The sequence below is a fragment of the Dermochelys coriacea genome, chromosome 8, assembly GCF_009764565.3.
Source record: "Dermochelys coriacea isolate rDerCor1 chromosome 8, rDerCor1.pri.v4, whole genome shotgun sequence".
Classification (NCBI taxonomy): Eukaryota; Metazoa; Chordata; order Testudines; family Dermochelyidae; genus Dermochelys; species Dermochelys coriacea.
The window spans coordinates 7,340,124-7,595,583 of NC_050075.1; the positions used below are offsets into that span (position 1 = coordinate 7,340,124).

Sequence of the window (255,460 nt, forward strand, 5' to 3'; positions counted from 1 at the left end):
CTGTTCATGTGCATAAAGTTACTCCTGGGAGTATGTGTTTGCAGAATCAAGGGCCTTAGTTTGGACCAGGGAGGTCTCAAACTCCCAGCCCGTGGTCCATCTGTGGCCTGAGAACCTCCCCACTGCGGCCCACGGAGGAGAGACGCAGACAGACACGCAGCCGGCCACATCCACTGTAGGTGCCGCCCCCTGTAGCTCCCATTGGCTGCGGGAGAGAGACAGAGATATCATCATTAGTTGCCAGGCAGAGTCAGCCATGGAGGCAGCATCACTTTTTTCCACAATGAATAATAAACAAGTCAAAATCCCGAACACAACTCTCTGATGCCCACCTCACTGCAATCCTGAAGGTTTCAACGGCTCAGTCACAGGAGCCAAACACCAACAAACTGACCGAACTGAAGCGTTGCCAGGTGTCTGGCAAATGCTAAAAACTCTCGGGCAGGCGAAGAATTGTATAAAGGTGTATGACAGTGTTATTATTTCTGAGAAATTCAAAATAAAAATTACAATATAAAAGTTTTATTTTCTGAACACCATCTGCAGTGACATTACAGGCCCGCTGGGAGGATTTGAGGACTGGCCCTGGCCCTAAGGCAAATTGCGTTTGAGACCCCTGGTTTGGACAGTCCATTAGCCAGGTGGCTCCCTAAATCTGCTGTGTGTCTCCCCCTGCTGATACCAACAATAATTGGCACTTTTTCTTGCTTTGTCATTTTCAAAACTTTATTTGCACTTCTCAAACTTATACCATCAGATGGGAGGAGACAAACACGAATTCTCCCTAGTCATTCAAAATGCCAAATTCTGCATAAGAGATTTGATTCATTACTTATTAACTAAGTATAAAAAATTATCCAGTGAAGGTATGTGTACATATACATATCTACACACATTCAGGCAGAGAGTTCATTAATGAGCAGAAGAAGAGAAAGAAAAAACAGATAAAATAAGGATGAGTGATACAAGAGATTATGGTAGAGGCAGAACTATCATGTGAAAAGATCCTCATGTACAAGAAAATTGGTCCCATTCATTGTTTCCACACAGTAGAGTTCCATGAGTGCTGTAGGAAGCTTCTGCTTCCATTCCCTAAGAGAAGGAACTCAAATTTTCCCAGCGGCTAAAGAAAATCTGTTTTTCAAGGGCTGTTTCTGTTAATCTGGTTTTCTGAGACAGTGAGGGATGGACAAGCCCACATACAGGAGGCATAATTTAACTGAGCATGAAATGAGCCAGAGCAAGAGGAGAGTGCATAGAATTGCAGGTGTCCAGCATTGCTGCATTATTTCATCTAATGGATACTGAGAGTCTTGCTGTCAAAAGGCCAGATTTACCCCCTTGGGTTCTGCCAGCACAAGCCAGCAGAATCTGGCCTGTGGGTACCCACAGCAGGAAGTCCAGGGACACAGCGCCACAAACCAAAAGATGCCCTGGTAGATTCCCTGACCAGCTCTGAAAGCTGCTTCCCCATAACAGGTCCCTGCTCTGCCACAGAGGTGAATGCTCTCTCTGGAGTCAGTGGAGCTGAACCCACTTATGCCAGTGGTGAATTTGGCCCATGACATTTAGATCATATTTTATTTGTCCCCATTTATAACTCTCAAGCTGTGGGGAGGGTGTACTTTATTGTGAGACCAGCCTCTGGGTAGCCCCCATGGAGAGAAGGCTGCACATGTAGATGACCAGTGCACTGTTTTAGCTGAGCTGCAGAACAGACCCACCCCTCTACCTCTAGACACTGGAGGCTCAAACCTGCCTGTAACCATGCAGGTACATAAATGGGGAAGTGAAGTAGAGACCACAGAGTCAGCACATGAGCTGGGGCGTGCCCTGGGGCAGACACATGCTCACAGGGGAATTCAGAGCTTTAAGGAGGCTAGACTCAGGCCCTTCTGCTCCAAAGGCCCAGGTCCGTACCATTTGAGCTAAAGGAAAATCCCATTTCCTAGCTGCAAGGCTTAGTTCTGACAACACTTGAGCAGATCTGATAACCCAGCCGGGAGATACACAGCAATATACTCTGTGTGCATTGTCCTCCCTTGGCACATGGAGCAGAAATATATGGGAAATGCAACATGGTACATTCCCTGAAACACCGGGGTATGGTCTTAAGGAAAAGGGAGGTGGGTCACCCCAAATTCAGCAAGCGCATATGCTGCCATCCACAGCCAGCGCAAGATGGCATCTTTGTTCCTCTGGAAGCAGTGGTAACAACTGCCTGCAGCACATGGAGCCAGGCCTGTGAAAGAAGGAGTTGTATGGCATTGCATGTACCCAATAGCATATCAGTCTACTGGCACCCTGCTGCCCGCATTGCACAAGTTTTGGGGATGCATTGTTAGAATCTGCACCAAAGTATCTATAGCCAGATTTTCAACTGCTGCAACCTGGCATAACTCAGTTAACATCAGTGGAGCTATACTGATTTGCACTAGCAGAGGATCTGGCACCTACTGCTTAATGTACTCATCTGTGCATTGAGTGAATTCCACCATCTCTTTACAGGGCCACCTCCCTGTGTCCGAGAGCATGACAGAAGCAAGAATCTGCCTTTTCTATCTTTTCTCTCACCACATGGCAGGCCTGCAGTTACCCATAGAAAAGGACATGGTTGGGTACAGGCTGGGCAGAGTCACTCTGCCCTGGAAAATCATTCATTGTTATTTATTATTTTGCATAGTTGTTCTGGTGTGCTTGGTACCTTGCAGACTGTTAAATAGACAGGTTTCCTGCCCCAAAAGCTTCTAGTCCATTAATGGCATCAGGCATCAGACAAAGAAGGCAGGAGGAGAGCAATAAAACAACATGCAGCAGAGGGGTAAAGCTAAGCACACATCTTGCAACACCACAGTATTTGTGCTTGTTTGTTTGAAGTTAACCCCAATGGGGCACAGCGGGGATTATCAGGGCAAGGCCTGAGTGGTAATGACAGCATTATAAAAAGATTGCTTTCAGATCTGTTTTACAGACATATCTGGAAGGAACTCACAGAAGACAGCTCTGTGACCCAACACGGCCCTCACACAGGGCTAGTTAGTGCTGCTCTCCAGACCCACTGCTATTCTCAGTCAAATCTGGGCTCTGCGTCGTACTTTTCTCTGAACCTATCACTGCCCTCAGTCAAGTCTGGATGGTACCCCTGGGTTCTCTGAGGACACGGTGTGGAATTTCCATGCATCTTAAACCCATGCATGGGCCTGATAAATAACAGCTCCATGATAGCACAGAGCCAGAGCTATCACTCCATTAACTCCCTTCTTCAGATTCCCCATTCTGCTGGATCAGGAGTCTATAACTTGGAGGAAAACAAGGAAGGCAGAACAGCCACACTATGTGGTTAAAAGGAAAAACAGACTGTGCATCATCAGGGGAAACGTAGTCTTTACATGGCAGCATACAGCCACTTTCTTCTTCTGGTCTCTGCAGATTGCTGCTGGCTCACACAGTGGAGAGTAAAAATTGTAGCAGATACACCTTGGGAAACTGCCCCTGTCCAACAGACATAGGTGCCTCCCTTTTCTACATCCACAGCAGCTGATAATGTCCGAGATTGACATTGTTACACTGCCACCTGATGGAGGACTTTGATATCATACATCAGGGATCGGCAACCTTTGGCACGCGGCCTGTCAGGGAAAGCCGCTGATGGGCCGAGATGGTTTGTTTATCTGCAGCATCTGCAGGTTCGGCCGATTGCAGCTCCCACTGCTGCAGTTCGCCGCTCTAGGCCAATGGGGGCTGCAAGATGTGGCACAGGCCAAGGGATGTGCTGGCCGCCGCTTCCCGCAGCCCCCATTGGCCTACAGCGGCAAACCGCGGCCAGTGGGAGCTGCAATCAGCTGAACCTGAAGACGCTGCTGGTAAAGAAACCGTCCCAGCCCGCCAGCTGCTTTCCCTGATGGGCCATGTGCCAAAGGTTGCCAATCCCTGTCATACATCTAGCCTCCAGTTACTGTAGTAGCCCAACTGGCCCAAAAGCAAGAAGTGAATGTACCTGATGACGTGTTCCTGGGCACTGTATTGATTCATTGGACTAACTACATGCAGCAAAGCTGCATTTACAGACATCATACATACACTCTCCTGCAGTTCTATGGCTCCCTCCACATGAGGATCTCAAAGCACTTGTGCAAATATGAATGATCACAACACCCTTGTCATGTAGGTAAATACCATCACCCTTTGTTAAGGATGGGAGAACTGAGATGCAGACAGGTGAAGTGACTGCGCCAAGGTTATATGATGGGTGAGTGACAAAGCCAGGTATAGAACTCAGATTTCCTACCTCCCGCTCTAACGTTTTAACTACCCACCCAGGCTTCTTCAAGCTTCTTCAAGCAGGGAAGCCCATGAATGCCTTCTAGGGTTAAGCAATGGTTCCTGGCACAGCTGTGTTGCTGCTGGGGTCACTAGTTTGTGATGCAACAAATAAAGATTTGTTCCATGCCTGCCTTATGCTGGGGCATGACCCACTGGCAATAGAAGGAATGAGAAGGATCCAGACACTCATAAGAATAAAGTTTACACAGATCTGGCAAAGGAATACACCCTGCTGTTTGACTCTAAATAAAGCAGCACCTATTGTATCTCCCCCTCCGCAGAGGTGGTCTCCGTCCTCCCCTCGTCTGATTGCTCAGCACTGTGCTGCGATGGGGTTTGCAGTCATTGATGCTGCACAGCATGGAGTCCAGCAGCCTCAGCTTGGTGTGGGGTGAGGCTCCGCATCTTTCCACAGCACCATCATGAAAACAAAGTACCCAGGAGATGGCATGAAACATCAGCCTCTGCAGTAGCAGAGATTCTTTGGGCAAGCTGATGGTATCTAGTTCTACCCAGATACCCGGAGAGCATGGGGTGAGACCCCCCCAGGATTGGGGTGGGGGACAGCGAAGCTCCACTCAGTCTTTTCCTCCACATTCAGAGGCCAAATCATCCCTCCCCACAACCCACAAAGAGTTGCTCTTATCCGGACACCATCCTGCCCCCTTTCTACTCCCACTTGTGTTCTGGCTAATCTAGTACACAGCAATAGAGCTCTCCTCTCTGTTGTGGGATGGCACTTTATTTCCTGTCCAGGGGCTGGAAATGCTTTTGAACTGAAACAGTTAAGGGCCAGATTTCCAGCCATCTTCATTGTCTGCACCAAGAATATTTAGGGGAACATCCCTCTCCATCTGTGCATGCAGGATCCTGCTTTGCATGTAAAGAATCCTGCATTTGTGCACACAAATGCTGGGGGTTTTACACACAAACAATTGTAGCCACAAGTACTGCAGCTGCAGTTCAAGGTTGTCAGGGCAAAATTTGGATCCTAAAACTTAAGAAAAAGACATGTCTGGTGTGAATAGGAATTAGGGTTTGATTCTGTTTCCTGTTTACAACACCGATGATATAAAGTTGGTAAGAAAATATCATGGATTTGATTTTTAGAAATTATTTTTAAATTGTATGTGATAAACTGGATTTTTTCTTTAATAGGTGGGAGGACACCAAAACAGAAAAGGATAGTCAGTGCCACCAGTGCTGAATAGCTATGTCATAATAACTCTCCCCCTGCTGCCACAGAGCGGAGACAATTACAGTAATCATGTGGCCTTGTCCCCTTTCCTTTCAACTTCCTGATGTATTATTGTATCTCACTGCTTTACCGCAGGCAAGAACGGCAAAGATAAAGGCTGTTGCTGAAATAAAATTTTCTAATTTAATGTTCAGTAGAAAGGGCAGAAAAAAACTCAATACTGTTTTGGCCACAGCTTCACATCTCCCTCTTCCTCCTGATGTTGGAGAATGCAAAATGATCATATTAATAGGGCTGTACATCCTGATTTGACAGCATGTACTTATTTGTAAGAGTGACATTATCCCACAGCATCACTGAGCATATGCAGGTTTTGACTGAAGCACAAATCTCATAGGGTCTGATTCTGCCGTCCATACTTATGTTCGGTAGTTCCCTACTCTGCAGGTGAAGTGCCACACTGCAAAATTGGGTCCAGTGGGAACTTATATTCCACACACTTACATTTAGTATTGTTTAATTGTGATTATTAGCAACACTTTTATAAAATAAGGAGGGCACAGCACGTAGCCTCAATGGAAGACCAAGTTTATGTGGAGCTGCTCTCCAGTATAGCACTTGACTATAGTGTGGGACAAGTAGAGCTGAGCAAATCATTTGCAACAAGTAATTTCTGAAAGGGATTTTAACCTTTTCCGTTTGTGAGTGTCTGTGAGCAGATGGCGTATGCCATGATGCCTACAAAAACTCGACAATGTTTAGGCTGCTAATGTGCAGAGACCACTGCCTGTCATGCTGACAAATATTGTCTCATTGTTTACTTGTACTCCCCTGTCTGTCCCTATATCTGTTGTCTCTGGACATATAAAGATTATAAACCCCTTGTGGCAGGAACCAGCTTTTTGTTGTTTCTACAGTTCCTCGCACAATGGGGTCCTGGTCTATGGTTAGTGTCCTGAGGCACCGGGGGAATGCAAATAATAACTCCTCTGATAAAATCATTATCCTAAATGTATTCATTTAAAATAGTTCAGAATTTTTTACTCTATGGCTGGGTCATGAATATTTAAATGATGTGGTGTCTTTCTGAAAGTCCCAGGTCCTGATGTCAGGTGATTACATGAAAATGTCAATTTTTTTTTTCTTTTCTTCTTTTTTTAACCAAAGTTTCTAGCCCTTGTGGTTGTGGAGCAAACTTGAAAAGATGACTCTTAAAGGGTTAAAAACCAGAAAGCAAATAAAACTAACCCAGCATGTTTTGTTTTTCTCTCATGACTTTGCAGGTTCTGGGGCTCATTGGTTTTGCGTGCTTGGCGCCAGCGATACTATAGCGCGGAGTGATTCGGGGGGGCTGGGAGGGTGGAGAGTGAACTGAAAAGGACATCTCTTGCCCAGGGAGCATATTTCAAGCGGAAGGGCCATTTTCTCCCCTGATTTACACCGCCCTCTGATCCAGGCGTCGTAGGCCTTGTGAAACCAGTTAACCGTTCCTCCAGGAACCTGGCAAAGAGTCCCGTGGCACCTTATAGACTAGCAGACGTATTGGAGCAGGAGCTTTCGCGGGCGAACGCCCACTTGGCCGGGTTTCAGAGTAGCAGCCGTGTGGGTCCGTAGCCCCAGAAAGAAAAGGAGGACTTGCGGCACCTTAGAGCCTAACAGATGTATTTGAGCCTAAGCTTTCGTGAGCTACGGCTGGCAGGCAGGCAGGCAGGGCTTTGGGACAGAGACCCTAAACCAGGGCAAGTCTTTGCAGAACAAAGTCCGCCGGCCCTGGAAGGTGCTTCTCAGGAATCTTTAATTCCTGGAGACTTCAGGCCAATGGGGGGGGGGTTGGCAGCCATGAGCTGGACAGGAACTGAAACTAGCTCCCCTGAGGTGTGAGGCTGGGGGGGGAGGTGCGGTGCCCCGGGGGGGGGTCTTGCCCAGGGAGGGGAGTCGAGGGGGGGGCTACAGGGGGCGGATCCTGGCCGTGCGGGATTCACATTGGGCTGCGGGACACCACGCACACCCCCTCCCCCCCCGGCGGCGCAGCCTGCTGGCCAATAGGCGACGGCGTGGCCTGCACAGCTCTGCTCCGATTGGTGTAGGCCGGTGTCGCTCACCCGGGAGGGCGGGTCGCTGAGCGTGGGCAGCGGCCCTCGGCCGTGCTTTGTTGGTGGCCTTTGGCGGACGGGAGCGGCGGGGAGGCGCCGCCTGAGCCCCGAGCAGTAAGGGGGGGCCGGGGCCGGGGCCGGAGTGAAGGGGGGCTGGCGGTGGCGGGGGGGAGTGAAGGGGGCGGGGGCGGTTCGGGGGGATGGCGGTGGGGTGGGGGGAGTGAAGGGGGCGGGGGCCGGCGGTGGGGTGGGGGGGGAGTGAAGGGGTCGGGGGCGGTTCGGTTGGATGGCGGTGGGGTGGGGGGAGTGAAGGGGGGATGGCGGTGGGGGGGGGAGTGAAGGGGTCGGGGCGGTTCGGTTGGATGGCGGTGGGGTGGGGGGAGTGAAGGGGGCGGGGCGGGGGCCGGCTCTGGGGTGGGGGGAGTGAAGGGGGCGGGGGCGGTTCGGTTGGATGGCGGTGGGGTGGGGGGAGTGAAGGGGGCGGGGCGGGGCGGGGGCCGGCTCTGGGGTGGGGGGAGTGAAGGGGGCGGGGGGCCGGGTGGGGAGAATTAAGAGTTTGGGGGGGCCAGCTGGGGCAGGGTAGGGGTGTGCAAGACTATGCACGGTGGTGGAGGGTATGGCAGGAGCCGCTGTGCAAAGTGGGGGAGGTGGATATTTTCCATCACTGTAGTTTCTGTAGAAACCTGCCCAGCTTTCACGGTGATGGCGAGCACTCTCCTTTCCCCTAGCTGGAGATAAGGAGTGCACCCTACAACAGCTAGAAGAAGGCCTCCCTGGACTCAGGGTTGCATCTCCTACGCACAGCTTGTGTTGGGGCCGCAGGGTTAATTACCCAAAGAAGCCTTGGAGAATTGTTGCTGAAGTTAAGGGAAGTTACGGACTCGGCCCAGTTTAAAGGAAATGACCCCTTGCCTGGACTTCGCTGCACTGCAGTAAACTTAAACATGTCTCTTTAGAAACCCGTAGAGAGGGCAGTGCACAGAGAGTTTGCAGGTCACGGGGCCCATTCATGGTTTCTGGGCACTCCTGCTGTAGCACTGAGTTCTGGCAATAAACCCTCTAACCAACTGGCTTGCTGATGTGTGGCCAAAGTAGAGTGGAAAGTGTGTCAGGGTAGGTGTTGGAGAGGGTCAGATGTCCAGAGTATGTGGGTGGGGGAAAAGGGGGGCTGGATGTTTGTCACTCTGACCCCTGTGTGAGATCCAGGAGTGTGCCGTGTGTATGCACAGGAATGGCTGGCCGGAGTCAGGAGCAGAGTCTGAGGGAAGAGCTGACCTGTGCCATCTGCTGTGAGCTCTTCAGTGACCCTGTCATGCTAGATTGCATGCACCATTTCTGCAGGGCATGCATCCAAGGCTACTGGGGCAGGTGCCCCCGTGTGGCTTCCTGTCCCCAGTGCCGAAGGGAGTTCTCCAGCCGCACCTTTCGCCCCCACTATCTAGTGTCGGGGGTGGTGGAGAAGGTGCGGAAGTGCAGCTCAGAGGACCACAAGAGAAAAATGCAGGTGAGTGGCTGTTGGCATGCCTATTTAGAAGGCATCAGTCATGCCTCAGAACAGCATAGAGCCGATATCTGACGTGTCTCTTACCCACCCACTTCTCTGAGACTGGTTCATTCAGCCATGAAACCACATATGCAGCCTTCACCTGGGCAGAGCATGATGAAGACTCTCTCTGCTTCTCTTACTGACTGGTTCCCTATTCCTCTCTCTAGCGCCTGGCGAGTTGCAGTCTGTAGTTTAGCTTTTGTGCTGTTGCGTCTCTTGCATTGCTCACTTGTTGCTGCCTTGTGACTTTGATCACACTTTGTTATTGTTTGTAACATGTAGGGACCCCGATCCAGGATTAGGGATCCATTATGCTAGGTGCTGTACAAACAAGTGATAAGAGACTCCTTGCCCCAGAGAGTTCAAAACAAACAAATGTTAAACCCCATGCAAACTTATATCTCCAGCTCTTATGTATCCTGAATCTGGAGTTTCCCCAACCCATTGGATTCACATGTGTGTAAAAAAAATCAATTTAGCCCGTGAATATACACCTGAGGTTGGTTGGTTGATTGTTCTTGCCTTATGTGGAGTCTTTGATTTAAACAGCTGCTACTTGCCCTTCTAAAGTCAGTGCCATACATGTAGGCTGCTCCACTATAAATCCATGGTATGCCCACATCTTGAATACTGCATGCAAATGTGGTCTCCCCATCTCAAAAAAGATGTATTGGAACTGGAAAAGGTTCAGAAAAGGGCAATAAAAATGATTAGGGGTATGGAATGGTGTCCATATCAGGAGAGATTAATAAGACTGGGACTTTTCAGCTTGAAAAAGAGACCAGTAAGGGGGGGAGATGATAGAAGGCTATAAAATCATGACTGGTGTAGAGAAAGTAAATAAGGAAGTGTTATTTACTCCTCCTCATAACACAAGACCTAGGGGTCAATGAATGAAATTAATAGGCAGCAGGTTTAAAACCAAAGGAAGTATTTTTTCACTTAATGCACAGTCAACCTGTGGAACTCCTTGCCAGAGGATGTTGTGAAGGCCAAGACTATAACGGGGTTCAAAAAAGATCTGGATAAGTTCATGGAGGATAGGTCCATCAATGGCTATTAGCCAGGGTGGGCAGGGATGATGTCCCTAGCCTCTGTTTGCCAAAAGCTGGGAATGGGCGACGGGATGGATCACTTGACGATTACCTGTTGTGCTCATTCCCTCTGAGGCACCTGACATTGGCCACTGTTGGAAGACCGGATACTGGGCTAGATGGACCTTTGGTCTGACTCAGTCTGGCCATTCTTATGTTGTTATGTAAAACAGCCGAGTAGTGAAATGGTCTCCTTTTATTTTTCCTTCTTAGAAACATCTTGAAAATGCGCTGCGAGCTCACCAGCGAGAGATGGAGAACTTTGTGAGAATGAAGCACATAGCGGAGGAGGATATTTGTAGTCTGACGGTAATGCCAGTTCTCCCAGCTACGCTTGTGTAGGCTCCATGGCAATTCCTTTCACTTGGATAAGGGAAGACTGAGAGGTTACTGGTATAGGCGCTGCACACCCAAGAGCCTCCTGTAATAATGTACTGGCCCTATGCTTCACACTGCTGCTGCTACGAGCTTGCCAGCAGGGTGAGTAAGGATCAGGCAGGATATTATCAGAGCTCTTCTACCTGGAGAAAAGAATAAAAATGGAATATTATCAAAAGCTGAGTTATTTGGGGCCTTGAACAACCTGACCAATAAGCAGGCTCACAGCAGATACCTGCTGTCACTGTCTTCTTATGCCTAGTATCGTTGTTAGACTATGGGCAAAAGATTAAAACCAGCAAAGTAAAAATACTGCAGAGACAGCAAAAAACAGCTCCCCAGTCAAGGTAACACTTGATCTGCTGAGATGCCTTTGCAGAAGGGAAGATGAATAACTGTAATTGAAGCGCGTAAAGAGATAGCTGTAGGGTAATTACAGATGAGTGTACAAAGCCCGCTAAAGGCTCCTGAACCTTAGTAAAATACATCAGAGCTTTTCCTCACCAGTGCTACATTTTGAGCCTAAGGATCTGTCAGATTTCCCTAAGCCATGTAATAGTTTAATTTGGGGGCATACCTTTATAATTGCGTATCAATAGCTCATTAGGTAACAATCAAGATTGCGGATTTATTTTTATATATATATACACACACACACATCCCCACACAAATCATAATGGAGTGAGAGGCAAAGTTCTGCTGTAAATAGAAACTGGCTAAGTCAGACACAAAGGAGAGGGAACAAATGATCAATTTGTGCCATGGTGAAAGATTAGCAGTGCGGGTGCCCGAAGGGTCCAGGCTAGGACCAGTGCTGTTTCATAGGTTAGCTGTTTGGAAAAGGGGGTGAGCAGTGAGGTAGCAAAGCCTGTGGTTTACATAAAATTATGTAAATCAGAGGAGATGAAAGAGCTTCAAAAGAACGTAGACAACCTATGTGAGCAAGCCACATGATGGCAGATGATATTCCGTGTTGACCAATGCAAGGTAGCCATAATTGCACAATAAAAGCAATAATTTGAATTCTGAAGTAGTTGTAATCACTCAGGAAAAAGCTGCAAGGCTCATTATGGACCTGTCAGTGAAAGCCGTCATTCAGTCTGCTGCAGCAGACAAACCAAATAATGGGGGCGAGAATAATACTGACTATTGTGATGCAGTTATAAATCGACAGTGTGTTCTCATGTGGAATACTTCCTTCAGTTCTGGTCACCTCATCTGAAAACAGATATAGCAGAACTAGAGGGGCAGGGGAGTTCAGAGACCAGCAAGGAAAACAGGGGCCAGGAGAGACTGAAAACGTAGAGTTGTTCAAATGAGCTGAGGGATAGCGAGAGATACATACCAAATGCTATAGAGAAGGTAAATTGAGTGCATCCATTTACCCCTTCTCATAAGACAAGAACAGGTGCATGTTCGGTGAAGCTCAAAGGTAGTATGTTTAAAATTGACAAAAGGCAATAATGTCTTACCTGATACATAATTAACCTGTAGAATTAATTGCTCAGAGATGGCGCACACATCTCTGTCTGAGTTACCGTTTCAAATGCAGAAGCCCAGAGCCCCACTGCAGCTCAGGACCTCAGACTAGGGATAAAATTTTCAAAGGTTCCAAAGTGACTTATGAGACCAACTCACATTTTCCAAGTTTAATTTTGAGACTTAGGCCCTCTTGAAAATGTTAACCTAGGTCTAGAATTTACAACCTGTAAGTTGATTAATAGGCAGCATGTTTAAAACAAACAAAAGGATGTTTTTTTCACACAATGCACAGTCAACCTGTGGAACTCCTTGCCAGAGGATGTTGTGAAGGCTAAGACTATAACAGGGTTCAAAAAAGATCTGGATAAGTTCAAGGAGGATAGGTCCATCAATGGCTATTAGCCAGGATGAGCAGGTATGGTGTCCCTATCCTCTGTTTGCCAAAACCTGGGAATGGGTGATGTGATGGATCTCTTGATGATTACCTGTTCTCTTCATTCTCTCTGGGGCACCTGGCATTGGCCACTGTTGGAAGACAGGATATTGGGCTAGATGGACCTTTGGTCTGACCCAGTATGGCTGGTCTTATGTTCTTATTACTCCCAGATTGTTGTCAAAGCAATTCAGACAAGGTAATTGAGTTCAAAGAGGTAATTTGAAAAGCTTAGTTCAGTGACTTTACTTCTGAGAACCTTAGTGGCATCCACGTGGTCCCAAAGCAGGGTTCCAGTGGTGCCTCTAGCAGGGAGGGCTGGGGGAAGGTTTCCCTTCTATCCACTCTCTGGCTATATTACATTGATTTCTCTAATTAAATACTCCTGCAAAAGCAGCTGGGTTGTGCCCCTCCCCCTGCCACCCACAGCTCGTTTTGAGTCTTAATCCAAAGAGCCACTCAGTGTAGAATAAGGCCTGCTCTGCACCTAAAATGTAGGTCGACCTAGCAATATTGCTCTGGGCTGTGAAAAATTTTGCACCCTGTGCAGCCTACTTAGGTCAACATAACTCCTACTGTAGAAGCATCTAGGTCAGTGGAATAATTTTTCTGTTGACCTAGCTACCGCTTCTCAAAGGGTGCATTATCTGATCAACGGAAAATAACTTTCCATCAAATGTCTACGCTACAATGATGTAGCTGCAACTATGCCACTGTTACACTTGCAGTGTAGGCATAGTCTAAATGTCGGCCTGCAGCAAAGCTGAGCGTGCTGCAAGCTAAAGTCAGCTGGTACAGAAAACAAATGCTTATTGGTGGTGCTTTAACAGTGTACTAAATTCCTTTGGAGAAAATCTCCTTGTGAAAAGTTCTGTAAAGGCAGGGCAGGGGCGGCACTCAGAATACCACTTACCATTTAGGCTTCAGGCCTGCTCTGCCTGGACACATTCACTTTAATGCACCTTATCCTTCAGGGCCCCGTGTGCTGATTTCACAGGAGAGTCTTCAGTTTTGGTTGAGCTCTTCTGCATCCCAAAATGTAAAAATAACCATCTCTGGTGGTATGAGCAAGTCACTGGCTGGGCGTTGTGGATTAGACCTCTGCCATGGAGCTCGCAAAACGCTCAGCAATGGGCTGGTGTGCCATGACCACAGCTTATCGCACTGGCCATAATTGTCTCATTGTTACCTAGTGCCTGTTTGTATCCACCTGCTATATTTCATCATATGCTTGCATAGTAAGTGTGATGGGTTGCCCCCCACTTTAAGGTGTCACCTGATGTACTGGGATACCACTGACCTCGCCTGTTCCGCCAGCCTGGGCCCCTTTATCCTGTCTTACTCAGTCAGGCTCTTAACCCTCCTCTAGCTCTTATGCAGGCAGGGCTACACCCAGCTGCAGAAAGACACAGACACTGAGATCAGCTCTGGAAAGACTCAGCTTAAGGGACTTGTCCCAGAACTCAGGTGCCCACCTCCCTTGGAGTGCATACCTAAGATGTATTGTCTTTCGCTGTGTAGAAAGATCTGCACAGCGCAAGTTCATAAAAATTCACCCTCTCCCTCAGTGTGAAGAGAGAGATGAACAGCTTCTTGCCCCCATCCCTCAAATTATGAATTTCACAAACTGGGTTATGTTATAAACAAGAAATAAGTTTAACTTCAAAAGACAGATTTTAAGTAATTTAAGGGATAGCAAACAGAACCAAACAGATTACTGAACAAATAAAACAAAACATGCATACTAAGCTTAAGATCTTAGAGACTGGTTTCAAGAAGTAATTTCTCACCCTAAATGTTGTTTTAGGTAAGTTGCAGAGTTTCTGTAGCTTAGAGTTCCAGTTATTTCTTCTTACAGACTGGACCCCTGTCTCAGTCTGGACTCACTCCTGCCTTTCCCTTCAGGTTAGTTCCTTTGTCCCTCCAGGTACTTTCAGCAGTCTTTCTTCTTGGGTAGGCAATGGAGGAGAGTCTAGATTAACCCCCTCCCCAGCCTTAAAAAGGATTTATCTAAGGTTGGAAACCTTTTTTTGATCCCCATCCCCCCCACAGAGGAAAAGTACCAGCAGTGTCCAAGGTGGTATTTTGTATCAGGTGACAGGACCACCTGACCTGGTAGTGTCACAGCTGCCTCTCAGGAAGGAGAGAGATTAGTATCTTCACAGTCTTACTGTTTCTTCCTAATGGCCCATCAAGGCTGTGATGGCCAGTTGTCTGGTGGGTGTCTCCCAAATATGCACCTAATTGTAATTGTTACATAGTCAATATTCCTAACTTTAGATACAGAAATGATCCATGCATACAGATTGGATAATCACATTCAGTAAATCTTAACCTTTCCAGTGATACCTTACAAGGCCCATCTTGCATAAAATATATCTTGGGCCATATTAATATAACCATATTCCTATGAAGAATATGGGATATAACATCACAGTAAGTACTTTAGGGCAGGGACTGTGTTTGCTACTTTGTGATGGCGGTATACAGTTCTGTGACCGGGGCACCTCTAGGTATTAACATTATTAATACAGAGATGTAAATAAAATAGCTTGGTACAGACTAACTGAAACAGGATTTATCTCTCATCATTGTAGTTTTAGTCTTGTTATTGGAAATGACTAAAAGTAGCAGTTGCTGGACCAAACAATCCATCTGAAAAGCAGGTGCATCCTTGATCCACCCTGTCTAAGCAGGTGAAATTAGCTCCTTTGCTAATGCCTTTGGATGCTGTTGCACTTTCACTGATCATCAAAGCCCACCCCCAAATTGCCCAGAAGTGTATAATGGCCACAAAAAGAACTTGGACTCATGCGACCATATCAATCAGTAGCTGGTGTGTTACTGTTACCATAGAACCATGTTCCAAACATTGTATGTGTAGGTAGCAAGTCTTAGCTGTGTGAGCAGAAGCTGTATGTCAGTGGGATCACATCCATATGATGCTCAGAAGTGGTTTTAATTAAATCCAAAGTGGCAGACTTAGAGGAAAAAAATAATTCAAAAAGGAATTGACATTAGCCTTCCAGACTATTCACTGTGTGTGTGCATTATATATATATACTAGGTGTGTATCTGCTTAAAAGTACCCCAGTCATTGATCCCCTGTGGATCTAAAGCCCTTCATTTTTATTTTTATCTCCCTTCCTCTGCCCCATAGTTTTGGAGATTTCTGAAACCCTATAGGAAATGGACCTGCAACCCTTTTCACTGTGTCTTTTATGGCATTTACCTCTGCTCAGAAAGCCTCTGGGGAGCTGAACTCTAAGATTCGAGCAGAATTTGAGCGACTTCATCAAATCCTGGAGGAAAAGGAGAGAGTTGTGTTAATGGAGCTGGCCAAAGAGGAGGAGCAGTTACTGTTGAGGCTGCGTGGGGACATCATGCAGCTGGAGGAGGGGATCTCAGAGCTGGGAAAGAACATTGAGCACATACAGGAAATCCTGAACAAGACGGGAGACTCATTACTGCTGGAGGTGAGATTGCTCAGCCAGCTCTTAACGCACTGAGGCTTGGGAAGGAGAGCAAAGGATGTTAGTAGGATGCTGATACATGGTGGGGACAGCTCAAAATCTGATCGGGAAGTTGGAGAGCAGCAGAAGAAACTATATTGTGCCGTAGGACTGCCCGGGACTCTAGGCTTACACATCTGAAAGGGAAGCAGCAAGTCAGGGCAAGATCTACAGTCCAAAATTGAGATCCACAGATTCTGGGTGGTCTAGAGCAGTGCTGCTCAAGGTGGTGGTCTGCGGACCGGCGCCATCAGCTGTCAGTCTGTGCTCACGTTGTGAGGGAGAAAATTGCCGGTCCCCCACATCAGAGAGCTTGAGAAACACTGGCCTAGAGCTTCTGCTGTGGTCCCTACAAAGCTGTCTGGTCAAGAGGTGACCTCCTCCCTCTCTTTCCATCTGCTAAATGACATCATAGAAACATTAAAATACATTTGAATTCTTCCAAATTACTTTTCCGTGTAAGAAGTTGCAGAGGTTGCCACAAGGATGTTTTGTGAATGAGAGGGGAGGAGGTGGTTCATGAGACAAGTTTTCTACTAAGATGTGGTCTGTACTGGGGAGACATGTAGGGACCCTAGGCCTAGGCGAAAGGAGCAGCGCTGAGCAGCATTGCTGAGCTGGATCTGCCGAGGCTCATGTTCTAAGAAATCATCGTCCGTCATTGTTCTTGGCAACTGTGAATAGCTGGCAGCCAAGGTGAGTGAGTGAGCAAGCCGCTGCTGGGAAAGTGTGCTTCAGTGGCACTCCCTTCCCTAGCACTGATGGGCTGCAGAGAAAGCATTAACGGGGCCATAAAAACAAAGCTGGAGCACCCAGGCAACTCGCTCCTCTCTGATTGTGGAGTCAAAACACACTTAAATTCCCTGTCTCCATGGGCAGCCATGCCCCCCACCCCTCCCCATTGCATCCGATGAAGTGAGCTGTAGCTCACGAAAGCTTATGCTCAAATGAATTTGTTCGTCTCTAAGGTGCCACAAGTACTCCTTTTCTTTTTGCGAATACAGACTAACACGGCTGCTACTCTGAAACCTGAAACCTCTCTGGAGACTGGCTCTTTATTAGACACACAGCTGCAATTTTGTGTCTCACTCCCACTCTTCTGGATCTAATTCTCAGTCCCTTGGACTGAGGCATCTTAGATGTGTTCAGAGTCGTCCTCCTCATCCCCTAGCCCTCTAAAACAACCTTAGTTTATATACACAATGTCCATCCCCTCTTGGGGTCCAGTTGGACTGATATGTTTATCTTCTCTGTGTTTGAATGTGGTGGCAGGAAAAAGGGTAGTTAATTTGTTTGTGCAGCTGTATGAATTAAGGACGGTGATTGTTAATTTTCTCTGCCTTTCATTGCAGGTGGAGAGTGTGGCTATCAGGTACGTGTCTGGAATTAAACAGGCTGTTTCCCTTTTCATGAGGCTTTTATCTTCCCTCCTTGGCTGGGGACAGTGGGAAGAGTTGTTATCTTTTTAGTTTTTAAAGCATGGCTAATTGTCTAGCAGACTATTGGCATGGAGCCAGCCCGGGGAGAAGAATCCATCCCCCAACGAGCATCAGATGCTCTCATGTAGAAGTGCTGGGCTCCTGGGTCTAGGTTCAATGGAAGCGTGGGCTATAGTGGAAGTGGGAAAATGAAGTCGCAGGTACCAATTTGGCTGCTTACAATGAGCATGAATTACACATCAGGGAAAAGTGGAGAACTGTTGCATCAAATAACAGGGTGTACAAGCTAAACCGGAGGGCCATGTGTGATGAATATGGAAATGTTGGTAATATTTGTATTTTTATGCACACCCCTGTTGTCTCTGTGTTTTATGCTGCTATATACTGACTGCAAAGGAAAGGGATGAGGTGTTGGACTCCGATAGCCATTTGGCTGGAGACCAGAGTCATTAACAAACTGAATAGAGTCTACACGTGTCAGTGGAGAATCCGGAACAGACAATGGAAACTCTAGTGGCCGAGATATTCACACCCAGTGACCAAAGGCCAAGAGGAAAGACGATTCCCTCCCACTTTCTGCAAAGAAGCAGAGCAAAGGCCCCCAAGCTGGAGAACAAGGGGAAAGGTGTCAGGTGGCTGTGTGAAAAGCTGAGCTACCGGAAACACAGTGGCTCTCACCCGAGACAGAGACCAAGGGGCAGAGACAGAGAGCACATGGCTTATGGGAGCCCTGGCACTGGCCAGTCTGAATACTGGCTTAACCTTTGCTTCCCTGTGGTGATCCAAGTACTTTCAGATTCTGGAGGTCAGGAGACTAATAAATTGTTACCTTGTTTTGAAAAGGCGGCCAGGTGTCACCGTAAATACCCCTTCAGGGCGCAATGCTCTTAGTGAGTAAAGGACAGGCCTCCCACAGGAGTCTGGCTTGACGGAACTTGCTGCAGGAAGCCATAGAGAGGGATCGCTGGCACCTGAAGACCTAGTGTCAGAGTCATGGAGGCCACTGGGCTGCCCCTGTGGCACCCTAAAGGGATCACTCCCAAGGGACTTGGGTACAGGCTGGGACATAGATGACCCTGTAAATCCATGACATCCTGTTTAGTTGCTTTTACTGTTCTCTCTGCCCCCTTGGGACCAGCCTTTCAGTGCTTGGCATAGATCAGAGAAGAGGGGGCAGGAGCAAAATTGAACTTGAGCCACCTTGGCTGCTCTCAGATCCTGGGGGTCTCTAGGCTCACCTCCAAGGCACAACTGAGAGCAACCTTAGGGTAGGCCTGAAATTATGCCAGCTGCCACTGGCCCCAAAGAGGCATTTGTGCCCCTTTTCCCCACTCCCTGCACTGTGAATTAGGGGGAGGGGAAGGAGCTGCTGCAGCAGGAGCCTGCTTTGGCAGTGCAAAGCAGCCAGAATTGGCCTGAGTGGGGCTGAGAACGTGGTCAGTGGTGTGTAAGTCGTGCTCATTTTGCATACTTGCTGAATGGTGAACCAGTGCATGTTGCTCTGCTTTACCAGCCACGACACCATGCCCATCTCTGCTGAATTTGGCCCAAGGTTTCTGGGGGGCTTGCACCTTCCTTCTCCAGGGCATTTCAGCCAGTAGGGGAGCAGGGAGACAGAACAGCAGACTGTCTCAGCTCGGAGGTTACTCTGTATCTACTAATCGCTCTGCCCTCAGAGTGACTTCCTGTTTGATCTCCTTGGCAGGATGTAACCACCCCCTGGACCTTTTGGTGTATACCCTGCCCCGCTAAGTCCACTGGCTCTGGTCCCTGGCCTCCCACAAAGGCCTCGTTCCTAAAACACCCCCAGTCTAAGTCCTCTTTTACTAATGGCTTTATAAAAACAGCTGGCTCCTTGTCTAGACCGTGCCTTACTCCTGCCCCTTCTTGCTTGCCCAGGCCCCCAGTGCATGTGGAGGCACCGCCTGCCCTGGACATAGAGCACCACAGAGAGCGGTACAGTGGCCCCCTGCAATACATCTTCTGGAGACAAATGCTGCAGTCAATCCACCCTGGTGAGTGTGACGCAGTGCAGGGTCCTCAGGTGTGGAAATGTCCGGGTAGGGAGGTGGGCAGAGGAGGAGCGCCTAGGGAAGGGAAGTCACCTGGACTGAAAAACATTGAGCAAAGCCCTGACAAATTCTAACTCTGTTATAGCTCCCGCCCCGCTGACATTTGACCCCGAATCAGCCCACCCTAACCTCATCTTCTCCAAAGACCTGACTGCAGTGACGGAGAGCGACAGGCGGCAACCTGTCTGCACCAGCCCCAAGCGTTTCCAGCAGTGTGTTAACGTGCTGGGCTCCGAGACCTTTGACAGCGGGAGCCACTACTGGGAGGTCTGGGTGGGCAGCAAGACCAAGTGGGACCTGGGAGTGGCAGCAGAGTCCGTGGACCGGGCAGCCAAGGTCAAGCTGTGCCCTGAGAGTGGCTACTGGGCACTTCGTCTGAGGAACGGGACGGAGTATTGGGCCACTGCCACCCCATGGGTGCGCCTTGCCCCGAGGAGCTGTCTCCAGAAGGTGGGGGTCCTTCTGGACTGCAAAGAGGGGAAGGTGGCGTTCTACGACGCCCAAGACATGACCCACCTCTTCACCTTCCACCAGGCTGCCGCACGCAGGTTCTGCCCCTTCTTCAGCACTTGCTTCAGCGACGGCAAGCTGAACGTGGAGCCCATGAGAATCTGCCACCTGACTCTGTAATGGTGATGCAGGGGATTAGGGGGGCAGGCAGTCTCCCAGGAAGCCATGCAGATGCCAGATAGACAACATGTGGCCCTGGGAGCTGGTGGTGTTTTCTGGTTTGGCTGTAGTTGCTGCTGCTTGGACTCTCTCTGGAATAGAAATCGCCTTCCAGAACAGCTCAATTGGCTCCGCCCTGCCCTAGTGCCTGGTCATTTACTGTTGGACTGAATGTAGCAAAGGTGTGTGGACTTTGGTCAGCCTAACCTGTAAATCCCAAGGCTCTAGGGCAGAGTCAGGGAGAGTCTCCATTTGTGGCTTACGTTGTAGGGAGAGAGGAAGTGACTGAATCTTCGTTCCCAGTATTTTGTCTTTTGTTCCCTGCCTTGGCACGGGGGTGAGGGCGTCCTGGACTCTCAGCTCAGCTTAAGGCACAGTGTGTTGTGCGCTGAGGTTTCCCCAGCCTTCCTCACACCAAAAAGATGGTGCATCTCACTGCTGTGCAGCAGCCAGTGACACTGATAAATAGACAGCCTCTTCTCTGCAGTCGCTTTGGTAGAGACTGTGAGAAGATTCAAAGGAAACTAGGCAACCTACGTGAAAATCAGGAATTGCACAATGGAAGCGATGATTTGGATTCTGTATTGGTGTAATCACTCAGGAAAAGGCCAGGAGGCTCATTAGGGACTACTCAAACAGCTGTCTTCAAAGGGCTCCTGCCTTTCTGGGACTGGAACAATCAGGTAGAAGTCTGGTGGTAAGTTCTAGGGAGCTCCTGGTCGGTGGGGAGGCGCCTGTTGCATGGTGGGGATTGCATCTTCGTGACACAATGGACAGTGCTGGCTGTGAGTGGAACAAGCATGGGGGCAGGGGATGGATCTTCAATGACTTACTGAGATTTTGCTGCTCTTACTCTATGAATTTGATCTGTGAAGTGGACACTGCTTATCCTAGTGGCCAGCTTGTTGGGAGCCCTGAGGAGCCAATGGAGAGGAAGGACAGCTGTAGCCTTACTGACCTTCTCTGCTTCCCCCCTACTTTCTCTGCACAAATGGTGTGGCCTTTAACAGCCATGCACTTCTGTCACAGGAGACAAAGTGGGGGGCTCAGTCCTCCCCTTTTCTGCCTGTGAGCAGAGGACTGTGTTGCCCAGTGTGTGACGGAGCGTGACAGGGCAGAGTCTCAGGGACTCTCTAGAGAGCAGGGTAGAGAGTCTGGAACCTTCTGAATGCGAAACTGTTGGGAGGAAGAGGGCAATTCAGGGGCCAAGGGGTGTCTGCTATTATTGCACATCGAACTTTTCTTCCCATGTCGTCCGACTGGGCGGCTTGTGTTTGGCTCTCAGATTGTTTGATGCTATAGCCCTTGTCTTTCCCTGCACCCCTAGTGAAGAGAGGAGTTGAGCTGATGTGGAAGCACCTCTTGCCAATATTGCCACTCTGAGTGGTTGCCTCCCCCTCACACGCTTCCTGGCGAAAGTCAAGTCTTCTCCAAGGCTGCTCCAGAGACTATTGGGGGAGGCAGGTTTCTGATCTGTTTAGATTGTAAGCTCTTTGGAGCAGGAGCAGTCTTTTTGTTCCATGTGTACAGCACCCAGCACCCTCAGCTCTCACTGAAGTCAGTAAGAGGTGAGACCGTGGCAGCTCCCAAGAGGCACTCAGCGCCTTGCAGGATTGAGCTCTATGGCTGCTGGCGGAGAAGTTTGTTTGGGGGTTTAGGGAAATAGAGCTGCCCTACTGTTGCAGTGTAGGTGCTGCAAATCGGGTGCATTGGCAGTGATATGGGGGAAGAGGGAGAGCTAGGGCTTGAGTAGCAGGAGTACTGAAGATCAGACTTGGGATACATTGGCACAGATGGAGGAGGCACCTGAGGGCTGGAGTAGCAGGGGTGCTGGAGGTGAAGGCTGGCATGCATTGGCAGAGCTGCATGAGAACTTTCATGGTGCTGGCTTGTGCTGTGCCATGTGATCAGCTCTTCAGTGCTGTGATTTAAAATTCATGTAATCTTAAAATCTTCTGCTACACAATCCTCAGCAGGAATGTCTTCGTTCTGCAGCCAGCACTTCTGATCCCCAGCCTGTGCTCCCTCTCACATCGGCGCTTGAGCAGTTGGTAAACTGGCCTTTCATCTAGTGTTGATGCTTGAAGAATTTCTTAATCCCAGCTGTGGAATTTCCTTTGCTTGAAGTTTGTTTCCTCAAAGGATACGAGGGAGGGGTTCCTGCTCCCTGCATGGGAACAGGGTGGGCCAGCAGAGGGCACTCTCCACTAAGTGAATGTAATGAACAGCTCCATGCTGGCAGGCTGGTATAGCTGCAGGTGACTTATATACTGTACTCTTAGCTGCTGTGCTGCTATTAAAGCTTTTTAAAAAGACAGCTGCATGCTGCCTTAGTCTTCCTGTCTTGCCATCATACACTCAAGCGATACCACCTCACCTGGTTGCAGCAGACAAGGGGTGCATGTAACCCGCCCTGTCTCTTTGTAGTTCTGTCACTAGCTTGTTCCCCTGTCATATGGGCTGGATGTGGATTATGGGTGCTGGGAAAGAAGGGAGGATGGTCTTGAAGAAAAGGCTTGGAGGGGGAATCTGAGGCCCCTGTCACCAGTGTGGCCTTTGGGTTAGGGAAGAACCCATCCCAACACTCCCTACACACAACATGACAATGCAGTGAGAGGGTGCTGGGCAATGTGGTTGCGTTCTCGCTGGCTGGGACTCTTTATGCTGCCTTTATTTTAAGAAAATTCCTTCCCCACGACCTACCCTTACCCACGCCCCAGACGTGGCAATCTGAAACCCTTGCCAGCTGCTGTCACTCTTTGTAGCCTTGGTGGTCACTTTCCTCTCCTTTTGGCAAGTTGCTTGGAAACAAGATGCAACCGTGACTAGGCGCAGTCAGTGGGTGGAGGGGAGTGAGGTATTTTCCATCAGAACTATACTGGTGGAACTTAATCTAAAACCATTGGAATCTGGATTCTTCATGGCCTGCCTCCTTCCGCCCTGCTCCCTTTTAGGGTACATGTATGTTATGGCTGTGCTAACCTAGTCCCATAGTGCAAATGCAGCCTACACAGACAAAAGGGGGTTTTCCATCTGTGTAGGAACACCACCTCCCTGAAGGGCGGTAGCTGTGTTCACTGAAGCGTTCTTCCAACAACACAGCTGCATCTACGGTGAGGTTAGAGTAGCATACCAACATTAGTGTGGGGTGTGGTTTTTTCATATCTCTTTTTTGACATAACTTTGTCAACCTAACTTAAGTGTAGACCAAGCCTTAGACAATACAGCTTTACTTTGTGTCCATCTTCTGTCCCAGCTGTATCGCTAAACACACTATGGAGTTACATAATAAACAATGGTACAGGGAGAGAGACAGGATCAGCACTGGCCTTACCATAGAGTTCATCAGGCATCCTTGTCTTTCACCCCATATGCCAAGCAGCCCCTGCTTGATTGAGATCATCCTTTCTACACACTGCTCTATGGCTGCCTAGATCTTTTAGTTCCTAGTTCTATTGGCTTTAGAGTACTTGAATTTCATGCAGTTCTGGGGGGGAACCCTGGTCTTCTCCCTCTAGAGCCTAGTTTCAAATCCCATCTCCAGTCAGATATGAGAACAAACTGGGTTTGCATTTCTGCCTGTGATGGGGTGTTCACTCCCATGCTAGTCTGACAGGCCACCCCAGAGGGATAATGAGGCTTGATAAGCAGTCCTTAATTGAGGATGGAACCCAGCTGAGCAGGAGCAAGTGGGCCTGGTATGAGGCCAGAAAGATGGGACAGAAAAGGGCTGCAGTGCAGAAGCCTGTAGTCACTCTCTGAGCTTAGCAAGGCAAAGGAGGAAACCCGCAGGGACAGAAGCAGCCTGGGATCCTGGCCCTGAAGGAGGGAGCCTGATGGGGTGGAGTAGGAAAAGGCTCAGGGAAAAGGCAGCAAGGTTTGGGATAGTGCTATCTTTGACTGCTGATTTGAGAGTCCTTGAGGTGGAACCTGGAGTAGTGGGCAGGCCCAGGTTCCCCTACTGCCCACTGGGGAAGTGGTATAGCTCTGAGGTAAAGGCTGGCCAGGAACAATACATGGACAGGCAGTCTGGTGAGACTTTACCCCAGAAAGGGACACTGTACTGACCTGGCTGGAGCCCCGAGCTGCAAAGAGGGAGTACTGCAATTCCTGAAGGGAGTGTCAGCATGAATGATTGAAGGAGGCATCCAACTGGGCAGAGCTGTTCCCCAGACATAGCCTCGAGGCACCCAGTGGTGAGTAGAGACCCCTCTAACACTGCTCACCACAAAACTGAGGGGGCCAGACTGGGCCTAACACCAACCATTCCAAGCAGAGCTCTGTGGGGAAGCTTTTGCAGCATCCACCTTCTCACCAACACTGCATTTCTTAAAACGATGACTTCCCTTTAATTGGGTAAGTGAGTGAATACCATTCTGCCCTCACTATAGCACCTGTTGAGAGGCTCCTACCCACTGCTTTGTCAAGTTGTTGCAGTACCTGTACTCACTTGTACTGTACCGACTCGTGCCTCTCTTGGGAGCAGGTTTGGAGTGACGCTAACCGGAAGATGGTTTTGGCTGCTGGAGGGGGAGCTGCATATATTCTTGCTGCTGCTGCTCTTAGGTTTGGGAAACGGGCTGCAGCCCCAGCTGGCTCACTACTTCTCATCTGTCAACAGCATTTCCAAAGGAGCCAGGAAACTCTCTGATGTGAGTCTCACAGCCAAGCTGGCAGATCCAGGCCAGGCTGGCAAGAGTGAGCAGGCCTGAGGGTCAAGGAGGGAGGAGAATTGTTGATGTTGTGGAGATGGAGGGTGGATGGGATTGTCATGTTTATCTCACCATAATCCTACTCTGAGGTCAGTGCAGAGGCCAGAGCCAATATAAGATTATATAGTCCCAAGTACTGGATGAAGAGCACACATTCCTGATCCTAAGAAGGTTTCAGAGTAGCAGCCGTGTTAGTCTGTATTCGCAAAAAGAAAAGGAGTACTTGTGGCACCTTAGAGACTAACAAATTTATTTGAGCATAAGCTTTCGTGAGCTAAATGCATCCGATGAAGTGAGCTGTAGCTCACGAAAGCTTATGCTCAAATAAATTTGTTAGTCTCTAAGGTGCCACAAGTACTCCTTTTCTTGATCCTAAGAAGCTTGGCTTTCTGGCTTACTGTAAAGCCCAAATGCCCATTGGCAGCTGTTTTTCAGTGTAGTGCGCTCATGATTAAGGGCTGCGAGTAGGTGGGGCTGCCAAGGCTCGTGGGTTGTTCAGGAAGCCAGGCTGATACTGTGTGACTGCAGTGGTGTATCTAGTTCCTGGTACAAAGAGTGCCCTTCCCTTACCACCTGCCTCTTCTGTTTCTCTTATCTGTTGAAGGATGGGGAAAGGTTCTTTGCCTGTCAGGGGCCACTTCCCCCATGACACTAAATCTTGTGGATTTACCATGGGGATGGACTTCAGAAACAATGGGCCTTTCTGAGACCTGGCAGCCTGGCACTAAAGGCTCAGCAGTGGGAAGGGGCAGATGTCACATGGGGTACATGGCCCTAGTGTGACTGTTTCTTTAAGGACTGGTCAGCTAGAAGGGCAGCTCTAACATTGGCTCAGATGGATGGGACCTAGAGGCAATTACCAATTGTGCTCTAGGAATGGGCCCACAGCTGCAGGGGAGTGCATTTAATGTGCTGCTGCCTTGTTTTGCCCCTTCCAAGAATCGAGATCTCTCTTGTTAAGTACACTGCTGCGTTACAGGCTGCACTCCCTCCCCATCCATCTTCTAGGCTCTGGCTGCGTGTACTGCACTGATCCCAAGCAGCATGCTCTGCCCTCTCCCTGACAGTCCTGGAACAGAACTAGCCCCCTCATAGCCTGCTGGCCACAGATGAAATAAAAACAGAGCAGCAAAGCGTTGTTTGTTTGACATCTCCTGCTGTGGGGGATAAATCCAGTTCCTGGGGATGTTTTGTCCATGTGGACTCTGGCAGGATAGGAGGAAAGGTGAGGACAGTTTAATCATAGCTGAGACTGGCTGACCCACCCATACTGCACCGGGATTAAATACCCCCACGAATGGGGACTTCAGTCAGAAAAGTGGCATAGCTCTGTCCCTACAGTGAGGCAGCGGGAGCATCGCTCTGTCTGTTCGGTACCCAGCTGCGATAGTTTCACTGTGAACCTCTCGTCAGACCTGTTATTTGGTAACTGCAATCCAAAACTCTGCTTCTCAGAGCACCTCACAACACGCGAGGACCTAGCTCAATATTACAGTCCACGTTTTTCAGATGAGGGGTCTGACACATACAGGTTAAAGGGTGTGTACAGCCAGTCACGGGCAGAGCTAGGCACAGAGCCTCAGTGTAACTGGGTAGTGCTGGGGGAAATAAGGGTACAAAGCAAATGTTGCTGTGGCTGAGTTCATTGGGGTGTCATGGGCTGGCTGTTGCCATTAGCACAGCATGTCATGTGCTCTGTGTTCTTACTGCAGCCTTATAGCTAGCATTCCAATGACAACATGCATGACGTTGACTGCTTGAGCGCATGCCGTTGCTAGTTCTTGCTCCGCTTAAGTAACTGACTTTCTCTGTTAGAATCATCAGAATTCCCAGTGGGAGATTTCCATGTGTCCGTGTGATGCCCACCCATAATGTCACTGCTGAGATGAATGCAGCACTGGGACTCGTTCTGCGTTTGCTATCCTGGCAGCTGGCAATAACAGGCTGTTACACTGCTTAGGGGATTCTGGTGCTGTCCCAAATCATGAGAACTAGCAAAAATTGAGTCACCAGGAACATAATCCCTTAATTCTAAATGTATGTTGGTTTTAGACAGCACTTTATAGCAACTGTGCCCCCCTGCTGCTTTCCCTCTCTGAGCCTTGCTCCACTGCCCACCTGCCTCTTTAAGATGCTGTTCTTGAAATGAGGCTGCAGCATTGGGTCGTGCCTTGTCAGATTGCACTTGGGGGAGGAACCTCAGTACAGTTCCCCATTTACACATGCACCCCCTACCCTCCTGAATTAGCTGCTCTTTGTTATAACAATACTTGACAGCAGCTGCACAATGCTACAATATTGATTGTATTTTTAAAAGGGGTGGGTGTTTTTCCTTTTGGCAAGGGAAAAGCCAGGCAAAGGTTTCACACTGTCCATAAGGCAGAGGCCAGGGGAACTGGGATGACAAGAGTGGGGTCTGAAAGGTGATCACCAGCTCTGCAGAGAGAGCCTGATTGCCCAGGAAGGTCTCCCTCTTGAGTGCTAGCATGCCCTTGACCTATATCCTCTTCTGTGAGGAAGGGACCTGAAATGACAACAGCCTGCACTGGGGGTCAGGAGGGGAGGAAGCACATTGAAGACCCTGCAGGGTCGCTGTCAGGAAATGAGACATTGGCAGAGATATGACCCAAGCATTTGCAACTGTCCATGTAGCGATGTGCCTGTCCCAGGTGATGCCATAATTCAGGGGTATGGCCTCCTTTTCCAGGTGATAGTTTGATCCAGGGCATATTATCCTCCCAGCAGCCAGGCAATATGGGTGTAACAGGCAGACTCCCGCTGCAGGCAGAGCACTCTGAATTGCGAGTTTGTTGTGGTCTGCAGAGTGTGGCAGGTAAATTAAGCACATTCTTCTAAGCATGTAAAATGCTCTTCTGCATCTCACTATAGTTTCATGTGCACCATTAAAATCTGTCTGACAACAATCAGCATTGCAAACTCTAACCCCTTGCTGCAGGGCTTTATGAAAAATGCATTTTACTAATCAACTATAACAGTGCAGAATAGGGATAACACAGCCACAACAAGAACAAGCAATTGATAAGATAATGAGCAAGGAACAAAAAATGGTCCAATGCAGGTATGTTGAAGAACATCATCAAGTGGACGACGAGAGAGAATGAGAGGCGCTATGGGCAGTAAGAATATATTTACCTGCTTCTCATCAGGGATCTCATACAAGCTTCTAGTATTGCCACCCTCTGCTGAGCAGGAGCAGTTTTCCATTGGAGGAGAAACCGGCACAGAGGAGTTGGGGGATTCATTTAGCATAACTGGTTTATTTATAAATGGCATTGGGCAAACCACCTTCAGAAATCTCAACCCCAGCACCAATGCCAGGAAGCAACTCTGTGCCAAAAATATATTCTAGGTCAGGGGTGGGCAAACTACAGCGAGCCCGTGAGCTTCTGGGGAGCGGGGTCTGGGGCTTGCCCCACTCTGGTGCTCCAGCCAGGGCACAGGGTTGAGGACCATTCTATGAGGATCCCAGAAGCCATGGCGAAGTCCCGCTCTGGCTCCTACGCATTCCAATGGCCCTCTCCGGTGCTCCAATGGGAGCTGCGGGGCGGTGCCTGGGGATGGGGCAGCATGCAGAGCCGCTTGGCTGCTCTTCCATGTAGGAGCCGGAGAAGGACATGCCACTGCTTCCAGAAGCCACTTGAGGTAAGCGCCGCTCGGAGCCTGCACCCCTGCCCCTGCACACCTCAACCCCCTGCCCCATCCCTGAGCCTCTTCCCACCCTCCAAACCCCTCAATCCCAGTCTGGAGCACCCTCCTGCACCCCAAACCTCTCATCCCCAGCCCCACCCCAGAGCCCACACCCCCACCCAGACCCTGCACCCCTTCCTGTACCCCAACCCCCTGCCACAGCCCAGAGCCCCCTCCCACACCCTGAACTCATTTCTGTCTGCACCCCAACCAGAGCCCTCACCTTCTTCTGCACCCCAAACCAATTTTGTGAGAATTCATAGCCCACCATACAATTTCTATTCCCAGATGTGGCCCTTGGGCCAAAAAGTTTGCCCACCCCTGCTCTAGATAGAATTAAGATGGAGAGCAAATGCTATTGCTGCTTGCAGCAGCACCCCTGAAGAAGAAAATACATCACTAAACTAACAACAATACACTATGGCACTTTGTGGAAGACTATATGCTGCTCACTCACTAAGAAGAAGGTGTAAGGCTATACTTGGCTCCAGTATGGTGTTCTGAAACAACTGCCAGAAGACGTACAGACCACCTCTCACAATTGTGTTGCTGTAGAAGCTAGAGGCTCCAGCTCCGTTGCGCTAAACCCAGTTCAAAGACAGAGTGAGAGGCAGTCCCTGCTCCAAAGAGTTTACATTGTCTATAGACAAGGTGGACAAGAAGGGGAAGGGGAAAGGGTAAGTGGCTTGCAGAAGATCACACAGAGGAGTGTCAAAGAAGCCAGGGCCCCTGAGTCTCACTACAATACCTTAACTCTGGAAAACATGCATGCCCATCCCTCTAGCTCCACCCTCCAAAGGAGTATTACTACATTTGGGTTATATACTCAATTTCCTACCAACTACTCCAGAGGAATCTGTTCCTTAGCATCTCACTTGTATGGTGTAATGTCATCACAAGTAACAATGGCAGAGTACGGAGTCTGCTGGGGCAGCAGGCAGACCTGAGGGTAACAACTTGCTGCACCAAACCCTTGGGCATCCTTTCAGCCTCTGCAAAAAGTGCAAGAGAGAATAACTTCGTAAAAAGGGGGAAATCACCCACTGCCAGAGAGACATTCTGAAAATAAGACAAGCTTCCTATTTAGCAGTATCAGCCTAAGGCTGCAGCCAATGGGCCTTAGGTGGAAAAATTGGACCCACCCCAGATAAGGTAGTTTAAAAGATCACTGTAGGTCTGAAGGTGACAACAGCAGGTTAAAGTCCCATTGCAACCAAGGGGATGTCAGCTGAGTCCATGAAGCGGGGTTGACTCCACCCAGAGAAACACTGCAAAAAGAATAATTTGTAACACCCCATCCAGCGTTCCCAACCCCATTGCTGCAAGCCCCATTGCTAAAAAGGACAAGAGCCCTGTCCCACCCAATGGAAGGGTTTGCCACAGGGTGTCAGGCCTTTTAAGGAGAATGGGTCCGGCCCCTGCTGGGAGATGCTTCATATGCCTCTCCAGGTGGAGAAAATGAGCCATGTTGCATGACAGGCAGGTCCTGTGACTCAGTCAGGCCTCTGGGCTGTAAATAAGAGAAAGGAAGTCCCAGGAGTTGCTGGGGGTGATTCAAAGGAGCAGGTCAGCTGCGTAAGATGCTCTGCTCATAGAAGCCCCCTGTAGCTCCCAGGTAGAGGAGCCGGGGGTACAGCCTGCTGCAGGGAGCAGGAGCTCGCTAGGAAAGCTGGAGCATGGAGGATAAGTCTGCTAGAGGAAACTCTCCGCAGGCCCAGGCATAAGAACCCTGCACTAAGGGCATGAGCCAGTTTGGAAGGCTGGGTGGGAGTTCTTGTTTCCTGGTGAACTTTGTTAATAAACCCATATCCCAATGAGTGCTGCTGCTTGACTCATGATCGCAGCCTGAGGCATGAAGGCAGCAGCTAGCCCAAAGCCAGGCCAGGTTCTTGGATCAAACCAATAGGCTGCAGCTGGGGACTCTTTGTCGAGGCCTCCATTTCAAACAGGCCTCAGGCCTTTCTTTACTCTGCACATTATTTAAACCTTTATTGAAGTAGGGCCATATATGAGAGATGCTTAATCGCTGACTGTTATCTGAATGGGACGGTTTCTGTTCCACACCTGCTTAGCATTCCGAGAGACCTGCTGCTACGGAAGCCCACTGCACGAAACCCATTGCACACGACCCACATGTGACACAGAGATGTTTATGGGTTTCAGAGTAGCAGCCGTGTTAGTCTGTATTCGCAAAAAGAAAAGGAGTACTTGTGGAACCTTAGAGACTAACAAATTTATTTGAGCATAAGCTTTCGTGAGCTACAGCTCACTTCATCGGATGCATTTGGTGGAAAATACAGTGGGGAGATTTATATACACACACAGAGAACATGAAACAATGGGTTTATCATACACACTGTAAGGAGAGTGATCACTTAAGATGAGCCATCACCAGCAGCAGGGGGGGAAAGGAGGAAAACCTTTCATGGTGACAAGCAAGGTAGGCTATTTCCAGCAGTTAACAAGAACCTCTGAGGGACAGTGGGGGGTGGGGTTTATGAACCATGTCTTTCATGTCACTAAACCTCATGTGCTAATTTATATTAATGAACCCTGGAACACCCCATCTCTGAATCTGCTAGTACTGTATGATGGAAGCACCTATTTCTTCTGCGGAAAGCTCCAACAGTTCTTCAGAGACAATGCCTTGACTATCTGCAAAGCCACATCAGTTGTATTTCTTGGGAAGAAGCCTTTCTTTTTTCAAGACGGCTAACAGTGTGGCCCCCTTGCACCAGCTGAGAGGAACTGCAGCCTACAACCCATGCCATCCTAGCTGAATCAAGGCTATTGGTAAGTGCCCTGGATGGGAGTCTGTTTGCCTCAGCCTGGACCAATCCACACAAGTGGTCCATTTCCTGGACACTACAGTGCTAATAAGCGATGGTCACATAAACGCTACCTTATACCGGAAACCTACTGACTGCTATACTTACCTACATGCCTCTAGCTTCCATCCAGGACACATCACACGATCCATTGTCTACAGCCAAGTTTTAAGATACAACCGCATTTGCTCCAATCCCTCAGACAGAGACAAACACCTATAAGATCTCTATCAAGCATTCTTAAAACTATAATATCCACCTGCTGAAGTGAAAAAACAGATTGACAGAGCCAGAAGAATACCCAGAAGTCACCTACTACAGGACAGGCCCAACAAAGAAAATAACAAAATGCCACTAGCTGTCACCTTCAGCCCCCAACTAAAACCTCTCCAGCGCATCATCAAAGATCTACAACCTATCCTGAAAGACAATCCCTCACTCTCACAGATCTTGGGAGACAGACCAGTCCTCACTTACAGACAGCCCCCCAACCTGAAGCAAATACTCACCAGCAACCACACATCACACAACAAAAATACTAACCCAGGAACCTATCCCTTGCAACGAAGCCCGATGCCAACTCTATCCACATATCTATTCAAGCGACACCATCATAGGCCATCAGGGGCTCATTCACCTGTACATCTGCCAATGTGATATATGCCATTATGTTCCAGCAGTGCCCCCTGCCATGTACATTGGCCAAACTGGACAGTCTCTACGCAAAAGAATAAATGGACACAAATCTAGACATCAGGAATCATGACATTCAAAAACCAGTAGGACAACACTTCAACCTCTCTGGTCACTCAGTAACAGACTTAAAGATGGCAATTTTACAACAGAAAAACTTCAAAAACAGACGCCAACGAGAAACTGCTGAACTGGAATTAATTTGCAAACTAGATACCATTAACTTGGGCCTGAATAGAGACTTGGAGTGGCTGGGTCATTACACACATTGAATATATTTTCCCATGTTAAGTATCCTCATACCTTCTTGTCAACTGTCTGAACTGGGCCATCTTGATTATCGCTACAAAAGTTTTTTTTCTCCTGCTGATAATAGCTCATCTTAATTAATTAGTCTCTTGGAGTTGGTATGGCAACTTCCACCTTTTCATGTTCTCTGTATGTATATATCTTCTTACTATATATTCCATTCTATGCATCCGATGAAGTGAGCTGTAGCCCACAAAAGCTTATGCTCCAATAAATTTGTTAGTCTCTAAGGTGCCAAAAGTTCTCCTGCTCTTTTTGCAGATACAGACTAACACGGCTGCTACTCTGAAACCTGTTTGGGTATTGACTCTGAGTGGACCGAACCATGGGAGAGAGGAAGATGCCGCCAAGTCTCATCATTCGCTTTAGCTGAATAGAAACGTGATTACTTCATTCCACTTGTTGGGTTTTTTGGGTGTGGGAAGGGTAAGATTTTAAAATAAGATCCTTTTGTTTCCCAAGAATACAACAATAGAAAGGCCCCGTCAGTCACATAGTAACCCTGGGTTTGTGATGGAAAATTTGCCTCACTTCCCACCATTAGATGGCAGTGTGGTAAAGGCTGGGTGACAGACCCCTTTGCGGCACAGTGTGAGACATCCCCTATGTGACCAATTCCAGGCTGTTCCATAAGCTGTGTCATGCTGTTTTTATTGCTCTGGTGACAAATACACCCTTCCCCACCTGGGATTGCTGATTGAGTTCTGTGTTCGCTACCCCTCAGCCTGGCATCCTCAGGGGAACGGTGAGTAGGTAAAATAGAAGCCAAGTTTCATCATTTCCACCCCTAGCGGTCCTCTCTTATCAGTTTAACAGCCAGTCCCTCAGAAGAGCAGAGCTGTATTTCCTCCTGGACCTGTCTGTCAGAGCCATGTGATTCATCTGTCACTCTCTGAAGCTAGCTGCCTCTTTGTCACTTGGTCCATGCCCAGGTGGGTGTCTGTCTTTGCTTCTCCTGATTAAAACAGGTGATCACAGAAAATCTCCACGCTGATGTTGATTTCCATAGCCATGAGTTAAAAATGTGTTTTGCCTCTCATAGCCTTTCAAAGGGTAGGAGGCCTAAGCTCATACTGTCAAATGTTCTACGAGAATCATGCCAGACACTCAGGAAAACAATCTTCACTTCGCTAGTGAAAAGAAACACGTTCTCTCTCTGTCCCATTCCCACGTCACCAACCCCTACTGCCCCCACAGCTGGCACCCTCTTTGGCAATCTCAATACTGGGGGGCACAGACTCGCCATTCTAGATGGTCCCTCCCCATTAGGGCTGAATCATGTTGGCAGAGCAGGGAGGAGAAATGTGGACAGCTGCTGCTCACCCTGCGGCCTCGACTCCATCAATAGATATATAGACAGGCTCAGGCTCCAGAGCTTCACCAGCAATTGAGTCCCCTAAGAATGTTAAACATATGTTTACAGAAACGTTAAGAAAACATTTCTCAGTTCTCTGTCTCACCAATCCCCATTGTCCGTACAGACTGTTAGCCCTCTGGGGCTGGGACTGCCTATTTGGTTACTTATATTTAAGGCACCTACCACAGTGGGCCCAGCTCCTTCACTGGGGTTCTTCAGCCCTAGTGCAATAGAACTATACAGTGATGATCCATTTCACTGTTCCAGAAGGGACTGCTGCAGAAATTTGCAGAGTTGCTCCAAAATGGGACATGGGCTGCTGCACAATTGGGGATGTTGCTGCTCTAGATTCTGATCTAGAATTACAGATGGTATTTCTGGCCTATGGTGGTATCTAAAATTGTCCTGACAGGTAGACTGTTATTCTGTAATAACTGTTGGCTAAATTAAACTAACAGATCTTTTTCCTACTTGGAAAGTTCTTGAACTGAAGAATGGACATTGTGAACCATGAGTGGGGGGTATTGCCGTATGAGAACTTGGCAGTTTTGAGCAGGTCACGAAAGCTTTTTTATGGAAATTTCAGGTGAAAATGCGGGAGTCTTTGCCAATTCTGACCTCTAAAGAGAGTTTGAAAGATGGGTACTGAGGATACACTGTGTGTGCATGTGTAGACATTTTAGGGGGTCGAATCTCCAAATTTGTGTCTTATGGTGGGGGGGGGGCGAATCTTTTAGAATATCTGTAGCTGCTTAGATTTCCTTTGATGGCTTTGGGAAAAGGGCGTGGTGCATTTTTTCCACAGGTTTGGGGATGCAATTAAACACACAATAGAATTCCATGCCATTTTGAAACTCAGAACACATGGTTCTCATTCCAGGCCTCTTTTGTGATGTCTGCAAAGTTGTATAATTCATAAATCTCTAAGGTACAGACCTGGGACTTTTGTTGTTGTTGTTTTTTTTGGTTGGTTGTTTTTTTTACTATGGAAATATGCAATGTACGTGAGGACTTGTGTCCAGATTGCTGAGTCTTCAATGTAATTTGTAAGGGCTCTACAGTCAATGACATATACAAGTTGCTATTTTATGGCATGTCTTTATGGCTGTTTTGCTTTGATTTTTTTTTTAATTTATTTTATTTTGCAGCTTTCTTTGGGAGAGGACTCCCCCTGCCCCACAGAGGCGAGAGTGGAGCTATTTTTGTACCCTCTGTAATTTAAGAACTCCCTGGCTGTAGCTGGAGGGGAATGATGGAAGAGAGTAGTCTCAATGTATTAGATAGTTCACAGATCCAAAACTATCCATTACATGAGTGAAGGGGAAGGTCCAGTGCTGTGCATTGCAGTACTCTGCTTCAGTCATGGATACACACCGGCTGACAGACCAAATTCACTAATACACCCCACACACAAACACACACCCCCAGCATGCAGCTCTTCGGGATTTGTAAAAGGAGCTGTGGTAGGCTCCTTATCCTCTCTGCAGGTCAGCCACTAGAGGATATCTTCTCTCACTCATTCATACCCCCACAAAGCCAGTACATCGCAGGCTGTCAACACCTCTGAGACCGCAAGGAATCAGTGCTCCCTTGCCAGCTGACTGAGCATACCAGAAGGCATGCCATGGCATTTCCTGCCATCTCTAAAGGAGATGGCTGCATCCTATAACACAGCTGACTAGTGCAAAGACCTGTAGTGCACTCTACCCTGGTGGCAGTGCCATCCCTAGCACCTACACTAACCAACATGCTTGTAAATTCCCTGGGCACGCTCTGCCTGCGGCCTAGAAATTCTTTGAAGGATCAGTTCTAGGTTTCCTAATGGGGCTAGCAAAGGAAAGCAAAGGAAACAAATCAACAAACAGCTGGAGGAGGAAACAGCATTCAGTAATCAGCACTCCTGGGCCCCAGGAGTGGGCTTGTTGCAGATGGAGAGAAAGCTTCATTCAATGACTTGCACAATTGCATACACCATATAGGGCACTAAACGCATGGGTGTGTTCCTTTGGGTGGGAGGGAGGTGTAGTACGCTGGTGTACCTACATGTAGATTTGTGTCTGGATCCATCTATGTACATACATGCCTGCACGTGTACATACAGTTGTGTGTGTTCACCGTGTAAACATTGTGTGCCTCCGTGTGTTCCTGTTTGTGCATGTAGGTGGCCATGGGTATGTGTGCGTGGGCGTAGCAGGTGTGCCCACCAGGGCACGTCTGCCTCTCTGTGTGCTTGGATACACCTTGCAGCTCTCACTTGAAATGTGCTGGTGCCCCCTAGTTGCAACCCCCAGCAAATACCCCACAGCAGAGACACTAACAGGGATGACTCCCTCCCAGGCCAGCCAGTGAAGGAAGGGATACAAACATACTGAAAACAAATCAGTGGATCCCTTCTGCTCCTTCCCTCCCCTCCTCCTATGACCTCCTTTCCATTCTGCCCATCACCCCCACCCTGCCCTGTCCTAGGACCTACTCCACTCCCTCTTGCCCATCACCCCCAACCTCCCCTCCCCTCTGAAGCCCCTCCCTTCTGCCCATCACCCCCGACCTACCCTGCCTTAGGACCTGCTCCCTTCCCTTCTGCCCATAACCCCCACCCTGCCCCTCACTTCAGCCCATTGCCCCCACCCTGCCCTGCCCCTCCCCTGCCCTAGGACCCCCTCCCCACCCCTCTGGCCATCCCCCCACCCTGCCCTAGGACCCCCTCCCCTCTGCCCATCACCCCCACCCTGCCCTGCCTCTCCCCTGCCCTAGGACCCCCTCCCCTCTCATCGCCTCCACCCTGCCCTGCCCCTCCCCTGCCCTAGGACCCCGTCCCCTCCCCTCCAGCCATTGCCCCCCACCCTCCCCTTTGCCCCCCTCTCCCTTCTGCCCATCGCCCCCTGCCCTCCCCTCCCCTCTGCCCATCACCCCCACCCTGCCCTGCCTCTTCCCTGCCCTAGGACCCCTCCCCTCCCCTCTGCCCATCGCCCCCACGCTGCCCTGCCCCTCCCCTGCCCTAAGACCCCCTCCCCTCCCTTCCCCTCCCCTCCCCTCCCCTCCGGCCATCGCCCCCCGCCCTCCCCTCCCGTGCACACGCCGCCCCAGTGCTCGCAGAGCGCGGTGCAGGGGGAGTGCGCGGGGCTCGCTGGCAGGAGCAGAGGAAGGAAAAGGACGCGGGGCCCGATCCTTCCCTGCGCACCGGGCCAGCGTCTCCTGTGCGCGGCGAGCCGGCGGCTGCACAGCTCAGCGCGGGGCTCTGCGCCTGAACCCGCAGCCAGCGCGGAGCTGCCCGGGCCAGGGGAGCCTCCAGCCCCGGCCTTTTCCCGACGCCCCCCGGCACGGAGCGCTGGAAATGAAGAGAGTTTGCACTTTGTCCCTCTGGCTCTGGATCGGGATCGTCTCGGAGGCAGGTGAGGCGCCGGGGCAGCTCCGCGGCGCGAGCGGGGCCCCGCCGGGACCCGGGGGCTGCGGGGCCGGAGGTTGCCCTCGGCTCCGGGCTGGGCAGGGCAGAAGAGGGGGTGCCGGAGCCGGGACTCCCCCCCGCCCAGCGCGCCCAGGCGCGGGACCTTGTCCCTGGGGCTGCTGCCGGCTCGGGGAGCCCAGCTCCGTTCGCAAATGAGCCCTGTCCCCCGGCGTCTGCTACCCCCCATCATCCCCCCCCGGTGTCTGCTACCCCCCCGCTCCCCATCACCCTCCCCCCGGCGTCTGCTACCCCCCATCACTCCCCCGGCGTCTGCTACCCCCCCCCGCTCCCCATCACCCTCCCCCCGGCGTCTGCTACCCCCCATCACCCTCCCCCCGGCGTCTGCTACCCCCCCCCGCTCCCCATCACCCTCCCCCCGGCGTCTGCTACCCTCTCATCACTCCCCCGGCGTCTGCTACCCCCCCTGCTCCCCATCACCCCCCCGGGGGTTGCTACCCCCCCCACTCCCTCTCCGGGGTCTGCTACCCCCCCCGTTCCCCATCACCCTCCCCCCGGCGTCTGCTCCCCCCCGCTCCTTATCACCCCCCTCCCCGGTGTCCGCTACCCCCACTCTCTCCCCGGGGACTGCTACCCCCCCGGCTCCCCATCACCGCCCCCGGCATCTGCTACCCCCCCTGCTCCCCATCACCCTCCCCCGCGGCGTCTGCAACTCCCCTGCTCCTCATTACCCCCCCCCCGGCATCTGCTACCCCCCGCCGGCCACCTTTTGCTTTTAGCTGGTCCCCCTTTGATTGATAATACAAACCCAGTCAAAGACGGACTGAGTCTGTCCCTCGGCCTGCCCGCAGGGGGCGCTCCTATGTGAAGGCGCTGCACCCAGCCATGCGTCAGGGGCGTGGGGTATCTCCCCCCAGCCTGGAGCACTAGTAGCTGGAGAAACAAGCTTTCACTGGCCCCCAGGCTGATGGACTGGGTGGGACCAGCTAGGCCTTTCCCATGGCTGACCCTGGGGTCCTGCGCTGGCCCCCTCTGGTGGGATGCGGGTCTCTCACTTCACTGGTCTTTTAAAATGTTTTGCCCCATTCTACCCCCCTATGGGGAGCACTATGGGTCAGTGGCTAATCTGTACCTGTGTCCGTGACCAGCATGGGAACATGGCATGCTGTATCACGGGGGACAGCCCCTGTCCCATTTGCAAAGGAGTCTTCTGTCCACCTCGAGCTCTGGGGCTGGGGAATTGGGAGGGAGGAGCACTTTGATGGCTTATTTACTTTTCCTAACGTCATTCATTAATTAGTTAATGTCTGTCTGTGCTGCGCTCTGCAGAGGAAAAGTGCTCTGTAAGCGCATTATGAGACCCCTTCCGGTGCGGCCTCCCCAGGGGACCAGAGCTTGCCTCCCACAGACTCGGCACAAATTCGCTAGGCCCCCAGCACAGTGGGCTGTGAACCACTTTTCTCTCGCCAACAGCACTCTGGGGGGGCAACAAGGTGGTTTGGGCGGAGAGTTAGAATCATAGACTATCAGGGTTGGAAGGGACCTCAGGAGGTCATCTAGTCCAATCCCCTGCTCAAAACAGGACCGAATCCCCAACTAAATCATCCCAGCCAGGGCTTTGTCAAGCCTGACCTTAAAAACCTCAAAGGAAGGAGATTCCACCTCCTCGCTAGGTAACCCATTGCAGTGCTTCACCACCCTCCTAGTGAAAAAGTTTTTCCTAATATCCAACCTAAACCTCCCCCACTGCGGCTTGAGACCATTACTCCTCGTTCTGTCATCTGGTACAACTGAGAACAGTCTAGATCCATCCCCTTTGGAACCCCCCTTTCAGGTAGTTGAAAGCAGCTATCAAATCCCTCCTCATTCTTCTCTTCTGCAGACTAAATAATTCCAGTTCCCTCAGCCTCTCCTCATAAATCATATGCTCCAGCCTCCGGTCCCATGGCCAGAATATGAGGTCAGGTTGATACACAACCTACACAGAGACCCAGGGCTGCACAGCCCCCTCAAGAAGCAGAGCCCCTCACAGTCCCTTGGGTTGCTTTTCCCCAAGGATGCTCCTGGGCAGTGTGACTGGTCCTATGGGTGCATCTAGGAACGAAGCCCACTGAACTCACATAGCCAGAATGGAGTAGGTGCTGGAGTGATGGTGATGGGCTCGGTGGGTGCATCCAGCAGCGAAATGCTCTGGGCCAGCGTAGCCATATCAGAGCGCTGGGAGAAGCCCACTCGATTGTTGGGTGTATCTAGAAACAAAATATGCCAGGCCTCTGCTGCCAGGATGGAGTGATGCTGAGCCAGCTCTTCAGGGACTGAGCAGGTATCAGGAGGCCAAACAGAGTAGGCTCTGGGCCGGTGGTGTCAGGATGGAGTGAGCACTGGGGTAGGGCAGCTGGGATGGAGCAGGCTCTGGACTGGCACTGACACAATGGAGCAGGTGCTGGGCCAGTGCTTTTACTGCACAAATTGCAACAGCTCAAATGTGCAGTGTAACATCAGAGCGAGACCACAAGGCACATAACAGTGCAGGAAACTTCAAAGGAGAGAGGATCAATTTCTGGATCATAATTAACCTTTTTTGTAACCTCAGCTTCATGACTCCTCATTGCCGCGTTAGCACTAAGGACAGGCTTGGGGTCTGACTTGCGCTCTGAAATGAGGGGCAGGAAAGAAGTAGAGAAGGGAATGTGCCACACCAATGCAGGGAGCACCCTGCGCTGGGATGTGCTGCCAGGAAAGGTTGTACTGGACCTAATGTTGCTGGGCTAGAGCACATGGGGTTGAACACATTGGCCTGTTGCTGCTGGAATGGAGCTTTCCAGCTGCAATGTGTCAGCACACGTTTGTGGCACTGCTGGAGCTCCAGCCAAGCTCTTCTGGTGGCATTTTGTAAAGCTTCTTACAGCTGTTTCCTAAATTCTTTCCTCTTGTCCTAGTGCTGAAGGCTTTGGTAAGATGAGTGTCTGGCCCAATGAAGACTGATGTGATGTGTGGGTTTAATTAACTGTTTGTACAGCATTTTGGACCTAACTGGTGCTATATAAGGGCAAAATATTATTGCTAAGAAGCAGGGAAACCTGCATATGAAACATGGGACTCTACCAAGGAACATATGGCTTATTTTTCAGTTCTACCTATGACCAAGGATATACTGGAGTGGAGCACAACAATGTGAAGTGTCCACAAACTCCTCACCACATTAACCCCTATTAGACAAATATAATTATCTTCCTAATTGTGGGCAAGTGCAGAGGCTTATCCTCCGAGAAACTGGAGTGTACAGCTCACTTTGGATGTATGCAAGAGCTATTCTGTTCTATCCTGGTTGATATCCCACACTCACGACCAATTATCTGATTGACTGATATGATTTGGTAAATGCAGTAGGTATCTGGGGTGGGGGTATATGAGTATCAGAGTTCATGGATTAGGATTTCTAGACCCTCCTTTCTCACTGCAACATTCTCTTGGATCAGAAGCCAGGTTGGGTGTTTTAAGGTAGTAAATCCAACACTGACAGATCTAAACTGCCACAAAAGAGAGCATCAGGGTCAGTGCAGCGTATTTCCCTTTGGCAATGGATATTGCATGGCTGGAATTGCATAGGACTGTCACCCCACCGTTCTGAGTGGGTCTGGCCAGTGTAATAAGCTCCGTGGGAGTGGAATGTCTGAAAGCTTGACCATCCTATTGACTGCTGCGGGGAAGGTCTACCTGACTAGCCACTTGAGTCGTAGGAGGGGAGTACCTGGACAGGACAGTCTGGCCAGCTCATTGAATTTTAGGGATTATCTTCTTAACATTAGGATGTAAGCATCCCACCATCCCACTGATGGCCAGGATACATGTGCAGGAACAGAGTTATTCACTTTGACCAAAGTCCCTGACCCAGATTCCAAGAGCATTCAGTCATCCCTCTGTTTGCATTCAATGGCAATACATCTCCAGCCTTGGCATGAGTGTGGTGGAGAGCTGGTTGTACCACTAGCATCTTGTGCGTGTAGCAGCTACATCCAGACTTATTTATTGTTAGTAATAATACCAGCCATTTCTATAACGTCCTTCATGCAAAGATTCAAGAACGTGCAACCTAAGGTGCAATGTTTAGACATGGATTTATTAACTCTACTTTAATTAACTGTGTGGTGAGTGCCAGCAGTGTGCTCAAGATGAAGGAAGGCGTTCCAAGCATAAGGGAGGCAGGGAGGAAGGCTACAAAGGGAACACTGAGGAGACCAGGCTAGATGGAGCAGGAAAGTATGAGAGCAGTAGTAGAGGACACGGGGTAGAGCTGTGCCTTGAGCCTTGAAAATTATACAGAGATCACATCACCTCTCATGGCAGTGCACCCCCTGTGGAGGGGAAGCGGGCAGCCTTTATACAGTGCACTCCAACACTACATAGTTCATTTCAAAAGGGAAGAGCAAGTCTGATGAGCAAATAGCATTGCCTAGTTGGGATGTGACCAGAATACCAGAGCAAACACCCCCCACTCCTGCAAAAACCACCACGAGATTTTTAACGCTTGTGGACCTTGATTTGTGCATCTCCTCTGAAGGCCACACCACCTGCAGCAGGGTGCCCCCTACCAGTGTGGGACAATACGAGCTCATAGGGAAGAGCTACCTAGGGGGTTGCCAGAACTGCTTAGGTTTTTCTTAGCGGTCTCCCATCCGCGTGCTGACCAAGCTCGGCTCTGCTTAGGGCATGAGATCACAGCGTAGGAGGTTAGAATATCTCACTGTTAGCTTTACATTTTCCACTTCTGCCCTACTTGGCATGGGAAGACACCGGTGTCCCTGGTTAACAGAAGTAACAGGGGAGAAAGCTTGTGGTTTTACAGCTCCCTGCAGGAATTTCTTGCAGAAGAAAAGGGAGAATTGCCTTCCATGGGAACCACAACAAGACGTGACCTCCTCATGAAGCTGACTGTTACACTGCAGCTAAGAGTCCAGTGCAGAAGGAACTTTACAGAGAGGATGGTGCGGGCTGCGGTCGGGCATCAAGAAGGGGAAGCTTCCAAATGGGTGTTTTACGACAGTGGTTCTCAACAGGGGTCTGGGGCCCCCTGGGGGTCCGTGAGCAGGTTTCAGGGGATGCGCCAAGCAAGGCCAGCATTAGACTTGCTGGGGCCCAGGACAGAAAGACAAAGTCCCACCTCATGGGGCTGAAGCTTGGGGCCCCGAGCCCCAGGGCTGCAGCTGAAGCCCAAGGAACTTAGCTTCATGGGGCCCTGGGCAGATGTCCTGCTTGCTACCCCTTAACGCTGGTTCTGGCTTTTATATGCAGAAAAACAGTTGTGGCAGAAGTGGGCCGTGGCGTTTTTATAGCATGTTGGGGGGTCCTCAGAAAGAAAAAGGTTGAGAACCCTGGTTTTACCTGCCATCCCTCTTTCAGTTATTTAAGAGTTTGGGGTCTTTTCTATGACTGGAGACAGCACCCATTGTGGGAGACTCTACAGTCTCAGCCTCATGACAGGAACCCTACGGTATGTCCCCACTACTGGAGGAATCCTACATTAAATCCCCATGATAGGGAAACCCAATAAGAACCCATGGCTGAGGGAATCCTATGGTAACAGCCCAGTGATGAGGGGGGAACCTTACAGAGTGAGCCAGCTGATGGGGTACTCCTACAGCATGAGAAACCTGACAGTAACAACCCAACCATAAGGGAGTAGCACAGTTTGAGTTCACTTACTGGGGTGATCCTACATGGAGTATCCCCTATGATCAACAATGGGAGTCTGTGGGCAGTGAGAACCTGACAGCCTGAGCCAGTAGATGTGAGGTTGCACTTACACCTCGATGCTACTGAAGAAGAGATTTCCACACCTCATTTCATTTTGTCTCCGACTTTTTTGGGTGAGATTTTTCCAAAGCTGCCTAGGAGACCTAGCTGCCCAATGCCCAGCTCCTAGGCCTCTTTCGAAAATCTCCGCCTATGTCACCAGAGGGGTGGGAGGATCCAGTCCGAAGGCTTGTGGTGGTGGGAGCAGCACACAGGCCACGCAGAAGGTACTGACTGTAGCAGTTCCTTCAGACAAACACCCAGGGACGGTAGCATTTGTCATAGTGTTCAGCGGAAGACAACTGTACACGTGGTGTTTGCAAGCTTCACGGCACTGTCTGCTCTTTGGGACGAGAGCCTAAGTTTTCCCTGGGCTCTTATCTGGAATCATAATATCTCCTTTATGAGCAAAGAAATACAGCCGCAGCTGCACTGGCATCTAGCGACTGGTTAAATTAATCCCAAGGTTTTATTGCCTCTGGCTATCCCAGACCTTTGTTGCTTATTTCAAGTTGTTAATGTGAAGGGTTAGATTAGTCCCAGGGGTGTGTTTCCTCTGTGGTCAGAATTGTTATGATGTTTTCAGCGTAAAGTGTTGTTGCTCATTTGCAGCGTCTCATTGTTAAAGCAACATAGCAAGCCTTCCTGGAAATGGGAATTGCGAGAGATCAAGGGGGCGGGGAGGCAGGAACTCCTGAGTTCAGAGCCTGGCTCTGCCACGCATTTGCTCTGTGGCCTTGGGCAAGTCACTTAATACTCAGGGCTAAATTCAGAGGCGATGCATATGGTGATATAGAAGTAGGTGAAATCCTGGCCCTGCTGATGTCCAGGGCAAAACTCCCATTGACTTCAGTGGGCCCATGATTTAATCCAGGGAGTCAAAACTGAAGAAGTCTGCATGCTGAAGAACCTAAAGTAAATTATAGCAGCTGACTATCCTTTCATGTACACCTTCTTACTCCCAGCTTAGTCACTTTTCTTGCAGCACTCCTCTCCCCTGATCCCTGGGGGTGACTTACCCCAGCTCAGCCTCCTGTGTACATGGCCTGCTATACCTAGGCCAGTTCAGAAGCGATGTGTGAGATGGGATGCAAGTCACATATGGATAAATGGACAGGACTCGAAGGGAGCATAGAATAAATCCAAGTTGGTGTAACATACAGAAAAGGCATGGATCAGACCCGGCGCAGACACTTAAAATCACCTCTGATTCTGGCTCTCGCTCTGTTCTTCCTTCTGTGTTATGGTAACAATAATACCATTCATCTTCATTCTCATCTGCCTCTGCATTGTGAACTAATTGCCGATTTTGTGATGAAAATGTGCTGTCTGATTGGTCAAAAGCCGTAACCACCCGTGGTGATGTTCATGACACGGGCTAGACAGAAACCATGTCATAGACACATCTGAACCTCCTGGGCTTTATGCTGGAGCATTGGCAGAGCAGTAACTGCAGGGGGTGAATTTTGTCTTCCTATCGCAGCAACTCTCACGCTGGTCAGAACTCAGATCAGCTTCTGGAAAGACATAGTCTGGTCCCGGTAGCTTCAAAATGGAGTAGACTCAACTAGTATCGTGGGATTCGTGTGCAATCTTAATGCAAACAAGAAGCGGCAAAGCTGCCTCTAAAAAGCTAAAGACATGCACAGGTGTAGAAGACACCATTCTGATTTCTAGCTGCGCCAATCCGCAGCTTGTAGGTGCTGAAGGGTTAAATTTTTGCACGGTGCGACTCCAGGTCACTGAGTGAAGGCCAGCTGGTGTGCTGGAATCAAGCTGCCTTGGTTTCCAGCTCCCATGGCAGTGCTAAACCAAGTGACGTGGTGCCTTGCACACAAACACGCCATCCCTCCCGGGGTTAAGCCAAGGAACCTGACAGCAGGTTTGGGTTGCCCATTGCGCTTGGATTGGCCAGTGTGGCTAACCTCCCAAGGGTTAAGTGAAGATGAGCAGCCCTGATGCCAGGCTTGGTGTCCAGGTTCTCGCTGGTGGAGGTCAGCAGTGGTTCATGGGAAAGGAAAAATTGGCAGCTGGGCCGGATGTCCTGCATTTCCCCTCTTCCTGCAGCCGCCTGAGCGATGTTCCTTATTTAGCTTTCCTGACGGACAGGAGGGATCTGATGGCGGAAACTGTCACTGCCTGATAACAGCCCAGGGACCCCTTTATGGTGGGCAGCCTGCAGGGAACAGGCAGCTTTCATTCTATCCAGGGCAACGTGGGCTGCCTCCTTGCTCCATTTTTCATTGGCTATTTTATAAACGCCGCCTCTGGGTATGACGGGGGGGAGGACATTTTCAGCCCCTCCCTTTGCACTCGTGCTTGTTTGTGCCTAAACCACACCAGATTCTATTTACAAGGCAATCAAGGGCGAGAAGTGATGACGTCTTTCTGTGGAGCACTGCTGCAGGCATCCAAGCTGGCTGATGGATATGAGACTGCACAGGCGGGCGGGCGGGAGATCCTGGAGTAAAGCCTCCTGGCTGGGATCCAGGGTTGGGCAGACCTTTCCAATTACTAATGGTGATGATGTGACAGCAAGGCCAGTGATAACAATGGTGTGGCATGGTAACTCGGGGCGTGTCAGCTGGGTGGAGTGAGAGGGGTGGAAGGGCAGGTCTGTGCACCAGGGAGCTATGAAACATCACACACACCTGCATGTGTACTATCTATGCTTCCCTCGTGCGGTGCACATATGAGCCCCCCACACCTAGACACAGATGTGCCTTATATACACAAAGATCAGTCAAGCAGAGAACCATATCAAGGGGAACATCCACCATGTGCCTCATCTCTTCTCCATCCTCTCCTGGTGAAAGATGCATCTCACTGGCTCAGAAACTAGCGAAATATTCGTATTATATCCCTCTACAATGTATGTGTTCATGCAAATCATCCCATAAACATCAAAGTGCCTCAAAGTAGGGTGAAAACATTGTACTCATTGCTTTTTATCCTGCATTTGGGGATACCATTAAGATCCTCTGGTACCAACGAGATATTTATCCTTTTTTCATCGTAATTGATGTATTACAAAGAGAAACAATGGGAAGAGGGGTTTTTTTGACGGGCAAACACCAAGCAAGATAAATGGCCTAATAACATTGACAGGATTAATGCTCTCAGTTCCACTACATTTAAGTCAGTGGAAGACTCTGGATTCACATTGGTATAACTGCAGTCAGAATCTGGACCAGCAGGTGATGCAACAGGAAGCTGTGAAGTTATTTTCCTACTGGTTTTGGATGTTCTCCTCAGCCACTGATTGCCCAGGAGCCTTCCCATAGTCCCCGTGGCTTTACCTTCTTGTAGGTTGGTCACACACATTTGTGGAGCTGGGCAAGGCTTGGGCACAGCCACTTCACTGGGTGGCCTGTTCTGCATTGCACAGTGGGATGGCACGACAATTTCCCCAGAGTGGTGTAATTTAGACAACTTTGATTTCATATGCTGTGCAGTGGAGTTTGAAGCCAAGGGACCAGCATCCTAAGTGCAATAGTTGCAAACAATATATTCTGTGTGAGCTGGGCAAATATTACAAGGAGACGAGGTGGGTGAGGGAATATCTTTTATTGGAGCAACTTCTGTATGTGAGAGAGACAAGCTTTAGAGCTACACGGAGCTCTTCCTCCAGTCTGGGAATGGTTCTAGGGGTGTCACAGCTAAATACAAGAGCAAACAGATAGATAGTTTAGCATAAGTAATGCTAAGATCGAATGATCTGTTCAATCTTATATTTAGCTGTGACACTCTCTCAGTACCTTTCCCAGACCTGAGGAAGAGCTCTGTGTGACTCGAAAGCTTGTCTCTCTCACCAACAGAAGTTGATCCAATAGAAGATATTACCTCACCCACCTCGTCTCTTGAATATCCTGGGATTGACACTGCTACAACAGTGCATAAATCTATCTAGGGCAGACTTCCGCTTATGCTTAACTTCATGCACATTGGCTTCAGTGGGGTTACTCCCATGTTATGTCTACACTACAATCAGGAGGTGCGACTGCAGTATGTGTAGACATACCTGAGCTAACTTTGATCTAGCTTTGATGCTGTAGTCACACCTCCCAGTTGCAGTGTAGAAATATCACCAGTGCATCTAGTTAAGCATGTACAAAAGTCTCTGAAGGATCAGGGCCTAGGCTACCACCATACTGCACTCAATGCCATGACCTTGGATTACCTAACCATTTTCTGTGCACATTTTCTTGGATTTTTAAATGAATTCACTTCAGCTAGGTTCAGATGCTTTTTGTATTTACTTTCCATGAACATTTGTGCATTCAGGTGTCACTGACGCGCAGGTTCATGTAAAGTGAATTTCAAAGTCACGTGCATACTCATCCAATGGGAACTAGAAACAATACCATGTGACTTCCCTTGCCAATTCCACCTAAACATATCTGAAATGTCGGTGCTCGAGAATCGAATACTCACGGAGAACTGTGATCATTCCTTAGAACAATGTTTTGAAACCATCAGATACATTCAAATAATAACACCCAGGAAACCACACATTTTGCAAATATTCGGAGAGCAGACAAATAAGCACAAAGCATTGAGTAAATTTCTGGTTTAAAATTATTCACGCACTGCTTATACTGTCACCTCCTCTAGAGAGGCTGGCCTCTGCTGCTCATTATAACTATGCATAGTTGTGTTTCCACCGGGATGGTTTAATTCCTACCTATATACATTTACACACCTCATGTGAACAATCCACATGACCCAACCTTCCACATTCCAGCAGGGTAGTAGTGCCCATCTGGTGTGTTGCTGTTACACTGGTCCACGCCCTTTTCCTTGCTGATGGTCAAAAGCTTGTCTCACTTCCACTATGGCAGCTAGCAGCTGCAGGAAGGGTTGGGCATCTCATCCAGCAGATGGTACAACGACAGAGAGCAACATAACCAAAATAACTGATGGCCCAGGTCTCCAGAGACATGGACAGAAGAGAATAGGGCTTAACAGTGTCATGCAGAGTGAGCACTACATGAAGGAAGGAGGTCTTTATTATTTGACCAAATCCTGAAGTCCTTCATCTTTACTCAGTCTACACCTTTAATGATTTCAGTGAGAGTGTTGCCTAAGTAAAGCTGGAGTAAGGACTTCAGGACTTACCCTTTGTTATTAGAATTATTTATTGAGAGCATAAAGCAACCGCAAGCATATGATGTCTTTCACAAGAAGCTCATGTCCTATGTTAGCCAGAGAATGCAGTTCAGATACGTACACCAGATGCTAGGCCTCCAAACAATGTCACTATCACTTTTTTTTAAAGGTATATGTGTTTATTTCACGGGTGGATTAACACTGATAATAGTGATATAATCAATCAATGACTTCGCTACTGGATGTCCTTCTGGAAAGCTCTTCTCCTGTGGACCCTGCAGGGCCTATGAGAGATGCACGGAGTCATGCTGTGAATCAGATGGCTTGTGAGAGGCATATCAAGAGATTCATAAGTCCTAAAAGGCCCCTGAAGGTCTGTAAAGTGTTCATTGGCCATAGAAAGTTTGTACAAGGCACATAGGCTCTACATGGGATAAATGAGGTCTGTCAAAGGCCTTATAGCCCCCAGACAGCCTGTAGAAGGTATGTAGCTGTAGCTTGGGCACCAGAGTCTGTAAAAGGTTCCCAGCATATGAAATGTACATGGACACAATATGATCACCCAATGTAGAAGGCGTGCATACTACACTTTGAAGCCCCCAAAAGGAGGGTGTTCTTCTAGTGTAAGTAAGGGATTGGAAGTCGGGACTCCTGGGTTCTGTTCCTGGCTCTACTACTAAGTCTGTGACCTTTGTTACTTAGTCTTTCTGTGACTTGGTTTCCCCATCTGTAACATATTGACTTCAGGATGTATTGACCTGAAAAGTAAATATTGATCAAAGTGAAGCTTAAGTTGATAGTTTCCTTGAAGGACAATAAATCTTGATATTCACTAAAACAAGAAGTCAATATATGAATTGTAATTGACATTCATTGTTGTTCAAAACAGTTAGTCTGTAATTCCACGTAACTGAATAAACTGACAATTAGGGTTTTTTCCCCATTTAAAAATAAGATTATATAGGGGAAAGGAAGTCAGAAGCACAGAAAAATCTATTATTCACTTACTGGAAGGTGAGTTATATTCAACAGAGTCAATCAGGGTGCATCGTTTACATATGTGATCTGATTGGTCAACATTCCTTCACACCTTAGTATTCATTTCTCAGATTTTCCACTGTATGCATCCGATGAAGTGAGCTGTAGCTCACAAAAGCTTATGCTTAGATAAATTTGTTAGTCTCTAAGGTGCCACAAGTCGTCCTTTTCATTTCTCAGGAGGTAAATAACAGAAATTTAACGATTCACCTTGAGAAAGTTCTCAGCCAATCATGAGGCAGGATGTTTCTCTTATGTGTACAGTAATACCTACCTACCAGGAGTGCTAGGAGCTGCAGCTCATTAGTGTTTGTGAAAAGCTCCGAGATCCTTGGATGGAACATGGTTATAGAAATGCAGTGGCATCAGATTCATATAAAAGATGTATGGGAAGAAGAGGCCCTGCCTACCCACAAACTTGCCCCAGCAAAAGTGGATGTGTGGATAGATGTCTGATTTAGTTGTCAGTTAAGTACCATGCACATACATGTTGCTGTATAATTAATAAGGAACCCAGAAAGTAGGCATGTAGAAGTCTCTTGTGGCCTTGGGAGTCGGTCAGAGGTCTCTTGGTGTGTAGAACACACGGGAAGGACCATGGGCATTATTCTAAACAGGCTGTAGAAGTTGATTTTTGTATCTGCTTTTGTTAGAGCCAGTTTTCCGGCAGGAGTGAAAGCTGAAGAGAATGAGCAGGTTCAGTTGCGGAGTTCAGAGCCTAAGATTTCTTTGCACAGGTAGCTCCTTGACTGTGCTGGGGAGGGGGCATGTGACCCATTTCGTTCATGGAAAATGATCAGTCCGTTACCAGTTCAGAAAACAGTCTGTCGAGCCAGTCCTTCGTTTACACACGAGCGCACACCCATACAGCCTGAATAGGGATTTTATCACCCAGTCCTATGGACTGACAGGATCCACTCCAGGATCCACTGACCTCACAATTAGTCATGTTGGTCCCTCCATATTCAAGCACAAGCAAGAGCAGGTTTGAACAAAGCAGGAACAGTTCCTCATAGTATCATCCAAATCTCCATTGAGGGAAAGACAACTCTGTTAACTCCATTCTCCCCTCCTCCCCCCAAAACATTTTAGAATTAGGCCCATTGTGAGACTTGGCTTTCAGTGAACATTGCAAAGTGATACTGACTTGCAAATGGCTTGCTCCTGGCTTTGCACTTCAATGGCACCAGGTCTGTGCTCACAGAATTGGGCCTTTTACAATATTCACAGCCCCTCCCCACCCCCAGCAGCTTAAACAAATAAAGTATAATGCTGATGGAAGGCATTTAATCCTCAGCTCTCCGGCCTCTGTAGCAATAACAAGAGCTGGGTGGCATTTCAAAGAATTTATCAGTGGGAGAGGACTGGGAAAGGGGGAGCATCAGAAACTATTTTTTATATGCGGGGGAAAGTACAAGCCTGCCTGAAGTGTAGATAAGAGCCACTGGCTGGGCCCGAGCTGCTGCTTCGTGATTATTGCTGGGAATGGAAGGCAGAAGATTCCAGGCAGCCCTCACCTCTCAGTCACCCTCCCCAAAAGAAAACACTTTTTGACACAATAGTAGATAAAACACAATAATAAACATGGCCCTGTGTGAACTCTCAAGACCGGCGCAAGTGTAAAAAGATACGTCTGCAATCAGACCTACCAGATGGGAGCTGGAGCAGGCAATGTTCTTCTAGAACCAAGTCATTGAAAAGGGAGAGTCACAGTTCCTGCTTTCAGCCTCTCAATACCTCATTAGGGAAATCACTCACCTGGCCACCGCTCACCATACCAACTTGCTTGTCCTCCCTTCAGAGTCCAAGCCACTTCTTCACTCGTGCCAGTACTGGGTCCCTGATGCTTACTGAGCCTTTCCATTGTATTGCAACCAAGGCTTTGCCAAGATCCTAGTGAAGGAGGGTTGCAGCATCTCCTGTTCTCAACCACCATCCTGATACCTTGAAAAAAATATTTTGAGGTGACTCTAGTGGAGGTGAGAGGTGATGGGTTGACAGCCCTGGGGTCAGAAATCCTCTTTTTATGCACAGACGAGGTACAGCACAGACTCCAATAGCACAAGCTTACTCCAGCCCTAAAATGCATCTCAATCGTGACCTGTAGGGAAGATCTCTATCATCTCCCCTACAGAGGGTCCTTCTCTGTCCACATGCATTCAGCCCTTGCCCCAGCTGCTGAGACCGCAAGGATGCTCTTTGGGATGGCGATGAGATAGATGCAAATTAAGACAGACAAATAAAACAGAGCTCAATGTTGCATTCTAATACAAGGTCATTATAGGCAATCATGCCTCTCTGTGACCCCAAAAGAAAAGGAATACTTGTGGCACCTTAGAGACTAGCAAATTTATTTAAGCTGTAGCTCACGAAAGCTTATGCTCAAATAAATTTGTTAGTCTCTAAGGTGCCACAAGTACTCCTTTTTTTTTTTGTGGATACAGACTAACACGGCTGCTACTCTGAAATCTGTGACCCCAGACAACCTTCGCTCTGCTCTGATGGCTACCCACATCCCCCCAGACTCTGCACTCTCTTCTCTCCCCTATATTTAAGAATTCCTTCTGAACTGGTTCCCTTTGTTCTGCACCCCCTTCCACATCTTTCATGCTTGTGATGCTTTGAGATGCACTCTGTGGTAGATAGATCCACCAGGTGTGAAATTTGCCACTCGCAATGCCCCACAGAAAGGCAGCTGGACTATCTGCAAACTGACCTTCTAACGCTGAGTGGGTGGAGCAGGGAATTCTGCAGGAGAGGAAGGGCTTGCAAGCATACGGGGTGCACAAAAGCAGGTGGAGAATTGTTTGTCCAAATCGGGTACTCTGCTGAAAAATGTAAGACATCCAGAAATTCTATTTGGATTTGGAGTCTAGGGGTGAAATCCTGGCCCCCTTGACATCAGAGGTTTTGCCATTAACTTCAGTGGGGCCAGGATTTCACCTTAGATTTTTTTCTCCACTCTCAGTTGTCAAGGCAATTTGCATCTGTTCTTAGAGGAATAGTTTGTGATGTGGATATTTGTCCACTAGGAACTGGTTGAATTGCAACCAGACTTGTGATTTCAGTGAGGCCACCACTCAGCCATCAGATGGTAATGACTTTCGGATTAGAAACAGGGAGATAGAGGTGTAACGAGCCGTACCCCTTTATCTCTCTGCTGAGCCAGGAGGTCCCCCAGCCTTAATCACTTCTTTGCAAAAGAAAGCTCTTAGATTTATGGGGCATAATCTTCCCTGTGGGCATCCATGGTGCTGACTCGGCACTCCTCTGCACCAGCGGGGTCCTGCATGTGCACCCACAGCGGCCTTGCTCTTAACAAATACGTTTTATAACAATCCGCATTGGCCAGGGCTGCTGGAGCCCGGCCTCGGGCCTGCAGCCCACCTGCGTGCACAGGCCAGTAACCGGATAGCCCTGCAGACGATCCTCCCACCTGCCCCAGGCTGCTGTGGCTCTTGATGAGCAGGCATGAGGCAGGTGGTTCCTCTGCCTCGTCTCTCGCTGCTCCCCGACCAGGGCTGATGGGGGGAGGGGGGTGGGCAGGGAGAAAGCACTGCCCCCTGCTGGGACTTCCTAGCCAGCACCACGCCTGTGCCCTCCACTCACTGCCCCCAGTACTCCCCACCAGCACCCCAATACTCCCCACTCACTGCCCTCAGTGCCCCCTACCCAAGTGCCCCCCATCTCCCTTATCCACTGCCCAGACACCCCCTCACCCACCTGCTTCTCAGGTACCCATCCACTGCCCTAGCACGCAGCCAGCTGCCCCAGGAACCCACCCACCACTCCAGCCTCCCCTCCAGCTGCACTAGCACCTAGCCAGTGGCTCCAGACACTCACTCACCCACTGCCGCAGCAGCTATCCCAGCCCCCCCTCTACCAACCCACCACCCCAGTCTCTCCGTTCATGCCCCCCATTGCCCCAGACACCAGCCCTCCATCCACCCACTGTCCTAGCACCAATCAGGCATCTCCAGACACCCCACCACCCACTCATCTAATTGCCCCAGCCACCCCTCCATCCATCCTACAGCCCCAGCACTCACCCCAGGAACCCATTCACCTCCTCACCCAGCTGCCTCAGGGACCCACCTTACTGCCCTTAGCACCCACCCCAGGAACCTCTTTACCTACTCACCCACGAATTCTAGACAACCCTCTACTCAACCAGCTGCCTCAGACACCCCACTTGCAAGTGCCATCCTCCCACCCAACTGCCCCGGCACCATTTTATCCATCTGGCTGTCCTAGCACCAACCCCAGGCATCCTGCCAACCACCCACCCAGCTTCCCTAAGCACCCTCTACTTGGAGATTGGGGTCCTGGTTGTGCGTATGGCGGGCTGTTCCCTCCACTTCCCGCTCCCACCTGTTCCCAGTGTTCGGCAGGGATTCGTGCCTTCTCTGCTCAGGGAGGGAAAGGGGAAATGAGTGAAATGTCACATATGGAGTGGCACAAAGCTTGGCAGTTCCGATTGGCTGTTTTAGACTTTTGATGATTCAGGGAAGTTTAATAGTGTTTCTGGGAAATCGTTTTGAGCAGGCAGTGTGTGCAGTTGTATACTTGTGTCTATTTATTGATTTGTCCTCAAAGACTGTGACATGGGTAAACCGAGCTTTGTCATATCCCCATGTATTTTTGCCTAGACGGTTATACTGCAATTATCCAAGGTTACATAGGTAACCAGCTTATTCTTATTGTGGTTTCCAAAGCATCTTAGCATGCTGTTTCTTTGGGCAATCTCTCAGCTATTAATTATGTTCCTTAAATGGAAGTCATTAGCATATGTAAACACTTCCTTTCTGTTGTTTGGTTGTGTGCTTCCTAGATCAAATTCCTTTGTAAGGGAACTAACCTTAAATATGAAAACAGCAATCAGCCAGTGTGAATAAATAAAGTAATTTGGATATTTACAACATTCTGCAAACCTTTTGTAAGCTATTTAAAAAACATATTTTCAGCTTGTTTGCTTTCAAATAGCTCCTCAGTATGATGATGCAGTTCACTGTATAACTAACTCTTATCTTTTGAAAGGAATTAAATGAGTTTAATATCTGCATTAAATTTATTGTTTGGATGTCAACAGAGATACCTGTACAGCTGTTAAACAGTAAACTCCTCCTTACATATAGCAGTGCTACTGCCCCACTATCATTCAATCTATCGCTCTCAGAGCTGATAATAATATAATGGCTTAATAAAATCATGCATGGCTGGCTATCACAGCTGTATACCAAGAGGAAAAGAAATCGTGTGATTCTGCAACCTTCACTAGTCTCCTTGAAGTCAAGGGGTCTACTCACAGGAGTAAATTAAATGCTGCCAGTTTGGTCCCAAATATGGCTAATTGTCCTTACAACACAGGCCTGGCCTTACCATGAGGCAAACTGAGGCAGCCGCTTCAGGTGCCGGACTGTGGGGGGGCGCCACTAAGACCCAGAGTTTCAAAGTTTTGGCCCAGGCGTGGGGGTGTCATTTGAGCTCCCTGCCTCAGGTGCCAAAATGTTGTGGGCCAGCCCCGTTACAACAGCATCTGTGTATTAAAGGTTCTTATTAATAGGGAATAGAAAAGATAATTTACATCATTACAAGTAAACCAGGGCTCTTTTCCTTACCTTATGTGGTATTTACTCATTTAAAACTTGTTCCTCTTTGAGATCCAGAAGGGGCTATAGTCAATTGGATCTGCATTAGCACATTAGACCAGTGGTCCAGATTTGATCAATGCCGGATGCTTTGGAAGATGGCAAGAAGCCACTTGTGTGATGTTTTCCATGGGGGTTGGAATTCCTTTTTGATTCCTATAGTACTGCATATCAGATTGGATAAATCCTTGGAGGATAGATCAATCAATGGCTATTAGTTAAGAGGGCTAATCTTCTGGCTGCCAGATGCCGGGACTGGACAACAGGAGATGGGTCATTCGATAATTGCTCTGTTCTGTTCATTCCCCCTGAACTATCTGGAATTGGCCACCATTGGAAGACAGGATTGTGGGTTAGATGGACCATTGGTCTTCCCCAGTGTGGCCATTCTTATGTTTCATACTCCTGGGATCTATCACTTGGTCCTTCTAATGGTACTTCTAATTCAAACACAGGAGTCTCCATAGCTCAAGTGAGTGATTAAAGGCATTCCTGCTGCTGCTTCCACTTGTACATGAACCCTAGCCTTTTGTCCCCAAGGTTTTCATTCACCTGATGCCACCCACAGCATTGATTGCTTTTTGCAGATTACGCTTGTGTGACTAATATTCCTGGCTCTGCTCACTCCGCACTCACTTTTGAGTGGACAGAACAAGTCGTGCAGGGGGGTGTGGGTGTGTATTCAGCACCTTGCCTAAGAATGTCTATGAATGTCTGATTTGACATGCATCTGCATTCAATTCTCTATAGTTTTATTTGCATAGATTCTATCTCGTGTTTTGAAAAACCTGCCCTTGGGATACAAGTAAGTTAAAGACTCCTATAGCTGTCAGCTTGTTCTTTGGAAAACTCTCCTTGCTATCGTCACCACCTCTCATAGCTCCTTCACATCAGGTGGTCTCTGTAATAAACCCCTTTACTCTGCCCTATCTTACCTTTCTTTGTGAGCTGCAAGGATTCTTTCTTCCTCGTTTGATTCCCCCCCCAGTCTCCTATCTCATCTGCTTTCAAACTGTCCTCTCCAACGAAAGTTCTCCCATTCTATCTAATCTACTTATATGACCACCGTTGCCAACGTATCTGAGCGTCTCACAATCTTTTAGTGTATTTATCCTCCCACATCCTGTGAAGCAGGACGTTGCTGTTATCCCCTTGGGCATACTGTGGCATAGAGACTAAATGACTTGTCCAGGGTTATCCAGACACTGCAGGGAATTGAACCAGGGTTTTCCCAGTCCAAGGCTATCACCCTAATTGGTGGACCATCCTCCCCCCTGTTATCCCAGGCTTTCTGATCCCTTCTAAATGCTCCAGCACCCATCCCAGGTACCCATCACTTCTGTGCCACTGCTGCAGGATATCCTTGGCTGCTTTCACCCCAGTGAAATCACTGAGAGTTGTATCTCTGTAGCTAAGGGCAGAATTTGGCCCAGCCTGACCTCCTCGATTGACCCCTCAGTCCTGAAATATCCTATTCCTACCAGGCTGGATTAAGTCTGGTTTTCTCTATAAATAGAATGCTAGTGAAAGGCATGTCTGGCCAGTCTTCTGCTTAGTCACAGAATAGAGTCCCCATGGGTGAGGACCATGCAGGCTTCCCCCAAGCCACCCCACCAGCATGCACACAGCTCACAGAACCATTTGCCTTCAGCCTTGACCGGGAGGGATCACCACTACAACTAGAGCAGAATTCAACCTTCCTGGCCCATTCAAATCTTGGTCTCTCTTGAGAAGGTCAAGAAGTGCCAAGTGTGATGATATCTTTTTGTGACACAGACACTTGTCTGCTAGGAGCTGGACTTAGACTAATTCACGTAGGCCATCAGTCAGCTATCTGATCTATTGCTCATGCCCAATATAGGCTGGATCACTATGGCTAGTGAGCTGCAAGCAAAATGTGCTATTTTCCATTACCAATCCACTGAGCCATCTGGGCCCCATGCTTTGTATAATTAATCAGAACTTACTGATGTGTAAAATGGTATGATTGCCAGGCTGTGTGAGAGAGAAATGACAAGGGACAGGGAGGAAAACTGATGGGCCCTAAGATGCGGACAGGTAATATTTAGTTGATTTGCAAGGGTCTAACCATGCGACCAACGGAAGCTGCATCCGTGAGGCTGGCAGAGTACATTAATTGGGAGAAAACCTCTGCTCCGTGCTACTAAGAAGTCCTTGAGCCTGACTCTGATTTTGATGGCTACAGCACAGCTCTGGAAGTGACTGCAGACACCTTGAAGCCTGTCAGGTTTTGAAGAGCTCCTTTCTCGTCCTTGAAGAATGAATCTGGTGATCAAAGCAGGTCCAACTTGACTGGTGTCTGAAGGTGCTTGTTCTTCCTCCCCACCCCACCCCCGCCTCCCTCGTCTCCCCAGCCTGCGTCCCACTGAAAACCCGAGCTTTGCTCAGTCCTGGGCATTTTAGTTTCTATGAGGAAATAAAACACACAAATGGCTGGAGCATCTTCTAGCTCAAAGACAAGGGAAAGATTCACCCGCTAGGAATGGGCAGCCAACAATCCCAAAGCAATTCAGAGAATCAAGGACCTAACAAAGAGGCTCAGGCCAGCCCCTTGCCAATAAGAGAAGGGTGGGCCAACAGCTATTGGCTGACTGGCCTGAAGGGAAACACTCTCTCAGATGTGCAGAGAGCATCCCTCCCCAACCAAGAGTGGCAAACATCTAGCTCCCCTGGGGGCTGGAGAGGCTGCTGACAGCACAGATCTGAGAGGAGGTCTGCAGGGTGGCCCCGGCTGACCCACTGCTCCAGGCCGGACATGTGGCTACCTGACAGAGACTAACTTTGGCTCAGGACATCTCCTCTCTGGGAGGTTGGAACAGAGAGTGAGTGGGGAAAGGGAGGGGGGGTTGAGGGAGGGGAGAGGAAAAGCTGGGGGAGACAGAAATGCAAACATGGCCTGACAGCCATAGCGTAGGGGTGGGGGAGGAAAAAGCAGGGTAGACCTGGCAGGAGAGTGCAGGAAATCAGGCTGGAGCAAGCCAGGGGGATGATGAGATAGAGCTTCCTGCAGAGAGAGAGGGAGAGAGACAGACAGATAAACACTCAGACAGTCAGTGACCAGAGGAACTGATGCTGTTCCCTAAGCAATGTAAGGATGCTGGAAGTCCTGGAGTTGACTGCAGTTTGGCAGCTTACCATGTAGGGCTCCCCTCCCTGCTCCCTGTCTCCTCTCTCCCGGAAACAAATCCAGGGCATCAAGGCCCTGCAGACATGGCAAGCCTGTGAAGGCAAGTTCAAACTCTAAAATATCTGGCAGCTTGCCAAGGGCACTATATGATCACGGGCAAGGTCCTATAGGCCCTAATGCCTGGTGGTTTCCTGACACACACATACCCTCAGATAGACAGGACTCTTTAATAGGGCTGGTGCTAATAATGCAATCTTATCCCCTAGCAGTTTCTTTCTGGGGACCCAGAAGCACCTACCCAACCCCCCTCCGTGAGATAGGTAAATACCATTCCCGTTCTCATGTGAGGCACAGAGAGGCCTAAGGTCTCAGAGCAAGTCGACAGGTCTTGCTGCATCCCTTCCTCCAAAGAGTTGAGTCACAACATAGTGTTATAGCTGGTCAGGAAACCAGATCCATTTACATTCCTTCTCAAAAGCCCCAAAGATCTCAACCTTGCCCCTCAACACAGCCCAGATCACATACTCAGGATGCCCCTTCAGGCACCTCTCTTGCATTTTGTGCCTTCCCAAGGAGTTCTGGACATCCCCAGCCAACCTACTGGGAGCCTCTTCGGTTGGGTTCAGTTGCTGGTTCTGCCACAACCCGACTTCCTATGCAACCCGCGACAATTCTCTAAGGGCCACGTTTTTAAAAGGGGCCACTCTCTCGAGTGCCTCTGGTTTTGAGGTCTTAAGATGGGTGGCCAAAAGCGGAGGCACCCAAAATGAGTGGAAAGTTTTAGTATGACTCTCTCTGCGCGTCATTTCACAACCTGTGCAATGGGGCTGGTAAAACTTCCCTACCACACTACGGGGTTGCAAGAATTGATTCATTAATATTTGTGAGGAGCTCAGATAATACATTGATGGGCTCTCTACCTACGTAGGAAGGCAAAGCAGCCTTTTGGACTGTGTTCTCTGTAATGGATTGCCTGCTCCCCCCCATAGGCCTATGCGTGGCCCCTCCATGCTATACCTCTCCCTGCATGGTTCCAGGAGCTCTTCTGTTGCAGCACTAGTGCCAGATATTTAAAGGTATTCAGGCACCTAACTACCATTGAAAGCAATGGGATTATGCACTTAAATACCTTTTAAAATCTGAGCCAAGGAGTTTAGGAGGCCAGGTTCTTTTAGGCCACTCTTTTCCTCCAGCTGGTCTGGGATTGTTTCCTGTCTCTTATTTCAAAGGACAAGCCCCAATTTTAACAGGAGCTTTTTGCAAGGTTAAAATGGCCCCAAAAGATCTTCTGGGCAGAGTGCTGCTCCTGCCTCCATGAATCCATATGGCCTGGTCTTGCTGGTCCATTCCTTTTGCTCCCACTGGCCTGCACTCAGGCAGATGCTCTGCTGCTGGATGCTTGCAGCCCCATCATGATTCCCTCCATGCTCCTCTCTCTTCTCAGGGTCTTCTTCTGGCATAAACCAGCTTCCCCATTGGCACTGTTGCATTAATTACAATACCCAGCTCTTACATTGCACTTTTCATCAGCAGATCTCAAAGCACTTTACAAAGAAGGTCAGTATCATTATCCCCATTTTGCTACAGGGAAACTGAGGCACAGAGAGCTGACATGACATGCCCCAGTCACCTCGCATCCCAGCTGCCAATAGAGTCTCGGCCTCCTGAGTCCTAGTTGAGTACTCTATCCATTAGACCGCACATCTTTCTCCACAACTTCTGACCGCCCATTATCAGGGTAGGTCCCTTCCTGCATGATGGATTTCAAGGACAGCCCGTCAGAGAAGTCAAGAACCATCCCTCCATCTCCTCAATCCCCGCATTGGTCTCTCTACTGGTGCAGAGATGACTTATAGCCTCTCTGCCATTGTTTCCTAGTCAGTAGAGATAACACCTACCTCACACAGACATTCTGCAGTTTAATTAATTCACTAATGTGTATATATGCAGTGATTTGAGATTCCTGGATGAAAGGTGTGATAAAGCAGCTATATATAGTATTGTAAGCATCATTTATTATAAGCAAGCCCCAGGGGTGACGATAGGAGGATGCTGACCAATGAGCTAAATGAACTCTGGGTAGGACAGGGCATGTCACCCTGTAATTAACGCCACATGTAGTGTGACAGAGAGAGAACATTAAGTAACTCCTAATTTATTGAGGAATGGGATGATGATTAATTCTCTCATGGGGATAACTGTGTGTGGGACAAAGACACTGTCCCCATATAATGAAGGCATTGGTGGTCATGGTCAAGACACCTACAGCTGCGATTAGCCCTGCATCTGGTCGCGAGAAAGCACTAGCTGAGCCCCTGTAACTAACTCTTTGTGGGACAGGAACAAGATGCTGAGTGAAGAGCTGCAATTAATGTCCTATGGAGCAAACACAGGACACGGACTGACTCACTGCAGTAGAACCTCAGAGTTACGGACACCTCGGATGGAGATTGTCCTTAACTCGGAAATGTTCGTAATTCTGAGCAAAGCACAATTCAGGCTCCAGATCCACCAGCTGACAATCCAGGCTAGGTTTCAGCAGCAGCTGAGCACCCTACTCAACGCCTGCATGAGTTTGCAGGTGGCGGGGGGGGGCAGCCCAGAAGTGCCTTTAAGATGCAATACAGGCATCGTACAGTATTTGCTGCTTTTTTTGTTTGTTTGTTTGTTTTTTGTCTCTGCTGTTGCCTGATTGGTTACTTCCAGTTTCACATGGCGTCTGGTTGACCAGTCAGTCTGTAACACTGGTGTTCAGATCTTTGAGGTTCAACTGTAACTTCTTGTGGAACAGGAGAAAGCAAATTGGAATCCACGCTAATTAGCCCCTTAAGAGAAGCACAGGAAAGAGACCCAGTTCCTTGTGCCATGTGTGAACATGCTACTTTTGCGCATTTCCTGCTTTCTCTTTCTTTTTTATTATTTGTAAGGTAGCAGTGTCCTAGCCCCTCTCCTGCCTGCAGGGACCCTTTAAAAAGAAAGAGGATCAGAGCTATTCAAATCCAGCTGTGAGCCATGACTCACCTTATCATGGCTCTTGTGCCTAATCTGGCACAGGCTGGTGGTAAGAGACTGTTCCATTCTCCCAGAGTAAATTCCACCCAACCCATTGGGATTGCTCATCCCAGCTGACAGGCTGGAGAGAAATCACCTGGGGCCTCTTTGTGGTGGTTTATCTCAGCTGTGGCTACAGTGTGCGAGAGCAGATTTATTCATTTTTCAGCCTTCTGTGATATCTCACTCCTCCGCAAACAAGCCTTCCTCTTTCCTTCCTCATCCTCTTTCCTGATGTGAGTGACCATGAGGAGGAGTAGGTGACAGCTGTGCACTCAAATTCCCCTTGTAGACCTGCCAGCTCCCAGGTTCGTTATGTGACAACCACACTTTGTTTTTCATGTGTGACTCTATAAAATTATCCTGGAGAAGAGAGGAAGAGTCATTCTTTTCTGGAAACTCCAGTCCCAGTAGGTGGGAAATGGGGCCAGTTTTGCCTGTGTCACATGTACTTCCTATGCGTATGCAAGGTGGATAAAGACACCGGGGCCAGATTCCCTGTTCTTGTGAAATTGTTGATACCAGTGCAAAGTGGGTCTAAAATGTTACACATTCAGAATGGTAATGATTTGCACCTGCTTTGCACTGGTGTAAATTACTGCACAAGTTGCAGGGCAATGGGGAATCAGGCTTCAGAAATATAGAGTTAAGTGGATTTAATGCTGGGGAAAGATGCTAATTCTGACAGCCCAGACTGGGAAAGTCTTCTGTCTCCACACCCTGTCCAGTCCTTGGCCTCTCTGCTGATTACATGGAGGGTGTCAGTTGTGTTAGTGCTCATTTTGATAGTGATTCTTGTGCCTGGTCTCCTAGGAACTACTTTAATAGAACTTGACCACCAACCCATTTCGTAAGAGCTGCCAAATAACCATCAAACCGTGCATAGAGTTTCCTCCCATCTGGACTAAATAAGCTTTCATGATCCCAGCCATCTTGTCTCTGCTACATATGTCTCATGTGGCTTGGGTAGGTAGCAAGTGCCCCTCACCAGGTTCTCTCTGCCATGAAAAACAAAGCTGAGAAATGGAGGAGGGTTCCTTCCTAGTATTTGCTTTGGACAGAGCTCCTTCTACAGCTAGGGTCCTTGCTGTCTGGAGAGTCAGTTTCGCTTTTCAAGGTGTCAGGAGTATTTGGAACAAGAAGATAAATTTCTAAGGTGCAAACACAAAAGGCAGTTCTGTCATTTTTCCCAACTCCAGGGAACCCAGGAAGGGGATGGAGCAAAGGGTCTTCCCCCTGGGGCTTGCAAACAGATAAAAAAGCTAAGATATCTCACAGCTGTAGATATTATTCTTATAAAAATGATGTGGGAAAGGAGCAGGAATTACAACTCCCCAGCAAGAGGCATGGGAGCCTGGTAGGGCTCAATAGACTCTGCTCATCAACGCAAAGGGAGATTAAGAAGGGAGTAGTCTGGAGAACTTCAGGGAGAGCAGACTACCTCTGAAATGCAACAGCTCCCACCAGCCAGGAGTTCAGGCTCACAAATTCATGACACAAATGTCAAAGGAAACTGAAGACACTTTAAAGGAGACCCCATGTCGTGCTGTCCTGGTGGCTCTGTGGTACCCCTGAAGAGAGCTGATCTGGATTCCCAGCTCCAGTCTCTGATTGCAGGAGGCTAGGTTCATCGTAGATGTCATATGTTCAGCCCCTGAGGCAGGGAGTGCTTCACTTTGTTCTGCACCTCGGATCAGCTTTGGAATGGTCTTGGTGGATTCTGAAGAGTATGTCACCCGGTCCAACTCTCCTTGGCTGCAGAAGGCTCTCCAGGATGTAGCACTAAGGCCACAGTCTGATCCCAGGTACACCAACATCTACAGTCAAGTTTCTCCCAATTTACACACTGTAACTGAGAGTGGAGTTAACCCTTAGAGTGCTTGAAATCTTCAAAGCTCTTTACAAACATTGAGTAGTGACTCTTCTCAGCACCCACAAAGCAGGTCTGTGTTGGCATTTACAGATAGAGAAGCCAAGGTGATGAGGAGTTGAATGACACCTACTTGATGACTTCGGGTCAGAGCTAGGCTTAGAAACTAAGGGATCCTCCTGACACATGGTGCCCTGTTCAGCCCACTAAGCTGCGCCATCTTATATAAGACCACATAGGAGAGGACTATAAATGTTGGGGCAGGAGCCCTGAACCATGTTGTGGGAACTGGTTACTAGATGTTTGTCTGGGTGGAGATGCCCTTCATAAACATAATGGTCCAAAGTCTGAGGCCTTTCCTTGGTGGTTACGAACTCCCATTGATGGGCAGTTTTGCCTGAATAAGATGAGTTTGTCGGGATTTGTCCCTTTGCTGGATGGGGGAGAAGAATGCACGTATGTTTCTTTTTAGCTTTGCCTTTGATGTGGAAAAGTCTGTGTGACAATTAAGTGTGTTCCATGCCCGTGGCAAGGCTGGTGATGAGCCTCAGGTTCAGAGCTCTATCAGGGAAATGAAGAACCACGCTGTTCAATGTGCCCCCAGCCTTGGGCAGGTGGGGGGAAGGGGAAGGGAAGTGGAAATCTTTGGCCTTGTCTTGACATTTCTGGTGCTGACATCCCCCATCAGCAGTAACCTCTGCTGTTGTTGACACAAGGAACTCACCCAAAAGGCCGTCTAGACATTCATTTGGCTGCCAGCTTCTCTGCTAATATCTGGAAATGCTCAGAGCTCAACTTGAAGGCAAACAAGGCAGAGAGGGGGGCTTTGGGAGGGAAATGCCAATTCCCTTGTTATAACAAAATAGATTGATTTCATTCCCCTTGTTCAACTTGGTTCCTTGCTCCTCTCCCCAGCGAGGAGCCACTCAGATTTGAAACACACTTTCTCATTCAGCTTTTCCTGGTAATCTTTACAAGTGCCACCCTGTGTTGTCCCCATCGTCCCCCTGCGACGGCCCTGTCTAAGCAGGGAGACAAGAAGGGCCAATTAGCCCAATGTGGCACCCCAGTATAGCATAGCTGCGACCACAGTGACAAGAGCCAAGTGAGTTTCAATTCGGGGGCGGTTTAGAACATGGGCAGTGTGGAGGTGTGCAATGAAACAGGAAGATGGTCAAGGAAGGGAGAGAGGAAATGGGGGACAAGAGAGGGAAGAGGAGCCTGAGGGGAAGACAATATGGGGGCCCAGATGGGGAGGGGGAGGGCCAGAGAGAAGGGAAGAGAAGATGTGGGAACAGAAGAGAGAAGGGAGAGGAGGAGGGGAGAGAGTCTGTGGCACTGGGATGGGGGTGGGAATAGGGAGCAGAGGGCCTAGGGTTAATGAACCCTTTGCTAAATGCTTGCGGCTCCAACTCTGGAAATACTTACTGGGGCCACTGGCGATAAAACAAACAGCCTTTTAAAAGTCCATTTATTAAGCGGCTTTGCGGAGCGAGGGGATATCTCCGTTCTGGGGCCCGCTTGGGGCTGTACGATACTTAGGGGTGACTGCAGCCGGTGTGTTTCAGTCCAGCATTGGAAAGTCAGTGAGAGGGACAGAGTGTGAACTAAATCCCTCTCCAGAGAGGAACTGTGTTAATCAACAGGTCGGACTCCTCCGAGAGGGAGGGAAAGGGAAATGGAGAAGTGCTGAAGTGGTTTGAGAGGGCTCAGAGAGGATCCTAGCAGGGCTTCCTACTGGTCTGAACAAGATGGGAGCTCACAGGCACTTACTTTTCTGAATGGCACTGACCGCAGCACGCTCACCTCTGCACCACGAACAGCTCCACTTTCCCCCGCCCAGGCAAAGGCTCTGTTACTCCGTGGCTGGGCATGGCTGCACAGCACTTCAGGCCAGCCCGCAAGTCCTAGCTGATGGTCCAGTGGCAATAGGAAAGGGCAGAGAATGAATTCACACACATTGGGCCCAACTGTCCTTTCTCATACGCTGGTGTAAATCAGGAGTAACTCCACTGAAGTCAGCCTGCCTGGTGTAAAACCATTTAAGGGAGAAGGAAATCAGGCTCCCTGGCTGTATTGTCTCAATGTGCTTCCAGCACTCTCCTTGTCTTTGTTTTAATCTAATGCCATGGAATTATTACCTGGCCGGACAAAAGATTGAACGTTGGAGAAGTGCAGCAAGAGTTGGTTGGAGTCTCTAGCATACACCATTGGTTGGCAACTGTTTTAGGGAGTTTAGCCTTCCTTCCCTGGCAGTCCAACAGCCAGACAAGCTCGAAAGCGCCTCTCTCTCTCTTTCACCAATAGAAGTCGGCCCAATAAAAGATATCACCTCACCCACCTTGTGAGTCCAACAGTGAGACAGAAGGGTCAGGTTGCAGAGAGGGTGGGTGACAGGGAGGGCCAGCCATTCCATGTCAGAGACTAGCCCTTATTCCGAGAGAGCTCCACATTGGTATAGTGATTTCAGAGAGCAGAATAGCGGGGTTTCAAGGAGATTAAGGAATCATAGACAATAAATCCAGTAAGGATAAGGTTGTTGGTCTGCAGCCTGCCCCTTTAAGAGCCGGGTGCTGAAAGATCAAGGATAGGAAAACCGATGGGAAACACACTTTTCCCAAAATAGACAAGGTGTGAGTGGCTGTGGAATCCTGCTTCCTCTCTCTATGTCCCATCAATCCAGCACTGTTTATTTTAATGTCCTGCTGCCAACTCACTTGGAAACCATCTTGAAAAAACAAAGATGGCTGGGGCTGCTGCATGCCTTTTTAATTACATTAATTCCTTCTCCACCTAAGTGTGTGTGTGATTTTAGATATCACCCCCTTCAATGCACACAGACGCACAAAAATTGCACGTCACTGTACATGTAAGAGTTGGGTTCCCTTGGGCTCCCCCTGTAAGATGAAGTGGCTGAGTGATAACTTGTAGACTCTCCTGGGGAAGAGGGAGCATTGTATTCGCATGAGGCATCTCCCTCACACTCTGGGATTTGCCAGAGACATGAACCATCTGTATGTCAGTCAGCTGACGTTTAATAGCAAAACCCAGTGCCAAGATCAACTGTCAAGAGAGTCAGGTTGTGTTGTGTGAGCACTGGGGAGAATTCCAGCACAGGGTGCATTACCTCAGGAAACTCCACCACATCCGTGCAGGCAAGGGATCCATGCTGAATGTGTCAGGGGGGATTTGGTGAAGGAGCAGGATGGGGCCGGGGGTCGGAGTTGGGATGAGTTCTGATTCAAACTGTAGAGTGTCAGATGCCTGTGTTGAAGTCTTGGAGGTCAGTACCCCCATCAGAGACCACTTGGGTGACCAGATGTCCTGATTTTATAGGGAGAGTTCTGATTTTTGGGGGCTTTTTCTTATATAGGCACCTCTGACTCCCCGCCACCGTCCCAATTTTTCACACTTGCTATCTGGTCACCCTAGAGACCACCAGTGACATGTATCCTCCTGCCTATGAATCTGCCTAGTTACCCAGGCTACTTATTTAACTCCAGCCCCCAGGATTCCCAGTTGCTGACTCTCAGCTTGGGGCCTAAGGGTCACAGGTGCTTTTCTAGTTCAATACAAGAAGCTGCATCTAGAGGGATCAGGGAGCCTGGGAAACTCCCACTTGCTGTAACGAAAGGATGGGATCCATGGCGAAGCTAAAGGGGGCTGAGCGAGGTGGGATGGATTGGTGGGAGGGCCGGCTCCATGCTGGCTGGTCAGTCACACCGCTGTCCCCTGCTCAGGGCGATGAGCTCAGGCCATGGCGCATTCTGATGGAGCATTTGTTCCTTTTCCTGTTGTACTTGTGGACAGCCATGGACAGGATGCATCTGCAGGAATCCCAGAGTCCAAACCTGCACAGCTTGTACTTTTTCTTTCTTCCCCAGCCTTCCCTCCGCCCCCCGGTGCTGTTTTCTAACAGGTTATAAAGTTGCACATAAAGGGATTGAGGGTTTTGTTTTTGTGGCTGTGGGTGCTCCATTGGGTTTTCACCTCAGTCTACCTTGGAGGAGATGCTCTGCCCTGAGCCTTCTGCAGGTACCCAGGCTGACTGCACCTTCCTGCTAGGGAAACAACCCAGAGCACCAATCTCAATCAGCTAACATTTCCAAGGGAGGCAGCATAGGCAAGGGACTTGGAGTCAGGAGCCCTTGGGTCTATTCCTGGCTCTGCCACTCACCTGCTGTGTGTCCTTGGGCAAGTCACTTCACCTCTGTGCCTCTGATGTTCCCTCTCACCCTTTGTCTGTCTTGTCTATTTAGTCTGTGAGCAGTTTGGGGCAGGGGCTTTCTCTCACTACATTTATGTACAGCACCTACTGTGACAGTGCCCCTATCGCAGTTTGAGCCTCTAGGCACTACTGTACTATACATCATACTAACACATATAGCTGTAAATACAAGGGGTGAAGCAGGGTCAAAGTCTTAGCAACTCACAGCTGATTGTTAATGGCAGTGAGCTGCACAGCTCCCACTGACTCCAGCTGGGGCTTAGGTGCTCAGTGCCTCTGAAAACCAGGCCCTTGCAGAGACAGAACTATATAGCAGCTGAAGCATCCCTCAACATTTCCCCAGTAAAATCAGGGAGCTGGGACCTGCAAATCAATTTCCTAATCTTTCCCAGCGAATTAATTATTTAGATTATTTAATTTGCTGTCAGTTAAACTCACCAGATCAGGGAACTGATTTATTTTCAGGCCACTGCTGACATCTGGAGCTTCCAGCTGGTGAAGTGGATTAATGCACTCACCTTTCTGCTCTGAAGAACTGGGTTCATACATTGCCCCAGTCACAAACAAAACTGGTGGAACCAGTCAAAAATGCCTTTTATATTTTGCAGGGAATTTTTTTTTTAAATATTTTTTTTCAAACTTGTTTGTTTTGTTCTGTTTTGTTTTTTTCAATGAAAAATTGTAACCAAAGCCCAAAGCATTTTTAGTTTTTGAAAACCATTTTCAGTAACAATTTTCAGTTTTGAAAACCTACAATTGAATATTTTTTTAGCAAAGCTCTGACCATTTCAGTTGCTGGGGTCTAGTTTTTCATCCAAAAAACAGGAGGGTGGGGACGAAATGCCCCAAACAAAAAATTTCTATGCACATTTCTGTTGACACAAACACTCCAGCCAGATGTTGAAATGAGTTTGGTGATCTCAGCCTAGATTTTAGTGGAGCTCTGTTATGGGGAGGCCTGGACCAGCAAGGAGTCCATGCAGGCCTGAGGAGCATTGCATAGCTGTGTGTGGACCCAGAACTGGACTAACAAAGGGATTGTAAGTCTGGATTGAGCTGCATTCTCAGAGCTGTGCTGGGACCAAAGGGAGGAGTATCGGAAGGGGCTAAAGGTCTGGACTGAATCGCATTGGTAGAGTGTGGGGGGGGTGGATGTTCAGGCAAATTGAGCCCAAGGTACATTGATAGAGGTGCTTAGGAGAAGCTTAGGCTCTGACTATGCAGATACTTACCCATGTTCTTACCTTCAAGCCTGTGAATAGTGCCATCAGGCATGCATATGCTGCATCTGGGAGCAACCCTCCCAGCCTGAGGTCCACAGACCTGTACCAGCGGGGTTCATGCTAGCACTCTGAAAATAACTGTGTAGACTCTGCGGCTCAGGCCGGAGCTTGGCCTGGGGGTGGGGTGGGCTTGAGAGCATCAAAAGTAATATCTACACAGCTATTTGTACAGCTAGCATGAGCCCGCTGACACTGCTCGCTCCCAGATGCAGCTAGACATGCCCATTGACTCCAGTGGGACACCTCCTGGGAGCGCATTGTCTGTAGGATCAGATCCTCGCATGGTACTTACCTGCGCCATACCTGGCTACTAGAGCTGCTAGCCCCCTGCATTCACTCTGAAAGGGCGGGAAAATTCCCCCCAACAGACAAAAAGGGAAAGCTTCTTGGAGGGTAAATAATAGCACCCCGTGTCTAACTGGTGCTGTTAGGGCTCCCATGTTTTATTTCAGGGGTGGGCCACAATGTAATGGCGCTTGCAGAGCTTGGTTTGTTTTCTCCATTCATGTGCTGGGACCCATTCACGGGGCAGGTACTGCAGGACAGTGAAAAGTCTCTGCCAGACAGACTCGGTGCTCGCTGGCCATGTGGAGAACAGTGTCTGCACAGGAATAGACATGTCCAGCAGTAATAGGAAAGACAGATTTGTATTCAGACCAGGCTTGTAGCAGAAGAGCTGGATTTTTTTTTTAATAAATGTTGTTATATTTTTCAGTGATTTTATCAAAAATGCTTTCATTTATTTTCACAACCATGGGGCACATTTTTTGTATGTTGTCCAAAGTCTCCTTCTATCTTCTTCTTCTTCTTTTCTTTCTTTTTTTTTTTTTAACAATGAGTTGTTTAAGTGATGGCCTCGGGTGGATGGGACACTTAACCCCTTCTGTCTATGCCTCTCTCTCCTTGTCTTCCACACTCACTCACTCTTTTCCTTTCTCAGTCTCCCCCTCACTCCCACACTGCCATCCTCTTTCACCCACATGTTGCCTTATCCTCTTTCACTCACTCAAGCTCACCCTGTGCCAGGGTTTCAGAATGCATAGGCAAGCCCCCCAAGTTGGCACACTTCAATCGGGTTGCCTTGGCAAGGTCAGAGACCTGTTTGAAAAGATGCTCGCCGTGTCTGTCTGTCTGTCTGTCCCGCTCGTGTGCACAGTTCTCTCAGGGCCTTCTTCTCATCATGTCTATCTCTGGCAGGCCCTCCAATCCCTACCACTGTCTCTTCAAATCCTTTATATCTTGTTCCCCTCCCAGGTATTTTTTTATAATTAATTATTTGCTGGGAGCTGACAATGTGCTCAGCATGACTCAAGGAACAAAAAGCAGGCAGTGCCTTCCTCAAAGAGCTTTCAGTCCAAACAAGGCAGACTTAGGGCAGGCCAGACCCACTGAGAAGCCTCGAGGAGTGGCTGACTAGGATCTGCTTATTTCGTTGTAAGTGATGAATGTTGTTGACTCATTGCTTACAGGTTTGTGGAAGAAGTGAGTCTCTTGGAAGGATCTGAATGAGCGGGGAGGGGGCAGTGTGGACAGGGATGGATGTGTGTGTGTGCTTGTGCTCAAAGGGCCGTGTGGACAAAGGCATGGATTCCTTTAACTCAGCGAGGAGATCACCTGATTCTGTGCTATGAACAAGTACAGTCATCTCATCACAGAGCCAACCCAGGAAAATCTGACCCCATCCCAGTCATTACGTATCACAGGAAAAGAGTGATTGGGAGAACAGTCCATCAGTCAGAGCTAGAGCTGGGCGATTGCTAGCACGAGCCCTGTTTCCATAGACACAGCCAGTCACGTGACCACCGTCAGAATGACTTCTAGGCGGGAAGGAAGTGGAAAACAATTAAAAACCCAGGCTGTCTGCACAGAGCTCCGTTACTGGAGGCCCATTCACACAAGGTGGATGTTACTCTGCACGTCTCACAGCTGACTGCGGGAGCCTGTCCCAACCTCCATATAGCTGCTTCTCATGTGCTTTTCCAGATTGTAGCTCAGTCCCAGAGGGAACCAGTAGTTTCACCAGACGCTTTCTTTCTTTAGCCTTTTCCATTATCCCCAGTCACATTGCTATCTAACATAAAACCAAACTCACCAGCCCAGGAGCAAAACCTAGCTGCCCTCCCTCAGCCAGGATGTTAACACGATTGCCAACCTCAGGAGTTCAAAGCTCAGTCTCATGACTTTTGAGGCCTGACTTTGGTTTAAAAAGCAGGAGGCTTTTAATAATACATTTTTAGTTCTTTTTCTTTGCCTCCTTCGCCTTTAGCATGCACCTGGGTCGCATTTTAAATTTTCTTTTGAAATCTTGAGAGCTAGAAACTTTTTTTATTTTTTAATGAAAGCCATGGGGCTTTCCTAATCACATCGCTTCAGAAGCTGGGGCTTTAAGATAAGCATCAAATATCACAAGGCTCACGATAAAATCAGGAGAGTTGGCCACACTGTGTTAATGAAAATCAATGGTTATTTACCTTCCAGTAACTGTGGTTCTTCAAGATGCTTTCTCAGTGTGGATCCCTCTTATGATGGACATGTGTATCAGATGTGTGGCTTGTGCCCTGGAAAAGGGATCCACACAAGACTTGAAGAAGAAATTAATTATATTGTGTTCACCTAGCCAAACAATGACTCTCTCTGCATAAGGGTGCGTAATTTGTCTCATGGAATTCTACTCCACCAGCCATGGAAATGGTTCTGTCTGAATCCCAAAAGGATAACATCCTCTCAGACAGTCTCAGTCATATCCGAGAGAGTCCATAGTTAGAAAAACATTCAGTGTAAGTGTGAAAAGATTCTGTTGCCTTTTGAGAGCCTTGTGTTGAAAGGTTTTCCCCATGTCATCAGTATATCTGCAAGAGTTCTGCGTTTTTAAATTTGAGGTCTGTAAGCAGATGGGATTCGCACCCAACTTCAGACAAAACTACCCAGACTCTGGTTTATTACTAAAAGGGATAATTCCAAAACAATACTTCATGGAATCTCAGCCTCAACCAGCTCTTGAGGATAGGCTGTTCCTAGATTTCCTTCAACCCAGCCATAATCCTCTCTCCAGGTCTCATCTGCTCCTGTGTTTCCTTCCCTCAGGACCTGTACCAGACCCTTTGCTGGAGAACTGCTCCCTTATGGTTAGAGTCTAATGAACCTCACTTGCCCCAGTGGGTCAGCAGTAAATTAACTGGGGGCAACAGAATCCCACTGCTCTGTTACAGAGTCTTTCCCTCAGCGGGCCTGGTCACCCTCCTGCATTTACTTAGACTGGCTTCAGAGACCAAACCAAACTAACACACAGTGGAGTGACCAGATTTATCACATTTCCGCATTGCTCCTTCTCTTCTTTCTCTCCCCAGATCTGGTGAGAGGCTATTCTATGACCCCACCCACTCTCAGCATCACCGAGGAGGAACACACCATAAACTCCAAGGATACACTGACTATTACCTGCAGGTAAGAGACAAATAAAAATGTTTTTGGGTAGCTTACCTGGGCCAGCTCTTAAGTGCTCAAAGAAAAGTCCAACAGGAGGTCATCAGTGGAGTCCCTAGCTTCAGGACAGCTGGAAATGGGCAGTTTAATATGGCTTGTTAGAAGTCTCTGCAGATATTCCTGGTTGACGAAGAATCCCCTGAGATGGTGGTAACCTCCATTGCATGTAGGACCAGCTGGAAGCAGCTAGTAGAAGAATGGGGAGCTGTTTGCATGATCTCATAGGTTCCATTGTTGGCTCTAGAATAAGGTGTTTTCCTTACCATCCTCCTCTTCCTTTTCTGTGTGATAGCCTCTTTGGCACTACTCTCCCTGCAGTTCCAGCTAGTTCTGGCTTCTCTCTGGAGCAAAGGATGCCAGTCATTTGGTGTTTTTATGCTGTGGAGAAATAGAGACTGTGGGGAGAAAGCCACTCTCATCGATGACTGCCCAGAGTCCCTTCTTGTTTTCCAGCAAGCAGGGGGCTAATGCCTTGCTTAGTCCTCAAACAGATGGGCAAGGCAAGGCAGTTGTGGGTGGAAGGCCACCGTCAAGCTCCCAGGGAGGGATGGGTAACTCTACAGGAAGAGCTTGGCAATCAGAAGGAGACGATGCCTTTGAGAAGACAGAGCTCAACATTGCCTGGACTGGTTTGCCCCACGCTGGGATGTTTCTCCGTTTACGCTGTACACACTGCCCTGCAGCCCTTAAGGAAAAATAAATCTGTGGGGAGAAAGACTTTGCTGGCTCAAACTGGGTTTGGCTGCTGAACCAATAGTTTTACCCCAACAACTTAAAGTGATGGATTCCAGATTTGAGAGCATGTCTCCAGTGTAGCATGCAGCCCGCTGTGCCACTGAACGCCCTCAGTAATAAGGATTACAGTGGCGCGTCCACTCCAAATCTCTCCGCAAGTACGTTACGTTTGTCCACTCGTCTTGACATAAGATTATCTAGCCTTTTCTTGAACACCCCTAATAACTGTGCACCACTGTTACCTTGCAAGTCATTTGTTATCCTGGTTCTGGGGAGCAAGCAGAAGGCTAGAAAATATAGATGAAGTCAGTGGGGTCCTCCTGGGTGCAGGGATCTGCCTGCCTAGTTTTCTTTACAGTGGTGGTGCCACACTCTCCCATGGCTTCATTTGGACCTTGGTAGGTAAAGGAGAGAGACAGTGTAATTGGTCTCTGTTTAGGGGACCTGTCTTCACATCATAAAACCTACTGTACCTCAGTGGAACCCTTCTGAGCAGGGAGGCCCAGGAGCGGATGGGCATGCCAGTGGATGGAGCACTTCCATGCTCCCAGTGCCCACGCTGTGCCTTTTCTCTGAATACATCCTGCTTCGTGCCTTCGCGATGGCATGTCCGCACCCTAGGAAAGCTGCTGCAGCATAGGCGGTGGTGCCTTCCCAGCTGCAGATCTGGCTTGAGAAGGCTTCCTGCCACGGTTGAGCAGGAAGGGTCCAGGCTGGCATCTGACATATTGCAGGGTGAGTGTTGCTCCACCTCTGAGCGGGTGCAGCGTGCATGCCTGACCTGCTGTGAGTCAGTGCTGGCTGCTGATGGCAAGGCTTCCTTCTGCTGTCCTATACGCTCTGGAGGGAAGCTGGCTGCCAGCTCAGATTTCACCCATCTTGGCTTTTGCATGCGACTGTGGAAGCCACACCCTTTTGCCCCCATTTGCAGCAACACACGCAAGGGCAGAGCTGAACCCCACACGTAAGCATATGTAGTTCTCCATTACCTCTGTGATGTGCACGGCACAAGACACGGAGCAACACACTCCCTGCGATGGGCTAGTCGCCAGCCCCTGACCCGTCCTGCTTAGCCATGGAAGGAAACCTTCTCAAGCCAGATGTACAGCTGGGAAGAGCAGGTATCCTTACAGCAAAGCAGGGCAAGGGAAGTGATGGATAAATGCATATATAGAGTCCTGTGTTGCTGGTTGATCTAAGGCAAAGACGTTGTATTCCGGCTAGAAATGGGTGGGTAAATAAAAAATACCCCCTGCCAGTCAGTGCCCCTGGCTGTCCTGTATGCATATACTTGCCTGTTTAATGTGCTGTGTGAAGCCCTTCTCTTTAATTCCACCCCTCCAGCACAGGAAATAGCAGTTATGCTAACATTGTATCTGTAGTTATACCCTTATTATGTATCTATTTACATGAAAGGAAACCATGGGGAGCAGAAAAGAGTCTGATTTCCAGTCTGGACTCTATGCAGAAAGGCCTCCTTTGCCAAAGCAAAATGACCCAGGCTCTTAGTTAGCATCTGAGAAACAGAAGAAACTACCCAAATAGCTTACAGCTTCCCCCGTTCCCTGCTGCTGACTTCAGCTCATCTTTCATGCTCACTAGGAAGACATCCAAACTGCGGGCCAGGATGGAAATGGTAGAGGCAAAAAAGGAGCAACTCTGTCCTGAGCTCCCAGATGTTCAGGAGACGACATGGCCAGCCAAAGATTGTGGGTCGGGGGTGTCAGTGAACAGCACTAAGGGAGATGGATCCCTGCACTTTCCACAGGATCATGAAAACTCTGCCCACTTGACATCCTGCTTTCCCTCAGAGTAGGGCGTGCTCCCTACATTACCCTGGTACCCAGAGAATGATCACTTTACAGGGACGCTCCACAGACGCTGCTGGAGTTTCCTCTCTGCACCTTCGGCGTAGTTCAGATGCTCCCCCTCCTCCCATGGAGCTCTAGGGCTGGTGTTTCTATCACATCTCGAGGGGATGACTCTGCTGAGAAGGCAGTTACCCTATCATCCTCACCCCAAACTGCTCCGTCATTGGAATGAAAAGCAAATCTGTAATGGTTCATACGTTGTTAATTATGCCCAGCTGTGTCTCCAAGTCTCCCCTGGACCACGGACCACCCTGAAAAGACATGGCTTACATTAATGGGAGCTGAAGGGTTATGACAGCAAAAATATGCAGCATCCAGACCACAGAGGTGCGGGGGAAGAGAAGAGAAGAGAAAAGGGGGAGGGTGCCGGGGTGGGCAGGGGGAGATTGTTGAACTAAAATGATGTCCTTTCAGATTAGTATCCAGTGACCCTCCTGCTGGGAGTCAAAGTGGAGCTGGCTTTTGTTTGTCCATGTTGTAACTCCTAGAAACTGTCCTTTTTAGCTGCTTCCCATCCCTGTAGTACAAGGCTTTTAAGCAGTGTTTAGGCAGAGAACTGCACTCAAGCTGGCTTTTCTTTCCTTGCACAGACAGTGCCGGGCCCCATATAAAAAAAACCTCTTTTGCTTCTGGAAAGGTGCATCAGCTCTGGGCCCTTGGGTTGCCCATCAGCAGTCCAAGCATGTGATGGAGTAGGGACAAAGGGGTGGGGTCCACACATACAGCACATCTTTTATGAGCGCAAGTCCCAAGAATGACAAAAACAATATTGGGATGAATCTCAGTGTTCATGGCCTGGCAGCACCTGCCAGAGGGGAAGCAGAGAGACGGTGCCTTTCCATTTCCTGAATACTGGAGCAGAGGACATGGGAGCTGATTGCACAGCAGCAGAAATATTGAGAGGAAAGAAATTCAAAAAGAGATTGGTATCACACCTCTCACTACCTGCCCTTTACATCCTCCTGCAGGTTTTAGTCACTCAGGTGTGCTGGGTCGGTGTAAGTGGCTTTGAAATTCAAGCCTGGTCTAGGCTAGAAAGTTTTAGTGCCTTAACTGTACTGGGGATGCCAGTTATCACTAAAACTGCCATGGGGAAGCATCAGCTGAGAATCATAGAATACCAGGATTGGAAGGGACCTCAGGAGGTCATCTAGTCCAACCCCCTGCTCAAAGCAGGACCAATCCCCAATTTTTTCCCCATCCCAAATGGCCCCCTCAAGGATTGAACTCACAACCCTGGGGTTTAGTAGGCCAACGCTCAAACCACTGAGCTATCCCTCCCCCCTCTCTGTACAACTGTACAACCCTCTCCTGGGAATGCCGTTATAACTATATAAATGTACTTTATGCTGGTATAGCTGTTCATGTACAGGAAAAGGGATAGCTATACTAGTATAACTCCCCATTAGACCCGGGCAACTGCATCCACACCAGGGCTATCATTGGTATGACTCTTTTGGTGAACATAAAATCACATCCCTAACTGCCATTGTTATATCAGTAAAACTTCTAAGTGTAGAGCAAGCCTCAGAAAGGGGAGTGGAGGATTGTCAACTGCACAATGGTTTAATAGAGCTGTTTAATGGATGTTTGTGGCTACATAAATATTGCTCTGGGAGAAAGAAAGTTTGATCCTGGACCCCCCCTGGTGCACGATGACAAATACGTGAGCACCGTTGCTGTGCTGGAAGCATGGAAGGAGAAACCTGTGCCCTGCATGGAAGCTTTCATGGTAGCATTTGGAAGAAGCAGAACTGCACCCATTTTGATTCACTGCTCAGTATGGGAGACCCAAAAAGTTGGGTGATCCCCTATCTGAAGTTGGGTGATCTCTCTTCAACAGATTAGATCACAAAGCCTCTGCAGTTTTTGCAATGTATCCATCAGTCTGTGTTTGGGAGATACAGAGAGGGCTGGGCTGGTAAGAAGAGTGCTGTCAGTTCCTCTCCATCTCCCTTGAAGAGCATCCTTTCAGAAAGTATTTTGGTTAATGAAAAAAACAGCTGTTGAGAAGTCTGTACTGCCTCTGTTGTTAGCTGGCACCGGCACTGCCTGTCTCCTAATTCTCAGCAAAGCAGAATGTTGTCAAGGACCTGACAGATGGGCCAATGCTGGATCAGTGTAACGAAGACTGTTTTGAAGCAAAACTGCAAAGATGAAGTATAGCTGAGGGGGAGATGCCCAGAAACCATTACTTGGACCTCTTCCAAACACAGCAGGCCAGGTTCAGAGGTGAATCTAAGTGAGTCTAAGCTGGTGTAACTTCCATCTCTTTCTAGCCCACTTAACACACAAATTACAGTCACTTAGACTCACTCCCACTTACCGACATGTAACTCACACCCCCATACACATCACCACAGAATTTGGATCAGAAATGTTTGAAGCAAGAGTGCTTCAATTAAGAACAACCCATGGGCCTGTCAACAAGTCTGTTTGTATTGGCCCATCTCAGATATGTGTTTATATAAATATCCATCATTCAGCTGCTGCTAGCCCTGATGGTTAATAAAACAATGGATTGGACAATATATGAAAACCCCAGTTGGTAAACAAACAGAAAGCAGAAACTCTGGAGACTTGTAGAATTATTAAGCTTCACATGCAGTCCCAAGAATTTCTGAACAAATGCAAGAGGTTTTGAGGCTCCACAATACTGTCTGCCTTAAAATCTTGAGATCTAGTTAATAAGCACTGCCATCCAGCTAAAGAGTCTGATCTCCCAGGCTTTTGAAAAGTAAGTTAAGTGCAGAGGGATTAGGTGGACTCAGTGGGGAATGACATGTATGACTCTGGATAGGAGGTGAGGAGGGTTTATCATTTGTTTCTGGTTTCGATGTCTGATTGATTGATTGATTTCATGTATATGCATTGGATGGAAACAATTTAAAAATCCAAATATATTTTTAAAATATAAATAAGAGCCTATGGAAAAGAGTCAATTTAATCGAGTGTCTCCCCAACTCTGGCTTGTTCTGTCCTAGTGAAACTAGATTCACGCTACATCAGAGACTTAAAGTGCAACTGTGCTCAGGTGCCATTGTAAAAATAGCCCCTTCTTGCTCAACGGACCTATCCTTCTGTGTATTGTCAGGTCTGCTCATTTTAGCAATAAAGATATGTTTAGAGGACATTTTTATTCCCATTAGCTCTGTGAGACTGAGTGAATTGTGGTTTCAATTCCATTTCCGGAATCAACAGAATTAAGTAAACAAAAATGTTCCAGTCAGTTACACCGATGTGAGCCCACTGAAGACAAGGGGGTGGCACAGGTGCCATAGAGGGCAAATTTTGAAGAAAATGGGGATGCCCAGATATGACTGAGGGCTCAATGTAGCCTGAAGCTCCTGTTCTTGATGAGTAGGAAAGGACCCAGCTCGGCTCTCCGAGTCCAGGCTGAGTTTGCAGGACAGGCAGCTAGAACATACATTGTTCTACTTGTATGCTGAGCGCATTCATGAGGCACAATGAACATGAAACTCCACAATGCATCTCTGAGCCACCTTTCACAGCAGAGCCACCTTTTAACAGAGCACAGGACTCTGTGACAAGCCTACAAAGCCCTTTTCAAAAGCCATGGATGTTAAGAGCAAAGAGCCTTGGAATTCTCCAGTCTGCGCCTTCAGTTAGAGAGATGGGGCTAAATGCATCATGTAAATTACACCTCCCACCACTTCCTGATCCCTTTGAACCCCAGGAGGGGATTCCCAGAGGAGGGCAGCTATAAGTACTGATCAGGGTTTCACAGTATATCCATCAAGACAGGGTGCTCAGTGGCTGTGTTAAATCAGCTCCCTTGGCCACTCTCTCTTCCCAGCACCACCCACTTTGGAAGCTGCACTGTCCCCATGTGGGCATCCCTGGGGCCACAGGCCACAACAGCCTCCCTTCCTCATGCATTTCCTTCTGCTTGGACCTTTCCCCTGCATCTGCACGGGTATAATTTGGCTTAGACTCCAGCTGAGTCTGGACCAAAAAGTACAAAGAGTCTTTGTAACTAATTAAGCATCTAATTATGGATCCTGATTGGTGGAGAAGGCAACCAGCTCCTTGGTCCTTTGGTGAGCATGCCACAATGCCATGAAACACCTAGGAACACAGGAACCCCAGACTGGACCAGAACCAAGGTCCATCTTACCCAGTATCCTGTCTCTGACAGCAGCCAAGGACTTCAGAGGGAGGTGTAAGAACCTCAAAGTAGCCAAGTGTAGGGTAATCTACCCCCATATTAGGTCTCATCCTGGTCTCTAATTGTTAGAGATTGGCTTACACCTTGAAGCATGAGGTTTAACATCCCTTCCAAAAGAGTTGTTAGCATGAACTATTATAATGTGTCTGTACAATTCCTTGAGATTTCTCTTGCTCCGTATATTGTCAGGGACGGGGACCGCTGTGGACGTAGGAAAGGTGTCTTGCATCACTCAACAGGGACCTATGTGGCTAATTAGAGGAACTATAAATTCCTTCCAATCTTCCTCTGCCAAACAAGGTCTCTGCAGCACAGAGCTTTCAGGAAGGGAAATCCTCTGCTAAAGACAAATACAAAGAGGAAGGCATGGCATCTCCAGTGCCATGGAACAGGAATCCTATCGTGGGCTAGTCTCAGCTGATATCGAATTGTGCCCTCTGAGGGCTCTTTATCTATTTTCTTTTCTTATCTTTATCTAATTTCCTCCTCCTAGTTCCTTGCTTAAAGAATCCAGCTATTGGTGGTAATCACTCTCTCTCTCTGAGGCAGGGTCTGATTTCGCAGAATGAAACCTTCAGTGTAGAATACACGATAGTGTTATTTTTAACGAGAGAGTGCTGTTGTGTTGAGCTGTGTGGGTGGGTTGGGCGGGTGGGTTTTTGCACACAGATGAGTGTCTGTGTATATCCCAGGCTCCATAAATCCTAGATCGTGTATAAATGCACATTTGTATTTCATGCCTGGAGTTTTCTTCATGTTCCCTGGCACTTTTTCCTTGAAGGATAGAGAGCAAACTCTGGTGTTCTCCTTGGGTTTGATGAACATTTGCAGTCAGAGCTCTCCACAACAGCAGAAACGTGAACCAGCCTAGAGCCAGCCTGTAAGGAGCTCGCTGGGCAGCCCCATATAGAAAAGGTTAGAGGAACTAGCATTGCAGGACTGCTTGAATAAAAACACATGGTGAGAGCCTCTGCCAGGGTGATTGGCTGCAGGGAGTCCCAGCTGATAAGAAAGGGAGGGAAATAGACCCAACGGCTGGATTTAAGGAAGTTCAGCTTGAGTTTGTAGCTTTCCCTTTGTTTTCTCTTCTCTTTTTTGATCTCTTTTGCTCTCTCCTCATTTTCTTTTCTCCTTTTTCTTTCCAATACACCCTATTCCTCTTTCATTTCTCCTCTCCACTCCATTTATCACATCAGAGCCTGAGTCAGCTGCTGCCCCACATAGGGTAAGGACAAAATATGTCATGTCTAAGGGCTTGTCTATACTACCCGCTGCATCAGCGGGCAGTGATCGATCCAACGGGGGTCAATAGATGCAATAAATCGACCGCTGAGCACTCTCCCATCGATTCCAGAACTCCACCAAAACGAGAAGCACAAGCAGGGTCGATGGGAGAGCGTCAGCTGTCGACTTACCACAGTGAACATACTGCGGTAAGTAGATCTAAGTACATCGACTTCAGCTACGCTATTCACGTAGCTGTAGTTGCATATCTTAGATCAACCCCGTGCGATAGTGTAGACAAGCCCTTAAATGTTGTCTATATCAGTGAAAACTCTTCTTAGTAAAGGGGAAGTAAGTACTGAAGAAGTGGATCCTTTCTCTCTAGATCCTGGGCTAATCCTCACCCTGGAATCAGTATTAGTGAGATAAAGTCATGGGAACTAGGGACTGGTAGACTCCCTATTGAAAGTGAACTGATATTTGACAGCATGAAATTCCCCTTGGAGGTGACCCTATGGTAATGGGATATATCCATCTTCCTGTGTGTCACTGGCTGGGCTAATGGACCTATATGCTTTCACCATCACACTACACCCCTTCCTCCCCATGAGGAATGAGATGGTTCCTCCAGGCACCAGCCTGACAGTGGCGTTCATGGCCTGCACTTCCAGGCATGTGCAGACATGGGCTGGGCACACCTTATTTGGCTCTCCTGAGGGAGAACAGGGACAGCTGACTGGTGTCTGGGGCCCCCTTTTCCCAATCAGCACAGGAGAAGTCAGAAAAAAAAGAAGCCCCAGCAGTGAGGGCAGTAGCCACGCTCCTATGCGAATGAAGGGTAGGCTTAGTAAGGATGAATAGCCCCCCAGGTTCTGCCACTCCTGGTCACTGGCTAACCTTCCCCTTTGTTTCTGTAAAGAGGGCAGCACCCCCTGGAGTGGTCGTGGCCTGGTGGCCTGGTGGACCCTGACCAGGGCGAAAAGGAGAACGAGACAGTGGTATTGGTAAACCTCAGTGGCGGCCGGACCATCAGGGAGGAGGACTGCGAGGGCACTGACACAAAGCCCTACTGCAAGGTCTTGGTGCTCACCGGGACCCAGGCTAATGACACAGGCTACTACCGGTGCTACTACAAGTACATCAGCGCCAAAATCGAGGGCACCACAGCGATCAGCATCTACGTGTTTGTAAGAGGTAAGAAACCAGTGACTGTGCAACTTCACCTGCCGTAACACAGACCAGAACTGGGTGAGCTAATGGGCTGGCCCACATGCGAGCCTTAAAACCCTTTATGGAAAATAGCTATCGCAGCAGGTGGGGAGGACTAGCCCAAGGAGAAGTGGCAGAGTGGTTAGATTCTGTGTGTGTGGGAAAGGGCCACCTGCCTTCTAAAAGGAGACTGATAAGCGCAGGTTTAGAACTGGACAACATGGGGATCTGTATAAACTCCCCAGTTCTACCACTTCATTTCAGTCCTGACCTGAAGCATCCTTGCTAGTCCTCTACCTCCTCTTGCACAGCTCAGCCCGTGCACCTCATTTCTGTTCTGCAGAACTCCCTGTTAGGTCAGTCCCAAGCATCTCTTCGGCGTAGGCTGGCAGCACCCTACGCTGGCACACCACTGGCACATTAAGGGTACAGCTGCGCAGCCAATGCAGGTGCGACTGTAACACTCCTAGGCATACCCACCCTAGTTTTAACTTAGCTAGCACAGGTAACACTAGTAGTGTAGCCGTGGCACCATAGACTTCAGCATGAGCCAACTGCCCCAGTACATACACAGTGGCCCTTGCCACTGTGTCTTCACTCTTAGTGTTACCCATGCTAATTAGATTAAAGCGAGCACTGGTATGCCTGTCCACACTGCATTTGTGGTGTAGACGTGATTAAGATGACATAGCTCTGTGAATAATACAGGGATGTGCCAGCATCACTCTATGTGAGAACGGTCTGCAGTGTTAGAGTTTGCCTGGCTACAGGAATATCTACAAGCAGAGAGGTGGAATACGTACAAGCTGGGGCGAGTGAGGTGGGTGATAAGAAATTACTCTCCGTATGAAAGATCACCGTTGGCTGATGGCATCCCTGGTCATCTGGGTGAAGAGGAGCAATTGTGTTTGCCTACTTGCATCAGGACTTTCAAACCCTGGATGTGATTAATGTAGGGCTGTCAAGCAATTAAAAAAATGAATCACGATTAATTGCGCGATTAAAAAAATTAATTGTGAGATTAATTGTGCTGTTAAACAATAGAATACCATTTATTTAAATATTTTTGGATGTTTTCTACATTTTCAAATATATTGATTTCAGTTACAACACAGAATACGGAGTGAACAGTGCTCACTGTTAACAATAGAATACCATTTATTTAAATATTTTTGGATGTTTTCTACATTTTCGAATATATTGATTTCAGTTACAACACAGAATACGGAGTGAACAGTGCTCGCTGTTAACAATAGAATACCATTTATTTAAATATTTTTGGATGTTTTCTACATTTTCGAATATATTGATTTCAGTTACAACACAGAATACGGAGTGAACAGTGCTCGCTTTATATTTATTTTTTATTACAAATATTTGCACTGTAAAAAACAAAAGAAATAGTCTTTTTCAATTCACCTAATACAAGTACTGTAGTGCAATCTCTTTATCGTGAAAGTTGAACTTACAAATGTAGAATTATGCACAAAAAAATAAACAAGGTAAACCTTTAGAGCCTGCAACTCCACTCAGTCCTACTTCAGCCAATCTCTCAGACAAACAAGTTTGGTAACAATTTGCAGGAGATGCTGCTGCCTGCTTCTTGCTTACAATGTCACCTGAAAGTGAGAACAGGCGTTTGCATGGTGCTGTTGTAACCAGCATCGCAAGATATTTAAGTGCTAGATGTGCTAAAAATTCATATGTCCTGACCCTTCATGCTTCAATCACCATTCCAGAGGACATACGTCCATGCTGATGATGGGTTCTGCGTGATAACAATCCAAAGCAGTGCGGACTGACGCATGTTCATTTTCATCATCTGAGTCAGATGCCACCAGCAGAAGGTTGCTTTTTCTTTTTTGGTGATTCGGGTTCTATAGTTTCCACATCAGAGTGATGCTCTTTTAAGACTTCTGAAAGCATGCTCCGCACCTTGTCCCTCTCAGATTTTGGATGACACTTCAGATTCTTAAACTTTGGGTCAAGTGCTGTAGCTATTTTTAGAAATCTCACATTGGTACCTTCTTTGCGTTTTGTCAAATCTGCGGTTAAAATGTTCTTAAAACAACAAGTGCTAGGTCATCATCTGAGACTGCTATAACATGAAATATATGGCAGAATGCAGGTAAAACAGAGCAGGAAACATACAATTCTCCCTCAAGGAATTCAGTCACAAATTTAATTAACGCATTTTTTTTAACGAGCATCTTCAGCATGGAAGCATGTCCTCTGGCATTGTGGCTGAAGCATGAAGGGGTATATGAATGTTTAGCATATCTGACATGTACATACCTTGCAACATCACAAAAGTGCCATGCTAATGCCTGTTCTTAATTTCAGGTGACATTGTAAATAAGAAGCAGCAGCAGTATCTCCTGTAAATGTAAACAAACTTGTTTCGCTTGGCCATTAGCTGAACAAGAGGTAGGACTGAGTGGACTTGTAGGCTCTAAAATTTTATATTGTTTTGTTTTTGAGTGCAGTTATGTCACACACAAAAAACTATATTTGTAAGTTATACTTTCACGATAAAGAGATTGCACTACAGTACTTGTATGAGGTGAATTGAAAAATACTATTTCTTTTATCATTTTTACAGTGATAATATTTGTAATTAAAAATAATATAAAGTGAGCACTGTACACTTTGTATTCTATGTTGTAATAGAAATCAATACATTTGAAAATGTAGAAAAACATCTGAAAATAACAAATTTCAGTTGGCATTCTGTTGTTTAACAGTATGATTAATCACAGATAATTTTTTTAATCACAATTAATTTTTTGGAGTTAATCACATGAGTTAATTGTGATTAATCGACAGCCCTGGATTAATCACAAGACACGGACAGTAGTGAGGGCAGCGGTTCTGTCAGTCTGACTGAGTGGGGGATAAAGACAGAAATTCAAGGAAAGCTTGGTAACAATGACAGAAATATGAAAAAAGTCCAACCCTGCTTTCAGGCAACAACATGTCTTCCAGCAGCAGCTGGACAGAACTGAGCTCACACCTCCTCTCTTGAAAGGTTCCTCCATAAACATGCTCATCCTCTTGTCTGCAAAAGGCTGTTGGAATCCAGAGGGCTTGGGAAGTGGGGCGGAGGGCCATCTCCCCATGCTGAGAGCAAACCAATATCCGTCCACTCCTGGGGGATTGCTGAAGCTCTGATCCGTCCAGGATTCAATTACATTGGTGCCTGGGGTGATTGTTCCAGTCGGACTGGAATGCAGGAATTTTCAGCTCTGCCGTGCCCTAGACGCAGATCACTGGGCCTTGGAGAAGCTCTATCTGTAAAATAAATAAATAAATAAAACAATTAGCCTCTGGTCTACTGGGGGGCTGTCAAAGAAACAAAGCCAGACTAACTGTAATGCTCAGTATAGTGCTGGACCAACAAACTGAGGAGAGCAGAACAGAGTGCAGCCCAGATGCTGGGCAACCCAGCCGCACACTGTTCTGCCAATGTATTTCGGCCCTGATCTATAGCACCTCTTTCTAGGTCAGTCCTGATTTAGGATCCCCCAAAACTTCTGCCAGTTCTATCAGTCTTGACATGCAGCCCCCTCTTCTCTTCCAGTCTTGACCTCCTCTGAGCTGAAACAGCCTGCCAGCCCTGCAGAATTCTGGGGTGTTTTATGGAGAGTAGACTATCCTCCCGGGATGAAATCGAGACTGTCCCACTCCAACATGCGACCTAATTCAAATCTGAAGGTCTGCAGAGGCGAAAGGCTGATGCACAAACTTTCTGCACCCCGCAAAGTTCCTCCCACACTCCCCCGCTGCAAGGCTTAAAATGGATGCTATTAAGATAAAGGTCTGACTCTGTTCACTGGAAACTGTTGGCTTAGTTCAGCTGTACAGTTATTTCTGCCGCTTTTAGCCAGTGGACTTGTCATAAGACAGGAGTCATCACATGGGAGACAACATTTCAAAATGCCCAGCTCAGTGCCAAAAAATGGCACACAAAATTCTGGTTGCGTCTGGGCGCATAGTTACTGCAGTAGCAAATCAGATCAATCGATACACCTGACAGTGAGGATGGATGGTCTTGTGGTTAAGGCACTAGACGGGATTCTAGAAACTGAGGTAAAATTCCTGGCTTTGACACATGTGCCCGAAGGTGAATTGCTTGACCTTTCTGTGGCTCAGTTCCCTGTCTGTAAAACGTGCTTTTTTCCCGTGTCACCGGTGTGCCGGGAGGCTAATGCATAAATGTGGGATGGCGGCTCAGATGACAATAGCGAGGATTGTATAAGTACCTAGCAATATAGCTGGTTGGGTGTCTAGCTAACAATGTGCATAATTGATACCTGACTTACATGTGGAAAGTAAATCGTGTGCATTTCCAGGAGCCTTTTTTGCATGTGGATTTTGATATCCATTCTTAAAACTTTGGCCTATAATTTTTTAACCCAAGAGAATACTTGGAATTCAATGTGTGATCCAGGAACTTCTCCCCACTCCCTTCACCATCCCCACTGGCGAGTTGCCAATTGTAGGATTTCCAGATAAAGTTTTGCTCTTCTCCAGCTGAGTTGTGCTCTGTTCTGTAGATCCATCCCAAGAGCTAGGGAGGGCTGATTTATTTGTTGGAGATGTCCGGAGAGATGGTGATCAAACCACTCATTCATCACTCATCATCAATGTTCACATTAGAGCTCTCTGCAGAAGTGACGGGAGGATATCTATGCTGGGATAGAACAGTGGGACCCTCTATTGCTTTGATTTGACCCTCTGCACTCAGCACTAAAATTAACACTCTGCAGGTTTTCTCTCTTCCCACGTGTGTGTGTATGAATTATTATTATTATTATTATTTTATTATTACACTTTTTTAGTCAGTGCTGTAAACATACCGAGTGCCTATAACAAACAGAATAGGATGCAGCCCCTGTCTTAGAGGGCTTAGTATCTATGGCTGAAGAAGATGCTAAATGGGTCCCAGCCCACCCATTATGACAGCCTTATAGACAACACGTGATGTGGTCAGACCAGAAAATGAGACCATGAATCACAGTCTCCTTGGCAGCGATCCACCTAGTAACTGAGTTCTTTGCTGCCATCTGTGAGCTCAGAGGTGATCTCATAGTGCCTCACCTGCGATAGTTATTCTCCATCCCCTTCTCCAAAACTCTGGAAAGGGCCAGTGACAGGAATCAGGGCTGTGTTCAAGTTCACAAACAAATCAGCAGGCCTGAGCATGGAGACAGCAGACCTGTAGGGCAAAGAGCCTGTGAAAATGAACCAATAGGTTCTCGATGCAAATTGAAATTTTCAACAGAGTACCCCTAAGTCTGAGCTGCATGATCCTAAATTGGGGGCCGTGGCAACCTTCGTCTTTGACGTGGAGTTGCTATGCCACAGTGTCTGCAGCAGCTGCAGCTATTCCCTCTTTCGAAGGGGCGTGAAAGACCACGGTATATCTGATACCACTGTGTGCTGAGTGCTGGCAAAAACCCACCTTTTAATGGCAATCATTGTCACATATTATATCAGCGGCAGCCAATGGGATGAGCTTATTCTGGCTGGGCTCACTGAGACACTGGTGCAGGTCTCAGGCTCCTGGCAAGTTGCAACTGTGGGCATTTCTGTTTTAAAAAGACAGCTCTAGTGGTTGGTAATGAGGAAAAGGGGTTACAGACCTCTTAGCCCATGGCCCTACGTAAGGTGCTATGCCAAGGGAAACCTCACTTCCCTTGGAAGTTATGGTTATAGTCTGTTTAGGGACCCGGGTAAATAGAGTAATAGATTTTAAGGCCAGAAGAGACCATTGTGATAATCTATTCTGACCTCCAGCATAACACAGTTCACCCTGCAATTCATGCACCAAACCCAGGTCTTTTTGAAGATCTGCCACAACCCTAAGGAAGAAATATTCCCATAGTTCAAATGGGCAGATTGCACATGTGAAGCCAGACCAGATCAGATACAACACAGACATTTCAAAGGATATTGCCTTCACTTTGGAGTGATGCTGGCATCAGTATAGATTCTAGATATGGGATATGTAGGATCTGGTCTAGATTTAGAGTGGCCAATTAAGCGTGTGCGGCTGGTGTTTGCAGAGCACCTAATACCCAGCTGGGTAGCTGGTGCTGATATTTCAGAACAAATCCTTCCATAACAAACTCAAAACAACAATAGCCAGCAGCAGAAGAGACTTGGCAGGAATTCCCATCCCAAATGTTAGTTGTCTCCTATTCTAATCTTGCCTTAGTCCTTCATATGAACATCAGTGGCTATTCTTCACGTGCATCCTGAAGGCACTATTATATAAAGCCAAAGCCATGAAGTAACCCCTAAAACGGAATCTTTTGGCAGGAACATTTAACAACAAAGAAATCCATGGGAGAAAAACACTGCAAAGTCCCCATATTGGCAAGGGCAACAGAAAAACCCTGTGTTTCACCTGCATTGAACATGAGCAGCGGCAGTGCAAACTTCCCACCTTGCCCCTGTCAGTGAGCCTTGTAGGGGAATATCTATTAGGGATGAGAAGAGAATTTGGTCTCTAGGCCTCTTCAGTTCTTGTTAAGGCATCCTGGGATTGACCCTGGGACTTAAAAGCATGAGTCTCTATTGCCCAAACTATAAAACACGGGTTCTGCGGCACAAAAGTTGTAGCATCTGTGTATGTGTACTAGCAGCTTGAGGATGACAGCAGCCACATGGTGTTTGTGTGAGTTATATTGACTTTGTTATGAATGAGACTGCCCAAAAGAGGCCTAATTATGGTAATGGATTTTATTATGTGAACCCATGTCCATTAAAACCCACAAAAACTTATTGCACACATAGTACAGTGGTTGCCATTTAAAAGTCAACATTCGCCAACAGACACCACAAGTTAAATCTGTTATTTCCTATTCTAAATATGGGTGGAGGGGAGAGCAAATAACGCATTTTAGACACTGTTGGGAATCTCTATCTTTTTACTTAGATTGTAAACTCTTTGGGGCCAGGATCGCCTGTTTGTTCTATGTTTATACAGCACCTAGCATAATGGGGATCCTAGGTGCTACCACAATCCAAATAATAGTGGCAACCACTATATGCCACCAAATAGGCATCAGCTGCTTTCAGCTCTCTCTCACTGTGGCCCTTGGCTGGATTTGAATTGATGATTTAGAGGTGAAAGTCTCTGTAGCCCATTCCAGTCGGCTGGATCATCCAGTTATCCAGTCCCACCATTTGGAATGACATCAGAAATGCTGAGTCATGAAACAGTGTTTACAGAAAACATTATCCGTGCTACAGAAATGGACCCCCCCACAAATGTCATTGGAAGCGCCATATGCGCTAGTGATTAGATGCATCCCTGACATTTTGGACCTTCTCTCATTTGATCCAGGCAGTACGCTGAGCAGAAGAGGGAGAGCAGCCCCTCCATGGGGTACTTGTTTGTTGCATATTCCTTTGGAGGCCCTCACTAGGATCCTGTGTGGCTCTGACGGGCCTAGCTTAAGAATCTGCATTTATTAAACAGCTTCAGACATTAATTCTGTGTACTTGGTGTTTTTGCTCTTCCTGTCAATATTTGTGCTTGTGAAAGTTGAGAGGAGGTTGGGTGGAAGCCCTGGAAATCTCAGCTCATTTGTTTATCTACCGGGCGGGATCTCCACAGGATGACATCTGCATGCCATTGGGCTGCAGGTCACCTCCTCCTCGGGCCAGAAGGTCATGCTGGCTGCCTTTACTCGAGGCCTGCACATCCTGGCTAGCTGTGCCCAGTGACACAGAGCCATTTAGGTATTAGGGGAAGAGCCGGCAAGGGACTGAACTGAAGAGATGAAGAGCCTGTTTCACAAAGTCCCCTGAGGTAGAGTTGAACCGAGGGCCCAGAAAGAGACACCTGTAGAGAGCTGGGGGTTGTGTGGGGGAGGTTAACTTCCTAAATTTACAAAAATTAAAAAAAAACAAACACTCAACTGCCATGACAATTGGGTTGAGAGGGGACACCCAACATGGACAACCCTGACTGACTGGATGAAGGGTGGGGTCTCCTATAACAAAGAGGCTCATGGTGATATCAGAAGATGAATTGCAGGCCAGGTCTGAATCTCAGAGACTCCTTCGTTGCCTCTACCAAGTCACTTTTCTTTGCCTTTGATTGCTCGCTGGATGCTGAGAGGTTGTTCAGTGGCAAGTCACCCGAGTCTCAGTTACAAGGAGTCTTTTAAACTTCCCAGCCCCTGAATAGTCAGGGTGTCAGGCTCAGCAGCACTACCTCTGGCAAGCTTTTGCTGGGTTAACAAATGCCTGAAATTCACCTTTTTCTTGTTTCTCCCCCTTCTGTTCTTCTCCTGGCTCTGTTTATTCTTTCTTTTCTTCACTTCTCTCTCTCAGATTTTGAGCAACCATTTATCAACAGACCCGAAACACTCCTCATCAACAAGAAAGAGAACACCTGGGTGCCCTGCTTGGTATCCATCCCAGATCTTAACATCACCCTCTTCTTGGTAAGAGACCTGCCTGGATGTGGCTCCTGTATAGACAATATCTTCTTTATTATGCATTTTAATTGGCTGAGAAGGAGCAGAATAGATATTGAAGGAGCTGGGAAATGCTCAGGGTGGGTTTTCCATGGAACATGCAAGCCGCTGGCTTCCTCATTTTACGTGTTGGCCCAAGCTCTGCTGACCAACTGCTTTGGGCATTCCCTGCCACATGGCCTGTGGGTTTCCTGCTAGATCTGCTCCCCTTCACTGAAGTTGTAAAATCTTTGTTTTGTAGCATTTCCCAATAGCATCCATACCTGTTCATTGTTGTCTCTGCTACCTTTAGCTCCTGGGTCTTCATATACCCTTGGTGGTCAGTGTTCCCAAGGGACAGGCGCCTGAACTTGTGGGGACTGCTGATTAAAAACAACTGTATTATCAGCTTGCTTTGTGACTTTTTTACAATGCTAATACATCCTTCCAGGATGAGTGTTACTATTGTGCAAAGGCCTCCTGGGACACTTTAGGGGCCAGGGGCCTTTCCCTTGCCCGGGAAGGACCCCACATGAGGTCAGCATTCATCCCATTTGGGCTTATGTTTGGGGAATCAGCAGCAATTTCCTTAGTTATCACTATCTGTTTCCATTCCTGGAAGTTCCAGTCCCATTCTGCAGACTGTGAGCTTAACTGCATGGATACTGGGTCTTTTATGGTCACTTCCCAAGTAGCAGAGGATGCTGGGATTCCTATAGGACAAAGAATTGGAGGGAAGAAAGGGCAGGAGTCCAGTGTGGTGTGATGCTGCATTTATTCTGCCCAGCCAACAAAAATGGAATGTGTTAGCCTTGGTAGGAGGGGAGGTTGGTGAGGGAATGCTGCCACCATGTACTTCTGCAGACAGTTTTCAAAATGTTGCTTTTTGCAGCCCAGCTCCGTTATCTACCCAGACGGGAGAAGGGTTCTCTGGGACAACAAGAAGGGGATGCTGGTCCCCACCCACCTGATCAGGGACTCCTTGTTTGTTCAGTGCGAAACTATCATTGACAAGAAACTCTTCAGGTCCAATTATTTCATTGTACACGTCACAGGTGAGGCTGGAGCAGGGCAACAGGTCACTCTCTAGAATTTCAGCTCTCAGTAGAAAAAGAAAACGAGTTTTCTCCTCTCAATAACTTGGAGAAAGAAATGACGGGATGTACTGGTGAGGCTGCAAATGGGCAGACTGTGATAAGTTCTTAGCAGAGTGATGAACTTTCCGATTTGTTTTAGTGTGGATGGGTTTCAGAGTCTGTTTGGGAACATTTCATTGCTATTTAATTCTTGGTGGCCCAAAACACACCACCCAGCCTGGAATCACTGAAGCTTAGAAAAGTGAGGAATCCCTCATGCAATCTAAATGACTCCTTTTCTAATTGAGGAAGGCATCTTTTCAATGACCACTTAAGGGGCCTGATCCCAATGCCTTTATTCACGCTGAATGGCCCATTACTCTTTAAGCTGTCCCACTGGATTCAGTGGGACTAGTCATGGAGTAAGGTATTACTCAATTGAAGGGTATCAGAATCTGACCCTTAGAGATTCGGTTAGGTGCAAATAGGGCAGTTTTAATGGCGTTGCAGTTCTCAAATCCTGTGTTCAAGAGGTGAGTCTTGGCAGAATATATCTAACGTCTAATGTCTAACGTTCTTCAAAACTGATTTAACACTTACGGACTTGTATATGGACTTGTCCTACATGCAGAGCTTGTCTATGCTGCCCTGCAGTTCGGACTATGGGGCTGTGAACAGCAGTGTGCACCAAAGTACTGCACTGAAACTCCCCTGTCTGGACACTGCATTAACAAACCAAAAGGTTCCTAGTTCACATTAAAACATTAAACATGTTGATGCGCTTTGCAATTCACACCTGCGGTGGTCAGAACTGCAGGGCATTTCAAGCATAGCCTCAGTAAAGTTAATCTGAATTAACTTTCAAAGTGGTAGTTAGACCATATTAAATCCCTGTGTGGATACTCTTATTCAGAATTAATTAAATTGAATTAAGCTAAACTGAATTAAGGCCACTTTAATTCTGAATAAGTGTATCTACACAGAGGTTTAAAGCAGTTTAACTGATCTACTTTAAATTCACACCTTTAATATCAATTGGATTCATTTTCTTGAGTGGCACTGTATAGAAAATTCCTTATGCTTTTTTTTTTCCTCCCCCCATCACCCCTTCAGTCATGATGTATAGTGAAGAAGGGCCTGAAAGAGGTGTTTGGGTGAAAGGAGGTGTTCTTATTTACACTAGTGGCACTAGCTGGCACTAGCATTGCCCAGCAGTCTGTACTATATGACATTATGTTGGACTTATAGTATTCAAGCTATGCTGTATATATGCAGCATTCCATGCTGGGATATAACATGCTGTAGCATGCACTCTATGATCCCCTTACAACTGTCTGCACTGGTAACAGTCAGTGACCAGGCAGCGCTGGACACGGAGAAAGGTCATTTTGTCCTTCCTTCTGGTGTTGCTGCTTTACCCATCTCTGCCCCCTTCAGGTTCAGATGTCCACAGAATGAAGCGAAACCCAGGGGCAGGGAGGTGAAGGGATGATGGGTTTGGCTGAATTGCAAGCCTCCAGGGAGCCGATGCACATTGTACTGATAGTTCCAGATCCCAGTGTCAAAGAGTTAATGGCATTTCTTTAGCTTAGAGATGTATTTTTCTCACCTTCTTTATATCAGGGAATGAGCTGTATGACATCCAGTTATTTCCTAAGAAGGCCATGGAGCTACTAGTGGGAGAAAAGCTGGTCCTCAACTGCACAGTGTGGGCTGAGTTTAACGCTGGAGTAAACTTCCAGTGGGATTATCCTGGAAAACAGGTACATGTAACTTTCCCCTGTCCCTCAGATGCTCCCCCCACAAACCTCTTTCCTTAGGGAACAAACTGTGCTGGCTGTTTCTAAAGGATGTCTGCTCAGACATCCCTTTCTAGGCAATTCAGTTACTCTTTCTGTGCTGGGTTAAAGAAATCTGTGGCCAATATGCAGGATGTGTGGTCCCCAAGCTGAACGTTCATCCTGTTCCCATCTCAATTTGTGATCTGGGAAGGGGTTTTCCAGTCAGTAAACTCCTCCTTCACAGCAGACTGTGAGAGTTAAATACCAATTGTGCTGTGATGTCATTGGCGAGGCAGGGCATCCCATTTTGATGGTGTGACTAGTTTGCTATCCACCAACTTTCCCACTACAGCAGAAGCCGGTTAACAAAAGAGCCTTTCCTCCCTCTCTCCCACCCCAAAAAATAACAATCCCTTTCAACATGTTTATTGCGTTAGCAGTTGTCAGACCAAACGATCATCTCATTTCCATGGGTGCAAAGCCAGAGTAACATCCCTGACTTAAATGGAGTTACACCAGGTTTACAGTGCTGTAACTGAGAGCAAAATCCAGTCTCTGATCAAGCACATTTTCCCTCATGGTAGAAACTGATTCTTTTAGCGGGTGTTCTCTTTAAAGGCAACACACTGTATTCCTCTTGAGTTTTTGCTTTAACAGGCCTATTGCATTAAAGCGACTTCGCTGTTTGTCAGTTTGACATCCAGTTGATTATATACATGGAGGTTAAATATGGAAGGCAGAAGGACAGGGAATATGAGACCCACTTGTCTGTTGAGATGCTTGCCAATTTTGGCAGCCCACTGCTAGCTTGTGGTAACTTTAATTACAGAGGAGTAGGTTTTCAGGGAGAATAGCCACAGACCAGATTTCTCTCTGCAGAATGTTATTCAAGGGTGATATCATCTTTTGGGCTTCAAGACATTACTGTAGTGAGGGGGCTCTGCAGACTGATTATGCTCTGCCCCAGGCTACTGGCTCACAGATTGGAGTGAAGCCTGTGATAACAAAGGACCTGTTATAAGACTATGACGTGTATTCCTAGGCCCACAGGAATGGCTCTTTGACAGGCCTATCATGGCTCAAAGGGCTGAAGCAGTTCTTGGCGCTGCCCATCTTTTAAACAGTGACTCGGGAAGAAGTAACTGAGGAAGACTGAATGCTCCTGGCAATGAGGAGCCTCGCATGTAACCTATCCAAACTGTGTGTGTTCCCTTGACTTATCTTTTAACCCCCTTTCACCTCTTCTTGGCAGATGCACCGGGCTGTCACTGAGCTGCCCGAGAGACGCTCCCAGCAGACCCACACTGAGCTCTCCAGTATCCTGATCATCCAAAACGTGAGCCAGCAGGACCTGGGGAAATATGTGTGCATGGCCAGCAATGGGGAGCAGACATTTGAGGAGAGCACCGATGTCATTGTGCACGGTACAATAGGCTTCTGCTTTGTCAAGACACCAGGGGTGGGGCAGTGGGCAGAGAGACCAAAAACAGATAGCCAAGGAGAAGAGAATTCTAAAAATTATCAGGAGGTGTTTTGTTCACTAGCACACCCGAGAGCTATCTTTGAAGCATTGCCTGTTACGTGCGATTTACAGGTTAGAGGATCCCCGTGGTCCAGGGACCCTTGGATTCCAGTACCGGCTGAGCTACGAACTCAGCGTATGTGACCCTCCCTTCACCCCCACGCAGCAAGTCATTCAACCACTCTGTACCCATGTCATCATACTGGACAGCTGGGTGTGAAACAGCATGAGCCTCACTGCAAGGCAAACACTCATTTGAGCTGAGACGTCCTGTGGCAATAAATTACAATTTCTCATATGCGCCTGCACATCACCACCCAGTGCCCATGTGATCATGGGGGTGTACTCACCCCCATCCGAGTGCACACTGCAGAGAAGTGTACGTGCAGCCACACACGTGCACGGACAAGCATACACTTGTACAAATGCACTTGGAGGCACACAGTCACATCACTTTATTGAAGAGGCAGGGCAGGGTAGCAGCTAGAGCTTTGGCATGGAACTCAGACTACCTGGGTTCTATTCCTGGCTTTCTATTAGCCTGCTGGGTGCCTTGGGCAGTTCACTTCACCTCTCTGTCACTGTTTGTTTCCCCCTCTGTAAAATGAGGATAATGACACTAACCTTCTTTGTAATGTGCTTTGAGATCTGCTGATGAAAAGTGTGAAAGAAGAGCTGGGTACAGTATTGTGAATGTCTCAAAAAGTGCAACCCCCTTCTTGTGTTGCTGGGCAAGTGACATCTCTGTCACTGTGACAGCACAGCAGCTTGACAGGTCTCTTTCTGCTCCCCCCCAACACACTTTTTGTCTTGACACCTGTCTGCGTGGCCCTGCTTTTACAGAGAAGCCCTTCATCAACGTGGAGTGGAAGAAGGGCCCAGTGATAGAAGCCACAGCAGGAGACGAAGTCGTGAAACTGCCAGTGAAGGTTGTCGCCTATCCCCCGCCAGAGTTCCAGTGGTAACCCACCTTTCTTAGCCTGTGTTCCCCAGCCTTCATGCCCATCATTCACAGAGGAGGGATTAAGGAAGGGCTGGGAGGAGGGTTGGGTTTAACAAGGGTCTTGCAGAAATTCCTTGCAGGAGGGGAAATGTCTCTATGCCACTTTGCAGCAGAAGGAGCTGGCTAATACGGCTGGCCTGAGGAGCCCAGCAATTTATATTGATGGAAAAGATCTTCCTTAGCTCTTTCCCAGGCAGCTGTCAGCCAGCCAAGGAAGAAAACCTCCCTAATTGGTCCTCACACTCAGTCTTCTGGTTTTGGCCGCATTCTGCTCTCTCATCGTTCACTTTTCTCCTCCCAGCGCACCCGCACCCAGGGCTGCCCAGCGCTCCTTGCTGCACACAACAGGGCAGAGCCCTTCTTGGGGTTGGGAATGGGGCGGTGGGAGAGGGGACAGTAGGTTAGGTCCTGGAACCTGGCACGTAGACAGCAAAGATTCTGGTCTGCAGTGAGCAGAGGGGCCGAACTGAGCTCCCTTGGGAGCTCCAGGGGTGCTGCTTCTCTCCTGACCAGCCAGCTGGGGTCGCTGCTGCAGACTGGAAGAGAAAGGCCAAGGGCCTGATTCTCCACTTGTCACCAATTACACCAGTGCCAAGTGGGTGTAATATGCTAACAACCAGAATTCTCCACTCACACTAGGAGTGGTATTTTACACCCATTCTGACCTGGAGCATTCTTACCTCTAGGAAAGCGAGCTGCCCCTAACTTGTTTTCTTCGGAAACCTGGTAAGTCCCCTCTGAAAGGGCTTCCAGCATTAGTGACCGAAGCCCTCTGAGCATATTTTGCTGCCAGATGGCTCCCAGCATTAGCGCCTGCAGGCCTCTGGCTATATTTCAGTAGGACTGTACCTCTCTGTATATGCATTTGCTCTCTATTTCCCTGCAGGTACAAGGACGGCAAGTTAATTCCCAACAAGCAATCTCCCTATTCGATGCAGATCAAAGACGTGTCAGAACAGAATTCCGGGACTTACACATTAGTTCTATGGAACAGGCTGGCTGGGCTGGAGGAGCGCATTAGCCTCCAGTTAATAGTCAATGGTAAGGAAGGATAAAGCAGAAAATGGCAGGAGGCAACTCGCCAAGAGACCTTCGTGGTGTTCTTAGACCCAGTAGGCCAAATTCATTCCTGGAGTAACTCCCCTGAAATCATTAGCCCGTTGTATTTAATTCACTGGGGGATGTCACTATTCTGTAGCAGTCAAAGTTGATACCTCTCTTCTTTCCCCATTCCACCAATTGTAGCAAGATAATTACACGTGGCCTTTTCAACATGATCTAGTGGACAGAGCACTGGAGGGGAACTCAGGAGACCTGGGGTTTATTTCCATCTCTGCCGCTGCTGGGGGACCTTGGGAAAGTCATTTCCCCTCTCTGTGACTCAGTTCCTCCATCTCTAAAATACTGATCTCCTTTCTAAAGTGCTTTGAGATCTCCTGACGAAAAGTGCTAGATAAGAGCTAGATATTAGTATCATCAGAGATTTCTCTGTCACTGAACATGGACAAATATAGAAAATGAAGGCGACCTCTTTTCCATGAGCAATCCTCCTTGTCTTCATGCACTTCTAAATTCTGATGCTGATGTGCTGGACTTTGCAGCTGTCTCCCTGATCTGGTTTAGAAAAGCTCCTGTAGGAAGAGCTGATGGAGGACGGTGAGTGACAATGATTCCGACTAGGACTTTGTATCAGGGCAGAATAGAAACATGATACCTGGGGTTTATATCTATGTTCCCCGAGGTACTTGTTACAGATTCACCCCGATGCAATTCCATGGACCTCAGTGGAGTTACAACAGGGATGAATTTGATCCCTCGTGCATCCCTGCAATGTGGAAATAACGCGGCAGAGCATGGAATTCTGGGATGTGAGGGGAGGGGATGGTCTAACCCTAATTAAAGTAGTTTTGGCATCCACTGTAACTGCAACTTACGAGGCTCTGGCAGGAATGGACTGGTGTGCAGGACTGCTAGGAGCTGCTTTGATACATGCAGCAATCGGACAGTCACATCAGTGAAGTCTTGTAGAGGAAGAATTTGCTTTAAATATTGCTAAGTATAACTTACCCCTGCTTGCACAGCACCTCTACATTGGGCCCAAGAGCTCCACGGATTAAAGAGTGTTGCTTTAATTCATCGCACCACCTAGAGCCTCCCAGCAGGTCACTGCCTCTAGACCCAGTTGCCCTGAAACCCAGGGCGTTCTGGTGACCTGTCTTTTCATAACCCCGAACAGGAAAGATGTTCTGTCTGGCGTGGCGACTCAGCAAAAGGGACTGCAGTGCTGATGCCAGATTACAAATATTGTCATTCTGCTGATTTCAGTTCCTCCGCACATCCATGAGAAGGAAGCCTCTTCCCCGAGCATCTATTCCCGTAGGAGCCACCAGGCCCTCACCTGCACAGTTTATGGCATCCCAGCACCAGAAGTGATCCAGTGGCAGTGGAGGCCATGGAGGCCTTGCCGGATGTTCTCACGACGTAGCCTGTAAGTGCTCTTCCTCACCATCTCGGCCCTGGCTTCCTAGTACCAGGTGCCAAGATCCCAGTCATATCACTCAGGAGAAGGCCTTGGGCATATTCAGAAAACACGGAGCCGGTAGCCACTCAAAATTAAGCTATGCCACTTGGCTGTGGATGAGAGTGGTGTGGGGCGCGTGTTGGGTGTGATTCGTTGGTTGGGGGAAGGCAGTGTTGTCTGTCAGTTAACATAGGGAGTCAGGGTTCTATTCGCAACTAAGTCATTCAGTGATTTTGGTTACATCACTTCACCTCCCTGTGGCTCAGTTTCACCATCTGCTGGGCACAAAACTCCAGTCCAGGATTTGCCTGTGACACACTGAGGTGAAAACTGCAGTAACGGATGGATCTGGAGCTGCCTCAGCCTGTTCATTCATGTGGGATATGGAGGAAGAGATGCTGAGCCCACCTGAAACAGACTTTTGGAGCATTCCTGATGTGTCATATGTCTAACCCCTGACAGCCTCTAACACAGAGTCTGGGCAACTTTCTCCTGGCTCCTCATCCCCCAACTTCCAATGCCTCCAGTGAGGTCATGGACCTGTCAGCACTCCAAGACATTTGCCATAATAAGACCTAACACTTTACAAATCTTAACTGATCCTCACATTACCCCTGTCAGGCAGGTGAGTATTATTATCCCCATTTTACAGATGGGGAAACTGAGTCAGAGAGTCCAAATGACTCACTCAAGGCCACACCATAAGCCCATGGCAGAGCCAATGTCTGGTGAAATCCACTAGACCATGCTGCTTTTGCAGTCGGCCAGTGAAATACAAAGTACTCAGAAATCAAAGGGCTTTCTCTTGCCTCATTCCTACTCTGGGGGGCAAACACCAACCCAGCATCTTACAGGTGATGAGCATCAGTGACCAATGACTTATGCAGAATCTAGAATCAGATCTGGCTTCCTGCATGTCTCCTATTAGAAAGGTGAAGGTCAGAAGTCTGTGGTGTTTGTTTGGTATCCAAGTGGTTAACCTCTGGACTGCTAAAAGAAACATCCTAAAGAGGAGTCAGAAAGCAGCTGTCTCTGCGAGGACTAGGAAGGGCAGCCCAAAATGTCCCTGGGTCTTTACTGTAGAGCTCTGGGTACTGGAAGGGATGGAAGGAGAGGGCTCTGACTGAGGAAACACCTGTTGCTTAGGTGACCCGTGTCCTATCCGCACCTAGTGAGCCTGATGCTGCATTGCTGGATGCTTTCATCTCATGTTGCTAGGAGGAGCAGGAGAATTTCATTATTCTTCTTGGCTTGCTGGTCCCAATGCCTCTTCCATTGCGAGGTACACACGCACCCCATGTGCCTGAGACAGGAAGATTTCTGTTAGTCTCCGCCTGCACTCTTCCTCTCCTTGTGCTCTGAACCGCCTCTCCAGTTCCTTTCTCCTGCTGCATGGTCTGAGACATAACCCTCCCGTGTTCAGGGCGCTAACCCATCAAATCTGTAAATATTGTAAAATATAAATGTTGTTAGTTAGGTTTTCATTTTAGGGTTAGTTTAGTTAGTTAGAATTCAGGATCATCTCCCCCGCCCCCCCCCCCCATGCGGTACAGGACACAAATTATGCCTGGGATTCCAGACTCCAAGAACTGTATGTCCTACCCGCAGTCCTGCCCGGTCAGCGACAACCAATGTCAGAGGTGCCTATGCTGCCTCAGAGAAGCTAAGTGCCGTATCTGCCGCTCCTTTCCCAGCCAAACCCGGCAAGTGCCGGAGTTCAGATTTAGGAAACATCTCATGGAGTGTGCTAGGAGACGCCAGTCTGAGCCAGGCCAAGCAGAGCCACCTGTACAGCGGGCAGCCGCGTTGAGAAGCACTCCACCTGGCACTACCACTTCTGAGAGAGAGGTGAGCAAAGACAGAGCCAAAGGCTCCTCTTCTCAGGCTAACCACCAGGACAAGGAGCCCTCTCAAAAGCCTAAAGAGAAATCTCCCACCTCTGTATTGCCAATGCCTTCTAAGTTGGATGATTCTTCACGACTGGCTCCAGGAGGCTCGGGGGCCATAGGAGTCATGATATGAAGAATAAGAGTTCCCTCCACACCACCTTCATTGACAGGAGTGGGACCACTGGTGCCAAGCAAGGAGAGACATGAGCCAAGGCCAGGACAATCACCAGTACCTGCCAAGGTCAAACACTAAGAACCTGTCATGCTGTGTGGAGTGGCTCACGAGTATGTGTGCCAGCCTCAGGGCAAACTGTCAAAAAGTAGGGCAGAAATCTCCAAGTAGTTGTGTGTTCTATCATTAGGTTTCACCAACCCAGTATCTAGTGTGAACTCCTAAAGCACTGTGACAGTCTTACCCGGGAGTCACAGCCAGTCCCTTTGGCCATTCCAGGCTATTTTGCCATCCAGGCAAGCTGGACTATGTGGCCAGGGCCAGTTTGTTTACCTGCCATGTCCGCAGGTTCGGCCGATCACGGCTCCCAGTGGCCGCAGTTCGCTGCTCCAGGCCAATGGGAGCTGCTGGAAGCGGTGGCCAGTACGTCCCTTGGCCCGTACCACTTCCAGCAGCTCCCATTGGCCTGGAGCAGTGAACCGCAGCCACTGGGAGCCGCGATCGGCCAAACCTGCGGACGCAGCAGATAAACAAACCAGCCCGGCCCACCAGGGGCTTTTCCTGCACAAGCGGCAGAACAAATTTGGGAATCACTGCCTTAATTAATGCTTCTTTTTCTTGTTTGGTGAGTTACACAATTACAGAGGATTACAATGTAAACCTGCAGTATAACTTTTCCAAGGGATATAGAGATTATAAGCAGTATCATTCCTTAAAGTCTAAACACATTCTTATTAGGCTAATATCCATTTTAACTATAATAACCCACAGATAAACCAGACTGGTTTCCAGCTGTGCATTTATCAGTGTTCACTGAGGCCCTGGGCCTTGGCGTAACCTGTCATCTGGTCTGCCAGCGTCACAAACCCCATGCACCGTCGGTATGGACACGCTCAGATAAGGAAATGCTGGCTTCCAAGGGCTGTTCTATGCCAGCTCTAAAGATGCACAGAGAGAAGACTCTTCACACCCCAATGACTGGTGATAGGTACACTACTTCACATGATATCATAACCCTTCCAGATCCAGAATCTTCCCTCCTATCAGACCCAGTCCTTACAAGAGAGATTCTGACACCATCTCTCCACGAACTCTACAAGACAGGTCAATCCCCGATTCCTTCTAACAGTCGAGGTATTTCCATATCAATGGTACCTATAGCACCACCATTGGAGAAGCCCGCATTTTCCTCTTCGGGGGACTCTGACATGGGGGAAGGACTGACATCACCTCCAGTGAGAGAAGTGAGCCCAGATAAAGGATCCAGAATCTTCTGGGCCTTGCCATGATCTTGTAAGATGGGGTGTCCCCACACCCTGACCATGACACCCTATGCCTTGGGGACCTCCTCAACCTATGTTGGATTCCTCTCACTGGCAGTGCTGGGGACCATGAGACTCATAATTACAATATTCTGAAGAAATCAAACCATCCCTCCCCCTCCAGAGATCAACCAGAGCTCCCTCGGGAGCCCATGGAGAGGAGGAGGAAGAGCTGGATCCAGCAGTACTGCTGGGCCCAATAGGAGTATCATCATCATCTCCTGATGAGGCAGTTGCCATGGCCTCATTGTGTCTACCAGATGACCACAGTATCAAGATCTGTTGAGGAGAGTTATGGATTCTCTCCTGAGTCCTCTGGAGGAAATCCAGAGGTTACCTCACAGGCTGCAGATAAATTTACGGACCGTGGGACCTCACAAAGTAGTGCTCCTTGTTAATAAAGCCACCCTAGAGTCTGCCAAAGTCGTGTGGCATATTCCAGCAGCAATATGTGCACCTCCTCCTAAGAGGGCAGACAAGAAGTACAGCCAAGGGAGCAGAGTTTTAGTTCACTCATCCTGCCTCAAACTCTTTTGGTAGTTCAAGCTGTCACTGAAAAGAGTAGGAAACAGCATCCCTCAGGGAAAGAGGCCAGACGTTTGGACTGCCTCAGAGGGAAGGAGTTTGCATCCACCATCCTGCAGTTCCAAACCAGGCCTAGTTGTCACAGGACAGTATGACTTTTCTAACACTTCAAAGATTTCTGAATTCAAAGACAAGCTTCCTCAGGAGAATAGGGCACAATTTCAGGCCCTTATTGAGGAGGGTAAATTGGTGGCTAGAACATCTCAGCAGGCTGCTATTGACTCAGCTGACACAGCCTCAAGGTCAATGGTGACTGCTATCATTATGTGTCACAAATCCTGACTGCTCTCCTCAGGTTTCCCCAGGGAAGTTCAAACCACAGTGGAGGATTCACCCTGTTATGGGTATAACTTATTTACCGGAAAGACTAATGAGTCTTGAAAGACTCAAGGGCAACCCTTTTTTCCCCAGTTATATACATAGGTCAGCACTGAAAAGCAAGTATGATGGACAGCCTTACAAGCCTAAATCACTGCCACAAGCCTTCTATCACCAACGCGGATATGAACCACCACAGAAGCAGCGAAGGATGCAGAGAACCAAACACAATGTTCCTCCTTCCAACCACAACCTCCCACTAAGGGATACTTTTGATGAGACCTTTAAGAGCTGCGAACCAACTCATCTCCTACCGACCCAGACATCCAATTTGGTGGCCACCTAGTCCAATTTTCCCAGACTTGATGAATGAGAGAAGACAAATGGTTCTTTACATCATCCATTTTGGCTACACCATTGAGTCCCCTGCCCTCCCCCCCAAAAAAAAACCTTCTCATCTCTTTTCAGGGACTGTGACAAGGTGTATAGACCCCATAATGATGAGGAAGGCACCAGAGAGGCCCTGTGTGTTGGGCTCACTCCTCCTCTCTGGCCATGTCAATCATTTTTAGTAGGGAGGAGGCTTTTAAAAAGGAGGACACTGCAGTCAGCTGTGGGGTGGAGAGATCATCCTGAGCAGGAAACAGCTGGACTGATTCCTGAAGCCCCATGGAGACCCCCCCCAATCCAGGAGATCTCCACCCCAACCCTAGCAGAGAGTGAAGCGAACTCCCGGGTTAGGCCTGCAGGAGCTAGCTCAATTCAGCAGCCCAGCCAAAAGGGCTCCTCAAAAACCGCTACACAGATGGCCCCAAAATAAGAAGGTACTGTTGTTGGCCTTTCCTCCTTTGTGTTGGCTCTGGGAAGCAGTTATTCTTGGGTGCGCTGGGACATTTAACTTTTGTTTTGATCTCCTAGCAGAAGGGACTTAAGAAAGCCTGCAAAGGGAAGGTTTCCCCTTGCAAGAAATAAGAAACTGGGGCCTGTGTATAAGCCACGCAGTGGAAATAACTGGGTGTGGCCAGACTCTCCCACGACCTGAGAGAAAAACTGAATGGAATTCTTTTTCAGGGACCACTCCCACAAGATACTTATTCAGGACATAGACTCCCTACTCCAGAAGGGAGCCATAGAGCCACTACCATCTCAACATCAGAAGAAAGGATTTTATTCCAACTGTTTCCTCATCGCCAAGAAAAAGGGAGGATGAAGACTCATCTTCGACGTCCGGCAAGTCAGCGTCTTTATCCGCAGATTGAAATTTCCCACTCCGGAAGAGGTTGATTGCAGACGCTGCTCTCCTGGGGTGGGACATCCATCTGGACAAATGCAACAAAAGGAACATGGACTGCTCGAGAGGCCAAGTTGAAAGGAAGCCTCCTGGAATTGAGAGCTGGCCGGGAGGCCTGCAAACAATTCTTACCACTCATACAATCCCAACATCTTCAGGTGATGCTAGACAACATGACAACAGTGTTCTGCATCAACAAGCAAAGGGAAGTGAGATCTTCCCCTCTGTAGATAGAGGCGGTCAACCTGTGGAAGTAGTGTATTCATCACCAGATCACTCTATTAGTAGTACACCTCCTGGGAATACACAATACATTAGCAGACAGCCTCAGCAGCCACATCTCAATTGACCATGAATGGGAGCTATACAAATTAGTGGTAAAGACTATATTCAGATGGGGCTTCCCATCTTGGGACCTGTTTGCATCATGAGATAACATGAAATGCAAGATGTATTGCTCCAAGTCAGGACTCCAAAGCAGATGCCCTTCTAATCTCATGGGAAGGCCTCATCGGGAACACCTTTCCATCCATTCTTCTCAGCCTTGAGTCTTCAGAAAGAGTCAGCAGGATAGAGCAGTGATCACTGATCACTCCCAGATGGCCCAGAAAGTTTTAGTTCCCCCAAACTTCTCCAGCTGTCATCCATCCACCCATCAGTATGCAGTCTTTTCCAGACCTCTTGATGCAGGACAAGCATGAGATCAGACATCCCAATCCAGAGTCCCTCCTCCTCATGGCTTGGATGGGTGTTGAATCTAGAGCAGACATGTTCTGTAGTAGTTCAAGTACATCCTTAAGTATAGTAGGAAGGAATCCACCAGAAAATGCGATTTAGCTGAGTGGAAGAGATTTTTCTATTTGGGTTCAACAGCACCAGATGTATCCAGAAGAACCAGACATTCCCACTGTTCTAGACTATCTGCTCAAACTGAAGATCTCAGGTCTGTCCATTAGCTTCCTTCAAGAGTGCTTGGCAGCAGCTAGCACTGCCATTCCCCAGTTGACACCCACTCAATTTTCACCCATCCGGTAACTGAACATTTTCTAAAGGGTTTAGTTAGAACCTTCCCTCTAGTAACTAAACCTGCTCCCACATGGGATTTTAACTTGGTCCTCTCGGTGTTAACTAAAACACCATTTGAACCATGGTCGCTAATGATCAATGGACGTCTTTCTAGTGGCTGTCTCTTTGGCTAGAAGGGTTGGAGAATTAGGAGCCTTATGGCTGATCCACCTTACACAATTATCTATAAGGCTAAGGTTTTGTTGAGACTACACGCAAAATTAACCCCCAAAGTAATCTCAGACTTTCACCTAAACCAGACAATATACCCACCTGTCTTTTCTTCTGAAGCCACACATTGCTAATGAGGAGCGCAGACTCCATTCCCTGGATGTGCACTGGGTGGTGGCATTTTACTCACAAAGAACAAAGTCAGGAAAGTTTAGGATGTTGAATAGCCTGATCGTTTCATTAGCAGAATGAATGAAGAGACAAGTAATCTCTTCTCAGACATTGTCCAAGTGGATGTAGGGTTGCCAACTTTTTGATTGCAGAAAACCGAATACCCTTGCACTGCCCCTTCCAGAAGCCATGCCCCCTTCTCCAAGGCCCCGCCCCCTTCTCACTCCATCCCCCTTCCCTCCGTCGTTCACTCTCCTTCACACTCGCTTATTTTCACCAGGCTGGGCAGGGGGTTGGGGTGCAGGAGGGGGTGAGGGCTCTGGCTGGGGGTGTGGGCTCTGGGATGGAGCCAAAAATGAGGAGTTTGGAGTGTGGGAGGGGGCTCCAGGCTGCGGCAGGGGGATAGCGTGTGGGAGGGAGAACCAGCTCTGGGCTGGGGGTGCGGGCTCCTGGGTGGGGCTGGGGATGCAGTTGGGCTCTGGGAGGGAGTTTGGGTTTGGGAGGGGCTCAGAGCTGGGGCAGAGGGTTGGAGTGCAGGTGGAGGTTCAGGGTGTGGGTTCTGTATGGCACTTACCTCCGGCTCCTAGGAGGAGGCGCGGCCAGGCAGCTCTGCATGCTGCCCCGTCTGCAGGCGCCGCCCCCGCAGCTCCCGTTGGCTGCGGTTCCCCACCAATGTGAGCTAAGGAGCCAGCGCTCAGGGCAGGTGCAGCATGCGGAGCTCCTGTGGCTGCGCCTCTGCCTAGGAACTGGAGGGAAATGCCAGCAGCTTCCAGGAGTTGCATGGAGCCAGGGTAGGCAGGGAGCCTGCCTTAGCCCTGCTGCACCACTGATTGGACTCTTAATAGCCTGGTCAGCTGTGCTGACTGGAGCTCCAGGGTGTTCCAGTCAAAACCAGGCATTCCAGTCAAACCAGATGTCTGGAAACCCTACTTTCAAACTGTATCCTGCTCTATCAGTCAGCTGATACCCCTCCCCCACAAGGTATGAGGGCCCACTCTAGCAGAGCCAAGGCAGCTCCTGTAGCCTTGCTTCATGAACATGCCACTTGTTGACATCTGACAAGCGGCAACATGGAGCTCTAGCCAAAGCTTCACAAGACATTAGGCCCCAGCGCGAGTCTCCGTAGCTGATGCACCCTTTGGATCAATGGTTCTTCAGTCATCCATGCTGCGTAGGCCCTTGTGCCCTCCTCCTCAGTAAGTACTGATTGTTAGTCACCCACAGTGCAGTATACATAGGGCCCGGGGCTCGAAGAAGAAAGAGAGGTTACTGACCTTGTATAGTAGTTACAATTCTTCTAGAAGTGTGGTACTCTTCTGTATTCTGCTACTTGCCCTCCTTCCCCTCTGCTTCGGATCCTTTAGTCATGATTTGCAGTAGAGAAAGAACTGGAGAGTCGGTTGGTCCACACTGCCCCATACATCCTCTGTCCGAAGCACAGGCAGATGAAAAGCACAGACACGGACCAAGGGACACTGCCAGCCAAAATCTTTCAATCTCCGCTGTACAGTGCATACTTACCCCACGGTAGAATACAGATAGAGACCACGCATCTCAAAGAACTTCAGTTCCTGTACAAGGTGGTAAGTGATCTCTCTTTACATGAAGGAAGTTTGCTGCTGAAGTGCTGATACCAGGACGACCTCAATCTCCTCCAGCTGTTAAGCGCAGTGACGATGCAGGCAAGATCCACCTTATGGCTGATCCACCTTACACAATTATCTATAAGGTTAAGGTTTCATTGAGACTACACACAAAATTCACCCTCAAAGTAATCTCGGCCTTTTACCTAAACCAGACAATATACCCACCTGTCTTTTTTCGGAAGCCACACGCTGCTAATGAGCAGCGCTGACTCCATTCCCTGGATGTGCACTGGGTGGAGGCATTTTACTGACAAAGGACTACTGATTTCTGGAGAGAATGCCAAAACTCTGTGGCTTTCCAGTGTTTCAGTGCAGGGAGTTTTCTCAGCTGGCACAGGAAGAGATGTCTCTGAGGTTCTGTCTCCCTTCTCCACCTGCCAGCTCTCCCCAGCAGAGCTCACCACTGCCTGGAAAGCTGGGAAGAGAAGGCCACAGAAAGCTGGTTAGAAAACTGTACTGAACTGAACAGATCAGCTGTGGCTGTTGGATGTGAATGGCCTGCACCTGGATGGCATTTTGTAGCACAGAGTCATACAGCACAGTGGGTCACTAAATGTGGGAAATGTGCTCCTCCAGAAGCAGCCTGCCATGTATGGACTGCAACCAGAGTGGTGGGAGCTGGGAACCCTGCAGAAGACGCGTGCTCAGGCTGCATGGTGTAAGAGTGCCTCCACTGCGGCATTGACCCACTGGCCCAAGTAGGAGCCATGTGAGACTCTGAAGAGAATCTCAGCCTTGCTTGGCTGAAGGAAGGTCTCAAGAACACAGGACTGCCAGTGGGATGGGTTGTAAAGGTCAAGAATCAGTGAGCGGGTCTGTCTACAGTAGATTTTCTTCTGCAAAGTTTCCCAGTAGAGCTCACACTGTGGCAGGTGTCCTAGTGAGAGCAGCGGTGGGTACACTAGTGAAGACAGGGCCCAGGTATGTTTACCCCGGTGGTATCTAACCCTGCTCAGAGCAGATGACATGGTTAAGCAGCCAGGGGCCCCAGCTGCCTTTCTGACCTCAGTGCGCCTGCTGTTGCTTCCACCAGTGGAACTGCTCTAGGAGATGCATCTAGCGAGACACACGGAGAAAGAAGCCAACAGAGAGCAGAACATGAGCGAGGTGGAGTCACTGAGCATGGAGGAAATGGGGCGCCGACAGAGACACCTAGGCCACAAAGGTTCTGCTGTAACTGTGTATTTCCAATAGCATGTGAGCACTCGGTGGCCCTGTCAGGAAGCAGAGGGGCTGATGAATTATGAGCACTGTCTCCCAAGGCCGCAATGTTTCTGCTTAGTGCAGCTCCAGAGGATGCAGGAGGCTTCTTCCTGACTTCCTGTTGTTTACACAGATTCCTGATGTTGCCCCCCGGGGAACTCACACTGCAGGGCACTCTGCCCTGTGCTACCAGCAGACGCCCCCTGTCCCTGATTCCTTGGGGCACTCACAGTGCTGAGCACTCTGCCCTGCGCTGCCAGCAGACACGCTGGGGAGCACTCACTGCAGAGCCTCGTCCCCTGCACAGACAGTGGATACTCCCTGCTCCTCATTCCCTGGCACCCCAGACTCCCACTGATCATTCAGTGCAGAGCCCTCTCCTGCATGCAGTGAGCAGACATCCCTGTGCCTTACCCCATGGATGGGCCTGGATCCTCCATCCCCTCTCCCCTTGGCTCCGAATACACCCTCCACTCCACTTCCTGACCCACCAGGGCATCCCCCCCTCACCGCATGCCCTAGTGCACATGCATTTCTGAAACACACACAGCTAGTTAGGCCTGGCTGCAATTTGTATTCAGGTTCCCTGCAAGGACTGGGTTCTGCACTCCTGGAGATCAAAGACTGAACTCTCCCTTCCCTTCCCTGTACCCCTGGCATCAGTGGTAATAACCTGGGAGGCTCTGGTGCCAAGGTGAATCTCTCAGTCCTGTTTCTTTTAGCTGCCTACAGCAACTGTGTTTGAGACATTTCCCCTGGGTTAACCAAGGTGCACTCCTTGCAGGGCTGGAACATCTGCTAACATTATCCAAGCCATGTGATGACGTTTACACCCTCGGTGCTGTGAATCAGGCTCAGAAGAAACACTATGGATCGAGGCCTCGCTACAGAGCAAACCAAACCGGAACAGAGCCAGAAACTGAGCATGGCACAGATGACTGGCCTTCGTTCCCACCGTTGCAGGGTTGGCTGCCACCCGAGCATCCCTTGTGGCTAGAGGTCGCTCTGTAGCACTCTGACCTTCGTGGGGTCCCTTAATCAAACTCAAGAAATTAAAACATATCTTGGGGTCCCACTTAGTCACTTTCAATATACATTGTCCCTCCATGCCCCAACCCCAGTTCAGTGTCTCTCTTCCTTTGTTGGGGGTCCCCAGCCCTCTTTCCCAGAGCCAGGCACAGTTCAAAATCTCTGCAAGACCCAGTCTTGTTCCTTGCTGCTGCTTCTAGTTCTCAGCTGTTACATGTTCTCATGTACATGGCCTCTCCTTCCTGAGCATCCCCGCCCTTACTGCACCCACCTGCTGCTTTTTGTAGGGAATTTGCTGACTCAAGTGAGACTCCTCCTGTAATCAGGGCTGGCTGAGACCCAAGTGCCCCAGCTCAAGAGCAAGCCACCTTGTTACACCCGCTCATCCATCATTGGGGGGAAGGATGATTTTGTGGTGAAGGCAGTGGCCTGGGAGCCAGGAGCCTAAGAGTCACATCCTCTTGCTCTCTGCCTCAGTTTCTCCATCTAAGGAGGAACCATCCACTTACCTAGCTCATGGAAGTGTTGTGGGCCTCCAGGTGCAAAGCGCCATGGACGTGTGAAGTGTTGCTGCAGGGAGAGCTTTCCTCATCCCGGGAAATCCTGTTGGTTCCGACAGAAGGAGCATGCCAGTTCTCGGTCCCCACCCTGCAGAGAGGAGTGCCACCGTTTGGCCTCATTCTCAGTGAGCACCCTTTCTCCCCATCCCCTCTTCTCTCGCATGGCTGCCGGGTGAGCAGTAGCAAGCATCGGGCGGCAAGGCGCCATCAGCGGGACCGGATGCCCGAGTGCAAGGACTGGAAGGACGTGTCCCAGCAGGATGCCGTGAACCCCATCGAGAGCATTGACACCTGGACAGAGTCAGTAGAAGGAAGAAATAAGGTGAGGTTGTTTCTCTGTATTCCCACAGCCCGGGCTCGTCATGTGGAATCTCTCAGGCACAATTAGCCACACACCTTATTAGCATGGGCGCTCTCTAATGGCATCAGGTTATCTAGTGATTACAGAATAATGAGAAGCCGTGCCCATGTGTCTGTCAAGAACTAAGCTGTGAGATAAAAGTACCAGTCCTGCCAATGACCAGGAGAGAAGGAGCTGAGAGACAGAGGTGCAGGCAATATTGTCAAATGGCTGGGGTAGTTCCTGCTGCCTGGCATGCAGTTCCAGCTTGTCTCTGCCAAACCAAGCTGGAGAGAGAATGGTTTCCCCTGTCTTCAATCCTACCTTGGACTGAGCCCCAGAGACAGGCCCCTCTCCCACCTCATTCTGTGCCTTGAACTCCCCTCCCTTCAATCCCACACACGGACATTGCTTCTTAGAAGCAGAATGCCGATATAAAAGCAGGCACAAATCAGTTAATTTGGGGGGAATCAGCCAAATACTGCTGACCAGTCACCAAGCCCCCCCAGAAAGCGGGAATGGGGACCAGGGATTGATTGGGAAGCTTCTAAACATCCCAGGAAAATGCTTGCCTTCAGTGGTTCATTTCACTTGCTTGTGTGGGCTGCGGGAAGAGCCAGTGAACAAAGGTAGTGTACAAATCCTGGCCTGAGTCCATTGCCGCTTTGTGAATGAAAATGTGTTTGTCAGGAGGCGCCCCTGGGAGTCCAAGAAATTCCATTGGCTCTCGCAGTGCATTTCCTCTCTGGAAGGGACATCTCTCCCTCTTTCTGATGTGTGGCCCTATAAAAGCATGGCCAGCATTCAATAGCCGTTTCTTTCCATCCCCCTGGTAGCCATAAGTGTCAGTGATCTGTGCACTCCTTCATGACTAACTTCCTGTTCAAGGCTAGAGTGCTCGACACCAAACACACACAGAGGGATGCAGGCTCAAGAACAAACAAATGGCTCCCAGCTTCCTAAAGTCACTTCCTGTTTTCATACACACCTCCAAAGTCACTTCCTGTTCCAAGGCCCCAGCCAGGAATCCGTTACTGTGACTGAAAGGGCGGTGGATGAGAAGATGCGGCCTATGTATCTGCTCAGAGCATTCTGAGTCGAGGTTAGCGGTTGAGTGTCCACACCAGGAGCAGGAGCGTGAACTCGGGACAAATAGGTGTATCGGGAGATGGTCATGGAACCTGGAACCTCTTAGTACAGTTTTCATCTTTTCTTATGCCACCTAGATCTGTTGTTCCTCTGCTCTTCCCCTCCTCCTCCTTTCCTCCTTTTTTCCCCTCTATCTCTTGCATTCTTCATCTCTGTCCTCCCCACTCCCCAGCTAGTTAGATGTAACTTTAAATGTAAATATTCCAAAGTTCTAAGTCAGACAGTGAAGCCCCATGGGAGTTACCAAAGCTCTGGGAAGAGAATTCTGCTGCTTGTGGGAGGAAGTGGTGTCCCCAAAGGTGTCTCCTACAATTCATTCTAAAGGCCCCTAAGAGAGAGGTGTTGTGAGGGACCCACCTCCCTTCTGAACCTCCTAATTCTGACTGCTGAATTCACTCTTCATTCTTCACAAAGGACTCTCCAATCCAGGGTGGTCCACAGGTCTCAATTTGAGAACCTCCAGTCAGATTTTAGTTATCAGGTCATAGGTGATGTAAAAATTGGCTAAAAAGGCCAATGCATGCAATGGTGGGTTCAGCATAGAATAATCCAGTCTATACAGAAAGACGTATGTGAAATGCAAAAATCCCTTCATTAATGCAAAATTATGGCTGCAGAACAAAAAACACAAGATGTCAGAAAATGCAACACATAAGGTTCCAATAATGTTAACGCAGCCATGTTGCAGACATAGTATTTTCTATGCCTGTTTATTCTGGTTAATTACCTAGCTTAGTATATTATTATTTATATCACAAAATGAATATTATAAAATGTACAGAATGCATAATGTGGGCAAATTATTTTTGTTGTCAGAACTTTAATTTTTGCATTTTCATCCTCATTTTAGACATTGATTCGTAGTTTTTTGCATTAATTATCTTGTTGTCTTCAAATAAAGAATGGGGTGAAGGAAATTGCCCAGGTTTCATACTGCAATGTCTTTTGAATGGAAAGCACTTCATAACATACAGCTTTGAAGTTCACACCTGAGTGAGGTGAATAGGGTGGAGGAAAAGTGAATTCCAACCCTTTATGTTGCTTGCTATTGTCTTTCTGGAGACATTTCCCTGCCGTTACAGGGGCCTCGGCCATTAGTGCAGCTCTCTCCCTCCTATTCTCTGCCTGTGGCACATAATAGTCTAATCTCCTGTGGGATGTAATATTTTGATCTAATTTCAGTTGCCGGTTTAGTGTGTAGGTGCTGGGGAGTGTTGGTGACCTGTGATGTAGAGGAGGTCAGCCAGATGATCTGGTGGTCCCTCTTCTGGTCTTAAACTCAATAACTCTAAGTTTGAACTAACAGAACAGCAGCATATTTGCTTACTTTGCATTGGCTGTACCTTGGCAATGGGGAAAGGGAGAAGAATTTTAAATGAAAAGCTTGGAATGCAGAAAAAATTACAACAGGCTCTAAAATGGTGAGATGCGCAATGTTTTCATACCCCTGATTTTCTCTTGATGCTAACGAACCCTCTTCAGGAAAACACTTTAAGCATATTCTCAAGTCGCATTATCTTCAGCGGGACTTTAAGCACATGCTTTCCTGTATAGGGATGCATTCCTGAATGAGGGCCAAAGTAGAGTTCTGCTCTGAGATGCAGCCATAAAATGATACCGAGGCGCGTCATGTTCACATGTGCTCAATTTACAAATAAAAAGATTTTTTTCTTCCCAACTGCAAATCCTGCAAACTAAACCTGGAATCTGGGAATCAAGCAGAGCTCTTTCCTTCTCACTCTTCGTCCCCCGGAATAAAGGTTCAGCAGGCCCTATTGGGCGCTCAGGCATACCTGCTTGTCCCATTGTCTCCATAGCCCTCCATGGGCTTGCTCCCTGTATGACTGATTGGAGTTTAGTGTCTGATGCACAAGAGAATCCTGCTCACTCTCCGTTAGCCACGGAGGCTCTGCAGTGCTAACAGGAGTAGAAAGCAGCAAAAAGGTACTGCTGTAACAAGCGTCAACAGCAGTACGCTGCATAGGAAGGGGCACAATCGCTGTTCAGAATAGAACAGCACTTTAAGGGTTTTGGGGGGGAAGGAGGGAGGATTTGCTGTTTGTGTTTTGCTGCCTGTCCCATTGTCGGCCTGAGAGCAGTGAAGATCCTGTCTCTCCCCTCACCATCATTCATTCTGACATTCACTTCCTTTATCAGACGGTCAGCAAACTGGTGATCCAGGAAGCCAATGTTTCCGTCATGTACAAGTGTGTTGCCTCCAACAAAGTGGGTAGAGATGAACGGCTGATCTACTTCTATGTGACCAGTGAGTACCACCAGATGCCAGGGAGGTCTGCCTGTCAATCTTGGGTCCCTCCAATAGGCAGGTCCCAAAGCCTTAGGGCGTTATAGGTCAAAACCTCAAACTCCACCTGGAAACCCAGTGCAGAACCCAGCGAACCGGTGCTGTGTGCACACAATCAGAAATTCATCTCAGCAAGCCAGTTGCATTCTGCACTAGCTTCAGCTTCCACATTAATTGGAGATATAACCCCTCATAAAGAATCCTGGAGAAGGCTGGCAAAGGCACAGATCCTGGTAGCAAACTTAGCATTTAAAGTAAAATGTCATTATCTTTTAGCAAAAAGAAAAGGAGGACTTGTGGCACCTTAGAGACTAACAAATTTATTTGAGCATATGCTTTCATGAGCTACAGCTCACTTCATCGAATGCTTATGCTCAGATAAATTTGTTAGTCTCTAAGGTGCCACAAGTACTCCTTTTCTTTTTGCGAATACAGACTAACACGGCTGCTACTCTGAAACCTGTCATTATCTTTTGGGCAGTCATAGATGGGGAGAAACCAGCTTGGTCACTGCTGCAGGTTGTTGCTTTTTTTAATTCAATACTGAAAAACAGTGCCCATGTCAGCATCTTCTTGGACTCTGCACATTACTCACTGATTGTGAATCCTCTCTCCTTACACTTTCCTGTCTGCCTTGGAGTGGAGAGTTCACAACCTTATTCTGTAATAATCGTAAAAGTCAGAGCCTGCAACTCTCAGGTGTATCTGATGCAACAGCACCCTCTAGTGCTCTCTAGGGTAACTTCACTCTTCCCAGTTTGTGTTTGGGTCCTGAGACACTTGGCAGGAGCCATGGGGAATTCTGAGGCTGCGGGGGAGATATTAATTTGATCTAGTTGAGTTTTTAAAAGCTAGAGACTGACAGTACTGGCTAAAGCCAGGGATCGCACAGTGAAATGCTGCGTAAACTTCCTTTACACAATTCTGACCTGCAATACCTCCTGCTGTTACAGGCCCATATCCCTGCTATGTAGAAATTGGGAGTTGGACAGGATTTCATGGGGATTTTGTGCCTGAGGGCTGTGTGCCTGAGGGCTGTGCTGTTTGGGGGTGGAGCCTGCCTGCAAAAAGCCCAGCACACAGTTGGTTTCTATCCGAATAATTAATAACAACACTGCGTGCGCGCACTGCCACTATTTGTGTGTGCAGATATACATTTGCTTAGGCAAATTGGGTAATTGCATCCCAAGTAATCTTCTGGGTGTGCACTTGCCTAGCTTGTATGCACAAATGCCTGTTTGGATGTGCAAGTGGTGGGCTACAAACACATTTTTGCAGAAGCAGGAAGCGGTTTAGAACCCTGTGTTTTAATATCGGACCAGGGAAATAACCACTGAAAGTTAAATTCAGACCCTGCAACCTTATTTCATTTATGACCCAATCTTAATTTGAGCCTAGGCCTTCAGTGCACCACCTGTGACTCCTCTTTGCTTTAGCAATTTCTAAGCAGCATCATGCAGGTTATCACTGTGCTTTGGGGAGGTTTTTTTTATCCATGTCTATATACAAGATGGACTCAGAGTGCTAAGCACAGGGCGACAATTCCACCCAGTAAGGCAGTGATGCACCATGAAGCCTTAAAATCTCGGTCACACATCCGTTTCCTTCCCTTGCCTTCTTGGCAGCCATTCCGGATGGATTTGAGATTGAATCCCAGCCTTCAGAGGAGCCCATAGAGGGACAGGACCTGAGGTTGAGCTGCAATGCTGATAACTACACCTATGAGAACCTGCAGTGGTACCGTCTGAACCTCTCGAAGCTGCACCACGAGGAAGGCAATCCACTAGTCCTGGACTGCAAGAATGTCCACCACTATGCGACCAAGATGCAAGGGGAGCTGCACTTCGAACCCGACTCCAATGACGCTGCCCTGCTGCTCACCATCCCAAACATCTCCCTGGGGGAGGAGGGAGACTATGTGTGTGAGGTGCAGAACCGAAAGACCAGAGAGAAACACTGCCACAAAAAATACATCTCTGTACAGGGTGAGGAGCATGGGAGCAGGCAGAGTGACTCTGTGATGGTGGGCGTCATGTAGGGCAAGGAGCACACAAGGAAGCACCGGGATGGGGTGAACAGGGCCTGAGCAGCAAGGGGTGCTGGGTATGAGAGAGTTCTCAGCACTGCCTGTTTCAGCTTCACCCAGAAGGGGCTAGATACTCAAAATGTACAGTTTATTAGGACCCCTTAGAATTCTTCCCCCTGTATGGGCTGAGATGGTCTTCAAAGCAAACAATCTCCTGCTTGTCTTTAATCTGCTCTTTGTCTGGATGCTGCTGCTCCTTTAGCCCTCGAGGTCCCCAGACTGAAGCAGAACCTGACAGACATATGGGTGAACGTCAGCGACTCAATAGAGATGCGTTGTAAGGTGGATGGCGCTCACATTCCTGACATCAGCTGGTATAAAGACGAGAAACTGGTGGAAGAGGTTTCAGGTACGGTTGGTTCAAGAGGGTGGAGTTGAGATCAGGGAATCTTCTTCCAAAGGACAGTCAGGCAAACTAGATTTGAATCATGGCCCTGCCATGCCCTGATTTAAATCCTGCTACTAGATCGTTGGGCTGGAATATCTTTTTAACCAGGTTCTGCCACAATTTGACTGTGTCCTCATTGGCCAGCCAGACCACATTAGGACCTGGCGCAGGTGCAACTGCATTTATGCCATGCTTACACACAGCTGGTCAGAGACCTGTGCAGACAGGAGTTGCTGGACTATTACAGGGTGTAGCAAAGTTAGACTCTGTCCATACTCCATCTGAAATGGCAGGCTGCGTTGGTTACTAAATACTAGGGCAGTTAAATACTGTTGCTGCTAAGCGCCTCTGGCTTATTTTCCCTGAACAGCCTGGAGTTTTGGTCTGAGAGTACGGTTTGGTCAGGTAATGAAGCCATGTTGCAGGTTACAGAGAGGGCTAGTCTGTGGCATGGTTTAGCTGCACGGCTCTATGTCCAAAAAAAAATAATCCTCATTCATACCACTCCAGGGAAACGTGCAGGAGCCCTGCTAGCAACAGTAACATTTGCCGGCATGTGTTCGGAAGGGCTGAAGGGAGAGGGCACGCTACAAATGGGATCGCTTCATAGGCAGTGCTGTGCACATGTGAGGGCTCTATGAAACTGGAGCCAGGAATGAGAGCGTTCCCCACTTTCCCTGCAAGGGTTCCTTGTGCTCTGAGTCCTGCATGTTCCCGTGGCTGCTAAGAGCCACTTCCTTAGACAGGCCCTGAGGGGCTTTTTATAACCTAGTTGGAGGCCATGTCTGGATGAGGAAAAGAGGCCATGTTCTGTGACGTGTTAGATAACATATTTTAACTAATGGTCTGTTAGACCAGATCCTGCACCTACTGGAAAGTGGGCAAGCCATGCTTAAAACCTTGTTAGCTGGTTATGGGCATGTGCAGTGGGGAGCCTAGGCTAATCGCCCTGACTGTTAAAAGGCTGCATTGTATTTCAAGTCTGAATTTGTCTGGCATGAGAATCCCCTCCCTCTGGAGACTGCACCAGCTCACACTGATACCATTAGCCTCTGTACCTTTCAGGGATTGACCTAGCGGATTCGAACCAGAGGCTGAGCATCCAGAGGGTGAGAGAAGAGGATGCTGGGCTCTACCTGTGCAGTGTCTGCAACGCCAAGGGCTGCGTCAACTCCTCAGCCAGCGTCTCTGTGGAAGGTACCGCCAGCATCCTGAGCCCAGGGAACAATCCCCTCAGACTCTGGGAGTGTGGACAAAGCAGGAGGAGCAAGGCCCCTCACTGCTTCTGTGTGCTCTGAGACAGCCGACACAGAGATGAGAGTGAAGGCCTCACCATCTTGCTGGAGTGAAGGTGCCAGGAGGATGAGTCCAAGGGCAGCTCTAGGCCAAGCTTGGATACCCTCAGGGCAGCGCAGCCCTCCTTCCAGAGAGGGAGCAGGGCTCTCACAACAGTGTCTGTTACTCTCCTGTGCTCAGCCCCGTGCGAGAGGGAAGGCATAGATGCAGCTTCTCCAACACCTGCCTCACAGTACACTCTGGGGTGCATGATGAGGATGGGGCCGGTTGGAACAGGCAGTGGAGAATGAGCATCTCTTTGACTTGGCAATTTCCCTTCCCGTTCTGCAGGCTCCGACGACCGGACCAACGTGGAGATCGTGATCCTCATTGGGACCGGGGTCATCGCTGTCTTCTTCTGGATCCTCCTCATCCTCATCTTCTGCAACATCAAAAGGGTACGTTGCCTGCTTTTGCCCCTGCAGTGTGGAGCCAGGGAGGGAGGGTAGGAGAGCAGAGGGGAGATGGAGATATGAGTTCACAAGGCTCTTGCTTCTCCGGGTGGGAGGTGTAGCTGCAAAGGTGATCCTCAAAGCCACTGCAGCGTGTCCCTAGTCCTAGCATTGCCGGCAGCATGTCCCTAGTCCTAGCATTGCCGACTGGATGGTGCTCTAGACTGGCTCCCTTCCAAGCACAGGGCTCACAGCAGCCACAAGGAAGGAGGCAAAATTGTGTTTGGCTTTGGAGAAGAGGACCCAGAACAAAGGGGGTGAGGGAAAACGGGGGGAGCCCCCAAGTCCCCCTTCAGAATGATTAAACCTACTCTGTGGTGCCAGAAAACAAGGGAGTCAGGTCACAGCACAAGGTGGTAGGACAGAACTGGAATCGTGTAAGCGTCTCCCCACTGGAACTGGTGCTGAACTGCCCAGTCACACCCCCTCTTTGCTGATTCCTGCAGCCCGCCCACGCTGACATCAAAACTGGCTACCTGTCCATCATCATGGACCCCGGAGAGGTTCCCCTGGAGGAGCAGTGCGAATACCTGCCCTATGACTCCAGCAAGTGGGAATTCCCACGGGAGCGACTCCGGCTAGGTGAGAGCTCTTTGCTGGCCATAGGACAGACAGGGCCCTGCTATGCACTCACCACCAGGCAGCTGCGAGCCTCTTGGCTGCATCTGATGGTTGGGCTCCAGCTTTCTCGCTCTCTCTCCTTCTGTGTGTCCGCTAGTTCCTTGGCTTCAGGACCACCGCTTTTACCTTCAAATGTTTCCTGGCTCAGCTATGCTTGGCAGATTTCTTTATCTCTCCTCGGCCACCATCCTGGGACCTACTGTGGATTTCTGGATTGTATTCCCTTGCTCTCTGTGGCCCCTGTATTCCTGGGTCTCAGGACCCTTTTGTCATGGCCAGGTCCCCAAATCCAGGCCCCTATAGAACCGTGCTCTCTCTCTCTCTGTGAACAATGTGTGCTGTCCTCTCTCTGAAAGCTCTTGTAGCTCTCCCTGTGAGACCCTGCTCCCGTCCACACTGGGTGATGAGTGAGGAGGAGTTTGGACAACTTGTACGAAATCGTTCCCCAGCGGTGGCTCTGGTAACACTTTGGAAGGCCACCACCAATGCTTCTGAGTCTCCCAGTGCTCCGTCTTTTAGCTAGGGTCAGAAGTTGGTCCAATAAAAGATACTACCTCACCCACCTTGTCCCTCTAGTATCCTGGGACCCACGTGGCTACAACACCACTTCATAGGGTCAGGTATGTCATTTTGCCATTACGGTCAGGACGCCTGGGTTCTAACCCCACTCTGTGACCCTTGTCTAGTCACTTGGGGCCGGATTTGCAACCCCAACTCACACTGCGGATTATCTTACTGGACTACTAGCCCCATTGATTTCAGTGTGGCTACTTGTGGAGTAAGGTGCAATTGTGAAGGAGCACGGATACGAGAACCTGGCCCCTAATCTCTTTGTTTCTCCTTCTGTGAAATAGGTATAATAATACTAATGTACCAGGCAGGGATATGATTAAGGGCTGATTAGTATTTGGGACCCAGGGAGGGAGTTTACTATTGCAGAGCTGTGTTACTATTCGTGTCCTGTCTGATGTGGTGGTTGCTTTATGAAAGAGCTCCTGGTCTGGAATTGATCACACTCCTTCACTCCATTCATCACCTCGATCCAGGGAAAGCGCAGAGCTCATAACTCTGCCACCCCATCGCTCGGGTCCATCTCCCACTCAGGAGTACCCCTCTGTTGGACATAGCTTGCAACTCAGAAGGGCCAACAGAAGAGCAACAAATGTACTTGAACCCTGGGGCTTCTGGCTTGTCCAGGGCATGCATCTCCTTTCAGCTCTCCTGAGGGAACATGCAGCTGCATGGGCAGAGTGTGCCAGCCTGAGGGCACATCAGAGCTCCAGTCTAAAACCCAGCGCTAGGAATGACTCCACCACCCTGAGAGAGAGAGAGAGAGAGACACACACACACACACACACACACACACATACACACAACACTGCTCTACTCCACTCCACTTCTTATGTAGCCTACAAAGGGTTACACAGAGTGCTGTGTATGAGAATGCCAAGGACTGGAATAATGACATCAGCCCTGGCCATTCTGCTCCAAGGTGTCCCGCACACCTTTCCCACGCATTCCGCTCCAGGGCAACAAATGGCACCTCACCTCCGTGAGCTGTTTCCTTCCTCTGCTTTGTCAATGCTGGGTCTGTCTCAGTTCCCTCCCCTTTGTCCTTTCTCTCATTATAACCATCTGAACAGGCAGCCACCTGGGAAGGGTGCACACTGTACTTCTTCCTCTTCCTTTGTCACTCCTTTATTCTTTCTCGCCATTTCCTGTTTTATTTTTGTCCCATTCCCCAGGATCTGAACCAGTCCTCCATGACACTCCCTTTTACCCCATGTTTCCCTCCTTGGCAGGTAAAGTCCTGGGCCATGGTGCTTTCGGGAAGGTGGTGGAAGCCTCTGCCTTTGGGATTAATAAGAGTAACAGCTGTGAAACTGTGGCAGTTAAAATGCTGAAAGGTACGAAGATGGGGAGGCATGATGAATGGCTTTTGTGGACAGCAGGGGATTAGTCATCTGCCTGGGAACGTCCATCTGGTTAATATCTGTCTTTCACAGAAACATCTCGAGTGATTTAAACTAATCCCTTGTCATCGCTAGAGCGCATACCTGCGCTCATGCCGTTAAAAAGTCCAAGAGCCTGATCCAGTCCTTGGTGAGGTGAATGGGGGTTGGATCATGCCCTAAAGGAACAACCTTCCTTTTTAATGTTTAGCTCCATGGCCTTTGACCCTGTTGACCTCTGATAAGTGATGTCCTGTACCCATGCAGGTCCAGTGGAAGAAGCATGGCAGAGCAGACAGGGGAAGGAAAGACAAAGGGCCAGGTTTTCAAAGGTATTTAGGTACCTAACAGAATTTTCAAAAGTGCCCTGCTCTGGTTTTGCCACAGATTGGAGTTAGGCACCTGACGTGCTTAAATACGTTTGAAAATCCCTCCAGGCACCCATCTGCATCTTTAGGCACCTGCGTACTTTTGAAAACCTGACCTTAATTGTGTAGAACTGTTTAAGGTCTCAAATTGGTAACATAGTCTCTAGATCACTGCACGTCAGACACAAAGTACAATAACATTGGGAATCAAAATATTTAAAAATAATTTCTTTCATATAGCTGCCAAAACTTGAGTTCAGGGTTCTGCTGGAGTTAACGCCAATATTAGACACCTAAGAGGCTGGGCATAGAGCAGGAAAACACTCCTTTCCTGCTTTATTTCAAGAGCTTGGGTGATATCAGTGACTCTTAAAGGAGAGATACAGAATCCTGAACCCCACTCTCGGCTTGTCAGTGAAGGAGGAGCTGCTTTTCAAATTGTTTGCTTTCAAATGTGATTGTAATTCATGTTTAAGCGCCTCATTCAGATCAGAGGTAAGTAGGTCTCAACTCTGTTGAAGTCAGGAGCGTTGAATCTGCCTTAGGGCCAGTTTCAGAGCTGGAGTAAGATTGCATTCTACAGATTTGAGATCTTAAACTTCTGTGGCCACGTTTTCAAGCAGGCCCCTAAAATGGCACCCTCCTATTCCGCATGTTGCCCATTTAGATAAAAAAAAAATCACTTTGTTTGCACATATTGGTTACCAGGCATATATTCAACTACCTAACATGTAAGCAAAAGGGGCAAGCACATAGAGAGGAAAATTTGCATGTGGAAACCAAGTAACTAGGGCTGTCAAGCAATTAAAAAATTAATCGCAATTAATCACGTGATTAATCACGCTGTTAAACAATAATAGAATACCATTTATTTAAATATTTTTGGATGTTTTCTACATTTTTTCGAATATATTGATTTCAGTTACAACACAGAATACAAAGTGTACACTGCTCACTTTATATTTATTTTTTATTACAAATATTAGTTCTGTAAAAAACAAAAGAAATAGTATTGTTCAATTCACCTAATACAAGTACTGTAGTGCAATCTCTTTGTCATGAGAGTTGAACTTACAAATGTAGAATTATGTACAAAAAAAACTGTATTCAAAAATAAAACAGTATAAAGCTTTAGAGCCTACAACTCCACGCAGTCCTACTTCAGCCAATCGCTCAGACAAACAAGTTTGGTTACAATTTGCAGGAGATGCTTCTTCCCGCTTCTTGTTTACAATGTCACCTGAAAGAGAGAACAGGCATTCACATGGCACTGTTGTAGCCAGCGTCGCAAAATATTTACATGCCAAATGCCCTAAAGATTCATATGTCCCTTCATGCTTCAACCACCATTCCAGACGCACCATCAGTGCGTCCATGCTGATGACGGGTTCTGCTCGATAACAATCCAAAGCAGAGCAGACTGATGCATGTTCATTTTCATCATCTGAGTCAGATGACACCAGCAGAAGGTTGATTTTCTTTTTTGGTGGTTCGGGTTCTGTAGTTTCCGCATCAGAGTGTTGCTCTTTGAAGACTTCTGAAAGCGTGCTCCACACCTCATCCCTCTCAGATTTTGGACGGCACTTCAGATTCTTAAACTTTGGGTCAAGTGCTGTAGCTATTTTTAGAAATCTCACATTGGTACTTTGCATTTTGTCAAATCTGCTTTGAATGTATTCTTAAAATGAACATGTGCTGGGTCATCATCCGAGACTGCTGTAACAGGAAATATATGGCAGAATGGAGGTAAAATAGAGCTGGAGACATACAATTCTCCCCCAAGGAGTTCAGTCACAAATTTAATTAACACATTATTTTTTTAATGAGTATCTTCAGCATGGAAGCATGTTCTCTGGAATGGTGGCCAAAGCATGAAGGGGCATATGAATGTTTAGCATATCTGGCACGTAAATACCTTGCCACACCAGCTACAAAAGTGCCATGTGAATGCCTTTTGTTAATTTCAGGTGACATTGTAAATAAGAAACAGGCAGCAGTATCTCCCATAAAGGTAAACAAACTTGTTTGTCTTAGCAATTGGCTGAATAAGAAATAGGACTAAGTGGACTTGTAGGCCAGAGGTGGGCAAACTACAGCCCATGGGCCACATCCAGCCCGCAGGACCATCCTGCCCAGCCCTTCAGCTCCTGACCCGGGAGACTGTCCCCTTCCCCTGCAGCCAGCTGCCACGCGGAGCAATGCTCTGGGCGGCGGGTCTGCAGACCCTGCCCTGACCCGGTACTCTGTGCTGCGCGGCGCAGCGTGGCTACCCTGTCCTAGTGCAGCCGTGCTGCCAGCCACCGGTGTTCCAGGAGGTATGTTAAGAGGACAGGGAGTGGGGGCAGGGTTGGATAGAGGGCAGGGGAGTTTGGGGGGTGATCAGGGGCGTGGATAGGGGTCAGGGTGGTCAGGGGGCGGGGAACAGGGGTTGAATGGGGGCAGAGATCCCTGGGGGGCAGTCAGGAAGGAGAAGGGGGATTGAATGGAGTGGTGGGGGGCAGTTAGGAGTGGGATGTCCGGGGGCGGTCAGGGGACTGAGAGCGGGGGTGGGGTGAATGGGGCAGGAGTCCCCGTGGGGCAGTCAGGGAATAGCGGGGGTTGGATGGGGCAGGAGTCCCGGGGGGGCCGTCGGGGGGCAAGAAGCGAGGTGGTCAGATGGGGGCAGGGCCATGCCTGCCTATTTGGGGAGGCTCAGCCTCCCCTAACTGGCCCTCCATACAATTTCAGAAACCCGATGCAGCCCTCAGGCCAAAAAGTTTGCCCGCCCCTGTTGTAGGCTCTAAAGTTTTAAATTGTTTTGTTTTTGAGTGCAGTTATGTAACCAAAAAAAAATCTATATTTGTAAGTTTCACAATAACAAGATCACACTACAATACTTGTATGAGATGAATTGAACAATACTATATCTTTTGTTTATCATTTTTCTAGTGCAAATATTTGTAATAAAAATAATCATATAAAGTGAGCATGGTGCACTTTGTATTCTGTGTTGTAATAGAAATCAATATATTTGAAAATGTAGAAAAACATCCAAAACTATTTAATACATTTCAATTGGTATCCTATTTAACAGTGCAATTAATCGTGATGAATTTTTTTAACCATGATTAATTTCTTGAGTTAATCACATGAGTTAACTGCGATTAATCGACAGCCCTATAAGTAACTATTCATCTCGGTGCCCATTTGTGCATATGGATGCACATGTAAAATCTGTGGGAGCAATTTCAGAAACCTGTTTGAAAATGTGTCTGTTTGTGACTACATTTTTCCAGAAGTTTTGCAGATCCCCTTTAGGTGCTGTTGTTTTCTGACTTTGAGGCCTGGCAGATTTTGTTTAAGAAGGAGCTCCTTCCACACGAGTTAGGAAAATCTCCACAGTGAAGCAGCCAAAAATTGCAAATCCCAGAGCTGGTGAGATTAGGAGGGAGGAATGTAGCAGAGAAAATGCTCATGATAAAGGAGGATACAAATTGTGAGTTAAATTGAGTCATGGAGAAATAACAAAGTATCTTGCTGCCTAAATTACTACCAAGACACAATGCCTGATGCTGCTCGTGTTCTCTGGGGAAAATGCCATGTAGAATGAGCTGTTCAAAGAGTACCTTTGGGTGTTTAGAATAGTAAATGGACTAGAAAATGAAATCCTGGGTTGAAATCAAGCTGGGGACTCTGAACCTGTATGTTCCTATCTTATCAGGTTTCAGAGTAGCAGCCGTGTTAGTCTGTATTCGCAAAAAGAAAAGGAGTACTTGTGGCACCTTAGAGACTAACAAATTTATTTGAGCATAAGCTTTCGTGAGCTACAGCTCACTTCATCGGATGCATCCGATGAAGTGAGCTGTAGCTCACGAAAGCTTATGCTCAAATAAATTTGTTAGTCTCTAAGGTGCCACAAGTACTCCTTTTTCTTTTTGTTTTAATTCAGTTATGGATCATGCTGCCATGGTTTGGAGGCTACTGGGGATAAAGCCTCAGTAAAAAGAAGGGAGGAAGAAGGGGCTGTAATTAAGAGGGAACCATAATTCAGTTTATTTGTTTCCAGAGGGAGCTACTGCAAGTGAGCACAAGGCGCTGATGTCGGAGCTGAAGATCCTCATTCACATTGGAAATCACCTCAATGTCGTTAACCTGCTGGGTGCCTGCACCAAGCCCAATGGTAAATATCCAAGACCACCAAGGCAGCTGGCCGTGAAGTGAAAAGCTCTTTCACCTCTATGCTGGGCATCATTCCCTCTGCCTCACTCTGCCATTTCCTCTGTTGTGTGTGCGACTGTGTAGGTGTGTGTTAGCGTAAGGATGCAACTGTTTCTATTTGTGTGTGTGTGTGTATGTACTGAGTGCAATGGGATTGCATGTTGTGTAAATCAAGAGAGATTTTAGCCCCATGTTCTTAACTCCACCCCAGGAATTCCTTTGTTTCTTCTCTTCCAGGCCCACTCATGGTTATTGTTGAGTTCTGTAAATATGGAAACCTCTCCAACTACCTGCGGACCAAACGGGAAGGATTCAGTCCTTACACGGTATGTAGCCTCCTTCATCTTGTGGCATCTCTATGGGCCCTTCCCATGATTAGTGAAGGAAGAAGAATATGTCTGGCTTGGAATGAGCTTAACCCTGACAATAAGATACAAAGACATCATGTGTCAGTTCAACGTAACAGTGTGTTTGATGTGTGAATGCAGAGAGTAAATTTCTTTCTGACCAATGGGAGATTGGTGATTCAAGGCCAGGATTGGGCTCTGTTGGTGGACCAGCATTGGGAAGCCTAGGATACAATGAATGTGTCAACTGAATTACTGCTGCAGTGGTTAGACGATGTGTCCCATGATTACTTTTTGGGCCTGGCCTGCTTCCCAGGAGAAATCACCCAGACTGCGCATCCAGGTCCGGTCCTTAGTAGAAGCAGTGAGAGCAGACAGAAGGAGTCGCTCTGGTACCAGCAACAGTGCAATCTTCAACAGGCTTCTGATGAACAAGAGCCAGACTGCACAGCCTATACAGGAAGGTAATGAGCCCCAGTCTTCACCAGCAGCTCCTCACTTCATCCCATTAAACTAGTGTCAAACTTAATTAACATTGAATAATTAGGGCATCTGACAATGTACAGCAGGGAACTCTGATTCACCAGGACAAATAGGCTATTCATCTTGCATTAGTTGGAATTGTGATATTACGTGATCCTATGTTACAAAAGACAGTATGATGAAGATTAATACTGTCTATGGAGAATGCTAACAGTTTTTAACAGATAATAATCCTTAGCTCTTACAAAGAGCTTTTCGTCTGGAGTCTCAAAAAGCTACACAGAGGCAGGTAAGTATCACCCCATTTTACAGATGGGGGAACCAAGACACAGACTGCTTAAATGCCTTGCCTTGGGGCACAATGCAAGTTTTTGGCAGAGGTGGGGGTAGAACCCTGGTCTCCTGAATAGACATTTTATTCAGTTTTCCAGATGGGTTGACTAAGTCACATGGAAGACTAGTGGCTTTTCTGGGGCTACCCAGTGAGTTCCTCTCCCCATGTGATGTAGGACATGCATCTTCCTCTTTATGTGAGAACAGATAAAAGGAGATCCCTGAAGGGGAGAGAGGGAGCCTTCTTCCCCTCTGATGCTGAGGCAGACTATTAATTAATCTAATCACTTCGCTGTTGCCTTGTGGTTCCCATCCATCTCTTGTCTCTTGTAATAAACTTAGACTAAATTCTCTGGGGCCAGGACCAGCTTCTCACTCTGTATGTGTGTAGTATCTAGGTAATGGGCCCTGATACCTCAGGGCCTTTAGTCTCTACCACGATATAAATAATAAATATTAATAGTGGTGAATATGGTTCATCTGGAAGCATCCTCTGCTTGCCTAGTTCTGCAATTGGCACAGACTCCATAGGTCTGGGATTTCTCTGTGACGGTCCTAATTGAAGAGCATTAGCTGCGGGAATTTTCTTCCTCAAACTTGCACAGACTCCTTGAGTGAACATTTCATCACCTGCAATGGTCACAGGGAAACTGTACGGTGGATCTGGTACTCTTAGGAAAGAGGTTCCATTAAACATCCCTGTGGTTTGCCTAGATGCTGACCTGGTCCAGCAGTTGTGGAGGTGATCTGCGGGAGGAGGGTAAATTCCACTAGCTGGGTGAGATAACAATTTTTCTTTCCTTTCTGGACAGTGGATGATTTGTGGCAAAGTCCATTGACTATGGAAGACCTAATCTGCTATAGCTTCCAGGTGGCACGTGGAATGGAGTTCCTGGCATCCAGAAAGGTGAGCTTGTCTTACTATTTTATATCTGTCTATCTATGAATGATCTTACATGGTGCCCACCATCATAGTTACTGAATGCTTCATATGTAGATGTGGGTATTATGTATACGTACACATATACTTAATCTCTGTGTCTTAGTTCTCCATCTGTAAAATGGCAATGAGGTGAGGGGGGATATCAATTTATCCACAGAACACCCCTGTGATGTAAGAAACTATTCTTAGTTCCCTTTTTTACAGGTAGGGAACTGAAACACAGAGAGATTGAGCCACTTACACTAGGTCTCAAGAAGTCTGAGGCAGAGGTGCAAATAGAACTCAGATCTCCTGAGTCCCAGTGCAGGCCCTTAGCCAACCTTCCTTTGATTTTTAACTTCAGCCTCTTTCAAAAGAAAAAAAAAGGTACCAGCTCCCATAAGGAAGCAAAATGTAACTTGTTTTATTCTGTTTCCAGCATCCAACACTCTGTGAGGCAGTTATTTTTGTGGTTGTTATTTATTCTTTGTGAGCTAATGGGATTTGACCCCAGATCTCCAGAGGTGGAAGGCAAGTGCATCTAAGTGCTGGGTTCCTACTTTCATTGCTACGAGGGAACTGAATGAGAGGCACTTCAGTTTCCCCCATTACCCCTTCTGATCCCCCACAAGTCCCACTCTTTGTGATTTTGCCATTTTTTTTCCCCTTAGTGTATCCACAGAGATCTGGCAGCTCGGAACATCTTGCTGTCAGAGAACAATGTGGTGAAGATCTGTGACTTTGGACTGGCCCGAGACATCTACAAGGATCCTGACTACGTCAGGAAGGGCAGTGTGAGTATAGAATCTCAGCTAACTCACATCTGGATTAGAACTGGGACTGGAAGTATAAAAACCATCCTGTGGCTGGTATATGCAGGGAAAGACCAGGGAAACAGGAATGAGTGAGTGATCTAATACCATCTGTGACAGGAGAACATTCAGACTGTAATCCCTCACTGGGTTCAGCCAGGAATGGCATATTTACTTATCCGAGCATATACTGCTATAATCACTAATGAGCTCTAAACAGAGCATGGCAGATCTGTGTACATCTCTCTTGCTTTCCCAGACATCAATCCTTATCCTTTCTGCCCATCAGTCCATCCTTTTTTCCTTTCTTAGCTTCTTAACTATCCTTTTTCCTCCTCTTTTTCCTGCCTGTTTATCCCTAACCCCCTTCTATATCTACCAGACCTCAATGATTCCCTACTTTTGACTGAAGAACTGCCTGACTTCACATGTGTGTCTTCATCTGTCTATAACATTGGCCAGGGAAGAGCAGTTGCAGGATATCTGGCTTTGCTTCCCTGTTGGTATCCATAGCTTTGTTCCAGGCTGTGATGGTGACTGAATTCCAACAGCTTGTTTCTGTCCCACAGGCTCGCCTTCCTCTGAAGTGGATGGCTCCAGAAAGCATCTTTGACAAAGTCTACACCACCCAGAGTGATGTCTGGTCCTTTGGAGTCCTCCTCTGGGAGATATTTTCACTAGGTAAGTGGTAGTGGTCATGATGATGATGTCACCATGCCTTTCTGTGCAGGAAGAATGTTCTCTTCTGCAGTATGTCTGAGGGAGAAGTGGGAAGAAAATGACACCTCCTCCCAATGTGGGGCAGAGGGCATTCTGGAGATCACTTCCTCCCAGTGTGAAATAAAGGTGATAGTCAGGACTAGAGGTCTGGAGACAGCCTCCTCCTAATGTGAGGGTTTCTGGCTGAGAAGGAAGATCCACTTCACTGAGTGGGAGTGAAACAGAATAGTTACTGCGTCTCAGTTTGGTTTGAGAGGAAAGGTAGAATGAGGAGAAAGTTTGGTTGTTATCCTATGGACTTCATTTTCCAACCCCCGGACCATTTTTGGATTTTTCTCCTAGGTGCCTCGCCCTACCCTGGAGTGCAGATCAATGAGGAGTTCTGTCAGAGACTGAAAGATGGTACCAGGATGAGAGCTCCAGAATACGCAACTGCAGAAATGTGAGTTGGAGATTTCAGACCTGAACCCCCGCTAAGGAAATACTATAAAAAACACAAGAAAACATTGGGGCCAAGGAGGCCAGGGGAAAGTCCCACAGGCGGGTTAGATAGCCTCTCTCTTTCAACCAGTGTGTGGTGGGCAGGCCCTGCCACTCTTTAGCCTGCTACCAAGTCTCCAGGAAGGAGCCTGAAACAAGTAAGAATAATCAAAAGAACTGGAGGGATGTTTCAGAGCTATTTAAAATAATTCAACTTTAAACTTCCTTCTGTGCAGGGTAACCAAACTGGGATGGTGCTGTAGGAGGCCAGGTGGTGACATGGGGGATCACATTCCCCTCCATCACAGGGGTGTCACAGTAATCCTTGTGTTCAATTGGGGGTTGCAGCTTGAACAAGAAGGATGAACTTGATGAACAGTGCATGTTGTTTCCTCTTGGCAGTTATCGTATAATGCTGAGCTGCTGGCATGGGGACCCCAAGGAGAGACCAACTTTCTCAGACCTGGTGGAGATCCTAGGGGACCTTCTTCAGGAAAATGTCCAGCAGGTGAGGTTCTCATGGCTAACTGTCATAATCCCGCACCAAACTGCGCTGGGCCAGTTTTCTTCAAACAGCTCGTTCTTCCTTCCTTCCTTCCCATCCTGCTGGCCAACTATGCCCACATCTGACTCCGTGTGTGTTTGTGCATGTGTGTGCAGGCAGAGGGGTATAGCAGGGGGTCAGAGCCTACGTTGGTGCAAATCAGCGTAGCACCATTGGAGATACAATATATATGTTGGCTGGTATAAATTAGTGTAAGGTTCACTTTGTAAAATGTATATTTCACGGTATCAAACATATCAATATTGTCTAGCTATAGGACAGATCCTTTTCATTATTTCTCAGTTGTCTTTTTAGTATTTTTATCCTTATCTGTAAATTATGACTTGTTCATTTTTAAACTGATTCAAACTCCTGGCAGGCTCCTGCCTCTGTCAGGCACAATTAACAAACACCAGGAATTTTTGAAACTTTCCAGATCTGAGTTTTATGGACATTTGAATGAAATAGTTATTCTTTTGCACAAACACATGCAAATAGTGCCATACAGATTTATCTTAATGCTTTACTGTTACTACACAGTAGCTTATCAGCACTTTTATCTGGTATGAGCTTGCCACTGTGGCTGTAACTTCTCCTTTGCACACTATTTTAGGTGAAGATAGCTGGATGCTTAAATATGACTAACCTCAATTATAAACAAAAATTAACCATTTTATAAATGCAGACATGTCTTGTCTGCAGCTGTGTGTCTTTGGAATGCTGACATTTTGTTGGTACATCACATAACAGGTGTGTGACATGCAACACTCTGCAGGTGCTGCTCAGTAGCTGATAAGTCGGCGAGCGGGAAGTACTGTACCCAAGGCAGCACCTGATGTAGGGTTTATTCTGTATTGTATGTACAGGACAGCCCAAAGGCAGTTAAGTGGCTAACAGAGAGCCTAGGGATGGAGGTCAGCAGAACAAGTACCATACATACCTGTTATAAACACAGAAGAGGAAACCCTAAGGAACTGTATGCATTATCAAGCTATGGAATCAGAGTTATTTTCTTTCCCTATTCCCCCCATACATACACATCAACAAACACTGTACACTTCTTTATGCACACAGGCACTTAAATCTCACTGTACTCAAAGGGCATGGAAATCTCTAAGGGGTTGTTGTGTTTCAGAAAAGCAAAAGACCTAAAACAGGAATAGAGAGACATGGTGGGTGAAGGAATCATGGGAAGGAATATTTCCATTTTATGCAGTGTAGTTGTCGCTGTGTTGGTCCCAGGATATTAGAGAAACACAGTGGGTGTGGTAATATCTTTTATTGGATGAACTTCTGTTCTTTCAAGCTTACACAGAGCTTGTCTCTCTCACCAACAGAAGTTGGTCCCATATAAGATATTACCTCATCTACCTCATCTTTCTAATATCCTGGGACCAATATGGCTACAAGAACACTGCATACAATGAAAACACTCCTTCCCATTGTTGATGGTATCTATGTACAAAGTTCTCCCCTGTTTGCAGAGTCCTCTTCTCTCTGTAAGCACATTCGCTTTCCTTCCCTTCAGGAGGGGAAGGATTACATCCCACTGAATGACTCTCAAAGCTCCGAAGATGACGGCTTCTCCCAAGTGCCTTCCTCTGCCCAGCAGAACTCTGATGAAGAGGAATTTGACATGAGGCTACGCTGCCACAGCTTAGCAGCAAGGTGAGTCCCTGCTGTCCTTTGGGAAACACTGTGAGAAGCAAAGAAAGAGCCAAACAGGGATCCAGGCTTCTAAGGATGCCCTTTGAAAGTGCTAAGATTCCAGTAGTGCTAGGCTGGGAGGTCGCATTCTAGGCAGGTCTGACTCCAACACTTAGAGATTTTGCATCTGGGTTCTGTTCATGTTCTCTTTGGTGACGGGGGAGAGACCTTGATGTCTGAGCATACGACCTGCCTCCTCCACCCACCTCTAGCTACACTAACAGGGCAGTCATGGCTATAGATTTCAGGATCCTGTGCATTAGCAAGGGAAGAGACCTGTTAGACTGTCCAGTCTCTCTCTCTTCCAATGCAGGTTGATCCCAGCTGTGCTTTATCTTGTCCCTTTCTAAATGACACAAGTGACAGGCCTGCACCTCTTTCTTTGGGAGGCTGTTCCACAATCTAATGTTGGGACATGAGGATATCTGTGTATTGGGGCTTTAATCATGTCTCTGTTCAGTGTAACTGGCTCTGTCCCTTTCACCTTGTCCCCTACAGCAATACATCAGCAGTTACTCCTGCTGCTAAGCACTGTAACCCTACCCCTGCTCAGGTGAACAGCTCCTCTGTTTGGGTGGATTGAAACCTTTTGTGGACTGGGGCTAGATTGGAAAGTCTGCCTTGCTGCCACCCTCACTAAAGTATGCTTTCTGCTGCAGGAGGGACAGGGAACACAATATTCCACTCCACGAGTGTAAGAACGGGAGGCTACCTCACAGCACCGGAGTCTTGAGGTGTATGAATCCCTCCAGCCCCCTTAAATGCCCCATTGTGGTTGTCTGCTCCCCAGATTAAACTCTATATTGAGAAGGCATCATAGGGCAAGTGACCTGTTGTGAAGCACTGATCCGCATATTGGCTTATTCGGTTTACTGTGTGCTGTATGCTTCTCTCGCCAGATATTATAACTGTGTGTCATTCCCCGGTTGTTTGACTGGAGGAAATCAGATAAGGTGTCCATCCAGAATTAAGACATTTGAAGAGTTTCCCATGACACACACAATGTATAAAACACAGGTGAGTGGAGTCTGGGTGGAGACGGGCAGGGAGGGATGAGGGGATTGTTTGTTTTCTGGCCCATTTACTGGTGATGGAGGAAGGACAGTTCTCTATCTGTCCATCCCAACACTATCTCATCCTATCCCATGCACACTCATCGATCTGTCATATAAGGATTTTCTATAGCGCCCATCACTGTACGAGCTGAGTGTTGAACAAGTAAATTAGATCTGCCAGCGACGTCCAGAGAGGATTCGGCTCTTCACCCTTCCAAGGTTTGTAAGAACAAGGCCAGTAGGTCAAGCACACTGAAATCCACGACAGGACCAGTCATATGCTAATAACCTTATGCCAGACTTTAATAATCCCTGGTCTGCATCATATAACACCTGGAAATGCTCCCCAGGCAAACTCTGCATTTGCACATGCCATTTTTAGGAGCCTACATTTGAAAAGTGGGCCCTGGTGAAACTATGGCACTTGCAGATAAAATTGTCCCACTATCCCCTCAGGGCTACTTTCTCACCCTTCCCAGCTACCTCCTGTATTTGATTTAATGAAGGATTGAGGCTGCACTTGATGAGCAAATGGATCTCTTGACAGGGATGGTACTCATAATGCATGTTGCTTCCTTGTTTCCTCCCAGGACAATCAAACGGACAGTGGGATGGTCCTGGCGTCAGAGGAATTTGAGAGGCTAGAAAACAGACACAGAAAAGAAGGTGGATTCAGGTACCTCCTTAACTTGCTCCCGTGGACCACTCTTGCTTGCTGTGGGGCAACCTGAGGCAAAATGCACTGAGATCACTGAAATATCTGCAGATGCCTATCCATAGAATCTGCTACTGGAGGCAGAATTCCTAGAGCCCTCTGCAATAAAGGGTTTGATTGGTCTTATGGCTTTTTCATGGTATGGGTGGGCTGAGTATAAACTTCTAACAAGTGGAAAATTCCTCAGCAAATCGACCTGTGAAAGCGGTTGTCAAATAAAAACAACACCTTGTCTACTACCCAAAACACATTCCATAAGGCCAAGGAGTAATGGCTCTGCTGAGATAACAAGGCACGTGAAAGTACTTGTCCACTTCTTTCTCAGGCACCTCAATGCTTTTTTTCCTACACCACCCACTGCACTTGGGAAAATCTCCCCAGCAAATTTCATAAAGCCACCACATCTGTTAAAATCCTTCCTTACATCTTTCCTCTGTCATAATGCCTACAAATCATTGCCCAGTGGCATTAGTTAGGCAGGGGGTAAGTTGAGATTTCTGCTTTTCTGCTGAACTCTGTTCATGTCGTTACCTGGTCCTCCTGCCCTCCCCCACCTGGTTTGTTCTGCCACCTGTTGCATCCTGTCTGACTCCTAGACTTGGAGCTGCTTCAGGCGGGATCTGTCTTCATTGTTACTTGTCTCTACAGTGCCTGACACAATAGGGTCCTGAAACTTGATTGGGGTTCCCAGCTGCAAGCCTAAAACAATATAATAATAATTATGCAGCTGCAAAAGGCTACTTTGCAGCAGAGCCAGTAGGGAACTGGATGCAGGAATGTGTGCAGTGGGTGTGGGTCTCCCTGTTTGGCGGTACACACTGAGGAGAAGGGGGAGGAGGAGGCAGGTCAGGGAATGGGACCTGGGGATCCTCCTCTGGACATAAGGGCCCCACAAAAACTAGTTCAGTCATTGAGTTGAAATAGCTTCCATAGAGCAGCCTCTGTGGGAAGATTCTAACACATGCACACCTGCCCAGTCTCAGGCCTGGGTCTGAGTGTGGTGCATATCAGTGTGGTGGGTGCCCCAGATGTTAGAGTGCTGGGCGTCAGAGTGCTGGCTGTTAGCTTATCGACTGTTTGTTAGCATGTCCCCCTGAATGCCTGCCTTGCCTCTGTGCTTTAGCAGCTCTTTAATGAGGTTCTTTCTGATGCTGGGAAGCCTCTCTGAGAGGTGCTGGGTTTCTCCAGTACTGCTCTGAACTGATTCGCTGCATCTCTCTTTGCTAACAGCAGTAAAGGGCCCAGTCGAAATGCAGAGTTGGCAGTGGAACAGTCAGACCTGAGAGGCAGGTGTCGACCGTTGTATCAGTCCCAGGTCGGAGGCCAGACTTTTTACAACAGTGAATATGGGGAACTGTCAGAACACTCAGAGGATGGCAGCTACACCCCACCTGGAGAGGGGGCCAGTCCCTCCGCTGTCCATGCGTCCTTCTTCTCAGAGCAGTATTAACAGGAACAGGCTGCGGAGACACCATGCCGAGACACTACCTTCCACCCTTCATGCTGCATTGCCACTGCCATACGGAGCTTCCCCTCCAACCTAGAACAAACCACAGCAGGAAATCCACACAAAACAGATGGAGAAAGGGAGCGAGAATGCCTTGGAATTACAGACTGATGACTCGGGATGCAGCTTCTGATCCACACAGGCACGAGAGAGAGCACATCACTGATTCAGATGTTCTGTTTTATTTGTACGGGTGAGACAAACTAATTCCACTGGTTAGTGTGCATCTGTGCTGAGTGCTGCAATCTCCTCTCCACATCCAGCCTCTATTCAGATAGGTTTCCACTCAATAAGCCCCATTTCAGGTCAGATATAAATAGATGTCTGAGTCAAGACTCTTCCTGATATACAGCCTTAAATTATTTCCTTTGGATTGTTTTTTCTACTCTCTTAGTCTTCATGACTTCAGCCACTGAGGAGAGGGACAGAACCAAAGGGAAGACTGACAAAGTGGTACCAGCAACAAGAGCAGGACGTTTCCAAGCGATGGATGAAAGGATCCCAGTGGATTCAGATATTCCCCGTAAACATACCAATGTGTGTGTAACTCACTAGGCACGAAAGCACTCCCGGCCCCTCAAAACCACTTCATCCAGTCCAACCAATATTCCTTTGTGAATGATCCCCAAACATTTAGCATCCCTAGCAATGGAGACCTGCCTTTATACCTAATCAGGGGGATTATTTTTGCTACCTTAAAGCAACAAGCCCTGAAAAAGTTATCAGCTAATAACTAAAGTCATCCCAGTAAGACAGAGAAATATCCACTGTTTTTGTAGACCCTGTGAAAAAGTCAAGTTTTATACACTCTATGCTGGCAGCAGGTAACTAACCATCCCTCTCCTCAGAGCCTTGCTATAGTTTGTTGCTCCAGTTAGAAAATAAAGAAAGCAAAGTCATGTTAATTTCAGCTGGATTCTAAACACAGAGGGAAAATCAGTGTTTGATGAAAGGAAAAGATCAAAGTGGTCGGATGTGACATTTTTATTTGCAATGAGCTGTAAGGGTTTTATGAACAATGGAGAATACAAAGCAAAAAGATAAGGTCCCTTTAATTGCATCGCTTTGTTTGCTGTCATCACTGCAGTGGAAGAGAGAACCACTGTGGGTCTGGTAAGTGCTATTAACTTGGATAGACTGTATTGGCTTCACATACATTTGCATCCACTTTCAGCAGCCACTCAGCCATTGCCCCAGCAGGATCTCCAAAGGGGAGACCACACCTCAGACAGACTCCTCTTCAGTATCTATCACAGCACTTTGCCAGAGTCTCCAGCATAGTGAACCTGTCTTTCATTCCAATGGGCTTTCCTAGGTGTGGGATCAAGAAATATTGGTTTCTATAAAAGCAGCGTCAGTGGCTTTTTTATGTGAAATCACATGAGCTCAGAAGCTATGGGGACTCTCTGTGCAGTTCATCTGAACACATTTCTGTTCTGTTTCCCTGCCATTCCTCACCTGCTTTTCCTCTCCCTGCCACAAAGCAGCTTCACAAAAGTGTCAGAGAAATCTTTGTGAAGAGGCTCATTTGAGCAGCTTGTGAGTTTCCTTTTAGCATCTCATCCCACACACCTTTCAGAGGCAGAAGCTCTCTATACCTTTGGCATCTCAGCACCAAAGGAATTCTGCTTGCAGGCCAGGCTTCTATGTATAGAACTAAGGGGTTTGTTTTGACTTTTTTTTTTGTATCAGATATATTTTTCCAGATTATATTTTTCCTCCATAAGAGGGTTTTGTGCATTTACAAACTGGCACCACCATTGTCTGTACCTTTCCCACATTGAGTTGTATGTTGTGGGTACACTCAATGTCTTGTCTGTTTGATTACAATTCTCTGCACAAGTGTGGGGCTGTGAGTTTACTTGATGAATGGGAATGTAGGTGGTTTTGTTTTTAAAATTACATACAGACATCTGCAAGGCACAAAATCAGTCCACCAAAATATTGCTCTTCCCTTTTGTGTCAGTGGAATTATAGTATGATGTGCATATCAGAGAGTTGGAGGAGATTCCCCAAAACTCATACCTCCCTGTGCCTGCTAATCCCACTGCACCCCGTGGGAATTCAACCCACAGTTGTCAGCTGCTAGAGTAGCTTTAAGTTGCGGTCATGACTCAAGTAAGGAACCCTACTGATGGAGGCTGCTAGGAGGGACACTGAATTAGTGCATCCTCTAGGTGCCTAGGCCACGTCTTATACTATCGCTGCAGCAGGCCCTTGGCACTGGGGAGGTTGATTTTGTGCCTACTATCACATAAACCCAGGCTGAATTTAGCCCACTCTCTTGATGCATCCTTTAGACCCAGCCTTTTTTGTCCTGACTATACTCATCACACCTGCCAGCCTACAATGTTCCACAGAAAAGACTTCACCTGGAAATACACTTCAGCTGCAAAAAAGGCCTAAAAATATTTACCAATAAAACAACAAATAAAATGCCACTGTACAAAGGGGCCAAAAGGCCTTCTCTATCCGATGGTTGAAAATGTACTAGTAAACCCCACATTTAGCAGGGTCCTAGCACAGTTTTCCAGAGCAGTGTGTCCAGGGCTTTTTGAAATGGCTTGTGATGATAACCAGGCTCTGAGCCACACTCTGTCTGTGCATCTGTATTCAGAATACAGAGTGGATAGGTATTCCATGTACATGTACACAAACATCAGTCTATGGAAAAGTTATTGCACTGAAATCTGTTGTTTAAAGGCAGCCTGGATGAGTCCATCTGCAGGTCAAGGACAAGGAGCTGGAATGACATTTTAATCTGAATGTTGCAGTCATACAATTTCAGCAGAGGTTTGCTTTGCTTCCGATACTTTGTACCCTCTTTAGGGTGGAAGGACAGGAGGGGTGGGGGAATCAAATCCTATTATATTTGCAACAACAGTAATACATGCATAACATAACATAATATGAGTAAACCTGTCTACTCTGCAGACACTCCCTCTGATGTAGTATCAATGTAACGTGTGACCATGCGCAGTTGTATAGACACTTGTATTTTCAGTCATTTAAAAGCACACTATCAAGATTAAAATGATGGTGTAAAAAGTTGACATTCTTTCCTATGTTATTGCCACCATCCATGATTATTAAAATTGACAGTTTTAAAAATCAATGTTTTAATCATTTCTGCCATTTTTTACATTCTGCAACTTAGGTTGAGCAATGAAATGAGGTCGATCTGTTTCATTTTCGGTTCTGATGCACTAGCCCCATGCTGCAATGTTTGGGCTTCCGCAATTGCAGTAGACAATTTCAATTTTTAAAACCCCTGGTTTAATTTCTGTACCTATGAAGTTTAGCAACACCCTCACTCTTTTTTTTTAACTGAACCTAATTTTTGATGCTGAGAGATTTGTTATTATGCCATAAAAAATGACCAATATCCTGCTAGTTTAATTTTTTTTTTACCACTCATTAGTTATTACAGATCATTCCTCTCTCATGAAAATAAAGTGTTTGACACAGAGCACTGGCATGGATTCTCTACTTGCTCATACATATGCACACCCCCAATCAAAACCATTGGCATATATGTGAATCAAGTAATGCTTCCTTTACATGCCAATATTTTAATCTGGTACCAGTTGTTGCCACAGCAGCATTGAATGTTTCAGCGAAGTGGCCTTTGATGCAAGTAGGATAACAGGGGTTGCGTGTGAATGGATAAGTGTGTTTGTGTGCGAGTGTAAGTAGATGTGGTGTGTGTGTGTGTGTGTGTGTGTGTGTGTGTGTGTGTGTGTCTCTCTCTCTCTCTGTGTTACACAGGAGTGTTTGTGGGTTTTTTAAAATCACTTTATTTGAGTCCTGTCTCTGACAGTTCAGTTATATATTAAACCAGTTAGAACACTGCTTTTTCCCCCCTCTCCTCCTATAGTACTTGTTAAACTTTGTCATTAAGAGTTTTGTTGTAATATCTAAATGTGAAATAAAATAAAGTCATAACTTTCACCTGCTTTCTGTCATTTCTGAAGTTACATAGCTTCGGCAACTACAAAGATGCTGGTCCTTGCTAAGTCGCATGACTGTGATCTTCGCACAAAACTCAAGGTTGAATCCAACCTTGTTTGCAATCTAACTCAGATCAATTAACATGTTTTGGTTTTATTATTTCACATTTGTGTCTCTTTGCATTTCCTCCTTTCAGGCAGGAAACAGCTGTTCTTGTGGCATTTCCAGGATGAAAGTTAGTCTTTTCTCATGAGATCCTTGGATAAAGCCGGATACACTTTGGATAAGTATGTTTATCTGAACCAGTGACCTGCAAACTAAAAGCTTCACTCAGCAAGACCCTTAAAATACTGACCAGATACCTTGGCGGGGCTTGGGAGGGCTCAAGCTTCAGTCCCCCTTCCTTGGGTCATGGAGTAATTTTTGTTGTCAGAAGGGGGTTGCAGTGCAATGAAGTTTGAGAATCGCTGAGCCAGTGGTGCCAGAAAATGGGGGGGCCTGTCCTGTCCACTTTTCACTGGGGTGGACCCCGCCCCTTCCCCTCCACCTTGCCCCTGCCAGGCCAGCTTGGAACCCAGCTGGAGAGCCCGGGCAGCTGTGAGGAGCCATGGCACAGACCCTCCACCTGCCCTGGTCGGGGGGCCTGAGCAGTCCCCGGCACATGTCCCTGCCCCTGGGGCCCTTCACCCAGGGCAGGTGGAGGGTCTGCGCTTAGTTCCCCACAGCTGCCCACCCAGCTCTTACCATAGCCAGGCTGTGGCTCTGAGGCACCTCCCCGGGCTGGAATTGGATTGGGGAGAGCCACACGGGTAGCTGTGAGGTCTGGGTCTCTCCACCTGCCTTGAGCATGGGTTCCGGGGGGGTGGGCAGGGAGCTGCTTTTGGCCCCACCACAGCCAGGAAGGGGGTGGACTCCCTGGCCCTGCTCTGGCTTATGGCTTGGCTGGGGTTGGGGCCTTGGGGGGGCACCACTTTTGGAAAGGCTCCGATGCCCTTGAGCTGAGCTAGAAGGATGTATGAATGGCCTCCTCCAAATATGGTGAAGCTCTGAGATTGGCTGGCAAAAGTCAAAGCGAGCCCCAAAGCACCCTGTCAGAAACATCCTACTGTAGGTGAGCTCTCCTGCCTCATGATCAAGAGTCTCAAGACCCCTCCAGATCCATTTTTGCTCCCTGTGAATCCCACCCACTGTCATACCCCTTTCCGCTGTGTGCTGCTACCTGTTGTCTGAGCTCCACTTAGCTGCCCTCAGAAGTAGGTGAGAATTTTTTTCTTCTCCAATACTCCCCTAGGTGGTGCTGTAGCTCTAACAGTGTCCTCTACAGGATGGGAAACCGCTCAGGGGCAGGTGAGGCACTGCAGGTTGGAAGCTAGTTTTGTGGAGGGATGCACAGGATCCACCAAATGCATCCGATGAAGTGAGCTGTAGCTCATGAAAGCTTATGCTCTTATAAATTTGTTAGTCTCTAAGGTGCCACAAGTACTCCTTTTCTTTTTTGCGAATACAGACTAACACGGCTGCTACTCTGAAACCTGTCATTACACAGGAGACAGAGAGAGAAAAGGGCGGAGGTGGAGGAAACTTTTGACAAAGAACATTTGTACCACAAAAAGTAAAGACCAGGACGAAATGTAGGCCTCTTGCACTGGGGTAGAGGAAGGATGTTATTTTACGGAAATTTTCAGTAGCTCTTTCACTGGGGAAATTTGTGCAGTTAAGAAAAAGTATGAACGTTTCCTGAAAATACATATCCTTTAATGCCAGCTGAACCCTGGCAGCCTCCTCTGTTTAACCACAATAGGGTGAACTTGCAAAATCTCTGAATCTGTGGAAAAAAACAGGCCCTCAGAGTACATCTACACTGCAAAAAAAAAATAAAAATAAAAATAAACCTGAGGCACAAATTCTGAGAGTCCAGGTCAATTGATTCTGGCTTGCACTATGGGGCTAAAAATTGCTATGTAGACATTCTACCTCAGCCTGGAGCCCAGGCTCTGAGACCCCACCCCTTTCAGCCTGAGCCAGAATGTCTACACTGCACGTTTTAGTCCCACAAACCAAGCCCCGTGAGTCTGAGTCAGCTGACCCAGACCAGCCATGGCCATGGCCATGCCACAGGTCTTTTACTGCAGCGTAGACAAACCCTCGGATGCCGGACAGCAGATAAAGATGATGTTGTGACAGCCCAGTTCAGCAAAATTCTCTGCAGCTCTTCAAGTACCTGCATCTCATGGGGAGTAAGAGGGAAAGTACACTTGTCAGTGCTGGCTCTCCAGGCACAGAAGGGGTACAATTCACAACTGCCTTGCCTCTTGGGTTTAATGCTTCGTTGCAGCTGTGCTGTCCTTGGCACAAAAACAGGGTGTAAGAGAACAAATATGGCTTTAAACTACCTTTCCCTTTTTCTCAGGTTGGCCAGGGGCCTCTCAGTCCCCTTTGTAATTAATGCTTTAAGATTGCTCTACTTTAACTTTGAATACCTAGAGCCATAAGGTCATGCCCCATTTTTCCTAACTAGGCCCTCAATGCTTGTGGCTACAGGGGGCGTGACAGAGAGGCATTATGCCAGCTGTATGCTACCTAGAGATTTGTCCTACCTAGGGAAATTCTCCAGTGGCCATGTCCTCTGGAGTGGTGTAAAAGGATTGAAACACAAGAGAAAAGGTGGTCCCTTGTGCAGTCATTTACACCTGTGCAAAGTGATCTACCGTTCTGATTTGATGGTGGTGTACAGCTACTTTGCATAGGTGCTACTGACAATATAAGATGCAAGGTGAAGGTACTCAAGAATGAGGCCCACAATATGCAGCAGACATGGAAGAGATGATGGAATGTAGCACCCACAAGTAGATTCATGAATTGGGAAGTACTAAATGGAAATAAAAGTAACACATAGAAAAGGGGCAGAGGGAAAAGGCAGAAAATTCTCAAGTGAAATTTAGAGGCAGTATAGTCTAGTGTGGTTAGAGCAGGGGACTGGGAGTTAGGACACCTGTGTTCTATTCCCAGCTCTGATACTTGCTGTGTGACCCTGGGCAGCTTATGTTCCAGTGGCTTGGTTTACCTAGCTGTAAAATAGAGAGAATTCTTATTTCATCCCCAGGAGAGTTGCGAGGAATAATTGATGTTTATGAAGTGCTTTGAGATACTTGGAAGAATGGAAGCATAGTAATAACAACTAATACTTATACCTTCAAAGTGCTGGATCAGACATTAACCAAATAATCCTCACAACATTCCCTGTGAGGTTTCTATTATTATCCCCACTTTACAGCTGAGGAAATTGAAATACAGAAGGGAAGTGGATGTCCCAGTATCACACATCAAGACCCAGGGTGAGAAATTAGCATCTCCTGAGGTTCATCACTGCACACACACCTCCAGACCAGGCTCTCTATAGAAATGCAAAAAGCTGCTATTACATGCTTTACCCCTACAATTCATCCCTGCCTTGCAGCTCCTTCCAGCTGGCAGAAAGGCACTACAGAGCAGGTGTCAGGGTCCACTTAGGAATGCCTCCAGCACAGCCAGTTCCATCAGCACCTCACTCTGTCTTCACAATAGCCCTTGGGCTAGGGGGCATTCTGGGGCAGGGATGGACTGGAGGAAGCAGACTGGGAGCAGGAGTGTGTGGCGGGGCATTCACCCGAGAAATTCTGTGCCCCTACAAAGCCGCATAGGGGCCATTGAAGCAGGGACACAAATTAGCACAGCCTGGCAAGCTGCCCTAACTTGTACTGTGGGTGACCCCAGCCCCTGCTGCCACTGAACAGGAGAGGAGGAAACTGCTTCTCCTCTGTCCTGGGGCTGGTGCCTGCCCCAGTGCCAAGATGAATCCAGCTGTTAATGAGGACTGCTCTGGGAAAAGGGGTATTTCAACAGTAAAAGTGCTAGCTCTGAGTTTGCTTTAAACACCACAGAGCTGCTGGCCCATAAAATTAAACCACCATCTGTATTCCAAGCGTGATGAGACAGGGTTCTGGAACATTACCTATGAAGGCATTATTGAAATATGAGCATTTGTCATTACTTTTGCCTTGTGGTCCCTCCCCCTTGTATACAGGATGAAAGGTTTTGTAAAATGCTTAGAGGCCATTAGTGAAATCATTGTGGTTCTTCACCCAGCATTTCCCAAGCAGGAGAGGGGAAAAAAATATGATGTGAAAGCAGAACATTCCACTGCTACTTCAAAGACATTTCTTGCATCATATTGACATTTCTACAGAGCTTTTCATAAACAGCATCTCAGAGGATTTTACAACTCCACAAGTTACATGCCTTTAGTGGGCCTTGTGGGCCAATTTGTGCTCTCAGAGGCACATATGTGATTCCCACTACCTTCGTTGGAAGTTACACAGACATTTCCAAGGACAGAATTTAACTGCCTGGTTACAGGTAAATGAAAATACAGAAAGTTCTTTCTCCTTGCTAGCTCACATGCATCTGTGACCAGGTGCATCACAACAGTTATAGAATGGAGCAGTTTAACCACAATATTTGAGGTTAATCACTACCCTTATCTTGAGGCCTTCCACAGCTGTTGGTAAAGTCATCAGGGAATGCATATTGCAAAATCACAGGTTTCAGAGTAGCAGCCGTGTTAGTCTGTATTCGCAAAAAGAAAAGGAGTACTTGTGGCACCTTAGAGACTAACAAATTTATTAGAGCATAAGCTTTCGTGAGCTACAGCTCACTTCATCGGATGCATTCCGATGAAGTGAGCTGTAGCTCACGAAAGCTTATGCTCTAATAAATTTGTTAGTCTCTAAGGTGCCACAAGTACTCCTTTTCATATTGCAAAAGAACATCAGCACAATTATTTGCTCAGGAATTCAGAAAGTATTCTCAACAAAGGCCCTGTGAAGACTGAAATACTGGATTACTAGTTTTCCTTCCCATAAATAAGTTTCAGATACTTTGCCTATATGAGGCCTGGAAGGGTTTTTTTGATGTTTTATTTTTGATTATTCCTGTGGCCATGCACAGACCCAGATCCTTGGAACTTCCATGATGTTATTTAAATGAAGAAATCTAATGTTAATATTTATTTAACTCAGTAACATCTGGGTAGTTGTAAATTTTTTCAATTTTACTACAGAAAACAAAAGCCAACTCACGCTGGAATGGACAAATGTCCCGGCCAAATTCCAAATCAGGTTGTTATACTGTAGTGAAAAACCTACTTAAATTCTCTATCTAGTTTCAATTGGCCAAACTATTTTTTTACTTTCCCACATTACCCCTCCTTCCTCCCATGCATACAACACACATTTTTCCATTTTAGACATGTGCTTTTAATCATGCTCACTGATTGGCTTGATACTCAGCAGAGCTCTGGATCTTAGAGGTAAAAAAAGCTAAAAGAATAATGGAGACACTCTAGGCACAGCGTTTGTCCTTATGTCTAAATCCCTCAATCAGAAAACTGAGTTTGTAGAGTCAAACTTCTTCACTATATTAACTGTAAAGTATCTAAAATGGCCCAGCCATTGTATTTAGGGCTCTTCATAGTCTATTGAATTCTAGTTTATGTCCTAGAAGTACTGACAGGGCTTCTGAGGAAGAATGTCAGCAGTTGTGTTTTGCAAATCCTTTTGTTAAGAAAATTGAGCCTGTCAAAGATCAGATGCTGCTTCAGATCAAAGTCTTGAAAGTCCAACCTGAGGACATTGTTATGTCCTTCTGATTTTCCTTTCAGTACATTTAAGGTAGAGGAGGCAGTCTTGGAGACAGAGGGGCAAGATCCTGCTCATACATATGACACCATGAATCCTGACTGACCCTGGTGAGTCACTGAAGTAACAGAGAGCAGACTCTGATCCTGTTGTCCAGAGACTATCCCCATGTGGTCCCAACCAGAAGAGACCTATCTCTATGAGTGAAGCACAGTTCTCTCCCCAGGCCTATTCTCTCCCAGGCCCATTGACAAACTCCCTTAGGTCTTGCTCAGCTTTGCCACCCCTGCTCCACCCCCCAAGCATCACAAGGTGCAGCTCCCAGCACTTCCCAGCTGGCAGGGAGCCACTGCAACCCCTCAAAGGAAGTAGCTAGGAGGACTCTAGTAGGAGGCTCCCCAGCTCCTCCACTCCCTGCAGTATGGGGTGCAGTAGCCTGCTGCTAGCTCCACCCCTTTTCCTGACTGGCCGGGCCGGGCCTGGCCCCGCCCTGCCCCACCTCCAGGCACCTCCCCTCAGTGTAATAGCCATCCCCTTTCTAGGTAGCCTCGCCCCCTCGGTGGGTGTGGCTCCCTGTAGAACCGCCCTCTCTCCCTGTTAACCACGCCCCCAGGTGGGTGTGACTCTCCAGAGCCCCGCCTCCCCCTCATGGCGATGGGCGGGGGCGGGGGCGGGGCGTAGCGCGCTTGCGCAGCAGTCGGCGGGGGTAGGAGTTGGACCTTGTCGGGGTCTGCGCGCCGGGCGCGGGCTTTGCCTGAGGAGCGGAGCGGGTCGGCGCCTCGTCGAGTCCCGGACCGGGGAGGGAGCTGCGGAGCCGGGCATGGAGCGGCAGCCGTCAGCGGGAGCGGCCGGGCCGGAGGGGCAGCCCCCGCGGCCCTGAGCGGATCCCCGCCGGCGGGGGAGGCTGCGGGGGAGTCTGAGGGGGGATCCTGAAGCGAGGGGGGAGGGGCGGAGAGCGCCCGAGGGAGTCCGGAGCGCGCGGGGAGGAGAGCTGCAGCCCCGGCGGGCGCCCCTCGCGCGGGCCGGTGCCCGCTCCGCGCCCAGCCCGGTGGCAGGCAGCGGGGGGGGGGGGCCGCGAGCCGCCGCCGCATCCCCCCGGCCCGGCTGCCGCCCGCTCTCCGTAGCCGCGCGGGCGCCGAGCGGGACTCTCCGCCGGGGGCTGCCTCGAGCCGCGCCGGCCCTGCGCTGACCCCCGAGGCCGGGCTGTGGCGGGATGCGCGGGAGCCGCCCGAAGCTGTGAGCCCAAGTTCGGGGGGCGGGGCCCTTCGTCGGTAGCCCACCCGCTCTGCCACTGGCCCGTAGATGGACCCGAGGGCTTCCCTGCCTCCGCCGGTGCGGTGAGCCCGCGGCCCTTGCCTGGGCGTGGGGGAAGAGCCACGCGCGCTGCGCTTGAGGAGGCGCCTTGGCCTGGGAAGACGCTTTAAATCTGCATCTGGGCTCGTTCGACTTCGGGTGAAGATGATGATCGCGCAGTGGACTTCACAGTACTGGAACCGTCTCTCTTCCTTGCCCGTCTGGGTCCTGGTTAACTGTTGTGTCTTGCTGGCTGGCGCGGATAATACCAGTCAGGCGTATTACACAGCCCTCATCAACGTGACTGTATTGAACCCCGACCGAGTCAGCCCTACATTACTAAGGATCGATCGTGGGCGCTACGGGCAGGATTCCCCCAAAGTGGAGGTCAAAGGCCTGCTTCTGGCACCGGTGCCTATCAACGGAGGTAAATATCGTTGACCACCTCTTTTCCTTTATTGTGAACGGAGAGGCTCTACCTTGAAAGTATCCTAGATCTTTTTCTGGGTTTTCGATGTGTGCTTGATTATCGAGTAAGATTATATTGGGTAGCGCACACAAAAACACAGCTGCTAACAAAATAAACGTGGCCGACGCTTTGTTGTGCTGTGGTGACAAGTAAACTATCTAATCTGGTCGCAGAGTAAATTATTCACTTGCTATCTGGTATCTTGTTGACAGAGCAGTTATCTGTGTGTAAGGCTTGCAGATTTTCATTGTTAGCTCTGGCAAAGAAGAAGAGGGAGGACTTTCCCTTCCTAGAATATTCATAATCAGTTTTTCTGAGTGTGTTAGTACTAATCAATTGTACAGGGTTCAGCAAGTGTTAAGTCATGTCGAGACTCATGCATTCTTTCTGAATTAATGGCAGTGTTAGATATTCGGTATTAGTGCATTAAACAAAGTAGTGTAGCAAAATTTCCAATGTCAAAATTGCTACAAACAAGTTTCCTCTCAGAACTTCTATGCTAGTTATTTATCAGGAGAATTTGATGTGTCTAACTGTATAAAACCACTTGATAACATAGTCAGTTGTACGCTTAAGCCTATTTCAATGTATTTGCAGTTACAGGATGGTTGACGTCAACAAGCTTACATCCTGATGTGTTTCAGACACCCACAGTATGCTTGCGTCTGATATAAGCAATACACCACATGTGTGTCTCTGTGTAATTACACCTTACCCAGATTTCATCCTTTATTAATGCGTGCGCTATTTTTGTAGCTAGTGATATTAGTATTTTAAATAAAATGTGAATGTAATAGCTTTAACTTTTTTGTTGGTTACATTCTGATAAATAAAATGTGAGATTCTTGGAGAGAATATTAACGTATTCATGTTCTTTTTTTTTTTTTTTTTTTTTTTTAATGATACTAATCTTGTCAAGGCTGGAAGGAAAGCCATTAACTAGGAATACTTTAAGCAAGTCAAAATAGTAAAATTTTTAAATGGTATCTCTTGAATTAAATCATGTATCACAGGGTGTTTGCAGGCTGCTACCTTTCTTGGGTGATGGACTTGCTTGATGGATCATATCTGGTTCCTAGCATGTTTTTTGGATGCTGAACTTCTAGAGAGAGAGGAATATAAAATAAATAATCTTTTAGTGCTTGTACTGTAAACCCAGAAATTAATATCTAGTATTTGGGGGGGACACCTAAAATACAAATTTTTTTAAAAGAATTGAAAAAATCTCTTTAATTGTCCATTATTACCCATCACAAATCCAAACATCACCATGTTATGTTTTGATGCTGAAAGCCACTTATAGGATTTGCCTTGACTAGGCTAAAATATGAGATTTTTTTTGTTTGTTTTTGTTTTTTGGGATGTGGTAACTAATATATTTTAAAAGACTAGTGTCAAGGCAGGTTGTATTTTAGCACATACTAACTGTTCTAGTTGAAGCCCTGAGCTTCACTAGAGTTTTTAGAAGTGTTACTTAGAACATGCTAGAATAACACATTCTGAAAAACACTTTTTTTTATCATAGTCAAAATAAAACCATAGATTGATTGATTGATCCTGAAGGGCACTTGGGAGGGACGGATTTGGAATTCAAATAAAGGCCCTCCAGTGGTGGCTGACCTCTCTATTCTCTCCCACTCTTCCCCCCCCTCCCTGAAAGCATCTTAATTTCATGTCAAGTTATCTTGGTGAAATGCAAGGAGATGTAAAACAATGTCTTATAGGTGGTATTGTATCTTTTTAACATGTATTGTTTTTAGTGTATGAAAGAGTCTGACATCTGGATTTCCTTTACAGCAAAGTGCTGCATCTTTTGTCAATAAAAATTGATGAAACAATCCTTAATTCTATTTTAGCAATCTTTTACATTCTTTTCTGATAGTCATCTCCAAAGAGTTAACAAAAACATTTGTCAAAGGATGATAGTATTTTCACAGGAATAACAAGAGAAGAGCTTAAATAAACCTTAGCACGTCCATGAAACAGCCTTAAAAGTATAACATGACAAATAATTTCAACTAGGTAGAGCATGGTGAATCATGAAATTGCAGACCTGAATTATTTCAGTTCTGACATGCTGTAATCATTAATGTTTGATATTTCATCAGTTGCTGAACAGGTTCAGTTCTGTCCTTCAGCTTGTCAAAAGAAGCCTATAAAGGTAGACCTAAGTGTCTTCCTTTAATCTCTTTTATGAAGTGCTTTATACTGCTCTGTTAAAACCTTGCAAATTTTACTTTTTGTGCAAGGCACATTTTCCCACATGTAAAAATAATAGTATTTAACAATTAATTTAGAGTAGAGAAGATTAAAATATTGATTTCATAAACTGTAACTAACATACCAATTTGCATGCTTATAAATAGTCTTTAGGGTTCTGTTTTATCTTGGTAGTATTGCTGTATTTGATAAGTTTAAGAGTAACAGCCGTGTTAGTCTGTACTCGCAAAAAGAAAAGGAGTACTTATTTGTTAGTCTCTAAGGTGCCACAAGTACTCCTTTTCTTTTTGATAAGTGAGCCTTAATGCCTTCCTGCTACTAGCAGTTGCCCTAATACCTTGATCATTGTCTGTTTAACTTGGTGCAAGAGTTTGTTTAGAAGGTAATAATAGCTCTTAAACCAGAATAAATAGTCCATCCTTTGCTGAACTAGGACTGTAATCTTGTCTATACATCGACTCTTTACCTGTCACTTAGGCTGGGCAGAAAAGACCTTATATTTGTGATATTATATATGCAGATTTACTGATAGTGAAGTTAGGGCTTGATAGCAGCCCACTCAATCACTGTCTTGCATGGAATTTTCATGAACCTGAGTGCTCAGCATAATGACTTTGCTTACGCATATACTGAGAGCATCCCTGTGTTGAGGACCTGAAATGCCCCTCTGTGTGTAGTCTCATTGCGTATAGAGAAGTAAATTTCTTTCACACATAGTGGCATTAGGACCAATCCTGAAGATACTTAACTGCCATAATGAGACTCCTCATGGTAGTTTTCATGACGTGGCTCTTTGTTTACTCAGTATTTTTATATGCTATTAAAACAATTTATTTAAGATGCTGTAGTCCTATGCAATTATGTGGTGGTCTTCCTAGATGTTAAAGATGTGGTTGCATCATTTTGGAATTTTTTTAAACTTGTGCATTTTCCCCTTCTTTTCTGTCCACATATGTAGCTGAAATACTTCCAGTTTATTCCTCTGTCCTGTTAGTACGCACATTAAGGCAACTTGATTTCTCTCTGCCTTGCTAAAACTTCTGTGTGAATTTGATATCTGGTTTTAAAAGCTGTATTCCACCCAAATAAAGTTTACTTGATTAGATGGTAATTCACAAAAGTGATTCTGTGAATGTAAATTGCTAGTGTAACTTGAATGGTATGGCATGTCACAGTTACCCTAAAATGGAAATACAGCATAAATATATGTATACTTTTGTAAGAATGTTAATATAAAGGCTGAATATCTCCTCTGTTCTTGTGTTGTCCACTTACATGTGTTTTGGGTCCTTTTCTCATTATCCCAAGAACTATATAATTTTTTTAATTTTAAATTACTCAAAGCCAAGTACTTAATTTTTATCATGAGAATATGTAACTTCTAAATATAGAGATGATCATAAAATAGGTACTGATGGGAAACCACAGATTACTTTGACATCAATACTGAATAATTCTGATGAAAGAATTCTTTTATAGGTCTGTTACCAGCTTCTCTAGGACTATAGGTGCGGTTGGTATTTAACATTTTAAAGATTATGCTGATACTTTAAATGAGCAAAACTGACTCCTTATTTCAATATCTGTAAGACTGACAATATAGTTTTCTAATAGATCTAATATCTGCAAAAATTTTTATAATGATCCCAGTCATCATTACTGTGTTTAGAGTGGATTCTTATTGCTTGCTCTACCTTTGAAAATTTCTCTGGAAGATGTTAGGTTTTTAAAAAAAACAAGTATTTTATAGAGTATATATTTTTTCACAGTGAAAAATCTTGGGAATTGGGAACCTGTAGTAGTCAATATTAACCCATGATTATGTGTGTGTGTACGTACAATCCAGGGATTTAAAACAAGCTTATAAAATGAACCAAGGAAATTAAACATAGGAATTTGGCTACTGTAACTTGTTTTTCCCAGCAATGTTTAGCATCAGTATGAGAAATGGTGTACTCCCATCCTGCAATTTCCTTGGCTTAATATGTGAACACCTTGAAACCTCTTGTTTTTCAGCCATCTTCTGGCAGATGGGTGAGACTTTTCTGAACGCTTTTTCCTTTGAAAAAGGAACTATTGAGCAAAGTAAGGCATGTCCTTTTCTAGGGGATGAATATGCTATTTTTGCAAATCCCAGTCAACCACATACTGTTGCATAGTACTGTTTTATTATTTTTTATTACGATACCGCCTATGGAGCCTGATTGGGCCCTGCTATACTTGGAGTGTACAAATAAAACACAATATCTGCCCCAGATTGTTCACAATCTTGAGATTTAGACAATATGTGACTGGTGACTAAACCAACAAACAAGAACAGGGAAAGCATTGTGAAGAAAGGATTGTGGCAGAGATGGGTATAGATACATATAGCCTAAATCATGTCAGACAATAGGGATTAGGAGATGTAGCTAGACTAAAACTACTGGGGATTACAGTTGAGTGGCAATTAAATTTTTCTATTGAGCCACCAAGAAAAAAATTAAGTATTACAAAAAAGTTGCATAAACTGCAGTGATTTTCCTTTCTTTCCATATGAACTAATGAGTCATTTGAAACCAGATTAATTCTCATTTCAAAGAGCTTCTAATCAGTTTAATTAAATCCAAAATACTACCTTTGTAGCTAAAATGCTTTTTTATGTAAACTGTCTGATAGTCTTTTAAAAAGCAGTGCTTGTATAAAATCTGACTCAGTCAACTGTTTTTTAAAAGCAGCAGAGTCCTGTGGCACCTTATAGACTAACACAGGACTCTGCTGCTCTTACAGATCCAGACTAACACGGCTATCCCTCTGATACTTGTTTTTTAAAACAATCACACATGACAAAACTGATACTACCTCTTTAAAACAGGAAGTGGTAAGGTGACTGCTGCTTTTCTGCCAGTAATTCTTCTAGCTTGAATTCTGTCATCTAAATTCTAATGTATAAGTCTTATTATATTTTTGCTGCACAAGCCTGCATGTTTGAATGTTACCTAATCTTCAGTTGGACAACTTTTGGAAGAGCTGCTAGGCATTGATGGCCCCGTGGCACAGTTTGTTTTGATCTTGTCCATGTTAACAAATCCATATTTCTGTAGTCCTGCAAATCCATGGGATATCTGTGGGTATCCACACCCCTGGATGCAGATGCAAATATCCGTGGACCATTTATGCATTACCAGCATGGATATGGGTACAAATTTTGTATCTGCACAGGGCTTTGATGGTAAGAGCAGGCGGACAACTGTGAGGAACCGTGACATGGATCCTCGATCTGCTTTGGGTGGAGGGCCTGATGGGCAGGGACAGGAGCCAGGAGCTGCTCGGGTTCCACACCCAGGGCAGGTGGAGGGTCCACCGTGGCTCCCCACAGTTGCCCGCCCAACTCGTATTGTAGCCAGGCTGCAGCTCTGAGCTGCCCCCATCCCCGGCCAGAACCAGGTCAGGGAGAGCCGCACTGGGAGCTGTGGGGAGCCTGGGTCCCACCATCTGCCCTGCGGGGAAGGGGGGCCAAAGGGCAGGAAGGCAGAGTTCGGGGCAGGGACACTGGGCTGGGAGCTGCTCGGGCCCCCTGCCCAGGGCAAGTGGAGGGTCCGCCGCAGCTCCCCACAGCTGCCAGCATGTCTCTCCGCGACTGGGCTCTGGAGGCAGAGGGTGCCTTAGAGTCTCAATCCAGCTCTCAGTGTAGAGCCCTGCAAATCCACGGATATCCTCATCCACAGATAATTTTTGCAGATTGAATGCGGATACACATTTGTGTATCTGCGCAGGACTCTACATATTTCTCTTCAAAGCAGATCCTTTTTCTTCTTGTCTGTTTAGTTTCCATAGCTTTCATAAAAGTTCTTACTTTCCTAGTAGCAGCCCTCAAACAGCAAAAGACCCTTATCTCTCCCTTCCTGGACAACTTGTGAATGAGGGTTCCATTTACAAACAAAGCAACAATGGATATTCAGCGTGCAACCTGGTTTCTGGAGGATTGTCGTCTTGATGGATCTAAAGGGCCAAATATTGATTGTGATTAAAAACTGAGACACCACCTACAGTATAAGGTGCTAGTGTCATAGGAGAGGCCAGGTAAATTAAGGGCACTCACATGAGAAGTCTAGAACTTCAGAGACCTCAGTCTGTCTCTCTCAAGAATGATGTCATGCATAGATATGCCAGTATGGGCCTGAGTCCACGTGATGCTTCTTCAGAGGTTCCGTCTTTTCCATACACTCTCTGCTGTCTTGTTTAGTAATGAATCTCTCTCCCCAAACTGGCTACCATTTTCATCTTCTGGTGATTTGAAGTACAGACTTACAAAAGGGTTCCTTGTACATGAGGAAGACTGAGCAGTCATAATGACCAATGCCAGTCTAGGAGAGTGGAGTACCCACTGAAAGACACAGATTAGAGACCTGATCCGAGGAAGAGAAGAGGCACAACATAAACTGTCTAGAGGTCAGGGCCATCCTGTATGGGTTCACAGCACAGATTCCTTCTGTGCATTTTCCATAGAGTCTTGTAATGACAGACCACATCTTTGCCATGGTCTGTGTAGATAAAATGGAGTATAACCATGTCTTCATCTTTCCAGAAAGACACAACTGTTGGTGTCTTGGGCAGAGCAAACCTGTTACCTGTATGCACCATACATAATAAGGGAAAGCTGAATACCACCACAGTCAGGCTTGGCACTAGGAAGAAAAACAAAGACCTACAACACCAAGGCAACCACACAGTGTCTAGCTTTTCAGGAGGAGGGTTCAGGAACATGGCCAGCAGCCGCTCCTCAAATCGTTAAGAGATTAAAGAATTGGAAGGAAAACATACTTATACCTCTTCCACCATCACTAGTTGAGGAGAACTATTCGACATGGCAAGTAGGTCTACCCATATTTCTTCTACAAGGTAACCTGCCTGTTGACACAAGGGCCAGTCTTGCACCAAGAGCTAGACAGGCTTGAACTAGCTGCCTGATGGGGAGAAGAATTGACTGTGTAAGGGAATAATCTGATACGCTCACTATGTGTTTGGTCTCCAGGAAGATATCCAATATGACCTATTTCATGATGTGGTCAAGCACTGGTTTAGGGATCTGTGACACTGTACCCCAAAGCAACACTCTGGCACCCTCATATTTACCACTGTCAATATAATTGATATATTTTTGTACAAAGTATGCCTTGTGAGGTATCATTTTAAGTCTTGATCTGTTTAATATCCTGTTGGATTGTATGTGCTGTCATTGTATGTGAAGTTATGAAGTTTGCTATGTGTGTGTTACTGAAATATGTTGTGACGTTGGAAACACCCACAACCAGCCTTTCAGGTGCAGAAATGGCGCAGCCAGACACTGATCATGGCCCATTTTAAGGGGAATCATTCACACTAGGATTAACCAGGAATTGTATACAATGGAGATTGCTTGACTCGCGTTCATAGCAAAAGATCTTTCTAGTAATCTGGAGAAATCTATAAAGGAGGGCAAGTGACATCATCATTTGGCCTTATTTTCTCTCCCCCCCCCCCCCAACTCAACACTTGGAAATACGTCTGGAGGACAAACACTGAACTGGGGAGGTGGTTCCAGGCTAGAAAGGAGAATCCCAGCCTGTGTATTAAGGAATTATACCATCAGAGTGAGACACTATTTGATTTCTATAAACAAGACAGGATTTAACTCAGTTTTACTTTTATTTCTTAGATAATCAACTTTGATCTGCATGCTTATTACTTGTAATCACTTTAAATTTATCTTTCTGTAGTTAATAAATCTATTTTATCTAAAACTGTTTTGCTTGAAGTGCTTGAGGAATCTGCTCAGGAACAAAAACTGGCGCATGTCCTCTTGACATTGAAGAAGGGACGGACTGGGTAATAAACTTACACTGGTCAGGTTTCTGACCAGGGCAGGACAGTACTAACCTGAGGTCCTAGGCTGGGGAGTGTGGGGAATTGGCTGGAGCTTCTCTATTGTTGGTTCATGAGTGGCTGGTGAAAGTATTCACATAACTCAGCTGGATGTCTCCCTGTCTGTGGATGGCTGTGTAAGGGCAGTACCTGGAGTGGTTTGCAGCTTGTCACAGCATCACAATGCGAGAGGGAGCCCAGGTTGGTGAGACAAAAGGCTCAGCGGTACCCCAGTGCCAGGTTGCGCCCTGGGGATTCCGTCATAGTATCAAGGCATTATTTCATCAGAATTAGCCAAGGCTAAGGGGATCTTGAAGATGGTGGTCATATAGTTGTCTGTTCACACCTTCTCCAGTTCTGTAACTGGGACATCAAAATGTCATCTGATCTTCCTTTTGAGAGGAGCTGTTCTGTAACTGTGTGTGCATCTACAATTATGTACACATTTTTAATATATCTGCCTTCAACTCTGGGTTCACGCTGCTAATAAGACCATTATAACCGATGTAAACCTTAGACAATGAAAAGGAATATTTCTTATCTGTACTTACTATTTGAACAAAAAGACTTTTCAAGTAAATTCAGACTGACCATTCCTTGGGTAGAGTATTTTCTGTTGTGAACTTGATCAGAACTGATCTTTAGGTTGAAGGAAGTTTTGTTTTTATTATGTTCTGCATAAGGAGACAGTAGTGCCCATAGTTACTTTTTTGAATTAAGTGTAATTTTCTTAATGAGGTAGTCAAGATCATCATTTTTTGGCTATGGAAATTGTTTATGGATAGGGATGCACCCCTTTGTGCCAGTGACTGATGATCTGGTTCTCTTCCTGCCCCCCACCCAAAATGGTAAGTAGGTGGAAGGCCCATTAATCTGTGGACCTTATTACATAAAGAAAGAATTTCAGGTAGGCACAGTTTTCCTCCCCCATTTTATAGGACTTTTATATTTTTGGGTCAAATTTGAACTTAGCGTTTCATGTATTGAAAGGGCAGAACATGCACACTTACAAGCTTTTTATAACACAATTTCTCTTGCTAGTAGTGATTGGGAATGGGGAAATAAGTCATGTGAAGTTGTGGGAGTATATAATACTATCATTGCTAAATTCAGGAAAACAAATATTCTATTCTCTTCGCTCTCCATTCCTGAATGCCACTCTTGTGCTATGTGAGCCAACATATGTATAGTTATGGATGGGTGCACCACAGGTATGTTCCATATGTTGCAAGTAATCGGGTGAAAGTAACTTAAAGGACTTACCTGTACGCCTGAGTTGGGGCGTGGCCTCAACTGGAAGAGGTGGGGCCTTTAAAGATTTAAAGGCCCTGGGGCTGCGGCTGGGAGCCCTGGGGCCTTTAAATCACCCCAGAGCTCCCAGCTGCAGAGGTGGCTGGGAGCCCTGAGGCTTGGGCAGTTTTAAAGGGCCCGGGGGTCCAGCCTCTGCAGCGGCGCTCCAGGCCCTTTAAATCGCTGCCCGAGCCTGGTTGCTGGAGCCCCGGGGTAGCAGCAGCAGGGCTCAGGCAGCGCTTTAAAGGGCTCGGGGCTCCCCACAGCGGCTGGAGCTCTGGGCCCTTTAAATCGCCAGCCTGGGGAAGCCGGTCCACAGGCTCTTGCCGGTAGATCGGACCAGCATACTTTCACCTCTGCAAGTAATGTTATCTGATGTGCTGTGATATCTTTGAAAAGGGATTACATTAGAGATACAAAAGAAACTAAGGAAAACTAGTAGGCAGACATAACAGAGCAGATAATGGAGTAGACAGGTTGTAAGAAAAACAATGACAGGTTGACTGTAGGCAAACCTTCAAGACAGCATAGTTGTGTATTCTGTTGTCCGATTTGTTAAAACAGTACTTCTTCTATATTAGACTTGTTCTTTTAATTATGCCTTAATACTATGTGTATTATGGTAGTGGCTAGAGACCCCCAACTGAGACTGGGACTCCATTGTATTGGGCATTGTCGAAACACATGAGACTGTATATGTCTGAAAGAGCTTAAAATCTAAATAGACAAGACAGAGGGTGAATAGAGCCTCAGAGGATGAAATGAGTTCCTCAGGGTCACATAGCACTTCAGTGGCAGAACCAGAGAAAAAGCTTCCTTCCAGTCCAGTGCCCTATCCACTAGACCACAGTGCTCTTCCATGAAGAACTAGTAGTCTTAACTATTGCCATAAAGTTAAAAAAAAGATTCGTGAATCTGCTTCCATACAACAGTAAGAAACCTGTTCTACATGTAAGTGATGTAACTTCTCACAAATAAACTTTAAATCTTTCCCAAGTCCCATCTGACCTTCATAAATGTGTCAACCACTTTGTAGCAGATGATGATGTCATAATTATCTGTGTATGGGTCATGAACAATGTTTTGAGGAAACTGAAGTGATGATGTGTCTGGAAAGGAAAACATTTTTACTGGAACAGTTATACTGTTGTAAAGTGTAGTTGAACTGGTCCTGATCATATAAAAGTTTGTCTCGGCCATTCATAATAACCGGACACAACTGAAGGATAAGACTTGTATGTGTCTGAAAGAAACTTCTGCTGCAGTTCCAGTCCAACTTGGAGGAGGGAGATATCTATCAAATCACATTCTTTAACTGATACAAATAACATAAGTGTGAGGTTTTTATAGATTATCTAAAATTATTTAAATCTATACAGTGTTATATAAGACTCATCACTTCAGTCAATAGACTTGCTATATGCAGATTAATTGAAACAGAAAAGGAGAGATGTTTTGTTGCTAAACATTAGATCCCACTAGTTATGAGATGAGTGTTTGCTAACTCGCCTTTGCTGTAATCTGTGAGAGAGATGTCCAAACTGCATCACCCAACAAGTTCACAGTACAGCAGCAAATATAAGGAAGGGGACATGGACCAAATACTGATTGTGCCAGTCCTAAAATGGACCTATATGCTGGTAACTGATCACTTTGAGTTAGCCCACATAATTGCACTCACATCTATAGTGAAAAGTACAAAAATAGCTTTCTGTTTGATACTTTTCTACAATAATGACATAAATGACTTCTGATTAGATCTCTTCATATGTAAGTGATTTGTATTAGCAATCATTTAAATTACTCTTAAATTGGTTTTCATTATGTCATGGAGACCATCCAGCTGATATATTCAAGTCCTAGGCTTGTGAAAAATATTGTACATTCCAAATGGAATCTGAATAACTGAGCATAGATGACGGATGATAATGGACAACTATTGACAATTAAACTTGCTGACTTAGTTCAGTTATCTGTCCCTTACAGTGCTAATTGATATGCTCAGCACTGGTGTATAGCAGATATCTTAAATTCAATAAGAAGGGGGAGTGGTTCACTGTAAGAGTTAGATCCTCTGGAGTGTATTAAAAACCATAATCAAACAAACAGCCACTAAAGTACTGACTCTCCATTAGTGTTACCTGTACACTGTGCGGTTGTCAGCAAAAACAGACTTTATGGAATTTATGCTACGTACATAGGATTCATAGATACTAAGGTCAGAAGGGACCATTCTGATCATCTAGTCCGACCTCCTGCACAACGCAGGCCACAGAATCTCACCCACCCACTCCTGCGAAAAACCTCACCTATGTCTGAGCTATTGAAGTCCTCAAATCATGGTTTAAAAACTTCAAGGAGCAGAGAATCCTCCCTCAAGTGACCCGTGCCCCATGCTACAGAGGAAGGCGAAAAACCTCCAGGGCCTCTTCCAATCTGCCCTGGAGGAAAATTCCTTCCCGACCCCAAATATGGCAATCAGCTAAACCCTGAGCATATGGGCAAGATTCACCAGCCAGATACTACAGAAAATTCTTTTCTGGGTAACTCAGATCCCATCCATCTAATATCCCATCTCAGGGGATTAGGCCTATTTACCCTGAATATTTAAAGATCAATTAATTACCAAAATCACATTATCCCATCATACCATCTCTTCCATAAACTTATTGAGTAGAATCTTAAAGCCAGATAGATCTTTTGCCCCCACTGCTTCCCTTGGAAGGCTATTCCAAAACTTCACTCCTCTGATGGTTAGAAACCTTCGTCTAATTTCAAGTCTAAACTTCCTGGTGGCCAGTTTATACCCATTTGTTCTTGTGTCCACATTGGTGCTGAGCTTAAATAATTCCTCTCTCTCTCCTGTATTTATCCCTCTGATATATTTATAGAGAGCAATCATATCTCCCCTCAACCTTCTTTTAGTTAGGCTAAACAAGCCAAGCTCCTTAAGTCTCCTTTCATAAGACAAGTATTCCATTCCTCGGATCATCCTAGTAGCCCTTCTCTGTACCTGCTCCAGCTTGAATTCATCCTTTTTAAATATGGGAGACCAGAACTGCACAAAGTATTTTAGGTGAGGTCTCACCAGTGCCTTGTATAATGGTATTAAAACTTCCTTATCCCTCTCCTGATGCATCCCAAAACCACATTAGCTTTTTTCACAGGCATATCACTTTGGCAGCTCATAGTCATCCTATGATCAACCAATACTCTAAGGTCCTTCTCCTCTTCCGTTACTTCTAATTGATGCGTCCCCAGCTTATAACTAAAATTCTTGTTATTAATCCCTAAATGCATAACCTTACACTTCTCACTATTAAATTTCACCCTATTACTATTACTCCAGTTTACAAGGTCATCCAGATCCTCCTGTATAATATCCCGATCCTTCTCTGAATTGGCAGTACCTCCCAGCTTTGTATCATCTGCAAACTTTATTAGCACACTCCCACTTTTTGTGCCAAGGTCAGTAATAAAAAGATTGGTCCCAGAACTGATCCCTGAGGAACTCCACTGGTAACCTCCCTCCAGCCTGACAGTTCGCCTTTCAGTAGGACCCGTTGTAGTCTCCTCTTTAACCAATTCCTTATCCACCTTTTGATGTTCATATTGATCCCCATCTTTTCCAATTTTAACTAATAATTCCCCATGTGACACGGTATCAAATGCCTTACTGAAATCTAGGTAAATTAGATCCACTGCATTTCCTTATCAAAAAATCTGTTACTTTCTCAAAGAAGGAAATCAGGTTGGTTTGGCACGATCTACCTTTTGTAAAACCATGTTGTATTTTGTCCCATTTACCATTGACTTCAATGTCCTTAACTAATTTCTCCTTCAAAATTTTTTCCAGGACCTTGCATACCACAGATGTCAAACTAACTGGCCTATAGTTATCCGGATCACTTTTTCTCCTTTCTTAAAAATAGGAACTATATTAGCAATTCTCCAATCATTCAGTACTACTCCTGAGTTTACAGATTCATTAAAAATTCTTGCTAATGGGCTTGCAATTTCAGGTGCCAATTCCTTTAATATTCTTGGATGAAGATTATCTGGGCCCCCCCGATTTAGTCCCATTAAGCTGTTTCAGTTTCGCTTCTACCTCAGATATGGTAATATCTACCTCCATATCCTCATTCCCATTCGTCATGCTACCATTATCCCTAAGATCCTCTTTAGCCTTATTAAAGACTGAGGCAAAGTATTCGTTTAGGTGTTGGGCCATGCGTAGATTATCTTTAACCTCCACTCCATCCTCAGTGTTTAGCGTCCCCACTTCTTTTTTCTTAGTTTTCTTCTTATTTATATGGCTATAGAACCTTTTACTATTGGTTTTAATTCCCTTTGCAAGGTCCAACTCTACTCAACTTTTAGCCTCTCACTTTATCCCTGTTATGGATGGTAAATTTAGATTTAAATTTAAATTTAGTGCCATCTCAAACAAGGATATACCTATAATTCTATTATACTCTTTTCTAAAATTTTCTAGACACTGTCATCTTATGATTAGTTTGAACACTATTCCTTAATATGTTTTGACTGTTACAGGTGTCTGTGCACCTTAGTGTAATTTTTTTTAATTTTTGCCACTTGTCATTTCTGGTTTTGGTCATTAAGTGCTTCTTACAGGATTGCTGTGCTACATTTTGTCCACCTCTTTTGTGTATTTGATATTCTTGTACCTATAGGTTTCATGACTTCAAAATTAATTTTCAGCTAGAGATTATACTTGCCTAATATTTGTAGGGTATATGTTATCCAGGGCACAAGTAGCGTTTAAACAAATCAAGATTCTGTCAGCTTGTTGCCTCTTCTGTAGTAAGGCCACCTAACTGAATCACAGTTTATTTCAAGCTTCTAGTGAGAAATGCTACAACAGCTTTTTGTTGTACTTAGTTGTCCCTCACGTGGACTGCTGCATTTATTGTGTTGTGCTTTCATATCTTAGGTTCTCAGTTCTGGGAACTTTTGTATTTTTCCCCCTGCTTCTCCAGATTCCTGTGTTGCTGAAGTTCAAAGTCTAGAATGTTGTCCCAGAAGCACTGGTTTACACAGTTGGGTTTCTGCTTCCAACATGCTTTTTCTTTCTGGAAAAAGTAAAGCTGTCTGGATTTCTTAAGGACACTGCATCAAGTCCACGTAATATTGTTTGACATTAAATAAATCAGTTCTGCCGTTAGATGAATTAAAGACATTGCTTTTGTGAATGAACACACAGCTGCCTCCCATTTCCTATTCATTGTGAAAATAGGGAAAAATCTAGAAAACTCTTTTGTTCTGTACATGAACAGCAAATTATGTAGTCTCCTTTCACTGCTAGTGATAGTAGCTAAACGTTGTTTAAAAATCTTAAGTGATACAAACATACTGAGACTCCTATATAATTTATTTTTTATGAAACTGGGATATTTCTTAACTCCACCATAATGCCAGACCTTTTATTATTCTAGTTACTTCATTTTTAGCTCTTAATTTCTATTTTATTTTACCTTAAGTGCTCAACGGTATCAGACCACTCTCTAAATTAGAGAATTACTTTGAAAAGTGAAATTTCTATGTTGTATACATGAATAATAAGGCTCAGATTTTGTCAAACATTTTTAGTAAAAATCACAAACAGGTCATGGGCAATACACAAAAATTCATGAAAGCCCATGACCTGTCTGACTTTTACTAAAAAATATCCCTGATAAATGGGGAAGGGGTAGGGTCCGGCATCCACAGTGGCTGGGAGCTCGGGGATCTCCTCACCCCCTACAGCGGCGGAGAGCTCTGGGGTCCCGCCACTGCCCATTGCAGCTGGACAGCTGCGAGGGGTCCGCCCACTGTGGCTGGGCTGTTACAGGGAACCCCGTGGCGACTCGGAGCTCCAGGGGACCCCCGCTGTCTACCACGGCTGCGCTGCTGTAGAGGGGGGGGGCTTGCCACCTGCTGTGGTTGGGCTGCTGCTGGGAGTCCCAGTGTACGTAGCTGAGTGGGAGCTCTGGGGTCCCCCTGCTGCTAGGAGCTGCTTTGGGCTTGCCAGCAGCGTCTGAGAACTGCGGGGCTCCCTGCTGACCACTCCAGCCCCAGGGCAGAAAATGTCAGATATCTCTGGATGTCATGGATTCTGTGACTTCCGTGACCTCCATGAAATAGTCGTAGTCTTACCGATTAAGCATGCTGACAAACATACCTTTACTAGATTAGTATATTTGCATTTCTAACAGTAAAAAGACTTTTTGTGGTAGTTACAATGGATGATATATTTTATGCTGCACCCATTAAAACTTTCTGCAGCTGGAAGAGGATGATCGTGGAAATGTGCACTAACCTTTTCTCTTATTTGAACATATCAATATGACTAAGTCTGTGTCCATTTCAGTTTTCATTCTGATTTGAGACCAAATATTACTGCATACTCCATGTTTCCTTTTGCTCTTTAGGAAGTTTAACAAATACAACCTTATCACTTAATGTGAGTTAGTCATTCTAATTTTTTCAATGTAGTACTTTAAAACAAAACTAAAATTTTGGGGGAATATTTTCTCTCAAACAAGTCTAGTAGTTCATCTCTTCATAAAGCTTAGTCAGAAAATTCTAGTGTGAGAGAGAGAGAGATCCTCTTGCTTTCTTTCCTTCCTTCTCTTTCCTTCCTTTCTTTCTTTCCTTTTCTTTTCTTTTCTAGTAACAGATCCTACATGAGTTACTCCTGGGGGAATTGTGCACCAAAAAGCTAAAAATTCTGCACATTTCAAAATTCTGCATATTTTAAAATACCTGTCAGCACGTATGTCTGTAACAATAAAGACAACACAGATTCAGGAAATATTTTTTGACAAATAGATTCCTTACTAGGCATATTGATACAGAACTTTGAGTGACAATTCATTTAAACCAGGGGTTCTCAACCAGACCCCCCTCCCCCGCAAACATGCTATAAAAACTCGATGGCCCACCTGTGCCACAACAACTGGTTTTCTGCATATGAAAGCCAGGGCCGGTATTAAGGTAGCAAGCAGGGCAATTACCCAGGGCCCCACATTACAGCGGGCACCGCAAAGCTAAGTTGATCAGGCTTCTGCTTCAGCCCCAGGTGGGGGGGCTCAGGGTCTGGGCTTCAGCCCCATGCACTGGGACTTCAGCTTTCAGTGAGTCTAATGCTGGTCCCGCTTGGTAGCCCCCCAAAAACCTGCTCGTAGCCCTCCAAGGGGCTCTGGACCCCTGGTTGAGAATCACTGATTTAAACTACAATACAGAAACGTATTGTTTCCTCAGAAACATTGTTTCCTTCCCTCAGAAGTAGTGCAAAGGCTTGGGGGAGTCAGGGATATAGGAGGCGCTGAGAGAGAGGGAAGTAATTGCTGGGAAGGAGCCTGGGAGTGAACCTGGAGGATTGTTGGGTTCCTTTCTGAATGTTCTGCAGTTACTGAAGAATAACAAAATACAGTGATCCCATCAAACCATTAATAAAGCGACGTACAAATCAAGTGGTTTTGTGACTTTTTTTTCTTATCCTTATCCCCATAAAAGATAAAACTAGCCCTGAAGTGGTAATTAACAATGAATAGCATCTTCTATTGCTGTAGGTACTAGTTCTATTCCATTATAAAATAGTTTAAGGTTTATAATAGTGGTGTTTTGGTTTTGTTTTTGTTTTTTTTTGTGGCTAAACTTTGAGTGATGTGTGAAGGGATAGTGATTTGAATTAATGTAAAAAATGTATGGCTACAATTTTCACACACTTTCAAAATTCTGGAATGAGGGTCTAACTACAAAACTTAATGTAGTAAGAAGACTTTTAGGCTGCCATTCTAGTTTCAGTGGCCCTGGCAGCACTGGGTGAGCTTAACATCCTAGATACTACTGTATCTAGTTACAATGGAATGTATTAAAAATGGAGCAATTGTCAAACTTTCTTACCTCATCTATTTAAATTAAATCTTCTGACGTCTTTGTTTCCTATCATAATTACTTTGTTTTGCCTCTCTCATATTGCCTGTCTTTGCTCCTACAACTACTTAGCCTTGATAGTGATTGCAATGAAAAAAGTAATCTCAGAATCTGATTAAACTATTATCCCAGGAAAAAATTTGCATGTATTTGCTTTTAAAAGAAAATGCAAACTTAATATTATTGGATATAGCTTCTGCTTTGAGCTGCAGTAGTTAAGTTAAAAATAGGAAATTAGAGATAGTAAAATATCCTGTGAGTTCTCATTGTTAAGCCAAGGAGTTTGTGTGAACTTCTCGTTTTACATTGAGCTTCATCTTTGGATGTGTGTATGCTATGCCACAGTTATTGGAATCTGATTTTGCTGATGAAATGTATGTATGCCTTTGGCCTTCTGGGAATTTGAATGTTTTATTGCTCTGCTCATGATAGTCCAGTTTTTTCCAGTTCTTAGACTACTGCTCTGAACAAGTGGGAAGTATTTATTAAATAACAAACACTTTTATCTAAATGGAGATAGTCAAGGTTGGTATGTCCAAAGCTTGACATGCATTTTTTTTTTTTTTTTTTTTTTTTTGGTCCCTTTGCAGAGTGCAGTGTAATTTGAGGGATTTTTTTAAACAAATACATGTGCTATTTTCGCTTTTGTAACTGGTTTATTGTACTTTTAAATAAAAACACATGTAATATACAAAGGTACTCTTTTATGATTATCAGTAACTTGATACAATATCAGTGCTCCTAAAATACTTTTTTGTGACTCAATGCCAGTGATTAATGGTTACCATAAACCTTAAAATAGGTGCGTTATGTGTCAATGTAATGGAAGAAAACAGCTGATTTTTAAAGCAAGAGATTCCAGTTTCAAACTTATAGATTTGAGAGTTTTGTTACAGAGTTCAGAAAAGAAATGAAACTCAGATTTAAGAATTCAGCTAAGTAGCTTTTATAGCAATTCCTGAAGTATTTTAATCTAACCTTGTAGAACCATCATGAAGATGTACATAACTTGTTTACTAATTCTTGCAATGTTGATGGAAAAAACTTAATTTCCTGTCAAATTACTTGTCCCAGGCAAGTGATCAAACAGTTTTTTGTAAAGATGTCCCTAATTCAGGTTCATCCACCCAAATGAAATTAGGATGGATGGTGATCTTTTAAATTTCAGAAGAGATCTTTTAACCATTTGAAAGCCCCATTTATCACGTTCTCCTGCTCTTGGAGAGAGTGACCTCACTGCATATTAAACAATGGGGACCTTTGTCTGGCTAGTTGAAGGTTGTGTTGCCCCTTTAATGGCAGCTTGAGAGTTACCTCCTGCGTAGAGACAGCTTCATACCAGGTCAGTGTGGGGACGCTAAGTGACCAGAAAATAAAAGGACTGTTTATGCCCTATGCAGTAAGTCTATGCAGTAAAAGCCCTCTTTTCATCTGGACCAGACTGATCAGCACTCACCTTCCCACCCATGGAAGTAGTTGAAATGCCAGGTTTCGTCATGATCAGCTGTGGGCATTATGCTAATCTCCCCTTTCTTGGGGGCCTAGGAAGGATCTTTTCCCTGACCACCAGATTGGCCAAGACAAGGTGGATTTTTTTGCCTTCAACAGCAGGTTGAGGGCTTAGTGGGGAGACAAAGAACAAAAAGGACAGGAGTTAGGCTGTGATTATGTAAACTTGGGGCAGATGTCAAATACAGATACTTCATAGGGAATGGATATGGTGATCAGATAAAATGGATTGGGAAAGGATTTAAAGGAGGTATTCTTTAAAGGAGTGGATGTGGGGGGCTTGGGGCTCTTACGACTGGCATGGCAGGGAGTCAGCCCCCCCTTCTTTACCCTCTTAACCCTCATTTGAGGGGATAATGAGGTCCCAGTAGTGAGTTGGCTGGGCCCAGGATGGGTAAGGAGGGGGGCTGTCAGAAGCCTCCTGAGTATATGTAGATGAGTATGGAATTACCTGCACTGAACAATCTTATCTGGCAGATTCTCCTAGTCATGTAGAAATAAAGTTTCAGCCTAATTAAAGCATATCCAGTGTCTGTTGTCCTTCCAGTATAGCTGGACAATGCTTACAAAGGCCTTCTGTTTGGATTCTTGTTACATGTAGTAGGCTGGATGGTGGTGTAGTAAATGTCACAAATAGACTTGTCCAGAAAATGCAGGTTGCCATGGAGAAGCACATTTTATTACTTTTTTAAAGGGCACAAAGTTATAGCATACTTGACTTAAATTTTTTTTAATAAAGTGCTATCTGAAAAGCTTTCAGAAGCCTTACCACATTTAAACAAAACTACTATTGGTTTTAATGTATTGGTAGCTAATGATATTTTTACTTTTTGGCAGTTGAAGGGTGTAACATTGACTCTTTTTTTTTAAATACTATAGATGTTACCACTTTGCTCTCTTGTAAGTTACTATTTAATAATGCTACAATTTCTTGAAGGAGGCAAGCATTAGTTTCTCTGTCTAAGCAGTAACTTTCCAGCCATGTGCAAACAGAACCATTTTCCATTAGTGTCAGATGTTGTACCACAAGTGATATATTGTACCTTGATTTTTTTGTCCCTTTTGTATTGTGGGTTGATTTCTCAATGTCCCAGGAGAAATTGTATGACGCTTTCACTGTAGGATGCGTGAGGGATACTATAGGAAGGCTCTGACAGAGATGTTGAAATTAAGAGGTATAACTGATATTTTTTTATTCTGACAGTATATCAATACTGTAGTAGAAACCTGTTAAATTGGTTAATTAGTTGCACCAAAATGTTCTTAAGATAGACCAGTAACCATTATTAGCAGTAGTCTGTACTTGACAAGAACTGGTTTAAAAGCTTGTTTTCACATCCTCCTTTGTTTAGCCATACTTCACACTGGAATGATATTTATAACTGCATTAAAAGGGAGAAAACCCTGTGTGGCTGAGAAACAGATGCTTGGTAATGCCTATGGCACATAAACCGTATTTTAATGTTGTTTTTCCCCCTGAGCAAATATTGATTCAAATATTAATTCATTGTGGAGTTAAAAATATCTTTGTGATCACTAAATTAATTTTCAAGCATATGTATTCCTAATGCTCCTAATGAGTATGAGGTTTTAAAAATATTTTTTGAAGGGGACTTTCTCTTTCGGCATGCAACTTGTTTTAGGCTTTGGTAGCCAGAGAGAAATAACTTTCAAGTATAAGACAACTGAATTCTTTGGCTAACGTTTCTTTCTGTTTTCCTTCTAACTTTTTTGTCATTTTGAACAAATCCCTGATGTATACATTCTCTTTTTTTTTTTTTTTTTTTTTAGTGGTGGATCGTCTGGGCTGTGATCCTCGAACACGATTCCATGTTCCTCCGAATACCAAGCAGTGGATTGCCTTGCTGCAACGAGGAAACTGTACATTTAGAGAGAAAATATTGCGAGCAGCTTCACATAATGCCACAGCTGTGGTCATTTACAACAATATATCCAGTGAGGAACCTGTCACTATGACTCATCAAGGTAAATAGTATGAAGTCTCTTCCCCTTTTGTCCCCTTTGCCCTCTGGATATTTTTCTGCCATGTAAACTATTTTTAAAGCACTGTTGACAGTATAGTTACTTCTTAAGTGTTTGTACCCTTTGCTCTTTGCAAATATGAGCAAGTACACAATATAGTGAACTATAATGAATACATCTGGAACTGTTTTTTGTTGTTTTTTTTTTACTCCAGAGGAATACACTTATCCACTGAGTAACTTTTTTTCTTTCCCCTTTTTGGGGTCCTAGAGCTATCGCATTTGTTTCAAATCTTAGAGCTATTGCTTATTGGAGAGGCAGAAAACAAAACACTATAACAGAGAAGAGCTGTAACTTTATACAAAATATCTGAGAATGAAGAATTTTTATAGTAATGGGATTTATAGTGGAGTTTTGAAGGCTGGGATTTTCAAACAAGCCGAAGATAGTTAAACTCCAAAATCCCAGCCTACAGGCTTCTTTTACTGACATCTTACAAGGACTTCACCATTCCTGGTGGTATAGACTAATAGGGCCACCACACCATTGCGATGCAAGACTAAACAGGACATACCTACTGTTTCAAGGAGGAGTTGTCTTTGTAAACATAATCTGGAATTCTTTCAGGATTTGATGTATTAAAGGTCTGTATCTCTGTAGACTTGCATATTTCTAGGGCAGTTCACATGTAAAATTTTGGCATTACTAGAAAATTATTTTAGGATCACTGGAGCCTTACCCTTAGATGTTTTCCCTTGCTGAAAGAATCCCTTTAGCAAATTTTACAGTGAGACGAACTTTGCAATTACCTGCATTTTCCCAAAAGAATGTCTATTCACTTGGGATGTCTTCATCCTTCAGCTTACCCCAAAAAGGCCACTTACTTTCGATAGTTGCATCTCCTTTGAAAACTTTCCCTAAAAATGGTTCCACTGTGGGTTTTTTTTAACATAATGGGGGAATGCTTGTGGAATTTGGAGTTTCCAAATGATCATTTTGTATCTCACCAACCTCGGTGTGAATAGGATTGATATTCTAGGGAACTGAATATAGGTTTTTTTGTGGGTTTTTTTTTTTAAGGCTTTCCTGAGGGAGCCATAAAGTCACCTGACCCTGTCATTTTGAAAGTGGAGTAAAACCTTATACAAAGGAAATTGCCCAACTCATGTCGTCTTTATTTTTGTTGATTATAAATGTGTTTTGCTTTGTTCCAACAAAACTTTTTATACCTCCTGTTTTCTTTTGTGAGCCATCACCACTTTTATCACTCCTCTGCTCATGCAGTTCTCCCAAAGACTTAAGCTCCAAAGGCAGAGACCAAAGTTGATGTGAGGTTTGTAACAGTTGCCAAGCCCACAGTATTTACTTCCAGATGATGAAAATGATTTCTGACTTCTAGTGGCCCTAGTTAAGTGGAATACTTGTTGTAACAAGATAGTAAGATTTCTGTTTGTTGTGACTAAAACAAGGAGGAGAGACAAGAAGATTAATATAGCCAGACTCTTAGAAGGTAGGAAGCTTTAAGATAGCTTTTTCTTGAGCTATCTTACCTCTGAATCTTGCGGTCTTTTAGACCTGTCTCTTTGTAACCAAACATGATCTCAGATCTCTTAACTCTTCCCTTGCCTACACTGTCAACAGCCATATTCCTTGCAGCATCTTTTGGGAGCGGATGGCAATATCTCTGCACTAATTGGATATTTATGCTCCATTCCTTCACTCTTCCAGCTTTCCTCTTCCTGAAGAGCCGCAGTAGTTAAATTCTTTTCATGTGTCTGACAGTTGTGTAGATTCTTAGTGAGATGACAAGAAGTTATAAGTGCTTAATCAAGTAGTTGTTCGACATATTTGGCAAAACAGATGCTACACTCCAAATGTCCAATTCCACATGTTAATATGGATCAGTGCGTCTTGTTCCTATTGCTTACCAGGTAGCAGCATATTCTGTTTTGCCAGGGAAGCACAGCAAGGAGAATAGAATCTGCCCAGGATGAAGTGCTCCTGTGGGCCATATGCATGATCTCAGCCTGGTATGGGACCCAAATGCTAACCTAGGAATGCTTGTGCCAAAAAATCCCCAGGGTTTGGATCAAAATAAAAAGCGTAGGTGTATTCATGCTGTATACCTGAGGTTTTAGGCATAGTTTATGTAGTTATGTAACTTTATTAAAATATTTCCCACAGGGGCGCTACTTAAGCTTTTGGGATGGGAAGGTAACTTCCATCCTGGCTTTGAATCACTTGGATTTTTTGAAGGATAAAATGTCTATTTTTGGAATATTTGTTTTGATTTAGTTCCTGTATTTTTAACAATACATATAGATGTATTACAACAAAATTACCAACATAGGGTAAATAGGCAACTTTTAATAGCTAAATAGCTAAGCTAAGCACCTGTTGCATGCAAAACCAGTACCAACTAAAACCTAATTTTCAAGCCTCTAAAACAAAGTTCAGAACACCCAAGAGAAATACAGTAAAATATGATTGATCCCACAATCTTGATGTATAAATCTTTTAGCCTTTACACAGGTAGCAGTGCAGTTATACAGTATGATACATTGCTATTTACTTGTAGTCTTTCTTAGCAATTTGTCCAAAAGAATAGCATAGCCATGTAGGGGCAAAATCAGAAAGAAAGACTAAGGAATAAAATGAGTTAAACTTATCAGGGAACATAAAAGGTAATAAGAGGTTCTTTAAATACATTAAGAACAAGAGAAAGACAAAGGAAAGTATAGGTGCTCTATTTAGCTGGGAATGAGAGCTAATAACTGGTGACAGGAAGAAGGCTGTGGTGGTTAATGCCTGTTTTGTTTCAGGTTCACTAGTAAGGTTGATGGTGACCAGATACTCAACATAATTAATAGTAATAACAAGGGGGAAGGAATGCAAGCCAAAACAGGGAAAGAACAGGTTTAAAGAATATTTAGATGTATGCTAGTCAGCAGGGCCTGATGAAATTCATTCTAGGGTACTTAAAGAACTAGCTGAAGCAATTTATTTTTGAGAACTCATTGAAGTTGGGTAAGGTCTCAAAGGACTGGAAAAGGGCAAACACAGTACCTATAGTTAAAAAGGGGAACAAAGAAAACCCAGGAAATAGTAGTTCGGTCAGCTTAACTTCAATACTGGGAAAGACAGTGGAACAAATTATTAAACAATCGGTTTGTAAGCACTTAGAGGACAATAGGGTTATAAGGAATACCCAATCTGGATTTGCAAAAACAAATCGTGTCAAACCAACCTAATTTTCTTTTTTGACAGGATTACTGGCCTAATGGATTTGTAGGGAAGGAACCAGTAGATGTCAGACATCAAAAGCCTTACTAAAAATCAAGATGATTCTTGGGGTACCCAGTACTGTAAGTCATGTCATTATCCCCTGCCTCCGGCATGAGGGAGTCTTGCCTATGCCTGGTTGGGTGTCAGCTTCTTAACACTACCAGCCTTTCTCAGGCACTCTCTCGGACACTCTCCTCTAGGCCAAGCCAGCCCTGTCTTCACCTTGCAGGCTAATAATAGATGCATCTCTCTCCCTAAGTCCCTTGGAAGTGTTCCACTGTGATATCCAGCCCCTTTAATTGGCAACTTACAGAAATTCCAGATCCTCTTCCCTGGGAGGAGCAGTGTGCCCCAGTTTACTAGTTTTACCTTAAACCACCACTCCTGTAAACCAGTAGTTCTCAACCAGGGGTATGCAGAGGTCTTCTAGGGGGGTACATCAACTCATTTAGATATTTGCCTAGTTTTACAACAGGCTACATAAAATGCACTGGTGAAGTCAGTACAAACTAAAATTTCATACAGGCAATGACTTGTTTATGCTGCTCTATATACTATACACTGAAATGTATGTACAATATTTATATTTCAATTGATTTATTTTATAATTATATGGTAAAAATGAGAGAGTAAGCAATTTTTCAGTAATAGTATGCTGCGACACATCTATATTTTTATGACTGATTTTGTAAGCAAGTAGTTTTTAAGTGAGGTGTAACTTGGGGGTATGCAAGACAAATCATATTCCTGAAAGTGGTATAGTGGTCTAAAAAAGTTGAGAACCACTGCTGTAAATCACACAGCACTGATGAACACTTTTAATAAAACAAAAGTAGATTTTATTTAAGAAAGACTAAAGATTTAACTAGAAATGAGAGTGGTGGTAACAAATGGTTACAATACAAAACCAAATCATAAAATGCAAAACACTGTCTACACATAATAGTTACCTTCCCTATCTAATAAAGTACATCCCTTTCCCCCACCCCAAGGTCTGGCAGTTGCAGAGCTGGCTGGCTTCATGAGAACACAGTGTTCCTCCAGGTGTCTGTCCACAGGACCTCTCACTCCTCTGTTACGCTGAAAATCATTTGGTCCTATACACTGACAGGGCGAAACCCTGTCTTGTTGTAATGGTGGGGAGAGTGGGGGGGATTTGTTTTGTTTTTGTTTTACCTTTAAGTTGTTCAGTTGTTTGCAGTTGCTTCTCATGGTTTTCTACTGAAAGTCTTAGTATTGTGCAAAACTATACAGCTGAGACTTGCATTTTGTCACGTCCCCTGGTGACTAGTTTCTTAAGTCCATAAAGCATGCTTTCAGTATAAACGGATTATTCCTTAAATATTACTCATACATGCATCTCGCAACAATTATAAAACTTGAAAAGTTACAAGCTTTCTGCAGATATTTTACGTTGCTCCTTATAGCTAAATATCCTATAAGACATGCTTGGTGTAGTGAATTTGTCAGTCTGAGGTCTGAGTTGTTTGCAAAGAAATGGGGATCCTTTGGAAGGATCCCATCTGTCATGAGGCAGTTCACTCTATCTAAATGGTGCCCCTGATTCTCCAGCTAGGCCCACAGACCTGTATCTTTCTAACTCAGAATGGCAACTCTGAGTCCCATCTGGCCTGTAGCCTCAGTTGTTACCATCTTCCTATCAACTCTTTCCAAAGAAAAGCCTTGACAAATATGTAGGTCTTATAGCATGTACTGAAAATCACCACATCCAGTCGCTGAAATAAATTCCACAGCAGCCAGGGGACCCTTTGCATTTCCCACCTCAGGTTATCTCAACTACTGTGGTATCTTGTGGGAAGTGGTAGTTTCTTGGGTACCTGGGAACCAAACCATTTGAGGCTTGAATACACAAATCTTGCACATAAAAACAGTGTCCATAAAGATTTACCTTGAATGTTTTGGGGCTCTTTGAAGGGTATCTCTCCCCTTGTGGATTTCAGCAAACAATCCTCCCTTAGGTCAGTTTCATTTGGCATGGTGAAGAATATTTCATCCAACTCATTCTTTCCATTTCCCAGCTGAATATAGATTTAAACATTTGAAATATATGGAAATATATGTATATGCACTTTCTCAATATACTTCTCCAGCAGAGTACAAAACCTTTTGGATGGCCAGATATCAATTGTCGCTCTCCAATCGATATTTTCATCATATTAAATGAAAACAATTGGCATCTTTTACAGCAAAAGCTGTTTGATTTTATGTGCTCTGGTAGTATATTAAGTCTCTGACATTCAGGTTTTAATGCTACACTGTCTCCCAGGGCCATCTAGTGAAAGAGATATTGACCTCAGTGAGCTTGTATCCACTAACAAAAAACTGCTAAGCTTAGTTACAACAGGTGTTTTTGTTGTCTCTTCTCTAGCTGTATCTCTATAGTAATATGTTTTTATATCTCCACGTATCCTGGTAAATGACCTCTCTTTTTGGTAAATGAAGGACATCTTTCCCAGAGCAGTTTATATTAGAAACGTTGGGATATTACTGGCAGGAAGGCAGCTTTATCAGTGGTTTTGCTTGCTGCTTTTATTCAAGCAGAACAAATAATGTCTAATGCACAGAGAGAATATATGGCAGGGGAAAATATTTAGTATCTGTCTCTTTATAGTCAATAATGGGAATAGGAAGGAAATGTAGGTAAAATAAAACTAGTGTTAATATTTTTAAAAATTTGCTTGTATAGTAGAGATTTAAATTTAACAGTTACTAAATCACTGATTAATTCATTCTCAAATTCAGGTAAATCTTGAAATTTTTTGTAATTTTAAATCTATGTAAAAGTGCTGTCATTTTAAATTTGAGATTAGCATGGCTTCTGTCCTTTTCTTCTACATTATCATCTTTGCCTTGTCGTTAGTTGGGGTCGTTGGCTCTTCGTCTTGACAGGAACGCTTGAAGACCAAATATTTCTTCCAAGCTGACACCGACATTCTTCGTCCTCCTTCAGCACATTGAAGCACATTTGTCTGGGTCTCTCTTGGTCTTTGTCCCGTGACTACTAGATCTTGTACTCTACCACTATCTCCCACATTTCGTTGTCTCATGGCCCAGCAATCTCAGTCGATGCTCCCTCAGCTTTTTCGTGATGAGGACTACCTGCATCATGGCTCTTACTGTTTTACATCTTAAAATAAAATTTACTTAAATGAGAGCTAAAGCACCAGAATAAAATGACTATATTCCATTTTTTACTGATTCAGTGTTGCCAATGTTACAGAAATTTTCTCCTTAAGTCTTCACGCTACATCTAGTATTAAATCTTTATATCCAGTGTAGACTTGGATTAAGCCTTAAAAGTAATCAGAACAAGTTTACTGCTTCATTGCATCCTTCGATAAATAATGCATCCCTTTTTGAGAGAGTGAATATCCATTCAATGATGTACGATTGACTCTTTTCATCCTGCTTTTAGAATTAAGACTGTAGCTTTTTAGAGGATGAATCTTGTACCCAACTCCTTCCCTCCCAAACCAGGAAAGCGCGAATTACAGATAAAGCAGATAATATATAATCAGATTATATTCTCTGATAAAAGAATAATGTTGAGGGAGGAGAATTCATGCTTGTTTTGAAATGTGATCAGAGAAGATGGGTGTGTTCTTGGTCACTGGTTCAAAGGCTTCAGGTAACTAATGGCTGTTCAGGGATCTCAGTCAAGTTCAGAGTTGGCAGGTCTCTAAAGGTCATGCTGCCACTGCAGTTGCCTTGGTAATGCTTGTTGTCAGGCACTTAGACATCAAGAAGGGGAATGGATATAGAAGCAGAACTATCCTCTCTCCAGAAAAGTGGTGGTTTCAAGTCAGGATTCAGGGATTTGGGCAGAACAATGAAGAGAAGCTTGCACCAAATCTGTTCTTGCGATCATACTATAGTTTATTATTCCAATCGGGCATCAAAATTTATTCTCAAAAGGATGTGCAAACATTGGTAGAAAGCTGCATAGGTCTTAAGCACTCAATTATATTTTCTCGTAGATCTGAAGTATCCAAAGCCAGTGGAATAATGGCAGATCCATAATAAAGAGAAGTTTGGGGGTTGCTGATGTCCATTAAACCCACTTGAGCATAAATAGTGCGTTGACTCAGACCAAAGCCTTTTCTCCTCCCCTCTGCTCTCTCCCCAGCCCCTTGTGCCCCCCCCCCCCGATCATTGAGAGCTCCACCCATTCATTTCCAAACTCAAAGAGAATTTTATTCTAGTGTGCCAGGCTTATGCAAAATCAAACAAAAACCTAGTGGTTCAGATTGTGTCATCTTAAAATTTATCTCGCATCAACTTGTTTCTCCACTTGTGTTTTACTTATTGAAGTTAGATAACATGATTTTAAGGCCATGCTGTCTGTCCGACTTTCTTTATATAATCTTGTGAGTCTTAAATGATGCAGGATGACAAGACAGAGGTGTGGCGGGCTTTTCAGGCTGCTAGCGGAATATGAGGCTTGGGATTAGGCCTTAAAATCAATAAACTGCAATGAAAAATAAACTTTCTAGTAGTATGAACACATCTTATATATAGCTTTTAACATTTTATATATTGTGATTCTGCTAATAAAAACTATATTGGTAGCAAACATCAACTGTATCTCTTGGAGGCACATAATCAAAGTTTATCACACAGTGTAGTTGGAGTTGTCTGACCAGATAATGGGTCCCAAACAGGAAGTGCAGATCTTGGAGCATAAGGAAGTCTCTACAAGTACAAGCATAAGGAAGTCTCTCATTCTAAGACAAGCGAGAAAATCTGTTCCCTAATATTAAGGAGACTGGGAGAGCAATCTGGGACACTACCAACGTGCTTTTCATGTGGTGTGTATTTTAACCAACACTGAAATACCTGTAGCCACTAGTAGAACTGGCTTGTTTTCAAAGGATGGAGAAGTTACATTCTCTTACCATTGTGAAAAGGCCCGGGAGCTTGTTAATGACCATAAGCAGTCAGGTATTGTTTCTCACCCACAGACTAAACCTCTGGCAATACAGTGCCCCAAAGTTCCTTGGGTTTGTTTATCACAGAGTTTTGTAGCAATTTCAGGTTCAGATAAGGTTGTTCTCTTGCCATTCCTATTGTAAAGTTAGCTACACTTATTTGAGAGGACTCTTAGACTGAAGTTTCTCTGTGGGGATATTTTGCCTACAAGCGAAAAATAAAAAAATAAAAAATAAATATTAAAACTATATAATATGATCTCTTCAATAGGAATCCATTATTTTCTGGCTCCAAAATCATTTGGAGAAAATTGAACCCGCTATCCAGAAATAGCAAAGATGGAGCTGTCTGTCAACATCACCTCACTGTTATGGGATAAATGAAATTAAATATTTGGTTATCAAACTAAAAACATCTTGGTAAGAATCTGTTCTCATATGGCCTGCATTAAGCTAATATTTTGACTTATCCAGATTACAGATTTCTTAAAGCAGGTTTTGGATGTAAAAATAATCATAGGCCCCAAAGCTGTAACTCTTGGACACTGTTCTATTGACAATTCTACCCTCCGAAAAAGCTTTAAAATATGAACTTTCTATGAAATAGAAAAAAATCACAAAATATTGAAGTTAGTTGTTGAGGACAGAGGCATGAGTCTAACTGATAGTGAGAGCTGCCTTATTTAGATGCCTTGTTATGTCCAAATACAAGGTTATCTTCCCTCTTGGTTCAAAACTAAATAAAAATCTTTGTACTACCCTATGTCTGAACACAAATCCAGTTTTTAGAGTTTCATGGTACATTTAAAAAGTTTGTCTACTTAATCTTGTTGTAGCACTCTTCCTGCCCTTTTGCATTTCTTTAAAGACTGGTAAACTTTTACAACACAGAAGTGGGGATTATTAAGAAACAGAATTCAAGTATTCATTGTGGTTTTATTTTTAAAATTGGTTTTTCTCCCCCATACCTTACTTTCTGTGTTCATTATATTCTACCCCGGGTAAGAAATAACCTACACTAGGTAAGAATGTAGGTTGTGATAAGCACAATACTGAAATCACTATTAGAAGACCATCCAGAAAATGCTGTTGAACTAGTAAATATGTAACACTTAGCACTTTAAACGTATAAAGCACTTTACAAATCTTATAACTAAACCTTTCATTACTCCTGTTTGGCAAGTATGCAAGTAATATCCTCCTTTAACATATGTGGTTAAATGACTTGTCCAAGGCCACACAGACTCAATGGCAGTTCTAGGACTAGATACCAGCTCTCCTGACTTGATCTTGTGCCATAAACACAAGATACTCCACTTCTTGTCTGGTGAGCACTGGATTGGCTGGAAAATTCAACTATGTAAAGCAAGGGATGTTGCTGTTAGTCACAGAAATGAAAGCTGAGCAAGAAGTAATGCTAATGTAACACAAAATGAAGAAGTGTGTGGGCTAGTGTGAGGAGACCCACTGGTTAGTCTCATAATTTTTTGAAATGAGGTTTTTATAGTTGCTACTGAACTGCAGAGAGCATATAAAGCAAATATTGAAGATGTTCCTTGCAGCAATGGTCTGTTATGGTAACTTATCTCTAGTCATGTTCTACTGTGCTAAAGTTTCAGAGTAGCAGCCGTGTTAGTCTGTATTCGCAAAAAGAAAAGGAGTACTTGCCACAAGTACTCCTTTTCTTTTTGTGCTAAAGTTAAAATTGTTTGTTTTGAAATATTTGCTAATGACCTTTCAATTGAAGTCTTCTCTTGTTACCTTGTTTCTGCATCTGTAATCTTGTGGATCCAGACTCCCATCTGTTTGCTCTAAACGCTAAACTTAAGTGACCTCATACTCTCTTGTATTAACAGACTGTCATATCTGACTGGCACAAATTCTAGGCATTCAGTGAATTATTGTGCCTTAACATTGCTGAGGTCATGGTTAAAATTGTATAAGTGTGTGTGTTTGAAGTTGGGAGCTTATTTTCAGTATCTGTAGGAGATGGAGTTGTAGCATTATAACTAGGGCTACGAGTATGTCACGGAGGTCGCAGAAGTCACGAAATCCGTGACTTCCAGAGATCTGACATTGTGGCCCTGCAGCAGCCCAGCCCCCACTGGAAGCAGGGGGCCACAGCTCCCTGACACTGCATGCAATGGGGCAGGGTGCAGGACCCTCCTCTCTCTCCATTTTGTCAGGGATGTTTTTAGTAAAAGTTAGGGACAGGTCACACTTTTGTGAATTTTTGTTCGTTGCCTGTGACCTGTCCATGACCAAATCGTAGCCTTAATTATAACTTTTCTATTAACTTGTGTGTAAAAGGAGATATGGGATGATCTCCTGAGGTCCCTTCCAACCCTGATATTCTATGATTCTATGGTTGTTCATACTTGAGTGCTTCCTAAGGTAGGGGATTCCAGCCTTGATCAATCGAGATGGCAAAATGCATAGACATATAACCAGTAATCACTAGAAGTGAGATTTGAACATAAGATCTCCTGTTTTCCAACTCATGTAATTTGCTCTAGGATACAGGCATTCTGATTAATAGCTTTCTCTCTCTCTCCCCTTCCTCCCTCCCATCATGTTGGTATATTTATAAGCAGTAACTTAACTGCAGGAACTACCCCCAAAAAAGACTTTGAAGTAATATTGCCCTAATCAGCATATACAGAAGCAAAAAATCAGGTCCCAAATGCTAAAATCAATGCCAAAAAGGTGACTTCCCTTTCAAATATTTTTAAGTAGTCATGTCTGACATTTTATTATTCTATGTGTAATTAACCCGATCTATATCATACCAAACCAACATGTGTGAATTTTAATTTTTCTTTGTCTTTCTTGCAACATTTCTTAACAATAAGTGTAAAATTCTTGTTGAATTGACTTCAATCTTAACTTTGGCATTGCTACTGTTCCCCCTTATCTAGGGAGGAGAGCTGTTTGTCCATTGAAGGTAGACTGGTGAGCTGGACTGGTTCACCTACCATACAGTTGTATGATATAAATACCTAGATAATTAGAAACATAACATTGAATGTGTTGGTCAGCTTGAATATGTTTCCATTGCAAACTCCTTGAAGGCATTATATAGAAATGTCCTGAGTGAGTACTAGTGTTTTTTCCTCAGGATCGCTGAACCCCAAAATATTTTGATTTGCTTGCCAATCAGTTAGGGGGCACCACTTTTTTTTATTTAGTTTACTTTTTTGGGTTTTAAATAGGATTAAGTAGTAAGTAGAACGGATTTTTAGCATTGATCATTTTTCCATTTTCATTTGCAGCTGACTGAAATGGATTAATTCGTAAGCTATTCTGACATCAAAATTTACATTTGCTCAGTGTTTTCTGTGTCATTAACATTTTTCGTTCCCTGATTGTTAGCTTTGTTTACTTCCCAACAGTAGAAACTACATTTTTTGGTCTTAATGCAAGTTCATTACGAATGTTTTTGCTATGAAATATCCAATAACATTTTGTGCAAACAAAGATGATAAATATAGATGCACAATGGGGGGGGGGGGTAAAAAGATCTGTCTACCATGAGGTTTTTTCCTCTGAATAAGAGCAAAGTGAGAGCTGTTGCTTCTCCCAAGGCCAACCAGCTGTTCATCATTCATTCTGGCTCATGTAGTGCCTTGTGTCATAAATATAAAGGGAAGGGTAACCACCTTTCTGTATACAGAACTATAAAATCCCTCCTGGCCAGAGGCAAAACCCTTTCACCTGTAAAGGGTTAAGAAGCTAGGATAACCTCGCTGGCACCTGACCAAAATGACCAATGAGGAGACAAGTTACTTTCAAAGCTGGAGGGGGGGATTCTGTAATAAGTTGTGCTGAATGGGATGTATATTCCTGTTTTTTTGTGTCTTTTTGTAACTTAAGGTTTTGCCTAGAGGGATTCTCTATGTTTTGAATCTGACTACTCTGTAAGGTATTTCCCTTCCTGATTTTACAGAGGTTTTTCTTTTACTTTTTCTTTAATTAAAATTCTCTTTTAAGAACCTGATTGCTTTTTCATTGTTCTTAAGATCCAAGGGTTTGGGTCTGTGTTCACCTATGCAAATTGGTGAGGATTTTTATCAAGCCTTCCCCAGGAAAAGGGGTGTAGGGCTTGTGGGGATATTTTGGGGGAAGATGTCTCCAAGTGGGCTCTTTCCCTGTTCTTTGTTTAACATGCTTGGTGGTGGCAGCATAAGGTCCAAGGACAAAAGTTAAAAGTTTGTACCTTGGGGAAGTTTTAACCTAAGCTGGTAAGAATAAGCTTAGGGGGTCTTTCATGCAGGTCCCCACATCTGTACCCTAGAGTTCAGAGTGGGGAAGGAACCTTAACAGCTTGTTTGTAAATAAACATGCAAACTAGATCTCCTGAAACATTTCTTTTAGATTTATTACCCTCTTTTCCTTTATTAATTGCTTTAGTTAAGAAATGGAAAGTGTTCCTTTAACTTATACTTTTGTCATGGTAGCTATGTTAATTCACTTGATAAAAAATGATGGTGTGCTACAATGCAAAAGTTCTTTTAATATTTTTCTTAAAAGGTGACCACTAGCTAAGCTGCAAATGCTTAGAGACAAGCTTTCAAATCAGTACATGGATATACCTCTTATTGATGAGAGCTGCATGGTTAAATGGCATTGTCCTCCTATGAAACTTATCTTTTAGTTCCTTGTCTCCCTGGATGCATTTTCTTCTGATTCACACCCGAGTTTGAGTTCCTTTTCACTCTGGAGGCAACCAGAGCTATCATTCAGACATGCTTAAAGTGTTAATAGGGATGTTAGTGGTACTGGGGGAGACAGGCATGGAAAGGGCTATCAAAGCAGCTTTAGCTGCCTTCATAAAAACGTATATTAAAACCCACTTTGGAAGATCACAGGAAGTGAGTATATCTCCAGGGCTACAAAATTCCTAGGCAAAAGAGGTTTGAGCAACAGATAGGAAAAGAAATACTTCTTCTAAGAACTCTCCTCCATCTTCCATAGAGTACCCTCAACTATCTATTTCAAACTTTTTAAAATGTGTGCTCTTCTCAGAGAGACCCCATTCACTGTGAAAGTGATCTGCCTGACTTAAACTGGTTCTCAAAAAAGGACAACCTAAAAAGGCAATGAATGCATCACTTGAAAGTCGGATATGAACAGACTATATGTTTCAGAAAAAGAGAGCAGTCACGTTAGATGCATGCTGCGGTAAAGTCCTTTCCATTCCAGCCTTGCGAGGTCACGTAGATAGAAAGAAGCATTACTTGTGGGAGGGAGAAACTGCTATGTCAAACATCTGTAGATGCATTTCAGTCTTCAGCTGCTTTATACCCGTTTCTCCAGAGTTGTTTTGCCTTGGTGAAAAGAATTAAAAGGCTGAAAAGGTTAGATAATCTTTTGGATAACATTTCCATTATGTAAAGCCCCTGAGGATACTACGATATTTTCTGTGGGAGCGTAAGCTGTCAGTGATATTTCCAGAAGGTAACAGGCTCTATGCCTAGAGGGAGGATGTACAGTACAAGCAAAACGATAGTTCAAACAGACGTGACCAATTTGAATCTAACAATAAGGCAGTAATCAAGAGAGAGGTGGAAAAAGAGAAGCTTTCCCTACCATTTTAACAAAATTCAACAAGGAGCTGTAGCTCACGAAAGTTTATGCTCAAATAAATTTTCGTCTCTAAGGTGCCACAAGTACTCCTTTTCTTTTTGCAAATACAGACTAACACAGCAACTAATCTGAAACCTCCAAAAATTTCAGGTCTGAAGAGGATTTATAACTTTTTTTTTTTGTGGTACTCATTTTATCTGAGCACAGCACACAATTAATTTATCTTCCTGATACTCCAGTGAAAGTTGTATTGAAAGCTTGAAGCTTAAAATCAGACACACAAGCTGTTCTGTTGGGAAGGGTATTCCTGTTTAAGGCTAGTAAATCTGCAGGGGATGTGAAAATGCCTTAATTTGTCACAGCCTTGTTAAACTGGCATGTAACACAATTTCTTTCGGTGATTTCCCAGTGCCACTTTTTGGAAAGCTGTATACACTTTCTGGATTTGTGTTCCTCTTAATCTCATCCCCTCCCTTCATTCAGTTCCTATTTTCTTTCTTATTTAAGAAGTGCTGACTTTTACATTAGCAGTGCAATTGTGAACTTTAAACCCCAGGATAGTGAAGTCTGTGGGCAGATTTTCATAATATTGTCCAATGTCTGTTCTTGCTCTTGTAAACTAAAATGTTTGAAGTTTCCTTTTGAATTCTAATTACACATTGTGCTTACTTTTAAGTGTCTTTTTTTGTTTTTGTAGGGCTCTAGAATTGACTATTGCAAATAGTATTAAGGAAGGGTTCTATTTGCAATAGTACAGCTGAGTCAGTGAGTCTGGTTACATCCTTGTTCTATGTATATCCATGTCCTCCTATGTAGACAAGTCAAGAATTCAAGCTTTAGCATCAGTATTGCTGATTTTTAGTTGTCAAATAGCTCTAAACTGCTATTCGAAATAGCAAATAGCTCCCCATATGTAGGTGAGAAGCTTTCATATTGGAAGTCACTGTTGTGGAAGTTCTTTACATTTCCAAAGTTTTAGCCTGGTTATGAAACATGGTCAAGATCCTGTCTATGCTAGAAACTGGAATGCTACTGTAGTTTCTTGACTGTTTGTAGCTTCAGTAGATAAGACGAAACACTAACCTTTGTGTAGTAACTTGACATACTGAATATTACATATTCGCTTATGATCTCCTGAGCCTATGAAATGCAGATGCCTGTGGTTAATTAATATTTCCTACATGTTTTGAGAACTGCACCCCAAAACACACAACTTATGGGGGAAAACGCATTAGTCTGTACACTTTTAATTGAGAATACTGAATGTGGTAGAAGCCAACAAGTTTCTTCAACCATCTTATGGAAATGTAGGGTTTTTCCTTCTCCTTCAGGATGTTTTGCATGAAGTAAAACCCTATTTAAACAAGATTTAGCAATAGAAATTTTTTTTAAATAGTATGCACTGTATATCTACTCTTAAATTGCACAAAAGGTAATCTAAATGGGTACCATCTGTCAGACCTAGACACTAGTGTCAAAGTATGTGGTGGTGGTAATCTTCTCGGGTATCTCAGCCCTTTCCTACTCCCACGACCCCAGCTGTTAACTTCACTAGAATCCTAGGTGTCCTACCTACACAAAGGTATCTGTATGGGTATCTGCTTTGAAGGGATATTGCTGCTGTTCTGGGCAAACAGTTTTAGGATCAGGTTTTTCCTGTATCCCTTTTAGAACTTAAATTTCTTCTGGAGGTGTATCCACAAAAACACAACTAACAGTTGCCTCAACCCATACTTGCATCTTCCACCCCTAGGTAGGTAGTCTGCTCTTGTGGTAAATCTCTTTAAAATGTTCTCACCTCCTTCCAAGGCTATGTCTACACTAGCCATTTCTTCAGAAAATCTTCCCACTGTTACTAACATGGCACAGATGTAAAAAATATGGTGGTTAAAATGTTGGCAGCTGTCTGGTGCCTTGTGTATACTATTACTTGAACCGTGGCTACCACCAGTGGAGCTGCAATGATGGGACCTTTTCAGAAAAAGGTTAGTGAAGCCAGGAGGACAATAAATGGTTTTGCTAAAGGTGTTGCCTTGAAAACAGTTCATCAGAATTGACTGAACAGTCTGTTGCTGTGGGATCTTGGTGTCACCAAAATGGCAGAATGAAGTGAAAGTATAGTATACTTCATGTACGCTTATAGCCACCTTTAGCCACATGAGGCAGAAGCAGCAATGTCCTCTGAAAAGATGTGAGGCACAGAAGCTTGAAGCACAAGCAGCAGTGAGGGGAGTATGGCCACAGGAACCAATCACTGCCAACAGAACCAATTCTTTTATTTGTTTCTGTCCATAGGGAGGTGAAGTGAGGTGGAGGCCACTGGGTATAAACCTAGGGGTGAGATGATGTGGTTAATGTGTTGGAGTTGCATTCACTGATGGGGAAAAAAAATCAAATTTATAGATGAAAGGTTAAAAGCAGCAGATGTGTGGATGAGGTTTGAAGAGCAAACAGCATTGAGGGTGCTAGATACCAAAAACACTTTCGGGAAGATAAAAATTTGAGGACTGGGTTGTAATGTAAAGGCAATGAGACTGAATGCAACACATTTCTTACCCTTTATTTTATCCTAGTCATTTGTCTCCTTAAATTGCAAGTTCTGGGGCAAGAAGTGACCTGTTGTGTATGTGAAGCACCTAGCATACTTCTGGGTACTTGCATTAACATTTTCTAACTTGAGTAGTTGGTAGAGGAAAAGGGTCAAACTTCCTCAAAGTAGCAGCAGTACCTGACATCTGTTCCATCAAATAAACATAAATGAAGAGCTTTTGTCTGCAGGTTCCTAAACATCTGCATTTTAATCCACTTGTCCTCTAGTCGTATTAACCATAGACCTGCATATGGTATAGTTTCATTACAATATTTGCAAAAAGAAAAGGAGTACTTGTGGCACCTTAGAGACTAACAAATTTATTTGAGCATAAGCTTTCGTGAGCTACAGCTTACTTAGCTCACAAAAGCTTATGCTCAGATAAATTTGTTAGTCTCTAAGGTGCCACAAGTACTCTTTTTCTTTTTGCGAATACAGACTAACACAGCTGCTACTCTGAAACCTGTCATTTCAATATTTGTCTTGCTTGCTGGGGAGGTGGTGTGGCCAGGGGACTTCAGAAAAGTTCCCTTTAATGCTCTATGCATGTGCAAATAAGACTTTACTTTGCATGTTTAAAGCATCTGCGATATCTCTCTAAATCTGTAATAGCCTTTCATATTACTTGAACAAATTCATTTTCTACCCCCTCGGCTCAACAGCTGTGTTTGTGCTCTGTTCTGAGTGGTATAATGCTAGTTCAGAAAGCTGTCCTTCACAATAAAGCGATTGATCCTCCCATGGACAGTGCACAGTGTTTGTCATTTATTTTCCTGTGTATTGAAATGCTTTTAGAAGTACTCACGTGACCATAGGAGTACTTGTGGCACCTTAGAGACTAACAAATTTATTAGAGCATAAGCTTTCGTGAGCTACAGCTCACTTCATCGGATGCATTTGGTGGAAAAAACAGAGGAGAGATTTATATATATACACACACACACACACACAGAGAGAACATGAAACAATGGGTTTATCATACACACTGTAAGGAGAGTGATCACTTAAGATAAGCGATGGGTTATAACCCATGCGATGGGTACCCGCATGGCCCCACAGTATGCCAACATTTTTATGGCTGACTTAGAACAACGCTTCCTCAGCTCTCGTCCCCTAATGCCCCTACTCTACTTGCGCTACATTGATGACATCTTCATCATCTGGACCCATGGAAAAGAAGCTCTTGAGGAATTCCACCATGATTTCAACAATTTCCATCCCACCATCAACCTCAGCCTGGACCAGTCCACACAAGAGATCCACTTCCTGGACACTACTGTGCTAATAAGCGATGGTCACATAAACACCACCCTATATCGGAAACCTACTGACCGCTATTCCTACCTACATGCGTCTAGCTTTCATCCAGATCATACCACTCGATCCATTGTCTACAGCCAAGCGCTACGATATAACCGCATTTGCTCCAACCCCTCAGACAGAGACAAACACCTACAAGATCTCTATTATGCATTCCTACAACTACAATACCCACCTGCTGAAGTGAAGAAACAGATTGACAGAGCCAGAAGAGTACCCAGAAGTCACCTACTACAGGACAGGCCCAACAAAGAAAACAACAGATCGCCACTAGCCATCACCTTCAGCCCCCAACTAAAACCTCTCCAACGCATCATCAAGGATCTACAACCTATCCTGAAGGACGAGCCATCGCTCTCTCAGATCTTGGGAGATAGACCAGTCCTTGCTTACAGACAGCCCCCCAATCTGAAGCAAATACTCACCAGCAACCACACACCACACAACAGAACCACTAACCCAGGAACCTATCCTTGCAACAAAGCCCGTTGCCAACTCTGTCCACATATCTATTCAGGGGACACCATCATAGGGCCTAATCACATCAGCCACACAATCAGAGGCTCGTTCACCTGCGCATCTACCAATGTGATATATGCCATCATGTGCCAGCAATGCCCCTCTGCCATGTACATTGGCCAAACTGGACAGTCTCTACGCAAAAGAATGAATGGACACAAATCAGACGTCAAGAATTATAACATTCAAAAACCAGTTGGAGAACACTTCAATCTCTCTGGTCACTCGATCACAGACCTAAGAGTGGCTATACTTCAACAAAAAAGCTTCAAAAACAGACTCCAAGGAGAGACTGCTGAATTGGAATTAATTTGCAAACTGGATACAATTAACTTAGGCTTGAATAGAGACTGGGAATGGATGAGTCATTACACAAAGTAAAACTATTTCCCCATGGTATTTCTCCCTCCCACCCCACCCCCCACTGTTCCTCTGATATTCTTGTTAACTGCTGGAATTAGCCTACCTTGCTTGTCACCATGAAAGGTTTTCCTCCTTCCCCCCCCCCCCCTGCTGCTGGTGATGGCTTATCTTAAGTGATCACTCTCCTTACAGTGTGTATGATAAACCCATTGTTTCATGTTCTCTGTGTGTGTGTATATAAATCTCTCCTCTGTTTTTTCCACCAAATGCATCCGATGAAGTGAGCTGTAGCTCACGAAAGCTTATGCTCTAATAAATTTGTTAGTCTCTAAGGCGCCACAAGTACTCCTTTTCTTTTTGCGAATACAGACTAACACGGCTGCTACTCTGAAACCTGTCACATGACCATGTAAGTGTGGAATTTTTTTGCTGTTGTAATGCAAGAATGGAGAAATCTGGCTTCTGTAAAGACTGTCTGTCTCATTCCAAAGCTCACTGTTTCCTGGTACTGAAAACTTCATTATGACAATTACATCTGCCACTGTATACGTTTTCTGCTCTGATAATTGAAATAAACTCTGCCCATCTTACAAGTGGAATAAGTAGCGGGGAGTGGGGAGGAAAGCTTTGTCAGGAGGTTTTAGGTGCAAATGCCCTGATGACACATTACCATCAGGTAGTTAGGGTGGCAAGTAATGGCCACTCTTTAAAACTCTACAATGCTTATTTTAAAGAACAAGACTAAATAGATGAATGTTCCCCTTTTTAAAATCCATTGTAACACACAAACTACTGATTCACAAAAAGAAAAGGAGTGCTTGTGGCACCTTAGACTAACTAACAAATTTATTTGAGCATAAACTTTCGTGCTCAAATAAACTTGTTAGTCTCTAAGGTGCCACAAGTACTCCCTTTCTTTTTGTGAATACAGACTAACACGGCTGCTACTCTGAAACTACTGATTGTTTTTATTAAGTTGCCACCATGGAAGGACTGTTGTTACCAAACTTAAATGGTGTCAGCCTACTCTTTTTTTTTTTTTTTTTTTTTAAATGGGTTTTGCAAGTCAGATATTCACAAGCATTTATCTGCCTCTCGCCATGTCCTCACCAGGCACCGACTTATTCAGTCAGATGCTTATGGACGCTCCAGGATGTCAGCTGAGAATTTATCAGACAGTAGACTTTTACTAGCTCTCCTTTGGTGTCAGGACTCTTTTATTGCTAGCACTAAGATAAGGACATAGAAATTGCGATACTGGATTAAATCTGACCCATGGTCTGTCTAATATAGTAGCCTGATTCCTGCAGTGGCCAATCCAATAAGTTTCAAAAGAAGATTCAGTAGCCTTAGAAGAAAGTAAAAGTAGAAAACCTGAGACTGCTGAAGGGACAGTGGAATATATGAGAGAAAATGAGGATTCTTTTTTGAAATAGCTGTCTACCTGTTTTCTTAATCTTGTTTAGATTAACTAGGAGTGAACACAGTCACTCTGTGATAATCCAGTGAATATAAAATTTTGGTAGTAGACAAAACTTAATCTCACATAATTTAATAAGGGGAAAAATGCTTGGTCTGAGTTCCACTATTTCTTCTCTATCAGTTTCTTCTTCCTTATCAGTTTCTCCTTCCTCTTCCCCCCCATTGCTTTTCAGTTCTTTCTTTTCTTTAGTTCGTTTTATCACTTTTCGGTTTGTTTCCCCTCTATCAAATAATGATAAAAAATTGTGTAATGGTATTCAGCAGAGCGTTAACCCCCATACATTTACAGCCAGGCCAGCTGACTCGTATTTAATATAGGAAAAGCTGCACGAATATGAAATACAAGAATCGTTTAAATTAAATGTTGGCATCTGTGAGTGTTGCATCCTAGATCTAGTGTCTGTCCCGAGTTCACAGCCTGTGGCTGGTTTTAGTGAAAATCCAGTTGTCTTTTTCCTGGAGAATAGCTTTGTTCTTGGCTGACTAAAATGTTGGCTCTCATTCACATTTTGGGATGTGACTTCACTGTTAATACATACATTTATTTCTATAGATACTTTCAAAATGTTATGTTCAGTATTTCAGAGGTTTTTCTTCCACTCTTTTGAAGCTGTGTAAGATGTGAAGCATTTGATAGACTTTTTCTCCCCTTCTCCATGGGTTAATCAGCTTTGTTAGTGTTAGCATACTAAAGAACTTTCCATCTTACAATTTTCACTAATTAAAACATACAGAAAATTTTCACTCATAAGTACACAACCTGTTTTCCTTTTTTCTTAGTTTTCTTTTTTGGGTTTTGTAGAGTCAGAAACATTAGTAGTGGTTTCTGTCTGTTTACCTTTGAATCATTCTAGGTGTAAATTATATTGCGGTAGTGGCAAGGAAACCCCAGTAATGGACCAGACCCCTTGTGCTAGGCATTGTACAAACACATGACCAAGACAGGCTGTCATCACTTTAGGGCAAAGACTAAGTAAAGGCTTCTGCAGTTGATTGAGAGAGAAGCGGGCTAAGCTAATGAGATCTTAGTCAGTTGTGCTTTGCCGATTTTCTCCATAAATAACTTTTGTATTGAAACACTAGTTTGGCTATTGCTAGCTGATACTCTGATGCACTAGAGTGATTTCAGGATGGCAGTATGTAACTAATTGGGACACATAGCAAGACAGGGTTCTCGGGCAGGGGTTTCCAAATTGTGGTACATGAGCTTAATGTTCCATCAACTCTCTTCACAGCAACTCTTTTTAAGAAGAGTATGAGACCTGCTGTTCTAGTGAAAACACTGAGCATAAATAAATGGTCTGCTCTTGATCATCGTGTGTCATCTATGAGCCTTATTGTTCAGGGTTTCAGAAATACTTAGTATATGCAGCACTGATGTGTTAACAGAGGATTCCTCAGCCCAGGGACAGGTGGCTCTTGTCTTGTACTAATCTCAGCTGCAGGTACGGACTAGGCCACTCCTGTACAGGGTAGGAAGCCAATTAATTCCCTGTTCATAGAATTAAGGAGTTAAGGTGCTGACTGGGAATGGAGATACTGAAATAGAGGGTTTGGGCTTTCTGCTCTTTTAATTTCTTCAATCCCTATCATCTAGTAAATATCACAGCAAATAGTTTGTACATTTTCATGTGAAACTGAAACACTCAATCTTCCCCAAGAATTGAGGGAATGCTGGTACAGCAACAATCTACAGTGGATCTTCTGTGAATCTCTGGTGCTCTACTATTCAAATTAATTTTCTATAACTTGTGTTGGTTTCTATTTGTTTAAAGCTTCAGGTGAGTTATGTCTATTTTCCTTTAAAAATACTCTGTTCCGAATGAAACACTGGATTTTGCCTATTTTACGGTTGGTTTTTTAAATGTGGTGGTTTGATTACACTCCTTCCACACTACTCATTTAAAATATTATAAACTGTTAAGCAATTAGGTCTTGTGGGGTTTTTTTTGTTTTGTTTGTTTGTTTGTTTGTTTGTTTGTTGTGGGAACCCTCTTGTTTGTTCTTGATGGGCTATGGAATTTGTTTTCAAGTAATTACCATGTACATCAATTCTCATGGTAGGGCTTTTCTTCTGAGTCTGGGGGCAGGTACCATTCTGTTAACTATGCTTATGACATTGAGAAGCTCATTAGGACAATTTCTTTGAGAGCTGTACATAGTGAGTCTAAGCATGATCCATCATTACACTTTCCTGTTCAATTACTGGTTTTCTTAATAGGGAGTTCAGGGCTTAGGAGAGTTGTTAAATGTGTTCTCTGACGGCTGCTACTCTGAAACCATTCTATAGAGAAACATTATATGTTCTCTCTTCCAGCCAGAAAGCAGGAGGTAAAAAGATTGCACTTTTTTAATCTAAAGCAAGCCCTTCTTCCTTCATACTAGTGTAAAAAAACTGTTCCCTGCTTTTCTACAGCAAGAAGAAAGGGAGACAAAAAAGATATAGATGAAGAGAAGCTGTTTGGAGAAACAGGTCTCTCCATCTGAGCCATGTATTCTCTCAATTTGTAGAGGCTCTTGACATGTAAGTGTACTTCCCTCATGCTGTCCCTCTGGGCTATCTAGCATTCCTCCCTCCCCCACCTCTTCCATCCTTTACACAGCTTTCCAGACTGTTGTTGGGGAGGCAATTTTGAGCCTACTAATTTACTTACTCTGACCCCCACCACCTCTTCTGCTTGTCTCTTTTCTTTCTACGGGAGCTCCATTTCCTGCTCTTTAGCTGTTTCCACCACATATAGGGGCTCTGTCTAATCTGAGCCAGCAGCTCTGACTGTACAGCTGATAGGCCCTTCATCTAATCCTCTGCTTTCTGCTGAATCTTGACATTTGTTCATTTCCCCCATTCTCCATCCCAACTTATTCCTTGCTTTCCATTACTCCAGAGTGACCTGGCCAGAAACTTACTTTTGCTACTTCACTATTGGAGTCCCTCTTCCATAGCTCTCTGTCCTTCTTGCCGTGGCTTACCTAGGGGTTCACCAAAGGAGTCAGACCATTTTAGGGGAACCCTGCTTCTTTCCAGAGCAGCTGCTTCTCAACTATGTGTACACTAAGGCAATGTCTATCAGGACTAATTCCTTAGCTGGCAACAGAAGCCTCATAGTACTGGATTCCCTAGACTAGTCAGAGTGATCCTAAAACTATCTCCAAAGGGGGCACAAAGAAAAGAACTTGATACCTCAAGGCAGTCAAGACCATTGAAGGGTAATTCTTTTTTCCTTAGCTTTTCCTTCAGATGGACCACACCAAGAATAATCCATCATTTCTGAAGATTCTCACCCCTCTTCTAAGGTCCCTTTTATGCAGATTACCAAACTGTTCCACACATGATGAAGTTTGAAAGGTCATGGCTGATTTCCTAGGCTTCCTACCTGATGCTGTAACATGGGAAAGAGATAAGACACATGATGAGAAAATTACTTATTGGTAATCTTGATTTGTCTTTCTCTTCTTCACTCCATGGCTTTTCCTGGTCTAGAAATATTCAGTCTGATTAAAAAGAGACAATGCTCTCTTTATGGGCGGTAGTGAATTGCCTAATTGTTTACCTCCTGCTTCCTGATTGCAGTGATTTTCACTGTAGTAACTATAGTAGCGTACTAGATCTGTTACCTCATGGGAAAGCCTTAACAGCTTCATATCTAAATTAAGTGTTTTGCCTGGAAATTTTGTTGCTCATTTGAGCTGGGAGCTTGACAACTTCAGTCACTTCATCTGATTCAATGACATTGCAGGGGGAGTTTGCCATATTCCCTGCGTTACTTAAATTTTATAGGGCTACAACTTGGTAGGTGTCCACAAAGTACATGCAATTAACTATCTGCTTCCCTCCCTCTTCAGATATTTTATAGGCCCCCAACAGATTGCTGCCACAGTTGACACTGTGGTGCCCCCTGAAGGGGAGAACTGAGAATTACTTTTTCTCCCTTAATTACTTGGCTTCCTGAGATGTAATTATTCTTTAAAACGCATGTCACTTTACATCGATGATACCTATGAAGTTCTGTAACAAAACAAAAACCCTAATAAATGCCATTTATTTCCTATAGAAGTGAAAATTTCTAGTGGGATTTCTGTGGAATAGTATTTAAATTCCAGGAGAAAAAATATCTGCTCTGGTCTCATGACTGAAGTTTGCAGGCTATCATACATGGATAAGAAATGTACCTTTTTACACTAGTTCAGTACACACTCAGTATGAAAAAACAGCACCCATGACAATCTATAAATCGGTAGCATTCAAATACCTGGTAGCACTGTGGAAACTTAACATCACAATTCAGAGATCTGTCTTCAGTACAAGCCATGAATGCTAAACAGCCACAAGGTGTTGAGGAGGGCTAGATGGATCCTTTAAGATAAGTCATCAAACATCTGTGTAATAAAACTTTGGTGTGAACAGCATGTGCCATGTTAATTTTAGATATAAAATGAGTGGATTTTTTCTTTTATCTGTCTTTTGTAGGAACTGGAGACATTGTTGCTGTCATGATTACAGAGTCCAAGGTAAAGGAGATCCTAAATTACTTGGAAAAGAACATCTCTGTCCTGATGGCAATAGCAGTTGGAGCCCGTGTTCCTCCAAAGAATTTTAGTCGTGGCTCTCTAGTCTTTGTGTCAATATCATTCATCGTTTTGATGATAATTTCATCAGCATGGTTAATATTTTACTTCATCCAGAAGATCAGGTACACAAATGCACGTGACAGGAACCAGGTAAGATGCCCCTTGCTTCTCTCTATTTTAGATGTTTTTATTTTTATATTTTGCTGAAGTTAACTATCAGATCATATACATAGTAATTATACTATGCTATTAACAATGAATTCTGTATTCCGAAAGAGAGTATATCAATGGAGGAAAATTTTATCTAGCAGATGCTTGCTATGATGAATAACAGTCATAGAAAATCTCCATACAAAAAAACAGGAAGGAATACTATTCGATACTATGTTACTCTAGTTGATTGTCATTGCACGTTCTTTATTATTGGGCCACAAACTGAAGTGTGATTGACTTTTTCAAATCATTAGTCTGAGAAAGTAAATCCTGGGTTTTTAGATATCCATCACTCTCTTAGCCTGAGAAATTTAAAGTGAACTGCTCGAGCTGTGCGTAATAGGATATAATGAATATCCTAAAGAAAGAATGCCATCTCCTTATGATTATTCTTTAGTTTCTTGAATCTGCTCATTAATGTATATGGGATTATTTAAAGTGAGAAATTCCTTCCTTTAGAACTCTAAACAAAAATGAGCCAGTGTTATAAACTGATGTGCAGTGCAATAAAATATTTTCTGCTGCTGCTTCAAGTAGTGTCTCTATGGGTGCTCTACTGTAGTTGTATCTGCGACCCGACACTGCTGATCGGAGAACTTTGGTAGCAGTGTTTGTTCAGCCTGCGCATGCGCTGTGCCCTTGTGTGCTGCCATGAGCCAAACCAGCACTGTGCAGGCAAACCCTCCTCATTTCCTTTTCAACTGCCCCAGTGAGAGACGGAGCTTTAGCTATTCGTTGGTGGATCATTAATCTCTTTAGAAGTACTAATCTTTAGCTTTTTTAAGCTTCTTTTCTTTCTTTACTCCATTTATCTTTTATTTGGCCGTTGCCCAAAACAAAAAAGACTTCCCTCTACTTCTAAGGGAGGTGAATCCAAAGAGATGTCCATGAGCCACTCACACAAGGCCTCTAAGAAAAGGACCATGAGTCCCCACAAAGACCCCTGATCGAGGCAAAGACTATCTCCAGCTTGATTGTCTGTACTGATTGCATGAAAGCTTTCTAAATCCACTACCCAGTACTGCCCCAACAGAGCGTGTGGGGTTGCCTAAGGACACAATGGGCACAGGCAAGGAACCATCAGTACTGTCAGGTGCGACATACATAGAAAATCCACCTGGTATGGACATAAACATCATACCGCCTGTGGCACGCCAAGCCTGGATGGACCATACTACCAGGATCATATGACTGACTCCTTTGGTGCAGGCATCTCAGTTCTGACAACCACCACTGGTTACCAACACCATCTGCACCACCAGTCTTCTGCTACGCGATGGACCTCTTGGTGTCTGATGTGCTGGATTCGCCTCTGGTCAATACTGGGGCCCCTCTACCAAGTTCACCCAGAGCTCCTGACTCACCAACAACCTCCTGTCATGCATTACCCTTCTCATCCACTGAGTCAGAAAGTGAGCAAGAGGACTTGGTTTCCCATTGCTCTTCTCACCTTCTGTATAGTGCCCAGTTCCACCGTGGATCACAAACATACCATCCACCTGATCCACAGCCTCCCTCGTATGGACAGCCTTGGTACCAACCACCTGGTCCCTCCCCACCCTCGCAATGGCCCTACTGTGATCCCTGACAGGCTCAAAGACAAACATGCCTCCCATAGCTCTAGTGTGGCCTATCAACAACTGAGGAGACATCCTCCTTCAGCTGCTGCATCGAGGGCATCTGAGCTCCCTGAACTGACGGGGGAGGAACAAGAGGCTGAAGCCAAGGAGGAAGTTACCCCTCAGGCTAATTTCTCATTGTCATCACCAGATGAGACAGTGACGCTCCCTCCACCATCAATGGCAGATGACTTTAAACTATTTCAGGACCTGGCCCAGGTGGCAGAGGCACTACAGATGCCACTACAGGAGGTGACAGAGTCACACCACAAACTATTGGACATTTTACATTCTTCTGCCTTGTCCAGAGTAGCACTCTTGGACCCTGCCAAAATCATATGGCAGACCCCCACATGGGTCCTGCCAACATGTATGTAGGCCAATAAAAAATATTACGTGCCAGCGAAAGACAGTTTCTCTTCTCCTACCCACCTCCCAATTCGATCATAGTGGATGTGGTTAACTCAGAAGGCCCCAGCACCATTTCACATCCAACCCTACATTTGAATCACCCTCTTGAAATAGTAATAGTCTAATAATGTGATCACAGTCAAAAAGAGAATTAAAAGTATTTGGCATGCTCTAAGTAGACCTCAGAATCATAGAAAGAAAGATAGGACTGGAAGGGACCTCAAGAGATCATTAAGTCCAGTCCCCTGCATTAAGACAGGACCAAGTATACCTAGACCATCCCAGACAGGTGTTTGTCTAACCTGTTCCTAAAAGGTCCCAATGATAGGGATTCCACAGTCTCCCTTTGCGCATGTCCACTTCACATTATAAGCCCAGGGTTAGTGGGACTGGAATCCGCTGACCTGTTAGAGAACCCAGGACTTGAGCGTCTATGCTGATTGTTAACCCCGTGTTCAGATTTTCTAACCTGGGCTCAAACCTGGGGCTCTGGCAGCCACACAGCAGCACGCAGACCTGAGTCAAACCAACCGTACCCCAGATTCCCAAGCACTCTCCCGAAATGTGGCCTCTCTAGCCCTTTGACCATGGTGCATAGTTGAAAACTTTACTGCCCACGTTGCATGTTTCAGGAAGATTGAACAGCCTACCAACACATCCTGTTGAGTAATCACTTTGCTGTGTGTGCTTCCAGCTATCAGAGCGAGCAACATGGAGGAGGTGCCTCTTGAAGAACTTCCCTTGACTGGGCTTTCACCCTTGTCTCATGAAACAGGCAGAGCTCCTGTGACATGCTGGTGGACGTTTCTGCAGTGTTTTCTGACCCACCAAAGGCACTTGACATACCTTATGATGAAGAAGAAGGCGTACCCAGGCATTGTAGACTCAAAACTGTCCGATGCTGTTCATGACACTCTGTCTAGCTGCTGATGCCCCATATGTAGACCAGCACTTCTGGAACAGTGCCACAAGCAAGACCGGTGGGATCACATCGTCATGCAATTGGATTAAATGTGATCTAATCTAAGGCACTAAGGGCCTAATTTTCATCAGATAGTCTCCGTATATGCTTGAGCTCTTCGGGTGCACTAGGACCTGTGTATACGCAGGATGGATTTTCTCATCTCGTGTGTGCAAGGATGTGCACCTGCAGTTACACATGCCTAAGCAGAAAATGAGTTGAGGTTCAATTGAAAATCAAGCCCTGATGCTTCCCCAAGAGTAACTAGCTAATTTCATCTGATTTCAGGGCATCTCATCAAGTTAGTGTGGTGTTCTATTTCAGTCAAATGTAGCATGTGTGTACTAGGAGTTCCCAAGAAGTTCCTTGGTTCTAAGGATTGCTGGTCATCTGCTGAGCTATTGTAGGGTCATTGCAGGCCTGATAGTCACATAGCACTCTCTCCTCATTTGCAACTACTAAATAGCTTTTTTTAAAAAATAGCAAAACGGTATTGCTTTTCTAATATTATTCTTCCTTGTAAGCAATTGCTGGTGATGCCACAGAGCTGTTATGAGATTGCAGATAGAATGGTTGGTAATTCATGAGACACTGTAAGACATTATCCTCCTTATGAAAAAGTTTTGTGATCACAGTTCTACTGGACTTAAAAGTCCAGAGATGCAGCTGGACAGAATTCTCTACATTAACCATTACAGAATGACTTGAAGAATGATGGTAGTTGGTAAATTAAAAACAGAATTTACTGCCCACGTCATTAAGAGATGTGATTATGTAGGCTCAGTGTCTGATTTGACATTCTGAAAGCTGCCTGAGGACATTCAGACCAAGAAATGAGTCATTAAACGTCCAGTCCTCTGGGGAGTTGAGTGCTTCAGCTTTTACTAACTTCATTGGGTCCTGTAGTCAGCACCTGACAGTGATTTTCTGTAGTTCCAAAAAGCTGATCCTGAAACAGTTTATTTTTAAGAAAATGTAGCCCTTATTTACTATCCTAGTTAGTGGACTGAGAACTGATTAATTTCATAATGCACTACACTTCTACAGTGCACTCTGGATAGATAGTCAAAGTTCACTCCAAACACTAAGGAATTAATCCTGTAATGTTCCTGTGAGTTAAATAAGTATCCCCATTTTCTAGCTAAAGAAACTGAGGCACAGAGAGACTAAGTGATTTGCAGTAACTTCTTGTGTGACCTTTGGGAAAGCCCAGAGTAGTAGACAAACCTATATTGTGCTTGAAGCTATATTAGGGCTTCCTTATAGTGATGGGGGTTCTAAAGAGCTAAGGAAAATATTGCAAACCTAGCTGATGTCAATGCAGAGAAGGATTCTCATGTAGACTTCATGCCACTTAACTGTGCAGAACACCTCTGACTCTTGGTATTTCAAATCTCCATGAACCAACTTAGCCAGTCTTTGAACTTTATTGTGCTATTTCTCTTTCACCAATATTTTGTCTATAGTTGTCTGTCTAAATATGGCTCCACTGTAAGAAATTCCTTAGTCGCTCATGACACTTACTCAGATACTAATTGGACTCTGAAAGTTATGGCTTTGTTAAATGGACATGGGGCCTAACTGCCTAATTTTTCTTCATTTTCTTCCTGCTTCTGTTCCTGTATACTGTCCCATTCTTTCATGGGGAAGGATTAACAAGCCTCAACAAATCCTGCGTACATTCTTCTTGACATTCTCTTATCCTCCACGCTGAGGATAGAATTTGCTCTCTCTGTAGATCTTCAGTTTGTTTTGAAATTCTGAAATTGTTTGGCTATAGTCCCTGCTTAAATCATTTTCAAGAGTCATTTAAATCCATTTATGGTGACTTGCTCTCTGATGCCCCTTTAAATATGTTCCGTTTAAAAAAAGGACTCCTTATGGCTCCTTTTGAAGCTCTAACAGTTCTGCTAAATGCTACTTGAACAGTACCTAAAACAAATGCAAAACTTTTTAAAGCTTCAAAAGTGAGGCTATGTCTACACTGCGCAGCTTTTAGCAACACGGCTGTCGCTACAGCCGTGCCACTAAAAGGTGTGCAGCATAGCCATTGTTTGTCAGCAGGAAAGAGCTCTCCTGCTGACAAAAATCTTCCACGCCCACTGAGTGGTGTTAGCACTGTCAGCAAGAGAGCTCTCCTGCCGACAAAGTGCTGTTCACAAAGTGCTGTTCACACCGGCACTTGCCCTCAAAACTTGTGTCTTTCGGGGGGGGGGTGTTTTTAATATCTCTGAACAACAAAAGTTTTGTCTTTCACTTGCCAGTGTAGACAAAGTCTGACTAAAGATTTCCTTCTCCGTTGTTCCCAGAAATAGTGGTTGGGTGTGGTAGGCCCTATGGAGACCCTGCAAGTTTTCCTGGGATACATCATATTTAGGTGTCTACACTGTAACTGGTACTCATCATGGTCCCTTTGGATGTTAAAAGTAATTAGTACTCCATGGATATTCCTTGAGTGACAAATTGTTCCCCCTGCATCCCATATATTGCTGTAGGCTTCTTCCCAGTGCAGATGCTTTAAAACAGCGGCTCTGTGGGGAAAGTGCTCTTATGACCTTTTTTTACTTTCTTTAGATTTTTTCAAAGGTCAGGAGAAACTTGATGAAATTTTTATGTGGTTTAAAAAGCTCATCTTATTAAAATTTAATAAGGAGGTGGCAGCAGCAAGAGCTCAAATTGAAGTGCTCAGATACATTGTAAAGGAGAAGCTAGAGCTTTTAGTGATGCAGTAACAGCTAATTTCTGAACTGTGCTGTTTTTAAGCTATGTGTAGAAGCACACTAGCCTTTCTACAGAAATCACTGAAAACAGATGCTGTGTTTCTTAAATAAAAAAATATGTCTATATGTTACAGGTGCCTTACAGTTAACCTTGTGCACTTCCACTCGGCCAAAATCATTAAACACCTTTTGTGGTTATTCAGTTTGCCAGTTAGTGATGTCTTTTTCCTTAAGCTAGTATCAGTCATGAGTCTAAAAGCAAAAATTCCGTCTACCCAAGGTGTACAAAAAGCAAGACTGGGACATGCAGGATATTGGTTCATCAGAGGGCTTGTCTACATTAGGAATTTTTGCATCCGTGTAAGCACATGAGTGAAAATCAAAAGTGTAGGTGGTACAGTTTACACTGGTTTCAAAGTGGGGTAAGTTCCACTAGTGCAACACATCTATGCTGTTTATTTTCACATTGGCATAAACCCCTAAAGTACACAACCCCTGAAACTTAATATGATCTCCAAACAGCTAGTAGAGTTACAAGATAGATAAATGTGAAATGTTGTTAAAGATCAAGCTTCTCTGTTAGTTTTGTAGGTGCCCAAGTTAAATATGAACATTTCCAAAAGAAAATGAACTCTTACACATATGTACCTGCACTGAAAGTTATATTATATGTAATTGTCACACGGTTTGAAGGTCCAATCCAGATCAGTGAGAGGTTGTCACTGCCTGCCCTGGGTGCCTGGAATGCCCTGCTGCTGTAGCTCACAACCTGGCACCAGCCGACAAGCCTTCAGGTCACATCCGAAGTGTCTGTGCACTAGACAGCCCTGATCCACAGCTTGTCTACAACCCCTCTCTGGCTTCCACCAACCTTAGTTACAACCAGCAAGGTAACTCCAACACACTCTGGACGTTTCCCAAAATGGTATGCTCTGCAATGTCCAGCCCTTTCGTAGACCATTCAGAGAAAAAATATGGTTTGCTTGTTCCTTTAAAGAGACAAAAGCACATCTGAGCTTATTAACTTACCGGGGTAAATACACCCTACCCAGAAAACACAGCACTGAGTTGGTTTATAGTAAAAATAAAACACATTTAATAACAGAATATAGGTTAAGTGATGCCAAGTAAAAGGAATAGGGTTAGAAAGGAAACGCAAATAAAAGTGAAAACGCTCGTCTAAAACTTCATCTAGTAAGGTACAGGCTTTGTTCAAGATGTTTTCTCTCACCATTCATTCTTCTTTCCAGCCCTAGCTGACTTTCCCTGTCAGGACCTTCTACAGAAGTACAAGATGCTGTCTTTCTAGGTGAAAAATCTTTGCGTAAGCAGGTTTCTCACCGATATTTAGTTTCCAGAGACTTCAAATCCTTCTGTGGTTGAAGGACCCATCTTTCTCAGCTAGCAAGAGCTCTGGCCTCTTGTCTGTCTAGTGATGGTTTCCAAATATGTCTTCTGTCCTTGCTTCTGTCCTCCAAAATGCAGTGACTTTGTTTCAAGAGTAGGATGGCCTCATGTTCTTCTTCCCTGCCTGTGGACTTTCCATCCAACTGTATATAAATAGGGCTTCCATTGTTTTGACTTCACCATGCTTAATTTACATAAGAGTTAGCTACATAGCTGCCTTCTCTCCTTGTTGGGAGGGACCGTGATTGGCCATAGATCTTAAAGCATAATATTTCCTCATATTGTGTTAATACATACATTTCACAATGACATTAATCACCAGTGTGTCATTAGTTTTCAGAAAACAGCTCACTCTGTACACTTTTATAATACAGTATTATTGTACACAATCAGTTTACTCAGTTATTTATTCCTTGAGGTTCAGCCCCACTTCTTTATAGACGGGTAACCCTTTGAAATTGATTCTTTTCAGGATCAGTTCTGTTTTTTTCAAGCTCTGAGGAAAGTGACATGGAGTCTGGTGGTGAAGGACGCTCCATGCTCTCTCATCCCTAGCTGGTGTTTGCTAAAATGCAAATTGTTCTGTTTCCTGTAATCTACCCTCCCCTTGTTAGCATGATAGCCCTGTTTTACTGCTTATATGTAAACGTACCTTCTTTGTCTCTGCCTCATGACCAGGCTGGGCAGAGCAGCAAACCCATTCCTTTCCTTTGTCCAGAGCAGACCTGTTTGCCAATTCCCCTTGACATGCCTGGTTTAAACACATTTTTAGTTATAATCTCAGCATATATCCATAACTCTTAATACACGTTGTGTACACACATCATGAAAGAATATTAATCAGTGAGATCATTTTCAAATATACAAGGCATATTTTATACAAAGTTTACAGTAGTGTGTAAGGTGTGAATACAGGGGTGCTTAGGGTCACAGTAATACCATAACATATACTTACATTCAAAAAGTCTAGATTCAAAGAAAGTTCTTTAGGATACAAAGTTACTTGCACAACGGGACTGAACAAAGGTTTCCAGGGCAATATTAATTCTGGCACTTCCTAAATTTTGAGTGCTTGATTCTGCAATCTTAATGTCCTTTTAATGTAATTTTTGGTGTAATGCCCAGTTAAAATAAAAAATTATATCATGCAGAACCATATGGATCATCAACACCATACATGGGTCATAAATTTGGCATTGGACCTTTAGATTCACAGCACAGTCTCTACCACCTGAGCTGATCAAAGTCATAGGCTGTTATCCTCTATATTGACCAGTCACTAGAAGGGAGATGGGACACATGAGCTTCATAGTTCTTTGCTAATAGCAGAGTAATGTAGAGACCCAGGACTCCTGGGTTCATTTCCAGGCTCTGAAGGGGAGTGTGCTCCAGAGGTAAGACCCTTCTGCCCCTATCTCCCTGTGTGTCTGTCTGCCACACCCTGCTTTCTGCCCCTTCTGGGTCTATCCTCACCCCAGATCCTACCCCTACCATTTCTGATCCCTCTGCATTCTAGTCAGGTTACTTTCTCCTCATCTTCCCTGTATGGTTTCCAGTAAGTGGGAGCATTGAAAATGGGGGAGTTCTCTGTTCAGTGCCAGAGTAGCAGCCAGGAGAAACAGCTGCAGTAAAATCCTGCTCAGACCCTACGCCTGGCGAAGCAGGCTCAGTACATATTTAACTACTGCTTTCGCTGAAGATTCAACTGTAAACAAGTCTCTCCTGAGCATGTGCAAACAGCAATTTTTCTAAGGTTTATAAACTGTCCAAATTTGGGTGGATTTTCACAGGGGTGGCTTAAGACACATCCTCAACACTAGTGGTAAAGGAAAGAGTGAAAATAAAATCTTTCCTTACAAGTTGTCCTTACAAGTGGTAATGGTAAAATATTCACAGTAATTGTATGTGTGACTATAGAAGTTTTTAAATGAAAAAATAAACTAACTTTCTTTCAATCAATGTAAACCTCATCCTGTTTCTGTGGGGCATTGTGGTTACTGAAACAAGGAAACATGAGCTTTGTTCAGCTCAGAGTGACCTGGCTCTGAAATCTGTGAACCAGCTGGCAACTTGCCATTCTTAATTGGCTTGGATCAGAGCAGTGCAGTTGGAATCAGCACTTCAAGCATAGAAATGGCTGTTTTCAAGTAACACTGATGCCCATTAAAAACAACCTGACCATTTGAAACCAAATAGGTTTGTCTTGGAATCCGTATTCATGTGAGTTTTATTCAAGTATTGACAGAATTTTGATTTTATGGCCATAAAATTATTTTCTGGTGTGTGTAGATACTGGTTGGTTTTATGTTGTATTGAGATAAATTTTAGGCTTGGCTATGAATTGTCTGCCTTTGGAGGTAATTCAGGTTTATTCCCTACTCAAGGAAACCCCAGCTAGAAAATTTAAGAGAACAAGTGATTGTACAGCTCATTGAATAAAAAGTAGTTAGAGCAGAGTATAGTGGGAGTTAGTGGAAGGGCATGAGCCTCTATTTATATCCCAGTGTATGTGTTTTAATGGCTCTGAGCTTTTTTTTTTAAAGCCATATTTACAACAGCCTATGAGACTTCTACCATAGTAGATGATTACCTTGACTGCATGTACATGGTCTGCAGTTGAATTTTTTTCTCCCGTCTTATGTGCAGGTTATCAGATTGCTGTTGCTATATCCTCTGTACTTTGAATATTAGCCAATGATAGCAGAGTATTGTAGCATTAATATTTAGTCAAACTAAGTTATTTTAAAAGAAAAATTGTTAGACTCTAAGCATTAATTCATGTGTCCTTTTCTCTGTACGTTTAATAGCGTCGTCTTGGAGATGCTGCGAAGAAAGCCATTGGCAAATTGACAACCAGGACAGTAAAGAAGGGCGATAAGGTATAGTAAAAAGAATTCAGCAAAGTATACTTGAATCTCATGGTTTATTTTGGTAGTAAAAACAATTAATTTATCTGATTTGTTTTTCTTTCTCTCATCTTTGATGCTGATTTATTTTCTGGGGAGTTAATCTTTTGGTGCAGTATTTCAGTGTGACATCTAGAGCTTTTCTGTATACTGTAGCCTTTGCTCCCCCAAAGGAGAATTTCTCTTGCATAGGGACTAGTTGAGCTCCATCTGGTAACTGTGATTGTGAGTGCTGTTCTGTGCTAGCTGGCTGAGTATTTCTGCAGGCAGGAGTGCAGAAGTCTTTGTATTGAGCCATCATGACATTTCATTTACTATGCTTCTAATAACTCTGTATAAATTGTCAGTACTAGAGAAAGGCAAGGTTAGGGTTAGTTATGTGGAACACTGTAAACTTGGAATGTTGCACATATATGTTGTGCAAAATAAAAATAGAGGGGTTATAGAGGAAGAGTTCTTGTGAGAATTCACTTTTATAAATTAGTCTCTTGGGTTAGGGGAGAGCTATTTCACTTGAGTTGAAATACCTGAGTCTGAAGTCTTCTGCTGTGGGGAACTATGTTTGGCTATCATAGAATAATTGATGATGAAGTATGAATTAAAAAGTTATAAGTACTCAACAGTTCTTTATCAGTGCTGTTACATTTATTTATAGCCTTGCTCACTTTCCCTTTTCAAAATGCACAGACCTGATTATAATTAAATGGTCTGATTACGATTTTTCTTTTTAAAAGAAAAACGTTTCCCTTTGGTTCTTCCACTGACTCCCTCTCTTAGTCTTTCCTACCAACAAAACAGAAATAGGAGAAGAATTTGCTTCTCTGAAGAGAAATATGCGGAAAAATGCTTTTCTCAAGCCTTTGCTTTTTTTGTTTCTAGGCAATTTGGTTACAAGAATCTTCTGCAGTAGATCTTTGCTGATGTGTGTATATATATTTAGAACTTAATAATACTACAAGGGAAGATGCTGCCTTCCTGACAACATAGATTCAAGATTAAGTGATATGGAGGTTGCAGAACAGGCAGCAGGGGACATGTATGTAGTTGAAAGGAATACAGGAATAAATCTGCCATTCATCAGTGCAGCCCATCAGGGTTCTCTGCATGAAATATTGACTGCCTGTTTCCAACAGTGGAGTTGTTAATTTTGTCTTGCTGTGGTTTCTGATGTCCTTGTCTCAGTACTTTGCTAGTGTTGAAAAGAATTGTATGATTATGGAATAAAGCACAGCCTGTGTGTCTGTGTAGTCCACATATTTTAGTGTATACCACCAATGCCCTTGTTTTATCTACATTAAATCTGCTTTTCTCCAAAGGGAAACTTAAAATATGTGAAGTTATTTTTATCCGTATAGAAACAGTAATAAGACTGTAACCTTTATATCAAAATACAGCTCGCAAGTGATCCTGAGCTGCATGTCTGTATAGGAATGACCTCAGTAATTCTTGGGTCTGAGGAGTAGGAAACACTGGTCTTTCTGAAGTATGAAATAAAACAGTTTTTTAGCTCTGATTATAGGAAGAGATGAACCAATTCTGCTTTAATATTATATAAAATATATTTTATGCAATAATGATGTAGACTAGATCATAACTGAAATAAAGTCCTGTGGAAATACCTTTTGAGTCCATATCAAAAGTACTATTTGTACAAATGAATTATAATTGTCTTATTCTAGTTTAAATTTAAGATGTACAGAAATACGCATTTTAAATGAAATGGTGACTTTGATATGCATGTAAAGTGTGTGTTGTTTCTTTGTTAAGGCATGCTTGAATTTATTTAATAACCTTTTCACCCTTTTCTGCCTCTTCCTGTTCATAGCCACTTTACATATTTTATCCTCACTACCACGGTAGAATTCCTGATTACTAATCATGTCTACTTTGCCTTTGATGTAGTCTTAACTCTTGACTTGAGTTTTCATGCTATTCATTTTAGGAAACGGACCCAGACTTTGATCATTGTGCTGTCTGTATCGAGTGTTACAAGCAGAACGATGTTGTCCGCATCCTGCCATGCAAGTAAGCTATCAATTTCTCTTCCCTTGTAAATGGATTTATTCCTGAGAAATGTTTATGCTGATTCTTGTTTACATCCCTTTGTTTCATTTTATCTAGCATGTGCTCTTCCCTGTTATATACCAACGTAGGTGTGCATAATATTTTACACATACCTAGTTTAGACATGTCCCTTGTCCTAGGAGCATGCAATCTAAATAAGGTTAATACAATACAATGAGGTGAGAGGGTGGGAGCTGGCAGAGTTATTGACAATGGAGACTATGCAAGAAGAGGTTCTGGAGGAATGGCAGGTGATTGGCCTATGGGAAGTAGGAAGTGATTTTTAAGGGAGGTGAAGACCATGAAAAAGGCACAAAATTGGGAGAGAATGAATGAGACAAAGAGCTTTAAGCACTGAAGATTGGGCGGATCCAGTACTGACGTTAATTATAGTAATCTAAAGTACAGATGCACAATTCTACACAGTGGATACTGCAACTTGGTATCCTGCTATGCCTGTGGGTCCCAACCGAAAATTATGCTGCCAGAATCTGTCAAAGGGTTAGATGAGAGACCTGTTGGATAGGGTGGGAAAGATTCTGCCCACCTAGGTAAGGGGGCCTGGCAGGGGTTGCAGAGCCCGCCTTGCACTCTGTGGCTCCAGTCCCATGAGGCTTACTGGGCTTGGCTCTCTGCTCCAGGTTTTGCAACATGGCGCACAGGGTCACAGCACTGCTTAGATTTGACCCAGCTGCCTCTCCGTCATGATGATGCAGGGCCAGACAGGTCAAATTTGAGTGGCTCAGTGACAACATGCACCAGATTACAATACCACTCTCACAAATTTGACCTGCCCTGGCCTCCACCAAACATGAGCAGTGCTGCAACCCAAGAGATCACAACTCCCAGAGCAGGGAGCTGAGCCCAGACAGCACTGTGGGACAGAAGCTGCAGGACCTGCTACTATGGTACTCATGGTGTACTTATTTAGTACTTATTATGTAAGTGTGTATATTATGTGGGTAAGAAATATTTAGTGAGCCAGATGTTTCTTTTACTAAAGGTATTTAGTGTTTGGGGTTTGGGGTATTTGGGTTGTGATAGGCTGTTCTGAGACCAAAAAGGTGAGAACCAGAGGTCTAAGCAATTCCAGCTTGGTCAAGTATTTCCCAGTTACTAGAAATGCTGCCATCCCCCATCTCCACCTTAGTGTTGACATCAAGGACTATGTAAGAAGATCATTTTTTTCAGTACAGTGTCTGGATGGCTATCCTGTACTGGCCCTTAAAGTGCAGCAACCAAACTCTATCCTTATGCTCTTGATTCAGTCTCTTCATTTCCCCTACATCCCAAAGATCTCGATTTAGAACTATGTGACATTATCTCTATAGCAGATTTTCAGTTTAACTGCTTTTTTGGGTGGTGAATATTTTTAGAAGAATTGTCTAATAATTTGTGGTAGCTTTGACGGTTACCAAGGATATCTTTTCCTTTCATTTTTACGACACATTTTTCTTTTCCCCTTTCCTCTTCCCTTCCCCCCCCCCCCCCAAAAAAAGAAATATGTATATTACTATGCATACATGCAGCCAAGATCCAACAATTTGGCCTGTGTTTGATATAGAAATAGCTATATGCATGATACACTAAAACAACTAAGTCAAAGTGTCGGAACCAGGCATCAGTCCCATGTTCCTGAGGGGCATATTGCAGCTCATTATCACTCTTCTAAATCCTCCCGCAAGCTGTCCTAGCTAGCTGGAAATTTTTTCTTCTAATGCATAAAGAATATTTGCTATTATAATATATTAAAGAAACCATCTCAAATTATAATTTGTATATAGTAAATTAAAATGCCTTTACCATGGATGTTTCTGTTAACCCCTTTGTTTACTGAGGCAGGAAGATTTTATAAATCAATTCACTTTTCCTGTATTCTTCATTTACTTGCTGTGTGTGTGCGCGTGCACGCGCGTGTCTTGGACAATGAAAATCAATGAAATGACTCCTTTTTAGGTTTTCAGTGCTGCAGTGCTTGGGTAACAAACACTGCAGAGACATGAAACTATTTCCATTGAAATGTAGTGGTTGAAAAAAGACCACTTGGAAGCATTTTTCTTAGTCTTTGATGTTGTAAAGGTTTGTTTTTACAAATTTTTTACCCAAATTTGAATTATACTTTTAAAATTCACTCATTATTATTTACTCTTATGCAAAAATATTCTGTCCTCAAAGGCCCTACAAACATTATTAGGAACAGCTGACAGATAGAAATTTCAGAGACTGTTTAATTCTCTAATTCCAGGGTGTAGTTCAAGAACATTCAATTGCACAATAGCAACACTAATTGTGGGTCCAGGTTAGAGAAGATTATCTAGACTCCAGACTCTCCCACTTCTTTCCCTCCTGTCATTAAAACTTTTATTTAGCTGTTCTTTGAGTTATTCATGTGCATCTTCACATGGATACCATTATCCTAGAAAGTTTGTGTTCTAACAATTTTCATGTGTAATTACCTTGATCTAAAGTCATCAAAGTTTTTGAGTACAAGTATTTCAGCTTTCTTTTATATCAGTTTGCAATAATTAGATTGTGGCTTAATACTGAGAGCCAAATGGTGTCAGATGATCTGTCCATGAAATGTTTTCTCTTATTTCACTGTAGAAGCAGGGATTTTATTTGAGGTGTGTGTTTCTGAGACTTGTTTCTAGCTAGTCTTGGAAACCAACAGACTTCAACACATGGAATGTAAAGGGCATCTGAAGTGAATAAGGAGTACACTTAATTCTGAGCAGAACTTGGTTTTATTTACTGGGTTTCAAAATATAGGGTCTGTAAATTTAAATAAGTGCTAATGTAGTAAAATGAATATCAACTAATTTAGACATAACACCTGACCTCTTAGATGGTGATAAATTGTCTATGAATTTCCTAAATCTGCTTTGGTCCCAGAGAGAAATAAAACATATCCACACTATTATTCACCTTAAGCAACTAACGAATCAATAATGTATTTCATCTTGCTGCAGAAGGGATACAATGAATGAAGTGAATGGCAGTTGTTTGATACTGTGCAGATTCAATTCCCAGAACTATTCCTGCTGACATTAACACTTAGAGCCATAAAGAAAAGTAAACTTGACTTAGTTGGAGGGACCAAAACAAAGTAACATAGATTGCTTTCCCTCAACTTTGCTTTGCATCTTGAACTAAATCCTTCCCAGCCTCCTTAGTCCTTCCCATTCCCAAACAATAAAGCAGGCATAGAGTATCATGCTCCAAAAGCCTGATAGAGCTGCTGCTGGCTCCATGCCAGAGCCTCCCAGATTGCTCTCCTATCATAAAGTATGTTTTTCTTCTTCTGGATCCCAGCCTAACTGTGTGTATCAAGGACTACAGTAGTAGGCAGAAGAAGGCAGATAAGCTACACTATCTTTTCACCAGTTTGGACTGCCTCTCTCAGGAGTCCCAAACTAGTTCTGCATCCCTGCCAGAAACCTACCTGCCCTTTCAGCAGAACACTACACACACATGCACACACTGAGTGAAACTCCCTCAAAATAGCTTCTAAAGTGTTAAAACGGCTACAGTTCAACATAAAATCCTAGTGCACAGACAGAAGTAAGTCAGTGGTTACCACATTGACCTCTGAAGTACTAAGAAAAAGATAACTCTAATGTTTACCAGATGGCAGAAGAAAAAATGAGCATGGAAAAATTTATTTCCGAGCTTCTAAGACAACATTCAACAATGGAGAGTAAAATATAATGTATTATGGACATTTGGTAGTGACTGTTTAATTAGAATAATATCAACTTCAAAAAAACATTAGTTTACCTCACCTACCATTGGTCCCCCTACAAATTTTTGTTGTCTTGCAACCCTAGCTTCTATTTTTAAACATTTTTCTTCCCTGGAGCTATGTGAAAACCTTAAATCCACACAAATGATACGATGAAACTGCTGTCAAATACACAAAGCAAGATGAAAGAATGTTTCACTACCCTTTTCAGCTACAGGAATATAGATTTCAGAGTAGCAGCCATGTTGGTCTGTATCCGCAAAAAGAAAAGGAGTACTTGTGGCACCTTAGAGACTAACAAATTTATTTGAGCATAAGTTTTCGTGAGCTACAGCTCACTTCATCGGATGCATTTCCACTGAACTCCTTTTCTTTCTGAGTAATATAGGTGTAATGATAGATTCAAAAATTAGACTGAATGTTTCTAATTTTTTGCCTGGGAATATTTTATATATAAATAGAGTATAAAATTGCCTGCTGATCAGCCAAACACAATTAGGATAACCACCAGTGGCGTATTAACGCCTAGGCCAACAAATTAGCAGGGGCATCAAATTTATAATAGCAGCCAGAGGCTGCTTCTCCTGGTGCCGGTTCGTGCCCTCCGGCCCTGCCCCAACTCCACCCCTTCCCCGCTCCCTCCCTGCCCCTATTGGTTCCTTTCCCCATCCCAGCCCCACCTCCTCTCCTGAGCGCGCCGCGTTCCCCCCCTTCCCACCTCCTTCGCGAAGCTGTTTCGCGCACAAGCACTGGCAGGGAGTGGGGAGAAGCAGGACCAGGTGGTGCGCTCAGGGGAGGAGGTGGAGTCGGAGAGGAGGTGAGCTGTGGGGGGGCAGCAATTATTTCTGGACCTAGGGGCAGCAAAATCATTATTCTGCCACTGATAACCACTTAATTGCAGGGAATCTGCAGTCAGACTGCATGACCATAATGGTCCCTTCTGGCCTTATCTTTAAATCTTGCTTATGCATCTCTCAGATCGCTTAAGCATCTTGATTGGCTCATATTTAATTTTTTCCTGGTGGAACATTGTTATAGTAAAAGATTGATCTCGTATTAATCAGCTACATGTAGTAACAAAAAAAATTAACTAACCTCTGAAAAAAGAGAGCATTATAATATTACTATGCCTTTGGCATACCATTCTCTATTAGGGTGCAGTTTTGCTTGTATTTTTCTCCTCATATCACTAATAAGATTGCACATACTTTACGTAGTAAGTTCAAAAATATGTATTAAATTACAAAAGCAGTGAACAGTATTCTTTAGATAATAGGCTTTTCTAGACTTGTTTGATATGAACAGGTAAGGAACTGGGTCTACTAATAAATACCTTTATAGGATCTTAATCTCTCCCTTTCCGCTCTTTCCTCCCTGCCACTCCACTTTCTAATTTTCATACCATATTTGTAGTCAGTAATGAAGCAATAAAAAATAGTACAGTCAATAAGCCAGACATGAAAAAATGTCTTGCAAGAGAATGATTAGAAAAATGGATAGAGCTGTATTTTGACCAAGAGACACCAAATGAAAGAGTTGGCCTCTGTCTATTAAGGAAGCTGTAATAATTGGACAGTGGGTTTCAATGACATGTGACACCAATGCAGTTTACTTCTTATAGCCCATTGTGAACGTAGCATTTCCTTGTCCTAGCTGCTAGAATTATGCTGTCCTGTTTAAAGTCCTGGTCTGACACTCTTATGCATTGGTTCAATGAAATCTGGTGTGGCCTGATACACAATATAAGCAAAGCCGTGTGCTCCGTAGCAAGTGGGACCTAAATTCTGTGGCAAGACTCTAGGTTTCTGGTGCACACTGGTGTTGAGTTTTGTGGTAGATTCAAGTAAATTCAGTAAAATTATCCTTTTTAATTAAATATGAAAATGACTAATATAAACAGCATAGTATTACTTGTGCATATTGTAGTTAAAGGCAATGTCTCTTACACAGCCAACTCTGTGCTCCAGAAGCTGAAATGTGTTCAATACTTGGAGCCTGTAAACATGGCTGAATTTTTGTGCTAAGAGGACATAGGATAGCCTCCATTTCTACCCAGCCTCCTTCAACACAGGGTGACATCATTTTTAGTCTTGTGAGCATTTATTTCAAATATTTCTATTGTGTTATCTTATTATATAAGTTTTTAAAACAAGTAATGAAACAAATGCTTCAAAAAGATGCTAACAAAAGTCAACCTCTTAAATAACTTCCACTCAGACTCCACTTCGCTTTTCCATCACAGCATTGAGACTAGGAAAAAGGAGGGAGACCTGAGTGGGGATGGGGTGATGAGGTGGTAGTGAGTTGTTGGTGTAATGAGTGGTGTGGAACGAAAGGAAGGAGAAGCTAAGGAGATGGTTTTAGAAACGAGGAGAGGGGAGTTGGGGGAAATCAGATCGGAAAATGAGAAAAGAAGGGAATAGAAAATGAGTCAGGAAGAGGGGAAGGAGGGAGATACCAGAGGCAGGGAAAGCTGGGGGGAGGGGGGAAGAGTGGACAGAGGGAGAGAGGGAACAGATACTGAGAAACAGAAGAGCAAAAAGAAGAAGGAAAGGAAGAACAAAAGCAACACAGCAAATTTTTAAAAAATACATTATTATAAGGCTGAATGCCAAATTGATGCAATAAAATACAGTACATACACGTTTTGAGACAGTTTCTTAATTTTCCTTTGCGCTGGGTGCAGGAAAGGAAAGGGTGACAAAGATGACTAGCCATATCTGTGCCTGCCTTATTCTGGTGCTACTGTAAATTGAGATGGCTTGTACCAACCATCTATGGACTGTTATGCTGGAGCAACATTGTTGGGAGTATAATGCATTCCATCCAAGTTCCCTTGACTAGGGAATAGTAGGGAACCATTACACCAGCCAAAGAATCTCCCTATCATGGGGCTATTTTGTGGGGGATGTTTAGGCTTTCTGGAATGGAATAAAGGGTATGTCTATACAGCCTGTGGCAGCAAGCCTCCCAACCCAGGTCAACAGTACAGTTCTTTGAAGTTGCAGCTCAGCCTTGGAGCATAGGGCTTCGGAGCCTGAACTCCAACCCTAACCGCAACTTCAAATGCTGTCTATATAGCTATTTTTAGAGCACTAACCTGAGCCCCACTAGCCTGAATCTGTCAACCGAGGCTTTGAGGCTTGCTGCCTGAGCTGTGTAGACACCCAAAGAGGTCACGTTGTACAGCAGAATCCGGTCACTGTTTACATACCCACATGCAGAGGCTGATTGGCTCAGGCATTCTAAGGAAAAAAAACTAAAAGTCACTTGCTGGAAATTCTGTCAGCATGAGGGCGTCCTTTGCTGGCACAGAGCTGACTTTTGTGCCTCCTTTCCTGCAACACCCTGCGTAGGAGGAGGAATGGGGCTGGAGCACACTGCACCGTTATCCTCTGCGGGTATAAGGTTTTTAGAAGATCATAGTAAGCTAATGGAGCTGCTCTAACTCACCTCAGAACTACTCAGGTTTGTCCCTTTGGAATGCTCCATATTGGACTAAATCACATGTATTTTAGGGGAGGAAAAGGGCTCTGGTGTGGGATACAAGGACTTCCTCTTTCAAGTTCAACTTTATAAATTACTCATACTTGTGCATTGTCTTATGAGTTTGTATCTGCTGTTCAACCCCTGGAAATACAGAAAAGCTGGACAGATCAAGAGCCCCCATATCAATGCCAGCAGGATACTTAGGGGAGGGAGAAATAGCAGGCAAAAATATGTTGATTAAAATTAAAACTTTTTATGGGGGATTGTAAATTTTGGAAAACGTTTATAAGGTTTCTCAGAGTTCAAGAGGTTTAAAAACCAATAGCAAAGAATGAAAATATCAGAAAAATAGTTAGGTTTTAAATGCACAGAAACACCTTATCAAACTGTTAATATCTCTTTAAAATAATCTCATATTATTTACTAGGTACACACTGGAATCCATATCATTCAGTGCCTGATTCGATCTGAGTGGTTTTATAGCACTGATTATCTGATAAGAGCATATTAAAGCTGTTTTCATACTTATGCGGAGTCTTGATGTCTGCTGTTTCACAAAATATTAGATTGTTGTAAATGCATGTCCCACTCTAAAATCCAGACTATGGCGTTTTAAAAAGAAATATAAGTGACTAAAAGCATTAAAATGTGTAACACAACACAGTAACGTAATTATATGTACCATGGGATTGCAAGCTCACTTCTACCTCAAAGGACAGCTGAATAATCTTTTCTGTGCTCTCATGATTGATAAAAATAAAAAGTTAATAACTATTGACAGCAGAAATAAGAAAAGGGGGGGGGTACTTTGTATAGTTGCTCAGGAATGATGAGCAGAATACCTATCCCATTTTTCACACTTTTATGTTTGTCCCACATTCATCGCCTTAATAAAGATTGTAGAGTGAAGTAAGGACATCAGCAGGCTGGTTAGTGGAGATTCTTACATTTTCTTGATTAAACGATCTGGCATATTCAGCAGTGCATTTGTAGCTTGGTTAATACAGTGTGTCGTGCCATGCCATGCCAAGCCAAGCCCAACCAGCCCATGAATGCAGGAGAGTATAGTTCTGATGTCAAAAGTGACTGTAAAAATATGATCATAGAAGGTAAGGGTTGGAAGAGACCTCAGGAGGTCATCTAGTCCAACCGCCTGTTCAAAGCAGGACCAACACCAACTAAATCATCCCAGCCAGGGCTTTGTCAAGCCGGGCCTTAAAAACCTCGAAGGATGGAGATTCCACCACCTCCCTAGGTAACCCATTCCAGTGCTTCATCACCCTCCTAGTGAAATAATGTTTCCTAATATCCAACCTAGACCTCGCCCACTGCAACTTGAGATCATTACTCTTTGTTCTGCCATCTACCATCACTGAGAACAGCCAAGCTTCATCCTCTTTGGAACGCCCCTTCAGGTAGTTGAAGGCTGCTATCAAATCCCCACTCACTCTTCTCTTCTGCAGACTAAACAAGCCCAGTTCCCTCAGCCTCTCCTCGTAAGTCATGTGCCCCAGCCCACTGATCATTTTCGTTGCCCTCTGCTGGACTCTCTCCAATTTGTCCACATCCTTTCTGTAGTTTGGGGCCCAAAACTGGACACAATATTCCAGATGTGGCCTCACCAGTGCCAAATAGAGGGGAATAATCACTTACCTCGATCTGCTGGCAATGCTCCTACTAATGCAGCCCAATATGCCGTTAGCCTTCTTGGCAACAAGCTGACTCGTATCCAGCTTCTCATCCACAGTAATCCCCAGGTCCTTTTCTGCAGAACTGCTTCTTAACCAGTCGATCCCCAGCCTGTAGCAGTGCATGTGATTCTTCCATCCTAAGTGCACAGGACTCTGCACTTGTCCTTGTTGAACCTCATCAGATTTCTTTTGGCCCAATCCTCCAATTTGTCTAGGTCACTCTGGACCCTATCCCTACCCTCCAGCCTATCTACCTCTGCCCCCAAGCTTAGAGGAGTTCCATATTTCTCTTCATGTTTAAATGGCTTCCAATCCAGTGGTGCATAAAATTATGTTTTGCTTTAGCAATTTATTGCTTTTCATCTCTTTTTTAAATTTATTTTTAAAACTCTAATCTGGCTTTTAGAATGAAACACGTTCACAATAATCTAATATTTTGGAAAATTGCAGATATTGGATGTACTCCTATCGCCAATAAAGTTTTTTGTTTTGTTTTTTTCCTAACTGCCACCTGTGCAAACTTAACCTTGGTTATTAATGTCAAGCTGAAATCTTTCCTTGTGCATCATCACTTATGGATCTAAAGGTAGAGGAGGCCTGGGATTATTTTAAATCAAAGCTGCAGAAGCTATCGGAAGCTTGTATCCCAAGAAAGGGGAAAAAATTCATAGGAAGGAGTTGTAGACCAAGCTGGATGAGAAAGCATCTTAGAGAGGTGATTAAGAAGAAGCAGAAAGCATACAGGAAGTGGAAGATGGGAGGGATCAGCAAGGAAAGCTACCTAATTGAGGTCAGAGCATGTAGAGATAAAGTGAGACAGGCTAATAGTCGAGTAGAGTTGGACCTTGCAAAGGGAATTAAAACCAATAGTAAAAGGTTCTATAGCCATATAAATAAGAAGAAAACTAAGAAAGAAGAAGTGGGGACGCTTAACACTGAGGATGGAGTGGAGGTTAAAGATAATCTAGGTATGGCCCAATATCTAAACAAATACTTTGCCTCAGTCTTTAATAAGGCTAAAGAGGATCATAGGGATAATGGTAGCATGACAAATGGGAATGAGGATATAGAGGTAGATATTACCATATCTGAGGTAGAAGCGAAACTGAAACAGCTTAATGGGACTAAATCGGGGGGCCCAGATAATCTTCATCCAAGAATATTAAAGGAATTGGCACCTGAAATTGCAAGCCCATTAGCAAGAATTTTTAATGAATCTGTAAACTCAGGAGTAGTACCGAATGATTGGAGAATTGCTAATATAGTTCCTATTTTTAAGAAAGGAAAAAAAGTGATCCGGGTAACTACAGGCCAGTTAGTTTGACATCTGTAGTATGCAAGGTCCTGGAAAAAATTTTGAAGGAGAAATTAGTTAAGGACATTGAAGTCAATGGTAGATGGGACAAAATACAACATGGTTTAACAAAAGGTAGATCGTGCCAAACCAACCTAATCTCCTTTTTTGAAAAAGTAACAGATTTTTTAGATAAAGGAAATGCAGTGGATCTAATTTACCTAGATTTCAGTAAGGCATTTGATACCGTGCCACATGGGGAATTATTAGTTAAATTGGAGAAGATGGGGATCAATATGAACATCAAAAGGTGGATAAGGAATTGGCTAAAGGGGAGACTACAACGGGTCCTACTGAAAGGCGAACTGTCAGGTTGGAGGGAGGTTACCAGTGGAGTTCCTCAGGGATCGGTTTTGGGACCAATCTTATTTAATCTTTTTATTACTGACCTTGGCACAAAAAGTGGGAGTGTGCTAATAAAGTTTGCAGATGATACAAAGCTGGGAGGTATTGCCAATTCGGAGAAGGATCGGGATATTATACAGGAGGATCTGGATGACCTTGTAAACTGGAGTAATAGTAATAGGATGAAATTTAATAGTGAGGAAGTGTAAGGTTATGCATTTAGGGATTAATAACAAGAATTTTAGTTATAAGTTGGGGACACATCAATTAGAAGTAACGGAAGAGGAGAAGGACCTTGGAGTATTGGTTGATCATAGGATGACTATGAGCTGCCAATGTGATATGGCTGTGAAAAAAGCGAATGCGGTTTTGGGATGCATCAGGAGAGGCATTTCCAGGAGGGATAAGGAGGTTTTAGTACCGTTATACAAGGCACTGGTGAGACCTCACCTAAAATACTTTGTGCAGTTCTGGTCTCCCATATTTAAAAAGGATGAATTCAAACTGGAGCAGGTACAGAGAAGGGCTACTAGGATGATCCGAGGAATGGAAAACTTGTCTTATGAAAGGAGACTTAAGGAGCTTGGCTTGTTTAGCCTAACTAAAAGAAGGTTGAGGGGAGATATGATTGTGCTCTATAAATATATCAGAGGGATAAATACAGGAGAGGGAGAGGAATTATTTAAGCTCAGCACCAATGTGGACACAAGAACAAATGGGTATAGACTGGCCACCAGGAAGTTTAGACTTGAAATCAGACGAAGGTTTTTAACCATCAGAGAAGTGAAGTTTTGGAATAGCCTTCCAAGGGAAGCAGTGGGGGCAAAAGCTCTATCTGGTTTTAAGATTCTACTTGATAAGTTTATGGAGGAGATGGTATGATGGGATAATGGGATTTTGGTAAGTAATTGATCTTTAAATATTCAGGGTAAATAGGCCTAATCCCCTGAGATGGGATATTAGATGGATGGGATCTGAGTTACCCAGGAAAGAATTTTCTGTAGTATCTGGCTGGTGAATCTTGCCCATATGCTCAGGGTTTAGCTGATTGCCATATTTGGGGTCGGGAAGGAATTTTCCTCCAGGGCAGATTGGAGAGGCCCTGGAGGTTTTTCGCCTTCCTCTGTAGCATGGGGCATGGGTGACTTGAGGGAGGCTTCTCTGCTCCTTGAAGTCTTTAAACCATGATTTAAGGACTTCAATAGCTCAGACATGGGTGAGGTTTTTCATGGGAGTGGGTGGGTGAGATTCTGTGGCCTGCGCTGTGCAGGAGGTCAGATTAGATGATCAGAATGGTCCCTTCTGATCTTAGTATCTATGAATCTATGAATCACCAGTGGTAAAGGTTCTGCAGACCAGATTAGACTTAGTTATACCTGTACATCCCTACTCACCTTAGTTGGTTTGAACAAGCACTACTGATTAGAACATTATTATATTGATGCACTTGAGTACTGCCACCAGCTTACTACCTGTGGACATAAAATTATTATTGTACACGCACTACATTTTTCCGTTTTTACTAACAAACCTTTTCAGGAGTTTTTCTCCAGGAAGTTTACCTGGAGACTTAGTAGCTTCCTGGTGACGTGCCTCCTCTGTTCTGCTTTTAATGTCTCGTGTGGTAGAGAAGGAAGAATGAGCAATATTACTATGATTTCAGAACTCGGGGACACATGCTATGCTCAGCATCTTAGGGGGCACAGAATAGAAGGCACAACCTGGGAAGGGAAGGCAGAAGTAAAAGCAGCTTTACAGCGACTTTGTGCCTCCCTGATTCTGAGCTGCTCTGATGGCCAGCTATGGGTTGCTCTGTAGCCTGGAATAGATGATGCACTTTACATTCTCTCAGGTATGTCAGAAAAAAGCTGTTTCTCAGTTAGCTATGCCCACATAGCCACACAGCCTACACCAAGAGGAGTTTTTCTTCTCATGTAGGACCATCACCTCCCTGAACAACGTTAGCAACATCAGTGGAGACTCTCTTCCGTCAGTATAGCTGCATCTACATTGGAGATTTTGTTGGCATAATTGTTGATCAGGGGTGTGGGGTTTTTTTCATCCCTGACTGACATACTTATGCCAATACAACTTTTCAGTGTAGACTAAGTATATTAGTGCATGGCTGTATTGTATTAAGGTAGAGAATCTACTGATACCATTTCCTTCCCCATCTACTCATTGTCAAAAGTGTTCTACAGGTAAAGTGACAGGTCAAGAAAGGCAAATCATCTTCCTTTGCCTCAGCTTGGTGGTGTTATCCTTGTACAGTCCTTTCCTGTTCTTAAGTTTATATCAAAATCAATGTTAATTACCTCTATATTAATCAATCTGTCTGAAAGCATGTCTTTGCAAGCCACATGGATGGCGATACAAACCTCTTGTCTAATGCAAATTAACATGCTGTGCAAGTAGAAGCCCATTTTGCTTTCTCATCTTTAGAAGATTTGTTTTTACTATATAAGATGTTTAACCTGTTTTTCCAGTTCTCAAAAGGCATGTAAGATAGGGTAAAGCTTCTAAGTGTTTCTCCTCCCTTTGACATATTTGTCTCCTCCCTTTGTCAATTATAAAAGGCGGCAAATAATTAATCCACAATAGGTTTGGTTTGCTTTTAATTGTAATATGGCAATTGATTTTTAGTTCAAATTTGACTTCTAATGGGACTGTGCTCTTGCCACTTGATTGAGAATAAGTGCTCGGTGGAGCTTAGTGACATGGGAGGAGGAGGAGGAAAGCAGCAACTTGTGTGCTTCAGAGAAGCTCTGCTGCTGCTCAGGGCTGTATTTCAGAGACCTGGCTGTATTTAGGGAAGTCTCTCCCCTATCCCAAGAATCCAGCATGGAGAAGCCACAAAGTGTCCCAGCAGCTACAACTGGATGGAGAGGGAGACAGCCATTTAGTTCAACCAGGAAAGGGAAGATACTGATGCTGCTGCAAGTTGTCACCTTCTGAACCTGCCAGAGAAGGCTCTCTCTCAAGGTGTCAGTGTTAGCAGGTTGGCCAGTGCCCTCACAAGACAGTTTAAACTGATGGAAAGTAGAGAGGTGGCAGCTATCCCTGTTGATGACAAGCACAGAAGCACTAAAAAGACTAGCCCTCTGCTAGGGAGAGGCAGCAGCAAAATCACCAAAGTTGATTACAGCAGTGTTATGTCAAGGTAGAGGAGATGGACACGCTCTTCCCAACTTCCACCATTATTAGTTATTCTCAGTTGTAATGTTTCTGACTTTATTTTGGCTACTTAATAACCAAGCTAGCATATTTGAACAATTTTAATGGGGTAGGTCCCTATTTGAGATAGAACCAATGCCTAAATACTGTTGCAATAGGTACTTTATAAATTGTTATACATATTCCATTTTAAAATGTTTAAAAATAAGGATTATCATCCAACACATACAGGATCTTAACTAGAACCATGTACTAAAAGAAAACGTACATGTGAATATTACCCTTCAGTTTGTACTGTAGTTACATCCAGAAGAACTGAACTTAATATGCAGAAAATAATCCTGCAATGATCCAATTGTGGGATTAGGATCTTCATTTGTATATCTGATATTTAGCAACATGATATATGATCAGTAACAAAAAAAAATATAAATATTGCAAAAATCTGAAGTATACTTAGAAGACATCACAGGTTATTTATTGCTACAGGTAATAGCAATAGGTGTGCGCAAAGTTACTGGCGCTGTCATTTGCTGGATTGTTTACGTATTCAGTATGTCACAGTTTTATACCCATTAAAGACAAGGTTGTGAATCTATGTAGATTCTGTAGTTCACGTTATAAACTGATCCTGTTATTGGGGCTTCAGGAGGTGCCAAGGGTCTGCCTGTGCAGAACCAGGGCTTTAAATCCTATTTTTCCTAAGTGAATCATGATTAACTGATGGCAAAGGAAAGCAGAACTTTAGATTTCCTTGATCCAGACAGCACAGAACACTAACAGAGATGGATTCTGCAGTTAGGTCCATGATGATCTTTTCTTTGTCTCTTTTAGTTTGCAAGCTTCTAAATTGTTGTCATTGAAAGTTTCATTTCTGAAATCTCATCTGAGTGTGAGACTGTTCATGCTGTACGCCATGAAACTCTCTGTGCAAGTTTATAAATTGTGTGCATCCCTGTGTATTCTTTTCTAGGCATGTTTTTCACAAAGCCTGTGTGGATCCTTGGCTTAGCGAACACTGTACCTGTCCTATGTGTAAACTGAACATTTTGAAGGCTCTGGGAATTGTAGTAAGTTACATATTTGTGACCTTTATTACATAACTGATACGGCCAGTTCAAGTAACTTCTTCACACAACGTAGCTTATAATAAGAAATCAATCACAGCAGGCATGGTGGGTTGGCAAGAGCATATTGCTCAGCCATGTTGGAGCCCTTCTTCCTGTGGTTTGAATGTGGCCTCTGATCTCATTTCAGCCAGAGGACCTCAAGTGCATATAGAGAGGTTGAGTGCTCGGAGAATCAATTCTGCGAATACCAGCTGCTAGCTGATTCACAAAGAGACATTAGAGGATGGTCTCAGAGGAGATCTTTCTCCCATTTTCCTGCATGGATAGAAGTTCTGACTGCAGTGGTGATTCTCAGGCAGATTATGTTCCCCATATAAAAGGAAAGGAAAAGCTTCTGCCGTGTCTATAGTAGCTCTCAGGTCAAGCACAGCAAGAGAGAAATCAGGCCCACATGCCTAGTTATGTCAAACTGCACAAACTTTCTAGAAATAACAGCAGATAACATATTGTAGGTAAGCTACTTTTGTAATTAACATACCTGAGTTGATAAAGGAGGAAACAGTGTAATTTGACATGCCTTGTCTAATACCTCTCGCTATTGATGCAGAGTACAAAGAAATCAGTTTTTCGCCCCATGATAGTAAATTTCTTTACTGTTAAGAATATATTGTTGTTGTGTATCGGTTCTATGTCACCAACAAATTCAACTCCCTCTCCTGAATTATAATGATATTTTCTATACCTATGTACAAAAGGGTTTAGCCTTTTTAAACAAAATGTTTGTAACTTATTACTGGAAAGTGTAGGACCAACTTTCAATCATAGATGGTGATGTTGAAGCCTTGTTGGTCCCAGGATATTAGAGAGACAAGGTGGGTGAGGTAAAAGTCATAAGCTTTTGAGCTACACACAGTGACCTGAAGAGTTCAAAAATCTCTTTTCACCTACAGAAGTTGGTTAAATAAAATATATTACCTCACCCGCCTTGTCTTTCTATGATAGTTAGGCTTTTGTACATCATTCGGTGTCTTCTTTATTTAAAAAAAAAAAAATTAAGCAAGGGAGACTTGCAGGCTGCCTGTGTATAGGCTAATTAACATTTTAATATGGAAATAATGTTTTTCCAGCCAAGTGTGCCATGTACAGATAATGTAGCCTTTGATATGGAAAGGCTCACCAGAGGCCAGCCAGCCAATAGACGATCAGGACTTAGTGACTTTGCTAATGACAACTCGCTCAGCCTGGAGCCCCTACGCACTTCTGGGATGTCGCAGCTTCCACAGGACGGGGAAATAACTCCGAGGACAGGGGAGATCAACATTGCCGTAACAAGTAAGCATTATTTGGTTTTTATTAGTGTTTCATGGTTTCCCTGTTGTGTGGTGTCTGTTTTGCTGTGGTTCTGCACAGCAGGACAGCAGTGAAAACTTTCCCTATAGAGACAAAGGTGACCTCTCTCAATGCAAGAAACATACAGTTTTATTGAAATGATAACTTCAGGGACTGTTGCAAACACTTTCATTATTAATGGTAAATTCATTTAAAACTGCATACAATTATCAGGTGAACTTCAAGAAAAAAATTAATTTGGTAACCAATGTGGGAAGCCAAAAAGGCATCTACTATTTTTACACAGCAAAAATATGCTGCAAGACTATTACTTAACTGGTTAGTAGTTACTAAATTGGTTATAGGTATTATCATGGGTTCTTAAATGCTTTCTCAATTAGTGTGTTGCATTTGGAACCCCTAAGGCCCAGGAGCAGAGATCTAAGAGATTAGCCCTAGTATTTGTCATGTCTGCCTTTATAACTTAAGATTTTTGTGTTCGATGCGAAGGTCTTTGAACCCAGCGTAATCTGGATGTTTCGTGGTATCATAATATTGTAAGACAGTGTAAGCAAACTATTTGCAGGGCTCTCTTCAAAGGAAAAACGTGAGGAAATTCCACTGAGTAGATTCCACCTGGGGTTTCTGGTGTATAAACAAAGACCTTGTGAATACAGTATGCATGGCATTGCATCATTTTCTAAATGTTCTAGGGTAATGATTTGATGTATGGATAAATGTTTGTTTCTGACTGCATCACAGAACTCAAATCCATGTTAGAGGCAGTCGATTTTCTCATATTTTCTTCATTCATATCTATTCACCCAATCTCATAAACTCAGAGGATTGCTTGTATTCTTACCTATGTTAATAAGCAGAGTTACTAAAATAAAAGCTTCTAAATACAGTGCATTATGGAACATTTCTTATGATGCTACAACAAAGCAAACTTGTGATAGAAAACTTTCCTTTTTCCACTTTTCCCACCTTTCCTCCAAATTTACCAATATCCATTAGTGTGTTGGCCTGAGAAGGGCAAATCCAAACTCCAAATGTAGTTTGTTCACAAAACCAACAAGTCGCTTTGTCCTGCATCTGTCATTACTAATCCATCCCTTATTTAACTCTCCTGAACACAGATTAAACCTGGTAACAATTTTTAATGTTCACAGTGTTCCCATTCAGGAGAAAGAAGTTTGCAGTTAAACCAGGCTAAATGCTCAACTTCCTTGAAAGCAGGTGTGTTGTCTGTCTGTTCCCTGTTGTAGTACCTGCCTTTCAAAGATGGAACACCATGGTAAAGAAAAGAGAAATATAAGCACCAGTTCATTCTGATAGTGGTTATAAAATTTTCTTTAAAGTTAAAACCTGAAAAGGTTTTTTATGTATAACACACATTTCTGTGGCACACTCAAGTAAAGCCTAAAATCTCAGTAAACCAGAATATTTGTAATTAAACCTATGTGCACATGCAGAACTTCTCAGGAGGGGAGAGAGCATAGTGTCTGTTTAATAATGCCTTTGATATTGAATGCTTTTTCTTAAAATATTTCTTATTTTAAAGCATTTGTACATTTTTATAATCATTTGAAACTGAAATCTGTTTCCTTTCCAAATATCATAACCTTCCGTTATGTGGAAAATTTGTTAGGGTTGTGGTTTAGTGCTTGGTAACTGGCACTAACTTTGTTTAAATAAAAATAGCACTAAAGTATTTGCTTTTAAAAAAATACTTAAAAAAAAATTGTCTCTGTACTCATCTAGATGAAGTCACATTTTGGGCTTTCCAAACCAACCCTGACAATATCCATATTAACTGGGAGGAGAGAAGAGCCTTCATTTACATTTTTCCTCGTCTTGCATTTCACTTTACATTGTTAAATGCTCCTTCTTTATTGCTAACCCTGGGGCTCAGCCAGGAGATATTGTTGTTGTGCCAGGCTTTTTTTCCACACCTTCTCTCCACTTCTTCTTTGCTAGCCTTCTCCAACCAGTAACTCTGTGGCTAACTTCCTTCTGCTTTACTTCCTGGCGCCAGTCATGGCTTAGAACCCTGTAGCCTTCTGCCGTGGCGTTTGAGGGAAATGTTCACGTCGATTTGACATAAGCCTTCTCCCACGAGTGATTTCCTCCCTTTCCTTTATCAACAGAAGAATGGTTTATTATTGCCAGTTTTGGCCTCCTCAGCGCCCTCACACTCTGCTACATGATCATCAAAGCTACCGCTAGCTTGAATGCTAATGAGTAAGTAAATATTTAGATATGCATCTATATATTTGTTTCTGGCGCTTGTGTCACAGGCAACACTGGGAAGAAGTGGCAGGAGGGGAAGAATGGGAGAAATGAGTGTGAGTGCCTTCTCTTTCTATGTAAAAGTCTTTACTAGAAATTGTTAATGCACATGTAGCTAGATTTGCCTGAAATAGCTCCCCACAAAGGGGCAGGGCAGAAAAAAAGGAGTGGGGTTTCAATTAGCATTTAATCAGCTGATACACTTAAATAGTAAGCGTATTCCTCTAGTCCACCAGGCCAGACTCTGCCTGATAGGGACCAGTAGTTACCATCTGGTGGCTTTCTGGCAGCTTCAGTCTGTTTCTCAGATTTCAGCTCACAAAACCCATTTTCACTGTTGGAACTCCTTTTCACAGAGAAGGAGAGATATAAATGTTACATCACTAGAGGTGCTCCTTTCAGAGGATTTTGGGACTCAAGAGTAGTAATGGGAAGCTTGCACTGCTGCTTCTTGCTTTGTAGCTGTTCGGTGGATAGAACATTCCAGTCTTTGGAGCTGTCAATCCATACCTTAATAAAGAGTTGCAGTCCAAAATTAGTGTGTGAAAACATCCATACCGTCTTAATTCTGGTAGATTTTCACTATGCAAAGTCTGGTCAGAATTTGACTGTAGGCTGTGATTTTCAGTAAGCAGATCTTCCTTCATTTGTGTCTAGACAAATGCTTGCTAGCTTTGGAGGTGTATTATCTGGGTATCCTAGCAATTTGCACATTATATACAGTACTGCATATGGAAATTAGGTATGCTCAAATATATGCAGAATTAGTTACTAAAAATCCAGGCCCCTAACATTTTCCTAATCCTTGAATTTCATCATTTCACCGTTTTCCACCTTTATCTCTGAATGTCTCATACTAGCTCAGGTTTCAGAGTAGCAGCCATGTTAGTCTGTATTCGCAAAAAGAAAAGGAGTACTTGTGGCACCTTAGAGACTAACAAACATCCGATGAAGTGAGCTGTAGCTCACGAAAGCTTATGCTCTAATAAATTTTAGTCTCTAAGATGCCACAAGTACTCCTTTTCTTTTTTCATACTAGCTCAGGTTACATTACTGTGCTGATCCTCTTACTGAAAGTTGTATACGTTTCAAATGCAATTTCTCATATAGATTGGAAAAGATTACCTTTATAAATATAGGGTCTGTTCTTCAGATGCAAAGATAAGAGAACAACAGTGTTTTTCAGCTCTTAGAGACACAGGATGGAAACAGAATTCAGTAAGACTGAATTCTGGATTGAGGGAGCAAAACAAAGATGGGGGAAGGAAGTGAAAGAAAAGTGAGATGAGAGAGCTGTAGAGAAGATGCAGTTTTTAAAACAAAACCCTCATCTTCGTTGCTCTCTGGAGCATTCTCTCTCAATAAAATGAAAGCTCTTCAGTGGGTGGCCCCCAGAGTAAATGAGTTAAACCACTACAGTTTGATAAATCTTGTTTAGGAAGGGGGGATATATTGAATTCTTTGGATCAAAAACATTGACCCTAATTTCTTCATTCAGTTTTCATTGATTACAGTAAGAGTTGTAAATCTTTCACTCCTGGTCTTCCAGGTGCTAATTCCAAAGGCCTGACTAGAGAAGAGTTTAAGACTTTTTAAGTAGTCAATCCAATCTTTCAATTTTTGTTTTGTCGATATTGAATTGCAGCTAGTTATCAGGGAGTTGGCAAAATTAGAGTTGATGGCCTTCATAGCAGCCGACGGTTGTAGAAAAATAGCCAGAGAATCTGAGGGAGGGAAGTTGTTAGGAGTTGTGTACGTGTGCCTGTGAAAAGGAATTTCTACATTTCTGGGCACTGCATTAGGAAGAGGATAGAGAAAACTCAGTCAATGTAACACCATCCATCAGTATACACTCATGGAAGCAGAACCAGGTACATGTCTGGCATTTCCCCTTCAGCTCCTCATCTTGTCTTCCTGTTCATGCTCTGTTGGTTGTGGTTCTTTCTTTTACTAAGCAGCAGGAAGTATTGCTTTAAATTTCACACAAACTCTTTTTATTCACAAGGAGCTACTGCATCCAGGGAATTTCTTCAGGCCAATATTTAAAGGACATAGACAAAGACTGCATCATTGTCATGTGAACTATCAGCAACAGGGACAGAGCTGAAAGCTTAGTCAATATATTAAAAACACTATTCTTTTTTAAAAAAAAAAAAAAGTGAAATAGACTAGTGAAGATGGAAAGAGTACAGAAGGGGAGGTGGCAAAAATTTGCCCCTTTCTCTCTCCATGGAGCTTCAGTACCTGCTGCAGCCTCCCAACCTCCATGGCTTTCCCACTGGACTTCACTGGAGTCTAATCAACCTCTAACTCTGTTGCTAAGTTAGGTACCTGGTTTAGGTCTGTCCCTTGTGTGTGCATGCCACTATTTTTTGACTCATTGCTTCACTGCTGCCTAATGTACAAAGTATGTCAGGCGAAAAGTTTCTCCTATGTTGGTCAATGTGCCAGATATGTCATAACTCTCTGTTGTGATTTCCATGAAATGCCACACTATTATAGATGCAAGAAAGGAGGAAAAGCAGAAAAGCTTTTTACTCCCCACTTCTCCCTATAAAAACTAATGCTGACAGTGCCCATGCAATCAGTGAACAATAACTAAACATGAAGGTAGGGATTTCATTTTCCTCTTGGAAGATGAAGCAAGCAGGAAGGAGTAGAAGTAGTAAACTAAGCAAGTGGAAGATGTTAGGCATTCTGTGATGGAATTCTCAGAAAGCATTTCTCAGTCAGTGAAACCTTTCCAAGGGGCGTTCCCTGCTGCTTGCTTCCTCTTCTGTCTCCCCCACTGTTTTAACAGGTTGATTTAAGGCATTAGTTGCTGTGTTCATGTGCACGTACAAAAGATAAATAACGGCTCCAGACAACTATGACCATTTTTATAATAATAAGAAGGGAATAACCGTAAGGGGCACTTCATTAAAAGGTACTTTCACTTGGCTTTAAAACATCTCATGGTATTCCCAGGCTGGAGAGAGACTTCCAGGAACTGGTCTGACTTCACAGCTGTCTTGCCTGTCAATTATTTAGATAATAGGCAAATTTTGCTCTATATCACCAAACACAAACCTAAGGCAGTGTTGTGAAGAATTCTAGTAACAGATATTCTTCACTTATTATGATAAGCAATGATGTGGGGAACACAGACCCCATTCACCGTTCTTAGCTCTACAATTTTCTCGCTGACTTTTATTTGACAGTTTTTAGTTAAACATTCAGTATTAACTTTAACTAATATAAATATTCTGTCCTCTTTCTTACCCCACAGAGCAGAATGGTATTGAAGAAACACTTTGACAGATTTGCCTTGGAGAGACACCTATGTTTTGCATCATTTATTGATCATGCAGCATATGCAATTATATTTAGTACGTTTATTTTTCATTAAAGTTTGCTCATGCCAAAGCTTTGTATTAAGAAAAAATGAAGAAATAAACTTTAATTATGAAAACTTTTTCTGTAGTTGAATTTTATTTTCCATAAACCTTCTGCATTGAGTACTCTCTATTTTTAGTGTTTTGTGTGTGATATATTATTGCAATGTGTATATTGTCTAACCTCCCATCATAAATGGCTTCATCTTTGCTAGATTTTTATGCTTCTGTTTTTAGTCTGGGACAGAAATAAGCATGACACCCATCACTTGCATGGTGATTAGTGACAGCATTACTGGAGGCTGTTCCATACCGGTTTGTTATACTTAGTCACATAACTGGGCCCAACGTTTGTAAATATCAGACTTTTTTTTCTTTTTTACAGAGTTGTTTTGAACTAAAATACTTTTTTGTGTTACTTGGGAAGGTAGCAGTATGATCTATTGCCTTCAGTCTGGTCCCCACAGAAAGTTTGCAGTTCTGTTTTCCTTCTTCATAATGCATCGGAAGGTTAATCTTCTTTGCCCTTCCCCCACTACCCTGTTTCACTTTCACAGAAAGTGAAGCTAATCTACACCACCTCTTCCTGCCTAATGCTGTATGAAGAGGTGTTTTTCCCTCCTCTTTCCCTTGCTGAATCTCCTCACAGATCAGTAAGCTTACTGAGTAATGGTGCTGATTCATGTCAACTCATAGGTGATTATGCAAGATGAAAAGATTGATAATGATCTTGACTGTAATATGGAAACTTTGATCATGTCCTTTCCTGCCATTCTTTGCTGAGGATTTTAATTTTCACACAGGCTTATTTATCCAACTAGACAGTAAGAAATAACCTAACATTCACTTCAAAAATACACACGCTGTCTTTGGTATTGGATGTAGAGCTGCTGAGCTCTGATTCACAGCCAAAGTCTAATGTCAGAGTTAATGATATTGGCTGGTGAAGTGGGCAGATCAGTTGCTAGGGGGAGTCGCAAGCTGATCAAAGTTAGAACCTGTTTTGGGTTTTCTCTGGTATCAAGATTTAACTGACATCTGAAATCTAACACTATAATTAAAATATACAGTTATTTCCAGCTATCAAAGAGAACCATTTTATTAAACTATGATAGGATTTACTTTTTCAGATGTACTTGGAGTAGGGAATTTTTTTTAGGTATAGGCACTTCTGGAACTTGGGAAGGCAGCAAAAATCTGCATTAAAATACTTAATTTGTAGCTGTCAAGGAGCCTTCAGCTAAGAAGGCAGCTTTTAGAAATAAAATGTATGTATGACGGTTCCAATAATGTTAATAGGGTGTTTTTTAAAGTGTCTTTGTGGAATTTTGAAAAACATGAATGCAGTCAATGAAGAGAGCAGAGAATCTGTTTTGAAAAATCGGGGAAACCTTGTTGAATGGATTTGTGGAGGAAAAAACTCCTATGTGTTGTGCTCCAGGACTGGCTCGTTTTAGAATCCAATGTTTATCAGCTGAATGTTGTTGCCAAGATGGATGAATGTTGTGCAGTATGATGTAAAGCACAGACTATACAGGAAGGGGATTACATTTTTCACCAACTTCCTAAAAGCATAAGGCAACTGAAATGGTTTTAAATCAAATAACACCTATACCTGCTGGGATCATGGTCTTAAACTTATTTTTAAAGATACTATGGACAGCTAGCTGGGGAAAACCTGTGTGGCTCTAGAAAGCAGATTCTTCTTCGAGTGCTTGTTCATGTTGATTCCAATCAGGTGTGCGCACACTGCCTGCGCCGTCTTTGGAAACTTTTTCCCTTAGCAGCTCCTGTTGGATCAGCTGGGGAGCCCCCGGAGTGGCGCCTTCATGGCGCTCAATATATGACTCTGCTGACCCGATCCTCCCCCTTCAGTTCCTTCTTACCATCTGTGGCGGCCTTTGGAACTGTCTCATTTGTCTTGCAAGTGCTCCCTGAGCTTGGTTATCTAGTTCTCTTTGTTTCGTGTATAGTAGTTGTTGTTAGTGTAGTTTACTATAGTTAGCATAGTTGTTGGTGTGCGGGATGGTGCCTATCCCCTCACCCCTTCTTGGACTCTGGGGCCTGCCACGAACCCAAGGCTTTAAGTCATTCAGTGTATGCCACAAGCCCATGCCAAATAGCAATCCTCACGACTCTTGCCTGAGGTGTCTGTGGGAGATGCATCAGTCTGAGTGCTACAAGATCTTCAGGGCTTTCAAGCCCAGGACTAAAAAGGAGTGAGATTTCCGCTTAAAGCAGCTGCTTATGGAAGCTGTACTCCGTCCAGTGGCCCCAACTGCCAAAGCCAAGGCCCAGGCCCGAGCGCATTGGCGCAGAGTGCTCCGGCATCGGTCCGCTAATGAGTGCTGAGGAAGGATTCTAGTGCGAGACACTGCCAGCAATCCCTGGCACCGCAACAAGGAGCAGTAGACTGGCACTGTTCTACTTCTCCAGTGCTCCACACGCACAAAAAGGCTGACAGAGGGTGCTCTCCTCAGAGAGCTGCAGGACTGCCAGGAGATGCTTTGCTACACCAGAGGAAGGACCTGGCTACCAGGCAGCAAGAGTCCGTGCCGTTGACTCTGGCGCTGCAGAAGGCACCATCAAGTCTGGCTCACAGCGACTCTCCATCAGGGCAGTGCCAGGTGGAGGTGTTGGAGCCACCCTCCACCCCAGACACTTGTGAGGTCGCAAGAGATCTCATTGAGATGACTGCAGCTCAGCCCCCAGCCATTAGAGACAAGTCTCTGGCATCGTCGAGACCGGTACTGTCCAGAGGCAAGCCCGCCATGATGCAGCGCTCCCAGTCGCTGGACCGGCACCGCTCCAAGTCTCCATCACCACACCACCCTTCCCTGGCACCGGCTTCAGTGGGAATGTGCATGGCACTGGGGGCACAGCAATATATCTCCCCAGCACCAAGGGGTCGGCACTGTTCCATAATACTCTCACAGGATTGGCACCGGCATGTGGCAACGGAGCACAGCAGCCAGCACCCGTCTCTGTCACAAGACAGCTGGCACCGATCCTCTGCAAGGTCGTCATGACACCGGTCCCCTACCACCTCCTATGCGGCACTGAGCACTGGCACAGGGGTCTTCAGCACTGCTATGGTTGTCGCCCTCGGAATCCTCCAAGTCTGATGCAGACTCGTACTATTTGAGATGCAGTTGGCATAGGTCTGGTAGGCGCTGAAGGGATGTGCAGGTGGCCTGGCCGCCACGGTGGCCACCCTCCACACATACAGAATGGCCCTTTTGGACCCCCTGACCTTACTGTCAGGCCCAGGGTACCCCTTCTAGGGCCTCTAGGTCTGTGACCGCGGGAGGCCACCTTTCCTGATCACCTAAAGATAGACCTTAGGGAGCAGAAGCTGCCCTCTCCAGACCACTCTCTCAGACAACAGAGGTGTCAACGGAACCAGCCCGTGACCTACCCAAAGCCCAAGAGACATCCACCCACGCTGAGCCAGTAGAGGAACCTAGTTCAGCCCAGGAGCAACCTGGGCAGCTAGAGGGCCGTGAGGACCCTGTACCTCCACTTGCCACATCATCACCCTCGCCCAATGAGGCGGTGGCAGGAGTGTCAGTTTCAGGACTCCCGCCCATCGACCACAGGGCGCACCAAGACCTGCTCCGCTGCTTTGCCTGCGACATGGGCCTGCAGGCGGAGGACCCAATGGTAGACATTCTTATGTCAGAAGGTTCTTCCCAGGTGGTGTTACCACTAATAAAGACCATACAAAATAATAATAAAACCCTGTGGCAGACTCCAGCCTCCATTCCGCCCACTGCCGGAGCCGTAGAGAGGAAGTACTTTGTCCCATCTCAGGGATACGAGTACTAATTCTCTCACTCACACCCTTGCTCCCTGGTGGTCTTGGCAGTGAATGAAAAGGAGCGCAGGGGCAACAGGCACCAGCCCCCAAGGCTAAGGAGGCCAAAAGCATGGCAGGAAAATCTATGCTGCAGGAGGCCTCCAGCTGAGGATAGCCAACCAGCAGACTCCTCAGCAGGTGTAACTTTAATTCTTGGGACTCTGTGTCCAAGGGCAAGGAGTTATTCCCCAGAGTCAAGGGCAGAATTTTCCACCATGGTTGAGGAAGGGAAGGTGGTAGCGAGGACCTCCCTTCAGGCCTCCCTCGACTCGGCTGATTTCAGCGGCCCATACCATCTCCTCAGGGGTGGTCATGAGGAGAACTTCCAATCATCTGGATTACCTCTAGAAGTTCATCAGACCTTGCAGGACCTTCCCTTCAAGGGCGCAGGGCTGTTCTCAGACCAGACTGACTCTAGGCTGCACAGCCTGAAAGACTCCAGGGCAACTATGAAATTGCTGGGCATGCTCATGACGGCTACCCAGCGCAGGCATTTCAAGTCCCACCAGCACCACCCAAGGCAGGACTCCTATGGTGGTAGAACAGAAATAACAGGCGAAGGTCTTCAACCGCACCTTCAGGATAGGGACAGAGCCCAACCAAGCCACCGTCGGGCTCCAAACAAGGCTTATGAAGGGACGCTCAAGGACGGCATACCCACCACTATCCCAGATTCTTCCCCCATGCTTCCTGAACAGTCTGTCCCACTTCTACCATGCTTGGTTGCAAATAACATCAGACCGCTGGGTGCTTCGCATGGTAGAAGTGGATATTCTCTCCAGTTCTGCTCCTCCCCTCCCTCCCACTTCCCTTCCCCGTCCCTCTTCAGGGACCCTTCTCACGAGCAACTCCTTATACAGGAGGTGCAATCACTCCTCACCATGCAGGAGGTTCCTCAGGAGCTAAGGGGCAAGGGATTTTACTCCCAATACTTCCTTATGCCCAAGGCAAAGGGGGCATCTCAGACCAATTCTAGACCTATGAGGGCTCAACCAGTTCATGGTGAAGTTGAAGTTCCGCATGGTCTCCCTGACCACAATCATACCTTCCTTGGATCCAGGAGACTGGTATGCCGCCCTTGACATGAAAGATGCATACATCCATGTAGCCGTTCGTTCAGCCCACAGACGTTTCCTGAGATTTGTGGTCGACCACAAACACTATCAGATCACGGTGCTCCCATTCGTTCTATTGACAGCCCCCCGAGTGTTCACCAAGTGAATGTCGGTTGTCGCGGCCTTTCTCTGCAAGAGACAGGTACAGGTGTATCTCTGCCTTGACAACTGGCTGCTGTGGGGGCGTTCTAGGGAGCAGGTGGAGTCCCGGTTGGTCAGAGCCACCTTCGAGAGACTAGGACTCATCCTCAGTGTGAACAAGTTGATGCTGTCACTGAAAGAATAGAAAGAAAGAATAGAATTCATCAGGGCAATGCTGGACTCGATACAGGCAAGAGCATTCCTGCCGGAGTGCAGATTCCAAGCAGTGACAGACATCATCCAGACTGTCAGGCAATACCCTACCACAAAAGGAAGGGGATGCCTGAGCCTCTTTGGAAACTTGGCAGCCTGCACCTGCGTCGTCAGGCATGCCAGACTGAGGCTCAGGCCACTCTAGGCATGGTTCACCTCAGCTTATCTCCCAGGTCAAGACAGCTTGGACTCGGTAGTGACAGTGTCGGAGTGAGTTCTAGAATCCCTCCGCTGGTGGCTAGACCCTCACGTGGTCCACAAAGGAGTCCCATTCAGCACCCCTCCACCTTCTGTGACCTAGTGACTGACGCATCACTCTGGGTGGGGGGGCCCACTTAGGAGACCTACAGACCCAGTGTCAGTGGTCGCAGGCTGAGCTCTTGCTCCACATCAACATCAAGGAGCTCAGAGTTGTGCAATTAACCTGCCAGACCTGCCAGTCCAGAATGCAGGGCCAGAGCATGGCGGTGATGATAGACACCACTACCACCATGTTTTACATAACAAGCAGGGTGGAGCTCGCTCCTCCCCTCTCTGTCAGGAAACTCTCCAACTTTGGGATTTTTGTATAGCCCACTCCATTCACCTGGACACGACTCATCTCCCAGGAGCTCAGAATGAGCTTGCAGACCATCTCAGCAGGTTGTTTTGCAACCATGAGGGGTCCATCTGTCCAGATGTCCTACATTCCATCTTCCAAAGGTGGGGGTTTCCCCTGGTAGATATATTCGCCACCAGTAGCAATAGGAAGTGTCCACGTCCTGCTCTTTCAAAAAACAGTCCGGGCTCCAACTCGGATGCGTTCATGCTACCCTAGGGAGACCACGTCATGTATGCTTTGCCGCCGGTCCCATTCATCCACAAGGTGCTGCTCAAGAACCGCAGATAAAGCGGAGGTAATTCTGCTGGCCCTAGCGTGGCCATGCTAACATTTGTACACCACGCTTCTGCAGCTGTCGGTGAACACCCTGATCACACTGCCACTATACCCCGTCTGATCACACGGGACCACAGTTGCCTCCTTCACCCAGACCTCCAGTCCTTCCATCTCATGGCTTGGAAGCTTCATGGCTAAACCAAATGGAGCTCCAGTGCTCCGATTTGGTGAGGGAGGTGCTGCTTGGTAGCAAGAAACCTTCCACCAGGGCCACTTACCTAGCTAAGTGGAAAAGGTTCTTGTGCTGGTGTGAGCAGCAGCACGCTCCTCCACTTCAGGCATCTATACCGCTCATCCTGGAGTATCTACTGCATCGGAAGCAACAGGGAATGGCAGGATCATCCATCAGGGAACACCTTGAGGCCACCTCGGTGTTCCACCCAGGAGAGTTGGGATGTTCTGTATTTGTCAACCCCCTGGTAGGGAATTTCCTGAAGGGCTTGGAAATCGAACCGTTTGTATCAGTCGCAGACTGGATGAAAGGGCTTCCGGTCTCCTCATAACGCATTTCTTCCTGGATCACAGCCTGCATTCATACCTGCTACGAGCTGGCCAAGGTCCCAGCCCCAGCTATTATGGCCCACTCAAGAGCTCAAGCCTCGTAAGCTGCCTTCCTGGCCCAGGTGCCTATCCAGGAGATCCGCAGAGCGGCACCCTGGTCTTCCGTGCACACATTTACCAATCACTATGTCATAACTCAGCATGTTAGAGAGGATGCAGCTTTCAGCAGAGTGGTTCTCCAGTCAGTGATTCCTTAACTCCGATCCCACCTCCGGGGGAGAGCTTGGGAGTCACCTGATTGGAATCGACGTGAACAAGCACTTGAAGGAAAAACGGTTACTGACCATCTCAGAACTGTTGTTCTTCAAGATGTGTTCACGTCCATTCCAATACCCACCTTCCCCTCTGTCGGAGTAGCCAGCAAGAAGGAACTGAAGGGGGATCGGATTGGCAGGGTCATATATTGAGCGCCATGAAGGTGCCACTCCAGGGGGCTCCCCAACCAACCCAGTGGGATCTGCTAAGGGAAAAAATTTCTGACAACCGTGCACACGACGCACACATACCTGATAAGAATAGACGTGAACAACACATCTCAAAGAACAACACTTATGAGAAGGTTTCCCCAAAACGTGTCTGTTTCATATCTCTTATGCAGAGCAACAACACAGTGGTGAAAAGTAACCTTTTAACTGTTACCAGGAACGAGATTGGCTGACTGATTTCTAGTTCCTGCTCCTCTGTTAAGAACTCTGGCCACCCAGGGTCCAGTTTCCTCTACACTTTGTTTTTGTATCTTTTAACAACTGCATCCATTACATGCTCACAAAAATAAAGTAGTTGACAGATGTCAATCAGAAATTAAAGGGGCATCAACCCTAAGCTGAAACTAAAGGTATAAATATATCCTACTATTATTCCCTCAAATGGACTTTATACCACCTCGTGAAGGTCGACACATTTGTTTACTCTGAACAAACAGGAGAAACAAATTCCAGAGTTGTCCACCTTCTTTTCTGGTGTAAGTGTTTGGAGCAAGAGCACATTAGTTATTTCATTGTTGGGACTGTGCCCAAGTAAATAAAGAAGCATTCCCTTCAACAGCCTGTTTTCCTTTTTTCCAAATGTTGCTGCAGCGACTGGGAGACATAATGCTGTAATACTGTACTGCTCAGATGGGAGCAACAACATGGTGTTAAACAGCTCACTTTGTGTGTAAGGACCGTTACGAAATAATCTCACTATTTAGAGTGGGTTTTTTTCCTCTATTATTTTTCTTCTGCTATGCTATATAAAACTAGAAGAGGTGTAAGCAAGAGAGAGAAAATATTTCCTGATGAGATTTGGCTCTCAAACTGCTTTACACCGTCCCAGTGTTCAAATGGATTACACGGTGGAAACAGCCTAGGGAGTACTCTGACCTTATCTCCATGTCAAGAGAAAAGTCTCTGAAGGGATTGTAGAGTAGGCTCTTCAGAGCAGAGATCACAGCAGCTCCCCACCCCAGCTTGCCTCCGCCTCCTCCCCTGAGCATGCCGTTGCATCCTGCTTCTCCCGCTGGCTCCCAGCCCTTGTGCCGCAAAACAACTGTTTCGCAGCAGCAAGTGCTGGGGAGGAGGAGGAACGCAGCGCGCTCAGGGACGAGGGAGGGGTCCAATAGGGGCATGGAGGGGGCGGAGTTGGAGCAGGGACTTTGGGGAAGGGATTGGGATGGGGGCGGGGTGGGGCGGGACGGGACGGGTGTGAGCACCCACCGGTGCTGGGAATGGTTGGCACCTGTGGCAGAGACTATGATCCGTATGTGTTTGCACAGCACCCCAGCATAATGAGGCACTGATTAGTATGTGTGCTACTGTATTATAAATATTAAATAAAAAGGGACTGCAGGGTAGCGCTTGTTTGTACAACTAGTATATCAAAGCAATGCAGAGACTTTTTTCAATTGGCAGTTTTGTACTGTACCTATTCCTGCAGCATATCCATAATGGTGGGGATATTTTAGACTTCAGGCTGAGGTTTATGTTCTAGTTTAATACAAATTGGTTAGTAGAGTGGTTCAATCTAATGAAATAATGAAAAATAATTGCAAGTATGACTTATATACATATTTTTGACCTGTTAAACCAGAAGTGTGTATCTCCTGTTTGCTTTCCATACCGAAAGTGCAGAAACCTCATTTCAGCCCATCTCTCTGATTTCATCAGTAGCTGCAGAATGGGGAGAGCAAGCTCCATAAGTCTTCATTGGTGTGTCTGTGTAACTGTGCATGTTGCTGCTTGCTGCCAAGATATACTCATGCCTGACATGGCAGTGGATTTACAAAGAGTGTTTATGCCATGGTTGTAAACAAATCTGGCAGTTTCCTGCATGGGGGGGAAAATACATTGGACAAGGTGCCAGTGGTTCTTTTAAATCTTTAACCCAACTAAGTAAGTATTCCTACAAACCAAAACAAGCCTGAGCTTTGCTTTTCAAGCTCTGATATCCTTACAGTATGTAAACATAGCTTGTCAAACTGAAGCCTCCAAAATAGCTTCTGATTGGAAGAAGATGCATTGCGGCATAGTGGACAGAGCCTGGACTGGCGCTCAGAAGACTGGGGTTCTGTTTCCGGCTCTGCTATTGGCCTGCTGGGGGACCTGGGCAAGTCATTTCACCTCTCTGTGCTTCAGTTTCCCCATCTGGAAAATGGAAATAATGATACTGACCACCTTTTGTAAAGCGCTTTCAGACCTGCTGATGAAAGCACTATATGAGAGCTGGGCAATACTAAGATTGTTTCAGTATCTCCCCAATATAAGACAGTGCAGAGTCTCTCTTTTAAACCCTTTTTGTTTGTACTGTTTTGAACATTCCTTAGGCTCATCTGTCCAGGTGGAATGCTGCATAGTGGTAGGTGGAAACACAGATTTCAGTTCTGAGACAAGATTAACAATGAGATACGTCTGGTGTGCTATTTTCTGGGGGGGTTGTGAAATTGTGACAAACAGCAACAACTTCCAGCTAAGGGACTGGTGAAAAGAGGAAGGAAGGGAGCTCCCATCTAGTTGTGTGCATCTGGGGGAGAGTTTGCAATATTTGGTCTTTCAAAACAATGATATCCTTAGGGGTCGCATCTGGTGAACAAGCAATCCCACTAAGCAGGGAAGAATTTGGAAAAATATTGTTTGGTTTAGCTGATATTTGAATAGGAGGCATTAGAAAGAGAATGAATTTGGAGTTCCAAGAGTGCTATTGAAGCTGAGCAGTTGGCTGTACCTATATATAAACACACAACTTCTTTGGAGGTGGGCAGGTTAAATGTCTTTTGTCAAGCAGCAAGGAAACACAGAAGGCAGCAAAGAATTTGAGATGCTGAATGCAGTGTCTGCTTTCAGACTAATTAAAAAAGAAATCTGTTAGGTGAAACATTTATGGCCGTATGCTTGTTGATTAAAATTTCTCCATCAAATTTGTTGGAGCAAAAGTTCGTTCTCTCTCTCTCTCACACTGTTTGCCTAGGGTGTCTGCTTCCTAATCCCTTGTTTGGTGCAATAAAAACAAATAGGAGCAGCATTCAGTCTTTAGAGTCCCTTTGTGTTGCTTCTGCGTTGCTTGTACAATATGTAACACTTCAGTGGGAGGAGAGAGGAAATGAAGCATTCATTACCCATTGCTCATTTCAGCACCAGGGTAACATGAGATGCAGCATTCTCAAGATCTAAATGCACCTGATGCATAGTGACATTGGGCCAGGCACATAATGCAGGAGACTTCTGATATCAAATTTATCCCTACTGGTTCCTAGGTAGGCATTTCATAGTAGAGGTCAGGTTTGTTTGGAAAGTGATCTCTTTGGGAGTTGTAGGCCTATGCAGATCCATGTAAATAAATACATCTGTCTTTTTACTACAGCATTGCACGGTTCCAGAAAGCTTAAGTGTGGGATAGGATTCAAATCCACAAACTGAGCACTAATAATTCAATAATCATATTGACTGGTCTGTCCCTATTCCTGCACAGTTGGTGTGGGTTTTTGTGTGTGTGTGGATATATACTTTATTGGCAGAGTCAGCAACTTGACCCTGTGGAATTTAACAGCTTGTTTCACACTCACTGCAGCAGATTGAGGTATTAAATTATTCACAAACTTTCTCCCCCTCCCCTTTATCAGGAGCATTCACCTTCAAATGAGAATTGAATGGGTTAGTATACCAGCAAGTGAAGACTTGGGATTGAATGTGATTTAAATCAGAAGTGGAGGGGAATGTTTGGCGGTCTCAATCTGCTGCATTCCTTAGTAGATGTTTGTCTTTGTCACAAAACCACAGAGCAGTTCAGCACCTTTGGCATACTCAGCTCAGGACTAGAACTATTGAGGCTGCTGCAGATCAGGATTGTGGTGTGTTGTCAGCTGTGCAAGAGGAAGCTCACATGGCGCTGGTCCACATTATTTCTGGCTCCAGCCAATACTGTTGTTAGGCCTTCATTTTGATAAGCACACAATTCTTCCTCATTTCAGCTCTTAAAGAAAATGTCTTCCCAGATGAGCTTGCAAAACTAGTTTTTTCTTTTTAATACCAAAAGGGGGAAAAAACCACTTTTGTTAAGAGGCTTGTTTGGTCTGTTAGCTCCTAAGGGAAAAAATTAATTTAACCATAGGCCAATCCTCAATGGACAGCTGTCTACCTTCTTATACACAGCATAGATCCTGGTCCTGAGCAGAAGGAAAGTAGCATGAGAACACTTGAATTACAAGAGAACCACACCTGCAGCTCTGACACCTGAGATATAAATATTTCCCTCCCTGTCCACATGCACCCCTAAAATGATGATGATGCAGCAAAGGTTAGGTTTCCTCATACTTGTCTCCTCTGCCACTTCATATTACAAACTGTTAGAGGTTTACTTTAAAAGGAAAATTAATTTTTAGGAGTATATATGTTCTCAATTAGAACTGGAACAGGCACAAGAGAATAAGTAACCACAAACAAGACCTTGCATACTCAATCCCAGTGGTGTTTTATAGCCATATGTACAAATTCCTAACAGGGTTGTTTCTTTGTTTTGCCTCTTGTAGGTGGTCACTTCTTTCACCGCAATTCTGTGTCTCCTCGGAGCCTGGTCTATGAGAGTGAACTCTCAACAATCCAGCCTGCCTTGGACCTGTACGATGAGAACAAAACCTGAAAGGAGTGTGTTGTGGTGTTGGTTTCTTCCTTTTTTTGTTTCTCATTCCTGTTGTTGTGTACTCCTTCCATGGGTGTCCTTTTGTCTAAAGAAGAGCTTTTCCCAGAATACAAGCTTGGCTTCCAAGTGACAAAGATGAAGCTCAACTATGGTTGTCTCCAAGGACATCATCTCTGGGCCAACAATGTGCATACACACAATGGGCTGTTGTAAGTTGCAGAATTGGAGTGCAAGTTAGCTTTGTCAATCCAGCCGAGTCTGTACAAAAAAGGGTTTGCCCTGATCCAGAGTTACTTTTGTACTGAAAAGGTATCTTAAATAAGCACATGATCTTTCCATTGCTTCAATCATGCACATGTATGCTGAACCATCAGACAAGGTACCTGGTGGCAGAGGCAATTCCAAATTGCTGGTAGAGGCGTTTCCAAGTTCCAATGGTGTAAAGGCACACCATTTTTCTTCGGTCTCCCCATGAGCTTATTGTGATATGTCCCCTTTCTGAGGGGAACCTGTATAAATGCATTGAGTTTTCTATTGCCCATTTAACTCTGGATAATGACAAAACAGGTTGGCATTAAAGCTACAGACAGGAGCTGTGTCTGGAGTAACCATGAAAGATTTCAAGTAACCCAATTTTTCAGTTTCCACTTAAATTGGACAAAGGTTTCCTATACAGAATTCAACTACAGCCATTGCTAGCGTGCTCCTGCCAAGTGAATCTCTTGACAACGGGGATGCTGCTGATGTTCATGGGCCCACCATTTGATCTTCCTTAAAATCATTACGCTTCTTGAGAAATGTGCAGGTATCTAGATAGCTATCTTCTTTTGATCTTTAAAAAAAAATCCACCAGTTTTTTTCACTGAGATTTTTGAGAAGCCAGCACGTTGGTATTATACACAGAACAAAATGTAAATTTCCTACCCTGGTCTCCCACTGAGATGTGCAACAGTTAAGTAACAAACACTTCCTCAATGCTGTGCCCTTTCCTGCTGCCATCAGTAATGTGAATGCAGAAAGCAGAAGAGTTAAGGAAAGCACCCACGCTTTCACACGTGGAGGAAAATCAGTTTTTTTTCAGATTGTGACAAAAAGTGGCTGGGAAATTAATATTGTCCTAAAGCTTCTAAAAGGATAATTCAGAAATAGAAAAGACTTTTTTTAAGGAGTCAACAGTGTTCCTTTAAAAAGCAGCTCTGGGGAGTAAGTCAGTGTGTCTAATGCACCTTTTCCTACTGAATGCTGTGTAATTGTTTAAGTTTAACAAATGTCAATATTTTCTCCATTGCAGTCTGAGTAACTGTAGATGTAGAAATGCATTTGTGTCCTTTGTAATGTGAACAAAATCTTCACTCTCTATATAGAAATTGTGATTTAGAACAAACGGCAAACTGAAAAGAAACATAAGAAATGTCCTGCTATCTTTGAATGTAAACAGCTTCTGCTGTAGATCGGGAAACTTGCCTTCTTTTTATAAAGCAATCAGTCTTGGCATGAATTCTGACTTGTGTGGTGCAGCTGCGACATAAACACAGATGTTAAAAACAAAAAAGAACTCTAAAGTGAGGAAGTGAGCTTCTAGCAGAGCAAACTTTGCCTGTTGCTGAGTCATATTTAATCTGATAATTCTAGACTGGGTGTTGCAGAGTTTAAAGTGTTTTACCTTTTACAGCACCTTGTTTATATTTGACGAATTTTACTTTCGTCAACTAACTTTAGAAACATTTTCTTAAAACTTTTTAAGAAGCACAGTTTTAACATACACAGAGCATTGAGGATATGAAACTGAAGGTTGGTGGATGATGTCAGCACTGTTACTCAAGTAGAAGAGGCCCACGATCAGCATTTATTGTTCCTCTTTTAAATCTGAGAAGTAGAGCAGATATTTATTGTGTGAACAGTCCTGAAGCTGGTCACCCAAGCCCCAAACTCCTTGAACGAAGACTCTTTTAAGCAGAGGTGACAGTAAGCCGGTACGCCCAGGTACGGCGTACCGGCAAGAGCTGGTGTGCCGTATTGGGATGGATCAGCTTCCCCAGGCACGATTTAAAGGGCCTGCAGCTCGTAGCAGCAGCTGGAGCCCCCAGCCCTTTAAATTGCTGTCAGAACCCAGCTGCCAGAGCCCTGCAGTAGCGGCGGTGGGGCTAGGGGGGCCCTTTAAAGGGCCCGGGGCGGTAGCAGCGGCCGAGCCCTGGGCCCTTTAAATCATCCCCAGAGCCCCGCCGCCACTTCCCCAGGGCTCTGGCAGGCTCCGGGGACGATTTAAAGTGCCCGGGGCGGTAGTGGTGGCCAGAGTCCTGTCCCTGGAGCCCTGCTGCTGGAGCCCTGAGGAAGCAGCAGTGCAGCTCCTGGGATAATCTAAAGGGCCCAGGGCTCTGGCTGCTGTTACTGCCCAGGGCCCTTTAAACTACTGCCGGAGCCCCCGGCTGCCACTGTTACCCCGGGGAGGGGGAAGGAGGCACTTGCCGGTACAGGGTGGGCTGGGGCTGGCTCTGACCTCCCCCAGCCCCGCCCCTTCCACCTGAGGCCCTGCCCCTTCCGGGGGCCAGAGCCAGCCCCAGCCCAACCCCACCCCGCCCCTCCCCGTACCGGTAAGTCCCTAGACTGACTTTCATCCCTGCTTTTAAGTCTGACTGAGTTCAGGCACAGTGGAGCGAGTAGGGCTGATTGGGCAAGCTCAGTTTTTATCATTGTAGCTGAGTGATCATTACATGCAGATCTGTAAAAACGACAAGCTTCCCAAACCAGACAAAGAAATAAAATTCCCATCTTTCAAAGACAGTGTGACTTTTAGCAGGGCTTATAATAGCAAGGCAGGGCAGGCAAGTTACAATTGGCTCTCACTAGGCACTCTCACAAGCTGTAACGTTCTTTACCTGCATCTAAGGGCACGTCTAGGCTACAGCCGGTATCGATGCTCTGAGATCAAGCCACCTGCAGTCAATGTAGCGGGTCTAGTAAAGACCTGCAAAATCTACTTCAGATCGCTCTCCAGTCGACCCCTGTACTCTACCCCTGACGAGAAGAGTAAGGTAAGTCGATAGGAGAAAATCTCCTGTCGACCCCCCATGGTAACTTGACCTAAGGTACGTCGACTCCAGCTACGTTAGCTGGAGTTGCGTAGCATAGGTTGACTTACCACGGTAGTGTAGACATAACCTCAGGTCTTGACTATGCAGGAGAGTCTAGCCATCAGTGTAGCTGCAGCAGTACAAAACATAAGCAGGCAAAGCTGCTATGAACCATTATTTGCACTGGTGCAATTTATTCTGATTTTAAGCAGGAGTAAAATCCACTGTGCAAATACTAGTTTATACAGCATCTTTGCCTGTCTTGCTGTAGGGGTTGCCTCAGTGCAGATGTATCGGAGCTGGCCACTGACAGCTGGTACTGGGGCAAATTTCCTGTGTAGACAAGGCAGCCTGAGCAGCACTCAAGAGAGGTAACAACTCCTTAGGTTTGAAAACAATTCTGTTTCCAATTCTAGCTTCTAAAACCCAGTGCCTCAGTGAACAATAAAGCAAGAGGCAAACTCATCAGCATTCACAGGAACAGTCTTTTTCAAAGTAATATTGATCCTCTGAGCCCAGTGATCACTAATTCTGAACTCCAATCGGTGCTCTCTCCTTCTGCTAAGTCAGTTTCTTTGCTCTGCTTCCATAGATTAATTAAAACTTGCACTAACTTTTTATGTTTGGGATAAATTTGACAATGTTGCCAACTCTTGTGATATTTGCTGCTTTTTCCTAAAGCTCCAGCTGCTGGAGTCATGTGAGTATGTGAAAAATCTCAGCTTACTCTTTTTTTAAATGAAGGAAGCAGATCCTTTGCTCCAGCTATGACAGTTTACACCAGCCAAGGATTTGCTTCTAATGTTTCCAAGCCTCATGGTTGTGGAGAAAATCTGGCAAAAATAAATCCTAAAGGCTCGGGGGCAAATAAAAACTTCAATACAATTTTTAAAATTATATTACTAAATCTCTTGGATTTTTTTAAATCCAATCTCCTGATTTTGGGGGCTTGGTTCATGATTTTTGAAAACTTGGGGTTGGCAATACTACTTTAAGAATCTACTGGTGCTGTAGCTAGTAAAATAAGTGAGTTGAGGGATGTGTTGGAGTCTAACACTTGTAAATGACACGCTCTCATTTGGAAACTCCAGTGCTGTGAGGAAAGCTAAATGCTAGTTCAGACTGGTCCATGAATGCATGCTTTGACATATGGTATTGGAAGTCCTTGTATTTGGCCATATTAAGGATGTGAAAGAGACAGTGTAGGGAACATAGCTGATTTTTTCAGAGAAGTGATCTTAGTTTTGGGATTTCCTTTTTAACATTAAAAGGAACTAGATGCTAGCATCATTGTCCTTTTTCTACTGTAATGGACTGCAGGTGGCTGTCACTTTGCAGAAGTAAAATTTATGCACAGTAAGTGCCAGTTACTTGAAGTAATATTTTTAAAGCAAATACAGGCTTGATAGCTATACCAACAATTTTATGAATTTTATTAAAATTCTTTTTATCCCAAATCCTACATCTCCCCAATTAGGCTATAGTATTCCCCTCAATTTTTACCCAACTCCTAATTATATGGAAGTTTTGCGTTCCCCCAAGATGTTTGTAAAATTAGGATTTACTTGTGTTCACCAAGGGATATTCTCAAGTTAAAAACAACCTCTCAGCATGTTTCTTGCCTATGTTACCAACAATAAAATAAATTATTACAACTGAAAACATCTTAAAATCTAATGTACTTTGCAACATCCATGTTTATTTGATTCATTAAGTTTGGACAAAGAAAACATTTATATTGTGGTAGCACCCAAAAGCCACAATCAGGTTGAGTCATACTACGTTAGGCACTTCATGAACACAATATATGACAGGTTTCAGAGTAGCAGCCATGTTAGTCTGTATTCGCAAAAAGAAAAGGAGTACTTGTGGCACCTTAGAGACTAACAAATTTATCTGAGCATAAGCATTCGATGAAGTGAGCTGTAGCTCATGAAAGCTTATGCTGTAATAAATTTGTTAGTCTCTAAGGTGCCACAAGTACTCCTTTTCTTTTTACAATATATGACAGTTCCTGCCCTAAAGAGCTGACTTGTCAGTTTCACCTTTACCTCCCCTTCTAGCATAATGTTACAATGGTTACATTCAAGTAGAAAACTGAAAAGAAATCATTAAAATAATGGGTTTTATAAATGTGTATTAAAAAACAAATCCTGAATTTTAGGCCCAAACAACTGGACAATGTCACTCTTTTATAAAAACATAATCATGAAGCCTATGAAATAATTACAAACAAACATTATTTCAAAGGACAAGTGGCAGGAATTAAATTCTTCATGTATAAGATTCTGTACATGGAAAATATTAACCCTTGCTAAAGAAAGTCTATAAAATAAGACACCAGGTCATCAGAACAACTTGACAGTGTGTTCTTTCCCTTGAGGTGCCGGGCTTAGACAACCACTTGTTACTCTTGCTAAGGAGAGCTTTGTGGCCGAGTCGTTGTCTATACAATTGAGAATATGCCCCTCAAATCCTACCCCTAGGGTATTCAGTCACTTTAATGCTGCAGCAGGACTAGGGTAGAAAAGACAAGTAGGAAATGCTTATGCAGCGAGTTCTGACTGGAGCCCACAATTGATTGAATACACTGAGTCAGTGGTAATGAAAAGGTTCTAAGCACCTCTTAGGATCAGACCCTAGGAGAGGCTACGTTTTACCAATTCAGGGTAGAATTATAGTAGGCAAAATATTTCATAGTTTTATTACCATTGTAAGAGAAATGCAATGATCAGAAGCCTTTTCAACAACTTCCAGTGCAAAGCTGCACAAGTGCCAAGAAGAAAATATCACAGATAAAGGAAGCTAATGCATTACTGAGCATCAGTAAATAGACTCCATTGGTGTGTTCCTTCCCCACCAAGACTTTTACAGTCTCACTGATAAGGGAATATGAGGTTACCAGACTAGGATTTGTGTGTATAAAACCTGTCGTGAGAAAAAAGGGCCTTTCCATTTTAATATCTGCCCTCACAATCTTTCTTTCTTTTAAGAGGAGTGTCATAATGTTTGTATAAAACCTCTGGATTAATTGTGACAAGCTACTGGATGGCAGGAGAGAGATCACTTGATCATTACCTGTTAGGTTCCCTCCCTCTGGGGCACCTGGCACTGGCCACTGTCGGCAGACAAGATACTGGGCTGGATGGACCTTTGGTTTGACCCAGTCTGGCCGTTCTTATGTACTTAACACAATTAATATTAACAACAAAATAAAAGAATCATCAGCCAAAATAGGGAAAGAACAGGTTAAAAATATTTAGTAGGGCTGTCAAGCGATTAAAAAAATTAATTGCAATTAATCGCATGATTAAAAAAATTAATCGTGATTAATTGCACTGTTAATATAATTCCATTTATTTAAATATTTTGAATGTTTTCTACATTTTCAAATATATTGATTTCAGTTACAACACAGAATAAAAAGTGTACAGTGCTCACTTTATATTTATTTTTTATTACAAGTATTTGCACTGTAAAAAACCAAAAGAAATAGTATTTTTCAGTTCACCTAATACAAGTACTGTAGTGCAGTCTCTTTATCATGAAAGTTGAACTTGCATATGTAGCATTAGATATAAAAAAAACTGCATTCAAAAAAAAAAACAATGTAAAATTTTAGAGCCTACAAGTCCACTCAGTCCTACTCTTTATTCAGTCAATCGCTAAGACAAAGAAGTTTGTTAATATTTGCAGGAGATAATACTGCCCACTTCTTGTTTATAATGTCACCTGAAAGTGAGAACAGGTGTTCGCATGGCACTGTTGTAGCCGGTGTCACAAGATATTTATGTGCCAGATGCACTAAAGATTCATATGTCCCTTCATGCTTCAACCACCATTCCAGGGGATATGTGTCCAATGCTGATGACAGGTTCTACTCCATAACAATCCAAAGGAGTGTGAACCAATGCACATTCATTTTGAGTCAGATCCCACCAGCAGAAGGTTGATTTTCTTTTTTTGGTGATTCAGGTTCTGTAGTTTCCGCATCGGAGTGTTGCTTTTTTTAAGACTTCTGAAAGCATGCTCTACACCCTGTCCTGATCAGATTTTGGAAGGCCACTTAAGATTCTTAAACCTTGGGTCAGTTAGAAGTCTCACATTGGTACCTTCTTTGCATTTTGTGAAATCTACAGTGAAAGTGTTCTTAAAACGAACATGTGCTGGGTCATAATCCAAGACTGCTATAACATGAAATATATGGCAGAATGTGGGTAAAATAGAGCAGGGGACATACAGTTCTGCCCCAAGGAGTTCAGTGACAAATTTAATTAACACATGGTTTTTTTTAATGAGCATCATCAGCATGAAAGCATGTCTTTTGGAATGTGGCTGAAGCATGAAGGGCCATATGATTGTTTAGCATATCTGGCATGTAAATACTTTGCAACACCAGCTACAAAAGTACCATGCAAATGCCTGTTCTCACTTTCTGGTGACATTGTAAATAAGATTAGGGCAGCATTATCTCCTGTCAATGTAGACAAACTTGTTTGTCTTAGCAATTGGCTGAACAAGTAGTAGGACTGAATGGACTTGTAGGCTCTGAAGTTTTACATTGTTTTGTTTTTGAGTGCAGTTATGTAACAAAAAAATCTACATATGTAAATTGTACTTTCATGACAGAGATTTCACTACAGTACTTGTATGAAGTGAATTGAAAAATATTATTTTATCATTTTTACAGTGTAAATATTTGTAATCAAAAATATATACTTTGATTTCAGTTACAACACAGAATACAAGATATATGAAAATGTAGAAAAACATCCAAAATATTTAATAAATTTAAATTGGCATTCTATTGTTTAACAGTGCAATTAAAACTGATTAATTACTATTAATTTTTTTAATTGCGTGAGTTAACTGCGATTATTCGACAGCCTTAATATTTAGATAAGATGTATTCAAGGCAGCGGGGCCTGATGAAGTTCACCCTAGGGTACTTAAGAAACTAGCTGAAGCAATCTCGCAACCATTAGTGATTACCTTTGATTATTCATGGAGAACAGGTGAGCTCCCAGGGGACTGGAGATGGGCAAACATAGTACCTATCTTTAAAAAGACGGGTGGGGGGAGGAACTGGGGAATTAGAGATGCGTCAGCCTAACTTCGATAGCTGTAAAGATACTGGAACCAATTATCAAATAATCAGTTTGTAAGCACCCAGAGGATAATAGAGTTGTAAGGAATACCCACCCAGCATGGTTTGTCAAGAGAAAATAATACCAAACCAACTTAATTTCCTTAATTTTTTTACTAGCCTAGTGGATAGAGGGAGGCTGTAGATGTGATGTATCTTGATTTTAATAAGGCTTTTGGCACAGTACCACATGACTTTCTCGTAAGCAAATTCAGGAAATGTGGTCTAAATGAAATTACTGTAAGGTGGGTGCAAAATTGGTTGAAAGACTGTATTCAAGGATTAGTTATCAATGGTTCTCTGTCAATGGGGGGAATTTATCTAGTGGGATCTTGCAGGGGTCTGGGTTTGGTAGTACTCAATATTTTCGTTAATGACTTGGACAGTGCAGTTGAGAGTATGCTTATAAAATTTGCAAATGACACCAAGTTGGGAGGGGTTGCAAGCACTGTGGAGAACGGGATTAGAATTTAAAACGATCTTGACTAATTGGAGAATTAGTCTGAAATCAACAAGATGAAATTCAATAAAGCCAAGTGCAAAGTATTACACTTAGGAAGGAAAAGTCAAATGCACAATTCCAAAATGGGGACTAACTGGCTATATGGCAGTACTGCTGAAAAGGATCTGAGGGTTATAGTGGATCACAAATTGAGCATGAATCACCTCTGTGCTGCATTTGCGAAAAAGGCTAATACCCTGGGGTGTATTAACAGGAGTGTTATATGTAAGACCGGGAAGCTAATTGTCCTGCTCTATTTGGCACTGGTGTGAGGCCAGTATTGTGTCCAGTTTGGGCACTACACTTTTAAAAAACTGTAGATAAATTTAAGAGTCTCCAGAGGAGAGCAACAAAAATTATAAAAAGTTTAGAAAATGTGTACTATGAGGAAAAGTTTAAAAAAAAAAAAAAAAAAAGCTGGACATGTTTAGTCTTGAGAGAAGAAGACTGACAACAGTCTTCAAATATGTTAAGGGCTGTTATAAAGAGGATGGTGATCAATTGTTCTGCACATCCACCAAGGGTAGGACAGGAAGTAATGGGTTTAATCTGCAGCAAGGGAAATTTAGGTTAGATATTAAAAACTTCAGAACTATAAGGGGAGTCAGCTCTGGAATAGGCTTCCAAGGAAGAGTGTGGAATCCCCATCACTGGAGGTTTCTAAGAACAGGTTGAACAAACACCTATCAGGGATGGTCTAGGTTTACTTGGTCCTTCCTCAGGGCAGGAGGCTGGACTAGATGACCTTTCAAAGTCCCTTCCAGCCCTACATTTCTATGATTCTGTAATGTCAGAAGACTCCACTGCCTTGGCTAAGTGGAAATTGAAACAATTATGTAATAGCGAAAGAAATGTCCACTGTGCTTATGAATATATTATGGAACACTTATTTCTTCCTTGTTTAAACAACACTGGAGTAGTCTATGACCCATTCCATTGGACAAGTCAACATCTCTCTTCAATACTGAAGACTTACCTAAGTGATCTGAGTGGCTGTCTGAGAGTCCCCATGTGCTTTATAAAATATGGATGTAACCTACACTTCTGCAAGGAGCATCTGATGAAACGAGGTGATCAAAACAGCAGTGCTCATTTAAACCATTTCAAAAGCTTGGGAGAACAAATATCTTTAACCACAAAGTTAGACACATGGACAGCTACTCTAATATGCTGCAGCAAGAGTGCTCCATGGACAAAGTTAACGCTCTGGCATGCCCTTAACAACAATCTGTGTTTGAGGCTAGATTATCGCTCTGTGCCTGAGAATGGAGTTGGGGTGCAAGGGCAGAGAAATCCTAGTTGGAATTTCCCTAAAGCAGCTCTGTGTAATCTCCTTGCTGGTGAGTGAATATAGTTAATGGTGGGAATTGTTAATTTTTTGCTTAGAGAGTACTTTTGTGTGCTTTTAAAACCAAAGAAGTCATGTGGCATCTCAGAAACCAAGTCCTTCAGTGCCAAATAATGAATGTATATGCTAGGCAGCAGGTGCTCACTGCTCTAATCCACTGTGGGTGGGGTTCTCTGCCCCTGGTGATGTGTTTACAGAAGGAGAGGAAAGCATTTAGAACTAGGGAGGCAACAAAACAACTTTCCCACAGAAAAGTGGAGGGGGGAATGTGTTTTGTAAAACTTTCCTAATATGTTACTTATCCATATAGTCTATCAGATTGCAGGGCAGTGTAGCCTTAGAACTTGAGTAAATAAACAGTGTGTTCCTCTGAACTACACTTCCTGGTAAAATGGAGATTAAACATCACAGGTAAAGCTTTAACTGTAGGTTTTTACCCTCTCTGTTATAACCTCGATGTGTATCTTAATTTTCAACCTATTAATACAGAAGAATAGGTGTTATCTGAAAAGAGAGTTTACACACACACACTTTTTTTTTAAAACAACCTTGCCTTTTTTCTTCAATGCTGGGTTTAGTAGAGTGGGGACTACTATTGTATGAGAGGTGATTAAGGAAATACAGCTTTTAAATACCATTCAGTGTGAAACCCTGGCCCCACTGACTTTGATCACTGCAAGCGTTTTAAAGAGGAATATAAAAGATTAAGCTTTGTGCGTATGTATAATGCTCCTATTGAATAAATGCAGAAAATGTCAGATTATAAAGGAAAAAAATGTTTTTAGGATGGGGATGCAGAGTCAATATGTCTTGTAAAATCAAGTATCCAACTCCTCTCTCATACTTATTAGTGGCTAGATGAGGGGCCAGGGACTAGATTTGTCCTTAGCTCTGTCGCTGTGTGTCCATGGGAAGAATCAAGAATGAATAACCTCTCTGTCAGTTGCCACTTGCTTCCTCCTCTTCTTCAGAGAAATTGGTAGTTTTTAAAAAGTGCCAAAGAGACTAGACTTTCAATGGGACTTAAGCCTCCTTATGCACTTTTGTAAATGTTACCCATACTCTTTCTCCTGCAAAATGGAGAAGTCTGTAATGAAGCTGTGACACGTAGAAGATCTAGTAAGGGACTGGACTTCACTTCCTAGGCCCAGTCGTCTGTCATGGGTTAAGGTTACAAAAGATTAATACCCCGTCACATGACAGTGGTCAATATCAACAGATTCCAGTGGCTACTGTTTCATTGTGTTTTGTCAGAAGGAAATAAAACCTAATACTAACTAAAAATAAGCCCAAACTAAAGACACAATTAATAGAGTGGGGGAATAGTGACTTCCAAGATGGAGGTCTGGGGAGGAAACCTGACCTCCCTGACAGATGAGAGGATCATTCTGCCTCCTTTTGGACATCTGTCAGCTCCTACAGTCTCTGACCCTCAATGACTTTCTGATGACAGAGCCACTTCTTGTGCTCAAAACATGCACTGCCTATTTGGTAGCCGAAGTGGATCTAGATCGGCCTCCTGGAGCCTGTCCTTGCCGCTCCTGAGGTATTTCATTGTCGATGACTGGACAAGCATGTTACTTCTGCCATGACTACAGTAACAAAGGCTGCTAGGTCTGTATAGCTGAGCTTCCCATCTTCATACGGAGAAACCCTTTACTGTCAGCGAGGCTGCTTTCTTTTACTGCCATTTGAGTGAAACAATGAGCAGCCTGCAGGATGATTCAAAAGGAGAGAAAAGACAATTGCAGCCTCTCCCTGACCTGTGGGGTCTGGCTCACCAAATAAAGCTGTGGTGTATTTTCAGTTGCATGCAGTGACATCTAGTGGGGAGGGCAGAGCGGGTCAACTCCCAAGGTCAGATGATAAGCTTATCTATTGTCTTTTTATTTATTTATATTTCTCCCTGCTTGTTAAGACAATAAAGGCACCATTCACTCAGTTCTCTGTCAGTCTGATGCCAGGACTGTTCAGATCTGACAAACAGATTTAGCCATGTCAGACACTGGGTATTTAGTGAAACAATCCATATGCATTCCTCCGAATCAGCTATTTTATCTAACAAGCTTTGTCAGATTTCTCTCAGCCTGGCTTATCCCCTGCTGACTCCCTTCCCCACACTGTCTGTTCTCTCTAAAGAAAAGTAACCCTCCAAGTGGAAACAGCAATACTGGTGTCAGTGGAAGGTAGTGATTCCTTGTCATTCTCAGTTAAGTTACTAAATGGATAATGTGCCCTAGTTTTGCAAGACACTCATTTATGCAGATTATTACTTTGAGTCACCCTTTCAGCTCTGATCTCAGAGGAACCCAAAACTAATACCACAATGGAATGGGATTTGAAGTTTAAGATTGCAAACTATTTTAATTTAATATTTGTATTGTGGTAGTACCTGCCAGTCCTGCTCATGGACCAGGACCCTATTTTGCTAGGCACTATACAAACACAGAGCAGAAAGATGGTCTCTGCCCCCAAAGAGCTTACAATGTAAGAATGAACTGTTAATTTTGATGTAATAATCAATTGTGACTGTTTAGAGACTGCAGAGGGGTTTTGTTGCAAAGCTGAGTTAATATTTTATTATTTGTATTATTGTAGTATCTGGAATAGTGCCCAGCTGTGACTGGGGCTCCATTGTGCTAGGCACTGGACATGCATGTAGTACAAGAGAGTCCCTGCTGCCAGAAGATTACAATCTAAATAGAGTAGGCATGGCTTTTGTGCAGAAACTTCCCCTAGTGGCAAGCACAGTTGAGGGCTCTGTAGTGAAATATCAGATAGCATCTGGAACCTTGCAACTAAAAAAAAAGGCTCCTCAAACCAAAGTTTAATAATAATCCACCTGGAATAGAACTTCCTGTGTACTGAGACTGCTAATGTTGGCACGCTTTGTATTGGCACATTGCCCTACAGTACACCAGTCCACTTGTAAGGTGTGAGGTATGGGAAGGGCCTAGATTCTTTTTATCAGAGACATGAGAAGACAGTCATATGATTATGGCATCAGCCTAGAAGCCAAGAGTTGTGTAAGCAGAGATTCCTGACTCACACTCTGACTTTGGGGGCAAATCTGTATCTCAGTTTCCCTATCTGTGAAATGGGGGTGATAGCTACCTCACGGGATGGTGTGAGGCTTATTTCAGTAATATCTGTAAAGTGCATTGAACTCTTTGCATGGAAGATGCTGTTTACATGCATAGATCTATTTGTCATTTGCACTTGGCGGAGCACGTCACAACCTATTTGTTTACCTTTTTCCATCTATCCTCAGCCTACTTTACACTTTGGCCACTGAGGACCTGTGATCAATTTTAGCTATGACTTGTGATCTGTTTTATATATTTACTCTGATGTAAAGTTTGCCTTTCTTTGCTGCTTTCTGCATGTTCTGTCACTTTTGTTGCTTGGCTCTGGTTGTTCTAGACTAACTCTTTTGGAATATTCAGAACACTGGACACAGTAGAACCTCACTAAAGACCAAAAGCGCATTTGCTAATTACTGAACTTTGTCAACAGTTGAATGATGCTGAATGTAATTAATTAATTGACTGCTAAAAATAATCGTCTTCTGTATCCTGAGGATGAACCGGTGACAATGCCAGGATGTGTCAGAAAGTAAACGGTGCATTGATCCAAAGTCATTGCAGACTATCAAGTTTGCAAATGACCAGCATGTGAATTAATAAAGTTGCACTGTGTTAGGGAATATAGCCTCTGCTTAGCCAGCTGGGTGTCTTGGCAACTGCTTCATACTCCAGTACTGGAAAGTGGAGTTTGGAAATGACCTTGGCTTGCTTGCTTCCAAGGCCAGTAAAGCTTAGCACAGTACATATGGGGAACAGCCTCCCTGCAGTTCTGGAAAAGAGAGGCTTGATATGTGCAGATTTTTGGAGTACTATGATAGCATCTGCCTCAGATGTGGCTGGCTAGATGATAATGGCCAATGGAAGAAGTGCTCTCCCAATCCTTCCCTGACAAATGATCCGGATCCTTGCGTGTATGCATACCGGAAGGAACATGTGGAAAGCCCATGCTTGGATGCCAAAAGAGAAATGTCACAGCCAAAACAGAAACATCCCACCTTATGCATTTATACACAAGTCATGATGGTGATGAGACCCATCATGTTAGCCATGTACACAAGTAAAGTGAAATGATTTCTAATCTGATTGTCTAGTCAGATCTGCAGCAGTTAGAAGTAAAATAATAAATAATTAATAATAACTTCTTTGTGTCACTGTCTCTATCGGGATCACCTGTTATAGGCCATGGCTAGCTATGCACATAACCAGCTGAGTGGGAATTATTTCATTGTAATAACAGAGAGGAAAACTCTTTTGGATCTTGGGACTGAAAGTAATAAGAAAAAAATCTTCTGATTTGTGTATATGTGAAATAAAAAGGTGGGTGTTCTATGCATTTCAATTTGTTTGCCACAGAGTGGTCTATACCAGTATGGAGATATATTCTAAAACTGCAAGCAAACTACCACAGGTTTTGCAAAGTGAAATGGACTATGGCCCTGTTTAGAACCTTGGCATGATGAGGTGGTATGTTAGACTTGACAATCAGATCCTTCAAGCCCTTGTGAAATTGTAGCTCAACAGCAGCAAAACCTTTTCATCTACGTATTTTGATGCAAATATAAAATCGTATTGTAGCTATGTGGTATATGCCAGTATGTTAATAGTGTATACCTATAATTTAGGATTTGCTAATGTAATACATTTCATTAAAAAGCTATTTAAAATACAAATGGTGTCAACTTAGTGTCTTTCAGAACGGTGTGTACATATGCATGTTGGGAGGATGAGATCTTTACCCTTGGACAGGAGCCCCAGCAGAAGTTTATGGGACAGTCTGGCATATCTTTGTTAGGTTTCAGAGTAGCAGCCGTGTTAGTCTGTATTCGCAAAAAGAAAAGGAGTACTTGTGGCACCTTAGAGACTAACAAATTTATTTGAGCATAAGCTTTCGTGAGCTACAGCTCACTTCATTGGATGCATCTTATGCTCAAATAAATGTTAGTTTCTAAGGTGCCACAAGTTACTCCTTTTCTTTTTGCATATCTTTGTTGAAGATCCACTGGCAGAACTGGTTTTATCATCTATATAGGAAATTATTGTTTTGTTATATTGTGATTGTGCTACAAGTCTCAAGCTCCACCGTTCTAAGTGATGTACAAATATATAGAAATGGTAGTCCCTGTCCCCAAAGAATTTACAATCTAAAAGACTAGACATTACAGGTTGATGAGGCAAATAAGCAGGCAGTGAGAGGAGGAAAGCTGAAAGTAACAAATATGGGATTTTTTAGCACAGAGCATGCAATTTTAAGCCAATCGGTACCAGTAATCGCAGCTCATCACTTGTCTAGTCATTATCGAACCACGTAGAGCCCCTGCATAAAATTGCTCTGTGATTGAAATGAGCTGATCCAGGGTGCAAGGAAAGCTGCTCTTCCCATTGCGGACAGCACAGTGTTGTTTGTATGATTTTAATAGTCTGTATCACAGCACTTGGCTGTCAAGGTAATAAAATGTCACTGTCAAGCAACTGAAGGTTTCACATTTTTTCTAGTAAATTTTACTTGGTCCCTGTGAACCAAATTAAAAACCGTGGCACATCTGGTACTGTAGGGTTTGTTTTGGTTTTCACCATTTTGTTTGCATTGTTGTTGTTTTGTCGTCATCCCCCCTCCCCCCAATTGGTGCCCTTTTTCAGTTAGAGCAGGACAATTGTGTTGTGTGGCTTAGGGATAGTCTGCCTAGTAACAGGGGAGTGTAAAATCCCTGTATGCCCTGTGAAGCTCACTGTCCGCCCCAGTGGCAGCCCAGTGCCTGCCATACCATTAAGAAGATGATCGACTTATCTATTCCCAAGTGTGGTCCTTATCCTGTTCCTGGTTGTTCCTGATCCTCAAAATCCAGTCTGTGGTGTTCCCAATCAGTGTCTTCTGCTGTTCCTGGTCCAGTCATGATCCTGGTACTTTTGGTGTCTCTGTTCCCTTGTGTCTCTGTGAACATGGTGATGTACAGTTTTACCTGTTTATCTTGTTAATCCACTTACAGTTTGGGGCCCTGGCTTCATGCCGAATTTGTGTTAACTACCGAGTTGTTCTAATAAATCCTACTGTTTACACCCCATTTATTTCTCCCTTCTTTACTTGATGGGGGTTTTGAGGTGGGGGATTATTACCGGTGATTGAGATATGGATCAAGGGGTACCTGTAATAAGGAGGGAAGGGGAATTAGTTCTTGCTTTCATCTCCGAAACCTCTGAGTTGCATGTTGGGGGTTTAACAGTACAGTTGAATCAGCAGTCATTTGTGTATTTCCCCATTTTTAAAAGGAACATAACTCTTGCTGGTGGTGCTTCTTGCACTCTCAGGTGCCATAGCTCTTAAAACTAGCAGTCTCCACTGCATAGCGGTTTGGACTGTGTCATTTTAAAAAGCATCTTCCTGACTCTTCTCTGTAGCTAAATGGCAGAATATGAAATTGGGACTGTTGGTTCTAGATCAGTTAGGGCTTCTGTAAATCTGCTTATATATATTCTGCCAGTGAATACAGCTGTCATTAACCATTACCATTGGCAGTCCAGCATGAAAAGTGGATTACAATGCAATGTTCCAAGAAAAGCAAACATTCATTATAAATGGAGGTCCTTTTGTGGGGGGAGGAGGTTACTTTGAGCAACTTTAAAAAACCTTGACATTCTCGTGTTTGACCACATTGTTGGAAGTTCTGATCCAAAGCCAATACAAGACAATGGAAAGACTCCCATTGACTTTCATAGGCTTTGGATCAGGCCCTTATAGTCTACATTTTCCTAAGACTTGCAGGCAAAGTGGGTTTTTAAAATATATTTAGGTATATGGATATATTAAATATATAATCTTTTAGTATCGGAACAGTTGAATAGCTGTGAAACATTGCCTACCCAAAATCACCTGCTTTAAGGGCCAGGGAAATCTCAATCTCAATGGGGCAAGGCACTACGCTTCTTCTATGAAGCACCGAGTGACCCCAACTTGCAAAATCTACACATGTTCTGCTAGGTGTTTGGGACCTTAAATCTTGTTTTTGTTTAAATGTCAACAGAATGTTTCCTTTACAAAGGCTCTCCTGAACCACCTGTTAGCTTGTATTTTATTTTAATCCTTTCATGGTTTCTGTAAATCCTATTCCAATACAAAAATCTCTATAGGGTTGTCTGTGAAACAGGCTGCTAATCCCTAGCCACTTCACAAAGCCATTTCATTTGTCACAAATTGCTGACATTTTTGGTAGAGGCTAAGGACTAAAGGGCTAGAGAGAATGAACCCTCCATTCACATCGAGACTTCATCTGCTTTTTTGGCCAGAAATTTCCTCCATTGCTATCACAGGTTCAGCTCTGTTTGTAACAGCAGCAGAGAGAGCACTAGTGTGGCCAAGGTGCCAGAGCAGGTGGTTAGAAGTGTTATCAATAAGCAGGGGTAGAGGATATGGTGGTTAAATACTGGCTGCAAGTTAAGACTACCCATCCCATTGTTGCTTGCGCTGGTGGAACTGTATCAGTATTAACCCAAATTTGTTAGTCTCTAAGGTGCCACAAGTACTCCTTTTCTTTTTTGCAAATACAGACTAACACGGCTGCTACTCTGAAACCTAGTATTAATCCAAGAGCTTATCCTTCTAGGTCAGGGTTGAAGCAGTTTGGTGGGGTAGGGTGGGAGAAGCTGGCACTGATGCTGTTCATGCAGTACTGGTGTTGTGAATAAATAGAGGATTTTCATTTCCACCACCATTGATTTGGCACCTTTCACCCAAAAATACAGGAATTGAGGCAAAATAGATTACTTAATGTACTCATGCACATGCCAACATCCAGAATCCTCTTCGTTCTGTTCCAGTGCAATATTAGGGTCTAGGTTTAGGCTAGCTTGTTTCTAAAGCTAATAAATATTTTTATCATGGGTAGCTATATAAACACAGAAAATAAATGATCCCTGGCTTGAAGACATGCCACTGCCCAAAGAAGGTATGCCACTGCCTTCTTCCTGTGAGTTTTGCTAGTGAGAATGTGAGAAAGTGATTGCCAATGTTTTTCCTTCATGCCACTTTTGGAATCGGAAGAAATTCTCTCAAGTAACCGTTATAAAAATATGAAGGGAAACTCAACTGAGCATGAGAGTTCTCTGCAGATAGCAGAGGGGAAATATCAGTATATCGGACTAATCATGTTTCTTGCTTTGAAACAGAGATTGTCCTTTGCAATGTTGTTGCCAGAAATGCCTTAACGCATGAAAATTTTTGGAGTTAGGATGAAAGCTCCACAGGCCTGACCAGGTGTGTAACAGTTCTAAAAAGGCTGGTGTTTCAAATTTGAAGGGAGGTACTGGAGTGGAGGTGGTATGTGCACTTTTCAGATAGAAGTATAAAGTATCTTCCTAAATGCTCAACAGGGCAGATAAAGACTTCAGAAAATAATCTAGATCTGTATACTAAATGCGAAGAGAGGCCCACACAATGTGAACCCTGAGTGCCTGGGGTGCATATTGCTGTGGGAAAGCTGGCTGCCCTAGAGTCCAGGTTTTGCAGTGGTGCTGAGCCCATTCCACACAGCCAAGAAGAAATTGAATATGCTCCTGTTTACTAGGGACTGAAGCTGCTCTATGAAAACAAGAGAAGGAACC

At 44.8% G+C, this 255,460-nt stretch overlaps 3 protein-coding genes across 11 annotated transcripts; all 3 read left to right on the forward strand.

The window, feature by feature from the left end:
• Nucleotides 1-7,582: 7,582 nt before the first annotated feature.
• Nucleotides 7,583-22,552, forward strand: LOC119860056 (zinc-binding protein A33-like). Of its 2 annotated transcripts, none has more exons than XM_038413226.2 (7): nt 7,583-7,728; nt 8,844-9,118; nt 10,468-10,563; nt 15,790-16,023; nt 17,412-17,431; nt 19,398-19,513; nt 19,656-22,552. In XM_038413226.2, the coding sequence occupies exons 2-7, from the start codon at nt 8,846-8,848 to the stop codon at nt 20,198-20,200; spliced, it is 1,284 nt and encodes a 427-aa protein (XP_038269154.1). In that variant the 5' UTR covers nt 7,583-7,728; nt 8,844-8,845; the 3' UTR covers nt 20,201-22,552. The 2 variants fall into 2 exon arrangements, with proteins under 2 accessions (XP_038269154.1, XP_043376394.1); XM_043520459.1 differs by lacking the exon at nt 7,583-7,728 and adding an exon at nt 8,185-8,319.
• A 14,345-nt stretch (nt 22,553-36,897) lies between these two features.
• On the forward strand, nt 36,898-137,694 carry FLT4 (fms related receptor tyrosine kinase 4). 4 transcript variants are annotated; one of them, XM_043490644.1, is made up of 30 exons: nt 36,898-37,238; nt 71,765-71,861; nt 80,839-81,113; nt 89,478-89,590; nt 90,495-90,657; nt 92,302-92,441; nt 93,712-93,883; nt 94,825-94,942; nt 95,871-96,025; nt 97,310-97,472; nt 109,108-109,249; nt 112,574-112,682; nt 114,347-114,706; nt 115,010-115,156; nt 116,261-116,392; nt 116,822-116,928; nt 117,429-117,564; nt 119,406-119,510; nt 123,969-124,082; nt 124,358-124,446; nt 124,784-124,931; nt 126,096-126,190; nt 126,877-126,999; nt 127,587-127,698; nt 128,080-128,179; nt 128,620-128,725; nt 130,290-130,429; nt 131,368-131,484; nt 132,110-132,199; nt 133,469-137,694. In XM_043490644.1, exons 1-30 carry the CDS (start codon nt 37,181-37,183, stop codon nt 133,686-133,688), a joined length of 4,146 nt encoding a protein of 1,381 aa, XP_043346579.1. In that variant the 5' UTR covers nt 36,898-37,180; the 3' UTR covers nt 133,689-137,694. The 4 variants fall into 4 exon arrangements, with proteins under 4 accessions (XP_043346579.1, XP_043346580.1, XP_038270213.1 ...); XM_043490645.1 differs by having other exon boundaries at nt 133,472-137,694; XM_038414285.2 differs by having other exon boundaries at nt 36,904-37,238; nt 131,368-131,485; nt 132,114-132,199.
• Nucleotides 137,695-144,321: 6,627 nt separating this feature from the next.
• RNF130 (ring finger protein 130) lies at nt 144,322-238,211 on the forward strand. 5 transcript variants are annotated; one of them, XM_043520503.1, is made up of 10 exons: nt 144,324-145,091; nt 165,765-165,959; nt 190,519-190,769; nt 200,758-200,829; nt 202,799-202,881; nt 217,689-217,785; nt 218,913-219,117; nt 221,265-221,358; nt 223,209-223,277; nt 224,675-224,859. In XM_043520503.1, the coding sequence occupies exons 1-9, from the start codon at nt 144,830-144,832 to the stop codon at nt 223,237-223,239; spliced, it is 1,290 nt and encodes a 429-aa protein (XP_043376438.1). In that variant the 5' UTR covers nt 144,324-144,829; the 3' UTR covers nt 223,240-223,277; nt 224,675-224,859. The 5 variants fall into 5 exon arrangements, with proteins under 5 accessions (XP_038270036.1, XP_043376439.1, XP_043376438.1 ...); XM_038414107.2 differs by lacking the exon at nt 223,209-223,277 and having other exon boundaries at nt 144,325-145,091; XM_038414108.2 differs by lacking the exons at nt 221,265-221,358; nt 223,209-223,277; nt 224,675-224,859 and adding an exon at nt 236,606-238,211 and having other exon boundaries at nt 144,322-145,091.
• Nucleotides 238,212-255,460: the final 17,249 nt, after the last annotated feature.

Bases quoted from the DNA above. Each gene is read 5' to 3' on its own strand.
- RNF130 (XM_043520503.1), top strand. From the start codon at position 144,830: ATGATGATCGCGCAGTGGACTTCACAGTACTGGAACCGTCTCTCTTCC. The intron at 145,092-165,764 runs GTAAATATCGTT...TTTTTTTTTTAG, and splicing joins ACCGGTGCCTATCAACGGAG to TGGTGGATCGTCTGGGCTGT. The intron at 190,770-200,757 runs GTAAGATGCCCC...TACGTTTAATAG, and splicing joins ATGCACGTGACAGGAACCAG to CGTCGTCTTGGAGATGCTGC.
- FLT4 (XM_043490644.1), top strand. From the start codon at position 37,181: ATGAAGAGAGTTTGCACTTTGTCCCTCTGGCTCTGGATCGGGATCGTC. The intron at 126,191-126,876 runs GTGAGCTTGTCT...TTTTCCCCTTAG, and splicing joins AGTTCCTGGCATCCAGAAAG to TGTATCCACAGAGATCTGGC. The intron at 131,485-132,109 runs GGTGAGTGGAGT...CCTTGTTTCCTC, and splicing joins CACACAATGTATAAAACACA to CCAGGACAATCAAACGGACA.
- LOC119860056 (XM_038413226.2), top strand. From the start codon at position 8,846: ATGGCTGGCCGGAGTCAGGAGCAGAGTCTGAGGGAAGAGCTGACCTGT. The intron at 10,564-15,789 runs GTAATGCCAGTT...ACCTCTGCTCAG, and splicing joins AGGATATTTGTAGTCTGACG to AAAGCCTCTGGGGAGCTGAA. The intron at 19,514-19,655 runs GTGAGTGTGACG...ACTCTGTTATAG, and splicing joins GCTGCAGTCAATCCACCCTG to CTCCCGCCCCGCTGACATTT.